Consider the following 237500-nt stretch of genomic DNA (forward strand, 5'->3'; position numbering starts at 1 on the left):
GTGTGTGTGTGTGTGTGTGTGTGTGTGTGTGTGTGTGTGTGTGTGTGTGTGTGTGTGTGTGTGTGTGTGTGTGTGTGTGTGTGTGTGTGTGTGTGTGTGTGTGTGTGTGTGTGTGTGTGTGTGTGTGTGTGCGTGCCTGCATGTGTGTGTTTGTGCGGGCCTGCATGTTTGTGTGTGTGTGTGTGTGTGTTAGTGCGTGCCTGTGTGTGTGTGTGTTAGTGCGTGCCTGTGTGTGTGCATGCCTGTGTGTGTGTATGTTAGTGCATGCCTGTGTGTGTTAGTGTGTGTATGAACAGTTTCCCTGAATTACAGGATTTCCAATAATGGATTCATGAAGTCTATTTGTCACAAATATAAACAAGGCCTTATTTGTGGGTTTACTCGTTTAACACTAGAAGTGCCGAGGCAGTCATTTTGACTGCATTTGCAGGTTCAAATTGAAATATCTCAGCAATTTTTTAAGTCATGCCCCCCTCCGTTCTTGACATTTCCTGAATAAGTCTATTTAACAGAGGTATGCTGTTAGAATTTTGGTATCACAAATATAATTTGTGTTACAGTTGAAGTTGGAAGTTTACATACACTTAGGTTAGAGTCATTAAAACTCGTTTTTCAACCACTCCACAAATTTCTTGTTAACAAACTATAGTTTTGGCAAGTCGGTTAGGACATCTACTTTGTGCATGACACAAGTAATTTTTCCAACAACTGTTTACAGACAGATTATTTCACTTATAATTCACTGTATCACAATTCCAGTGGGTCAGAAGTTTACATACACTAAGTTGACTGTGCCTTTAAACAGCTTGGAAAATTCCAGAAAAAATGTTTAGAAGCTTCTGATAAGCTAATTGACATCATTTGAGTCAATTGGAGGTGTACCTGTGGATGTATTTCAAGGCCTACCTTCAAACTCAGTGCCTCTTTGCTTGACATCATGGGAAAATCCAAAGAAATCAGCTAAGACCTCAGAAAAAAAATTGTAGACCTCCACAAGTCTGGTACATCCTTGGGAGCAATTTCCAAACTCCTGAAGGTACCACGTTCATCTGTACAAACAATAGTACGCAAGTATAAACACCATGGGACCACGCAGCCGTCATACCACTCAGGAAGGAGATACGTTCTGTCTCCTAGAGATAAACGTACTTTGGCGTGAAAAGTGCAAATCAAACCCAGAACATCAGCAAAGGACCTTGTGAAGATGCTGGAGGAAACAGGTACAAAAGTATGTACACTGCTCAAAAAAATAAAGGGAACACTTAAACAACACAATGTAACTCCAAGTCAATCACACTTCTGTGAAATCAAACTGTCCACTTAGGAAGCAACACTGATTGACAATACATTTCACATGCTGTTGTGCAAATGGAATAGACAACAGGTGGAAATTATAGGCAATTAGCAAGACACCCCCAATAAAGGAGTGGTTCTGCAGGTGGGGACCACAGACCACTTCTCAGTTCCTATGCTTCCTGGCTGATGTTTTGGTCACTTTTGAATGCTGGCGGTGCTTTCACTCTAGTGGTAGCATGAGACGGAGTCTACAACCCACGCAAGTGGCTCAGGTAGTGCAGCTCATCCAGGATGCACATCAATGCGAACTGTGGCAAGAAGGTTTGCTGTGTCTATCAGCGTAGTGTCCAGAGCATGGAGGCGCTACCAGGAGACAGGCCAGTACATCAGGAGACGTGGAGGAGGCCGTAGGAGGGCAACAACCCAGCAGCAGGACCGCTACCTCCGCCTTTGTGCAAGGAGGAGCAGGAGGAGCACTGCCAGAGCCCTGCAAAATGACCTCCAGCAGGCCACAAATGTGCATGTGTCTGCTCAAACGGTCAGAAACAGACTCCATGAGGGTGGTATGAGGGCCCGACGTCCACAGGTGGGGGTTGTGCTTACAGCTCAACACCGTGCAGGACGTTTGGCATTTGCCAGAGAACACCAAGATTGGCAAATTCGCCACTGGCGCCCTGTGCTCTTCACAGATGAAAGCAGGTCCACACTGAGCACATGTGACAGACGTGACAGAGTCTGGAGACGCTGTGGAGAACGTTCTGCTGCCTGCAACATCCTCCAGCATGACCGGTTTGGCGGTGGGTCAGTCATGGTGTGGGGTGGCATTTCTTTGGGGGGCCGCACAGCCCTCCATGTGCTCGCCAGAGGTAGCCTGACTGCCATTAGGTACCGAGATGAGATCCTCAGACCCCTTGTGAGAACATATGCTGGTGCGGTTGGCCCTGGGTTCCTCTTAATGCAAGACAATGCTAGACCTCATGTGGCTGGAGTGTGTCAGCAGTTCCTGCAAGAGGAAGGCATTGATGCTATGGACTGGCCCGCCCGTTCCCCAGACCTGAATCCAATTGAGCACATCTGGGACATCATGTCTCGCTCCATCCACCAACGCCACATTGCACCACAGACTGTCCAGGAGTTGGCGGATGCTTTAGTCCAGGTCTAGGAGGAGATCCCTCAGGAGACCATCCGCCACCTCTTCAGGAGCATGCCCAGGCATTGTAGGGAGGTCATACAGGCACGTGGAGGCCACACACACTACTGAGCCTCATTTTGACTTGTTTTAAGGACATTACATTAAAGTTGGATCAGCCTGTAGTGTGGTTTTCCACTTTAATTTTGAGTGTGACTCCAAATCCAGACCTCCATGGGTTGATAAATTAGATTTCCATTGATTATTTTTGTGTGATTTTGTTGTCAGTACATTCAACTATGTAAAGAAAAAAGTATTTAATAAGATTATTTATTTCATTCAGATCTAGGATGTGTTGTTTAAGTGTTCCCTTTATTTTTTTGAGCAGTATATATCCACAGTAAAATCCTATATCGCCATAACCTGAAAGGCCACTCAGCAAGGAAGAAGCCACTGCTCCAAAACCGCCATAAAAAAAGCCAGACTACGGTTTGCAACTGCACATGGGGACGAAGAACGTACTTTTTGGAGAAATGTCCTCTGGTCTGATGAAACAAAAATAGAACTGTTTGGCCATAATGACCATCATTATGTTTGGAGGAAAAGGGGGATGCTTGCAAGCCGAAGAACACCACCCCAACCGTGAAGCACAGGGGTGGTAGCATCATGTTGTGGGGGTGCTTTGCTGTAGAAGGGACTGGTGCACTTTACAGAATAGATGGCATCATGATGCAGGAAAATTATGTGGATATATTGAAGCAACTTCTCAAGACGTCAGAAAATTAAAGCTTGGTTGCAAATGGGTCTTCGAAATGGACAATGACCTCAAGAATACTTCCAAAGTTTGGGCCCAAATTGGTTTAAGGACGTCAAAGTCAAGGTATTGGAGCAGCCATCACAAAGCCCTGACCTCAATTCTATAGAAATTCTGTGGGTAGATCTGAAAAAGTGTGTGCGAGCAAGGAGGCCTACAAACCTGACTCAGTTACACCAGCTCTGTCAGGAGGAATGGTCCAAAATTCACCCAACTTATTGTGGGAAGCATGTGGAAGGCTACACGAAACGTTTGACGCAAGGTAAACAATTTAAAGGCAATTCTACCAAATACTAATTGAGTGTATGTAAACTTCTGACCCAGTGGGAATGTGATGAAAGAAATAGAAGATGAAATAAATCATTCTCTCTACTACTATTCTGACATTTCACATTCTTAAAATAAAGTGGTGATCCTAACTCACCTAAAACAGGGAATTTTTACTAGGATTAAATGTATTTGGCTAAGGTGTATGTAAACTTCCGACTTCAACTGTATATGCAGATTTAGGAGGATGTCATTTTTTTCTCAGTGCTCCAAAAAGTGACTTTTTCAAATAATCTTGCAGAGTGACATGCAGGTACGATGTTTTGATTTCTATATAGTTTCAGAAAGAGCAGATTCTGAGGTCTCCAAAACACTTACCTTTACCAAATAACTTTCAAAATACACTTTTTCCAAGAATAACCTTTGCACTACACACGTGAGCACACGGCAGCAGATGGATTACAGCAACATAAACTAATGAAAATGCTATTGTGTTCTTTGAAATACATTTATGTTGCCGTCAAAATGGCTGCTCCTTGATGGAGTGCAGGGGGGTTGCGAGGCCCAGCAGTTTAAGTGTTAAGAGTCTGAGTGTTCCTTCACAGAAGGACAAGTGGGCCTACACATGCAATTATTTCTGTTATCTTTTGTTATCAGCAGATGATATGTCATAAACATTGATATTTGACAGAGTAAAGTGGCAAAGTAAGGTTGAGGATACGGTCAGGCATTGTTAGTAATGTTCATGTAGGTCTTCTGATCGAAGAATAGCATTGAGGCTTGTCAGTGCTGCACAATTATATAGCCATTATATAGTCATTGTTTTTCGCAGAATAAATGTACATAATGAATGCCTTACTACAACTGATTCTTTGGTTGTATTACTTCATTGTTTATGTTTTTGCTGTCTTTGTCGTGCTTCAAAATATGTTTAAAACTAGTCGTTGCAGCCAAAGCTACGTTTATGCATTTGAGAGTGTTTCTCCAGTACCAATTGGTAGAAGCAGTCTGTCACAATTAAAGCTTGTGCCTTTAACGTCACACCGAATATGTGATTGGTTGATGAGGTCAAAGGTCATCATCGTATGTCAGTAAAGAATTACGTTTACCCTGAAGTAATACAACAAAATGTTTCAATTCAATGTAGTCAAAACAACTGTATTTTATCCCTTGAGGGGCTATAATATCTCTTCAGAAGGGAAGGCCACTGAACACATGGCATCAGCCGTAACCGGTATGGCATGTCAATCCTGCCATGGGGATATGACAGAGTTTCTTGGAAACTCGTAACTCTTGCCGTGCTGGATATGTCATAAGTTTCTTGGGAAACTTCTTTGATTGCTTTCTTTTGCCCCACGACGTAAGGGCTCTGTTGTTGTACGGTGTTTACTCTGGTGGAGTTTGTCGACGGGGGCCATCACTCAGTGTCAGAGGCCAGGGATAGGGCACGTCCAGACTAGCTATGGCCTGTTTTTCCAGACCATCACCATTCCCTTCTCTCCTCTCTCTTGGGATGACGATGATGATGATGATGATGATGGATGCTACCGGATTAACTCTGGAATGTTTACACATGTATGATCTGATATCTAAGCTTCAAAACCACCCAAAGTGTGTGTGTGTGTGTGTGTGTGTGTGTGTGTGTGTGTGTGTGTGTGTGTGTGTGTGTGTGTGTGTGTGTGTGTGTGTGTGTGTGTGTGTGTGTGTGTGTGTGTGTGTGTGTGTGTGTGTGTGTGTGTGTGTGTGTGCATAATATTGTATGTGTGTGTGAGGGTGTATATGCGTGAGATACAGTGCCTTACAAAGTCCAGACAACTATTTATCTCGATTGCACAACACAAGCGCTCAAACCAATCGATATGCACTCAGTATCCAGTTTATAAGGTACAACCATCTAGTAGCAGGTCGGACCCCCCTTTGCCTTCAGAACAGCCTGAATTCTTCGGGGCATGGATTCTACAAGGTGTGGCATTCAAACATTGCTCAATTGGGATCAAGGGACCTAACTTGTGCCAGGAACACACTCCCCACTCCATTACACCACCACCAGCTTGTACTGTTGACACCAGGCAGGATAGCGTCATGGACTCATGCTGCTTGCGCCAAATCCTGACTCTGCCATCAGCATGACGCAACAGGTACCGGGATTCGTCAGACTAGGCAATGTGTTTCCACTCCTCAATGTGCCCACTGGAGCCGCTTCTTCTTGTTTTTAGCTGACAGGAGTGGAACCCGGTGTGGTCGTCTGCTGCAATAGCCCATCCCTGACAAGGACCGACAAGTTGTGTGTTCCGAGATGCAATTCTGCACACCATTCTTGTACTGCTCCTTTATTTGTCTGTTTGGGGCCCGCCTGTTAGCTTGCACGATTCTTGCCCTTCTCCTTCGACCCCTTTCATCAACCAGCTGTTTTCACCCCCAGGACTGCCGCTGACTGGATGTTTTTTGTTTGTCGCACCATTCTCGGTAAATCCTAGACACCGTTGTGCGTGAAAATCCCAGGAGGCTCGACGTTTCTGAGATACTGGAACAGGGGCGCTTGGCACCTACGATCATACCACACTCAAAGTTTGTTAAAGTCACTAGTTTTGCCCATTCTAACGCTCAATCAAACAGTAACTGAACAGTCTCCTAAATTAAAAAATCTACAACCCCATCCTTTAAACCTTTGTCTGACCATAAGCGGACCGTAAGCCCACTGTTTATGGCCACTGTCAAACGGAATATCTTTCTTTTCACAGAGGCCATCTTTCTGGGCCACGTTCATTAAGTACCAAACAGAAGAAACGGAGGGAGGGGGACTACCTGAACTTGTCCAATGAGAAACATTTGTTTAGCTTTTTTTGCTACGGTGTACACTAATGAATACACCCCTGGTTGTAATCCTTCCAGGGAGCTGACGGCTGAGGACCAGATTGCCCTGCTCAAGTCAAGCGCCATCGAGGTGATCATGCTGCGCTCAAACCAGTCCTTCAACCTGGAGGATATGTCCTGGAGCTGTGGTGGGCCCGACTTCAAGTACTGCGTCAACGACGTCACTAAAGGTAAGACTGAGGCAGGCTATCACACACACCCTTTCCAACAATCGATGTTGCTGAAGGTGAGTGAAAAAGGATAACACAAACACATACAGGTGCGTACACACACAGATACACATTTTCCAACTAGGAGTACGTACTCTAAGACGTTAAGACACTTGAGCAGCAGAGCCAGTCGGACCCATCCACAGACCCCCAAGGCTTTCATTTGCTTTTCAAACAAGCCCAGGGTATTTTTACAGATCAACCAAAGAATTTCACTCCTGACCTAGACTCTCTCACAAAGCATCTCGTGCAGCGTTCCCCAATCTCGGTCCTGGGGACACCAAGGTGTGCGAGTTTAGTTTTTTGCCCTAACACTACACAGCTGATTCAAATGATCAAAGCTTGATGATTAGTTGATTATGTGAAATCAATATTAATCATTATTATTTTATTATCTTTTGGTATTTGTTTCGTTAGTTCATTGTTGATCTATTCCCAAAATGTTTTGTATGTCAGCAATCAAGTTTTCATGATATATAACTTTCAGAATAAAGAAATACAGCTGCTGCATTTTGCATCATATGATGCAAAAACACTCCAATCTCTTTCATAAGTTCTTTAAACAATAACAGCTCATTTGCCAACATTTCAGAAAAAAAAAAAAAAAAAAAAAAATATATATATATATATATATATATATATATATATATATATATATATAGCGTTTTGGAAATAAACTCTTCAAATAGAGATGATCAATAATTACCAATTAAACAATTGATAACTCATAAGTATACCTTTTGGTTGTGAAGTTGACAGCCTCCTTTCTAGTTTCTGGATCATAACAAATGTAAAAAGGAGTTTATGATCCAGAAATGACAAACAGGAGGCCTGTATCTTTATCTATCAATTACCACCTAACTAAAGTGAACTATGTTTCCATCCAAAACGCTATATCATGTATGATTTACTGATAATACGTTTCTCATCTCATGAAACCACTCAAATGCTTAGTTAGGGAAACCATATATCAACAGTGATTAATTAGCTGGGCCCTTGTTATATTCACATTCGCATTATCCAAAGAGACTTACAGGAGCAATTAGGGTTACTGGCCCAATCTCTTAACCGCTAGCCTACCTGCCATTATCTAGGAGTGTTGATTTAGGATCAGTTTAAATCATAATGAATGAGAGAGCTGATCCTGGATCCTACTCTGAGATAACAATCACTGTTTGCTGAAAATAATCACAGTTAGCTGAAAATAATCACAGTTAGCTGAAAATAATCACAGTTAGCTGATAACAATCACAGTTAGCTGATAACAATCACAGTTAGCTGATAACAATCACTGTTAGCTGATAACAATCACAGTTAGCTGATAACAATCACAGTTAGCTGATAACAATCACTGTTAGCTGATAACAATCACTGTTAGCTGATAACAATCACTGTTCGTATACATAGACATATGATATATCACACACATGATATACAGTGCCTTCGGAAAGTATTCAGATCCCTTGCCTTATCCACATGTTACGTTAAAATGGATGAAATCGTTTTTTCAATCTACACACAATACCCCATAATGACAAAGCAAAAACAGGTTTTTAGAATTTTTGTTCGAATTTATGAACCCCCTGCTGCAAATATCACATTTACATAAGTATTCAGACCCTTTACTCAGTACTTTGTTGAAGCACCTTTGGCAGCGACTACAGACTAGTCTTCTTGGGTATGAGGCTACAAGTTTGGACACCTGTATTTGGGGAGTTTCTCCCGTTTCTCTCCTCTCAAGCTCTGTCAGTTTGTATGGGGAGCGTTGATGCACAGCTATTTTCAGGTCTCTCCAGAGATGTTCAATCGGGTTCAAGTCCAGGCTCTGGCTGGCCCACTCGAGGACATTCAGAGTCTTGTCCCGAAGCCACTCCTCATTTGTCTTGGCTGTGTGCTTAGGTTCGTTGTCCTGTTGGAAGGTGAACCTTCGCCCCAGTATGAGGTCCTGAGCACTCTGGAGCAGATTTTCATCAAGGATCTCTCTGTACTTTGCTCCATTAATCTTTGCCTCGATCCTGACTAGTCTCCCAGTCCCTGCCGCTGGAAAACATCTCCACAGCATGATGCTGCTACCACCATGCTTCACAGTAGGGAGGGTGCCAGGTTTCCTCCAGACGTGATGCTTGGCATTCAGGCCAGAGAATCTTATATCTCATGGTCTGAGGTGCCTTTTGGCAAATTCCAAGAGGGCTGTCTTGAGCCTTTTACTGGGGAGTGGCTTCCGTCTGACCACTCTACCATAAAAGCCTGATTGGTGGAGTGCTGCAGAGATGGTTTTTCGTCTGGAAGGTTCTCCCATCTCCACAGAGGAACTCTAGAGCTCTGTTAGTGACCATCGGGTTCTTGGTCACCTCCCTGACCAAGGCCCTTCTCCCCCGATTGCTCAGTTTGGCCGGGCGGCCAGCTCTAGGAAGAGTCTTGGTGGTTCCTAACTTCTTCCATTTAAGAATGTTGGAGGCCACTGTGTTCTTGGGGACCTTCAATGCTGCAGAAATGTTTTTCTGTCTCGGAGCTCTACTGACAATTCCTTCGACCTCATGGCTTGGTTTTTGCTCTGACATGCACTGTACTGTACAGCACATGGTGACATGCAGTGACATGTACGGCACTGTACAGTACATGGTATAATATGAATACATGTCTCATCTCGTGAAACCACACATCCTTAGGTTTAGACAAGTATATAAAGATATATTGTGATTGCTATCTGATCAACGTGTGTGTGTGTGTGTGTGTGTGTGTGTGTGTGTGTGTGTGTGTGTGTGTGTGTGGGTGTGTGTGTGTGTGTGTGTGTGTGTGTGTGTGTGTGTGTGTGTGTGTGTGTGTGTGTGTGTGTGTGTGTGTGTGTGTGTGTGTGTGTGTGTGTGTGTGTGGGTTGCCTCCTGCAGCGGGCCACACTCTGGAGCTGCTGGAGCCCCTGGTTAAATTCCAGGTGGGACTTAAGAAACTCAACCTCCACGAGGAGGAACATGTGCTACTCATGGCCATCTGCCTCCTCTCCCCAGGTAAACACTGTGTGTGTGTGTCATGAATTGTTTATGTGAGTCTGCTTTTTTTGTGAGGATCAGTTCTCTTGTGAGTGTTTTTGTGTGTCTGTGCTGAAGTCAACACCTTCCAGTCTCTGTGGCTGCTGACGCATGTGAGTGTGTATCTTGTCCATTTATTTTCCTCAGTGGGGTTGATGATAACGTGTGTGTACACATGCATGGCGTGCCTGTGTTTGTACATGACATGGTATGAATCGATTTTGATCATTTGTGTGTATGTAGATTTCCCATGTCTACTCTCTTCCTTCAAATGTAAACACGGTCTGGTATGGTGCTGGAGATGATGAATATGACGTTCAAAAGTGGTGAAGTGTCCCTTTGAAGTCTTACCGCCTATGTCCTCCCTCCATTCACATAACAGACACTGTGGTGCTGGAGATGAGAAGTAACGTTTTAACATCTGTGTCTCCCTCCCTGCAGACCGTCCTGGCGTGCAGGACCACGGGCGCATCGAGGCACTGCAGGACCGTCTGTCGGAGACGCTGCAGGCCTACATCCGGCTGCACCACCCAGGCGGCCGCCTGGTGTATGCTAGGATGATCCAGAAGCTGGCGGACCTGCGCAGCCTGAACGAGGAGCACTCTAAGCAGTACCGCTCGCTGTCCTTCCAGCCAGAGCACAGCATGCAGCTCACCCCGCTGGTGCTGGAGGTGTTCGGCAGCGAGGTCTCCTAAATTAACACATTTTGGTGATCTTTGACCTTTCATGGAGATGGAGAGGTGGACGAAAGGCCATAGGAGGGGTGGGAGGAGAGTATGAGGTGGGAGCTATAGGAACGTGGTTAGATGTGTTATGGATGGTGTGAGTGTTAGTTTGTGAGGAGAGATTGAGGGAGGGAGATGGTGTGGGGGGAGGGGGTTGGGGGGGGTCAGTGGGTGGGTGCAAGGGGGGATATGGAAGTGTGTGTGTTAGGAATTCCCCTGCCGTGTGTGTGTGTGTGTGTGTGTGTGTGTGTGTGTGTGTCTTTGGTAGGTCAGACGCAGCGACCTGAGACTGGGTACATGTTCCAGCTGTTGACTGGAACATGCAAAGTGATGGCGATTGAATGATACAAACAGCAGAATTTACTTCAGAACCATACATACATGGAAATTCTGCTTATATTTGACATGTACGCTTACCTTCTTATTGAAGGGACAGTATATTGAAAAACAGTATTGCATCTTGTATACCGGTATATACAGTGCATTGTGTGCTTTTTGTGCGTGTCATGCAAGTGCTGCTTTATGCATGGCAGTGTATGATTACACACAGTCACACAAGCCTACTCACTCCCTAATACAGTCAGTCATTACGTTGGAGCTACCTCTGATTTTGTTTTATTTTTGTATTCACAAATACCTTTCTGTTCACAATTACACAGCATAGAACCTTAAAAATGCATGAGGACATTTCAGTCCAGGATAGCTATTTGATGCTAGAGCGTCACTAGGGCAAGAACAGTGCCAGCAAAGCATTTCCATGTGTTTCTCTCATCCTCTAGTTATTATGCTCAATCGCTTTCCTCAAGGGCAAGTGTGTGTGGGTACGTATACGCCACAACAACACACGCCCTTCACCTCTGCCAAAGGTATTGGCCGTGTTCGAGAGCATCAAAACAGTGAACCTGGGTAAATTGTGACTGACTGATCTACAAATAATATTGAGTAGTTATTTATGACGCAAGGTGATTTGTAGATCAGTCAGTCACGACTTCATTTGAAGACGGCTGCAATGTTGAACGCGCCCATTGTCTATGTTCTCAAAGCTTCCGGTCTTCTACGAGTGTCGCCTTGTGACGCCTTCTATGAGCACACTTTTCACCATTTGTGCTATCATCTACGAATTGATGAAGGAAAAGTATACACTATACAGCATACAGAATATTTTCTGTAACCCGGAAGTAGTTTGGTTGTGGAGTAGTGTGTGTGAGGGGCTGTGGTTGTTTAGCCACTAAAGCAAGCTGTCAATCAAACCAAGCCAGAGCTCTGGTTGGTTAGTTTCTTTGTTTCTTTGAGAAGGGGCGGGGGAAGAATTATGATAGCTGCAAATAAATGTAGCTGCAAATTCTATGTATCCCAAACACTACTAGACCACCTGTACTCAAGTGTATCTATTAAAGTATGTCTATGTTTAAGTTTTTTCACCATTTTCAAAGGGCTACAATGCTAAAATGTGATTGGAAATGCATAGTTAGGCCGGTTACTCTACTGTCCACATCTTTTTGTATTATAGCCACAAACCCTGCGAGTAATCTGGACAGCATCTTAAAACAATTAGTGTTTCAAAGCTGCTTGTTCTTAATCTCTCCACAGATTTCACTCCTTTCATTTCCGACTGGGATGTGGAATTGTTTGAAAAGAATGTCTTGAGGACTCGGATGGACCGTTTTCTGTTTTGTTTTTTGACATGTCAGAGTCCTCCGGTTTGATGTTGTATGCTGCGCAGCCCTTCAGTGGCTGCATCCTGTAAATACTATGTATCGATACAATAACCGCAGCTGTACATAGGGCTACATACACAGTTTATTAGGTACACCCATCTAGTACTGGGTCGGTCCCCTCTTTGCCTCCAGAACAGTTTGAATTCTTTGGGGCATTCTACAAGTTGTCGGAAACGTTCCACAGGGATGTTGGTCCATGCTGACGCGATGGAATCATGCAGTTGCTGCAGATTAGTGGGAGCAGCCCGTTCCAAAGATGCTCTATTGGGTTGAGGTCTGGGGACTGTGCAGGCCAACTCGCTGTCATGTTCCTGGCCATCTTTTTCCACTCTTCAATTCTCCAGTGTTGGTGACCGCGTGCCCACTGTTCTTAGCTGATAGGACTGGAACCCGGTGTGGTCGACTGCTGCAATAGCCCATCTGTGACAAGGATGGACGAGTTGTGCTTTCCGAGATACCATTCTACACACCACTGTTGTACTGCACTGTTATTTGTCTGTTTGTGGCCCGCCTGTTAGCTTGCATGATTCTTGCCATTCTCTTTCGACCTCTCTTTTGACCGAGCTGTTTTTGCCCACGGGACTGCTGATGACTGGATGTTTTATGTTTGTCACACCATTCTCTGTAAAACCTAGGCACTGTTGTGCATGAAAAGCCCAGGAGGGTGGCCATTTCTGAGATACTGGGTCCGGCGTGCCTGGCTCCGACGATCATACCACGCTCAAAGTCGCTTAGGTCACTCGTTTTGCCCATTTTAACATTCAATGGAACAGTAAATGAATGCCTCGATGCCTGTCTGCCAGCTTTATATAGCAAGCCACGGCCATGTGACCACTGTCTGTAGGAGCTAGGTGGTGTACCTAATAAATTAGCCGGTGAGTGTAGATATTACTACTACTAACTCTTAGTAAGGAAATTCTTAGATTATATATGCAAACAACATGATATTGATGACCGTGTTTTATGACTTATTTTCACTTTCTCTCTCTGAAACACTGCTTTCTCAACTTTCTATATATACTGAACAAAAATATAAACACATGCAACAATTTCCAAGATTTTACTGAGTTGCGTATAAGGAAATCAGTCAATTTAAATAAATAAATTAGGCCCTAATCTATGGATTTCACATGACTAGGCCTGGGTGCAGCCATGGGTGGGCCTGGGAGGGCATAGGCCCGCCCACTTGGAAGACAAGCCCACACACTAGGGAGCCAGGCCCAGCCAATCAGAGTTTTTCCCCACAAAATGGCTTTATTACAGACAGAAATACTCCCCATCATGCTGTTTAATTAGCTTCTTCATATGCCACACCGGTCAGGTGGATGGATTATCTTGGCAAGGGAGAAATGCTCCCGAACAGGGATGTAAACAAATTTGTGCACAACATTTGGGAGAAATAAGCTTTTTCTGCGTATGGAACATTTCTGGGATTATTTATTTTACTCATAAAACATGGGACCAACACTTTACATGTTGTTTTTATATTTTTGTTAAGTATATAAAGATGGATCTATATATGTTTAGGTGGGGATGAGTGAGTGTTTGGCAATGCCTAGTGGCCTAATCTCCAAATCAAATGAATTAACGTATTGACTAAGGTTGTGTCGTTGATGGACGTTTGACGTCTTTGGTTAATCATTTGGGAGAATGAGGATTTTCTACAAGCTAAATATACAGTGCTGCTCTCTAATATAAGCCATATGGAGGGAGAGAAAAATAAACAAAGCTAGTTTAAAGAAATGTCCCTCGTATTGATTACATGGGGCTGGAGATACACAGTTTATATATTTAGAATGTGTATTTGTATGGCTCAGATATTCTATTGTACATGCTATGCTTTCAATCATCTCATTCCGTTGTCCATACAAGAGCCTTGTGTGATAAGGACACTGAAGTGGGTGCAACATGTTGGCTGCGCTTAAATCCAGTCCATTATTATTAACTATTTAGGCTACTCTACAGAGTACTTAAAGGCCGTCATGGATACAATAGTCTTTAGGGGGCACCTGTTGACCACAATGGATGTCCTATCACCCGTTCCAGTGTTCTAAACGGGTTACTTTCTAAATGTAATCCTAATCCGTTACAGTTACTAGTTACCTGTCCAAAATTGTAATCAGTAACGTCACTTTTGGATTACCCAAACTCAGTAACCTAATCTGATTACATTCCTTTACTTTTAGATTACTTTTCCCTTAAGAGGCATTAGAAGAAGACAAATATGTACAGTATGTTACCAATTGAATGACACCTATTGCTGGATAAATCAATGTTAAAGTTTACATAGCTGACCATATATACAGTGGGGGGGAAAAGTATTTGATCCCCTGCTGATTTTGTACGTTTGCCCACTTACAAAGAAATGATCAGTCGATCATTTTAATGGTAGGTTTATATGAACAGTGAGAGACAGAATAACAACAAAAAAATCAAGAAAAACGCATGTCAAAAATGTTATAAATTGATTTGCATTTTAATGAGGGAAATAAATATTTGACCCCTCTGCAAAACATGACTTAGTACTTGGTGGCAAAACCCTTGTTGGAAATCACAGAGGTCAGATGTTTCTTGTAGTTGGCTACCAGGTTTGCACACATCTCAGGAGGGATTTTGTCCCACTCCTCTTTGCAGATCTTCTCCAAGTCATTAAGGTTTCGAGGCTGATGTTTGGCAACTCGAACGTTCAGCTCCCTCCACAGATTTTCTATGGGATTAAGGTCTGGAGACTGGCTAGGCCACTCCAGGACCTTAATGTGCTTCTTCTTGAGCCACTCCTTTGTTGCCTTGGCCATGTGTTTTGGGTCATTGTCATGCTGGAATACCCATCCACGACCCATTTTCAATGCCCTGGCTGAGGGAAGGAGGTTCTCACCCAAGATTTGACAGTACATGGCCCCGTCAAATGATGCGGTGAAGTTGTCCTGTCCCCTTACCAGAAAAACACCCCCAAAGCATAATGTTTCCACCTCCATGTTTGACGGTGGAGATGGTGTTCTTGGGGTCATAGGCAGCATTCATCCTCCTCCAAACACGGCGAGTTGAGTTGATGCCAAAGAGCTCCATTTTGGTCTCATCTGACCACAACACTTTCACCCAGTTGTCCTCTGAATCATTCAGATGTTCATTTGCAAACTTCAGACGGGCATGTATATGTGCTTTCTTGAGCAGGGGGACCTTGCGGTTTTCAGTCCTTCATGTCGTAGTGTGTTACCAATTATTTTCTTGGTGACTATGGTCCCAGCTGCCTTGAGATCATTGACAAGATCCTCCCGTGTAGTTCTGGGCTGATTCCTCACCGTTCTCATGATCATTGCAACTCCACGAGGTGAGATCTTGCATGGAGCTCCAGGACGAGGGAGATTGACACTTCTTTTGTGTTTCTTCCATTTGCAAATAATGGCACCAACTGTTGTCACCTTCTCACCAAGCTGCTTGTCTTGTAGCCCATTCCAGCCTTGTGTAGGTCTACAATCTTGTCCCTGACATCCTTGGAGAGCTCTTTGGTCTTGGCCACGGTGGAGAGATTGGAATCTGATTGATTGATTGCTTCTGTGGACAGGTGTCTTTTATACAGGTAACAAACTGAGATTAGGAGCACTCCCTTTTAAGAGTGTGCTCCTAATCTCAGCTCGTTACCTGTATAAAAGACACCTGGGTGTCACGGGTGTCGTAGGGATTGGACCAAAACGCAGCGGGAATATGTATACTCATCATCTTTTTTATTGAAGAAGGAAAACAAAAATAAACACGTATACAAAAACAACGACGAAACAGTCCTGTAAGGCTACTAGGCTATACAAAGAACATTAACCACAAACCCCGAAACACATAAAACAAACGCCCCTCTTAAATAAGAACATAGCCCAACAAACCCCGAAACACTCTAAACTAACACCCCCTGCCACGCCCTGACCAAACTACAATAACAAACAACCTCTTTTACTGGTCAGGGCGTGACACTGGGAGCCAGACATTTTTCTGATTGAGAGGGGGTGAAATACTTATTTCCCTCATTAAAATGCAAATCAATTTATAACATTTTTGACATGCGTTTTTCTCAATATTTTTGTTGTTATTCTGTCTCTCACTGTTCAAATAAACCTACCATTAAAATGATAGACTGATCATTTCTTTGTCAGTGGGCAAACATACAAAATCAGCAGGGGATCAAATACTTTTTTCCCCCACTGTGTATATATATGTTAAATATTACTTTATAGGTTGGTTATATAGGCTTCTACTAACCCATCGTTTTCTACTTCATATAATAATACGATTAAATGATATCTTTACATTAAAAACTAAAGTCTGTCAGAATTCCAGTCATTCCAATAAATGTTATACCCCTTTGATCTTCAAGAATAGGACTTGGAAATATGGAAGTATAGATTAGCCTAATTGTTTTACCTGAGCGTAACCCCAAAGCTAAAGACTTATTTGCCAGCCCTACTCTGTTCTTTATAATTTGTGGCCATGTAGGACTGATTGGGCTCATTGATTTGAGTTGAAAAATAAATGCTGCACTCATGGAATGGCATGCTTTGAGCGCTACTGAAAAGTGCTATTTACATGTGAAAAATTAATGACATATGCTGCATTTGCTATAGGCTTATTGTTTACCTTTTTGTTGGTGACATTTTTATATCTTGACAATATGCAGCTGTTTAAAGGGCAAATCCACAGATGAAACAATAACAAAACGGTCGCCCCGCCACTGTTTTGGTAAAAAGCTGAGGGATGGGCCTGGAGAAATGTAACCACTCTCAGATTAATAGACAGAGCTATGGATGCAAGGACTGATCATCCATGATATCAAATGTATTGTTTAAACCATGTCATGAGGCTACACAGTGTTTCTTTACATTGAACTAAGCTCATGAGACATTTTATAAATTATATTCTTCAAGAATCAATATATATATATATATATAAGTCAAAAAAATTGATGTAGCAATTACAGATTGGCCCTTTTAAGTCTACCAAAAGTGTGTGAGTTTGAGCATGTGTCCATTAGGCCTATGGATTTTTATTTTATCAGCATGAATTAGATTGAGCAATAAAAGCCCCACTTTTATTCCATAGGCTGGGATCCGCACTATGCAGCTGTTTCAAGAGTGCGTTTTTCACTGGTTGTCCACTGGTTTCAAAAACAATGATTGATAGTCAACTTACATTTCTTGAATTCAACCGTTTTTGGGTTCAAATACACGTTTCGATTTGTTTAGATTAATGAACAGCCATCCACATCAACAACAAGGCGCAAATAGCTAAATGAGAGAGCAACAGTGTGATTCACATCAATATGCTATGTACATATCAATAATAAGTGACATCCTTATTGCCGTAGACTACACCACTGCTGTCATCCTTACCTCCAAGCATTTATTCAATTTGGATAATCTTTGGATGCCGACAGCAGTCACACCATTGGAAGACATAGCTTGGACTGTAGCCTACAAAAGCCTATTCCTGCTCTTTTCCTGCGATCGATCAAACACATTTATTGTGTCATCATAGTGGTCTCTGACTTGTGGTCAGACTTGCTCAGCTGGAACAAACTTAAACTTGGGCCTTTTTTCTAAGATGATTTGAATGTCATTGAGAGAACAGAGAAGTTCTTTCTGAATATAAAAGTAATCCTTGAAGTAATCATCTAGTTTTTCAAAAGTATCTGTAATCTGATTACAATATTTTAGCTGGTAATTTAACGGATTACAGTTACCGTTTTTTTGTAATCCTTTACATGTAATCCGTTACTCCATTACTCCCCAACCCTGTGTATTCACTTGTAAAGCAAGTGAATTGAAACTGAGGACTGCTTTTCTGGACACAGATTATTAAACCTAGTTGGAAAATGGAGATTGTCCATACATTTTTGTCAAACCTAGGGGCTAGATTCAATCTGGATTGCGGAAGATCCGCGTTATTGTGTGACTGAAATGTAAAGATAATTTACGATTGAGCGGTCTATATGCAGCGTTTACCGTGAAAGCAGTCTCCGCAAACACAGGAACATTGCCTTTAAATTCAGGCTATAGCGCGGATCTTCAGCGGTGCGGATTAAATTGAGGTTTAGCCTAATCTGTGTCCAGGAAACTGACCCTAAGAGGCTATAGCGAGATAGATCTCTGTGTAGGGTGAAGTTGACCTTAGATGCTGATCTTAGGTCAGTTTATCTTTTTCCCTGCTGATGTGGAAATGATTGTGTGAGACTGCGGTCTCTTGTACATTCTGTCCTTCAGTCTCTGTATGCAATTTGCCAAGGCTCGCTGCCGAGTGCTACTTCTGCTTCAACTAACCTTGTGATTGGCTAAACAGAAACTACCGGGGCATTTAGTTGTGCTGCTTCATCACTATAGGCTACAGAGAACACTGTTATGTGGTACTCTTGCAGATAGTGGGGGAGAACGAAGGACTATGGGTCTTGCTAATGTTGAAGGAACTTTATCAGAACATTGTGTTCTTAGCAGTAAACCTTGTCATTGCTTTAAAACATCACCATCAAGGCTTTGTCGGTAAACGGAGTACCTACCCCCTAAGACATCAGATAGTACTGCGAACAAATGGACCACAGCCCACTCAATCACACTCACCCTTATTAACAGTCTTTCATTCTTTTGTTAAGTCCCCTCCTAGCCGACATAACACATTTTCCATTGGCTGACTGCAGAAAAATAGGCTATATAAGTTGTATAAAATCAAATTGTTCTGCAAATCACACTTTATATCTAGTGTGAGGGATTCACTTACATAGGCACCTGATGATTGGTGGAATCATTTTTAGTTCTTACGAATGATTGACAAGTTCCTGGAAGAGATACTCTCCCAGGATGTGTAAGGTGATAGGCTGCATGATTATTTCTACTCAGTACCACTCGTGTTCAAGTCGGTTAGGTGAAGGTTATCGTGTGTTGTTTTGAGGTCACGGATGTAAGATGACTTGTGAATTTTGGGCGGTATTGGTTTTTGATTTCCTTCATGCATATCTCTTTGTGTAGATACAGAGAGTTGATTGTTTTCATTTGATGAGATATAAATATACAGTATTGATTTTCATTATGTACAGTGCCTTCGGAAAGTATTCAGACCCCTTGCCTTTTTCCACATTTTGTTAGGTTACAGCCTTATTCTAAATTAATGAATGAAACCATTTTTTTGTGTCAAATCGCCTATTGGCAACCCATCCCTTATGAGATTAATTGACACATAAACAAACATTACAGTAATTCACTGTGGTAATTAAATGCTAATTCTTCTTCCGGTGTTCTCTGCATTGCGCATCGCATAAAGAATGAAAAAATGTAAGGTACAAATCAATACATACATACATACATACATACATACATACATACATACATACATACATACATACATACATACATACATATAGTTGAAGTCGTAAGTTTTCATACACCTTAGCCAAATACATTTAAACCCAGTTTTTCACAATTCCTGACATTTAATCCTAGTAAAAATTCCTTGTCTTAGGTCGGTTAAGATCACCACTTTATTTTAAGAATGTGAAATGTCAGAATAATAGTAGAGAGAATAATTTATTTCAGCTTTTATTTCTTTCATCACATTCCCACTGGGTCAGAAGTTTACATACACTCAATTAGTATTTGGTAGCTTTGCCTTTAAATTGTTTAACTTGAGTCAAACGTTTTGTGTAGCCTTCCACAAGCTTCCCACAATAAGTTGGGTGAATTTTGGCCCATTCCTCCTGACAGAGCTGGCGTAACTGAGTCAGGTTTGTAGGCCTCCTTGCTCGCACACACTTTTTAAGTTCTGCCCACAAATGTTCTATAGGATTGAGGTCAGAGCTTTGTGATGGTCACTCCAATGGCTTGCCTTTTTTGTCCTTAAGCCATTTTGCCACAACTTTGGAAGTATGCTTGGGGTCATTGTTCATTTGGAAGACCCATTTATGACCAAGCTTGAACTTCCTGACAGATGTCTTGAGATGTTGCTTCAATATATCCACATAATTTTTGCGCCTCATGATGCCATCTATTTTTTGAAGTGCACCAGTCCCTCCTGCAGCAAAGCACCCCCACAACATGATGCTGCCACCCCCGTGCTTCACGGTTGGGATGGTGTTCTTCGGCTTGCAAGCATCCCCCTTTTTCCTCCAAACATAACGATGGTCATTATGGCCCAACAGTTCTATTTTTGTTTCATCAGACCAGAGGACATTTCTCCAAATAGTACGATCTTCGTCCCCATGTGCAATTGCAAAAAGTAGTCTGGCTTTTTTATGCCGGTTTTGGAGCAGTGGCTTCTTCCTTTCAGGTTATGTTGATATAGGACTCGTTTTACTGTGGATATAGATACTTTTGCACCTGTTTCCTCCAGCATCTTCACAAGGTCCTTTGCTGTTGTTCTTGGATTGATTTGCACTTTTCGCACCAAAGTACGTTCATCTCTAGGAGACAGAAGACGTCTCATTCCTGAGCGGTATGATGGCTCCGTGGTCCCATGGTGTTTGTGCTTGCGTACTATTGTTTGTACAGATGAACATGGTACCTTCAGGTGGAAATTGCTCCCAAGGACGAACCAGACTTGTGGAGGTCTACACATTTTTTTCTGAGGTCTTATCTGATTTATTTTGATTTTTCCATGATGCCAAGGAAAGAGGCACTGAGTTTGAAGGTAGGCCTTGAAATACATCCACAGGTACACCTCCAATTGACTCAGATGATGTCAATTAGCCTATCAGAAGCTTCTACAGCCATGACATCATTTTCTGGAATTTTCCAAGCTGTTTAAAGGCACAGTCAACTTAGTGTATGTAAACTTCTGACCCACTGGAATTGTGATACAGTGAATTATAAGTGAAATAATCTGTCTGTAAACAATTGTTGGAAAAATTACTTGTGTCATGCACAAAGTAGATGTCCTAACCGACTTGCCAAAACTATAGTTTGTTAACAAGAAATTTGTGGAATGGTTGAAAAACGAGTTTTAATGACTCCAACCTAAGTGTATGTAAACGTCCGACTTCAACTGTACGTACACACACACACACACACGCGCATACATAACGTGTACAGATCAATGAATACAGAAAAAAAGAAACAGAAGGCATTGGAACCCAGTCTGGCACAGAGAGAAGATTCATGTGGGAGACAAGCCTATACACAATCTATACACACACGTGCCATTTACCACATAGAATTGATTAAATCGTTTTTTCGCCTCATCAATTTACACACAATACCCCATAATGACAAAGCAAAAACAGGTTTTTAGAAATGTTAACAAATTTCTTAAAAATAAATAACTGAAATATAACATTTACATAAGTATTCAGACCCTTTACTCAGTACTTTGTTGGAGCACCTTTGGCAGCGATTACAGTCTTGTGTCTTCTTGGGTATGACGCTACAAACTTGGCACACATGTATTTGGGGAGTTTCTCCCATTCTTCTCTGCAGATCCTCTCAAGCTCTGTCAGGTTGGAAAGGGGAGCGTTGTTTTCAGGTTTCTCCAGAGATGTTCGATCGGGTTCAAGTCTGGGCTCTGGCTGGGCCACTCAAGGACATTCAGAGACTTGTCCCGAAGCTCCATTCATCTTTGCCTCGATCCTGACTTGTCTCCCAGTCTCTGCCTCTGAAAAACATCCCCAGAGCATGATGCTGCCACCCCCATCCAGACGTCACGCTTGGCATTCAGGCCAAAGAGTTCAATCTTGGTGGTTGGTGGTGCTCTTTGTGGTTCCAAACTTCTTCCATTTAAGAATGTTGGAGGCCACTGTGTTTTTAGGGACCTTCAATGCTGCAGAAATGTTTTGGTACCCTTCCCCAGATCTGTGCCTCAACACAATCCTGTCTCGGAGCTCTACGAACAATTCCTTCGACCTCATGGCTTGGTTTTTGCTCTTACGTACACTGTCAACTGTGGGACCTTATATAGACAGGCATGTGCCTTTTCTAAATCATGTCCAATCAATTGAATTTACCACAGGTGGACTCCAATCAAGTTGTAGAAACATCTCAAGTATGATCAATGGGAACAGGATGCACCTGAGCTCAATTTCATTCCTCATAGCAAAGGTTCTGAATATGTATGTGAATAAGGTATGTCTGTTTCTTATTTTTAATACATTTGCACACATTTCTAAAAACCTGTTTTCACTTTGTCATTATGGTGTATTGTGTGTAGATTGCTGAGGATTTTCTTTTATTTAATGAATTTTAGAATAAGGCTGTAACAAAATGTAGAAAAAGTCAAGGGATCTGAATTCTTTCCCTAAGGCACTGTATGTATAAGACTTGGTTATCATGTAAATGCCACAGGGCAGGATGTTGTCACAAATCTCCCCTTAGAGAAGTACAGGGTAAGGAGAGGTCTCTCTCACTCTCAGGTCTGGTTTTGCACAGTTATAGCTGCTCAATATTCAGTCAAATGTAGTGGATTTTCCAAAACGCTTTATGAAGAAAAGGCCTAATGTGGCTTCATGACCTACAGTCAGTTGATTTCAACTCCAGACATTTCAAAAGCTGTTCAATAGCATTAACTATGAGTTGAAGAACGAAAGCAAAATCAGAATTTTATTTCAATCCATTTTTTGTCATTAATCTTGGTTAAGCATTTTTTTCTTTTCATTCATCGGTTTAGAACGCCTACATTTTTGTGACATTTTGATCAAACTCCAAACTGGAACGTAGGAACCATTTAATGAAATTAAATTCAACTAGAACTTGCATCATTTTGAGTTTTTACAGTTGGCTATGTCTTTTCCTTACTTGTTTATTCATCTATATCAAACGGGGCGAATACATAGAATACAGGGTGTGGTGCACTAGCATCAGCTAGCATAACAGTCTCATTTTTTTGTTTTAGAGTGTGTTCTTTTATAAAAGGTTGTACAAAGCAATTACAAATCCAGTTTGAAAATGAATTGAAATGTAACTCACAAAAAAGAATATGAATTGTTTTGATCGAGTGAGATTTGCCTTTCAATACATTTTCAGAATGTGAAAGGGATCGATATACTGTACAGTACCGTTGATATTGACGTGTAGTTTTTTTTTCTTCAAACAAAAGGAGTGCCCACAATGGATGTACACAACAATGATCTACCTCTTTTAGCTACAGATTATGCTTTAGCATTAAAGGAGTTTCCTCTGTTTTTACTTTTGTAATATGTGTTGGTATTTATTGCTGTCTAATGAATCAATGATTACCTCAAAGATGTCTCATCATGCAGACTGGGAGACTATACAGCTAATGAAGTCATTGGTAGTTTTTTTTGTACAATATTTTTTTACGAAAAGCATTGCCTTTTTTCTTAAAGTAACGAACAAACACCCACCAGAGGTTGTGTTTTAATTGTGCCTGCATTCTGACCAATGGGGGTCCAGGCTGGGTTCTGGTCGACCGGGGTTGTGTTTCATTCTAATACGTGGTTTCCTCCCTTTTTCTCTTAGTTCACTCGCGTTTCGCCCATCTGATACAACTGGGTAGTTGTATGTAAGGAATACCTCCACCTGGTTTACGCCATATTCAGCTTACAGTGAACAAGGACAGAAGGGAGGGAGCAACTTCCTGGAATGAAACGCAGCGAGAGACTTAATTGTGACCTCTGTATAGAGGGGTCATGAGTCGTATGGTTTCGGTCGGAGAGTTGGTGCGTCTGCTCCTCTTGGTACAGTTGGCATGGTCTTTGCCCTTACTAGATGTTTCTCACTCTGTCCCCTATCCATCTCTCTCTCCTTCTTTCCCTCTATCAGCTAGTAAGTTTTCTCCACTCTCATATCCCCCAACCCACCTTTTTAGAGTAAACTCTTCTCTGTAGATCTTCATATTTTCAGGGCAGAAGCTCTGACAGGACAAAGATCAGTATCCATTTAATGCTGCTTTTATCAAGAGCATCATAGATCGATCAGTGTGTTGTTATTCTTACTAACATTGGCACGGTTGGGTATCGCCCAGCAGATATATGCTAACCAGGACATGTGAGGCCACAGTGTCTGTCATGCTATGTAGTTTTTTAAAGCCAAGTAGTTTGGGTTGGTATAAAGCTATAGGAAGCTGGTTCTAGAAAAGCACGCATGGGCAAGTTCCTATTTGAACAATGTAGACTTGAGGAGGTTGATGCCCATTTATTGACTTTGATTAAACCACTTTAATCTATCAATGAGGCGGCAAGTATTGTGTAATATTAATCACCAGCTAATCCACCTTCCAACATGAAGGCAGTTTTCTTCTTTTTTTTTGACCAGATATTCTAAGTCTTTGACTCTAATCCTTTGAGCATACTCCCTCTGGTGAACTGTATGTGCACCATTTGGTTGACATTGCTCAATAAGTACCAATTCAAGATGTTGGTTTAACTGCTACTAATATCTTTGAATACAGTTTTTGAATACTTTTTGACAATGCTTCCTACCATCTTTCCAACTGTCTCGATTTTGATGGTTTGTATTCAAACAGAACTTTTAAAAAAGAAAAATGTGTCCAGCAAAAGCAGTCAGATTGATAATCAGTTGTCGTGCTAGCTATTGGAGGTATGTAGACCTCGCTAGACATCAAATCGATATAAACTAATGCAAATAACAGTACCTTAAAGTGACCTGCATGCACAAATAATTCATTTTTCACAATGAAAATGGGGGAATTGGCTCCCATGTACTCCTCACGCTACACTTTGGAGTACAAGGCAGGGAGTGAAAGGAGTTCAGAATTAGTAGTGATTAGCTAGCTTTGTGTTACCTATGTATTAGCTATAGATATTGACAGCCAGCAGACACTGTGGTCCCTCGGGGCCTGAGTTGAGTGCCTATATGAACCTTTTAAGGACTGGAGAGTGTTTTGCAAAGCAGAAATTTAAAGTTAGCAATCTAGCTTTTCCAAGTATCTTTTCCAAGTATCGTAAAACAACTCAAATTAGTTCTTGATTCTCGAGACAGCTAATTTCAAAGATTGGTCAATAGTATTTCCTTACCTATTATTCTAGCAGCTAACTGCGATTCTACTTTACCGGTCTTTGTGGGCAAGAAAATCTAGTTTAAGAAGAATTGTTAAGCTAAAATGTTAGATTGTTAAATGAATAATCATGTTTCTAACACACTGCACCACTTCACATTCGATGGAAAGCCAGAAACAACAGAAGCACTTAAGGTATTGTTTGTAACACAATGCATACATTTGGATGAATATGCTCTACATAAATGCCTGTCCATTTCAGCATTATATGGCTGCAATTATCAAAGTAATTCATCTAATTTCTTGCAATGTATATTTTTGTTTTTATTTCATTTAAGATGTTTTTTTCTTTCAATTACAACAGACATTATAAATTGGTGTTTATGTAATGTTATTTTTGTCAGATGTTTTTTTCTTTCTATTACAACAGACATTATAAATTGGTGTTTATGTAATGTTATTTTTGTCAGATGTTTTGCAAATCAAATAATAAACAACTGTGTAGTGTTGTGTGTCTGTTTGATGTTTACTGTATGCATAACATATTTGATGGATTTAATATAAATTAAAGACCCATGTTTAATTGTTTCAACACTTGGACAGTGCTACATAAGTGAATAGTTCGGTCAGTATAACTAAAATACAAATACAGTAGAAACACAGAGTTAACTATCATCTGAATGGTTGGTATCGAAACATGATTTATCAAACACAAAAAAGTTGTATGAAAAAACAGATCTCATGTCGTGAAATACCATACAAGCAGTGTACCAAACTATTGTGGTGGCAACTTTGTCCGGTGTTTTAGTGATATCACACCAATGTGGGGAACTCCTATTTAATAGTCTACATACACATTTCAGTTGAGAACCATACTGTAAAGTATTATTGGAATAGATGAAAAGTGTGTTTGATTTAGTGAAGATTAATGGGGAAGTCTGAAGGAAGACTGCAAGGTGACAGAATTACTGTACAGACTACTTATCTGGAATACTTAAAAAATACATCTGACTTTTTTTAAATTGCCACATCCATTTTTGGACTTCTAAATTAGTTATATATACCCATTGATTATTGAAGAATATTACTTATAAATTCCTCATACGCTTAGTTCAATTGTCGTGACCAGTCAAAATCCAAAATATAAGCTTACTCCAATCTTTGAAAACAAAGTAAATGCAAACCAACACTGTATAGCCTCAAAACATGGTTCAACTATAATTTGTATATCGTGGATGGTCAGTCCTGGCATCCACAGCTCTGCCTATGAATTTGAGAGTGGTTACATTTATTCAGGCCCATCCCTCAGCTTTTTACCAAAAAAGAGGTGGGGTGACACTGTTATTGTTTCAACTGCAGATTGGCCCTTTAAAGCTTTGGCGAGAGTTAATGTCACTTGCAAACATTTCTGTGTTCAAAACTACCTCCGTTGCTGAGGTGTTTTCACTGTATCTATCTCCGTCTGTACTCTGTATCATTTCATCTATTGTCCAGCAGAGGGCAGTCCTACTGTTAACTGTTTAACTTTAATAAATCCATTGACCCTATGACCCTTCTTTTTCAGCTTTGAGTTCAACAGAGAAATAGGTGTGTATACTGTGTTTTTAATGTTCCCACTTAGCTATAATTTGGTGGTTAAACTAAAACACACTGGATGGCTCCCCTTTAAAAGCATTATACAAATTCCAGGGCTGTTCTGATTCTAAGGTGCTTCAAATCAAATGTATTTATATAGCCCTTCTTACATCAGCTGATATCTCAAAGTGCTGTACAGAAACCCAGCCTAAAACCCCAAACAGCAAGCAATGCAGGTGTAGAAGCACGGTGGCCAGGAAAAAGTTCAATTCAGTCTACATAAGGCCCCTTGTGGGTTTTCAGTTCGGCCTTGCATACTGCTGTGTGATTTCAGCGAGCTACGTTCCAAGTACGTTGAGAAGTGATTTAAGGTCACTGGCCCTCCCTTCAGACTCACCACATCCACCTTTCTCTAGGAATGGAGAGAGCGGTTGCATGTACAGCAGGAGGAAAAATACAAGTTTATCCGAGCATCCAGTTGGCGTTGTGTCGGTTAATTGTCAATGTTTTAATAAAGGGAGGGCACTTGTTTGTGCACTGATAAGGCCGAGTTTGTGCAGTTTGGTGGAGGGTGAACCGTTATACCTCTATAAGGGTTGGATGAGGCAACCATCTTCTAGGCGAGGCATTATCTTAAAATTGTATTTTCCTAGCGAAGCATTCATACCCACTGGGGTTTTTGTACAGTGTGTTTCTGAGCATAGGCCTACAGACAGTATGAGCTATCTAGGCCTACACCTATAGGCCTATCAGTATCAGTCACAGATGGGAAGGTTTCTACAGGTAAGATCAAATATAGACCCCACACACTGTTGTGTAAGAGAATGTAAAAGAAAAAAGAGTTTAAAATACAATGTACACAATTCTAAAAAGAGAACAACTAGAATATGTATTTCAACCATGCAGAATCTCATCTGAGCATATTAGAACATTGTACGCCTTCAATTTGGCTTAGATGGACAGCTATAGTGAGCTCCAAAAGTATTTGAACAGTGACACATTTTTTGTTTTTTGGCTCTGTACTCCAGCACTTTGGATTTTAAATGATATGAGGTGAAGGTGCAGACTGTCAGCTTTAATTTGAGGGTATTTTCCATATCGGGTGAACAGCAATTTCTTTACACAATCCACCCATTTTAGGGGACCAAAAGTATTGGCACAAATTAACTTAAATGTGTATTAAAGTAGTAAAAAGTTAAGTATTTGGTCCCATATTCATAGCACGCAATGACTACATCAAGGTTGTGACACTACAAATTTGTTGGATGCATTTGCTGTTTGTTTTGGTTGTGTTTCAGATCATTTTCTGGCCAATAGAAATGTATGGTAAATAATGTATTGTGTCATTTTGGAGTCACTTTTATTGTAAATAAGAATATAATATGTTTCTAAACACGTCTACATGAAAGTGGATGCTACCATGATTACGTATAATGCTGAATGAATCGTGAATAATGATGAGGGAGAAAATATCATACCCCCAAGACATGCTAACCTCTCACCATTACAATAACAGGGGAGGTTAGCATTTTATATCATACCCCCAAGACATGCTAACCTTTCACCATTACAATAACAGGGGAGGTAAGCATTTTATATCATACTCCCAAGACATGCTAACCTCTCACCATTACAATAACAGGGGAGGTTAGCATTTTATATCATACCCCCAAGACATGCTAACCTCTCACCATTACAATAACAGGGGAGGTTAGCATTTTATATCATACCCCCAAGACATGCTAACCTCTCACCATTACAATAACAGGGGAGGTTAGCATTTTATATCATACCCCCAAGACATGCTAACCTCTCACCATTACAATACCAGGGGAGGTTAGCATTTTATATCATACCCCCAAGACATGCTAACCTTTCACCATTACAATAACAGGGGAGCTTAGCATTTTATATCATACCCCCAAGATATGCTAACCTTTCACCATTACAATAACAGGGGAGGTTAGCATTTTATATCATACCCCCAAGACATGCTAACCTCTCACCATTACAATAACAGGGGAAGTTAGTTAGCATTTTGGGTGTGGTATGATATTTGTGCAGAATCATTTCAGAGCCAAAACAACAATAAATGTGTCACTGTCCCAATACTTTTGGAGCTCACTGTATTTTGTGCTGTGGTGCTCATCTGCCATTAATTGTTTTTTTAAAAGTCCATTAATTATAATCCAGATAACAATTCACAGCTCCTGCTGCTGCATGATTATTTTCTTTCTGTGTGAAACTGGCTCAAATTAAGACACTGCATCTGTAAACTAATGCAAATTCATATGTTACACGTGGTTACGTTTATGTTACCTTCACTAGCATTACACATTCAATCTCTGCAGATTACTAAAAGGAACATGAATAAACAAATTGGAAGCATGAGAAAAAAAGAATAAAGAAGACTATAGCTACAGCAACATGGACAGATGCATTGCGGTTGTGAAATCAATAAACAGCATGCTAGAAACATGAAGCTCTGTCTCCATCACCTCATTCAGCTGCCTCTGTTCAACTCTATAGACAAAGTAATTGGTGGCAGTCTTCTGAACAATGACCTTAAATTTGACTGTGTAGAATCCCTCAAGGTCCCTGTGTATCACTGGAGATTTATCAGAGTAAGTTCGTCACTGTCCAGCCACACCAGCTCAGGATCCAGGTATCATCCTTTCGACTCACACTAGATCCACCCCTCCCTGTTTGGGTCCCAAAATCGAGATCACTGGCTGGGATCCTACAGCTTAAACAAAGACTAATACTGTTAGCACTGAGGTGGTCCGCCCTAGGAGGAAGTCCACTGTGTGCAGCTCACCCTGCACTAACATAAATAAGTAAGTAAATAAGTAAAGCAATGAAAACAAGTAAGCATCCCAGTGGAAAGGTGCTCAGAATATCCCACGTTATCACTTGTAGCACAAGGTTCATAAAATCAATAATTTGGTAGTAACAGATAACATTCATATTCTGACTATCTCTGAAACTCACTTAGATAATACATTTGATGATAGTGGTAGCAATACAAGGTTATAACATTCACAGAAAATATAAAAATGCTGTGGTGGAGGTGTTGCTATTTAAATTCAGAACCACATTTCTGTAAAGATTAGACAGGATCTCATGTTAAATACTGTTGAAGTGATATGGCTACAGGTTCACCTGCCTCACCTAAAGCCTATTCATGTGGGAAGTTGCTGTAGACCACCACCAAGTGTTAACAGTCAGTATCTGGATAATATGTGTGAAAGGCTTGATAATGTATGTGACATCAACAGAGAGGTATTTTCTGGGTGATTTAAATATTGACTGGCTTTCATCAAGCTGCCCACACAAGAAGAAACTTCAAACTGTAACCAGTGCCTCCAACCTGGTTCAGGTTGTTATCAGTCAACCTACCAGGGTAGTTACAAACAGCACAGGAATGAAATCATCAACATGTATTGATCACATCTTTACTAATGCTGCAGAAATGTGCTTGGAAGCAGTATCCAGATCCATCGGATGTAGTCATCACAATATAGTAGTCATATCTAGGAAAACCAAAGTTCCAAAGGCTGGGCATAATATAGTGTATAAGAGGTCATACAATAAGTTTTGTAGTGATTCCTATGTTGTTGATGTAAAACATATTTGTTGGTCCGTGGTGTGTAATGAGGAGCAACCAGACGCTGCACTTTGACACATTTATGAACGCTCTTATTCTAGTTACTAATAAGCATGCACCCATTAAGAAAATTACTGTAAAACCTGTTAAATCCCCGTGGATTGATGAGGAATTGAAAAATTGTATGGTTGAGAGGGATGAGGCAAAAGGAATGGCAAATAGAGTCATAAAGAAGGAGCACCTTAAATTAAATTTTGGGAAAAAATGCAAACTCAGCTACATCATTTATTGCATCAGTTGGCTCATTCATCACAAAACCAACTGATATTGCCAACAACTTTAATACATTTTTTTCATTGGCAAGATTAGCAAACTTAGGTATGACATGCCAGCAACAAACGCTGACCCTACACATCCAAGTATATCTGACCAAATGATGAAAGACAAGCATTGTAAGTTTGGATTCCGTAAAGTGAGTGTGGAAGAAGTGAAAAAATTGTCTATCAACAACGTCAAGCCACCGGGGTCTAACAACTTGGAAGGAAAATTACTGAGGATAATAGTGAACGATATTGCCACTCCTATTTGCCATATTTTCAATTTAAGCCTACTAGAAAGTGTGTGCCCCCAGGCTTGGAGGGACGCAAGGGTCATTCCGCTACCTAAGAATAGAAAAGCTTCCTTTACTGGCTCAAATAGCTGACCAATCAGCCTGTTACCAAACCTTAGTAAACATTTGGAAAGAATTGTGTTTGACAAGATACAATTCTATTTTACAGTAAACAAATTGACAACAATCTTTCAGCATGCTTATAGTGAAGGACATTCAACAAGCACAGCACTTACACAAATGACTTTTTCATCAATCATGGTCTGATGCTGGAAAAACATATGTGTTATGGCTTTACACCCCTTGATTTATTGTGGATAAAGAGTTACCTGTCTAATAGAACACAGAGGGTGTTCTTTAATGGAAGCCTCTCCAACACAATCCAGGTAGAATCAGGAATTCTCCAGGGCAGCTGTCTAGGCCACTTACGTAAAATCTTTACGAATGACATGCCACTGGCTTTGAGTAAAGCCAGTGTGTCTATGTATGTCAGCTACTGCAGAGACTGAAATGACTGTAACACTTAACAAAGAGCTGGAGCAGGCATGACAGTATAAGAGATCGCGCTATGTGCTCTGGTAAACCATCAAACCATCAACCATCAAACAGAAAAATCATTTTACATTTACATTTACATTTAAGTCATTTAGCAGACGCTCTTATCCAGAGCGACTTACAAATTAGTGCATTCACCTTATGATATCCAGTGGAACAACCACTTTACAATAGTGCATCTAAATCTTTTAAGGGGGGGGGGGGGGGGGGGTTAGAAGGATTACTTTATCCTATCCTAGGTATTCCTTAACCTCTTACATCTAGACGTTCCGCTAGCGGAACACCTGCTCCAATATCCAATGATGGGCGTGGCGCGAAATACAAACTCCTCTAAAATCCGAAAACTTCCATTTTTCAAACATATGACTATTTTACAGCATTTTAAAGACAAGACTCTCGTTAATCTAACCACACTGTCCGATTTCAAAAAGGCTTTACAGCGAAAACAAAACATTAGATTATGTCAGCAGAGTACCCAGCCAGAAATAATCACACACCCATTTTTCAAGCTAGCATATAATGTCACAAAAAACAAAAACCACAGCTAAATGCAGCACTAACCTTTGATGATCTTCATCAGATGACAACCCTAGGACATTATGTTATACAATGCATGCATGTTTTGTTCAATAAAGTTCATATTTATATCAAAAAACAGCTTTTTTACATTAGCATGTGACGTTCAGAACTAGCATACCCCCCGCAAACATCCGGTGAATTTACTAAATTACTCACGATAAACGTTCACAAAAAACATAACAATTATTTTAAGAATTATAGATACAGAACTCCTCTATGCACTCGATATGTCCGATTTTAAAATAGCTTTTCGGTGAAAGCACATTTTGCAATATTCTCAGTAGATAGCCCAGCCATCACGGCTAGCCATTTAGACACCGACCAAGTTTAGCCCTGACCAAACTCCGATTTATATTACAAAAGTTTGATTACCTTTGTTGTCTTCGTCAGAATGCACTCCCAGGACTGCTACTTCGATAACAAATGTTGGTTTCAATCATCAATACAGGACTAAGATCGAATCGTACGACACCGGCTCTGATGCTCGTCAATGGTGGCAGGGCTTGCAAACCATTACAGACTACAAAGGGAAGCACAGCCAAGAGCTGCCCAGTGACACGAGCCTACCAGACGAGCTAAACTACTTCTATGCTCGCTTCTAGGCAAATAACATTGAAACATGCATGAGAGCACCAGCTGTTCTGGAAGACTGTGTGATCACACTCTCCATAGCCGATGTCAGTAAGACCGTTAAACAGGTCAACATTCACAAGGCCGCAGAGCCAGACAGATTACCAGGACGTGTACTGCGAGCGTGCGCTGACCAACTGGCAAATGTCTTCACTTTAGAAGACACTTTGCATCCTGTAGCACAAACTCCAAAAAGTTCTGGGACACTGTAAAGTCCATGGAGAATAAGAGCACCTCCTCCCAGCTGCCCACTGCACTGAGGCTAGGAAAGACTGTCACCACTGATAAATCCACAATTATTGAGAATTTCAATAAGCATTTTTCTACGGCTGGCCATGCTTTCCACCTGGCTACCACTACCCCGGTCAACACCCCTGCACCCCCCACAACAGCTTGCCCAAGCCTCCCCCATTTCTCCTTCACCCAAATCTAGATAGCTGATGTTCTGAAAGAACTGCAAAATCTGGACCCCTACAAATCAGCAGGGCTAGACAATCTGGACCCTCTCTTTCTAAAATTATCAGCCGAAATTGTTGTAACCCCTATTACTAGCCTGTTCAACCTCTCTTTCATATCGTCTGAGATCCCCAAAGATTGAAAGCTGCCGTGGCCATCCCCCTCTTCAAAGGGTGAGACACTCTAGACCCAAACTGCTACAGACCTATATCTATCCTACCCTGCCTTTCTAAGGTCTTCGAAAGCCAAGTTAACAAACAGATCACCGACCTTTTCGAATCCCACCGTACCTTCTCCGCTATGCAATCTGGTTTCCGAGCTGGACATGGGTGCACCTCAGCCACGCTCAAGGGCCTAAACGATATCAGAACTGCCATCGATAAGAGACAATACTGTGCAGCTGTATTCATTGACCTGGCCAAGGCTTTCAACTCTGTCAATCACCACATTCTTATCGGCAGACTCAACAGCCTTGGATTCTCAAATGACTGCCTCGCCTGGTTCAACAACTAATTCTCAGACAGAGTTCAGTGTGTCAAATCGGAGGGCCTGTTGTCCGGATCTCTGGCAGTCTCTATGGGGGTGCCACAGGGTTCAACCCTCGGGCTGACTCTTTTCTCTGTATACATCAATGATGTCGCTCTTGCTGCTGGTGATTCTCTGATCCACCTCTACGCAGACGATACCATTCTGTATACTTCTGGCTCTTCTTTGGACACTGTGTTAACTAACCTCCAGAGGAGCTTCAATGCCATACAACTCTCCTTCCGTGGCCTCTAACTGCTCTTAAATGCAAGTAAAACTAAATGCATGCTCTTCAACCGATCGCTGTCCACACCTGCCCGCCCGCCTGGTTAGACTGTAACTCTCCTTCCAGACTCACATTAAGCTTCTTCAATCCAAAATTAAATCTAGAATCGGCTTCCCTTCTTATTCCGCAACAAAGCATCCTTCACTCATGCTGCCAAACATACCCTCGTAAAACTGACTATCCTACCGATCCTTGACTTCGGCGATGTCATTTACTTAATAGCCTCCAACACTCTACTTAGCAAATTGGATGCAGTTTATCACAGTGCCATCCGTTTTGTCACCAAAGCCCCATATACTACCCACCACTGCGACCTGTATACTCTCGTTGGCTGGCCCTCACTTCATATTCGTCGCCAAACCCACTGGCTCCAGGTCAACTATAAGTCTTTGCTATGTAATACCCCGCCTTATCTCAGCTCACTGGTCACCATAGCAGCACCCACCCGTAGCACGTGCTCCAGCGGGTATATTTCACTGGTCACTCCCATAGCGAATTCCTCGTTCGGGCGTCTTTCCTTCCAGTTCTCTGCTGCCAATGACTGGAATGAACTGCAAAAATCACTGAAGCTGGAGACTCATATCTCCCTCACTAGCTTTAAGCACCACCTGTCAGAGCAGCTCACAGATCACTGCACCTCTACATAGCTCATCTGTAAATAGCCCATCCAACTACCTCATCCCCATACTGTTATTTATTTTGCTCCTTTGCACCCAGTATCTCTACTTGCACACTCATCTTCCACACATCTGTCACTCCAGTGTTTTAATTGCTATATTGTAATTATTTTGCCATTAATTAATTACTTAACTGCTCGGCCTCCTGTAGTGCGAATGGCCCAGTACATCACTGGGCCAATCTTCCTGTGTGCTCTAGGGCAACGGTGTCTAGATGGAATTTGTATTCGTTCTCCTGGCAACTGGACTTTTTTTGGAACACCATCATTTTTGTCATATATGTTGAAGAGTGTGGGGCTTAAGCTGCATCCCTGTCTCACCCCCCGGCCCTGTGGATTATTTAACATTATTTTCTCTGAGTTCTCAGTTGTCTTGAAAGCAACATGATCATCATGTACAGGTACCAACAATTATTTGCAAATTATTTAATTTTATGCTCAACTGTGCCTCGCAAGTGCTTACACCAACATCTATTTTGTTATCAAAGCTTGAATTTTTAAATAGAGAAGAACAATATTGGCAGGCCAGGCATATAGCCAATGTGCTGTGATAATGTATTAGGCACACTGCACAAACCTCATTCCTACAGAACTGCTTTTATTAGTTTAATGTTACATTTTTTAAGTCATGTTTAATAAAAGTTTTAGATTTTGGCTTGCTTTTTGACTGCGAAAGTGATCTTGACTCAGAAAAGTTTGGTGACCACTGCCGTAAAGGCATAGTTCACCCACATAAAAAATATTCATATTGTTTTCCTTACCCTGTAAGCAGTCTATGCACAAAGTAATAGATATTGATGCAATGGTAGCTAAAATGGGGAGAGGTCTATCCGTGATAAAGTGCTGCTCTGCTTTCCTGACATCACAATAGAGCAGCATGACTGGCCCTTAAATGTCCACGGAGGGCTAAATATCAATAACATGCATGTCAATCTCTCCTGGCTCAAAGTAGAGGAGAGATTGACTGCATCACTACTTGTCTTTGTGAGAGGTATTGATGTGTTGGAAGCACCAAACTGTCTGTTCATACAGCTAACACACAGCTCCGACACCCATACATACCCCACAAGACATGCCACCAGGAGACTCTTCACAGTCCCCAAGTTCAGAACAGACTACGGGAAACGCACAGTACTACATAGAACCATGACTACATGGAACTCGAGCAGTAAAATCAGATTTTAAAAACAGATAAAACAGCACCTCACGGCACAATGCATAATGTGAAGAGACACACGTACACACACGCATACACACACACACTAACACACACACTCTACACACACACACACATTGTAATATTGTTGTATTGTAGTATTGTACATATGTTTTAAGTGTTTTATATTAGAGTAATGGTGTAATAATCTATTGTATGATGTTCTGTTTTATTTCAAATTTAGGCTGTTATTGCCTTTAGTGCAATGTAATTGTTTTAATTTGGACCCCAGGAAAGAACTAATGGGGATGCTAATAAATATTAAATATTAAAGAGAGCAAACTATACTTTGGTTTTGTTTACCTGACCACTGTCTCCAAATGCTAACTTTCTAGCATTTGTGGAAAAAAACTAATGTAAGTCAATATCCCCAATATTAGCATGTCCAAATAAGTTTAAAGTGACTTCATTGAGCTACACAATCAATAGATACCTGTGAGATTCTAAGTAAGCTACTCTTTTATGAGAAACCAAACAGATAAGACTACTCAAGACAGACAGACTAAACATAATCACATGTACATACTGTATGCATATCCAACTCAGGAAGTTTTTATTGTACTTCTTTCCACTGGTACTTACTTGGTATGTAATAGTAAATTATGTTGTATCAATATATAAATGAATTCATTATGAGTTTAAACACAATTGCTGACTTGCTGGTACATTACTAGGGGTACAAAATGTTGCCTAATGCTGATTGATTTAATACATCCCAAAGAAAGTCATTAATAGTTTGTTACTGATAATGTATAATATAGTTTTTGCCATGTAATTTCTTAGTAAATACCTGATTAGTAACCCTATAAATAAAGTAAGCTACCCAAAATCATTTTATAAGCGTAAGTCGATGTGGCAAAATTATCTGCTAATTTGTTGTATTGCCACTTTTCACTTTTTTAATGCGTTTTAACTTGTAAAAAAAGGTTAAATAAAGCTTATACAAGAGAAATCAATCAGGATGGTGATGAGATTTAACTGTAGGCTACATGTTATGTCAACTTAACCTGTTAGGGCTAGGGGGCAGTATTTGCACGGCTGGATAAAAAAATGTACCCGATTTAATCTGGTTACTAATCCTACCCAGTAACTAGAATATGCATATACTTATTATATATGGATAGAAAACACCCTAAAGTTTCTAAAACTGTTTGAATGGTGTCTGTGAGTATAACAGAACTCATTTGGCAGGCAAAACCCTGAGACATTTTCTGACAGGAAGTGGATACCTGATGTGTTGTATTACCTTTAAACCTATGCCATTGAAAAACACAGGGGCTGAGGAATATTTTGGCACTTCCTATTGCTTCCACTAGATGTCACCAGCCTTTACAAAGTGTTTTGAGTCTTCTGGAGGGAGATCTGACCGAACAAGAGCCATGGAACGATGATGGCCCATTAGACACCTGGCGCGCGAGTTCATGTTGGGTACCCTTGTTCCAATACGTTATAAAAGAGAATGCATTCGTCCACCTTGAATATTATTAATGTTCTGGTTAAAAAAGGCCCTAATGATTTATGCTATACAACGTTTGACATGTTTGAACGAACGTAAATATATTTTTTCCCCTCGTTCATGAAGTGAAGTCCGGCGGGCTTAGATCATGTGCTAACAAGACGGAGATTTTTGGACATAAATGATGAGCTTTTTTGAACAAAACTACATTCGTTATGGACCTGTGATACCTGGAAGTGACATCTGATGAAGAGAATCAAAGGTAATGGATTATTTACATAGTATTTTCGATTTTAGATCTCCCCAACATGACGGCTAGTCTGTATCGCAACGCGTATTTTTCTGGGCGCAGTGCTCAGTGTGATTTCCCAGTAAGGTTATTTTTAAATCTGGCAAGTTGATTGCGTTCAAGAGATGTAAATCTATAATTCTTTAAATGACAATATAATATTTTACCAATGTTTTCTAATTTTAATTATTTAATTTGTGGTGCTGACTTGACTGCCGGTTATTGGAGGGAAACGATTTCCTCAACATCAATGCCATAGTAAAACGCTGTTTTTGGATATAAATATGAACTTGATAGAACTAAAAATGCATGCATTGTCTAACATAATGTCCTAGGAGTGTCATCTGATGGAGATTGTAAAAGGTTAGTGCATAATTTTAGCTGGTTTTATGGTTTTGGTGACCCTGTCTTTGAATTGACAAAACATTACACACAACTCTTGTAAATGTACTGTCCTAACATACTCTAAATTTATGCTTTCGCCGTAAAACCTTTTTGAAATCGTAAAACGTGGTTAGATTAAGGAGATGTTTATCTTTCAAAGGGTGTAAAATAGTTGTATGTTTGAAAAATTTGAATTTTGACATTTATTTGGATTCAAATTTGCCGCTCTTGAAATGCACCTGCTGTTGATGGAGTGCACCACGGGTGGGACGCTTGCGTCCCACCTAGCCCATAGAGGTTAAGGGGATATCCTGTAGTAAGTAGTCTCTCGATCTAGTTGGTATAATAAAATGTTTCGTTTATCACACCACTTCACTTTTTCTGCATTTTGTTGTGTTACAGCCTGAATTTAAAATGGATTAAATTGATATTTTGTGTCACTGGCCTACACGCAATACCCCATAACGTCAAAGTGAATTATGTTTTTAGAGTTTTTTTTACAAATTAAATAAAAATAAATAAATAAAAATGAAAAGCTGAAATGTCTGGAGTAAGTCAATATTCAGCAGCTTTGTTTAGGCTAGCCTAAATAAATAAATACGTTCAGGAGTGCAAATTTGCTGAACAAGTTACATAATAAGTTGCATGGACTCACTCTGTGTGCAATAATAGTGTTTAACATGATTTTGTAATGACTACCTCATCTCTGTACCCTACACATACAATTATCTGTAAGATCCATCAGTCGAGCAGTGAATTTCAAAAACAGATTCAACAACAAAGACCAAGGAGGTTTTCCAATGCCTCGTAAAGAAGACATTGAATATTCCTTTGTGCATGGTGAAGTTATTATTTACACTTTGAATGGTGTATCAATACACCCAGTCACTACAAAGATACAGGCATCCTTCCTAACTCAGTTGCCGGAGAGGAATGTAACCACTCAGGGATTTAAAAACTAAGGATGGATCAACAACATTGTAGTTACTCCACAATACTAACCTATTTGACAGAGTGAAAAGAGGGAAACCTGTACAGCAGGTGTGCCCAACCTTCTTTGACGTGAGATCTACTTTTTAATTTGCCAGCCTGATGAGATCTACCAGTCTCTAAATCTAAACCAACCAACAAATGTATGAAACGCAACACACCACTGAGTATGGACCTGCCACTATGACACCCAAATATGTGGACCAATAACATGTTTTCACACAAATAAGTGCAACTCATTTCATTTCCTACCTTAGTGTGACTTTTGGCATTGGGTGGAGGCAAGTATTTTTTCATAGTCAGGGCTGTAGCAGCTTGTTGCCAGTCTCATGCAGGCCACAAGGTGGTCATCAGTCATAGTAGATCTGTACCTGGACTTTATTATCTTCATGTGAGAAATTGCAGACTCACAGAGGTAGGTTGATCCAAAAAGGGCTGATTAATTGAGAGCACATCTTCTTATGTTGGGATACTTCTCCTCTAGCAGTAGCACCCAGAACTCCTGCTTCATCTCAGCTGAATGTCATTTTGAAGGGTGAGAATTTCAGTTTCTGCTATAGTTGTGTCCAACTGAAGAAGTGATCCCATTTTGGAGGCAATGACTTCCACATTTATGTTTGTGCCAAAGGGAAAGCACATATAAGTGGTAATAGGCTCAAGTGGTGCAAAGTCAGTGAAACGACTGTCAAACTCAGATAAGATGCTCTGGACTTGCTCCACGTAACGTGCTCTGTCAAGCTGTGCTGCATCCTTGTCCTGACGTTCAGGTTCTGAATGCATGTGTTGAAAGAAGTGCAGGTCCTTACATTGCAGCGTTCTTTTGAGCAGTTGTAGTTTGCATTTAAAAGTGTTCACAGAGCTGATCATGTCAATTACATGTTTGCCTTTTCCTTGCAGCTCTACATTCAGTTCATTAAGCATGTAAGTTACGTCAGTTAGAAAAGCTAAATCCAGGAGCCACTGCGTGTCCTCTAGCTGTGCATATTCTGCATGTTTGACCTTGAGAAACTCCTTGATTTCAGGCAACAACTCACTGAATCTCCCTAAAAATGTCCCTCGGCTCAGCCACCGCACATCCGTGTGCAGCAGCAGGTCTGTGTGCTTAGCTTCAGTCTCTTCTAAGTGAGCCCGAACAAGCCTCCGCTGTAGGCTTCTTGCGCAAATAGAACACACAATCTTCATCGCAACATCCATCACCTCTTTCATGTTTAACATCTTCCCGCACAAAGCTTGCAGATGAATTACGCAGTGATAACTAAGAAAGTCCGGGAAAGAGTCATGTCGTTTGCACAATGTAACGAACCCACTAATGCGGCCTACCATAGCGGGTGCCCCATCGGTAGTAATGGAGACAAGCTTATAAAAAGGGCAGTTGGAATTTGTTAGTAAACTCCATAAAAGCTTGAAAAATATCTTTGCCCCTTGTATGTCCTTTCAGTGGCAAAATGATGAGTAGTTCCGCCTTTGTACTCATGTTGTCAAATAGCATTCTGATGAAAATGCATAACTGTGCCACATCTACCATATCTGTGGACTCGTCAAACTGGAGGGAATAACACTCGCAGTTGTCAGTATCCTTCTTCAGTTGATCCTCGAGGTTCTCCGCTATTCCCTCACATCTTCTTGTCACCGTATTTCTGGACAACTGAATGTCATTGATGGCAGCCATCATTTGTCTTATTCTTAAAATCCCCAAACAGCGAGTCTGCAGCCTCAATAAATGCTTCCTTGATCTTCTCCCCATCTTTGAATGACTTTTTATGCTTAGCAAGAACGCGACTCACACGATGAGATGCTATGGTTGCCGCCTTCCCTTTGGTCACAGGCCTTGTGAAAGTTGACTGCTGCGCTGCCAGTTGATTTTTTAGTTCTTGTACCTTTCTTCGTAATTCAATCTTTGCTGGAAAATCTCTTTCCTGGGTTTTGTGTGTGGTTTTAAAATGTTGTTCTATGTTACCTTTCTTTGGGATAGCGATGCTATTATGGCAGATAATCTCTGAATGTAAGACAGTGAAACATGAACACATTATTAAAGTGGCTTTATGTACTTAGTGTATTTGCATCTACATTGTATGTTATAACCATAGAAACAGATCTGAGCACATTTAGGGATGAAGTGAAAGATGTAAAAGATGTGTAGCAAGTGCACCCAGGCCTGTGAATGTTACTGCACCTCTCTGGTTTCCAGAAGCCCTAGACAGGACCTAGAAAACCCCAGAGCATTACAGTAAGCCATGGATGTTTGTGTTCTAGTGTGTGAACTAAGCGTGTGTGTGTGTCTATCTCTCACGCGCTCTCTCTCTCTGTGTACGCGTGGTGTGTGTGTGTGTTTCTGTGTGTTTGTTTATGTGTGTGTCTGTGTGTGTCCAGGTTGTAATGAGGTTTTCCCTGCAACAGGACTGTGACTGAGAGAGGGGAAGGCCTTTGCACACGTGTGTGTGTGTGTGTGTGTGTGTGTGTGTGTGTGTGTGTGTGTGTGTGTGTGTGTGTGTGTGTGTGTGTGTGTGTGTGTGTGTGTGTGTGTGTGTGTGTGTGTGTGTGTGTGTGTGTGTGTGTGTGTGTGTGTGTGTGTGTGTGTGTGTGTGTGCATGTCTGTGTTTGTGTGCGCCTGTATATGCATATGTATGTGTGTATTGGCTGTGTGATATGGGCCTTGTGGCAGGGTGTTTTCTGTATAAAAACCACAGGCCTCCCTGTGCTTCACAGCTGTGGACCAGGACACCTGTAGAGATACACTCCAGCCCTGTGGTTACACTGCCCTACATAGACTTAACACACAGAGAAAGAGAGAGGAGAGAGAGAGAGAGGAGAGAGAGAGAGAGAGAGAGAGAGAGAGAGAGAGAGAGAGAGAGAGAGAGAGAGAGAGAGAAAAGAGAGAAAGGCTTATGACAGGTGTCCTTCAACTAATCAAAGGAATATTGCCAGTTTCAATTGACTCCATAACCCCTGACCTGATCCATGACCCCTGACCTGACTGCCTGTATCATGTTCAGTAGGCACAGAACAGGCAGTTGTCAAATAAGTCAATAGACTGAATATAAAGGCTACTTGATCCTATCCAGACTTCTCTTCAGGAAGAATTATTACTAAACATTTCCCTTCTCTCTATTCACCATTTCACAGTGTCTTCCTCTTTCTTCTATATTTAAGCTTTACTTCTGTCAATTGCTTGAATGACATAACTGCCAATGGTAATGCTGTCTATCAGAGAGCAACAGTGGGAGAGTTCAGAGACAGCAAGAGAGACAGAATAGTGTTGCAGGTCGTGTGTGTGTGTGTGTGTGTTTGTGTAAGAATCTGTGTGTGCGTGTGTGTGTGTATGTGTGTGTGTGTGTGTGTGTGTGTGTGTGTGGTAAGGTGGGGGGTGCATTTCCAGCAGTATGCAGGTGTGTCAATGTGTCGCCCCTGTTTCCCCTCAACCACACACACAAACACATACGCACACACAAACACACACACACATACTGAGATAAAGTCACAGCTACCACTGTAGGCAACACTACTGGTTCAGTAGAACAACCATAGGGGGGGATTTCACAGAGGTCTCAAAACCAAAACCTCTTTTGATTGCTTGGTGTGTGTGTGTGTGTGTGTGTGTGTGTGTGTGTGTGTGTGTGTGTGTGTGTGTGTGTGTGTGTGTGTGTGTGTGTGTGTGTGTGTGTGTGTGGGGGGGGGGGGGGGGTGTTAGCAGCTGCTCACAAGTTATTCACTGCTGCTTTCTTGGTAATGTTGCTTAGAGTTAGACTGTCAACCACAGACATACAGGTGCTCTCTACTGCTTATCTCCACTACGACAGGAAAGGGCAAAGCAACACAGAAGTAAGGAGAACGAGCTCCATGTGACTGAAAACGTTAGAAGGGACGGGCTTGATAGAAAAATGAGGCAACACTGTACTACTGTGCATAGGCATTATGCCAGGGCAACTGAATGGGAACAAATGATGTAACACTGCACCATGTTAGTACATGTAGCTACAAAGTACTTCCTGCTGCTAAATCTGTTGTCCAAGTAAAGACAAATCAAGTGATGAGTACTGCATAACTGCATATGGACTTAGCCTACTAGCCTGTTACAATGTAATTAGTTATTTCACTAGTATTCAATCGTATGTAGTTGCGCCTATAGTGTAGCAGAATGTGTGTGTGTGCCGCTCGTCTGAGAGTGTGTTGTGTGTGCCGCTCGTCTGAGAGTGTGTTGTGTGTGCACATGTATGTACCACAAGTATATGGCTTTGTGCATGTATCAGTTTTTTCAGGTTACAGTATGAACACATGTAGAACATTGATCAGTTTACCAGGTTACAGTATTTATTTATTTTATTTATTTATTTAACTAGGCAAGTCAGTTAAGAACAAATTCTTATTTACAATGACGGCCTATCCCGGCCAAACCCTAACCTGGACGACGCTGGGCCAATTGTGCGCTGCCGTATGGGACTCCCAATCACGGCCGGTTGTGATACAGCCTGGAATCGAACCAGGGTCTGTAGTGACGTCTCTAGCACTGAGATGCAGTGCCTTAGCCCCTCCTCAGGAGCCCCAATATGAACACATGTAGTACATTGATCAGTTTTTCCAGGTTACATTATTTGTATTTGTATTTATTATGGATCTCCATTAGCTGCTGCCAAAGCAGCTGCTACACTCCCTGGGGTCCAGCAAAATTAAGGCAGTTTAAACAATTATAAAAACATTACAATACATTCACAGTTTTCACAACACACTGTGCGCCTTCAGGCCCCTACTCCACCACTACCACATATCTACAGTACTAAATCCATGTGTATGTATAGGGGGGTGTGTGTGTGTGTGTGTGTGTGTGTGTGTGTGTGTGTGTGTGTGTGTGTGTGTGTGTGTGTGTGTGTGTGTGTGTGTGTGTGTGTGTGTGTGTGTGTGTGTGTGTGTGTGTGTGTGTGTGTATGCATGTGTCTGTGCCAATGTTTGTGTTGCTTCACAGTCCCCGTTGTTCCATACGGTTTTTTATCTGTTTTCTAAATCAAATTTTACTGCTTGCGTCAGTTACTCCATGACTACATGGAATAGATAAAAGTAAATAAATAAAAGTAGTGATGAAGTCAATCTCTCCTCTACTTTCAGCCAGGAGAGATTGACATGCATATTATTAATATTAGCTCTCTGTACATCCAAGGGCCAGCCGTGCTGCCCTGTTCTGAGCCAATTGCAATCCTTTTTTGTGGCACCTGACCACACGGCTGAACAGTAGTCAAGGTGCGACAAAACTAGGGCCTGTAGGACCTGCCTTGTTGATAGTGTTATTAAGAAGGCAGAGCATTGCTTTATTATAGACAGACTTCTCCCCATCTTAGCTACTAATGCATCACTATGTTTTCATCATGACAGGTTACAATCTAGTGTTACTCCAAGCAGTTTAGTCATCTCAACTTGCACAATTTCCACATTATTTATTACAAGATTTAGTTGCGGTTTAGGGTTTAGTGAGTGTTCTGTTCCAAATACAATGCTTTTAGTTTTAGAAATATTTAGGGCTAACTTATTCCTTGCCACCCACTCTGAAACGAACTGCAGTCGCAGTAGTAGCTGACGTGTATAGTGTTGAGTCATCCACTTACATAGACACTCTGGCTTTACTCAAAGTCATTGGCATGTTGTTAGTAAAAATTGAAAAAAGCAAGGGGCCTAAACAGCTACTCTGGAGAATTCCTGATTCTAACTTGATTATATTTTAGAGGCTTCCATTAAAAAACACCCTCTGTGTTCTGTTAGACAACTCTTTAACTACATTATTGCAAGGGGTGTAAAGCCATAACACATACGTTTTTCCATCAGCAGACTATGATAATTAATGTCAAAAGCTGCACTGAAGTCTAACAAGACAGCCCCCACAATAATTGTATCATCAATTTCTCTCAGCCAATCATCAGTAATTTGCGTAAGTGCTGTGCTTGTTGAGTGTCCTTCCCTATAAGCATGCTGAAATTCTGTTATCAGTTTGTTTACTGTGAAATAGCATTGTATCTGCTCAAACACAATTTCTTCCAGAAGTTAACTTAGGGTTGGTAACAGGCTGATTGATCACATGTAGAACATTGATCCGTTTTTCCAGGTTACACATGTAGTCTTGTACATTGATCAGTTTTTCCAGGTTACAGTTTGAACACATGTAGTACATTGTTCAGTTTTCAAGGTTACAGAATGAACACATGTAGTACATTTATCAGTTTTTCCAGGTTACAGTATGAACACATGTAGTACATTTATCAGTTTTTCCAGGTTACAGTATGAACACATGTAGTACATTGATCATGGCCCCAAAATGCTTGCTATGCCACCTTACCATGATGCCATCATTTTTTAGGGAACTGTGATTTGTCGTGCATATGCATACGTGCGTGTGTGTGTGTGTGTGTGTGTGTGTGTGTGTGTGTGTGTGTGTGTGTGTGTGTGTGTGGGTGTGTTGTTTTGTTCTGCAGGCTGTTTCATATACTTTCACCTCCCTCAGTCTTTCTCTCTGTCTGACAATGTTCTTAAAGTCCCCAACATTTCCTCTAAAACTCCTTCTCTCTCTCCCTCTCTTCCTCTCTCTCCCCCTCTCTCTCCCCTACTCCCCCACTCCCCCCTATCTCTCTCTCTCTCTTTCTCTCTTATTTCTCTTTCACTTTAAACTAGGGCTGTGATTTAAACACAAAGCACACCAAAAACTCTTTGGCCCTTTAAAAACCTGCTGTATGTCAAATATTGTGTTTCCAACACTAAGGCTGTTTTCCTAAAGAAGTTTTGTTTCCTTGACACGATACTAACAAGTATGGCGATATTGCTATCGTCCAGGCCCTACTTTAAACATTGTTCACTATACAGTTGTTCCTATGCCTCATGTTACACATTCTTTCATTCTTTAGGGCTCTGGCTGTCAGGGACACAGGGCTCTGGCTGTGGCTGTGGGTGTGACTGTGGGTGTGACTTTGGCTGTGGCTGTGGGTGTGGCTGTGGCTGTGGGTGTGGGTGTGGGTGTGGCTGTGTGTGTGTGTGTGTGTGTGTGTGAGTGTGGCTGTGGGTGTGGGTGTGTGTGTGGGTGTGGGTATGGCTGTGTGTGTGGCTGTGGCTGTTGGTGTGGCTGTGGGTGTGGGTGTGGCTGTGGGTGTGGCTGTGGGTGTGACTGTGAGTGTGGCTGTGGGTGTGACTGTGGGTGTGGCTGTGGGTGTGGCTGTGTGTGTGGGTGTGGCTATGTGTGTGGGTGTGGCTGTGGGTGTAGGTGTGGCTGTGTGTGGGGGTGTGGCTGTGGGTGTGGGTATGGGTGTGGCTGTGGGTATGGCTGTAGCTGTGGGTGTGTGTGGGGGGTGCTAACACACACACACACACACACACACACCGTGTCCCCCAGCTGGTTCTCTCAGGCCAATTATATTATTGCCCACTTCTTTTGCCCCGTACCCCTCCCATTGGTCCCATAAGCACCTTCCTGCTCTTTCTATTTTTAGATATATCCAGACGAGATGTAGGCGAGAGAGGGGGAGGGAGAGAGGGAAATAAGAAGAAAAGAGAGATGGAGAGAAGGAGAGAGACCCAATTAGGACCAATCACGACAACCACTGCAACCGCTGGCCTGAAATTCTCAGTCAATGCTTTCCTTCGGCGTTCCTTCCTTCCCTCCTCTTGCTCTCTCCTCTCTCCTCTCAGAAAACCTCCACTTCCTGTCTGTCTCCCTGGGCCAGACGGCTGATTGAAGGCAAAAAAACACTCTGAAAAGTGTGTGTGTGTCTTTGTATTCGCAGTGTACATCCCTCTTGAGTTGTGGACTTTCACTGGATCATGATAACAAAAGCAAACTCAAACTTTCATTTTTTGTTGTTTATAGATTTTTAATAGGTGATGTACTGTATCTCAGCTCGTCCTCCAGTTAAAGTCAATATCATCTCCTCCTCCTCGTCCTTCTCCTGCTTCTTCTGTCCTCCTGCTCCCCCCTCGTCCTCATCCTTCTCTCTCCCTACTCCTCCTCCTGCTCCCACTAATCATTAGGGTCTTGTTACGTCCTACACTGTATTTCCAGATGAGTGGTGGTGAAAGTACCCAATTGTCATACTTGAGTAAAAGTAAAGATATCTTACAGAAAATGACTCACGTAAAAATGAAAGTCACCAAGTCAAATACTACTTGAGTACAAGTATAAAATAATTTGGTTTTAAAATTACTTAAGTATCAAAAGTAAAAGTAGAAATAATTTCAAATTCCTTATATTAAGCAAACTAGACGGCACTATTGTCTTGTTTTTTATTTATTTAAGGATAGCCGGGGCACACTCCAACACTCAGACATCATTTACAAACGAAGGATGTTTGTTTAGTGAGTCCGTCAGATCAGAGGCAGTAGGGATGACCAGGGATGTTCTCTTGATAAGTGTGTGAATTAGACCATTGTCCTATCCTGCTAAACATTCAAAATACTTTTTGGTGTCAGGGAAAATGTATGGAGTAAAAAGTACATTATTTTCTTTAGGAATGTAGTAAAGTAAAGGTTGTCAAAAATATAAATAGTAAAGTACAGATACCCATAAAAACTACTTAAGTAGTACTTACAATTATTTTTACTTAAGCACTTTACACCACAGTGTGGATCACAATGTAATGATTCTTAGGGAATATAGTACCATTTCCAGAGTTTTCAACCACCATATATCTCAACCTTATCCTACAGATCAAGCTACCATCTAATTTCCTCCTGCTCCTCTTATTCTGCTTCCTCCTCCTCTCTTCCCCCTCCTCCTCCTCCTCCTCCTCCTCCTCCTCTCTCCTCTCTTCCTCTTCCTCCTCCTCATCTCCTCCTCCTCTCTCCTCCTCCTCTCTTCCTCTTCCTCCTCCTCCTTTCCTTCTCCTCCTCCTCCACCTTTCCTCCTCCTCTCCCCTCTGCCTCCTCCTCCTTCTCCCAATGTTCTTTAGGGTCTTGTAACAACCTATGCAGCCTTATTCTAAAATGCATCAGTCTACACACAATACCCCATAATGACAAAGCAAAAATAGTTTTTTAGATATTTTTTCTAATTTATATTTTTTTTTAAACTGAAACATTACATTTACATAAGTACTCAGACCCTTTACTCAGTACTTTTTTTAAGCATCTTTGGCAGTGATTACAGTATTGAGTCTTCTTGGGTATGATGCTACAAGCTTGGCACACCTGTATTTGCCGAGTTTCTCTCATTCTTCTCTGCAGATCCACTCAAGCTCTGTCAGGTTGGATGGGGAGCGTCGTTGCACTGCTATTTTCAGGTCTCTCCAGAGGTGTTAGATTGGGTTCAAGTTCGGGCTCTGGCTGGGCCACTCAAGGACATTCAGAGACTTGTCTCGAAGCCACTCCTGCGTTGTCTTGGCTGGAAGGGTCGTTGTCCTGTTGGAAGGTGAACTTTCGCCCCAGTCTGAAGACCTGAGTGCTCTGGAGCAGGTTTTCATCAAGGATCTCTCTATACTTTGCTCCGTTCATCTTTGCCTCGATCCTGACTAGTCTCCTAGTCCCTGCTGCTGAAAAACATCTCCACAGCATGATGCTGCCATCACCATGCTTCACCGTAGGGATGATGCCAGGTTTCCTCGAGACGTGACACTTGGCATTCAGGCCAAAGAGTTCAATCTTGGTTTAATCAGACCAAATAATCTTGTTTCTTTAGGTGCCTTTTGTCAAACTCCAAACGGACTGTCATATGCCTTTTACTGGGGAGTGACTTCTGTCTGGACACTCTACCATAGAGGCCTGATGGGTGGAGTACTGCAGAGATGGTTGTCCTTCTGGAAGGTTTTCCCATCTCCACAGAGGAACTCTAGAGCTCTGTCAGAGTGACCATCAGGTTCTTGGTTACCTCCCTGACCAAGGCCCTTCTCCCCAGATTGCTCAGTTTGGCCAGGCGGCCAGCTCTAGGAAGAGTCTTGGTGGTTCCAAACTTCTTCCATTTAAGAATGATGGAGGACACTGTGTTCTTGGGGACCTTCAAAGCTGCAGAAATGTTTTGGTACTCTTCCCCAGATCTGTACCTTGACGCAATCCTGTCTCTGAGCTCTACGGACAATTCCTTCAATCTCATGGCTTGTTTTTTGCTGTGGGACCTTATATAGACAGACGTTTGCCTTTCCAAATCATGTCCAATCAATTGAATTTACCACAGGTGGACTCCAATGAAGTTGTAGAAACATCTCAAGGATGATCAATGGAAACAAGATGCACCTGAGCTCAATTTCGAAACTCATAGCTAAGGGTCTGAATACTAATGTAAATAAGGTATTTCTGATATTTCTTTGTAATAAATTTGCAAACATTTCTAAAAACCTGTTTTCGCTTTGTCTTTATGGAGTATTGTGTGTAGATTGCTGAACAAAAAATACAAGTTAATACATTTTAGAATAAGGCTGTAACGTAACAACATTTGGAAAAGTCGAGGGGTCTGAATACTTTCCAAAGGCACTGTAAATGCACCTAGTAGTAAACTCCTTTCTACTTTTACATCTATCTGTCAATATAAGTCTTATTATTATTATTATTTAGATTTTCCATTAGGCCTTGATATATTTTTCCAGTGTGCCCTAAACTTTAGTGTTGAAATTTCATTTTTGTTTATTTGGGCTACATTTTAGGGCACGGGTTGGCAATACCCTGCAAGATGCATTGCTCCAGGCTTTTGTTCCAGCCAGGCAGTAGCACAATTGTTTCTACTCATCAACTCATCAGTCTCCAGTCAACTGATTCTACTCATAATTTTCCAGTCAACTGATTCTACTCATCAACTCATCATTCTCCAGTCAACTGATTCTACTCATCATTCTCCAGTCAACTGATTCTACTCATCATTTTCCAGTCAACTGTTTCTACTCATCAACTCATCATTCTCCAGTCAACTGTTTCTACTCATCATTCTCCAGTCAACTGTTTCTACTCATCAACTCACCAGTCTCCAGTCAACTGATTCTACTCATCAACTCATCATTCTCCAGTCAACTGTTTCTACTCATCATTCTCCAGTCAACTGATTCTACTCATCAGTCTCCAGTCAACTGATTCTACTCATCAACTCATCAGTCTCCAGTCAACTGTTTCTACTCATCATTCTCCAGTCAACTGATTCTACTCATCATTCTCCAGTCAACTGTTTCTACTCATCATTCTCCAGTCAACTGTTTCTACTCATCATTCTCCAGTCAACTGATTCTACTCATCAGTCTCCAGTCAACTGTTTCTACTCATCATTCTCCAGTCAACTGTTTCTACTCATCAACTCATCAGTCTCCAGTCAACTGATTCTACTCATCATTCTCCAGTCAACTGATTCTACTCATCAACTCATCATTCTCCAGTCAACTGTTTCTACTCATCAACTCATCATTCTCCAGTCAACTGATTCTACTCATCATTCTCCAGTCAACTGATTCTACTCATCAGTCTCCAGTCAACTGATTCTACTCATCAACTCATCATTATCCAGTCAACTGTTTCTACTCATCATTCTCCAGTCAACTGATTCTACTCATCAACTCATCAGTCTCCAGTCAACTGTTTCTACTCATCAACTCATCATTCTCCAGTCAACTGTTTCTACTCATCATTCTCCAGTCAACTGATTCTACTCATCAGTCTCCAGTCAACTGATTCTACTCATCAACTCATCATTATCCAGTCAACTGTTTCTACTCATCATTCTCCAGTCAACTGATTCTACTCATCAACTCATCAGTCTCCAGTCAACTGTTTCTACTCATCAACTCATCATTCTCCAGTCAACAGTGTCTACTCATCATTCTCCAGTCAACTGATTCTAGTCATCAACTCATCAGTCTCCAGTCAACTGTTTCTACTCATCATTCTCCAGTCAACTGATTCTAGTCATCAACTCATCAGTCTCCAGTCAACTGTTTCTACTCATCATTCTCCAGTCAACTGATTCTACTCATCAACTCATCAGTCTCCAGTCAACTGATTCTACTCATCAACTCATCAGTCCCCAGATCTGTACCTCGACGCAATCCTGTCTCTGAGCTCTACGGACAATTCCTTCAATCTCATGGCTTGTTTTTTGCTGTGGGACCTTATATAGACAGATGTTTGCCTTTCCAAATCATGTCCAATCAATTGAATTTACCACAGGTGGACTCCAATGAAGTTGTAGAAACATCTCAAGGATGATCAATGGAAACAAGATGCACCTGAGCTCAATTTCGAAACTCATAGCTAAGGGTCTGAATACTAATGTAAATAAGGTATTTCTGATATTTCTTTGTAATAAATTTGCAAACATTTCTAAAAACCTGTTTTCGCTTTGTCTTTATGGAGTATTGTGTGTAGATTGCTGAAGAAAAAATACAAGTTAATACATTTTAGAATAAGGCTGTAACGTAACAACATTTGGAAAAGTCTCCAGTCAACTGTTTCTACTCATCAACTCATCATTCTCCAGTCAACTGTTTCTACTCATCATTCTCCAGTCAACTGATTCTACTCATCATTCTCCAGTCAACTGTTTCTACTCATCAACTCATCAGTCTCCAGTCAACTGTTTCTACTCATCATTCTCCAGTCAACTGTTTCTACTCATCATTCTCCAGTCAACTGATACTACTCATCAACTCATCAGTCTCCAGTCAACTGTTTCTACTCATCAACTCATCATTCTCCAGTCAACTGATTCTACTCATCATTCTCCAGTCAACTGTTTCTACTCATCATTCTCCAGTCAACTGATTCTACTCATCAACTCATCAGTCTCCAGTCAACTGTTTCTACTCATCAACTCATCATTCTCCAGTCAACTGTTTCTACTCATCATTCTCCAGTCAACTGATACTACTCATCAACTCATCAGTCTCCAGTCAACTGTTTCTACTCATCAACTCATCATTCTCCAGTCAACTGTTTCTACTCATCATTCTCCAGTCAACTGATTCTACTCATCAGTCTCCAGTCAACTGTTTCTACTCATCAACTCATCATTCTCCAGTCAACTGATTCTACTCATCATTCTCCAGTCAACTGATTCTACTCATCATTGTACCCCCACATTGCGAGCAAAATATTTGAATGGCCCCCCCTCTTGACAGCGGAGAATTGTTTTTAACATTTTGGAGATTATTTTGTGCAATTCTACACATTTTGGCATGAGGCGGCGAGAAGATTTGGAATTTTATAACTCAATTCAATAAAATGTTACTGATTTTGACATAGGGCGGAGATGAAAATGAGCTGTTTTACAGCTAATTTCCTGCAATTCTAGAAATGATTTCATAGGGTGGAGAGAAATGTTTGCAATGGGGCCTCCCCAGCAGGTAATTTGACCATGACAACAAGTTTAGACAGACTATCAGTGACTTACTTAACAAGAGAAAAACTGCTGATGCGTAACCAAATTTCTAAATTGCACCTTGTGTGTTCTACAAAAAAAAAATCTGAGGGCTTTCAAAAGGTAAGGGCCATCGGTTGAGATATAGTTTGGTGCAGTATGGTGCAGGTAGAGTATGGTGCAGTATGGTGCAGGCAGATTATGGTACAAGTAGAGTATGGTACAGTATGCTGCAGATACAGTATCATGCAGTATGGTGAAGGTACAGTATGGTACAGGTAGAGTGTGGTGTAGGTAGAATATGGTTCAGGTACAGTATGGTATAGTATGGTACAATATGGTGCAGATACAGTATCATGCAGTATGGTGAAGGTACAGTATGGTGCAGGTAGAGTGTGGTGCATGTAGAGTATGCTGCAAAATGGTACGCTATGGTGCAATATGGTGCAGTATGGCGCAGGTATAGTATGGTGCCGTATGGTGCAGGTACAGTATGGTGCTGGTATAGTATGGTGTAGGTAGAGTATGGTGCAGGTGGAGTATGGCGCAGATAGATTATGGTACAGTATGGTGCTGGCAGATTATGGTGCTGGTATAGTATGGTGAATGTAGAGTATGATGCAGGTAGAGTATGATGCTGGTATAGTATGGTGCAGGTAGAGTATGGTGCTGGTATAGTATTGTGCTGGTATAGTATTTTGCAGGTAGAGTATGTTGCAGGTATAGTATGGTGCAGGTAGAGTATTGTGCAGGTATATTATGGTGCAGGTATAGTATGGTGCAGGTATGGTATGGTGCAGGTATGGTATGGTGCAGGTATAGTATGGTGCAGGTAGAGTATGGTGCAGTATGGTGCAAATCGAGTATAGTGCAGGTAGAGTATGGTGGAGGTAGAGAATGGTGCAGTATGATGCAGGTAGAGTGTGGTGCAGTATGGTGCAGGTAGATTATGATGCAGGTAGAGTATGATGCAGGTATAGTATGGTGCAGTTATAGTAGGGTGCAGGTATAGTGTGGTGCAGGTTGAGTATGGTGCAGGTATAGTATGGTGCAGCTAGAGTATGGTGCAGGTAGAGTATGATACAAGTACAGTATGGTGCAGTATGGTAGAGTATGGTGCAGGTACAGTATGGGACAATATGGTGAAGCCAGAGTATGGTGCAGTATGGTGCAGTGTGGTGCAGGTCCAATATGGTGTAAATAGAGAATGGAACATGGTACAATATGGTGCAGGTACAGTATCGTGCAGTATGGTGAAGGTACAGTATGGTGCTGGTATAGTATAGTGCAGGTAGAGTATGGTGCAGTATGGTACAAGTACAGTATGGTGCTGGTATAGTATGGTGCAGGTACATTATGGTACAATATGGTGAATCCAGAATATTGTGCAGTATGGTGCTGTATTGTACAGTATGATGCTGATAGAGTATGATCCAGGTAGAGTATGGTGCAGGTAGAGTATGGTGCAGTATGGTAGAGTATGGTGCAGTATGGTACGGGTACAGTATGGTGTAGGTGGGGTATGGTGCAGTATGGTACAGTATGGTCCAGTATGGTATAGGTACAGTATGGCGCAGTATGGTACGGGTACAGTATGGTGTAGGTAGAGTATGGTACAAGTAGAGTATGGCACAGTATGGTGCAGTATAGTAGAGTATGGTACAGTATGGTGCAGTATAGTAGAGTATGGTACAGTATGGTGTAGGTGGAGTATGGTGCAGTATGCTGCAAGTAGTTTATGGTACAGTATAGTACAAGTACAGTAGGTAGAGTATGGTACAGGTAGAGTATGGTACAAGTAGAGTATGATGCAGTATGGTGTATGTAGATTATGGTACAATATGGTACTGTATGGTAAAGTCACAGCATGGCGCAGGTAGACTATGGTGCTGGTACAGTACGGTGCTGCTACAGTATGGTGCAAGTACAGTATGGTGCAGGTACAGTATGATGGTGGTACAGTATGGTGCAGGCACAGTATGATAGAGTTAATTTCACCATGCTGGCACACTTACAGTAATCTTGTGAATGTGGTTATGGGTATTCAGAACACAGCTGCTTTAACTCAACTAGCCACATTAACCATATCCTCACCAATGTTCACACATTTCACCAGTAACTGGGGCAGGTTTTTCCACTGTGTAAACACCCACGCCTCTGTATTAATATTAATAGTTACTCCTTATTACGATTGGTCTATGTTGTAGGCTATAGTTTTACATTATTTGTTCTGTAGTACAATTATTTCTTAATGAATTAGTTTCACCAACATCGATTAACTTTTAAACTAGGTTAAATCAAGGTTTATCTATAAATCTTGTTGCACCAAACTTTAAAACTATTTATTTAAAAAATTTAAAATGGGTGTAATTTTTACCCCTTTTTCTCCCAAATTTTGTAACATCCAATTGGTAGTTAAAGTCCAATCGCTGCAACTCCTGTACGGACTCGAGAGAGGCGAAAGTTGAGAGTCATGCGTCCTCCAAAACACAACCCTGCCAAGCCACATTGCTTCTTAACCCGGAAGCCAGCCACACCAATGTGTCGGAGGAAACACCGGCCCACCACAAGGAGTTGCTAGAGTGCGATGGGACAAGGACATCCCGGCCGGCCAAACCCTCCCCTAACCCGGGCGACGCTGGTCCAATTGTACGGCGCCTCATGGGTCTCCTGGATCCACGGTGCAGTGCCTTAGACCGCTGTACAACTCGGGAGGCCCCTAAACCTAGTTTTAAATTAATTCTAGTTAAATGTAAACCTTCTTTTAAACTAAGTTTAATTTTAACTTTAAACCAAGATCAAATGTAATCTTGTTGCTCCCATTGTTTGAAAATCGAATGTAAATGTAGTTTACGGATTAGATTAGGTCTAATATAAGATTAATTTAAACCATGTTGGTGCAACCCACCCTAAAATGTATTATTTTATAGCTCACCCTGGACAAGTTTCTACTGTAGTCAACAATCTGCTGTTTCAAACAATGGAACTTGCTTGTTTTGGGAGAAACCAGGGGGAAGCCTAAACAATAATCCTTTTGCTTCGCCAAGAGGACAAAACGTCAGAACCCACAAACACAGGTTGCCTTAATTTTTTCCCAAAGGATTACATTTAATCCATAGTGGCTAGCGCCTTAGCTCAGAGAGCCAGACCACACAGAGGCCCAGGTCAGGCGAGTTCTCGACATTCACTGCTGCGCCTCTCACCTATCCAGGGGAGTGTTTGCTGTTTTAATCGACTGACAGCGGAAGTTCAAGGTCACGTGCTCCCTTCCAAAAAACACAATAAAATTCCAAAATGTTAGCATTAGCAACGTGCCTGCCGTTAATTAGCCTAGCATTGTCTAGTGTAGCCTTAGCATGGCAGTTGTTGTTGACTTGTTTTGTATGTCCCTGTCCTTGAATTATGTCTGGCTAGAGTTGTTTGATAGGTGAGATGAAAGCATAATATTGATTTAATAAAATACAGGTGGCCTAGTGTTTACTTCTGGGGTGTTGTAGCCTACATGTCCTTGGTGTGAAGTGTTTCTCAATGCAAGAGTGTATTACTGTGTGTATGTGTGCACGTGTGTGCGACTGAGTCGATCTTCGTCCTTCATAATCCATAACCAGAGCACCTTTGAGGATCATGTATAGTAATAACCTTTTGAGGATTATCTACAGTGGTAACCCAATCGAGAGAGGACCATTCCTGCATGAACTTCCAACATTTCCTCAATTGCCACTCTAAAAGTATTTTACAGTGACTTTGAGGCAAATATTTCTAAACAAGTAAATCACATACTTTCAACAATTCCTAGATCCAACATTTTATTTCCTTGTCTGAATCACTACCACTAACTCCTGACTACATCCTTTTCTCCCTGTCACTCACACCCTCTCAACTTTCCCTATTGTTTACTTTCACTCATGCTGAAATGTAATTAGCGAAGTGAAAGATGTTGCCTCGTGGTTGTGATTACACAGAATGGCCTATTTGTGTCTTTACACTGCCATAGTTACATTCCTGGGTAGCATTTCAGAAAGCAGCATCAATAATTTAGCCAGAACAAGTTGCCATGACCATTTTAAATTAATCTTTCTCTATGAACTAGGACAGATCAGGCTTTTCAGAAATGTAAGAAAAAGTTATCTGGTTAACTTATTGATCATGGTTTATGAGATATCCTCCCTGAGCAACTGATTATAAATAAATAAGAACTTTATTTATAAATGGTTTTATTTAACCCTTGTTTGACCAGGTATGATGACTGACAACACAGTCTCATTTACAGAAACGACCTGGGGAATAGTTACAGGGGAGAAGAGGGTGGATGAATTAGCCAATTGGAAGCAAACCAATAGTAATAGTCTACTACAAGATACACTGTAATGCCCAAGGGATATTACACTGTAATGCCCAAGGGATATTACACTGTAATGCCCAAGGGATATTTAAGCAATAAGGCCTGAGGGGGTGTGGTATATGGCCAATATACCACGGCTAAGGGCTGTCCTTAGGCACGACGCAGAGTTTTATTTATTTTTATTTAAACTTTATTTAACCAGGAAGGGCTCACCGAGTGTCACGCTCGTCGTACGAACTAGAAGCATACTCGACCAACGTGCAGCGTGATCTGGGTTCCACATATTTTATTTAAGTGAAACGCACAAAACAATAAAAAATAAATGAAACTTGACTAAGTGGTGCACATGCACAAAACACAAAATAATATCCCACAAGCACAGGTGGGAAAAACAGCTACTTAAATATGATCCCCAATTAGAGACAACGATTACCAGCTGCCTCTAATTGGGAATCATACAAATCACCAATATAGAAATAATAACCTAGAACCCCACATAGAAATAAAAAACTAGAATACCCCACAGTCATGCGCTGACCTACTTCACCATAGAGAAACAATGGCTCTCTATGGTCAGGGCGTGACAGTATCCCCCCAATGGTGTGGACTCTGGCCGCAAAACCTGAAACCAAATAAGGAGGGTGTGGGGGGGGGGGGGGGGGTGATTAGTGTCGGTGGCGGATCTGGTGCGGCACGAAGTACCCTCTCATCCGCCAGCATCGGGGACGGCTCTGGTGCGGGACGAAGAACCCGCTCAGCTCGCGGATCCACCATCTTTGGTGGTGGCTCTGGTGCAGGCCGAAGAAACTGCTCATCCCGTGGATCCAGCCATGGACCCAGGCTGAACACTGTGCCTGGACTGGATCTCGATGCCGAGGAAGGCTCCTGCCATGAAGTGGGATTGAACACCGGCCCTGGCCTGGACATCGGTGCAGAGGAAGACTCCTGCCATGGAGCGGGACTGGACGCCGTGTCTGGACTGGGCATCGGCGTAGAGGAGAGCTCCTGCCATGGAGCTGGACTGGACGCCATGTTTGGAAGCTCCGGACCGTTGACCCTTGCTGAAGGTTCCAGACCGTTGACCGTTGCTGGAGGTTCCGGACTGTGGCCCATCGCCGGAGGTTCCAGGTTGTGGACCGTCTCAGGAGGTTCCGGACTGTGGGCCGTCTCAGGAGGTTCCGGGCTGTAGACCATCTCAGGAGGTTCCGGACTGTGGACCGTCTCAGGAGGTTCCGGACTGTGGACCGTCTCAAAAGGTTCCGGACTGTGGACCGTCTCAAAAGGTTCCGGACTGTGGACCGTCTTAGGAGATTCCGGACTGTAGACCGTCTCAGGAGGTTCCGGACTGTGGACCGTCTCTGGAGATTCCGGACTGTGGACCGTCTCTGGAGGTTCCGGACTGTGGACCGTCGTTGGAGGTTCCGGACTGTGGACCGTCGTTAGAGGTTCCGGGCTGTGGAACGTCGCTGGAAGTTCTGGACTGGGAACTGTCGCTGGAAGCTCTGGACTGGTGACCATCGCCGGAAGCTCTGGACTGGAGACCGTCGCCGGAAGCTCTGGACTGGGGACCGTCGCCGGAAGCTCTGGACTGGGAACTGTCACCGGAAGCTCTGGACTGTGAAGGCATGCGTGGAGCTGGCACAGGACGTACTGGGCTGTGGAGATGTACTGTAGACCTGGTGCGTAGAACCGGCATTAATGGTACCGATTCGATGACACACCTCGCACAGCAAGTGCGGTGAGCTGGCACAGGACATACTGGGCTGTGGAGGCGCACTGGAGACCTGGTGCGTAGAACCGGCACACATGGCACCGGACAAATGACACACTCCTCAAGGCGAGTGTGGAGAGCTAGCACAGGATGTACAGGGCTGGAAAGGCGTACTGGTGCGTGGAGTCAATGTGTGGGAGCACTGGTTGGTCGGTCCAATTGAGGTAGTATGTACATGAATGTATAGTTAGTGACTATGCATATATGATAAACAGAGAGTAGCAGCAGCGTAAAAGAGGGGTTGGGGGGGCACACAATGCAAATAGTCCGAGTAGCCATTTGATTACCTGTTCAGGAGACTTATGGCTTGGGGGTAAAAACTGTTGAGAAGCCTTTTTGTCCTAGACTTGGCACTCCGGTACCGCTCGCCATGCGGTAGTAGAGAGAACAGTCTATGGCTGGGGTGGCTCGTGTCTTTGACAATTTTTAGGGCCTTCCTCTGACACCGCCTCGTGTGGAGGTCCTGGATGGCAGGCAGCTTAGCGCCAGTGATGTACTGGGCCGTACGCACTACCCGCTGTAGTGCCTTGCGGTCGGAGGCCGAGCAATTGAAGTACCAGGCAGTGATGCAACCAGTCAGGATGGTCTCGATGTTATAGCTGTAGAACCTTTTGAGGATCTCAGGACCCATGCCAAATCTTTTTAGTTTCCTGAGGGGTAATAGACTTTGTCGTGCCCTCTTCACGACTGTCTTGGTGTGCTTGGACCATTCTAGTTTGTTGGTGATGTGGACACCAAGGAACTTGAAGCTCTCAACCTGCTCCTGTCGATGAGAATGGGGGCGTGCTCGGTCCTCCTTTTCCTGTAGTCCACAATCATCTCCTTAGTCTTGGTTACGTTGAGGGATAGGTTGTTATTCTGGCACCACCCGGCCAGGTCTCTGACCTCCTCCCTATAGGCTGTCTCGTCGTTGTCGGTGATCAGGCCTACCACTGTTGTGTCGTCTGCAAACTTAATGATGGTGTTGGAGTTGTGCCTGGCCATGCAGTCGTGGGTGAACAGGGAGTACATTAGGGGACTGAGTACGCAACCCTGGGGGGCTCCAGTGTTGAGGATCAGCGTGGCAGATGTGTTGCTCCCTATCCTCACCACCTGGTGGCGGCCCCTCAGGAAGTCTAGGATCCAGTTGCAGAGGGAGGTGTTTAGTCCCAGGATCCTTGGCTTATTGATGAGTTTTGAGGGTACTATGGCATTGAACGCTGAGCTGTAGTCAATGAATAGCATTCTCACATAAGTGTTCCTTTTGTCCAGGTGGGAAAGGGCAGTGTGGAGTGAAATAGAGATTGCATCATCTGTGGATCTGTTTGGGCGGTATGCAAATTGGAGTGGCTCTAGCGTTTCTGGGATAATGGTGTTGATGTGAGCCATGACCAGCCTTTCAAAGCACTTAATAGCTACGGACGTGAGTGCTACGGGTCTGTAGTCATTTAGGCAGGTTGCCTTTGTGTTCTTGGGCACAGGGACTATGGTGGTCTGCTTGAAACATGTTGGTATTACAGACTCAATCAGGGACATGTTGAAAATGTTAGTGAAGACACCTGCCAGTTGGTCAGCACATTCCCGGAGCACACGTCCTGGTAATCCGTCTTGCCCCACAGCCTTGTGTATGTTGACCCGTTTAAAGTTCTTACTCACGTCGGCTATGGAGAGTATGATCACACAGTCATCCGGAACAGCTGATGCTCTCATGCATGCCTCGTGTTGCTTGCCTCGAAGCGAGCATAGAAGTGATTTAGCTCATCTGGTAGGCTCGTGTCACTGGGCAGCTCGCGACTGTGCTTCCCTTTGTAGTTTGTAATAGTTTGCAAGCCCTGCCACATAAGACGAGTGTCGGAGCCGGTGTAGTATGATTCAATCTTAGCCCTGTATTGACGCTTTGCCCGTTTTGTGGTTTGCCGCAGGGCATAGCAGGATTTCTTGTAAGGTTCTGGGTTAGAGTCCCACACCTTGAAAGCGGCAGCTCTACCCTTTAGCTCAGTGCGAATGTTGCCTGTAATCCATGGCTTCTAGTTGGGGTATGTACGTACAGTCACTGTCGGGGCAACGCCCTCGATGCACTTATTGATGAAGCGAGTGACTGATGTGGTGTACTCCTCAATGCCATCGGAAGAATCCCGGAACATGTTTCAGTCTGTGATAGCAAAATAGTCCTGTAGTTTAGCATCTGCTTCATCTGACCACTTTTTTATAGACCGAGTCACTGGTGTTTCCTGCTTTAATTCTTGCTTGTAAGCAGGAATCAGGAGGATAGACTTGTGGTCGGATTTACCAAATGGAGGGCGAGGGAGAGCTTTGTACGCGTCTCTGTGTGTGGAGTACAGGTGATCTAGAATTATTTTCCCTCTAGTTGCACATTTAAGATGTTGATAGAAGTTTGGAAGAACTGATTTAAGTTTCCCTGCATTAAAGTCTCTGGCCACTAGGAGCGCCGCCTCTGGGTGAGTGGTTTCCTGTTTGCTTATTTCCTTATACAGCTGACTGAGTGTGGTGTTTGTGTCAGCATCTGTCTGTGGTGGTAAATAAACAGCCACGAAAAGTATAGCTGAAAACTCTCTAGGCAAGTAGTGTGGCCTGCAGTTTATCACAATATACTCTACTTCAGGCGAGCAAAATCTAGAGACTTCCTTAGACATTGCACAATTACAGACAGACAACATGAAAAACTACAAGTAATCTAGTAAAAACCTTAGAAATCACAGGAGTATAACAAAATCATAAAACAGCAAATTAAAAACATCGACAGGTCAAGGGATCAGCCTCAACATCCTTCATCAATGATTTAAAAACACCAACCGGGACAAGTTCTTCCTGTTTAAATATCAAGGCACAAGGCGAGACCCAGATCCAGACACAGAAGGCAGATGGTTGGAGTCTTGGAATGTTTATTAATCCAAAAAGGGGTAGGCAAGAGAATGGTTGTGTACAGGCAAAAGGTCAAAACCCCTTCAGAGTCCAATAGGTACCAAAGGGCAGGCACATTCAAGATCAGGGCAGGCAGGATGATCAGGCAGGCGGGAAAGTAGTCCACAGTCAGGTAGTGGTCAAAACCAGGAAGACTAGCAATAGAGAATAGAAAAGGAGTACGGGGAAAAACACGCTGGTTGACTTGATTACACATACAAGACGAACTGGCACAGAGAGACAGGAAACACAGGGATAATATACACTGGGGAAAATAAGTGACACCTGGAGGGGGTGGAGACAATCACAGGGACAGGTGAAACAGATCAGGGCGTGACATTAAAACTATTTTGTAAGGCGTTCCAAGCCGATGGCGCAGAGCACATAAAAGCCCTTTTACCAAATAAAGTTCTGCCATTTGGAACATTTAGCAGGATAAAGTGTGGGTTTGTTTTAGGAACCTTAGAATTTCTAACAACAACAACAGCACAATGGTCACTTAAATCATTACGGAAAACACCAACCGCAGAATATTTATTAGGAACATTTGTCAATATCAAATCAATCTGGGTAGATTTCTCTGGACATTTGAGATTTGGGCGGGTGGGTGAGTTAATTAACTGGGTTTGCAGAGGGAGGTCTATAGCAGAAAATCACAGTTATAGAGAGACCATTTGAAACCTCAAGATTCAAAGCAAGAAATTCCAACTGTTTACAAATAGTTTCATACTTTGCCACATTTACAAGGAATTTAGTCTTTACATATATGGCCACACCCCCACCTTTCTTAGCCCGATCAGTGCCTGGATACAGCCATATACCATAAACCCCCGAAGTGCCTTTTAGCTATTATAAACTGGTTACCAATGTAATTAGAGCAGTAAAAATACATGTTTTGTCATACCCGTGGTATACGGTCTGATATACCACAGCTGTCAGCCAATCAACATTCAGGGCTCGAGACACCCAGTTTATAATACACTGTTATGCCAAAGGGATATTACACTGTAACGCCAAGTTCAGAATTTACAGTAACTGTCAAAACATTACCTTCCTAAAGGATATTTTTCAGTTAAGTTGTTTTTATGGGTGTTATTTGACTCCACTGTTTGTATTTCTGTACAGTGCATCCTGATACATTTCCTGCCATTGTCTATGTCTGCCTCTGGCTGTTACAGTCTCTCTCTCGCTCTCTCTCTCTCTGTCTCTGTCTTTCTCTGTCTCTCTCTCAATTCAATTCAATTCAATTCAAGGGGCCTTATTGGCATGGGAAACATATGTTAACATTGCCAAAGCAAGTGAGGTAGATAATATACAAAAGTGAAATAAACAATAAAAATTAACAGTAAACATTACACATACAGAAGTTTCAAAAGAATAAAGACATTACAAATGTCATATTATATATATATACAGTGTTGTATAGATGTACAAATGGTTAATGTACAAAAGGGAAAATAAATAAACATAAATATGGGTTGTATTTACAATGGTGTTTGTTCTTCAGTTGTTGCGTTTTCTTGTGGCAACATGTCACACATCTTGCTGCGGTGATGGCACACTGTGGTATTTCACCCAGTAGATATGGGAGTTTATCAAAATCGGGTTTGTTGTCAAATTCTTTGTGGATCTGTGTAATCTGAGGGAAATATGTGTCTGTAATATGGTCATACATTGGGCAGGAGGTTAGGAAGTGCAGCTCAGTTTCCACCTCATTTTGTGGGCAATGTGCACATAGCCTGTCTTCTCTTGAGAGTCATGTCTGCCTACGGCGGCCTTTCTCAATTGCAAGGCTATGCTCACTGAGTCTGTACATAATCAAAGCTTTCCTTAAGTTTGGGTCAGTCACAGTGGTCAGGTATTCTGCCACTGTGTACTCTCTGTTTAGGGACAAATAGCATTCTAGTTTGCTCTGTTTTATTGTTAATTCTTTCCAATGTGTCAAGTAATTATCTTTTTGTTTTCTCATGATTTGGTTGGGTCTAATTGTGTTGTTGTCATGGGGCTCTGTGGGGTGTGTTTGTGTTTGTGAACAGAGCCCCAGGACCAGCTTGCTTAGGGGACTCTTCTCCAGGTTCATCTCTCTGTAGGTGATGGCTTTGTTATGGAAGGTTTGGGAATCACTTTCTTTTAGGTGGTTGTAGAATTTAACGGTTCTTTTCTGGATTTTGATCATTAGCGGGTATCAGCCTAATTCTGCTCTGCATGCATTATTTGGTGTTCTACGATGTACACGGAGGATATTTTTGCAGAATTCTGCATGCAGAGTCTCAATTTGGTGTTTGTCCCATTTTGTGAATTCTTGGTTGGTGAGCGGACCCCAGACCTCACAACCATAAAGGGCAATGGGTTCTATAACTGATTCAAGTATTTTTAACCAGATCCTAATTGGTATGTTGAATTTTATGTTCCTTTTGATGGCATAGAATGCCCTTCTTGCCTTGTCTCTCAGATCGTTCACAGCTTTGTGGAAGTTACCTGTGGCGCTGATGTTTAGGCCAAGGTATGTATAGTGTTTTCTATGCTCTAGGGCAACGGTGTCTAGATGGAATTTGTATTTGTGGTCCTGGCGACTGGACCTTTTTTGGAACACCATTATTTTGGTCTTACTGAGATTTACTGTCAGGGCCCAGGTCTGTGTCACAACGTCCACAGAAGGTGGCGCCTCTCCCCGGTCGAGCGGTGCTCGGCGGTCGTCGTCGCCGGCCTACTAGCTGCCACCGATCCATGTTTCAGTGTCTGTTTTAGGTTGCACCTGTTTCTTGTTTGTCATTAGTGGGGGGGTATTTAGTTTGTATGTGTTTAGTTAGGATTCGTGCGGGATTGTTTCATGTTACATTTTTTACATTTTTATCATTTATCAGACGCTCTTATCCAGAGCGACTTACAGTAGTGAATGCATACATTTCATTTCATACCTTTTTTTTCTGTGCTGGCCCCCCGTGGGAAACGTGTTGTTACGTGTTGTAGGGGTAGAATTTATGTACGTAGTTTATTTCGCTACGTTGTTGGATAGGCAATAGGGTTGCCGGGCTGCGCCCCGGCTATTTTTGAGAGTGGAGCTGTTCTGCTCGTTTATTGATGCACCCTGCCTTGTATTTGGATTTTGCCCTTGGCAGTATTAAATACGTTGTGTTCAACGGACCTCCGTCTCCTGCGCCTGACTCATCCCTCCTGCTATTTATCTGCCCGTGACAGAATCCCGCACCCACTATGGAGTCAGCAGGAGCCGAAGCACCATCGATGGAGGAACAAGTCTCCCAACATGCCAGCCTCCTCCACCGGCTAGGCACAGCCATGGATCAGGTGCTGGCCCGTTTGGAGAGCTGGGAGAGAGTCGCTCCCTCACCTCCACCAGTTCCAAGTCATCACCCTGCGCCCCTACCAGCACCCACCGAACCCAGCACGAGTGGGATCCGGATCATGGCTCCCAGGGAGTTTGATGGGGCGGCCGCCGGGTGCAAGGGTTTTTTGCTGCAGTTGGACCTGTACCTGGCGACCGTTCGACCCCCTCCCTCCGATGAAGAGAGGGTGAGCGTCCTCGTCCCGTGCCTCACGGGTAGAGCCCTAGAATGGGCCAACGCCGTCTGGGAGGTCCCAGATTCGGCTAAGGACGACTACCCAGAGTTCACCCGCCGCTTCCGGGCGGTATTCGATCATCCCCCGGAGGGCAAGGCGGTGGGTGAGCGATTATTTCACCTGAGGCAGGAGACGAGGAGCGCTCAGGACTTTGCCCTGGAGTTCCGGACTCTAGCCGCAGGATCGGGGTGGAATGAGTGGGCCCTGATTGACCACTACAGGTGTAGTCTTCGTGAGGATGTCCGCCGGGAGCTGGCTTGCCGGGATCATACAACTACCCTGGACCAGCTTATCGATTTGTCCATCAGGCTGGACAACCTGCTGGCTGCCCGGGGGTGTTCCAGTCGGGGCCTGTTTGTTCCACCTCCCAGCCCTCCTGCTCCATTGCCCATGGAGATGGGAGGGGCTGCTGCTAGGAGGACCGGAGGGGGGGGCCTCTCCTGCACCCACTGTGGTCGTAGAGGACACACTGCGGACCGGTGCTGGCGAGGTTCCCCCGGGAGTTCAGATGACAGGCAGAGCACCACATCGACCCCCCAGGTGAGTCAGCACCAGCCACACCCAGAGCCCCCTGTCGACCACATGTACACCTCTGTTTGTTTTCCTGAGTTTTCCCCTCACTTCCAGCATAAATCTTCTTGGGGCTATGTGGGACGCTAGCGTGCCACCCGTGGTGCACCCTATCAACAGCAGGTGCATTTCAAGAGCGGCAAATTTGAAACCAAATAAATGTCAAAATTCAAATTTTTCAAACATACAACTATCTTACACCCTTTGAAAGATAAACATCTCCTTAATCTAACCACGTTGTCCGATTTCAAAAAGGTTTTACGGCGAAAGCATAAAGTTAGATTATGTTAGGAGAGTACATTGACAATAGCTGTGTGTAATGTTTTGTCAATTCAAAGACAGGGTCACCAAAACCATAAAACCAGCTAAAATGATGCACTAACCTTTTACAATCTCCATCAGATGACACTCCTAGGACATTATGTTAGACAATGCATGCATTTTTAGTTCTATCAAGTTCATATTTATATCCAAAAACAGCATTTTACTATGGCATTGATGTTGAGGAAATCGTTTCCCTCCAATAACCGGCAGTCAAGTCAGCACCACAAATTAAATAATTAAAATTAGAAAACATTGGTAAAATATTATATTGTCATTTAAAGAATTATAGATTTACATCTCTTGAACGCAATCAACTTGCCAGATTTAAAAATAACCTAACTGGGAAATCACACTTTGCAATAATCTGAGCACTGCGCCCAGAAAAATATGCTTTGCTATACAGACAAACGGCCATGTTGGAGAGATCTAAAATCGAAAATACTATGTAAATAATTCATTACCTTTGATTCTCTTCATCAGATGTCACTTCCCGGAATCCCAGGTCCATAACGAATGTAGTTTTGTTCAAAAAAGCTCATCATTTATATCCAAAAAGATCCGTGTTGTTAGCACATGATCTAAGCCAGCCGGACTTCTCGTCATGAACGAGGGGAAAAAATATATTTATGTTCGTTCAAACATGTCAAACGTTGTATAGCATAAATCATTAGTGCCTTTTTTAACCAGAACATGAATAATATTCAAGGTGGACGAATGCATTCTCTTTTATAACGTATTGGAACGAGGGTACCCAACATGAACTCGCGCGCCAGAGTCTAATCGGCCATCACCGTTCTATGGCTCTTGTTCGGTCAGATCTCACAGTAAAAGACTCAAAACACTTTGTAAAGGCTGGTGACATCTAGTGGAAGCAATAGGAAGTGCCAAAACATTAATCAACCCCTGTGTGTTTCAATGGCATAGGCTTAAAGGTAATTCAACACATCAGGTATCCACTTCCTGTCAGAAAATGTCTCAGGGTTTTGCCTGCCAAATGAGTTCTGTTATACTCACAGACACCATTCAAACAGTTTTAGAAACTTTAGGGTGTTTTCTATCCATATATAAGTATATGCATATTCTAGTTACTGGGTAGGATTAGTAACCAGATTAAATCGGGTACGTTTTTTTATCCAGCCGTGAAAATACTGCCCCCTAGCCCCAACAGGTTAAGGCACTAGTCGATTCAGGTGCAGCTGGGAGTTTTATGGACCGTAGGGTTGCTAATAAGTTAGGGATTCCCCTGGTTCAGTTGGACCATCCCTTCCCCATGCACACCCTAGATAGTCGACCACTAGGGTCTGGCCAAGTGAGGGAGGTCACAGTGCCACTGGTCATGGTGACGCAGGGGGTCATGAGGAACGTATCAGCCTGTTCCTTATTGATTCCCCGGCATTTCCGGTGGTACTGGGAATTCCCTGGCTAGCCACTCACAACCCAAAGATTTCGTGGAGGCAGAGGGCTCTTAAGGGGTGGTCGAGGGAGCGCTCAGGCAGATGTATAGGAGTTTCCATCGGTGCGACCACGGTGGAAAGTCCAGATCCAGTCTCCACCGTGCACATTCCCTCTGAATATGCCGATTTGGCTATCGCCTTCAGTAAAACGAAGGCGACTCAATTATCCCCTCATCGACGAGGGGATTGTGTGATAAACCTCCAGGCTGGCGCGACCTTTCCTAGGAGTCACGTTTATCCTCTGTCTCAGGAGGAGACAGCGGCTATGGAGACATATGTCGCTGAATCCTTGAGACAGGGATACATTCGCCGTCTAAGTCACCTGTCTCCTCGAGCTGCTTTTTTTGTGAAGAAGAAGGAGGGAGTCTACACAACTCTGCCAGGACCTAGGATCAAGGGAGATACTAAAGTGTTTTAGTACTATATCTCTTGACACAATGATGAAAATAATCATGGCCTCCAAACCCTCAAGCTGCATACTGGACCCTATGCCAACTAAACTACTGAAAGAGCTGCTTCCTGTGCTTGGCCCTCCTATGTTGAACATAATAAACGTCTCTCTATCCACCGGATGTGTACCAAGCTCACTAAAAGTGGCAGTAATAAAGCCTCTCTTGAAAAAGCCGAATCTTGACCCAGAAATTATAAAAAACTATCGGCCTATTTCGAATCTTCCATTCCTCTCAAATTTTTTTGAAAAAGCTGTTGCACAGCAACTCACTGCCTTCCTGAAGACAAACAATGTATACGAAACGCTTCAGTCTGGTTTTAGACCCCATCATAGCACTGAGACTGCACTTGTGAAGGTGGTAAATGACCTTTTAATGACGTCAGACCGAGGCTCTGCATCTGTCCTCGTGCTCCTAGATCTTAGTGCCGCTTTTGATACCATCGATCACCACATTCTTTTGGAGAGATTGGAAACCCAAATTGGTCTACATGGACAAGTTCTGGCCTGGTTTAGATCTTATCTGTCGGAAAGATATCAGTTTGTCTCTGTGAATGGTTTGTCCTCTGACAAATCAATTGTAAATTGCGGTGTTCCTCAAGGTTACGTTTTAGGACCACTATTGTTTTCACTATATATTTTACCTCTTGGGGATGTCATTCGAAAACATAATGTTAAATTTCACTGCTATGCGGACGACACACAGCTGTACATTTCAATGAAACATGGTGAAGCCCCAAAATTGCCCTCGCTAGAAGCCTGTGTTTCAGACATAAAGAAGTGGATGGCTGCAAACGTTCTACTTTTAAACTCGGACAAAACAGAGATGCTTGTTCTAGGTCCCAAGAAACAAAGAGATCTTCTGTTGAATCTGACAATTAATCTGGATGGTTGTACAGTCGTCTCAAATAAAACTGTGAAGGACCTCGGCGTTACTCTGGACCCTGATCTCTCTTTTGAAGAACATATCAAGACTGTTTCAAGGACAGCTTTTTTCCATCTACGTAACATTGCAAAAATCAGAAACTTTCTGTCCAAAAATGACGCAGAAAAATTAATCCATGCTTTTGTTACTTCTAGGCTGGACTACTGCAATGCTCTACTTTCCGGCTACCCGGATAAAGCACTAAACAAACTTCAGTTAGTGCTAAATACGGCTGCTAGAATCCTGACTAGAACCAAAAAATGTGATCATATTACTCCAGTGTTAGCCTCCCTACACTGGCTTCCTGTTAAGGCAAGGGCTGATTTCAAGGTTTTACTGCTAACCTACAAAGCATTACATGGGCTTGCTCCTACCTATCTTTCCGATTTGGTCCTGCCGTACATACCTACACGTACGCTATGGTCACAAGACGCAGGCCTCCTAATTGTCCCTAGAATTTCTAAGCAAACGGCTGGAGGTAGGGCTTTCTCCTATAGAGCTCCATTTTTATGGAATGGTCTGCCTACCAATGTGAGAGACGCAGACTCAGTCTCAACCTTTAAGTCTTTACTGAAGACTTATCTCTTCAGTAGGTCCTATGATTAAGTATAGTCTGGCCCAGGAGTGTGAAGGTGAACGGAAAGGCTGGAGCAACGAACCGCACTTGCTGTCTCTGCCTTGCCGGTGCCCCTCTTTCCACTGGGATTTTCTGCCTCTAACCCTTTTACAGGGGCTGAGTCACTGGCTTACTGGTGTTCTTCCATGCCGTCCATGGGAGGGGTGCGTCACTTGAGTGGGTTGAGTCACTGACGTGGTCTTCCTGTCTGGGTTGGCGCCCCCCCTTGGGTTGTGCCATGGCGGAGATCGTTGTGGGCTATACTCGGCCTTGTCTTAGGACGGTAAGTTGGTGGTTGGAGACATCCCTCTAGTGGTGTGGGGGCTGTGCTTTGGCAAAGTGGGTGGGGTTATATCCTGCCTGTTTGGCCCTGTCCGGGGGTATCATCGGATGGGGCCACAGTGTCTTCTGATCCCTCCTGTCTCAGCCTCCAGTATTTATGCTGCAGTAGTTTATGTGTCGGGGGGCTAGGGTCAGTCTGTTACATCTGGAGTATTTCTCTTGTCTTATCCGGTGTCCGGTGTGAATTTAAATATGCTCTCTCTAATTCTCTCTTGCTCTCTTTCTGTCTTTCTCTCGGAGGACCTGAGCCCTAGGACCATGCCTCAGGACTACCTGGTATGATGACTCCTTGCTGTCCCCAGTCCACCTGGCCGTGCTGCGGCTCCAGTTTCAACTGTTCTGCCTGCGGCTATGGAACCCTGACCTGTTCACCGGACGTGCTTGTTGCACCCTCGACAACTACTATGATTATTATTATTTGACCATGCTGGTCATTTATGAACATTTTAACATCTTGACCATGTTCTGTTATAATATCCACCCTGCACAGCCAGAAGAGGACTGGCCACCCCTCATAGCCTGGTTCCTCTCTAGGTTTCTTCCTAGGTTTTTGGCCTTTCTAGGGAGTTTTTCCTAGGGAGTTTTTCCTTGCCACCGTGCTTCTTTCACATGCATTGCTTGGTGTTTGGGGTTTTAGGCTGGGTTTCTGTACAGCACTTTGAGATATCAGCCGATGTACGAAGGGCTATATAAATACATTTGATTTGATTTGATTTGATTTGATTTGATTATAGAGGTCTAAATTCCATCACGGTGGGTTTCAGTTACCCGCTACCTCTCATTGCTACGGCAGTGGAGTCTTTTCACGGGGCGCGCTTCTTCACAAAACTAGATCTCAGGAGCGCGTATAACCTGGTGCGTATCCGAGATGGAGACGAGTGGAAAACCGCATTTAGTACCACATCTGGCCATTATGAGTACCTCGTCATGCCGTACGGGTTAAAGAATGCTCCCGCAGTCTTCCAATCCTTTGTAGACGAGGTTCTCAGAGACCTGCTCGGTCAGGGTGTGGTGGTATACATCGATGACATTCTGATCTACTCCGCCACACGCGCCGCGCATGTGTCTCTGGTGCGGAAAGTGCTTGGGCGGCTGCTGGAGCATGACCTGTACGTCAAGGCTGAGAAATGTGAGTTTTCCAAATGAGCTGTCTCTTTTCTGGGATATCGCATTTCCACCAATGATGGAATGTGATCGCATTACAGCCGTGCGTAATTGGCCGCCTCCAAGAACGGTGAAGGAGGTGCAGCAGTTCTTGGGGTTTGCTAATTACTACCGGAGGATTATCCGGGGCTTTGGTCAGGTGGCAGCTCCCATTACCTCACTGATGAAGGGGGGGCCGGTGCGGCTGCGGTGGTCGGCCGAGGCGGACAGAGCCTTTAGTCGTCTGAAGGCTCTGTTTACCGACGCCCCAGTGCTGGCGCATCCGACCCCTCTTTGCCATTCATAGTGGAGGTGGACACATCCAAGGCTGGAGTAGGAGCGGTGCTGTCGCAGCGCTCGGGCCTGCCTCCGAAGCTTCGCCCATGTGCTTTCTTTTCTAAGAAGCTGAGTCCGGCGTAGCACAACTATGATGTGGGGGACCGGGAGCTGTTAGCCATGGTCAAGGCCCTGAAAGTGTGGAGACATTGGCTTGAGGGGGCACGACACCCTTTCCTCATCTGGACCGATCACCGTAACCTGGAGTACATCCGGGCAGCGAGGAGACTTAATCCTCGGCAGGCCAGGTGGGCCATGTTCTTTACAAGGTTTCAATTCACCTTATTGTACATTCCAGGTTCCCGGAACCTGAAGGCCGACGCACTGTCGCGTCTCCACGACACCGAGGAGCGGACCATCGATCCTACTCCCATTCTCCCTGCTTCCTGTCTGGTGGCACCAGTGGTTTGGGAGGTGGATGCGGACATCAAGCGGGCGGGGCAGTCAGAACCCACTCCACCTCAGTGTCCCTTGAGCCGGAGGTACGTCCCGCTCGATGTTCGCGATCGTTTGATCCGGTGGTCACACACTCTCCCCTCCTCGGGGGATCCTGGGGTTGAACGGACAGTGCGGGGCCTGAAAGGGAAGTACTGGTGGCCCACTCTGGTTAACCTCTCTAGGGTCGGAGGGACGAAATCGTCCCACCTACTCAACAGCCAGTTGAATCCCGTGGCGCGTTATTCAAATACCTTAGAAATGCTATTACTTTAATTTCTCTAACATATGACTATTTTACACCATTTTATAAGACAAGACTCTCGTTAATCTAACCACACTGTCCGATTTCAAAAAGGCTTTACAACGAAAACAAAACATTAGATTATGTCAGCAGAGTACCCAGCCAGAAATAATCAGACACCCATTTTTCAACCTAGCATATAATGTCACATAAACCCAAACCACAGCTAAATGCAGCACTAACCTTTGATGATCTTCATCAGATGACAACCCTAGGACATTATGTTATACAATACATGCATGTTTTGTTCAATCAAGTTCATATTTATATCAAAAACCAGCTTTTTACATTAGCATGTGACGTTCAGAACTAGCATACCCCCCGCAAACTTCCCGTGAATTTACTAAATTACTCACGATAAACGTTCACAAAAACCATAACTATTATTTTAAGAATTATAGATACAGAACTCCTCTATAAACTCGCTATGTCCGATTTTAAAATAGCTTTTCAGTGAAAGCACATTTTGCAATATTCTAAGTAGATAGCCCGGCATCACAGGGCTAGCTATTTAGACACCCACCAAGTTTAGCCCTCACCAAAGTCAGATTTACTATAAGAAAAATGTTATTACCTTTGCTGTTCTTCGTCAGAATGCACTCCCAGGACTTCTACTTCAATAACAAATGTCTGTTTGGTTCAAAATAATCCATAGTTATGTTCAAATATCTTCTGTTTTGTTCGTGTGTTCAAGACACTATCCGAATGGTAAAGAAGGGTGACGCGCACGATGCATTTCGTGCCAAAAAAATTCTAAATATTCTATTACCGTACTTCGAAGCATGTCAACCCCTGTTTAAAATCCATTTTTATGCCATTTTTCTCGTAAAAAAGCGATAATATTCCGACCGGGAAAGCGTTTTTAGGTTCCATTGTCCTCTGATAGAGCACTTACCAAAAGCGCTAATGTTTTTCAGCCACTGGCTGGAATTACATCATTCAGCTTTTTCCCGCCTTCTGAGAGCCTATGGGAGCCGTAGGAAGTGTCACGTTACAGCAAAGATCCTCAGTTTTCATTAAAGAGAGCCAAGAAGAACAAGAACTTGTCAGACAGGTCACTTCCTGTAAGGAATCTTCTCAGGTTTTTGCCTGCCATATGAGTTCTGTTATACTAACAGACACCATTCAAACAGATTTAGAAACTTTAGGGTGTTTTCTATCCAAGAATAATATATGCATATTCTAGTTTCTGGGCAGTAGTAATAACCAGATTAAATCGGGTACGTTTTTTATCCGGCAGTGCAAATACTGCCCCCTACCCCCAACAGGTTAAGGATGTCAGGCACTATGTCTCTTTCTGTTCGGTGTGCGCCCAGTGTAAGGCTCCTAGGCACCTGCCGCGAGGGAAACTACAGCCCCTCCCCGTTCCACAGCGACCGTGGTCCCACCTGTTGGTGGATTTCCTTACGGATCTCCCGCCTTCTCAGGGGAACACCACGATCGTAGTCGTTGTGGATCGGTTCTCTAAGTCCTGCCGTCTGATCCCTTTTCCCGGTCTTCCTACGGCCCTACAGACTGCGGAGGCCCTGTTTACGCATGTCTTCCGGCTCTATGGGGTGCCCGATGACATCGTCTCTGATCGGGGTCCCCAGTTCACGTCTAGGGTGTGGAAGGCATTTATGGAGAGGCTGGGGGTCTCGGTCAGTTTGATTTCGGGTTTCCACCCCGAGAGTAATGGGCAGGTGGAACGCATCAATCAGGATGTGGGCAGGTTCCTACGGTCCTATTGCCAGGACCGGCCGGGGGAGTGGGCTAGGTTCGTACCATGGGCCGAGATGGCGCAGAACTCTCTGCGCCACTCCTCTACTAACCTGTCGCCCTTCCAGGTGGTGTTAGGGTACCAGCCGGTCCTGGTGCCATGGCATCAGAGTCAGACGGAGGCTCCTGCGGTGGAGGAATGGGTCCAGCGCTCGAGGGAGACCTGGAGTGCCATCCAGGAGTGCCTGAAACGAGCTATAGGAGGGCACAAGGAGAGCGCTGACCGCCGCCGCAGTGAGGCCCCCGTGTTCAAACCAGGGGACAGAGTCTGGCTCTCGACCCGGAACCTGTCCCTCCGCCTGCCCTGCTGGAAGCTGGGTCCGCGATTTGTTGAGAATAAACGAGGTGTGTTATAGGTTACAACTTCCTTCATATTACCATATTAACCCCTCGTTTCATGTGTCTCTCCTCAGGCCGGTGGTAGCTGGTCCGCTGCAGGACGTTGAGGTACGGGAGGTCCCTCCGCCCCCCCTGGACATCGGGGGGGCCCCAGCGTACACAGTCCGGTCCATCTTGGACTCCCGACGTCGGGTAGGGGGCCTGCAGTACCTCGTGGACTAGGAGGGGTACGGTCCAGAGGAGAGGTGCTGGGTCCCGGTGGGGGACATTCTGGATCCAGCCCTGTTGCGGAGATTCCACAGCCTCCGCCCGGATCGTCCCCGAGGCCGGCGTCGGTGCGCTGCGGGAGCCGCGCGTCGGGGGGGTACTGTCACAACGTCCACAGAAGGTGGCGCCTCTCCCCGGTCGGGCGGTGCTCGGCGGTCATCGTCGCTGGCCTACTAGCTGCTAGCTGCCACCGATCCATGTTTCAGTGTCTGTTAGTTATGTCTGTTTTAGGTTGCACCTGTTTCTTGTTTGTCATTAGTGCGGGGGTATTTAGTTTGTCTGTGTTTAGTTAGGATTCGTGCGGGATTGTTTCATGTTACGTGTTGTAGGGGTAGAATTTATTTACGTAGTTTATTTCGCTACGTTGTTGGATAGGCAATAGGGTTGCCGGGCTGCGCCCCGGCTATTTTTGAGAGTGGAGCTGTTCTCCTCGTTTATTGATGCACCCTGCCTTGTATTTGGATTTTGCCCTTGGCAGTATTAAATACGTTGTGTTCAACGGACCTCCGTCTCCTGCGCCTGACTCATTCCTCCTGCTATTTATCTGCCCGTGACAGTCTGGCAGATTCTGTGCAGAATATCTAGGTGCTGCTGTAGGCCCTCCTTGGTTGGTGACAGAAGCACCAGATCATCAGCAAACAGTAGACCAAAGCCAAAGCTTACTTTGGATATTTACAATATTAAGATAATAAGAATCAAAATTGTCAACGGGACAACAGTAACAACAATACCCAAGGGTCAAAATAACCATACATTGAACAATAACAATAAGCATACAGTAGAGGACATGTGCAGGTTGATTGGTCTTTCAGACACTGTCCCTCATCTTATGGCAGGCAGCAATGTAGTGCGCTGCCAACCCACAGCTCTCTGCGTCCTCCCCCAACAGGACGGGTATTCTATTCTCATCAGAGAGGTCTTTGAAACCTTGAATATGGGTTTCAAATTTGGGGAAATTACACTCTCTAATTATTTTATATTTTTGACATTTTGTCAGGAAATGCAGCTCTGTCTCAGGTTCTGCTGTGGTGCAGTGGTTGCACAGCCTTTCCTCTACAGGGAGCCAGGTTTTCATGTCTACCCTTCTCAATGGCAAGGTTGTGCTCACTGAGCCTGTACTTTGTCAGAGTTTTTCTAAGGTTTTGATCAGTAACCATTGTCAAATAGTTAGCCGGTGTACTGTCGATTTAGGGCCAGATAACACTGCATTTTGCTTTGTGCTTGTGATTGTGTTTCCCAATAAGCAATGTAGTTTTGTTTTGACTGTGTTGTAATTTGTTTTATTCTGATTGATTGGATGTTCTGGTCCTGAGGCTTCAGTGTGTTAGTAGAATGGATTTGTGAACTCAGCCCCAGGACCAGCTGGATGAGGGGACTCTTTTCTTTGCTCAGCTCTTGGCATTGCAGGGCTTGGTAATGATATGATAATGATATATGGTATGGTAATGATCTCTCTCTCTCTCTCTCTCTCTCTCTCTCTCTCTCTTTCTCTGTTTCTATCTCTCTTTCTGTTTCTCTCTGTCTCTTTCTCTGTCTCTCACACACACACATACACACTCTTTCTCGTTTTTTCTCTTCCTCTCCGCGTAGCTTCTGGCTCGGGTGCTACATTGACAAAAGTTACAGCAGACTGATAGAGCTGAGCAACTGTGTGAGTCTGAGAGCGAGAGAGTGAGAGAGCGAGAGAGAGAGAGATAGACAACTTCATTGTCTAGCACGGATCTGAACTCACATCCACTCACTCCCCTCTGTCCCGGGTTCGGCTATGAGATTGACCTGCTGACTGCGTTGGACCTAACCCTGAATGACCAAACCTAATACTGGTAAGGCAAAATACTTTTACTGTTACAGTATGTTTCAGGTGGCTTCTACTTGTGTTTCTCATGGGTTTATCTATGTTATTAAAGATGGGCTGACAAGATAATCAGATGTCACTTCACTTACTTTACTTGTCACTTTACTTAAACTTGACTTACACTGTACTTAACTTGACATGCTCAAGTTAGAGAGTAAGGACATTGGGTGACAAGTTTGCAGATGAGGAGACGTGTTGTTGTTGTGTTTATTTAAGCTGGTAAAGTTATGCTTTATTGATTCATCATCGTTGTCATCTTGTTTGTTTGATTCAAGCTCCCCGAATTCTGACATCATCAGCAAATGTTCATGTGCCTCTCGTTGTGAGCATTTTGACATCACGAGCAAATGTTCATGTGCCTCTCGATGTGCGCATTCTGGTGCATGAATGGCTTTGGTTTGGTTTTTCCTCTCTTTGCATTGCTTCCCACACTTGTGTAGTTGTTAGTGCTAAATAATACCACACAACATATAAAAAACTCAAAGGTGTTCAGAGGAAAAGATCATCATTGTTTTTCCTTCCTTTTTCCAACTTGGCACAGGGAGAGGGGAGAAAATTGGAAACAGACCCACCCACCCCTGGGAGTGAGTCCGCTTAGAACGAGGAAACATAAAACACCAGTGTCAGGGAGTGTGTGTGTGTGTTAGAGAGAGAGAGAGAAACAGAAGGAGTGAGACACACAGAAAAAAAGAGAGTACACTGGGTAAGGGGGAGTTTCCTAATGGTCCGATTTGTTTTGATAAGTCTGATGTTGTCACGACTTACGCCGAAGTCGGTCCCTCTCCTTGTTTGGGCGGCGTTCGGTGGTCGACGTCACCGGCCTTCTAGCCACCGCCAATCCACTTTTCATTTTCCATTTGTTTTGTCTTAGTCTTACACACCTGCTTTCACTCACCCAATTACCTGTTTATTATTTAACCCTCTGTTCCCCATGTTTGTTTGTGAATGATTGTGTGTTGTATTGTGGTCCGTATTGTGGGCTTGGTAATTCTCTTGTATGTTGATGACTTTGAGTAAAGTTACTTTTATTTACTCATCTCTGCTGTCCTGCGCCTGACTCCTCTGTACCAGCTACACATAGATCCTTACAGATGTCTCCTTTGCCCCATACGTTAGTAAAGCTTGCAGAGTGAGAGGGGAGAGAGCAATAGCTAGGGGCATTGAGAGTGAATTGGGCTGCTTTCATAATCCGGCCAATGTCATTCCATGTGTCTCATAGCTCTTTTCTTGTGGCAACAGGTCACACATCTTGCTGCGGTGATGGCACACTGTGGTATTTCACCCAGTAGACATAGGAGTTTATCAAAATCGGGTTTGTTTTCAAATTCTTTGTGGATCTGTGTAATCTGAGGGAAATATGTGTCTCTAATATGGTCATACATTGGGCAGGAGGTTAGGAAGTGCAGCTCAGTTTCCACCTCATTTTGTGGGCAATGTGCACTTAGCCTGTCTTCTCTTGAGAGCCATGTCTGCCTACGGCGGGAAAATTAACACAACTAAATGTGCTTGCAATTGGTCCATATCATTTCCCCTCTCACCCCCTTCCTATACATTGGCACACGTCTTCTTGTTCCTTTAAAAAACGATCTTTATGACAGCCATATCACAATTTGAAATTGTAACAGTAATGACACAAAATAGTAATGAAACCAAAGTTTTCTTAGTTGTATAGCTACAAAAGCTGTCCTAGTTGAATAAGTTGAACACGTGTACTTTACAACTGATAGTAATTCTATAAAAAAATATAAATTCATCTTAAAAGGGATAAAACGCCATCAAAAAGACATAAATACAGTGCAGAGCATTCCCGGCTCTTGATTAGTTTTTTCCTCCTTGATTTTACAGTGCACCATACTTAAATCATTTTTGATAAAAACACATGATTGAATGATTGGCTCAGCCTTTTGCTCGCTCTCTCGCCCCAAAACGCAAAAGTTCCTCTCTATTTTTACACTCCCCAGGACTACTCCATATATAGACCTATGTCTTTGTGGTTTGTTGAGCTCCTAAATCAGAGTTTTATGTCCTTTTTGACAATAACGGTCCATAATGATGACATTCACAGGTTATTTTGCTCTGACTTGGAGGTGACGAACTCAAATTACAGTCCAAGGAGTTGTCGTTGGTTTGAACTCAGAGCTGGAGAGTTGAAAGCTCTTTGTATAGAGGTTTGGACTGATGTCATCTATACCAAAATACTGTAGAGCAGCCAGAAAACATTAACTGGACTCAAGAAGACAGAAAAATTCATATTGTAGATGTGCACCATTTGATACATCAAATCAAATTTTATTGGTCACATACACATATTTAGCAGATGTTATTGCAGGTGTAGCGAAATGCTTGTGATGCTCACTTCTCACTGATGAAGCTATACGAGGCATACAGTAGATTATAATGTATCGTATATCACATACCAATGCTGTACTTCCATAACAGAAATGGTCTCTCATTCCAGATCAAGTCTTCCAGAGTTACAGAAAACAGTATACATTCATGAAACAGTGATGTTTCACGAAATGTCCTCCGTACATAGTTATGAAAAGTAAAAATTGATAACGTTTGCGTATTAACGACTATGATTGCACTCAGTTTCACCATGTGTTATGCTTCTTGGACCTATGGTATGAGTTCTCAGAATATAAAATTCATTTAAATTCAATCAAATCAAATCAAATCAATAACATTTTAGTGGAACAAAAACTCTCCCTGAAATGCCAGACTAGGCAATCGGCCTCCATTTTAATGACATATGGCTGGTGTTTCTGTCCCAGTGATAAATCGTCCAAAAGTTTAATCTGTGGAGGTCAAGATGTCAAAAGGTCACTGTCAGCCAGAAATAGCCTACTGAGACAATACTCTCTGGGACAATAGTTGACTCTCAGTCTTAGTATAGCAGTGACCTGGACCACAGGTCAAATTCAGAGAGGGAAGTGGGGGCATTACGGGTCTCATGGATCATTAACAATATTACAAATGTGAATGTCAATACCGTAACAATGTGTGAAGGTCAATACCGTAACAATGTGTGAAGGTCAATACCGTAACAATGTGTGAAGGTCAATACCGTAACAATGTGTGAAGGTCAATACCATAACAATGTGAGAAAGTCAATACCGTAACAATGCTAACAGCAAGAAGAAAAAAAAATCCACATTGAACATGCAAAATGACAAGATGGGTCTTGTTTCTTCGTTTGGCTCTACACTCCATGTTTGGATTTGAAATGATACAATGACTATGAGGTTAAAGTTCAGACTGTCAGCTTGAATCGGGGGAACCGTTTAGAAATTACAACACTTTTTGTATGTAGTCCCCCCATTTTAGGGGAGCAAAAGAATCGGGACGAATTCACTTAATGTGTATTAAAGTAGTAAAAAGCTAAGAATTTGGCCCCATATTCATAGCATGCAATGACTACATCAAGCTTGTGACTGCAAATTAGTTGCATACATTTGCTGTTTCCTTTGGTTGTATTTTAGATTATTTTGTGCCCAATAGAAATGAATTGTAAATAATGTATTGTGTTATTTTGGAGTCACTTTTACTGTAAAAAAGAATATAATATGTTTCTAAACACTTGTGCATTAATATGGATGCTACCATGATTATGGGTAATGCTGAATGAATCGTGAATAATGATGAGTGATAAAGTTACAGACACAGAAATATCATACCCCCAAGACATGCTAACCTCTCACCAGTATTACAATAACAGGGAAGGTTAGCATTTTATATCATACCCCCAAGACATGCTAACCTCTCACCATTATTACAATAACAGGGAAGGTTAGCATTTTATATCATACACCCAAGACATGCTAACCTCTCACCATTATTACAATAACAGGGGAGGTTAGCATTTTATATCATACCCCCAAGACATGCTAACCTCTCACCATTATTACAATAACAGGGCAGGTTAGCATTTTATATCATACCGCCAAGACATGCTAACCTCTCACCATTATTACAATAACAGGGAAGGGTAGCATTTTATATCATACCACCAAGACATGGTAACCTCTCACCATTATTACAATAACAGGGCAGGTTAGCATTTTATATCATACCCCCAAGACATGCTAACCTCTCAACATTATTACAATAACAGGGAAGGTTAGCATTTTATATCATACCCCCAAGACATGCTAACCTCTCACCATTATTACAATAACAGGGAAGGTTAGAATTTTTTGGATGGGGGGTATAATATTGGTGTGTCTCAACTCTTTAATTGGGAGGGAGGTTGTTACAGGGCATAGAGGTTTAGTTAGGGGGTTGTTACAGGGCGTAGAAGTTTAGCTAGGGGGTTGTTACAGGGCGTAGAGGTTTAGTTAGGGGGTTGTTACTGGGCGTGGAGGTTTAGTTAGACGGGTTGTTACTGGGCGTGGAGGTTTAGTTAGGGGGGTTGTTACAGGGTGTAGAGGTTTAGTTAGGGGGGTTGTTACAGGGTGTAGAGGTTTAGTATGGGGGTTGTTACAGGGTGTAGAGGTTTAGTTAGGGGGGTTGTTACAGGGTGTAGAGGTTTAGTTAGGGGGGTTGTTGCAGGGTGTAGAGGTTTAGTTAGGGGGTTGTTACAGGGTGTAGAGGTTTAGTTAGGGGGGTTGTTACATGGTGTTGAGGTTTAGTTGGGGGGGGGTTGTTACAGGGCGTAGAGGTTTAGTTAGGGGGGTTGTTACAGGGTGTAGAGGTTTAGTTAGGGGGTTGTTACAGGGTGTAGAGATTTAGTTAGGGGGGTTGTTACAGGGCGTAGAGGTTTAGTTAGGGGGGTTGTTACAGGGTGTAGAGGTTTAGTTAGGGGGGTTGTTACAGGGTGTTGAGGTTTAGTTAGGGGGGTTGTTACAGGGCGTAGAGGTTTAGTTGGGGGGGTTGTTACAGGGTGTAAAGGTTTAGTTGGGGGGTTGTTACAGGGTGTGGAGGTATAATTTTGGGGGGTTATTACAGGGTGTGGAGGTTTAGTTTGGGGGGGTTGTTACAGGGTGTAGGGGTTTAGTTAGGGGGGTTGTTACAGGGTGTGGAGGTTTAATTAGGGGGGTGGTTACAGGGTGTGGAGGTTTAATTAGGGGGGGTTGTTACAGGGTGTGGAGGTTGAGTTGGGGGGGTTGTTACAGGGTGTAGAGGTTTAGTTAGGGGGTTGTTACAGGGTGTAGAGGTTTAGTTAGGGGGGTTGTTACAGGCTGTTGAGGTTTAGTTGGGGGGGTTGTTACAGGGTGTAGAGGTTTAGTTGGGGGGTTTGTTACAGGGTGTAGAGGTTTAGTTAGGGGGATTGTTACAGGGTGTAGAGGTTTAGTTAGGGGGGTTGTTACAGTGTGTAGAGGTTTAGTTCGGGGGGTTGTTACAGGGCGTAGAGGTTTAGTTAGGGGGGTTGTTACAGGGTGTAGAGGTTTAGTTAGGGGGGTTGTTACAGGGTGTAGAGGTTTAGTTAGGGGGTTGTTACAGGGTGTAGAGGTTTAGTTAGGGGGGTTGTTACATGGTGTTGAGGTTTAGTTGGGGGGGTTGTTACAGGGCGTAGAGGTTTAGTTAGGGGGGTTGTTACAGGGTGTAGAGGTTTAGTTAGGGGGTTGTTACAGGGTGTAGAGATTTAGTTAGGGGGGTTGTTACAGGGCGTAGAGGTTTAGTTAGGGGGGTTGTTACAGGGTGTAGAGGTTTAGTTAGGGGGGTTGTTACAGGGTGTTGAGGTTTAGTTAGGGGGGTTGTTACAGGGCATAGAGGTTTAGTTGGGGGGGTTGTTACAGGGTGTAAAGGTTTAGTTGGGGGGTTGTTACAGGGTGTGGAGGTATAATTTTGGGGGGTTATTACAGGGTGTGGAGGTTTAGTTTGGGGGGGTTGTTACAGGGTGTAGGGGTTTAGTTAGGGGGGTTGTTACAGGGTGTGGAGGTTTAATTAGGGGGGTGGTTACAGGGTGTGGAGGTTTAATTAGGGGGGGTTGTTACAGGGTGTGGAGGTTGAGTTGGGGGGGTTGTTACAGGGTGTAGAGGTTTAGTTAGGGGGTTGTTACAGGGTGTAGAGGTTTAGTTAGGGGGGTTGTTACAGGCTGTTGAGGTTTAGTTGGGGGGGTTGTTACAGGGTGTAGAGGTTTAGTTGGGGGGTTTGTTACAGGGTGTAGAGGTTTAGTTAGGGGGATTGTTACAGGGTGTAGAGGTTTAGTTAGGGGGGTTGTTCCAGTGTGTAGAGGTTTAGTTCGGGGGGTTGTTACAGGGCGTAGAGGTTTAGTTAGGGGGGTTGTTACAGGGTGTTGAGGTTTATTTAGGGGGGTTGTTACAGGGTGTAGAGGTTTAGTTAGGGGGGTTGTTACAGGGTGTAGAGCTTTAGTTAGGGGGTTTGTTACAGGCTGTAGAGGTTTAGTTAGGGGGGTTGTTACAGGGTGTTGAGGTTCAGTAAGGGGAGTTGTTACAGAGTGTAGAGGTTTAGTTAGGGGGGGTTGTTACAGGGTGTGGAGGTATAATTTGGGGGGGTTATTACAGGGTGTGGAGGTTTAGTTTGGGGGGGTTGTTACAGGGTGTAGGGGTTTAGTTAGGGCGGTTGTTACAGGGAGTGGAGGTTTAATTAGGGGGGTTGTTACAGGGTGTGGAGGTTGAATTAGGGGGGGTTGTTACAGGGTGTGGAGGTTTAGTTGGGGGGGTTGTTACAGGGTGTAGAGGTTTAGTTAGGGGATTGTTACAGGGTGTAGAGGTTTAGTTAGGGGGGTTGTTACAGGGTGTAGAGCTTTAGTTAAGGGGGTTGTTACAGGGTGTAGAGGTTTAGTTAGGGGGGTTGTTACAGGGCGTAGAGGTTTAGTTAGGGGGGTTGTTACAGGGTGTAGAGGTTTAGTTAGGGGATTGTTACAGGGTGTAGAGGTTTAGTTAGGGGGGTTGTTACAGGGTGTAGAGCTTTAGTTAAGGGGGTTGTTACAGGGTGTAGAGGTTTAGTTAGGGGGGTTGTTACAGGGCGTAGAGGTTTAGTTGGGGGGGTTGTTACAGGGTGTAGAGGTTTAGTTAGGGGTGTTGTTACAGGGTGTTGAGGTTTAGTAAGGGGGGTTGTTACAGAGTGTAGAGGTTTAGTTAGGGGGGGTTGTTACAGGGTGTAGAGGTTTAGTTAAGGGGTTTGTTACAGGGTGTAGAGGTTTAGTTAGGGGGGTTGTTACAGGGTGTTGAGGTTTAGTAAGGGGGGTTGTTACAGGGTGTAGAGCTTTAGTTAAGGGGGTTGTTACAGGGTGTAGAGGTTTAGTTAGGGGGGTTGTTACAGGGCGTAGAGGTTTAGTTAGGGGGGTTGTTACAGGGTGTAGAGGTTTAGTTAGGGGGGTTGTTACAGGGCGTAGAGGTTTAGTTAGGGGGGTTGTTACAGGGTGTAGAGGTTTAGTTAGGGGGGTTGTTACAGGGTGTAGAGGTTTAGTTAGGGGGTTGTTACAGGGTGTAGAGGTTTAGTTAGGGGGGTTGTTACATGGTGTTGAGGTTTAGTTGGGGGGGTTGTTACAGGGCGTAGAGGTTTAGTTAGGGGGGTTGTTACAGGGTGTAGAGGTTTAGTTAGGGGGTTGTTACAGGGTGTAGAGATTTAGTTAGGGGGGTTGTTACAGGGCGTAGAGGTTTAGTTAGGGGGGTTGTTACAGGGTGTAGAGGTTTAGTTAGGGGGGTTGTTACAGGGTGTTGAGGTTTAGTTAGGGGGGTTGTTACAGGGCGTAGAGGTTTAGTTGGGGGGGTTGTTACAGGGTGTAAAGGTTTAGTTGGGGGGTTGTTACAGGGTGTGGAGGTATAATTTTGGGGGGTTATTACAGGGTGTGGAGGTTTAGTTTGGGGGGTTGTTACAGGGTGTAGGGGTTTAGTTAGGGGGGTTGTTACAGGGTGTGGAGGTTTAATTAAGGGGGGTGGTTACAGGGTGTGGAGGTTTAATTAGGGGGGGTTGTTACAGGGTGTGGAGGTTGAGTTGGGGGGGTTGTTAGAGGGTGTAGAGGTTTAGTTAGGGGGTTGTTACAGGGTGTAGAGGTTTAGTTAGGGGGGTTGTTACAGGCTGTTGAGGTTTAGTTGGGGGGGTTGTTACAGGGTGTAGAGGTTTAGTTGGGGGGTTTGTTACAGGGTGTAGAGGTTTAGTTAGGGGGATTGTTACAGGGTGTAGAGGTTTAGTTAGGGGGGTTGTTACAGTGTGTAGAGGTTTAGTTCGGGGGGTTGTTACAGGGCGTAGAGGTTTAGTTAGGGGGGTTGTTACAGGGTGTTGAGGTTTATTTAGGGGGGTTGTTACAGGGTGTAGAGGTTTAGTTAGGGGGGTTGTTACAGGGTGTAGAGCTTTAGTTAGGGGGTTTGTTACAGGCTGTAGAGGTTTAGTTAGGGGGGTTGTTACAGGGTGTTGAGGTTTAGTAAGGGGAGTTGTTACAGAGTGTAGAGGTTTAGTTAGGGGGGGTTGTTACAGGGTGTGGAGGTATAATTTGGGGGGGTTATTACAGGGTGTGGAGGTTTAGTTTGGGGGGGTTGTTACAGGGTGTAGGGGTTTAGTTAGGGCGGTTGTTACAGGGAGTGGAGGTTTAATTAGGGGGGTTGTTACAGGGTGTGGAGGTTGAATTAGGGGGGGTTGTTACAGGGTGCGGAGGTTTAGTTGGGGGGGTTGTTACAGGGTGTAGAGGTTTAGTTAGGGGATTGTTACAGGGTGTAGAGGTTTAGTTAGGGGGGTTGTTACAGGGTGTAGAGCTTTAGTTAAGGGGGTTGTTACAGGGTGTAGAGGTTTAGTTAGGGGGGTTGTTACAGGGCGTAGAGGTTTAGTTAGGGGGGTTGTTACAGGGTGTAGAGGTTTAGTTAGGGGATTGTTACAGGGTGTAGAGGTTTAGTTAGGGGGGTTGTTACAGGGTGTAGAGCTTTAGTTAAGGGGGTTGTTACAGGGTGTAGAGGTTTAGTTAGGGGGGTTGTTACAGGGCGTAGAGGTTTAGTTGGGGGGGTTGTTACAGGGTGTAGAGGTTTAGTTAGGGGTGTTGTTACAGGGTGTTGAGGTTTAGTAAGGGGGGTTGTTACAGAGTGTAGAGGTTTAGTTAGGGGGGGTTGTTACAGGGTGTAGAGGTTTAGTTAAGGGGTTTGTTACAGGGTGTAGAGGTTTAGTTAGGGGGGTTGTTACAGGGTGTTGAGGTTTAGTAAGGGGGGTTGTTACAGGGTGTAGAGCTTTAGTTAAGGGGGTTGTTACAGGGTGTAGAGGTTTAGTTAGGGGGGTTGTTACAGGGCGTAGAGGTTTAGTTAGGGGGGGTTGTTACAGGGTGTAGAGGTTTAGTTAGGGGGTTTGTTACAGGGTGTAGAGGTTTAGTTAGGGGGGTTGTTACAGGGTGTTGAGGTTTAGTTAGGGGGGGTTGTTACAGGGTGTGGAGGTATAATTTGGGGGGGTTATTACAGGGTGGGGAGGTTTAGTTTGGGGGGGTTGTTACAGGGTGTAGGGGTTTAGTTAGGGGGGTTGTTACAGGGTGTGGAGGTTTAATTAGGGGGGTTGTTACAGGGTGTGGTGGTTTAATTAGGGGGGGTTGTTACAGGGTGTGGAGGTTTAGTTGGGGGGGTTGTTACAGGGTGTAGAGGTTTAGTTAGGGGGTTGTTACAGGGCATAGAGGTTTAGTTAGGGGGGTTGTTACAGGGTGTAGAGCTTTAGTTAGGGGGGTTGTTACAGGGTGTAGAGGTTTAGTTAGGGGGGTGTTACAGGGCGTAGAGGTTTAGTTAGGGGGGTTGTTACAGGGTGTAGAGGTTTATTTAGGGGGGTTGTTACAGGGTGTAGAGGTTTAGTTAGGGGGGTTGTTACAGGGTGTAGAGCTTTAGTTAGGGGGTTTGTTACAGGGTGTTGAGGTTTAGTAAGGGGGGTTGTTACAGAGTGTAGAGGTTTAGTTAGGGGGGGTTGTTACAGGGTGTAGAGGTTTAGTTAGGGGGTTTGTTTCAGGGTGTAGAGGTTTAGTTAGGGGGGTTGTTACAGGGTGTTGAGGTTTAGTAAGGGGGGTTGTTAAAGGGTGTAGAGGTTTAGTTAGGGGGTTGTTACAGGGTGTAGAGGTTTAGTTAGGGGGTTGTTACAGGGTGTGGAGGTTTAGTTTGGGGGGGTTGTTACAGGGTGTAGAGGTTTAGTTAGGCGGGTTGTTACAGGGTGTAGAGATTTAGTTAGGGGGGTTGTTACAGGGCGTAGAGGTTTAGTTAGGGGGGTTGTTACAGGGTGTTGAGGTTTAGTTTGGGGGTTGTTACAGGGCGTAGAGGTTTAGTTAGGGGGGTTGTTACAGGGTGTTGAGGTTTAGTTAGGGGGGTTGTTACAGGGTGTTGAGGTTTAGTTAGGGGGGTTGTTACAGGGCGTAGAGGTTTAGTTAGGGGGGTTGTTACAGGGTGTAGACGTTTAGTTAGGGGGGTTGTTACAGGGTGTAGAGGTTTAGTTGGGGGGTTTGTTACAGGGTGTAGAGGTTTAGTTAGGGGGTTGTTACAGGGTGTAGAGGTTTGGTAAGGGGGTTGTTACAGGGTGTAGAGGTTTAGTTAGGGGGGTTGTTATAGGGTGTAGAGGTTAAGTTAGGGGTGTTGTTACATGGTGTTGAGGTTTAGTTAGGGGGGTTGTTATAGGGTGTAGAGGTTAAGTTAGGGGTGTTGTTACATGGTGTTTAGGTTTAGTTAGGGGGGTTGTTACAGGGCGTAGAGGTTTAGTTAGGGGGGTTGTTACAGGGTGTAGACGTTTAGTTAGGGGGGTTGTTACAGGGTGTAGAGGTTTAGTTGGGGGGTTTGTTACAGGGTGTAGAGGTTTAGTTAGGGGGTTGTTACAGGGTGTAGAGGTTTGGTAAGGGGGTTGTTACAGGGTGTAGAGCTTTAGTTAGGGGGTTTGTTACAGGGTGTTGAGGTTTAGTAAGGGGGGTTGTTACAGAGTGTAGAGGTTTAGTTAGGGGGGGTTGTTACAGGGTGTAGAGGTTTAGTTAGGGGGTTTGTTTCAGGGTGTAGAGGTTTAGTTAGGGGGGTTGTTACAGGGTGTTGAGGTTTAGTAAGGGGGGTTGTTAAAGGGTGTAGAGGTTTAGTTAGGGGGTTGTTACAGGGTGTAGAGGTTTAGTTACGGGGTTGTTACAGGGTGTGGAGGTTTAGTTTGGGGGGGTTGTTACAGGGTGTAGAGGTTTAGTTAGGGGGGTTGTTACAGGGTGTTGAGGTTTAGTTAGGGGGGTTGTTACAGGGCGTAGAGGTTTAGTTAGGGGGGTTGTTACAGGGTGTAGACGTTTAGTTAGGGGGGTTGTTACAGGGTGTAGAGGTTTAGTTGGGGGGTTTGTTACAGGGTGTAGAGGTTTAGTTAGGGGGTTGTTACAGGGTGTAGAGGTTTGGTAAGGGGGTTGTTACAGGGTGTAGAGGTTTAGTTAGGGGGTTGTTATAGGGTGTAGAGGTTAAGTTAGGGGTGTTGTTACATGGTGTTGAGGTTTAGTTAGGGGGGTTGTTATAGGGTGTAGAGGTTAAGTTAGGGGTGTTGTTACATGGTGTTTAGGTTTAGTTAGGGGGGTTGTTACAGGGTATTGAGGTTTATTTAGGGGGGTTGTTACAGGGTGTAGGTGTTTAGTCAGGGGGTTGTTACAGGGTGTAGAGGTTTAGTTAGGGGGGTTGTTACAGGGTGTAGAGGTTTAGTCAGGGGGGTTGTTACAGGGCGTAGAAGTTTAGTTAGGGGGGGTTGTTACATGGTGTTGAGGTTTAGTTAGGGGGGTTGTTACAGGGTGTTGAGGTTTAGTTAGGGGGTTGTTACAGGGGGTAGAGGTTTAGTTAGGGGGGTTGTTACAGGGTGTAGAGGTTTAGTTAGGGGGTTTGTTACAGGGTGTAGAGGTTTAGTTAGGGGGGTTGTTACAGGGTGTAGAGGTTTAGTTAGGGGGTTGTTTCAGGGTGTAGAGGTTAAGTTAGGGGGGGTTGTTACAGGGTGTTGAGGTTTAGTTGGGGGGGTTGTTACAGGGTGTAGAGGTTTAATCAGGGGGGGTTGTTACAGGGTGTGGAGGTTTAGTTAGGGGGGTTGTTACAGGGTGTGGAGGTATAATTAGGGGGGTTGTTACAGGGTTTGGAGGTTTAATTAGGGGGGGTTGTTACAGGGTGTGGAGGTATAATTTGGGGGGGTTATTACAGGGTGTGGAGGTTTAGTTTGGGGGGGTTGTTACAGGGTGTAGAGGTTTAGTTAGGCGGGTTGTTACAGGGTGTAGAGGTTTAGTTAGGGGGGTTGTTACAGGGTGTAGAGCTTTAGTTAGGGGGTTTGTTACAGGGTGTTGAGGTTTAGTAAGTGGGGTTGTTACAGAGTGTAGAGGTTTAGTTAAGGGTGGGTTGTTACAGGGTGTAGAGGTTTAGTTAGGGGGTTTGTTTCAGGGTGTAGAGGTTTAGTTAGGGGGTTGTTACAGGGTGTTGAGGTTTAGTAAGGGGGGTTGTTAAAGGGTGTAGAGGTTTAGTTAGGGGGTTGTTACAGGGTGTAGAGGTTTAGTTAGGGGGTTGTTACAGGGTGTGGAGGTTTAATTAGGGGGGGTTGTTACAGGGTGTGGAAGTATAATTTGGGGGGGTTATTACAGGGTGTGGAGGTTTAGTTTGGGGGGGTTGTTACAGGGTGTAGAGGTTTAGTTAGGCGGGTTGTTACAGGGTGTAGAGATTTAGTTAGGGGGGTTGTTACAGGGTGTAGAGGTTTAGTTAGGGGGGTTGTTACAGGGTGTTGAGGTTTAGTTAGGGGGGTTGTTACAGGGCGTAGAGGTTTAGTTAGGGGGGTTGTTACAGGGTGTTGAGGTTTAGTTAGAGGGGTTGTTACAGGGTGTTGAGGTTTAGTTAGGGGGGTTGTTACAGGGCGTAGAGGTTTAGTTAGGGGGGTTGTTACAGGGTGTAGACGTTTAGTTAGGGGGGTTGTTACAGGGTGTAGAGGTTTAGTTGAAGGGTTTGTTACAGTGTGTAGAGGTTTAGTTAGGGGGGTTGTTACAGGGTGTAGAGGTTTGGTAAGGGGGTTGTTACAGGGTGTAGAGGTTTAGTTAGGGGGGTTGTTATAGGGTGTAGAGGTTAAGTTAGGGGTGTTGTTACATGGTGTTGAGGTTTAGTTAGGGGGGTTGTTATAGGGTGTAGAGGTTAAGTTAGGGGTGTTGTTACATGGTGTTTAGGTTTAGTTAGGGGGGTTGTTACAGGGTGTTGAGGTTTATTTAGGGGGGTTGTTACAGGGTGTAGGTGTTTAGTTAGGGGGTTGTTACAGGGTGTAGAGGTTTAGTTAGGGGGTTGTTACAGGGTGTAGAGGTTTAGTCAGGGGGGTTGTTACAGGGCGTAGAAGTTTAGTTAGGGGGGGTTGTTACATGGTGTTGAGGTTTAGTTAGGGGGGTTGTTACAGGGTGTTGAGGTTTAGTTAGGGGGTTGTTACAGAGGGTAGAGGTTTAGTTAGGGGGGTTGTTACAGGCTGTAGAGGTTTAGTTAGGGGGGTTGTTACAGGGTGTAGAGGTTTAGTTAGGGGGTTGTTTCAGGGTGTAGAGGTTAAGTTAGGGGGGGTTGTTACAGGGTGTTGAGGTTTAGTTGGGGGGGTTGTTACAGGGTGTAGAGGTGTAATTAGGGGGGGTTGTTACAGGGTGTGGAGGTTTAGTTAGGGGGGTTGTTAAAGGGTGTGGAGGTATAATTAGGGGGGTTGTTACAGGGTTTGGAGGTTTAATTAGGGGGGGTTGTTACAGGGTGTGGAGGTATAATTTGGGGTGGTTATTACAGGGTGTGGAGGTTTAGTTTGGGGGGGTTGTTACAGGGTGTAGAGGTTTAGTTAGGTGGGTTGTTACAGGGTGTAGAGGTTTAGTTAGGGGGGTTGTTACAGGGCGTGGAGGTTTAGTTAAGGGGGTTGTTACAGGGTGTTGAGGTTTAGTTAGGGGGGTTGTTACAGGGCGTAGAGGTTTAGTTAGGGGGGTTGTTACAGGGTGTAGAGGTTTAGTTAGGGGGGTTGTTACAGGGCGTAGAGGTTTAGTTAGGGGGGTTGTTACAGGGTGTTGAGGTTTAGTTAGAGGGGTTGTTACAGGGTGTTGAGGTTTAGTTAGGGGGGTTGTTACAGGGCGTAGAGGTTTAGTTAGGGGGGTTGTTACAGGGTGTAGACGTTTAGTTAGGGGGGTTGTTACAGGGTGTAGAGGTTTAGTTGAAGGGTTTGTTACAGTGTGTAGAGGTTTAGTTAGGGGGGTTGTTACAGGGTGTAGAGGTTTGGTAAGGGGGTTGTTACAGGGTGTAGAGGTTTAGTTAGGGGGGTTGTTATAGGGTGTAGAGGTTAAGTTAGGGGTGTTGTTACATGGTGTTGAGGTTTAGTTAGGGGGGTTGTTATAGGGTGTAGAGGTTAAGTTAGGGGTGTTGTTACATGGTGTTTAGGTTTAGTTAGGGGGGTTGTTACAGGGTGTTGAGGTTTATTTAGGGGGGTTGTTACAGGGTGTAGGTGTTTAGTTAGGGGGTTGTTACAGGGTGTAGAGGTTTAGTTAGGGGGTTGTTACAGGGTGTAGAGGTTTAGTCAGGGGGGTTGTTACAGGGCGTAGAAGTTTAGTTAGGGGGGGTTGTTACATGGTGTTGAGGTTTAGTTAGGGGGGTTGTTACAGGGTGTTGAGGTTTAGTTAGGGGGTTGTTACAGAGGGTAGAGGTTTAGTTAGGGGGGTTGTTACAGGCTGTAGAGGTTTAGTTAGGGGGGTTGTTACAGGGTGTAGAGGTTTAGTTAGGGGGTTGTTTCAGGGTGTAGAGGTTAAGTTAGGGGGGGTTGTTACAGGGTGTTGAGGTTTAGTTGGGGGGGTTGTTACAGGGTGTAGAGGTGTAATTAGGGGGGGTTGTTACAGGGTGTGGAGGTTTAGTTAGGGGGGTTGTTACAGGGTGTGGAGGTATAATTAGGGGGGTTGTTACAGGGTTTGGAGGTTTAATTAGGGGGGGTTGTTACAGGGTGTGGAGGTATAATTTGGGGGGGTTATTACAACGTGTGGAGGTTTAGTTTGGGGGGGTTGTTACAGGGTGTAGAGGTTTAGTTAGGTGGGTTGTTACAGGGTGTAGAGGTTTAGTTAGGGGGGTTGTTACAGGGCGTGGAGGTTTAGTTAAGGGGGTTGTTACAGGGTGTTGAGGTTTAGTTAGGGGGGTTGTTACAGGGCGTAGAGGTTTAGTTAGGGGGGTTGTTACAGGGTGTAGAGGTTTAGTTAGGGGGGTTGTTACAGGGTGTTGAGGTTTAGTTAGGGGGTTTGTTACAGGGCGTAGAGGTTTAGTTGGGGGGGTTGTTACAGGGTGTAGAGGTTTAGTTGGGGGGTTGTTACAGGGTGTAGAGGTTTAGTTAGGGGGGTTGTTACAGGGTGTTGAGGTTTAGTTAGGGGGGTTGTTACAGGGCGTAGAGGTTTAGTTGGGGGGGTTGTTACAGGGTGTAGAAGTTTAGTTGGGGGGTTGGTACAGGGTGTAGAGGTTTAGTTAGGGGGGTTGTTACAGGGCGTAGAGGTTTAGTTAGGGGGGTTGTTACATGGTGTTGAGGCTTAGTTAGGGGGGTTATTACAGGGTGTTGAGGTTTAGTTAGGGGTGTTGTTACAGGGTGTAGAGGTTTAGTTAGGGGGGTTGTTACAGGGCGTAGAGGTTTAGTTAGGGGGGTTGTTACAGGTTGTAGAGGTTTAGTTAGGGGGGTTGTTACAGGGCGTAGAGGTTTAGTTGGGGGGGGGGTTGTTACAGGGTGTAGAGGTTTAGTTAGGGGGGTTGTTACAGGGTGTAGAGCTTTAGTTAGGGGGGTTGTTACAGGGTGTAGAGGTTTAGTTGGGGGGGTTGTTACAGGGTGTAGAGGTTTAGTTACGGGTGTTGTTACAGGGTGTTGAGGTTTAGTTAGAGGGGTTGTTACAGGGTGTTGAGGTTTAGTAAGGGGGGTTGTTACAGGGTGTAGAGGTTTAGTTAGGGGGGTTGTTACAGGGTGTAGAGGGTTAGTTGGGGGGGTTGTTACAGAGTGTAGAGGTTTAGTTAGGGGGGGTTGTTACAGGGTGTTGAGGTTTAGTTGGGGGGTTGTTACAGGGTGTTGAGGTTTAGTTAGGGGGGGTTGTTACAGGGCGTAGAGGTTTAGTTAGGGGGGGTTGTTACAGGGCGTAGAGGTTTAGTTGGGGGGTTGTTACAGGGTGTAGAGGTTTAGTTAGGGGGTTGTTACAGGGTGTAGAGGTTTAGTTAGGGGGGTTGTTACACGGTGTAGAGGTTAAGTTAGGGGGGTTGTTACAGGGTGTAGAGGTTTAGTTGGGGGGGTTGTTACAGGGTGTAGAGGTTTAGTTGGGGGGGTTGTTACAGGGTGTAGAGGTTTAGTTAGGGGGGTTGTTACAGGGTGTAGAGGTTTAGTTAGGGGGGTTGTTACAGGGTGTAGAGGTTTAGTTAGGGGGGGTTGTTACAGGGTGTTGAGGTTTAGTTGGGGGGTTGTTACAGGGTGTTGAGGTTTAGTTAGGGGGGGTTGTTACAGGGCGTAGAGGTTTAGTTAGGGGGGGTTGTTACAGGGCGTAGAGGTTTAGTTGGGGGGTTGTTACAGGGTGTAGAGGTTTAGTTAGGGGGTTGTTACAGGGTGTAGAGGTTTAGTTAGGGGGGTTGTTACACGGTGTAGAGGTTAAGTTAGGGGGGTTGTTACAGGGTGTAGAGGTTTAGTTGGGGGGGTTGTTACAGGGTGTAGAGGTTTAGTTAGGGGGTTGTTACAGGGTGTAGAGGTTTAGTTAGGGGGGTTGTTACAGGGTGTAGAGGTTTAGTTGGGGGGGGTTGTTACAGGATGTAGAGGTTTAGTTGGGAGGGTTGTTACAGGGTTTAGAGGTTTAGTTAGAGGGGTTGTTACAGGGTGTAGAGGTTTAGTTAGGGGGGTTGTTACAGGGTGTAGAGGTTTAGTTGGGGGGGGTTGTTACAGGGTGTAGAGGTTTAGTTGGGGGGGTTGTTACAGGGTGTAGAGGTTTAGTTAGGGGGGTTGTTACAGGATGTAGAGGTTTAGTTGGGGGGGTTGTTACAGGGTGTAGAGGTTTAGTTAGGGGGGTTGTTACAGGGTGTAGAGGTTTAGTTAGGGGGGTTGTTACAGGGTGTAGAGGTTTAGTTAGGGGGGTTGTTACAGGGTGTAGAGGTTTAAGTTTAGTTGGGGGGGGGGGTTGTTACAGGGTGAAGAGGTTTAGTTAGGGGGGTTGTTACAGAGTGTTGAGGTTTAGTTGGGGCGGGGTTGTTACAGGGTGTAGAGTGGTCTCTGGCAGAAAACACCCTGTCCTGATTTGACAGGGAGCGGGTGTAATGTTGGAGAAAGACAGTAAATAGAATAGACCATAAATATAAATACACCCCCCCCCCAAACAATAAGATCTTCCAAGTATCAAAGCTAATTGTAATCACATCTGTCACATGCGCCAGGGAAAGACTGGAGCACAACAATGAGCAGTTCAGTTCTTTCTCTCAGTTCTTTTACTCTTGATGGACCAGCTTGGTCATGTTTCCCTCTCTGCTGTCATGACTGTCCTGTGAGGCTCCAAATAGGTCAGATCAGGTTTGCAATTAATGACTTCAACCAGACCCCTCTCTCCCGCAGGGGGTGGGGGGACTGTTGGGGGTTAACAACTCACGCCCTGTTGTAAATCAAGATAGAAGATTCAGGTCTCCCTCTCCAAATTCACCAAAGGAATGTGCCTTTGTTTCAAGAGATTTTTCCCACCAAAACTCTAACTCATCCTATGCATTGTGCACGTAATATGAAAAATGATGAATGTTTTTTTGTGAAGAGAGGGGTGTGATTTTAGGAGCCATAAGAGATCATTTTTTTGCATAAACTTTGCACAGTGACAAGTCATGCCCCTGGGTGAGGTCAGAGAGCGTGTCAGCCTGATGGAACTGCCCATTTCAAACAAATTGTATAAATTGGTGGGTTAAGAATGAACATATTAGACCAGAAAAGCATTGAGCTGCAGCTGCACGTTTAAAGTGGTCTGAACTCTGAATCTCAACACGAGGTAGAGACGAGAAACTCACCCCCCGGACAATCACTGGTACGGCTGATTAGCTGTCCTAAGTAAATCTAGAAAAGCTCATTTAAGTGGGACCATTCTACTACTCTGCTCAAACCATCGTATTACGCTACTCTCATCACCCCACTGGGAACCATCGACACAGCTGTCTATTCTATCTACAAAGAGGCATCTTCAGGAGCGGCCCGGTTCCGAGAGAGATACTCGACGAACCAAGGCATTTCACGTAAATGCATTCATGATTTCTTACTCCAAATGGGCGGCAGTTCGTGTGCAAAGTATAGGATTACTATGAGTGACAGTAGTTTCTAAATGCACTGTCGTGTCTTTGGCTATGCCGGATTAAGTGATATGACATGCTATTCTATAAGAGATGGATTTTTCAAAGTAGAAGTTCAAATTGTTTGGGTACAGACCTGGATAGTAGGACAGAATTCTGCAGGCTATCTCTGCAGTAGATTGCAACACCGCCCCCTTTGGCTGTTCTATCTTGTCTGAAAACGTTGTAGTTAGGGATGAAGATTTCAGAGTTTTTGGTGGACTTCCTAAACCAGGATTCAGACACGGCTAGGACATCCGGGTTGGCAGAGTGTGCTAAAGCAGTGAATAAAACAAACTTAGGGAGGAGGCTTCTAATGTTAACATGCATGAAGCCAAGGCTATTACGGTTACAGAAGTCATCAAAAGAGAGCGCCTGGGGAGTAGGAGTGGAGCTTGGCACTGCAGGGCCTGGATTCACCTCTACATCACCAGAGGAACAGAGAAGTATGAGGATAAGGGTACGGCTAAAAGCTATAGGAATAGAGAGAAAAAGGAGCAGGTTTCTGGGGGCGATAAAATAGCTTCATGGTATAATGTACAGACAAAGGTATGGTAGGATATGAGTACAGTGGAGGTAAACCTAGGCATTTAGTGATGATGAGAGAGATATTGTCTCTAGAAACATCATTGAAACCAGAAGATGTCATAGCATGTGTGGGTGGAGGAACTGGGCGGTTGGATAAGGTATAATGAGCAGGGCAAGAGGCTCTACAGTGAAATAAGCCAATAAACACTAACCAGAACAGCAATGGACAAGGCATATTGACATTAAGGAGAGGCATGCTTAGCCGAGTGATCAAAGGGTCCAGTGAGAGTTAGATAGCTAGCCGAGCCATAGGTAGCAAGCTGGTAGAAGATGGAGGGAGGTCTGTTTTTAGCCACCTCGTGCGATTCCGTCTGTAGATTAGTGGGGTTCCGTGTGGTAGGGGGGACCAGTCCAATTGGCAAAATAGTTAGTTATAGTGGCCCAAGAAAAATTGTCCGATAGACCTATTCAGATAGCAGCCGATGAGACAGCTAACGATTAGTGGGCCGCAGATGGGCATTCGGGTTACGTCGCGACGTAGGGGCCAGTTGGATAACTCCCTCGGGCAGATAACGTCGGAGGTCCAGTCGTGAAGGCCCGATGGGGCTCCGCATCGGCAGTAAAACGGGTCCGGATAGGTGATTGTAGCCCAGGAGAGGCTGATGGAACTCTTCAGCTGGCTAGCTCCGGAATAGCCCAGGAGTGGCTGATGAAACTCTTCAGCTGGCTAGCTCCAGAATAATTTATGTTAACTCCGGGACCTACGTTGCCAATAGATGTCCATAAATGTCCAGAGCCTGCGGTAGAAATCTGGGGATATGGAGAGAGAATAGGTCCGGTAAACTCTGGTCTGAGTCGCGCTGTACAAAAACTGCCGATAGCTTTACGAGCTAATGGATAGCTGAGGACCGCTAATCGTGGCTAGCTGAACTCCAACGTTAGCCAGGCTAACCTCTGGCTAGCTTCTGTTGAGGATTTCAGATTTGAGGTAAATAATACTTTTATTTTTTAAATTGGTGAGGCGGGTTGCAGGAGAGTGTTTTGAGGTTGAGTTTTTAGAAAAAAAAATATGTAAAAAGATATGCAAAGTAAATATGTAAATATATATATACACGGGACACGGCAAGAGGAAGACAAAGGACGTCTGAACTGCTACGCCATCTTGGGGACAAGATCTACACATGATACCCCATAATGACAAAGCGAAAAAAGGTTTTTAGAAATGTATGCAAATGTACGACAAATAAAAAACAGAAATACCTTATTTACATAAGTATTCAGACCCTTTGTTATAAGGCTTGAAAGTTAGCTCAGGTGCATCTTGTTCCATTGATCATCCTTGAGATGTTTCTACAACTTGATTGGAGTCCACCTGTGGTAAATTCAATTGATTGGACATGATTTGGAAAGGCACATGCCTGTCTATATAAGGTCCCACAGCTGACAGTGTATGTCAGAGCAAAAACCAAGCCATGAGGTCGAAGTAATTGTCCGTAGAGCTCCGAGACAGGATTGTGTTGAGGCACAGATCTGGGGGAGGGTAGCAAAACATTTCTGCAGCATTGAAGGTCCTCAAGAACACAGTGGCCCCCATCATTCTTAAATGGAAGAATTTTGGAACCACCAAGACTCTTCCTAGAGCTGGCCGTCCAGCCAAACTGAGCAATCGGGGGGAGAAGGCCTTGGTCAGGGAGGTGACCAAGAACCTGATGGTCACTCTGACAGAGCTCTAGAGTTCCTCTGTGGAGATGGGAGAACCTTCCAGAAGGACAACCATCTTTGAAGCCCTCCACCAATCAGGCCTTTATGGTAGTGTTCAGAAGGAAGCCACTCCTCAGTAAAAGGCACATGACAGCCCGTTTGGAGTTTGCCAAAAGGCACCTAAAGACTATCAGACCTTGAGAAACAAGATTCTCTGGTCTGATGAAACCAAGATTGAACTCTTTGGCATGAATGCCAAGTGTCACGTCTGGAGGAAACCTGGCATCATCCCACCATGAAGCATGGTGGTGCAGCATCATGTTCTGGGGATGTTTTCAGCAGCAGGGACTGGGAGACTAGTCAGGATCAAGGCAAAGATGAACAGAGCAAAGTACAGAGATATCCTTGATGAAAACCTGCTCCAGAGCTCTCAGGTCTTCAGACTGGGGCAAAGATTCCCCTTCCAACAGGACAACGACCCTAAGCACACAGCCAAGACAACGCAAGAGTGGCTTCGGGACAAGTCTCTGAATGTCCTTGAGTTGCCAAGCCAGAGCCTGGACTTGAACCCGATCGAACATCTCTGGAGAGACGTGAAAATAGCTGTGCAGCGACGCTCCCCATCCAACCTGACAGAGCTTCTGTTTGTGTGTATAAACTCGAAATCCTCTTCATCAACACAATACACCACATCCCCACAATACACCACATCCTTAATATAGCCTATTCGTTATTATCGTAATGCAATCTCTAGATTGAGTGTGTGCATGTGCGTGTGTGTATGTGTGGGTGTGGGAGAGAGAGTGCCAGTGTGTGTTTGCTTGAATGTGCTGTTTCTGTATCACGTGTATGTGTGTGTGTTTAGAGTGAGCTGATTCAGTGTGTGGACATGAGTCAGACAGGTAGATCAATATGATAAGATGGGCGCGCGCACTCTTGGACAAACGAGCGAAGTATCGTAATGGGTTCAGCAGGTGGAGCCCTGAGACCGGACTGGTTCCGTTTACTGTTCCTGAAATGAGATGAACGTGAGGTTGACACAGCCGCTCAACAACAACTCCGCTTCAAGTTAGCTTCAACAATGCGATAGTTAGACAGATGAAGTCAACAACTCTCACTTACTTTTTAGTCTTGTCTTCAATTATAGATTCGCATCGCTGAGGCGTGTGTGAGTGTATGTGTGAGAGAGAAGTTATCCATCTTTTTGGAGTTGTAAAGACATTTCATTAGCCTGTATCAACAACTTTTTTGGTCAAGAGTGCTGTTGGACCATTCAAGAGGAACACATGTATCGCAAAATTGGTGCACATGTTGCTCACTTGTTGCATTTTATTCGCTAATTAATATCAGTGTGGAATACGTCATTCGTCAAGATGGTAGAAAACTGATCGCAAATGTGTCAAATAGCCTAGAGGTAGGTTACTTATTATTTGGTCCAGTCTTGTATTCTGTACAATTTTAATTTGCAATATCATCTTGAATCCTTGGTTTACATTTTAATGGAAGAATTGAGGCGGTGTTTTAGCGCGTGTGAAATGTCAACGAGCTTTTGCATTTACACACGTTGTTGATAATGCATGTATAAACAATCAAACCTGTTGCGTTGTCTTGTGCTTCAGAATTAACTAGAAAGTGATGATGCACCTAAAGGATCCACCTCAAAACGCACTGTGCTGAATGTTGTAAAATTCACGATTGTTTGTCCTTACATAACAGATGGACCTATAGAATCTGGAACTGAAATAGAGACAGACGGACCTGAAATAAGTTTTTCGACAGTGACAGCTAGGATTCCATATTTCACCAATATCAAGGTATATGTCTGGAGTTGTGTTAGGTGTCTCTGTAAACGAATGAAGGCAAAATTCCCTACTGAAAGGATTGAGCTAACTGCATGGTTGTGTGGTTGTATTCTACACAGTGTATTGTAGGTTAAGCGTGCCCTAATTAGTAGAAAAGTTTATATACAGGATTACAGGATTACAGCAATTACAGGATTACTTTAACAGAATAGCCTTATTGTCAGTGAAGGTATTACGTTTCTATGAGGCTGACTACAACCCATAACGTCATTGAAAATGTTGACATATTCACTGGGCAAAAACTCGGTTCTGGAATAATGTACAGTAGTTTATGAGTATGTCTGATGTTTCACAGCAATGGGTGGGCAGCTGTGTGTGTGTGTGTGTGTGTGTGTGTGTGTGTGTGAGAGAGAGAGAGAGAGAGAGAGAGAGAGAGAGAGAGAGAGAAGAAAAAAAACGGGAAAAATGAGAGTATTACACACACACAGACAATAGACATGATGAGGTCATAGTTGTAGTGTGAGGAAATAGTTACACAGTTTCACATGTGCCATGCCAGAGGAATTGACTCCACAATACGCCCCCTTTGTACCGTATAGCCGTTTAGATCTCTTTCTCTTCCTCTCTTCCTCTCTTTCTCCATCCCTCTCAGATAACCAACTTAATTGACTGTGTGTGTGTGTGTGTGTGTGTGTGTGTGTGTGTGTGTGTGTGTGTGTGTGTGTGTGTTTGTTTGTCTGCATTTGTGTGTAGATGAGAATTTTTGTAATTATCTAAACAGTGTGACATTGTATTAGTATCACTTTACCTGAAATGTGAGGGTTACAGGTTAGTCAAGGTAGCCATTTGATAAATTTTTCAGCAGTCTTATAGCTTGGGGGTAGAAGCTGTTGAGGAGCCTTTTGGTCCTAGACTTGGCACTCCGGGTACCGCTTGCCGTGCGTTAGCAGAGAGAACATTCTATGACATTCTTTGGGCCTTCCTCTGACACCGCCTAGTATATAGGTTCTAGATGGCAGGAAGCTTGGCCCCAGTGATGTATTGGGCCTAAGTCACTACCCTCTGTAGCGCCTTACAGTCGGTTGCCGAGCAGTTGCCATACCAGGCGGTGATGCAACTGGTCAGGATGCTCTCGATGGTGCAGCTGTGTAACTTTTTGAGGATCTGGGGACCCATGCCAAATCTTTTCAGTCTCCTTAGGGGGAAAAGGTGTTGTCGTGCTCTCTTCACAACTGTCTTGGTGTGTTTAGACCATGATAGTTTGTTGGTGATGTGGACACCAAGGAACTTGAAAAATGTATCCACTCACTACTGTAAGTCGCTCTGGATAAGAGCATCTGCTAAATTATGTAATTGTAGAGTTATTTATTGAGAAGTGCATTGATACAATATAAATATGAAATGCCTCATCAACAATGGTTATTTTTGGTGTCCCAATGGTATATTGTAATGTAATTCTGTCACAACCTTGTCATTAGAATGAAGCATCGCCAGATAATGAGAACTCACCTACTTATCACCATGGACACAGAGCTGTCATGAGGCATGGTTTTGAGTTTGACGGTGTAATGTGTCACACCACACCGGTGTTATACCGTATCTATCGTCAAGTCAGCGCATGCATCGAGTCAGTCTCATGACATTAGGGTTGGGCGATGTCAAATTTTGTCCTTTCGTGATTAAGTACCCATAAAACATCATGATGGTATCAAATTTTGTCCTTTCGTGATTAAGTACCCATAAAACATCATACGATGGTATCGTTTAATAAAATAAAAGACTGCTAAAAAGGAGCTTGCATACTACAGGAGGGATGAGAGGAGATGTGGCACGAATAAGGTGTGTGTCTGTGCGTGCCAATGCCTGCATTTCAGCACATTTTGCCATATGCATAGAGAAAAACGTTCAGTTTTAAAGCAAATTTCTTGTTTACGGGTTGGGGGCCCCCTGGGAGTCGGGGTCCCGGTGCACGTGTCCTGCGTGCCCGTTTGGTAATCCGGAACAAGAAACTCTTGTCACATTCTCCAAGATAGCAGGAAAGGGGTAAGTAAGGCGCAGGAGACTGAGGTCCGTTGAACAGACGTTTAATACAGCCAAGAGCAAATACAGAGACAAGGCAGGGTGCACAGTCAACAAAAGGAAGGAGAACAGCTCCAAACAGACGGGGCGCAGCCCGGCAACCCTAATGCCTAACAAAATACGTTGCGTAATCCAATACAGTAAACCTGCCCACTACAATAAACGTAACAAGCAACAATCCCGCACCAATCCCAAACGAAACAGACAAACTAAATACCCCCCCCACTAATGACAAACAAGGAACAGGTGCAGACTAAAACAGACATAACCAACAGACACTGAAACATGGATCGTGGCAGCTAGTAGGCCGGCGACGACGAGCGCCGCCCGACCGGGGAGAGGCGCCACCTTCTGTGGACGTTGTGCCAACTGTGCTGATAATTATTCAATGATTCACATTTTTGCCTAATCTCCCTCTCTTATTAGGCCTAGGCTTCTGTATGCTGTATGTAGGTTCTATACATTACTAATAATAAGCTATGGAAATAGGCCTACTCTACGCTTTGTTTCTTTCATAAGCTTTGTTTAGCTGTAAGTTTTCTTTTGACTCCTCATTCGATTTTTCCATCTTGTCTCTGACCTTCAAAATTGTTCAAGCTGCAACTTTAGGACATTAAACACGTAATTAGAATATCCTATTTGGAAAATACTCTTAATAACTTTAACTTGAATTAATGCTTTTGATAGGCTATTTTAATTAGTAGGATTTTGCTTTTGTCCGTTTGGTTAGCAAAAGCAAAGAGGAGGGATGCATGAATCATTTATTTTAGACTAAGCTTTGATCAACTGGAAGGTTTGTTCAATCTCTCTTTATTTATTTAGGCCTATCATGTTTGTTTTTAGGATATTCAAAAACAACTTCTGAGAACGCTGTTAGATAAATTAGTTGTTTGATCATGAAGTGACACGGCAGGAGGAGGCAGGAGAAAGCCAGAATGCATAAAACTGAAGTCATACTCATATCAAATGGAGAGAAAATACAAAATGAGGGTTTTAAAATAATTCAACACTGGAGTGCCTAAGAAAATAATCCTGCAGCAACAGGAAATGTGAATAATAATGTACATTATAAATATTTGTATAAATATTATAAATATTTTTTTATAGGGGTTGATACATTATTCTTCAGGGCAAATCAAGTCTGACATTTTAATGTACCTAACCATAAGCATCAATGCCTTCCTAAAAATCAATACACAGAAGTATATTTTTTTAAACCTGCATATTTAGTTAAAATAAATGCATGTTAGCAGGCAATATTAACTAGGGAAATTGTGTCACTTCTCTTGTGTTCAGTGCAAGCAGAGTCAGGGTATATGTAGCAGTTTTGGCTGCCTGGCTCGTTGCGAGACCATTTCTTCCTGACAAAGACCGTAATTAATTTGCCAGAATTTTACATAATTATGACATAACATTGAAGGTTGTGCAATGTAACCTAGGTTGTGTGACAGGTAGCCTAGTGGTTAGAGTGTTGGAACAGTAACTGAAAGGTTGCAAGATCAAATCCCCGAGCTGTCACGACTTCTGCCGAAGTCGGTGCCTCTCCTTGTTCGAGTGGCGGTCGACGTCACCGGTCTTCTAGCCAATCCACTTTTCCTTTTGTTTTGTTTTACACACCTGGTTTCAATTCCCCAATTACATGTTCATTATTTAACCCTCTGTTTTCCCCATGGTTTTTGTGCGTGTTTGTTCATTGTTAAGTGGTTGAGATGTCTGTGAGTTGGTGTGTTTCCCAGCGTGGAATGATTTTGTTGTTTTATTCGACTAAAGGAAGTTTTTACTCAGTTCTGTGTCCTGCGCCTGACTCCGTCCTACCCGCTGCACACTGACACTTGACAGAAACACGCACCAAAATATGGAGTCAGCAGGTGCACCCAGTCCTCCGTTACCAGTGGAGGAGCGCGTCCAGCAGCATGCGACGATGCTCCAAAATCTTGGCACAGCCATGGATCTCGTGCTGCACACCATGGAGCGATGGGAGAGAGGGGGTTTTCCCACACCCCCATCAACTTCACCCCAACCCACACCGCTGTCCACTCCTCCGTCACCTGGACCCAGTGGGATTCGGCTCTCGCTCCCGAGGGCATATGATGGGACGGCTGCCGGGTGCCAGGGGTTCCTGCTCTAGTTGGAGCGCTACCTGGCGACCGTCCACCCGGCTCCCTCGGGACACGAGGGCATGTCCGCCCTCATCTCCTGTTTGTCAGGGAAAGCGCTTGAGTGGGCCAACGCCGTATGGGGAGGAGTAGACACAGCGTTGATCCGCTATGAGGATTTCACCTGCCAGCGCGGGATGGAATGAGAGGGCCCTGATTGACCATTACCGGTGCAGTCTGCGTGAGGACGTTTGTCGGGAGCTGGCTTGCAGGGACACCACCCTTAACCTCGACCAGGGAGTCGAGGCAGCAGGCAGGGCACCAGTGGATCATCCCAGGTGAGTGGGCACCCGACTCACCGCGAGCTCCCTGTTGCGCACGTGTGTGTGTATAGAATTTATTGAGTTTTCCCCGCATTCCCAGCATAAGGCGCTAGTAGATTCAGGCGCAGCTGGGAACTTTATTGACCGTTCATTTGCACTTAGATTAGGGATCCCTATTGTTCCTGTTGATGTGCCCTTCCCTGTACATGCCTTAGATAGTCGTCCTTTAGGGTCAGGGCTGATTAGGGAGACCACTGCTCCACTATGTATGATAACGCAGTAGGGTCATGAGGAGAGAATTAGTCTCTTCCTGATTGATTCTCCTGCGTTTTCCGTGGTGTTGGGTCTTCCCTGGTTGGCCTATAATGACCCCACTATTTTGTGGCAACAGAGGGCTCTCGGATGGTCACGTAAGTGCTTAGGGAGGTGTGTAGGTGTTTCCATCGGTGCTACTACGGTGGAGAGTCCAGACCAGGTCTCCACCGTGCACATCCCCTCTGAATATGCCGATTTGGCTCTCGCCTTCTGTAAGAAGAAGGCGACTCAACTACCACCCCATCGACGGGGGGATTGTGCGATAAATCTCCTGATAGACGCAGCACTTCCCAGGAGTCACGTGTATCCTCTGTCACAGGAGGAGACGGCAGCTATGGAAACATATGTCTCCGAATCTCTGGGGCAGGGATACTTTCGGCCTTCCACTTCACCTGCCTGTATTGACTATCGAGGGATCAATCAGATCACTGTGAGGTACAGTTACCCGCTGCTTCTCATAGCCAGTGCGATCGAGTCAATACACGGGGCGCGCTTCTTCGCAAAATTGGATCTCAGGAGCGCGTACAATCTGGTGCGTATCCGGGAGGGGGATGAGTGGAAGACAGCATTTAGTACCACCTCTGGGCACTATGAATACCTCGTCATGCCGTACGGGTTGATGAATGCTCCATCATTCTTCCAATCCTTTGTAGACGAGATTTTCGGGACCTGCTCGGGCGGGGTGTAGTGGTGTATATCGACGACATTCTAATATACTCCGCTACACGCGCCGAGCATGTGTCCCTGGTGCGCAGGGTGCTTGGTCGACTGTTGGAGCATGACCTGTATGTCAAGGCTGAGAAATGTCTGTTCTTCCAACAGTCCGTCTCCTTCCTAGGGTACCGCATTTCCACTTCAGGGGTGGAGATGGAGAGTGACCGCATTTCAGCCGTGCGTAATTGGCCGACTCCCACCACGGTAAAGGAAGTGCAGCAGTTTCTAGGGTTTGCCAACTACTACCGGAGGTTTATGTGGGGTTTCGGTCAGGTAGCGGCTCCCATTACCTCACTGCTGAAGGGGGGACCAGTGCGGCTGCGGTGGTTGGCTGAGGCGGACAGGGCCTTTGGTCACCTGAAGGCGCTGTTTACCTCGGCTCCCGTGCTGGCTCATCCGGATCCCTCTTTGGCGTTCATAGTGGAGGTGGATGCGTCCGAGGCTGGGATAGGAGCCGTGCTGTCTCAGCGCTCGGGTACGACACCCAAACTCCGCCCCTGCACTTTCTTTTCGAAGAAGCTCACCTCGGCGGAGCGTAACTATGATGTGGGGGACCGGGAACTACTGGCTGTCGTAAAGGCTCTGAAAGCGTGGAGACATTGGCTTGAGGGGGCTAAACACCCTTTCCTCATCTGGACTGACCATCGCAATCTGGAGTACATCCGGGCGGCGAGGAGACAGAACCCTCGCCAGGCAAGGTGGGCCATGTTTTTCACCCGTTTTGTTTTCACCCTATCCTACAGACCAGGTTCCCAGAACGCGAAGGCAGACGCACTGTCCCGGATGTATGACACAGAGGAGCGGACCATGGAGCCCACTCCCATACTTCCAGCTTCTTGCCTGGTGGCACCGGTGGTGTGGGAGCTGGACGTGGACATCGAGCGGGCTTTACGTACAGAGCCCACTCCCACCCAGTGTCCAGCTGGGCGACTGTATGTTCCGTTTGTCCGCGACCGTTTGCTCTATTGGGTCCACACGTCCCCCTCCTCTGGTCACCCTGGCATCGGTAGGATGATGCGCTGTCTTAGTGGGAAGTACTGGTGGCCCACTTTAGCTAAGGACGTGAGGGTTTATGTTTCCTCCTGCTCGGTGTTCACCCAGTGCAAGGCACCTAGACACCTGCCCAGAGGGAAATTACAACCCTTACCCGTTCCACAACGGCCGTGGTCACACCTATCGGTGGATTTCGTGACGGATCTCCCTCCGTCACAGGGAAACACCACGATCTTGGTCATTGTGGATCGGTTTTCCAAGTCCTGCCGTCTCCTTCCTTTGCCCAGTCTCCCTATGGTGCTGTTTATGGCTTCAAGCCTATGAACTCCCAAGATTAGGCTGGCAATACTATAGTGCCTATAAGAACATCCAATAGTCAAAGGTATATGAAATACAAATGGTATAGAGAGAAATAGTCAACGCATCATAATTCCTATAATAACTACAACCTAAAACTTCTTACCTGGGAATATTGAAGACTCATGTTAAAAGGAACCACCAGCTTTCATATGTTCTCATATTCTGAGCAAGGAACTTAAACGTTAGCTTTTTTACATGGCGCATATTGCACTTTTACTTTCTTCTCCAACACTGTGTTTTTGCATTATTTAAACCAAATTGAACATGTTTCATTATTTATTTGAGACTAAATTGATTTTATTTATCTATTATATTAAGTTAAAATAAAAGTGTTCATTGTTCATTCAGTATTGTTGTAATTATCATTATTACACACACATATATTACACACACACATATATATATATATATATTTATATATATAAATAAATCGGCCGATTAATCGGTATCGGCTTTTTTTGGGGTCCTCAATAATCTGTATCGGCGTTGAAAAATCATAATCGGTTGACCTCTAATACAGACACGCACACACACACACACATAGGCACCCACACACCCAAACACACACACACATACACACATACAGTATATAATGCAAGAAATGGGCAAGAAAAGTGATCCCATTCAACCGAAATAGCAGCATCTGCTTGCCTAAATTAACGATCGACAGACACTCTGATTAACAGACACTCTGATTAACAGACACTCTGATTAACAGACACTCTGATTAACAGGCACTCTGATTAACAGGCACTCTGATTAACAGGCACTCTGATCAACAGGCACTCTGATCAACAGGCACTCTGATCAACAGGCACTCTGATCAACAGGCACTCTGATCAACAGGCACTCGGATCAACAGGCACTCGGATCAACAGACACTCGGATCAACAGGCACTCTGATTAACAGGCACTCAGATCAACAGACACTGATCAACAGACAGTCAGGCATGCAGATCAACAGACACTCAGATCAACAGACACTCAGATCAACAGAGAAGTTCACATCATAGTTGTTTTCCCCTCTATTCTTAAAACACATTGTGGATCTTATGATTTAAAGTTATGAGTAGCTTTCTATCACAATGTCCACAGAAGTTGGCGCCTCTCCCCGTTCGGGCGGCGCTTGGCGGTCGTCATCGCCAGCCTACTAGCTGCCACCGACCTCCTTTTCTGTTTCATTTGGTAATGTCTGTTTAGGTTAGCACCTGTTTTGTGTTAATTCATTAGTGGGGTATTTAGTCTGTGTGTTTTTGGGTTGGGTTTGTGAGGGATTATTTTGTGTGGTCTTTTCGTAGGTTGGGGGATTTGATTTTCCTCTGCCGTTCGGTATTAGGCATTAGGGTTTGCTGGGCTGCGTCCCGACTCATTTTAGGGTTCTATCCTTCGTTGGAGTTTTGTACCCTGCCTTGTTTTACAGCACTTTTTGCACTTGTTCATTAAACGTGTGTTTCACGTACCTTGGTCTCCTGCGCCTGACTTCACCCCTCCTGCTTGTTAGAGTCGCTCTGACACTTTCAGCATACCTTTACCATATCGGGCCCATATTCACAAAGCGTCTCAGAATAGGGCTACTGATCTAGGATCAATTTTGCCTTTTAAATCATAATGAATAAGATGGGGGACCTGATTTGTGGCCTCCGGGCCTTGAGTCACTGACCTGAAGTACATGAATGCTATTCAGATAGTTACAAATGCTATACATGTCTCAGTGTGGTTATAAAGTGTCCTTTGGCTAGCCTTGTCCTATTCCTGCCCTTCTCTTTGATGTCATGGTGATACTCTTTAGGTCTCTTCAAGGTGTGTGTGTGTGTGTGTGTGTGCCCCCCACCATTTCCTCCGAAAACACACTCTTCTGGTAGTACATGCTATTCTGCTGCCTCTGGGTAATTCCCGTAGCTGTTTTTCTTTTCAAAGATGAAAGGAAATGGCAACGTTAATTGATTTGTCCATGCTGAAGTACCACAGTGGATATTTAATAAATGCAAATCAAATCACATTTTATTGGTCACATACACATATTTAGCTGATGTTATTGCCGGTGTAACGAAATGCTTGTGTTCCTAGCTCCAACTGTGCAGTAATATCTAACAATTCACAATACACACACATCTAAAAGTAAAAGAATGGAATTAAGAAATATATAAATATTATCACGAGCAATGTCGGAGTGGCATTGACTAAAATACAGTAGAATACAGTATATACATATGAAATTCGTAAAGTAGTATGTAAACATTATTAAAGTGACTAGTGTTCCATTATGAAATAGAAAGATTGATAAAAAGATAGATAAAATGCCTGCATCTTCAAATATCATTAGGGTAGCACAATTTGAGATGGAATTAGAAAGTGTAGTAGGCTGTATCACAACCGGCCGTGATTAGGAGTCCCTTAAGGCGGCGCACAATTGGCCCAGCGTCGTCTGGGTTTAGTCGGCCTAGGCCGTCATTGTAAATAAGAATTTGTTCTTAACTGACTTGCCTAGCTAAATGAAGGTTACATTTACATTTTAGTCATTTAGCAGACGCTCCTGTCCAGAGCGACTTATAGTAGTGAATGCATACATTTCATACATTAAAAAAAATATATAATTGTACTGCCCCCCCGTGGGAATTGAACCCACAACCCTGGCGTTGCACACACCATGCTGGCATTGCAAACACCATGCTCTACCAACTGAGCCACAGGGAATAAACAATCAAAAAAATATACACACACACACACACACACACACACACACATACACATACACATACATACACACACACACACATACATACACACACACATACATACACACATTCACACACACACACACATACACACACAAACATACACATACATACACACGCATACACACACACACATACACACACAGAACCAAGGTTAAGGACACTTCAGACAGTCCCACCGTAGCTGTCATGGCTCATTGGTTGTCATGGCGATGTAATGAGGTAATATCATACAACCATGCAGATTCTGTTTCGCTACACGGATTTCACAGCGGTGATCAGTCGGGTAATTATGAGGGTCTATTATGCTAGAATGCACCAGTTATCCCAGTGGTTTGATCTTACTGCACCACCCACCATTGTAAAGAGATCCCCAGATGTACTGGAGTCTGTTGTTTGGTGATGGGGCAGTGTGTCATGCATATTTGTCTTACAGTAATAAGTGTGTGGGTGTGTTTTCCCTCTGAGATTACTGTCTGGCTGAACGCTCTTGCAGACATCTCTCTCTTCTCATCATTTCTCTACTCAGGGACCATATTCATAAAGTTTTTCCAGAGTAGAAGTGTTGATGTTAGATCAGTTTTTCCTTTCCTATCACAATGAATACGATTAGATGGACATAGGGCATTTGATCCTAGATTAGCATCTCCTACCCTGAGTCGCTTTAGCACGGCTTAGATACAGGGCAGAGTTCAATCAAACCTGCAAGGTGTCAGTTCACATGATTCCTGGATCTGCAATAATATTGGTTAAAAAGCACTATAGTTCATCCCTTAAAAACATTGGGCTTAGATCTTTGATGATATAATGTCTGTCTGTGGTACTGTGTGCAAGTATGCTGAGTGAAGTTTGCTGTTGTTTTTTTGATGCAGTACTGTTTGTTTCTCATCGAACCAATGCTAAATACGGTAGCTAACACTTTTATTATGTGTTAAGTTATGTTTATTATGTTAAGTTATGTCTCCTCCCTCCTTGTCTGTCCATTCATTTCTATCAGCAGTACCTTTAATATCACATTCCATGCAGGCCATTGAAACTGTTTGGAGGAGGATTCATGTATCAATCTTTTTGACACATAAACATGACATGGTGGTGTAAGTTGAATCGGTAAACAAATCTAATATGGCCACATTAACTTTTGAGGAAAGTCGGGCTCTGTAGTAACGAGCCTTGTGCAATATTGTTTTTCACAGCCAGGTACTCTTCCATCAATGCCCTACATACATTATGTGGTCAATTTCCATTCGTCTACACTTACTGCAGACAAACTGGGCATGACTAGGCTGACTCCTGACCCAGATAAATGAACACAATGTTTCAACAAGCATTTTTAACCGTGATGCCCACAAAATGTTCCTTCAATAACCCGTGACTCAAAATGACTCCGAAATATTTATTCTCCAGTCTACCTATAAAAGGGACGATTGTTATGGGACATGGCCCTGAGTTTGCTTTTATTGTCTCACTTTTTCTGGCTAAATTTAACCTTGTTTCCTGGTAAAAACTTGATTGTGGTGACAGATTTGTGTACTGTATCTGACCCAAATTCCACACAATGTTGTAATCCACCTTTCTCCCCTTCACTTCTTTCAGTCTTTCATTCTTTCAGTCTTTCAATCTTTCAGTCTTTCTGTATTTCTGTCTTTCAGTCTTTGTCTTTCTGTATTTCAGTCTTGTATTTCAGTCTTTCTGTATTTCAGTCTTTCTGTATTTCTGTCTTTGTCTTTCATTCTTTCAGACTTTCTGTGGCTGCCTGCTTTCTTCACTCTCTTCCCCCTCCTATTACTGAATGTAATTTTAGCCAAGTCCATTTGAGCAGGATGACGTTCCTCTTCCTGGGAGTCTTGTACGACGACTGTTATTCTACATAATAAACAAACTATCAACACATAAACTTGACATACACTGAGTCACATTATCTATCAATGGCCTGCTGTAAGGACTGGTACTCTCTTACACCTTAATATCCCTGTATACTATCTACCGCCGTTGTGCCCTTGAACACGGCACTTTACCCTTAAGTGCTCCAGGGGCACTGCTCTTCTCAGCCCCTGTACTGCTCCCAGTGTGTCAGGTTGGGTACTGTGACAGCAACAAAATGAAGAATATCTGTGCAAATGGACCAATAAAGCATGTATTGTAGTATTGTATAATGAGACATCAGCCCATGTTTCGTTTCAATCTAATCTAGTTGTTCATTGTCCAGAATCATCTATAAATGCTACAAAGCAGAATCAAGGAGTTAGCCAGCTAACTTGCCTAAATCTTCTGATATAACTGTTTCATTTTTAGAAAGATAAGCTTGAAACGAGCATGGTCTAATTGATTCAACAAACAAAAACACATACCCAGTTTAACGTTTTTTTTAATGAACCAGAAAATCAGTAGCTTTCTCTGGTTACTTATTAAAGTTAAACTCGTTGATCCTGTTTTGTAGTATATCCCTCAGGTGTGGGATACAGCTATGTATTATGGTGTGTGTGTGAGTCTGTGTGTGCGTGCGTGTGTGCATGTGTGGGTGCATACCATCATTGGTATGTTTTAATCACACAAGTGTAGACTATTCCATGGGATCAGCTATCTCTTTTCTAGTGTGTTTCGGCACAGGCCTCATCATGGGGGCCTCATCATGGGGGCCTTGACTGGGGGTCTTGACTGGGCCACGAAAAGAAACCACACAAGAGAAGAAGAGAGAGAAAAATAGAGGACAGAAGGAGAGAAAGGGAGAGTTATGGCTGGGTTTTCTATTTTGGGGATTTTGGACAGCCCAGATCCCACCGCTGACACCAATTCACGAAGTTCAGTCGGGAGCTTAGAATGCAGCACCTCAGCTTCGGTTCAGTCCCAGGTTATCCGTTCTCTCCAATGATCTAGTCTAATGAACAAAGCCTTGGCTCATCATCTTAACTAATGTCTTTCTCTCCTCTTTCTCCTCTTTTATTTTCCTTCCCTTTCTCTGCAGTGGATGTGCAAGTTCCTTGCGAGGCTTCGTCACCACTCCGGCCGGAGTGGCCCATGGACCTGCGTACCCAGAGGTTGGTGCGTCCCGAGCCTGACTCGGTTATGCTGGCACCCCACCACTCCCTCTTCCTGGGAGCCTTCTCAGCCCAGCACTGTTCCCAGGACTCCCAGAAGCACCTGCCACAGCACATCCACGTGAGGAGCCCTTTCACAAACTTTATAGTTGAGATAGCCCTCCATGGCACTGGCCATGCTGTTACAGAAGCAATCAATGGCAAATATAGGTGTGCCCTCTTTCCATCTCTATGATCCCTTTCCTTGGGCTGATATAAGTTCCTGGATATTGTCTATGGCCCAATTTGCCAGTTGTCACTAGTTACCACAGCCACAAAGTCATAAACCACACCTATTTCAAAAATGTATATTTTTCAAATGTGATTTTAACCCTAACCTTAACCACTCTGCTAACCTTAAATTAAGACCAAAAAGCACATTTTTGTTTTCATGAATGTTTACGATATAGCCAAATGGGACTTTGTCATTGTGGTAACTAGTGAAAACCCAGTGTGCTTAAATGCAAATCTGAATGGTCTCGTTTCAGTACGCGTATGACATGGAGCAGAGTCGCCAGGAGAAAGAGCAGGACAAGAGACAGGAAATAAAGCAGCTGATGTATAAGGATAAGAGTGAGCAAAGTAAGTAACTGTGCCCCCTGGCCCTATGGAGGACACATTGCATGGCATAGAAACGAGTAGAATGTTATCAGTATGTTATGGTACTGTATCACGGAAGTTGGTGGAACCTTAATTGGGGAGGACATGCTCGTGGTAATGGCAGGAGCGTAATCAGTGGAATGGTATCAAATACATCAAACACATGGTTTCCATGGTTTCCATGTGTTTGATGCCATTCCAATCGCTCCGTTCCAGCCATTATTATGAGCCGTCCTCCCCACAGCAGCATCCACTGTACTGTATATCAAATCAAATGAAATTGTATTAGTAACATGTGCTGAGTACAACAGGTGTAGACCTTACAGTGAAATGCTTACTTACGAGCCCCTAACCAACAGTGAAGTTTTAAAAAATACGAGTAAGAATAAGAAATAAAAGTAACAAGTAATTAAAGAGCAGCAGTAAAATAACAATAGCGAGACTATATACAGGGGGGTACCGGTACAGAGTCAATGTGCGGGGGCACTGGTTAGTTGAGGTAATATGTACATGTAGGTAGAGTTATTAAAGTGACTATGCATAGATGATAACAACAGAGAGTAGCAGCGGTGTAAAAGGGGGGAGGGCAATGCAAATAGTCTGGGTAGCCATTTTATTAAATGTTCAGGAGTCTTATGGCTTGGGGGTAGAAGCTGTTTAGAAGCGTCTTAGACCTAAACTTGGCGCTCCGGTACCGCTTGCCGTGTGGTAGCAGAGAGAACAGTCTATGACTAGGGTGGCTGGAGTCTTTGACAATTTTTAGGGCCTTCCTCTGACACCACCTGGTGTAGAGGTCCTGGATGGCAGGAAGCTTGGCCCCAGTGATGTACTGGGCGGTATGCACTACTCTCTGTAGTGCCTTGCGGTCGGAGGCAGTGATGTAACCAGTCAGGATGCTCTCGATGATGCAGCTGTAGAACCGTTTGAGGATCTGAGGACCCATGCCAAATATTTTCAGTCTCCTGAGGGTGAATAGGTTTTGTTGTGCCCTCCTTCACGACTGTCTTGGTGTGCTTGGACCATGTTAGTTTGTTGGTGAAGTGGACACCAAGGTACTTGAAGCTCTCAACCTGCTCCACTACAAAAGGAGGGGACACTCTTGATCCAAACTGCTACAGACCTATATCTATCCTACCCTGCCTTTCTAAGGTCTTCGAAAGCCAAGTCAACAAACAGATTACCGACCATTTCGAATCCCACCGCACCTTCTCCGCTATGCAATCTGCTTTCAGAGCTGGTCATGGGTGCACCTCAGCCACGCTCAAGGTCCTAAACGATATCATAACCGCCATCGATAAGAAACAATACTGTGCTGCTGTATTCATTGACCTGGCCAAAGCTTTCGACTCTGTCAATCACCACATCCTCATCGGCAGACTCAATAGCCTTGGTTTCTCAAATGATTGCCTCGCCTGGTTCACCAACTACTTCTCTGATAGAGTTCAGTGTGTCAAATCGGAGGGCCTGTTGTCCGGGCCTCTGGTTGTCTCTATGGGGTGCCACAGGGTTCAATTCTTGGGCCAACTCTTTTCTCTGTATACATCAATGATGTCGCTCTTGCTGCTGGTGAGTCTCTGATCCACCTCTACGCAGACGACACCATTCTGTATACTTCTGGCCCTTCTTTGGACACTGTGTTAACCCTCGAGATGAGCTTCAATGCCATACAACTCTCCTTCCGTGGCCTCCAACTGCTCTTAAATACAAGTAAAACTAAATGCATGCTCTTCAACCGATCGCTGCCTGCACCTGCCCGCCTGTCCAGCATCACTACTCTGGACGGTTCTGACTTAGAATATGTGGACAACTACAAATACCTAGGTGTCTGGTTAGACTGTAAACTCTCCTTCCAGACTCACATCAAACATCTCCAATCCAAAGTTAATTCTAGAATTGGCTTCCTATTTCGCAACAAAGCATCCTTCACTCATGCTGCCAAACATACCCTCGTAAAACTGACCATCCTACCGATCCTCGACTTCGGCGATGTCATTTACAAAATAGCCTCCAATACCCTACTCAACAAACTGGATGCAGTCTATCACAGTGCCATTCGTTTTGTCACCAAAGCCCCATATACTACCGACCACTGCGACCTGTACACTCTCGTTGGCTGGCCCTCGCTTCATACTTGTCGCCAAACCCACTGGCTCCAGGTCATCTACAAGACCCTGCTAGGTAAAGTCCCCCTTATCTCCGCTCACTGGTCACCATAGCAGCACCCACCTGTAGCACATGCTCCAGCAGGTATATCTCTCTGGTCACCCCCAAAGCCAACTCCTCCTTTGGCTGTCTCTCCTTCCAGTTCTCTGCTGCCAATGACTGGAACGAACTACAAAAATCTCTGAAACTGGAAACACTTATCTACAACACTAGCTTTAAGCACCAGCTGTCAGAGCAGCTCACAGATCACTGCACCTGTACATAGCCCATCTATAATTTAGCCCAAACAACTACCTCTTCCCCTACTGTATTTATTTATTTATTTATTTTGCTCCTTTGCACCCCATTATTTCTATTTCTACTTTGCACTTTCTTCTACTACAAATCTACTATTCCAGTGTTTTACTTGCTATATTGTATTTACTTTGCCACCATGGCCTTTTTGCCTTTACCTCCCTTATCTCACCTCATTTGCTCACATTGTATATAGACTTATTTTTCTACTGTATTATTGACTGTATGTTTGTTTTACTCCATGTGTAACTCTGTGTTGTTGTATGTTGTCGAACTGCTTTGCTTTATCTTGGCCAGGTCGCAATTGTAAATGAGAACTTGTTCTCAACTTGCCTACCTGGTTAAATAAAGGTGAAATAAAATAAATAAATAAATAAATAAAATAAATACAGCCCCGTCGGTGAGAATGGGGGCGTGCTCGGTCCTCTTTTTCCTGTAGTCCACAATCATCTCTTTTGTCTTGATCACGTTGAGGGAGAGGTTGTTGCCCTGGCACCACACTGCCAGGTCTCTGTCCTCCTCCATATAGACTGTCTACCACTGTTGTGTCATCGGCAAACTTAATGATGGTGTTGGAGTCGAGCCTGGCCATGCCGTTATGATGGAACAGGGAGTACAGGAGGGGACTGAGCACGCACCCCTGAGGGGCCCCTGTGTTGAGGATCAGTGTGCCGGATGTGTTGTTACCTACCCTTACCACCTGGGGACGGCCCGTCAGGAAGTCCAGGATCCAGTTGCAGAGGGAGGTGTTTTGTCCCAGGGTCCTTAGCTTATTGATGAGCTTTGAGGGCACTGTGGTGTTGAATGCTGAGCTGTAGTCAATGAATAGCATTCTCACATAGGTGTTCCTTTTGTCCAGGTGGGAAAGGGCAGTGTGGAGTGCAATAGAGATTGCATCATCTGTGGATCTGTTAGGGTGGTATGCAAATTGGAGTGGATCTAGGGTTTCTGGGATAAGGGTGTTGATATATAAGGAATACTTAGATTATCATGTAAACTATGATGACCATGTCTTTTAGAAAGGCAATGTATGATGACATCTGTGCAGTCTTGTAGGTAGTTTAGGTGTTTGTGTGCATCGGTTTCGGTTAATCCTTTGAATCCTGCAATGTGTTGTATGGGGGAATTCCATTAGTTAAGTCAGTCTATTTGCACATAAAACCTAAGTCAAAACAAGGAAGCAAGTAACATGGAGGCCTTAATAATTGTACAATGTCATGTTCTTTGTTGTCTTTTACTTTCCAGAAGGAAACCACTGTTAAAAAATGCGGCAAAGCAATCTGTAATTCACCAAATTCCTAAGAACCTGTCCATCAGAGTTCAGCTTCAAAGGGGTTACATGTGAAATACCGCCCTCTCTTTTTACTGCCAAAGTCTGCTATTGTTGATTCTGCCCGTGAGGAGATGACCAGGCCTCTGAGCGGTAGGGTTCACCTTTTCTATTTGACAACAGAAAAACGGACCGTCTTTTGTTGTCTAATAGAAAGGCTGAATTATCAGAATGGGATTTTGTATAGAATTTTCTGAAAATTATAATAAACTGTTTACATTTAGCCTCTTTAATGGCTTATCATTGTATAACTTGCATTTCGCAAGTCACAGCATTTCGCAAGTCACAGTAATTAATTACAAGGGAAATGCATAGCATCTCCTCTTTTACTAATGTTGATGTTTTCGGTAGGTGCATTGAATACCCAGCTTTAATAAGCAGGAATAGAGGTAGATTGTTGATTTTAACACATGATGAAACTGCTTGTCAGTTATTTTACAGTACAGATAAAATCGTTGTATTTGAATTATTGTCCTGTATCCCGCCACTGACACTAATATATCAAGTTCAGGGGTTGGAACCGGTTCAGGGAACAGAACCGAAAACCGGAAAATAACAAACATTTTCCTGGAACAGAATCCGAACCATGAAATGAGGTGATCTATACTGTTGTGGAACAGAAACGTTATTTTGAAAAGCATGGGAACCATTAATAATATTATTTTACATCAAGGGAATTTTTTTCAGTCCCACAAAAAAAGCAACAAGGTGCGTATGTAAACCCCTCACTCTGTCACACAGAAACGTATTCCGGTGTCTTTCTGCCAACTGCAAATCTTTGCCAGTGAGTGTGTAGGCGACCTGCCCCTCCCCCTCTGCAGTGTAGTCTACTGTAGTCTACTGATGTTACTGGTGTGGTTCCGAAATTAGGGAGAGATTTTTTATTAGAGAAGAATGGATTAACTTTTTCAATCCTAGTTAAGTATACTATACAGTGCCTTCAGAAAGTATTCATATCACTTGACTTATTCGACATTTTGTTGTGTTACAGCCTAAATTCAAAATAGATTCTATATATGTTTTTTCTCACCCATCTACACACAATAACCCATAATGACAAAGTGAAAACATGTTTTTAGACATTTTTGCAAATGTATTGAAAATGAAATACAGAAATATCTAATTTACATACAGTAAGTATTCACACCCCTTTGCTATGACACTGCAAATTGAGCTCAGGTGCATCCAATTTCTTTTGATCATCCTTCAGATGTTGTTACAACTTGATTGGAGCACCTGTGGCCAATTCAATTGTTTGGACATGATAGAAACACACCTGTTTATAGAAGGTCCCACAATTGACAGTGTATGTCAGAGCAGAAACTATACCATGAAGTCCAAGGAACTGTCTGGAGATCTTCAAGATAAAATTGTGATGAGGCTTACAGTGCATTCGGAAATTATTCAGACCCCTTCACTTAAAAAAAAAAAAAAAAGTATGTTACAGCCTTATTCTAAAATACCCCATAGTGAAAAAGCGAAAAAAGCTTTTTAGAAATGTTTGCAAATTTATATAAAAAAAAAAAGAAATACCTTATTTACATAAGTATTCAGACTCTTTGCTATAAGACTCTAAATTGAGTTCAGGTGCATCCTGTTTTCATTGATCATCCTTGAGATGTTTTGATTTTAGTCCACCTGGAGTCCACCTGTGGTAAATTCAGTTGATTGGACATGATTTGGAAAGGCACATTGCTGTCTAAATATAAGGTCCCACAGTTGACAGCGAATGTCAGAGCTAAAACCAAGCCATGAGGTCGAAGGAATTGTCCGCAGAGCTCTGAGACAGGATTGTGTCGAGGCACAGATCTGGGGAAAGGTACCAAACAATGTCAGCAGCATTGAAGGTCCCCAGGAACACAGTGGCCTCCATCATTCTTAAATGGAAGAAGTTTGGAACCACCAAGACTCTTCCTAGAGCTGGCCGCCTGGCCAAACTGAGCAATCGGGGAGAAGGGCCATGGTCAGGAAGGTAAACAAGAACCCGATGGTCTCTCTGACATATCTTCAGAGTTCCTCTGTGGAGATGTGAGAACCTTCAAGAAGGACAACCATCTCTGCAGTACTCCACCAATCAGGCCTTTATGGTAGAGTGGCCAGACGGAAGCCACTCCTCAGTAAAAGGCACATGACAGCCCGCTTTGAGTTTGCCAAAAGGCACCTAAAGGTCTCTCAGACCATGAGAAAATGAAAAACACAATTCTCTGGTCTGATGAAACCAAGATTGAACTCTTTGGCCTGAATGCCAGGCATCATGTCTGGTGGAAACCTGGCACCATCCCTACGCTGAAGCATGGTGGTGGCAGCATTATGCTCTGGTGATGTGTTTCAGTGGCAGGGACAGGGAGACTAGTCAGGATCACAGGAAAGATGAACAGAGCAAAGTACAGAGAGATTCTTGATGAAAACCTGCTCCATAGCTCTCAGGACCTCAGAACAGGGTGAAGGTTCACCTTCCAACTGGACAACGACACTAAGCACACAGCCAAGACAACACAGGATTGGCTTGGGGACACGTCTCTGAATGTCCTTGAGTGGCCCAGCCAGAGCCTGGACTTGAACCCGATCGAACATCTCTGGAGAGACCTGAAAATAGCTGTGCAGCGACGCTCCCCATCCAACCTGACAGAGCTTGAGAGGATCTACAGAGAAGAATGGGAGAAACTCCCCAAATACCGGTGTGACAAATCCTGTTTTTGCTTTGTCAATATGGGGTATTGTGGTGAGATGATTTAATCCATTTTCGAAAAAGGCTGTATTGTAACAAAATGTGGTTAAAAGTCAAGTGGTCTGAATACTTTCCAAATGCACTGTCAGTGTGTGGGTGTGTTTTCCCTCTGAGATTACTGTCTGGCTGAACACTCTTGCAGACATCTCTCTCTTCTCATCATTTCTCTACTCAGGGACCATATTCATAAAGTTTTTCCAGAGTAGAAGTGTTGATGTTAGATCAGTTTTTCCTTTCCTATCACAATGAATACGATTAGATGGACATAGGGCATTTGATCCTAGATTAGCATCTCCTACCCTGAGTCGCTTTAGCACGGCTTAGATACAGGGCAGAGTTCAATCAAACCTGCAAGGTGTCAGTTCATATGATTCCTGGATCTGCAATAATATTGGTTAAAAAGCACTATAGTTCATCCCTTAAAAACATTGGGCTTAGATCTTTGATGATATAATGTCTGTCTGTGGTACTGTGTGCAAGTATGCTGAGTGAAGTTTGCTGTTGTTTTTTTGATGCAGTACTGTTTGTTTCTCATCGGACCAATGCTAAATAGGGTATCTAACACTTTTATTATGTGTTAAGTTATGTTTTGAATTCTTATAGCAAGTCTTATAATGCACCATGAGATAGCTATGAGAATGCATTATAAACAAGTGACTCATAGAAAGTATTATGTTAAGGAGTTAGGAATATTGTGTGCTTAAGCTACTGTACAATTCATAAATTATTATGATGGATTTCATATTGTTTTGACTGTGAGTTTAACTGCCATTAAGCCTTACCTATCCATGCCAGGGTAGTGTGTAATAGGGTTTACCAGTGTGACGACACGGGCACTTGACGGGAAGTATGTGAGTAATGCTGCTGGCTAATGTTTGTCATGACTTTCAGGCACCGTGGTGCATTTCCATCATATTGTCCTCTCCTGCTCTGAGGGGAATATTATGTCTCCTCCCTCCTTGTCTGTCCATTCATTTCGATCAGCAGTACCTTTAATATCACATTCCATGCAGGCCATTGAAACTGTTTGGAGGAGGATTCATGTATCAATCTTTTTGACACAAACATGCCATGGTGGTGTAAGTTGAATTTGCAAACATTTCTAAAAAACTGTTTTTGCTTTGTCATCATGGGTATTGTGTGTAGATTGATGAGGTGGGGAAAAAAACGTTTTAATCAACTTTAAAACAAGGCTGTAATGTAACAAAATGTGGAAAAGGTCAATGGGTCTGAATACTTTCCGAATGCATTGTATACAGTTGAAGTCGGAAGTTTATATACACTTAAGTTGGAGTCATTAAAACTCGTTTTTCAACCACTCCACAAATTTCTTGTTAACAAACTATAGTTTTGGCAAGTCGGTTAGGATATCTACTTTGTGCATGACACAAGTATTTTTTCCAACAACTGTTTACAGACAGATTATTTCACTTATAATTCACTGTATCACAATTCCAGTGGGTCAGAAGTTTACATACACTAAGTAGACTGTGCCTTAAAACAGCTTGGAAAATTCCAGAAAATGATGTCATGGCTTTAGAAGCTTCTGATAGGCTAATTGACATAATTTGAGTCAATTGGAGGTGCACCTGTGGATGTATTTCAAGACCTACCTTCAAACTCAGTGCCTCTTTGCTTGACGTCATGGGAAAATCTAAAGAAATCAGCCAAGACTACAGAAAAACTATTGTAGACCTCCACAAGTCTTGTTCATCCTTGGGAGCAATTTCCAAACGCCTGAAGGTACCACATTCATCTGTACAAACAATAGTACGCAAGTATAAACACCATGGGACCACGCAGCCGTCATACCGCTCAGGAAGGAGACACATTCTGTATCCTAGAGATGAGCGTACTTTGGTGCGAAAAGTGCAAATTAATCCCAGAACAAAAGCAAAGGACCTTGTGAAGATGCTGGAGGAAAAAGGTACAAAAGTATCTATATCCACAGTAAAACAAGTCCTATATTGACATAACCTGAAAGGCTGCTCAACAAGGAAGAAGCCACTGCTCCAAAACCGGCATAAAAAAGCCAGACTACGGTTTGTATCTGCACATGGGGACGAAGATCGTACTTTTTGGAGAAATGTCCTCTGGTCTGATGAAACAAAAATAGAACTGTTTGGCCATAATGACCATCGTTATGTTTGGAGGAAAAAGGGGGATGCTTGCAAGCCGAAGAACACCATCCCAACCGTGAAGCACGGGGGTGGCAGCATCATGTTGTGGGGGTGCTTTGCTGCAGGAGGGACTGGTGCACGCCACAAAATAGATGGCTTCATGAGGAAGGAAAATTATGTGGATATATTGAAGCAACATCTCAAGACATCAGTCAGGATGTTAAAGCTTGGTCGCAAATGGGTCTTCCCAAACATACTTCCAAAGTTATGGCAAAATGGCTTAAGAACAACAAAGTCAAGGTATTGGAGTGGCCATCACAAAGCCCTGACCTCAATCCTAGAGAAAATTTGTGGGCAGAACTAAAAAAGCGTGTGTGAGCAAGGAAGCCTATAAACCAGACTCAGTTACACCAGTTCTGTCAGGAGGAATGGACCAAAATTCACCCAACTTATTGTGGGAAGCTTGTGGAAGGCTAACCGAAACGTTTGACCCAAGTTAAACAATTTAAAGGCAATGCTACCAAATACTAATTGAGTGTATGTAAACTTCTGACCCAGTGGGAATGTGATGAAAGAAATAAAAGCTGAAATAAATCATTCTCTCGACTATTATTCGGACATTTCACATTCTGACCTAAGACAGAGAATTTTTACTAGGATAAAATGACAGGTATTGTGAAAAACTGCCCGCTTTGAGTTTGCCAAAAGGCACCCAAAGGTCTCTCAGACCATGAGAAACACAATTCTCTGGTCTGATGAAACCAAGATTGAACTCTTTGGCCTGAATGCCAGGCATCATGTCTGGTGGAAACCTGGTGCCATCCCTACGCTGAAGCATGGTGGTGGCAGCATTATGCTCTGGGGATGTGTTTCAGTGGCAGGGACAGGGAGACTAGTCAGGATCACAGGAAAGATGAACAGAGCAAAGTTAAGTGTTTTTAATTCTAGTGCCGCTCTGCACACACAAGTTTATTTGCCAGCTAGATACAGTGAGGGAAAAAAGTATTTGATCCCCTGCTGATTTTGTACGTTTGCACACTGACAAAGAAATGATCAGTCTATACTTTTAATGGTAGGTTTATTTGAACAGTGAGAGACAGAATAACAACAAAAAATCCAGAAAACGCATGTCAAAAATGTTATAAATGTATTTGCATTTTAATAAGGGAAATACGTATTTGACCCCTCTGCAAAACATGACTTAGTACTTGGTGGCAAAACCCTTGTTGGCAATCACAGAGGTCAGACATTTCTTGTAGTTGGCCACCAGGTTTGCACACATCTCAGGAGGGATTTTGTCCCACTCCTCTTTGCAGATCTTCTCCAAGTCATTAAGGTTTCGAGGCTGACGTTTGGCAACTCGAACCTTCAGCTCCCTCCACAGATTTTCTATGGGATTAAGGTCTGGAGACTGGCTAGGCCATTCCAGGACCTTAATGTGCTTCTTCTTGAGCCACCCCTTTGTTGCCTTGGCCGTGTGTTTTGGGTCATTGTCATGCTGGAATACCCATCCACGACCCATTTTCAATGCCCTGGCTGAGGGAAGGAGGTTCTCACCCAAGATTTGACGGTACATGGCCCCGTCCATCATCCCTTTGATGCGGTGAAGTTGTCCTGTCCCCTTAGCAGAAAAACACCCCCAAAGCATAATGTTTCCACCTCCATGTTTGATGGTGGGGATGGTGTTCTTGGGGTTCTAGGCAGCATTCCTCCTCCTCCAAACACGGTGAATTGAGTTGATGCCAAAGAGCTCCATTTTGGTCTCATCTGACCACAACACTTTCACCCAGTTGTCCTCTGAATCATTCAGATGTTAATTGGCAAACTTCAGACGGGCATGTATATATGCTTTCTTGAGCAGGGGGACCTTGCGGGCGCTGCAGGATTTCAGTCCTTCACGGCGTAGTGTGTTACCAATTGTTTTCTTGGTGACTATGGTCCCAGCTGCCTTGAGATCATTGACAAGATCCTCCCGTGTAGTTCTGGGCTGATTCCTCACCGTTCTCATGATCATTGCAACTCCACGAGGCGAGATCTTGCATGGAGCCCCAGGCCGAGGGAGATTGACAGTTCTTTATTGTTTCTTCCATTTGCGAATAATCGCACCAGCTGTTGTCACCTTCTCACCAAGCTGCTTGGCGATGGTTTTGTAGCCCGTTACAGCCTTGTGTAGGTCTACAATCTTGTCCCTGACATCCTTGGAGAGCTCTTTGGTCTTGGCCATGGTGGAGAGTTTGGAATCTGATTGATTGATTGCTTCTGTGGATAGGTGTCTTTTATACAAGTAACAAGCTGAGATTAGGAGCACTCCCTTTAAGAGTGTGCTCCTAATCTCAGCTCGTTACCTGTATAAAAGACACCTGGGAGCCAGAAATCTTTCTGATTGAGAGGGGGTCTAATACTTATTTCCCTCATTAAAATGCAAATGAATTTATAACATTTTTGACATGCGTTTTTCTGGATTTTTTTGTTGTTATTCTGTCTCTCACTGTTCAAATAAACCTACAATTAAAATTATAGACTGATCATTTCTTTGTCAGTGGGCAAACGTACAAAATCAGCAGGGGATCAAATACCTTTTTCCCTAACTGTAGCTAACTAGCTAGCTAGCTGTAGTCCAACTTTAAGCCAACTCTTGGAATTTCAAGACATTCAAAATTCCTCCATAGAAGCCGCTCCTCTGTAGGTATAAGTCTCTGGGCCTAATTCAGAAAATGCATGTCATAACAAGATTCCCAGCGCTTCAAGCCAAGCGTCTTCCTCCGCCCTCTCTCATTCTCACCACCTGCAAAATTTCAGTCGCATCTTGTCTGTCCATCGTGCAATGTTTACCAACTATTGCCCGCTACATACAGTAGCTAGCTGCTCTATCTGCACTGATTGGTGAAGTAATTTAATCTTGAGCTAATGGAATTTTTTAGGGAGATTTCAGAGGTTCAGAAAGGAACGATATTAACCAGTACTTTTTTGGGGTTCGAACAGGTTCAGAATGTTATTTTGCAGGTCGGAACAGTGAAACGGGAAAAAAAAATGGTTCTGTTCAGAACAAAACGTTAATACGTTTAGTCAGCTTAGAATGCTGCACTTCAGCTTCGGTTCATTCTTGCCTCTGTCACGCTGTTATAAATGATTCGGGAGACAGATGCAGGAATGCGTAATAGGGTATTTTATTGTACCCAAATTATGGCGTTCCGTGTAAAGGCACAGGGACGAAGACCAAAACAAACACTAGACAAAACACAGGGTTGAAACCCAAACAAAAGAGCGAGGAGTACCTCGAATAAATAACACAAGCGCACAATGATTAACATACGAAACGAGACCCGTAATAATCTGCGCAAACCACAATGGCACGAAAGCCAAAACACACACCACAGGTGTTCACATGAACCAACGGACATTATTACAATAATGGACAGGACACTGGTAAACCAAGGGCACACTTATACAATTACTAATCACTGGGAATAGGGGCCAGGTGTGCGTAATGAATGTTCCGGAGGGATCCGTGATACTCTGATTGGGTGACTCTGTTGACGGACAGGTGCTGTGGCCAGTCCCCTGGTGAAACAGAAACTCAGAAGCCAAATCCTGAAGAGGAAGGAGCAGGCCACCCTGGAGAAGACCGCTTCCAACCCCACCAGAAACGCACCCAGGGGTTACAGGTGAGAATCGACCCGGGAGAGACTTTGATTAAAGTTTCTACAGAAACGTTGTTTTCTTATTGCATTCAACTTAAAAAAAAAAAAATTGTGACTGTGAGAGAGGGAGGTGTGTGTGTCCACTCATGAAAATATACTGTTATTAGACTCCCATGCCTTTGGTGGAACTACCATCTTTTTCTTCTCACCTATCCAATCCTGCCCCACAAATTATCCTCATAAGGGATGAAAGTAAGAAAAATGTACCTCTAAGACAATCAAGAGAGGCCTGAGTGACTCATTAGATTAGGCGATAGATTACAGCCTGACTGACTGGCCTGAGTGACTCATTAGATCAGGCGATAGATTACAGCCTGACTGACTGGCCTGTGTGACTCATTAGATTAGGTGATAGATTACATACAGCCTGACTGACTGGCCTGAGTGACGCATTGGATTAGGTGATAGATTACATACAGCCTGACTGACTGGCCTGAGTGACTCATTAGATCCGCTCAGTGGTCACCAACCTTTTCTGAGTCAAGATTACTTTCGAAGTCAAAAAGCAAGCCAAGAACTACCGCTCAGATTTGTATTTTAACGTGACTTAAAAAATGTAACATTAACCTAATAAAAACTCTTCTGTAGGAATGACATTTGTGAAGTAGGCCTAATACTTTATCACAGCATATTGGCTAAATGTCTGGCCTGACAATATTGTTCTTCTCAGACTATATTATATTTCAAAACTCAAGCTTTGATAACAAAATAGATCATTTGGTGTAGCACTTGCGAGGCACTGTTGAGCATACATTTTAATAATTTGCTAACAATTAGCTGTTTTATTTTACTGGACTGATGGTACTGTACCTGCATCTGATTGTTATGGTGCGTTCAAGACAACTGGGAACTCAGGGAAAAAAGAGGTCAAATCATGACATCAGGGAACTTCAGGTCGGAAAGTCGGCGCTTTAGAAAGATGCCAGAGTTTCCGAGTTGGATAACTGTTCAAAACCATTTCCCCCAGTCGGATCTCGTTATTTTCAGAGTTCACAGTTGTCTTGAACACGTCATTAGTCTCAGTGGAGGGAAGAAGAGAGCAGCAAAGGGTCCGCCTCTCATGGTCCCTGCTCTCCTTTTTCCCCTCTGTTGAGACTGACAGAGAGGGAAACAGTCTTCCACCTGATGGCGTTAACTTGAGTCGCACCGCATCTGCCTCAGGTACAAATTCATATTGTTCCTATGACCAGAGAAAGTGAAATACTCCTCGATATTAAAATAGACAAGCTGCTAATAATAATAAAACGCAGGGCTATCGATACACTTGGCTACTCATTCATTGCAGCTGCATCTTGAGTGGAAGTAGAGAGAAGCACGTTTTATGTTTTGTAATAGTGTTGAGTAAAAACACTGCTGACAGTGCTGAATAACACTTAGACATGAACTGACTCATAAAAACAGCAGCTGTTTGCTATATTCTTTGACAGTCTCTCTCTGGTCATGGTTTTAAATGTTATTTAATCTCACATAGGCTAGTATCAAACTTTGCTGTGGCCAGGGTTGTGGGTAGGTGGGTAGCTGTAGGTAGGCACGGTGATTTGAGCTATCTGATTGGCCAGCACAGTAGGCACACTTGATTTAGCCACAGATCTCCCATTCCACCGGGTAGGCGGAGTTTGTCTTTTCAGACAAATGAAAGGGTACAGAATGGGAACACTGCCGACCCAGTACTGCCAACAGTGCAGAGAAAGAAAAAAGCAGCACAAGCGTTTCTACAGAAATATTTGGTGATCCACTAAGAATATCTTGAAGATCACGATCGACCGTTTGGTGACGACTGGATTAGGTGATAGATTATAGCCTGACTAACTGGCCTGAGTGACTCATTAGATCAGGTGATAGATTACAGCCTGAGTGACTCATTAGATTAGGTGCTAGATTTTAGCCTGACTGACTGGCCTGAGTGACTCATTAGATTAGGCGCTAGATTTTAGCCTGACTGACTGGCCTGAGTGACTCATTAGATTAGGTGCTAGATTTTAGCCTGACTGACTGGCCTGAGTGACTCATTAGATTAGGTGCTAAATTGTAGCCTGACTGACTGGCCTGAGTGACTCATTAGATTAGGTGATAGATTACAGCCTGAGTGACTCATTAGATTAGGTGATAGATTTTAGCCTGACTGACTGGCCTGAGTGACTCATTAGATTAGGTGATAGATTACAGCCTGAGTGACTCATTAGATTAGGTGATAGATTTTAGCCTGACTGACTGGCCTGAGTGACTCATTAGATTAGGTGATAGATTACAGCCTGAGTGACTCATTAGATTAGGTGATAGATTTTAGCCTGACTGACTGGCCTGAGTGACTCATTAGATTAGGTGATAGATTACAGCCTGAGTGACTCATTAGATTAGGTGATAGATTTTAGCCTGACTGACTGGCCTGAGTGACTCATTAGATTAGGTGATAGATTACAGCCTGAGTGACTCATTAGATTAGGTGATAGATTTTAGCCTGACTGACTGGCCTGAGTGACTCATTAGATTAGGTGATAGATTACAGCCTGAGTGACTCATTAGATTAGGTGATAGATTTTAGCCTGACTGACTGGCCTGAGTGACTCATTAGATTAGGTGATAGATTACAGCCTGAGTGACTCATTAGATTAGGTGATAGATTTTAGCCTGACTGACTGGCCTGAGTGACTCATTAGATTAGGTGATAGATTACAAGCAGACTGACTGGCCTGAGTGAAGCATTATTTTATAATACGATTCTTTACTGTCCATTTTCATCTACATTATTTTTGAGGCCACCAGTACATACACAAAATCAATAGAACACAAAACAAAAGACACTTAGCAATGGTTATTTAACATTTTGGTGGATGACTCTCAACTGACTGTCTTGGTTGCATAGGGAACTGGCCCCAGATCCTGACATGCCCCCAAAGCCTCACGTGGTGACCCCTGTTGTCCATCATCCACCATCTGACCAACGCAAGGACACGCCCCTCAGAAGAACAGGTGAGACATTTTGTAGTTTGTACAGTTACTACAAGATTGTTTCCTGTTCTCACTATGGTGTCATCATGTGACATTGTAAACAATATGTGGTCGACTCCTGACAATGGTTTGGGTCTGCCATGAATGATGTGCTAAACCAGAGCACAGCAGTGCTCATCTAGGATCACTTTGACCTTTTAGAACATAATTAATAAGATTACATGGACAGGAGGGATATGATCCTACAGTAGATCAGCATTCCTACCCTGATAGTTGTTGGGTGAGTTATGTAGTTAGATACATGTTAACACACATATACTGAACACTGATGTAGACAGAGGGAGAGACGGAGACAGAGTTCAGACGGGGGAGACACCAAGCCTAGAGGGCAACAGAGAGAAAGAACGAGAGAGTGAATTACTAGACAAAAAGAGAAAGAAAGCATGAAAGAAAGAGCAAAAGTTAGTTACATAACTAAAGTATGTGTAAAACAAACCTTTTGTGAGAATGTCAGGCATGTCTGTCTTACTGACAGGGTGTATGAATAACATACGGACATAGTGTGTATGTCATTTTCCGCTTAGAGGAAAACAGTGCTGACGCGGGCAGCCGCCGCTCACGAGGACTGTGAGCTCTCGTTCTCCGTGGCCGACTTGAGTAAGACATTTAAGTGTGTTAATCTTAGCAAGGCCCAGACGGCATCCCAAGCCGGGACCTCAGAGGATGTGCAGACCAGCTGGCTGGAGTGTTAATGGGCATATTCAATCTCTCCCGATCCCAGTCTGTTGTCCACACTTGCTTCAAGATGTCCACCACTTTTCCTGTACCCAAGAAAGCGAAGGTAACTGAACTAAATTACTATCGTCCCGTAGCACTCACTTCTGTCATCATTAAGTGCTTTTCGCATACTGCCCCAACAGATCCACTGATGATGCTATCTCTATTGCACTCCACACTGCCCTCTCCCACCTGGAACAACTATGTGAGAATGATGTTCATTGACTACAGCGCAGCGTTCAACACCATAGCGCCCTCCAAACTCATCACTAAGCTAAGGACCCTGGGACTGAACTCTTTCCTCCGAAACTGGATCCTGGACTTCCTGACGGGTCGCCCCCAGGTGGTTGTGGTTGGCAACAACATCTCCGCCACACTGACCATCAACACGGGGCTCCTCAGGGGTGCTTGCTTAGTTCCCTCCTGTACTGCCTGTTTACCCACGACTCTGTGTCCGCCACCATCATTAAGTTTACTGACGACACAACAGTGGTAGGCCTGATCACTAACGATGATGAGACAGCCTATAGGGAGGAGTTCAGAGACCTGGCAGTGTGGTGCCAGGACAACAACCTCTCCCTCAATGACAGCAAGACAAAGGAGCTGATCGTGGACTACAGGAAACGGAGTGTAGACCACGCCCCCATTCACATCGACGGAGCTGTAGTGGAGAGGGTCGAGAGCGTCCTCTGTGTCCACATCACTAAGGATCTATCATGGTCCACACACACCAACACAGTCATGAAGAGGGCACAAAAACGCCTATTCCCCGTCAGGATGCTGAAAAGATTTTGCATGGGCCCTCAGAACCTCAAAAAGTTCTACAGCTGAACCATTGAGAGCATCATGACTGGCTGCATCCCCGCCTGGTATGGCAACTGCTTGGCATCCAACCGTAAGGTGCTACAGAGGGTACTGGAATAGGGAGAGATTGAATATGCCCATTAACACTCCAGCCAGCTGGTCTGCACATCCTCTGAGGTCCGGGCTTGGGATGCCGCACGGCCCAGTCCATAACTTGGGTCGAGCTCCCTGCCGACCAGGATCTCTATACCAGGCGGTTTCAGAGGAATGCCCTAAAAATGGTCAGACTCCAGCCATCCAAGTCATAGACTGTTCTCTCTGCTACCGCATGGCAATTGCCAACAGGACCCTGAACAACTTCTACCCTCAAGCCATAAGCCTGCTAAATATACTGAACAAAAATATAAATGCTACATGCAACAATTTTAAAGATTTTGCTGAATTACAGTTCATATACAGTGAGGGAAAAAAGTATTTGATCCCCTGCTGATTTTTTACGTTTGCCCACTGACAAAGAAATGATCAGTCTATAATTTTTATGGTAGGTTTATTTGAACAGGGAGAGACAGAATAACAACAAAAATCCAGAAAAACGCATGTCAAAAATGTTATAAATTGATTTGCATTTTAATTAGGGAAATAAGTATTTGACCCCTCTGCAAAACATGACTTAGTACTTGGTGGCAAAACCCTTGTTGGCAATCACAGAGGTCAGACATTTCTTGTAGTTGGCCACCAGGTTTGCACACATCTCAGGAGGGATTTTGTCCCACTCCTCTTTGCAGATCTTCTCCAAGTCATTAAGGTTCCGAGGCTGACGTTTGGCAACTTGAACCTTCAGCTCCCTCCACAGATTTTCTATGGGATTAAGGTCTGGAGACTGGCTAGGCCACTCCAGGACCTTAATGTGCTTCTTCTTGAGCCACTCCTTTGTTGCCTTGGTCGTGTGTTTTGGGTCATTGTCATGCTGGAATACCCATCCACTACCCATTTTCAATGCCCTGGCTGAGGGAAGGAGGTTCTCACCCAAGATTTGATGGTAAACATGGCCCCGTCCATCATCCCTTTGATGCGGTGAAGTTGTCCTGTCCCCTTAGCAGAAAAACACCCCCAAAGCATAATGTTTCCACCTCCATGTTTGATGGTGGGGATGGTGTTCTTGGGGTCATAGGCAGCATTCCTCCTCCTCCAAACACGGCGAGTTGAGTTGATGCCAAAGAGCTCCATTTTGGTCTCATCTGACCACAACACTTTCACCCAGTTGTCCTCTGAATCATTCAGATGTTTATTGGCAAACTTCAGACGGGCATGTATATATGCTTTCTTGAGCAGGGGGACCTTGCGGGCGCTGCAGGATTTCAGTCCTTCATGGCGTAGTGTGTTACCAATTGTTTTCTTGGTGACTATGGTCCCAGCTGCCTTGAGATCATTGACAAGATCCTCCCGTGTAGTTCTGGGCTGATTCTTCACCGTTCTCATGGTCATTGCAACTCCACGAGGAGAGATCTTGCATGGAGCCACAGGCCGAGGGAGATTGACTGTTCTTTATTGTTTCTTCCATTTGCGAATAATCGCACCAACTGTTGTCACCTTCTCACCAAGCTGCTTGGCGATGGTCTTGTAGCCCATTCCATCCTTGTGTAGGTCTACAATCTTGTCCCTGACATCCTTGGAGAGCTCTTTTGGTCTTGGCCATGGTGGAGAGTTTGGAATCTGATTGACTGATTGCTTCTGTGGACAGGTGTCTTTTATACAGGTAACAAACTGAGATTAGGAGCACTCCCTTTAAGAGTGTGCTCCTAATCTCAGCTCGTTACCTGTATAAAAGACACCTGGGATCCAGAAATCTTTCTGATTGAGAGGGGGTCAAATACTTATATCCCTCATTAAAATGCAAATCAATTTATAACATTTTTGACATGCGTTTTTCTGGATTGTTTTGCTGTTATTCTGTCTCTCACTGTTCAAATAAACCTACCATTAAAATTATAGACTGATCATTTCTTTGTCAGTGGGCAAATGTACAAAATCAGCAGGGGATAAAATACTTTTTTCCCTCACTTTAAGCATTTCACTGTTAGTCTACACCTGTTGTTTATGAAGCATGTGACTATAATACAATTAGATTTGATTAGACGTGATCAGTTGCAAAGATAGTAGGCGTTCCCTCTTTCCATTTCTATGAGTAAGGACTACAGTACTAAGGAGTGGTTCCTACTAACTGTACACTATGTCACCTGAAGTTCAATTACAATGCCATTGTTTACCTGTATTACCCTAGCAGCATTGGTCATTTGGCAGCTACACACCCCTCAGTCATCTGGGTCTTTTGTCTGGGCCAAGCCGCTCTCTGATTGATCATGTAGTTAAGCCTATTGTGCTAGTTGCCAAAATAAACATGAAACTTTAGTTTTTTGTTCTGCCGTGCTGTTGAAGAGCTTTGATAGGGTTTTGTTATGTACTGTAGAGGATTTATGATAAGATAGCACATTATGGATCTGTAGCCATTTTGATTTGCCTATAATGATTGTGCTCAGCTTTTATGCATTCAGCTCACTGTTTTATTGTACACTGTCTAAGGATGTGTTAGAGAAATGTCCTGAATTGGCCAAACTATTAACATCCATTTGTATGTTGTGTCTGTGTGTACGTGTGCATGTGTGCGTGTGTGTGTATGGTATGTGTGTGCTCGCGTGTGTGTTTGTGTGTATGTGGGTGCATGTGTTTGCTTGTGTGCGTGTGTGTGTGTTCAGCTTCTGATCCCCTCCTGAAGGTGAGAAGTAAACAGAAGCACATCAACTCCAGACAGAACCCTCTCCAACGCAAGACCAACGCCCGGCCCACAGTCAAGCCCAGAATGCCGGATACTCTGGGTACTCCTGCCTTGTTGTGTCCACTGTCTATCAAAAAAGCCTCTCATGTTATTTTCTCTTAGTCTTCCTCCTTCCTGATGCTGTACAGCCCCAGCCGTTTTGCACCAGCCTAGCACTAACATACCTGGGTTGTATTCATTAGTGAGCACAGTAGAAAAAGTAACAAGTGTTTCTTATTGGCCAAGTTCAGGTACACACACAGTTCAATGTATTATCCTGATTGGCTGTCCCTCTCTTGCGTCCTGCAGACTCCTCCCCCAGCAGCAGTACAAGTAGCACTCCAGTGTCTGGGTGCAGCTCGCCCAATGACAGCCTTCTCTCGGACAGCCCACTTACTACCGGACTAACCCACGTGGTGAGCCCCTCTCAATCCCCCTCTCTCCTCCCACTACAATATACTCCTCCCACTGCCCTCTCTCCTCCCACCCCTCTCTCTCCTCCCACTACACTATACTCCTCCCACTGCCCTCTCTCCTCCCACCCCCCTCTCTCCTCCCACTACACTATACTCCTCCCACTGCCCTCTCTCCTCCCACCCCCCTTCTCTCCTCCCACCCCCTCTCTCCTCCCACCCCTCTCTCTCCTCCCACTACACTATACTCCTCCCACTGCCCTCTCTCCTCCCACTTCACTATACTCCTCCCACTGCCCTCTCTCCTCCCACCCCCTTCTATCCTCCCACCCTCCTCTCTCCTCCCACTACACTATACTCCTCCCACCGCCCTCTCTCCTCCCACCCCCCTTCTCTCCTTCCACCCCCCTCTCTCCTCCCATCCCCTCTCTCCTCCCACCACACTATACTCCTCCCAACCCCTTCTCTCCTCCCATCCCCTCTCTCCTCCCACCACACTATACTCCTCCCACCCCCTTCTCTCCTCCCAACCCCTCTCTCCCCCCACCCCTTCTCACCTCCCACCACACTATATTCCTCCCACCCCCCTCTCTCTTCCCACCACACTATGCTCCTCCCACCCCCCTCTCTCCTCCCACCCCCCTCTCTCCTCCCACCCCCCTCTCTCCTCCCACCACCTTCTCTCCTCCCACCACATTATACTCCTCCCACCCCCCTCTCTCCTCCCAACCCCCTCTCTCCTCCCACCCCCCTTTCTCCTCCCACCACCTTCTCTCCTCCCACCACCCTATACTCCTCCCACCCCCCTCTCTCCTCCCACCACCACCTCTCCTCCCACCACCTTCTCTCCTCCCACCACCCTTTACTCCTCCCACCCCCTCTCTCCTCCCACCACCTTCTCTCCTCCCACCCCCTCTCTCCTCCCACCACCTTCTCTCCCCTCCCACCACCTCTCCTCCCACCACCTTTTACTCCTCCCACCCCCTCTCTCCTCCCACCCCCTCTCTCCTCCCACCACCTCTCCTCCCACCCCCTCTCTCCTCCCACCACCTCTCCTCTCACCACCTCTCCTCCCACCCCCTCTCTCCTCCCACCACCTCTCCTCCCACCCCCTCTCTCCTCCCACCCCCTCTCTCCTCCCACCACCTCTCCTCCAACCCCCTCTCTCCTCCCACCACCTCTCCTCCCACCCCCTCTCCTCCCACCACCTCTCCTCCCACCCCCTCTCTCCTCCCACCCCCACTCTCCTTTTTTGTGTATAATATATGTATGCACAGTGCCTTGAGAAAGTATTTGCACCCTTTGACTTTTCCACGTTTTGTTGTGTTAAAAAGTGGGATAAAAATAGTTTTTTTTTTGTGAAGGACCTACACATAATACTCTGCCAGGTCGAAGTGGAAGAAGAATTCAAAAATTTGGGGGGGAATTAATGGAAAATAAAAACGTATATATTTGTATTAGATTATCAGTGTTCAATCCCCTGTGTTAGAATCACCTTTGGCAGCCTTTGGCAGTGATTACAGCTGTGAGTCTTTCTGGGTAAGTCTGAGATTTGCAAACCTGGATTGTACAATATTTTTTTTAAATTCTCAAGCTCTGTCAAGTTGGTCTTTGATTATTGCTAGACAACCATTTTCAAGTCTTGCCATAGATTTTAAAGTCGATTTAAGTCAAAACTGTAACTAGGCAACATTCAATGTCGTCTTGGTAAGAAACTCCAGTGTATATTTGGCCTAATGTTTTAGGTTATTGTCCTGTTGAAAGGTGGATTTGTCTTCCAGTGTCAGCAGACTGAACCAGGTTTTCCTGTAGGACTTTACCTGTGTTTAGCTCTATTCCTTTTCTTTTTATCCTAAAAAACTCCTCAGTCCTGAACGATTGCAAGCATACCTATAATATGATGCAGCCACCACCATGCTTGAAAATATGAAGAGTGGTACTCAGTGATGTGTTGTGTTGGATTTGCCCCAAACATAACGATTTGTATTCAGGACAAACAGTTCATTTCTTTGCACATTACTTTGCTGCTACAACAGCCTCCACTCTTCTGGGAAGGCTTTCCACAATGTTGGAACATTGCTGCAGGGACTTGCTTCTGTTCTGCCACAAGAGCATTAGTGAGGTTGGGCCTTGATTTAAGCCGATTAGGCCTGGCTCGCAGTCGGCGTTCCAATTCATCATAAAGGTGATTGATAGGGTTGAGGTCAGGGCTCTGTGCAGGCCAGCCAAGTTCTTCCACACCGATCTCGACAAACCATTTCTGTATGGACCTCGCTTTGTGCACGGGGGCATTGTCATGCTGAAACAGGAAAGGGCCTTCCACAAACTGTTGCCACAAATTTGGAAGCACAGAATCATCTACAATGTCATTGTATGCTGTAGCGTTAAGATTTCCCTTCATTGGAACTAAGGGGCGTAGCCCGAACTTTACAAAAAGGCCCTTCCCTTGTAGTTTGGAGTTCAGTTCATTCATGAGGGCCATGATGTCTACAGTGAAGGCAAAATCAGCCAACCATTCTTTATCTTGCAGTTGAGGGAAATCAACATATTTTACTTTCATTTGCAAAAACTCATCAATCTCCAAATTCAGGTCCCACACCCTTTTAAGCTCCTTCCCGAAACACAGCCATCTCACGTTTGTGTGGTAGGAGAGATCTGCATGATCCGACTCTGTCTTCCAACAGTGAGACAAACTGCCTGTGGTTTAAGATTTTGCTCTTATGAAGTTTACAACTTTAGTGACTGTATCCACAACAGGCTCATTTTCAGAACACGTTTACAGAGCACCACCTGATGAATAATGCAATGCAGGAAAATCATTTTCTGCTCTGGGTTCAGCTCAGCTACTTGATCTTGCATCCTTTTCAAAAGGCCAATGTTTTTTCCTGTCAAGTTTGGGCACCCATCAGTGGTCACACTGGATATATTTTTAAAACTCAGTCCCAGCTTTGCCACACATTTATTACCCTCCTCCAATCAATCTTTCCCTGTGGTTGTGCTCTTCATTTACTGCACTGAATCAAGCTCCTCTGTAATTTCAAAGTCTGGGGTTTTGCCTCGTAAGAATATCAACAACTGCGCCGTGTCACGTGCATCACTGCTCTCACCCAGGGCCAAGGAGAAATAGCTGAAATCTTTTACCTTGTCTTTCAACTGTTGTTCCATATTCTCTGCAATGTCCTCATCACGCCGTGTCACTGTTCGTCTAGACAGGGAAACATTTTCAAACAGCTCTTCCCTCTCCGCAAAGTATTTCTGCAGAGTCAATTAAAAATGCTTTAATGAATTCGCCCTCAGCGAATGGTTTGCTATGTTTAGCAATTTTGTGGGACAGTACATAGCTAGCTCTCGCAATTCCATCATTTGCTGAATGCAGTTTTGTGAAAAGTCCTTGCTGCTTTTGCAACTGAGAAAGCCACTCTTTAGATGCCCATGCTCACCGCTCAGAAGACATATTCCTATTTTTCTCTGCATGCTTCGTCTGGAAGTGTCGGGACAAGTTGTAGTCTTTCAAGACAGTGATGCTCTCTTTGCACACAAAGCACACAGCTTTCCCTGATACCTCAATAAAGAAATATTTCGATGTCCACTCTTTCTGGAACACCCTACATTCATTGTCTATTTTCCTTTTCTTTGAAATCTTTGAAAAACTATTTTTTGCACAATTTCTAGCTAGCTACTATTTGTAACTGTGACGTGTGTATCTCAAATTCTTTATGTGATCTGAGCATGATTCCACGGGCCGTACTGAATCAGGTCGCGGGCCGCACACAGCCCCCGGGCCGGCCTTTGCCCTGGTCTCGTCCCATCGCTGCAGCTCCTGTACGGACTCGGGACAGTTGAAGGTTGAGAGCCATGCTTCCTCTGAAACACGACCCCGCCAAGCCGCACTGCTTCTTGACACACTGCTCGCTTAACCCGGAAACCGGCTGCACCAATGTGTTAGAGGAAACACCATACAGCTGGCGACCGAAGTCAGCATGCCGCCACAAGGAGTTGCAAGAGCGCGATGGGACAAGGACATCCAAGCCGGCCAAACCCTCCCCTAACCCTGACGACACTGGGCCAATTGTGCGCCGCCTCATGGGTCTCCCAGTCGCAGCTGGGAGAGCCGGGAGGAGAGAGGGGGGGTAGGAGGAGGGAGGGTGGTGGGAGGAGGGAAGGTGGTGGGTGACACAGCCTGGGATCAAACCCGGATCTGTAGTGATGCCTCTAGCACTGCGATGCAGTGACTTAGACCGCTGTGCCACTCGGGAGGCCCTCCTCCATCAAACTTTACAGTTGCCACTATGCATTCTCCAAACCCAGATTCGTCCGTCGTACTGCCAGATGGTGAAGCATGATTCGTCACTCCAGAGAACGTATTTCCACTGCTCCAGAGCACAATGGTGGCGAGCTTTACACCACTCCAGCCGACACTTGGCATTGCACATGGTGATCTTAGGCTTGTGAACCCATTTCATGAAGCTCCCAATAAACAGTTATTTTGCTGACATTGCTCCCAGAGGCAGTTTGGAACTCGGTATTGAGTGTTGCAACCGAGGACAGACGATTTGGAGATTGCATGGCTGTGTGCTCTATGTTATACACCTGTCAGCAACGGGTGTGGCTGAAATAGCTGAATCCACTAATTCGAAGTGGTATCCACATACTTTTGTATTTAGTATATGTTTTAATTGAATAAGGGCTGATTGAATAACATGGCAGTGGTGTACAGTTGTCCATCTCTCTCTCTCTCTCTTCAACAGGCCTGTTTAAAACATTTGGCCACCTGGCTGTACTGTACTGTACCATTAATATTAGATTAGTGTTCAACTGATGTGTCCTTTTCAGTTTCCCAAGAATATTTTTCACCACTCAGATTTCAGCAAACTGATGCTTTTTTCTGCGCTTACACTTATACTAAAGGAATGAAACAGTCAATCTATTCTAACAGACATTGAAACCTTGAGGACTGAACTTTGATACCTCAGCAGTTATTAATTGAGTGCACACTACCTACAGAAATTGAATGAAGTTTAAATGACTATTGTTGTTTGAGTTAACACTACTCAATTTATTTAGTGTGTTTAGCAGTTATGTTTGAATGTTTTGTGTTTTCCGGACCTCCCTCCCTCAGGCTCAGAGGTTGCTACTCCAGGATGGTACGCTGGCCCACTTCATGGTGCCCTGCTCCACCGCCCTGCCAAGCATCAGCACCGGGCTTCCCGGCCATGGTGACAGGGAAACGGGTAGTCATCAGAGGGTGGCCAGGGTACTGCCCCAGGTCTACCTGCCCATGGAGAGACACAGTGCTGCCCACCATCACCTCCAGCCCATGTTCATCCTGGAGCCCTCAGGACTGCTGCATACACAGCTAGTCACTGGTGAGACACACAGATATACATACACGCACACACACACCTGTAGTCATCCTGGAGCCTTCAGGACTGCTGCATGCACAGCTAATCAAACACACATAGAGCGACACTGCCCTCTATTGACCATTTGACTGAATGCCACTTACTTCATCCACTAATCCACTGATCTATTTCCTGGTTACCCAGACTCATCAAACTGATCTATTTCCTGGTTACCCAGACTCATCAAACTGATCTATTTCCTGGTTACCCAGACTCATCAAACTGATCTATTTCCTGGTTACCCAGACTCATCAAACTGATCTATTTCCTGGTTACCCAGACTCATCAAAGCCTAGTAGTTAGCGCGTTGGGCCAGTAACCGAGAGGTTGCTGGATCGAATCCCTGAGCTGACAAAGTAAAAATATCTCATTCTGCCCCTGAACAATCAATCAATCAAATATATTTATAAAGACCTTCTTACATCAGCTTATGTCACAAAGTGCTGTACAGAAACCCAGCCTAAATCCCCAAACAGCAAGCAATGTGGGTGTACAAGGCAGTTAACCCACTGTTCCCCGGTAGGCCGTCATTGTAAATAAGAATTTGTTCTTAACTGACTTGCCTAGATAAATAAAAAACATTTCCATAACAGTCTACTTCCTCTCTGGTCAAGAGATAACATCCATTTTCTTATTTTTTTTGTCAAACATGATGATCCTGATGTCTCTCTCTCTCTCTCTCTCTCTCCTCTCTCTCTCTCTCTCTCTCTCTCTCTCTCTCTCTCTCTCTCTCTCTCTCTCTCTCTCTCTCTCCCCTTCTCTCTTGCTCTCTCTCCCCCCTTCCCTCTCCCTCCCTCTTTCTCTCTTTCTCTCTCTCATTCTCTCTCTCTCTCCCCTTTTCTCTCTCTCCCTCCCTCCCTCCCTCTCTCTCTTTCGCTCTCTCTCTCTCTCTCTCTCTCTCTCTCTCTCTCTCTTTCTCTGTCTCCCTGTATCCCTCTCTCTTCCCCTTCACTTTCTCCCTTCCCACCTCTTTCTTCCTCCAGTGCGAGGTCTGAACCCAGGCCTTATCCAGTACCCCTCCTCCAGACTGGAAGGCCTGGCCACGTTGGGCCCCCACAGGCCCCTGGGTCGGACCCGGTCTGAGCCCCCACTGCCCTCTCATCAGCAGCACCAGCTACTGCAGCAGAACCACAATCTGCTGCTGGAGAGACTCAAACAGAACACACACCTGGACCAGGTGAGAGGGAGCACAGATTGGACACACTCACACAGCTTGGAAATTGTCGAGCAACATGCGCATGTGCACGCACACACACACACACACACACACACACACACACACACACACACACACACACACACACACACACACACACATACATATATCTAGATACTGCATAATAGTACTAATGAGACATGAAGACGAAGAGTGAAGACTGACGCTGTGAGAAGCCTCGTCTCACACAGATCCCCTCGGAGGACACGGACCCAGAGGAGACCAGGTCAGGGGAGTGGGATGGATACCAGAGAAGTAGAAAGAGTGGAACCAGCAGCTCTGAGTCAATGTGGGACACAGAGTCCTCACGAGACAGCCATGGGGAACATATCAGGAAATACACACCTCTGATGAATCAGGTACACGTTCTCACGCACGCACGCACGCACGCACGCACACACACACACACACGCATCAGAGGACTATAGGAGGACAGGCTCATTGTAATGGCTGTAATGGAATGAATTGAACGGTATCAAACACATAAAAGATATGGAAACCACGTTTGACTATGTTCCATTTAGTCCATTCCGCCATTACATTGAGCCCATCCTCCTATAGCTTCACCCACCAGCCTCCTCTGATATGCATGCATGCGCGCGCACACACACTCACAACACACATGAAGAGCTACCTAGGTCATACAGAAAAGTATTCAATTAGTCCCACTCCCAACTACAGCTTCAGTTCAGACCAACTGTTCTGCCCACCAATAGAGGGCACCATAGAACCACAGCTCAATAGCTCAGCTCTTAGTTGCCTGTTTTATGTCATTGCTAAAGTAATGGGTAAACAAATAAACAAAATAATTATACTTCTACTCATCTTTTTTCTCTCACTCTCTCTCCGTTCTCACGTTCCTCTCCCTTTCTCCCTCCATTCCTCCCCTTTTCTCCCTCTATTCCTCTCCCTTTCTCCCTCCATTCCTCCCCTTTTCTCCCTCTATTCCTCTCCCTTTCTCCCTCCATTCCTCTCCCTTTCTCCCTCCCTCTTGTCCCCCCTTTTCTTTCCCCATCTTCCCCACTCTCTCTCTTTCCCTCCCTCCCTCCCTCCCCTTCCAGTCATTCCATTGGGAGCAGTCCAGGGACCTTCAGGTCCTGACAGAAAGGCGCAGACAGGTGACCTACCTGGACCCCCTGGGTGTGCCTGTGGTTCTTGGCCCTTCCCACCGCCCCCTTGGCCGCGCAAAGTCCTCCCCTGCCTCCACCTCTCTTCCCCCTCCTCCACAGCCCACAGACACCCCGCTGTCTCTGGCCAGCACTGGTCCGGAGACCCCCACCAAGCTACGATTCACCACTGGTGAGAAAGACTTGGGGAGTGCTGTACACAATGCTTTATGTTGTATCACATGGTCAGTTTACTATATATTCAGCTCTATGTCCCGTCTATAGAATGACATATTATAACTTAATTTAATAGGATCGCTGACTGGCTGGTTATCTGGCTAGCTGGCTGGCTGTCTTTACCTATTTCATATGGTATCTAAACCACAGCGTGTGTGTGTGTGTGTGTGTGTAGGTCTGGTGTATGACTCTCAGATGCTAAAGCACCAGTGCACCTGTGGCGACAACAGCCGACACCCAGAGCATGCTGGGAGAATCCAGAGCATCTGGTCCAGATTGCAAGAAAGAGGCCTCAGGAACCAGTGTGAGGTGTGTGTGTGTATATATATATACAGTATCTCACAAAAGTGAGTACACCCCTCACATTTTTGTAAATATTTGAGTATATCTTTTCATGTGACAACACTGAAGAAATGACACTTTGCTACAATGTAAAGTAGTGAGTGTACAGATTGTATAACAGTGTAAATTTGCTGTCCCCTCAAAATAACACAACACACAGCCATTAATGTCTAAACCGCTGGCAACAACTGAAAAATATCCATATTGGGCCCAAAGTGTCAATATTTTGTGTGGCCACCATCATTTTCCAGCACTGCCTTAACCCTCTTGGGCATGGAGTTCACCAGAGCTTCACAGGTTGCCACTGGAGTCCTCTTCCACTCCTCCATGACGACATCACGGAGCTGGTGGATGTTAGAGACCTTGCACTCCTCCACCTTCCGTTTGAGGATGCCCCACAGATGCTCAGTAGGGTTTAGGTCTGGAGACATGCTTGGCCAGTCCATCACCTTTACCCTCAGCTTCTTTAGCAAGGCAGTGGTCGTCTTGGAGGTGTGTTTGGGGTCGTTATCATGTTGGAATACTGCCCTGCGGCCCAGTCTCCGAAGGGAGGGGATCATGCTCTGCTTCAGTATGTCACAGTACATGTTGGCATTCATGGTTCCCTCAATGAACTGTAGCTCCCCAGTGCCGGCAGCACTCATGCAGCCCCAGACCATGACACTCCCACCACCATGCTGGACTGTCGGCAAGACACACTTGTCTTTGTACTCCTCACCTGGTTGCCACCACACACGCTTGACACAATCTGAACCAAATAAGTTTATCTTGGTCTCATCAGACCACAGGACATGGTTCCAGTAATCCATGTCCTTAGTCTGCTTGTCTTCAGCAAACTGTTTGCGGGCTTTCTTGTGCATCATCTTTAGACAGCCATGCAAACCAATTTGATGCAGTGTGCAGCGTATGGTCTGAGCACTGACAGGCTGACCCCCCACCCCTTCAACCTCTGCAGCAATGCTGGCAGCACTCATACGTCTATTTCCCAAAGACAACCTCTGGATATGACGCTGAGCATGTGCACTCAACTTCTTTGGTCGACCATGGCGAGGCCTGTTCTGAGTGGAACCTGTCCTGTTAAACCGCTGTATGGTCTTGGCCACCGTGCTGCAGCTCAGTTTCAGGGTCTTGGCAATCTTCTTATAGCCCAGGCCATCTTTATGTAGAGCAACAATTCTTTTTTTCAGATCCTCAGAGAGTTCTTTGCCATGAGGTGCCATGTTGAACTTCCAGTGACCAGTCAGTATGAGGGAGTGTGAGAGCGATGACACCAAATTTAACACACCTGCTCCCCATTCACACCTGAGACCTTGTAACACTAACGAGTCACATGACACCGGGGAGGGAAAATGGCTAATTGGGCGCAATTTGGACATTTTCACTTAGGGGTGTACTCACTTTTGTTGCCAGCGGTTTAGACATTAATGGCTGTGTGTTGAGTTATTTTGAGGGGACAGCAAATTTACACTATTATACAAGCGGTACACTCACTACTTTACATTGTAGCAAAGTGTCATTTCTTCAGTGTTGTCACATGAAAAGATATACTCAAATATTTACAAAAATGTGAGGGGTGTACTCACTTTTGTGAGATACTGTATATAGATATATAGTGTTTGTGTGTTATATTATAATACATTATACCAGTGTTTCTCAACTTCTGATCTGTGGACCGGTGCCGGTCCCTGAGATGGTTTACTGGCACCTAATCTAGGAAACCCATAACTAGAATCTGGCCTAATTGTGTCATCGCATGAAGAAAAAAAAGATACTAAAACGAGGAGCGGAAGCAGGGCGGTAGCTCCACCCTTCTCTCGCTACAAGACTCAGGCAAGTCTATGGGCCAAATGTTCCTTCCCCTTCCGAATTTCGAAAAATGCGCACGCTAAATCGTGATTTGTTCAAATAACCAGTGAGGAAAAAACCTGCACACCGGAACAACTGTTAGATAGTTGTCGCATCCCACAGTCTTCTGACAGATGTTACGATACTATTTATGTGTCCACGAGAGATAAACTGACACTTAGTAAACGCTACAGTGCTACTTTGTTCAAAGATGATTCGCCAATTTCTAACGTCTACTATGATCACTACTGTCACTTAGAGTTAAGCTAACATTGCAGCTCCCTCTACCCTGACCAACTGTGTGAGTATCTGTTATTTCATGTGTGTGTGTGTGTGTGTGTGTGTGCACCACAGTCAGTTGAGTGGTGTGTGTGAGCGTGTGCGTGCAGGTGTGTGTGCGTGCGTCCATCCATGTGTGTATGTATGTGTGTGTGTGTTAACAATACATTTTAATGAAGCGTGTGTGTTTGCTGCTGTAGTGTATCCGTAGCAGGAAGGCCTCTCTGGAGGAGCTTCAGTCTGTCCACTCCGAGAAGCACATCCTGCTGTATGGCACCAACCCACTCAAATTGGACAACCGTAAGCTGGCTGGTGTGACACACACACACACACATCTTCACACAGACACACACTCAGTCTCTGTCTTTCTCTCTCTCTCTCCACACACACACACACACACACACACACACACACACACACACATCTTCACTCAGACACACACTCAGTCTCTATCTTTCTCTCTCTCACACACACACACACACACTCATCTTCACTCACTGACACATACAGTACACACACTCAAATCAACACAGTTCTGATGCACTTCATTGTCAAACACTCACACTCACTTGGGCAATAGGCAAACATCTGTATTTTTGCCCACTCAAAATCACATACATGGACCTATACACCTGCATGGATCATTTGTGACCGACTGCCTCGATTTGGTCTTATGTAGCAACATTTTAAATGCTGTTTTTTACTTTGGATAAAAGTAGAGACTCAGTAAACAACCAAAGACTTCAAAACTAAAAGTGGTAAAAGTAGTAGCCTACAATAAGGACAAACCCCAAGTAAAAATATACTTTATCTAGTCGGCCTATATCCTAATCTGACTTTGGTACAGGTCATGTTATTCTTCACATTACCGTCTCTGGTAAACACACACTATATCAAATAAAATCTAAGTTTATTTGTCACATGAACAGGATACGGAAGATGTAAATGGTACAGTGAAATGGTTACTTGCATATTTGCATAGTAGCAATATAAAAAACAGAAAGTGTCCAGATAAAAATATTGTATAATTATCAAATCAAATCAAATTTATTTTTATATAGCCCTTCGTACATCAGCTGATATTCTCAAAGTGCTGTACAGAAACCCAGCCTAAAACCCCAAACAGCAAGCAAAGCATGTGAAAGAAGCACGGTGGCTAGGAAAAACTCCCTAGGAAAAACTCCCTAGAAAGGCCAAAAACCTAGGAAGAAACCTAGAGAGGAACCAGGCTATGAGGGGTGGCCAGTCCTCTTCTGGCTGTGCAGGGTGGATATTATAACAGAACATGGTCAAAATGTTAAAATGTTAAAATGTTCATAAATGACCAGCATGGTCAAATAATAATAATCATAGTAGTTGTCGAGGGTGCAACAAGCACGTCCGGTGAACAGGTCAGGGTTCCATAGCCGCAGGCAGAACAGTTGAAACTGGAGCAGCAGCACGGCCAGGTGGACTGGGGACAGCAAGGAGTCATCATACCAGGTAGTCCTGAGGCATGGTCCTAGGGCTCAGGTCCTCCGAGAGAAAGACAGAAAGAGAGAAAGAGAGAATTAGAGAGAGCATATTTAAATACACACAGGACACCGGATAAGACAAGAGAAATACTCCAGATGTTACAGACTGACCCTAGCCCCCCGACACATAAACTACTGCAGCATAAATACTGGAGGCTGAGACAGGAGGGATCAGAAGACACTGTGGCCCCATCCGATGATACCCCCGGACAGGGCCAAACAGGCAGGATATAACCCCACCCACTTTGCCAAAGCACAGCCCCCACACCACTAGAGGGATGTCTCCAACCACCAACTTACCGTCCTAAGACAAGGCCGAGTATAGCCCACAACGATCTCCGCCATGGCACAACCCAAGGGGGGGGGGGGGGGGGGGGGGCGCCAACCCAGACAGGAAGACCACGTCAGTGACTCAATCCACTCAAGTGACGCACCCCTCCCATGGACGGCATGGAAGAACACCAGTAGGCCAGTGAGTCAGCCTCTGTAAAAGGGTTAGAGGCAGAGAATCCCAGTGGAAAGAGGGGAACCGGCAAGGCAGAGACAGCAAGGGCGGTTCGTTGCTCCAGCCTTTCCGTTCACCTTCACACTCCTGGGCCAGACTATACTTAATCATAGGACCTACTGAAGAGATAAGTCTTCAGTAAAGACTTAAAGGTTGAGACTGAGTCTGCGTCTCTCACATTGGTAGGCAGACCATTCCATAAAAATGGAGCTCTATAGGAGAAAGCCCTACCTCCAGCCGTTTGCTTAGAAATTCTAGGGACAATTAGGAGGCCTGCGTCTTGTGACCGTAGCGTACGTGTAGGTATGTACGGCAGGACCAAATCGGAAAGATAGGTAGGAGCAAGCCCATGTAATGCTTTGTAGGTTAGCAGTAAAACCTTGAAATCAGCCCTTGCCTTAACAGGAAGCCAGTGTAGGGAGGCTAACACTGGAGTAATATGATCAAATTTTTTGGTTCTAGTCAGGATTCTAGCAGCCGTATTTAGCACTAACTGAAGTTTATTTAGTGCTTTATCCGGGTAGCCGGAAAGTAGAGCATTGCAGTAGTCCAGCCTAGAAGTAACAAAAGCATGGATTAATTTTTCTGCGTAATTTTTGGACAGAAAATTTCTGATTTTTGCAATGTTACGTAGATGGAAAAAAGCTGTCCTTGAAACAGTCTTGATATGTTCTTCAAAAGAGAGATCAGGGTCCAGAGTAACGCCGAGGTCCTTCACAGTTTTATTTGAGACGACTGTACAACCATCCAGATTAATTGTCAGATTCAACAGAAGATCTCTTTGTTTCTTGGGACCTAGAACAAGCATCTCTGTTTTGTCCGAGTTTAAAAGTAGAAAGTTTGCAGCCATCCACTTCTTTATGTCTGAAACACAGGCTTCTAGCGAGGGCAATTTTGGGGCTTCACCATGTTTCATTGAAATGTACAGCTGTGTGTCGTCTGCATAGCAGTGAAATTTAACATTATGTTTTCGAATGACATCCCCAAGAGGTAAAATATATAGTGAAAACAATAGTGGTCCTAAAACGGAACCTTGAGGAACACCGAAATTTACAATTGATTTGTCAGAGGACAAACCATTCACAGAGACAAACTGATATCTTTCCGACAGATAAGATCTAAACCAGGCCAGAACTTGTCCATGTAGACCAATTTGGGTTTCCAATCTCTCCAAAAGAATGTGGTGATCGATGGTATCAAAAGCGGCACTAAGATCTAGGAGCACGAGGACAGATGCAGAGCCTCGGTCTGACGTCATTAAAAGGTCATTTACCACCTTCACAAGTGCAGTCTCAGTGCTATGATGGGGTCTAAAACCAGACTGAAGCGTTTCGTATACATTGTTTGTCTTCAGGAAGGCAGTCAGTTGCTGTGCAACAGCTTTTTCTAAAATTTTGGAGAGGAATGGAAGATTCGATATAGGCCGATAGTTTTTTATAATTTCTGGATCAAGATTCGGCTTTTTCAAGAGAGGCTTTATTACTGCCACTTTTAGTGAGCTTGGTACACATCCGGTGGATAGAGAGCCGTTTATTATGTTCAACATAGGAGGGCCAAGCACAGGAAGCAGCTCTTTCAGTAGTTTAGTTGGAATAGGGTCCAGTATGCAGCTTGAGGGTTTGGAGGCCATGATTATTTTCATCATTGCGTCAAGAGATATAGTACTAAAACACTTTAGTATCTCCCTTGATCCTAGGTCCTGGCAGAGTTGTGCAGACTCAGGACAATGGAGCTTTGGAGGAATACCCAGATTTAAAGAGGAGTCTGTAATTTGCTTTCTAATGATCATGATCTTTTCCTCAAAGAAGTTCATAAATTTATTACTGCTGAAGTGAAAGCCATCCTCCATTTGCGAAGGCTGCTTTTTAGTTAGCTTTGCGACAGTATCAAAAAGAAATTTCGGATTGTTCTTATTTTCCTCAATTAAGTTGGAAAAATAGGATGATCGAGCAGCAGTAAGGGCTCTTCGATACTGCACGGTACTGTCTTTCCAAGCTAGTCGGAAGACTTCCAGTTTGGTGTGGCGCCATTTCCGTTCCAATTTTCTGGAAGCTTGCTTCAGAGCTCGTGTATTTTCTGTATACCAGGGAGCTAGTTTCTTATGACAGATGTTTTTAGTTTTTAGGGGTGCAACTGCATCTAGGGTATTGCGCAAGGTTAAATTGAGTTCCTCGGTTAGGTGGTTAACTGATTTTTGTCCTCTGACGTCCGTGGGTAGGCAGAGGCAGTCTGGAAGGGCATCAAGGAATCTTTGGGTTGTCTGAGAATTTATAGCACGACTTTTAATGCTCCTTGGTTGGGGTCTGAGCAGATTATTTGTTGCAATTGCAAACGTAATAAAATGGTGGTCCGATAGTCCAGGATTATGAGGAAAAACATTTAGATCCACAACATTTATTCCATGGGACAAAACTAGGTCCAGAGTATGACTGTGGCAGTGAGTAGGTCCAGAGACATGTTGGACAAAACCCACTGAGTCGATGATGGCTCCGAAAGCCTTTTGGAGTGGGTCTGTGGACTTTTCCATGTGAATGTTAAAGTCACCAAAAATTAGAATATTATCTGCTATGACTACAAGATCCGATAGGAATTCAGGGAACTCAGTGAGGAACACTGCATATGGCCCAGGAGGCCTATAAACAGTAGCTATAAAAAGTGAGTGAGTAGGCTGCATAGATTTCATGACTAGAAGCTCAAAAGACGAAAACGTCATTGTTGTTTTTTTTTTTGTAAATTGAAATTTGCTATCGTAAATGTTAGCAACACCTCCGCCTTTGCCGGATGCACGGGGGGTATGGTCACTAATGTAACCTGGGGGTGAGGCCTCATTTAACACAGTAAATTCATCAGGCTTAAGCCATGTTTCAGTCAGGCCAATCACATCAAGATTATTATCAGTGATTAGTTCATTGACTAGAACTGCCTTGGAAGTGAGGGATCTAACATTAAGTAACCCAATTTTGAGATGTGAGGTATCACAATCTCTTTCAATAATGGCAGGAATGGAGGAGGTCTTTATACTAGTGAGATTGCTAAAGCGAACACCGCCATTTTTAATTTTGCCCAACCTAGATCGAGGCACAGACACGGTCTCCATGGGGAAAGCTGAGCTGACTACACTGACTGTGCTAGTGGCAGACTCCACTAAGCTGGCAGGCTGGCTAACAGCCTGCTGCCTGGCCTGCACCCTATTTCATTGTGGAGCTAGAGGAGTTAGAGCCCTGTCTATGTTCGTAGATAAGATGAGAGCACCCCTCCAGCTAGGATGGAGTCCGTCACTCCTCAACAGGCCAGGCTTGGTCCTGTTTGTGGGTGAGTCCCAGAAAGAGGGCCAATTATCTACAAATTCTATCTTTTGGGAGGGGCAGAAAACAGTTTTCAACCAGCGATTGAGTTGTGAGACTCTGCTGTAGAGCTCATCACTCCCCCTAACTGGGAGGGGGCCAGAGACAATTAATCGATGCCGACACATCTTTCTAGCTGATTTACACGCTGAAGCTATGTTGCGCTTGGTGACCTCTGACTGTTTCATCCTAACATCGTTGGTGCCGACGTGGATAACAATATCTCTATACTCTCTACACTCGCCAGTTTTAGCTTTAGCCAGCACCGTCTTTAGATTAGCCTTAACGTCGGTAGCCCTGCCCCCTGGTAAACAGTGTATGATCGCTGGATGATTAGTTTTAAGTCTAATACTGCGGGTAATGGAGTCGCCAATGACTAGGGTTTTCAATTTGTCAGAGCTAATGGTGGGAGCCGTCGGCGTCTCAGACCCCACAACGGGAGGAGTAGAGACCAGAGAAGTCTCGGCCTCCGACTCCGACTCGCTTAATGGGGAGAACCGGTTGAAAGTTTCTGTCGGCTGAATAAGCGACACCGGTTGAGCATTCCTACAGCGTTTCCCTCCAGAAGCCATGAGAAAGATGTCCGGCTGCGGGGACCGTGCGAGGGGGTTTATACTAACGTTACTATCTGTACTTACTGGTGGCACAGACGCTGTTTCATCCTTTCCTACACTGAAATTACCCTTGCCTAACGATCGCGTCTGAAGCTGGGCTTGCAGCACAGCTATCCTTGCCGTAAGGCGATCGTTCTCCTGTATATTATAAGTACAACGACTGCAATTAGAAGGCATCATGTTAATGTTACTTAGCTTCGGCTGTTTGAAGTCCTGACGAACCATGTCCAGATAAAACCTCCGGGGTGAAAAAGTTGAATGAAAAAAGTTGAGTGAGGGAAAAAGTAAAAATATACGGTAATGAAAAAGTAAAAAACCGTCAGGTATCAAAGTAAGATCGGCAACAAAAACGCACAGCAGCGTAAACAAGTCTGCAAGTTGTGACCGGAAACACACTGCTGTGCCAACCATAATTATTAGATGATGCTTACCCAGACACACTTGTCTAAACTGATGGGTCATGTGAAAGAAATGCTATAACCCCCCCCTCAGACACATCTGGCCAACCTGATGGGTCGTGGAAACATCTGGCGAAGTGGAGTCTTTTGTTGAGACATGCAGCTAGCTAGCTCTAGCTATCTAAACAATTAACCATAATCCCAACCCATAGCTACAGTACAAACATATTGTAATAGCTAGCCACCATCCATGAAATGCTGTAGAATGAATCTGCAGGTAGCTAAAACTAACCAACTTGATTCAATTACACAGATCGTACACGCAACGTTAGCTAGCGAGCCGGCAAGCTAACATTCGCTAGCTAGCTAACAGTAACTTGCAATGAAAATGACTTTCTGACAAAATGTGAAACCTATAATATCTGAAAATGTAGCTAGACTCTTACCCGTATACATGGATGAACGCTTCACGGCAGACTGGAACCAATTTAACTAAGTAAGATGTCCTGTGTCGTTTCCGTTTTGTTTGTCACTACAGCTTGTTTGGCTCGTTGTGTCAAGTCACGCCGGTTCACACTGGCCGTGTGCAGAAAGTAGTCCATCACAACTTTTTCCCACTGATCTTTGTCGATAGTGCCTGCTAAATCCTGGGCAGCAACGTTGTTTAGAGCAGTAGCAACACTTTTGCCACATTATATCTTTTAAAAAAGCCACGAGAGAAAGGATTATCTACACATACTGAGCTGCTTATGTTATAGACAGAAGCATGCTACATGGCAGACCAATCTGAACTCATCTCTTGGCATGTCCAGCCCATCCATTATCTCAACCAATCCTGGCTAGCGGAAAGGTTCCCATCTTTTTCCATGGCTAAACCAACTAAGCTCTTGATTTAAAAATGTTATTTGTATTTACAGAGGGCATACAAGTGTGTTATTAAAGCATGTTAAAGTTATCTTATCTTTCTCTTGCAGGGATCTTATCTCAAAGGATGTTTGTGATGCTACGATGTGGAGGAGTTGGGGTGAGTTACTCAAAAGTACACACACACACTTACAGTACACAGGCACACAGCTCAACAGACCCTGTAATGCACAATCAACGATTGTGAAATCTTTCCACTTATCTAATCACATTACAAAATGGCAAACATTACATGCTTGATTATGCCTCATTACACAATTAAGCTAATAGGACTACAGATTATGGAGGATGTTGTTGTTGGCAGGGACTTGGTCGAAACGCCAAATAGATATCAAAGACAAAAAAAAGGTGAGAGATGAGAGAGAGAATGAGGGAGAGAGAGGGAGAAAGAGGGAGAGAGAGAGGTGGACTTCATGGACACCAAAGAAGAGGATGAGGCAGGGATGAGTTGAAGAGGAATAAGAGAAAGGGGGGTTAGGAAGAAGTAGGCTTGTATGGTGTTGATAAGGTCCCAGTTGTAAAAGAGAACTAGCCTACCTGGTTAAATAAAGGTGAAATAAAAAATAAAATAAAAAATAAGGAAGGAGGAGATGCAGACATTAAAGAAGACGAAGAGGAGATGAGAGGAGGAGGAAGGAGTTGAGAGAAACAGGGAGAAAATGAAAGTAGAGGAGGAGAGGATGGTTTGTATCAAAGAAAGATAAAATATTTGCAGACACAGAAGAAGAAGATGAAGATGGGATGAGTGGATGAGGAAGAAGATGAGGGGGAATAGGAGGAGGAGAGGAGGAGGAAGGGGCTTTGTATAGTGTTGATAAGGCGCCTGATCTGTCTGGATTTCCGGCTCTTGGCTCCTCTGGTCAGGCACACTGATTGGAACAAGATGGCCAAGACGGTGATAAAAGAAATTCCTCTGATTTCATTGTTCCTTTGTGCCAAACCGCCAGAAATGTGGAGTTTTGAAACATGGAATAACAAAGGGAGAGAGAGAGAGAGAGAGAGAGAGAGAGAGAGGATCTGAGAACAGGAATATTTTACTACCACCTTTACACCAGCAGTAAGTCAATGTTGTGGTGATTAGTGTGGGTAAATGTTACCCTTGCCAAACCCTTCCCCCTGGCTCCCAATACGTCATGATACTCTTCATTTGGTTGGAATAAACAGTAGACTTTGTAATCCAATACTGGAATCTTTCCTACAACCTGTCACAACCTGTCACCTCCCTATTCCAATGGGTGACTTCCTCTTTACCTCATTAGTCTGACACCATTTTCAATCAATGAACTTGTAAATTATACCCATGTTTCTCACTGTGGTTATAATTTTTATCCCGTCCCCTGACGTAACTTCTTGGTTTTGCGTGATTGACAGGTGGACAATGATACGATCTGGAACGAGATGCACACATCAACGGCGTCTCGCTTGGCAGCAGGCAGTGTGACGGAGCTGGCACTCAGGGTGGCACAGGGAGAGCTGAAGGTGAGACCGCCAATCGCTCATTGTCCACCCCCACTTAGTCCTGTCAGAGCCGTAACACAGCTGATCAGAATTGTCAACCCCATAACATACATTAATACACATTGAAGCATAGTCATTTCTCTTCGTGGTTTATTGAATTTATGAATTTCACATGAAATTAGAATTTAATATGGTTATATCAAAACCTTTCAATGTCACCTGTATTTTTACTAATATTAGTGAAATCATAAGATTTAATCAGAGAAAGCCAGTCAGTGTTACAGTTTCTATTCCATCCTCACAGAATGGCTTTGCAGTGGTGAGGCCCCCTGGACATCATGCAGCCCACTCTACCCCCTTGTAAGTACTGCACCACACACACACACACACACACACACACACACACACACACACACACACACACACACACACACACACACACACACACACACACACACACACACACACACACACACACACATGGAAACAGGAGGTCTCTAAAATAATTTCAAAGGGTTCCCTATACATCAAAAGTACCTTTCAGGTGTGTGTTATGTGTGTGTATGGAGTATGTGTGTTACTTGCCCAAGGCTAACAGCAATCTACTTCTACCCGCACTGCTCAATTCATGTCCAGCTTTCAGGACATTGTGCTGTCAGCTTATAGAACCACCTCTAATAGAAGGCATTGGTACGCTTACCACGTGTGTGTGTGTGCTTGTCTGCTTGTGTGCTTGGAAACGCGTGTGTTTGCTTGCGTCTGTGTGTGTGTGTTGGTGTTTGAGTTGACGCGTGCTAGTGTGTGCACTCAGCAGTGCCTGTCAGTAGTTATTTATGTGTCGATAATGACTCTGGAGGAGAAGAGTTGGACAGCAGATATGATCTACAGTTTAGTTCACACTCACCGAGCTTATAGCTCCTGCTGTCAGCACCGCTATTTCCCGTCATTCATACTTTGCAACCCTACCTTCTGGTACTGTCCAACCATACCGTGCCTAAATATGAGTGCATGTTCAGTGAAACAAAGCATGTTTAACCCATTGGCACTAATGTCCTCACATCACCTAGTTTGTGTATACTGAGGCCTTTCACTTTTATGGGCGTCTATGATGTGATTGTGAGAAAATATTCGTAAAAAAGCCTTGACTTTACATTGGGTGTCTATGGTGTCATTATGGGGACATGTTCTCATAAGTCTTCATATGTCCCCATATGTGTGTCTCTCCAAAGGGGTTTCTGCTTCTTCAACTCCGTGGCCATCGCAGCCAAGCAGCTCCAGCACAAACTCAGCGTCAGCAAGATCCTCATTGTGGACTGGGTGAGAGACGGCCGCTGTCACTGGTCCACACATGGGATCTAAACACAGACACACACACGTGCTTACTTTAACACACATATTGACCATAAGCTTGGTGTCAGCATTCACGCTGATCTCTGCTTTCCACATGAGTCAGACCTGCCACGAGTCTGGGCCTAGGCATACAGCACACACACACACACACACACACACACACACACACACACACACACACACACACACACACACACACACACACACACACACACACACACACACACACACACACACACACACACACACACACACACACATACACACACACAACTTATAAGGACAAATAATTGTATGTATTTTAGTGTGCACTGAAGGGGATGATGCAAACATTAAGATCAAGTATTAGACTAGTTTAGTATACTAAAGAATTAAGAGTCTGACTGCCCCTTGACCTTTCTCACCAATGTTCAGGATGTTCACCATGGGAACGGTACCCAGTCGGTCTTCTACAACGACCCCAGCGTGCTGTACATCTCCTTGCATCGCTATGACAACGGCAAATTCTTCCCCGGTAGCGGGGACCCAGCTGAGGTATATTAGGTTGCACTATTCACCACCAGATTGGGTCTGTTAGATAGTCTGAAAACCCCTTCAGCATCTTTTACCCCCACCAAATACCCCCCCCCCCCCCCCATTTTCCCATTCTCACAAAACTGTGAGGATGAAAAAGTGGATGTTTTCCCATAAACTTCATCATGAGGGGATGGTCGATATGAGGCTGTTCTGGCTTGGATGTGGCTTTGCCTTAAATGGCCACTCGACCTCCACTGAACTGTGTGGTAAACCTCTGAAGTCTCTGTGTCCCTCCACCACAGCATCATGTACCAACATAACACACTAGGGGGTAGCAGTGATGTCACCACAGAACCATGTACCTATATAACACACTAGGGGGTAACGGTGATGTCACCACAGCACCATGTACCTATATAACACACTAGGGGGTAATGGTGATGTCACCACAGCACCATGTACCTATATAACACACTAGGGGGTAATGGTGATGTCACCACAGCACCATGTACCTATATAACACACTAGGGGGTAATGGTGATGTCACCACAGCACCATGTACCTATATAACACACTAGGGGGTAATGGTGATGTCACCACAGCACCATGTACCTATATAACACACTAGGGGGTAGCAGTGATGTCACCACAGAACCATGTACCTATATAACACACAAGTGGGTAGCGGTGATGTCACCACAGAACCATGTACCTATATAACACACTAGGGGGTAACGGTGATGTCACCACAGCACCATGTACCTATATAACACACAAGTGGGTAGCGGTGATGTCACCACAGCACCATGTACCTATATAACACACTAGGGGGTAGCAGTGATGTCACCACAGAACCATGTACCTATTTAACACACTAGGGGGTAACGGTGATGTCACCACAGCACCGTGTACCTATATAACACACTAGGGGGTAACGGTGATGTCACCACAGCACCATGTACCTATATAACACACAAGTGGGTAGCGGTGATGTCACCACGGCACCATGTACCTATATAGCACACTTGGGGGGTAGTGGTGATGTCACCAAGGAACCATGTACCTATATAACACACTAGGGGGTAGCGGTGATGTCACCACAGAACCATGTACCTATATAGCACACTTGGGGGGTAGTGGTGATGTCACCACAGCACCATGTACCTATATAACACACTAGGGGGTAGCAGTGATGTCACCACAGCACCATGTACCAAAATAACACTAGGGGGTAGCGGTGATGTCACCACAGCACCATGTACCAAAATAACACTAGGGGGTAGCGGTGATGTCACCACAGAACCATGTACCAAATAGCACACAAGTGGGTAGCGGTGATGTCACCACAGCACCATGTACCTATATAACACACAAGTGGGTAGCGGTGATGTCACCACAGAACCATGTACCAATATAACACACTAGGGGGTAGCGGTGATGTCACCACAGAACCATGTACCAATATAACACATTAGGGGGTAGCGGTGATGTCACCACAGAACCATGTTCCTATATAAGACACTATGTGACCAGGGGTACTACACAGAAACATCAGGGTATCCCTAATCCACTCCAGCATCTTTTAAACATGAAAGGAAAGACAGAAAGGGAAATAAAAGAGAAAAAATGAAGAAAGGGGATGAAGAAGAGAAGAACAATGGAGTGATGGATAGAGGGAGAGAGAGAGAGAGAGAGGGTGCGTGTGCGAGAGACAGAGAGTGACTAGTTGGCAGTGTATGGCGGAGCGCATGTGTTTTGAATTTACCCTGTGAACATCAAGTCCACCAAGAGACATTCTGTGATGCACATCATCACACACACACACACACACACACACACACACACACCACACACACACACACACACACACACACACACACACACACAAAGGAAATGACCACGGTTTGTTGCCAATAGGGTGTCACTCAGTCCTTACTCTCTCCTCACCATGACATTGAGTGATGTTGGAGAGGTTTTCAAAAGCTAAATAGCTTCAGTAAATAGCTAAATAGCTACAGTAAATAGCTACAGTAAATAGCTAATTAGCTACAGTAAATAGCTAAATAGCTACAGTAAATAGCTAAATAGCTACAGTAAATAGCTAAATAGCTACAGTAAATAGCTACAGTAAATAGCTAAATAGCTACAGTAAATAGCTAAACAGCTACAGTAAATAGCTAAATAGCTTCAGTAAATAGCTAAATAGCTACAGTAAATAGCTACAGTAAATAGCTAATTAGCTACAGTAAATAGCTAAATAGCTACAGTAAATAGCTAAACAGCTACAGTAAATAGCTAAATAGCTACAGTAAATAGCTAATTAGCTACAGTAAATAGCTAATTAGCTACAGTAAATAGCTAAATAGCTAAATAGCTACAGTAAATAGCTACAGTAAATAGCTAAATAGCTACAGTAAATAGCTAATTAGCTACAGTAAATAGCTAAATAGCTACAGTAAATAGCCGCTAGCAGGACTAAAAAGAGAGGCAGTCATTTTAAGGCCTACTCTTAAGACCAGTGGCTCAACTATTCTCCCACCCCATTAATGTGAGGTCAAATCAGGTTGTGCCTGGCATTTGGTGAAATATACTCTCTTGTGACAGACGTTAACATTTGGTTCTGGGTGCTGAGTTTGGGTGAAATATAGCTAGAAACGAAATATCGACAAGTGCCAACTCAAGAAAATTTGTCCCTGTAGTGTGTTAAAACTGGGACATATTCAGGGTGTAGTTTTGTGATTTATGAGCAGATTTGACAAATTGTATCAAAAATAAAAATTGTTGAGTTGAATTAATGTCCAGCTGTCTTTCATTTGGAAATTGTAATCACTCCCTTATGTCATTGAAATGTGACACAGCTTTTCCTCAATGGCACAAATATGCATTTTGAAACTATGGTGCTGATTGTGTGTGAACATTTGACGCAAAATATCTCACGACCCTCCCTCAGCTCTCAGCATAACTTTCAATGAAGTAAGATGTTAACATAACTATGAATATGAATGAATAACAATGAATATCTCTATTTCTCTCTCTCCCATCTCTCTCTCTCTCTCTCTCCCATCTCTATCTCTCTTTCTCTTCCTCTCTGTCCAGGTGGGAGTAGGAGCAGGTGAGGGGTTCAATGTCAACGTGGCGTGGACGGGAGGCTTGGACCCCCCCATGGGCGATGCAGAATACCTAGCAGCATTCAGGTAAAGAGTTAGAGATACACCTAACCTACCTCACCTTACCTCCAGCCCAAATCACATTAAGACAAAACCAGAAAAGTGCAAAGATTATATTTTAGTCAATGGGGTGTGTGCGCAATTGATTCATAGAAAGTCTTACCAAAACTCTTCACTCATCCTTGAAATTCTACGCACAGCTGGGATATAACAGACTTGTACAGTATCATGTGTTTATATTGTGGTGTGAGTTAGATTTTTGTGATGCCCTCCATTATATGGTGTGGATCCATGCCACTGAATGGAGGTGTGTCTTTTTTCTGTGCACCGCACTTTCCACTTCATTCAAGCCTCAGCCCCTGAATGATTAGCTGCTCGGTTTGCGGCGTAATGAACTTTGAGCGTTCCTGTCAGCGGTGTTGGCTCGCCACCAGACGATGAACGGTATGTGAGGTCCGTATAGTGCATACACACAGTGGGTGGGCCAAGCTCGTCAAACTCAGGATTCTAACGGCTGAAGCCATACTGTACCGTTACGAGCCATCGATTCCAACAGGCAGACGCTAGGCTCAATGTTTACCCATAGCATACTATGCTAATTGCTAACTCACTGAGAGCCTGTTAAGCAGTATGGTCTGTGTTGATTCACTGGTTGTATAGAAGAATAAGAAAACCAAGTAACTGTTCCCTAGTTTAGGTGTATGTTACCTAGTGACTGTATCTTCGTTACGTGTACAGGTAGTTCCCTGTACCTAACAACTGTCACTTCATTTTCATTACAGGTAGATGTTACCTAGCAACTGTAACTTCATTTTCATTACAGGTAGATGTTACCTAGCAACTGTCACTTCGTTTTCATTACAGGTAGATGTTACCTAGTAACTGTCACTTCGTTTTCATTGCAGGTAGATGTTAACTAGTAACTGTCACTTCATTTTCATTGCAGGTAGATGTTACCTAGTAACTGTCACTTCGTTTTCATTGCAGGTAGATGTTAACTAATAACTGTCACTTCGTTTTCATTACAGGTAGATGTTAACTAATAACTGTCACTTCGTTTTCATTACAGGTAGATGTTAACTAACAACTGTCACTTCATTTTCATTGCAGGTAGATGTTACCTAGTAACTGTCACTTCGTTTTCATTGCAGGTAGATGTTAACTAATAACTGTCACTTCGTTTTCATTACAGGTAGATGTTACCTAGTAACTGTCACTTCGTTTTCATTATAGGTAGATGTTAACTAGTAACTGTCACTTCGTTTTCATTACAGGTAGATGTTAACTAGTAACTGTCACTTCGTTTTCATTGCAGGTAGATGTTAACTAGTAACTGTCACTTCGTTTTCATTGCAGGTAGATGTTACCTAGTAACTGTCACTTCGTTTTCATTGCAGGTAGATGTTACCTAGTAACTGTCACTTCGTTTTCATTACAGGTAGATGTTAACTAGTAACTGTCACTTCTTTTTCATTGTAGGTAGATGTTACCTAGTAACTGTCACTTCGTTTTCATTACAGGTAGATGATACCTAGTAACTGTCACTTCGTTTTCATTGAAGGTAGATGTTACCTAGTAACTGTCACTTCGTTTTCATTACAGGTAGATGTTACCTAGTAACTGTCACTTCGTTTTCATTACAGGTAGATGTTAACTAGTAACTTTTTCTTAGCTCTTAGTACAGGTGTATGTTACCTAGTAGTTTTTTCTTACAGTAGCTCAGATGTCAATACAGGTAGCTCTATCACTTAGTTTTCTAAGTAGCCTACAGGTAGACGTTACCTAACTGTTTCTTGTAGACATATAGGCAATATCCTAGTGTGGAATTTGAAAAAAATTACTCTGGGAAATCCAAATGTAAAATCCCAAGAATTCACCTTAGAAACACATTTTTTACAAGTGAAAATGTGTTCACTTTCCCACGTGTTCCCCCACCCAATTCCCCCAACAAACACCATAAGCAATAAATTGCCAATTCTGTGCAAGGAAAATCTGTGACTGGGCCTCTATTCCCCAGACTTTCCGTACAGCCAGAAAATATGCACCCAATTTCAGACTTTCTGTACAACCAGAAAATATGCACCCAATTTCAGACTTTCTATACAGCCAGAAAATATGCACCCAATTTCAGACTTTCTGCATTGGCTGTATTTTATGCATCTTGAAATACCATAAATGTAATAACCTGGTTCAATGCAGCCTGCCATCTTTCTAATTTGATTCATATTCATCTACCTTTCACTGTCCTTTTCACTGTGTTTTTACTGTTGTTTTATTTCTTTACCTATTGTTCACCTAACACCTTTTTTGCACTATTGGTTAGAGCCTGTAAGTAAGCATTTCACTGTAAGGTCTACACCTGTTTTATTCGGCGCACGTGACAAATAAACTTTGATTTGATTTGAGATTTCCATCTACCAACGGGGCAGTCCTGTTTATTTCACATCTTGCCATTCAGGAGGTGAGGGATCTTGGGTTTACCTCCAAAATGCCACCCTCTTCTGTATATTAGTGAAGAGAGTGGCATTTCAGATAGAGTCTTGCAGTTCAGCGGCTATAGGATAGAGGTAGTGGATGATTGGGGGGTGGGTTGCAGTATAATCTGGTAGATTCCTTTAGTTGGGGGATACAACGTGTGTGTGTGTGTGTGTGTGTGTGTGTGTGTGTGTGTGTGTGTGTGTGTGTGTGTGTGTGTGTGTGTGGTGTGTGTGTGTGTGTGTGTGTGTGTGTGTGTGTGTGTGTGTGTGTGTGTGTGATATGAAGTAGGATCAGGTGGTGGGGTCAGTGGTGGGGGTTTTATCTGATGAGGTAGGGGTTTTTAAGGAGGGTGGGGGGGTTGATGTAGCCTTGTGAATTTTTGTGAAGCTTGGGAGAGTGTTACTGTATTTGTTCATGTACATGTGCATGTTCATTTATGTGTATGTGTGTGTGTGTGAGGGGCTGCACAGGCTACATGGTCTGGTAGTGCAGACCGGGAGGGATTGGGGTGGTGGTGGGAGTGAATGGTGTGGGGGTGGTGCATTGTTAGGGAATCCAAAGGCGGCGTAATTAAGCCCAATGGATCCCAGATGGCTGGCTGTCAGTGACGTGAGAAGAGGGCCGAGCCCCTAATGGGAACCAGACGCCCGCCGAAGCGCTTTGAACTGCCGGCCGGAGAAAGGGTGGGGGGGAGAAAGGGAAAGAGAGAAAGAGAAGAAGAGAGAGGGGAATCAAACACGGCATGGGCCGTGTGTGCTCGCTAAATCACTGGCAGCAGCAACGGGAGGAAGAGGAGGATGAGGAAGAGGCGGATGAGGAAGAAGAGGAGGAGGAGAAGAACAAGGGAAGCAGTTCCAGAAGATGACGTCATCCTCCTCATCATCCTACCCTCTGGACATCTCTCGGTCTTGGTCCTGTTATTTGTTTACTAACGCTTTAGATAAAGCCCTTATTGTTATGTAGTCAGTCTTTAACTGCTGTGGTACCCAGAATGTAGCCTAGTAGTTACTCATGCGTACCTGGTAACTGCATATAACATAAAACAATTATTATATTTTAAAGTACAGGCCAAAAGTTATTTTAAATTAATCCCAGTAATCCCCCCAAAATATTTTCCTTATTTTACCAGATAATTTGACTGAGAACACATTAATTTACAGCAATGACCTGGGGAATTGTTACAGGGGAGAGGAGGGGGGATGAATGAGACAATTGAAGGGTCAATCAAATGGTGAAATGTATATGATGTGTAACTATCGTTAGGCTACAGGACCTATATAATAGGCGGTGTCAGAGGAAAGCCCATAAAATTGTCAGAGACTCCAGACACCCAAGTTATAGACTGTTTCCTCTGCTACCGCACGGCAAGCGGTACCGGAGCACCAAGTCTCGGACCAAAAGGCTTCTTAACAGGCTCCTTCTACCCCCAAGCCGTAAGACTACTGAACAATTAATAAAATCGCCACCGGACTATTTACATTGACCCCTCCCTTTTGTACACTGCTGCTACTCGCTGTTTATTATCTCTGCATAGTCACTTCACCCCTACCTACATGTACAAATTACCTCAACTAGCCTGTACCCCTGCACACTGACTCGGTACCGGTGCCTCCTCTATATAGCCTCGTTATTGTTATTCTTATTGTGTTACTTTTATTATTATTTTTTACTTTAGTTTATTTAGTAAATGTTTGCTTAACTCTTCTTGAACTGCATTGTTGGTTAAGGGCTTGTAAGTAAGCCTGTATTCAGTGCATGTGACAAAGTTTGATTTCATTTATCTGGCAACTTGATGTAATTTCTATCCCTCTAGTGTTAGTGTTAGTGTTTCAACTTTCATGTACTTTTATTTGGTGTCACACTGTGTCACATACCTGGGTATGTTACCTGGATGTTTGTTCAAATGTTTCTGACAGTTGGACTGATCAGTGGTAGCTTGGTTCCGGATCTGTTTGTGCTGATTGGCGATGACTGTAGGTGTTGGCAAGACAGCACAAACAGATCTCAGACCTGGCTAGATCCATGGAACATGGGTTTTAATTTGACCATGTCTCTTCAAAATGTCACCCTATGTGACTGGGTAGTCAGTGATTTATTTGCAAATGAACATGTCATGAGGTCCTAAATATACTGTACACATCTCCCAACCATAAATGTTACATCACACTTCTCTCTTGAAGAGCATGTGTTATACAGTAAGCGATAAAGCACAGTATGGTTTGTGTGTCACGAGAGACTAGCGTGTTGAAAGGGTCAAAGTCAAATGCAGAAGCCGTTGTCCACTGTGATTATTACTTGACCCTGCTGGTTATCTATGCACGTTTGAACATCTTAAAGAACGATCTGGCTTTAAGGGCCATATACTGTTATAAGAGGACCGGCCACCCCTCAGAGCCTGGTTCCTCTAGGTTTGTTCCTAGGTTCCTGACTTTCTAGGGAGTTTTTCCTTGCTGTTTAGGGTTTTTGGCTGGGTTTTCTGTATAAGCACTTTGTAACATCTGCTGATGTAAAAAGGGCTTTATAATTTTGATATTGATTTGATTTTGATGTCATTCTCTTGTGACACTGCAGGATATGCAGGATATACACACAGGATATACACACAAACGCTCCCTGAAACATTTCAACGAGCAAGCCTTTCTAATCGACCTGGCCCTGGTATCCTGGAAGGATATTGACCTCATCCCGTCAGTAGAGGATGCCTGGTTATTTTTTTTAAATGCCTTCCTCTCCATCTTAAATAAGCATGCCCCTTTCAAGAAATTTAGAACCAGGAACAGATATAGCCCTTGGTTCTCCCCAGACCTGACTGCCCTTAACCAACACAAAAATATCCTGTGGCGTTCTGCATTAGCATCGAACTGCCCCCGCGATATGCAACTTTTTAGGGAAGTTAGAAACCAATACACACAGGCAGTTAGAAACGCCAAGGCTAGCTTTTTCAAACAGAAATTCGCTTCGTGCAACTCCAACTGTAAAAAGTTCTGGGACATTGTAAAGTCCATGGAGAATAAGAACACCTCCTCCCAACTGCCCACTGCACTGAGGATAGGAAACTCTGTCACCACCGATAAGCCCACTATAATTGAGAATTTCAATAAGCATTTTTCTACGGCTGACCATGCTTTCCAGCTAACTACCCCTACTGCATTCAACAGCACTGCACCCCCCACAGCTACTCGCCCAAGCCTCCCCCATTTCTCCTTCTCCCAAATCCATTCAGCTGATGTTCTGAAAGAGCTGCAAAATCTGGACCCCTACAAATCAGCTGGGCTTGACAATCTGGACCCTTTCTTTCTAAAATTATCTGCCGAAATTATTGCAACCCCTATTACTAGCCTGTTCAACCTCTCTTTCGTGTCGTCTGAGATTCCCATAGATTGGAAAGCAGCTGCTGTCATCCCCCTCTTCAAAGGAGGTGACACTCTTGACCCTAATTGCTACAGACCTATATCCATCCTACCCTGCCTTTCTAAGGTCTTCGAAAGCCAAGTCAACAAACAGATTACCGACCATTTCGAATCCCACCGCACCCTCTCCGCTATGCAATCTGGTTTCAGAGCTGGTCATGGGTGCACCTCAGCCACGCTCAAGGTCCTAAACGACATCGTAACCGCCATCGATAAGAAACAATACTGTGCTGCCGTATTCATTGACCTGGCCAAAGCTTTTGACTCTGTTAATCACCACATCCTCATCGGCAGACTCAGTAGCCTTGGTTTCTCAAACGATTGCGTCGCCTGGTTCACCAACTACTTCTCTGACAGAGTTCAGTGTGTCAAATCGGAGGGCCTACTGTCTGGACCTCTGGCAGTCTCTATGGGGGTACCACAGGGTTCAATTCTTGGGCCAACTCTTTTCTCTGTATACATAAATGATGTCGCTCTTGCTGCTGGTGAATCTCTGATCCACCTCTACGCAGACGACACCATTCTGTACACTTCTGGCCCTTCTTTGGACACTGTGTTAACAACCCTCCAGACGAGCTTCAATGCCATTCAACTCTCCTTCCGTGGTCTCCAACTGCTCCTAAACACAAGTAAAACTAAATGCATGCTCTTCAACCGATCGCTGCCTGCACCTGCCCGCCTGTCCAGCATCACTTCTCTGGACGGTTCTAACTTAGAATTTGTGGACAACTACAAATACCTAGGTGTCTGGTTAGACTGTAAACTCTCCTTCCAGACTCACATCAATCATCTCCAATCCAAAGTGAAATCTCGAATTGGCTTCCTATTTCGCAACAAAGCATCCTTCACTCATGCTGCCAAACATACCCTCGTAAAACTGACCATCCTACCAATCCTCGACTTCGGCGATGTCATTTACAAAATAGCTTCCAATACCCTACTCAACAAGCTGGATGCAGTCTATCACAGTGCCATCCGTTTTGTCACCAAAGCCCCATATACTACCCACCACTGCGACCTGTACGCTCTCGTTGGCTGGCCTTCGCTTCATAATCGTCGCCAAACACATTGGCTCCAGGTCATCTACAAGACCCTGCTAGGTAAAGTCCCCCCTTATCTCCGCTCACTGGTCACCATAGCAGCACCCACCTGTAGCACGCGCTCCAGCAGGTATATCTCTCTGGTCACCCCTAAAGCCAACTCCTCCTTTGGTCGTCTCTCCCTCACTAGCTTTAAACACCAGCTGTCAGAGCAGCTCACAGATCACTGCACCTGTACATAGCCCATCTATAATTTAGCCCAAACTACTACCTCTTCCCCTACTGTATTTATTTATTTTATTTATTTTGCTCCTTTGCACCATATTATTTATATTTTATCTTTGAACTTTCTTCAAACTACAAATCTACCATTCCAGTGTTTTTCTTGCTATACATTATTTACTTTGCCACCATGGCATTTTTTTGCCTTTACCTCCCTTATCTCACATCATTTGCTCACATTGTATATAGTCTTATTTTTTTTTCTTCTACTGCATCATTGATTGTATGTTGTTTTACTCCATGTGTAACTCTGTGTTTTTGTATGTTGTCGAACTGCTTTGCTTTATCTTGGCCAGGTCGCAATTGTAAATGAGAACTTGTTCTCAACTTGCCTACCTGGTTAAATAAAGGTGAAATAAAATAAATAAATAAATAAATAAAATATGTTTCTATAAAGTAGTAACTCAGTGTTGACTTTCTTGTCTTCACTTGATGTCAAATTTCCTTTAATTTTTTTTCGGGGGGTAACAGTGTCTATGAATACCCTCTTCACAATGGATTATAAGAACATTTATAAAGCCTTATAATGACCTATGCTGTTTTAAAATGATTTTCAGACAATTTAGGAAGGTTTTTGCACAACGTGCCTTTTGGAGTGCTTTGACCTCCAACAGCGTTGAACCTCCCCTGTCTGTCTCCAGGACTGTGGTGATGCCGATTGCCTATGAGTTCTGTCCTGACGTGGTGCTGGTCTCATCTGGTTTCGATGCCGTCGAGGGACATCTGGCGCCACTGGGGGGCTACAAAGTGTCAGCCAAGTGTAAGCATACTATTCAATGTTCCTCACAAAATCATATGCGGGACACACAGGCCAATTTTATTTGATATTTTTTGTCATTTAGCAGACACACTTATCCAGAGCAACTTACAGTAGTGAGTGGGTACATTTTTGCACTTTTTCATACTGGTCCCCTGTGGAAATCAAACACACAACCCTGGCGTTGCAAGTGCCATGTTCTACCAACTAATTAATTGTAATTCTACACATTTTGCCATGAGGTGTAGAGGACATGTTGCAAGTTTGCTGAAATCCCACACAGTCTCCTATGTGTGTGTGTGCGTGTGTGGAAATATGGAGGACTTTGGAATGCATCAGTGAATTTTGATTGTAATTGTAATTTGTAAATTTAAATAAAGTATTTAAATGTGTCTCCCCCCAAAGGTTTTGGTATTCTGACACGTCAGCTGATGGGGCTGGCGGGGGGACGGGTTGTCATGGCGCTGGAGGGGGGTCACGAGCTCACGGCCATCTGCAATGCCTCTGAGGCCTGTGTCAGGGCCCTGCTGGGCATCCAGGTCAGTAAACACAGACCTAGGATCAGCTTACTTCTCCCTAAATCCTACCCTTCACCATGGGGGAAACAACACTATACCGACCCCCCCCCCCCCCCCCCCCTACCCCATGTGTTCCCCTCCAGGTGGAACCCCTGTCTGAAGCAGTCCTGGAGAGGAGACCCTGTCCCAACGCTGTCTTCTCTCTGCAGAGAGTCATCCAGGCCCAGGGTGAGCATCTGATACACAACCCTCTCTGTCTTTCTATCTCTCTCCCTATCTCTGTCTTTCTTTGGTCCATTCTCTCTATCTGCCTCACTTCCTCTCTCTTTATCCCATTTCTCTGTCTTTATCATTCTTTCCTCTCTCAAGCTTTCTTTCACTCTACAGCAGAGATGGCCAACTGGTGGCGGCCCGCGGCCCCCCTTTTGAAGGCCCTCAGATCAATTTCCCCCCCAAAATTGGGGAACTCAGTCGGGGTCTCAACTTTCTGTTGCGAGATAGAATAGTAGAATACACAAATACAAGGTGCAATTTCCAAATTTCGTTGTGCATCAGCAGTTTTGCTCTTGTTATGTCAGTCACTGATAGTCAGTCAATTAGCCAATGTCTGCTACAATCTTTTAGATTGCTAAATTAGTTTAGCAGCCAGCTATCTAAACTTGTTATCATGGTCGAATTACCGGCCGGATAGCGATAGCCTCTTTTGATTTTGTTAGTCAGTCTCACTCAGATATCATATTAAAAATGGCAAACATTTATTTCTCCCCACCATGGCAAAATCAGTAGAATTGTAGAAAATTTGTTATAAAATTGCTAAATATTCTCTCTGTCCCATGGCAAAATATGGGTACGCAGACCCGTGAGCAACTGCGGCTTCTCATGATAAGTTCAGATTTTTTGCTCTACAGTATCGTCCCTCTCTTTTTTTCAGTCTATCTCACACCTTTTCTCTTTTTCTCGGTCTTCTCTCTTTCTCCCTCTTTCTCTCAATCTTCTTTTCTCTCTTACTCTGCATCTCCCTTTCTCTCTTTCGTCTTCTTTCTGTCCTCCTCCATGTACACCTCTTGCGCATCCATTCTCTGTTCTTCTCCTCTCTCTCTCCACATCTCATCCATCTCTACCACTTCCATCTCTCTCAATCTATTTCATCCCTCTATTTGTATGGTCTTTTTGGATGTTATTGCTCTCTCGCTCTCTCTCTCCGACCACCTCTCTTTTCGTCACATATATTTCTCCTCCCCACATCCCTCTCTTCATCCCTCCTTCCTTCTCATTCCTGCCTTCCTTCCTTCCTTCCCCTCTCTCTCTCTCTCTCTCTCTCTCTCTCTCTCTCTCTCTCTCACAGACACACACACAGACACACACACACACACACACACACACATACACACACATACACAGAGAGAGAGAGAGCCGGCCACTGCCTTCCTGGCTCCAATTATCTTCAAACACTTCTCTACCACACAATCTTCACAACATCCCTCCTGATTGCGCACAAATGTTATCCCATTCCAATTAGATTAATTAAAAATATTTGCAAAGCCACAAGAATGTTAAGCCCCTTCATTTAGGCAGAGGGTGAAATATATGTCTGGTGAATACTGGGAACACACACAACATGGTCCTCTCTTTCTCTCTCTCCACACACACACACACACACACACACACACACACACACACACACTAACACTAACACTAATACCAAGGCCCTTTGGCACAATTGTGTGATTTAAATTACACTAATGCTGAATTAAAATTGTGGTATTGGTGAATGCTGAATTAAAATTGTGGTATTGGTATTTTATTTCGACCACACACACAAGTATTAGCTGTCGTATTGCTTAGTATACAATATAGTTCACATACTTCCATGACATAATAGCTCAACTTTTAAGAGAGTACTCTGCAACGATGCAACATGAAAACCTGAAACAATGACTCTCTCTCTCTCTCTCTCTCTCTCTCTCTCTCTCTCTCTCTCTCTCTCTCTCCTCTCTCTCTCTCTCTCTCTCTAGGTGAGTACTGGCGGTCGTTGAGGGAGGTGGCCCACACAGTGGATCAGTCCTACATGCAGGCCCAAGGACACAGTCGGAAACGTGGCTCAGAGGACCACAATGACACCGTCTCTGCCCTGGCCTCTCTCTCCATGGCCAGCCTCACCACAAACAGGTGACATCACTGACACCACATATTAAAGCACTGACACTATGTAGTAACAGCACTGACACCATGTAGTAACAGCACTGACACCAAATTCAAATATAGTAATTGATTAAAAAAACTGTATTTTTCAAAGAAATGTTTAAAAAAGGTATAATTTTAGTGAATGATATTATAAATAGGACTGGTGGAGTGATGTCACACATGTAGCTAACACAGACATATGGAAATGTCTGCTCTACCCAAAATTACAACCAATTAATTGCAGCATTACCACAAAAATGGAAGAGGCAAGTAGAAGTGGAAAAAGTAAGGAACTTGTATGTCGGCCCTGTATTAAAGAACATAAACGGTTAAAGAAAAGTGTGATAAATAAAAAAGTATACCAATTTCATTTAAGGACCAAAAAACTGATAGCTGTGCCATATAAATTGCAGAATAGTTGGGAAGAGATTTTCGATGTGCCCATTCCATGGCACATGGTTTATGAATTGATACGCAACGCTGGATTCAACAACGCTGGATTCAAAACTTTGAATTTTTCAATTTAAATTACTATACAAAATCCTTGCAACTAATAGAATGTTATATATATGGGGGATACAATCTTCCCTGCTGTGCAGATTCTGCTGTGAGGAGGCAGAGTCATTAGATCATTTATTTTGGTATTGTCCATATGTAGCTCGTTTTTGGTCACAGGTCCAGGAATGACTGAAGAATTGCAACACTTGCCTAGAACTAACGCTGCAGATAGCAATACTGGGTGATTTGAAAAGCCATAGTCAATCAATCAATAATATAATAATTATTTTAGCAAAAAAATATATTTTTAATTTACAATCTGTAGAAGCTATGAGAATAGAAAGGTTTAATTGTTTTGTGAAGCATCACAGAACAGTTGAAAAATATATGGCAAATAGAAATCCGAAATGGATGATGTTGATGGATAGATGGGAGGGGTTGAAACATATGGGGTCTGTAAAATGTATATAGGTTCAGAACCTTTGTGAAATAGCACAGTTATAAATAGAAATCAAACTGGATGGACATCAGAAATAGAGGAAGGACTAAAAACAAACAAAAAATAACTATTGTAAAATAGACTGTCTGTAAAATGTGTATAAGATGAATAAATTGAAGGTAAAAGCCGAAGTGTTTATTAGTTTACTCCAATTGGGCGATCGGTGGTAGGGTTTGCGGGGAATAATAATAAAGGTATATTCTTTAAAAAAGTATGTATGTCTATATAGGTATATGTATATATGTGTATATGTATGCATGCATGTATGGATATATATATTTACCCAAAAAATAAATGGGGGATTGGAAATGATGCAGACAATTACATTGATGGAAGCAATATTCTTTCCGCAATATTAAGCTGATCCACCCCTAAGAAAGAAAATAAATAAATAAATAAATATTAGAAATAAATAAATAAATAAAACAATATTGGGAAAAAAAACATCACTGACACCATGTAATAACAGTACTGACACCATGTAATAACAGCACTGACACCATGTAGTAACAGCACTGACACATGTAGTAACAGCACTGACACCATGTAGTAACAGCGCTGACACTATGTAGTAACAGCACTGACACCATGTAATAACACACTGACACCATGTAATAACACACTGACACCATGTAATAACACACTGACACCATGTAATAACACCACTGACACCATGTTGTAACAGCGCTGACACCATGTAGTAACAGCGCTGACACCATGTAGTAACATATTTAGGTTATTTAGTTATTTTCAGCAGCATCTGGCTAGCATTGGCTTTCCTGAACTGAGAGGTAATGGAATCATAGAAGGCATTTTCTTTACAACAGTTATTTCTCTACAACAGCCTACTGTAGGTATGTGGAAAATCATGTACATGTGTACTACGAGTGAACCATCCCTTTAAATATGTGTTAGATGAAAACATTGCCTTACATCTTACACATTAAATCCTTAGCTGTCAGCTGCATCTCATCACACTGCTTTAGATTAGTGATCATTTCCAACACCAGTCCCTAGATCAGCTTTTGAACCAGAAGATTAATCAATTAGTGTTCTAATTGTATTTTATGGGAGACAGTGTGAAAACTCAAAAGACACAAAAGAAGCAGCACAGTCTCTCTCCCTTTAAAGGTGCAATATGTAGATATCCGCCATTTCCTGGTTTCTAAAATTCTACTAGTTTGACTAATTTCAGTTTATGTGACAAAACAAGCAATGTATAAGGTAGAGAAACATTGTATGATCTAAACCTCTGTGAAATATCTTTTCAATTACCAAAAATATTGTATTTTCAGCTGTTTGAAGCTGGTGTACAAAAGTTAAGAATGGGAAGCATAGAAATAGTGCACACAGAACCGATCTACCGCTTCTAAGACTTGCTTTCAATGACAATGACAGATCTATAACTCACATTTTTATATGAATTTGGTCGGGTCGCCCAAAAAGTTACTTTAGTTTATTTAGTTAATATTTTCTTAACTCTATTTCTTGAACTGCATTGTTGGTTAAAGGCTTGTAAGTAAGCATTTCACGGTAAGGTCTACTACACCTGTTGTATTCGGCGCATGTGACAAATAGCATTTATTTTATTTGATATTGCAGCGTTAAAACCCTATTTAAACAGGAGTTGTCTACAACCACATGAAGATAATTGCATCAGTATGCTCTAGAACTATTTGCAGCATCTGTGTCCTGTTGAAATATACTACAGTGGTGTATATATATATATATATATATATATTATATGTGTGTGATGGTCTAATTCCCCGGGTGCCGATGATGTGGAGGTCGATTAAGGCAGCCCCCCGCACCTCTCTGATTCAGAGGGGTTGGGTTAAATGCGGAAGACACATTTCAGTTGAATGCATTCAGTTGTACAATTGACTAGGCATCTCCCTTTGTTTTATACTGCTGTAATACTACAACAGGCTATATATTAGAATGCTATTCAGTTCCCTTCTCTCCTCTCTCCCTCATATTCAGGACACACCCAGATGAATTTATGGAGGGGGACAGTGACTCCATGTAGACAACTGCACTTTCCGACAAACCTATCACACACACACACACACACACACACACACACACACACACACACACACACACACACACACACACACACACACACACACACACACACACACACACACACACACACACAGTGATCCACTAGGCCCTGCTTCACTTGACCAGAATCCACCGTCTCTAGTTGACACTGTACAGACCTTATCCTGACCACTATAGGCAAACTGAGTAGCTTCCGCCTCACACACTCTTACACCTCATCAGAACACAGTTCTACTAGCCTTACTATGACTACTCGCCTGCCTCGACCGCAACTCAACTGCACACTGATAACACATCCCGTTAACAGGGTACAGGAGGACCAAGAGAGAGGAGAATGAACACGGTCTTCATGACAACATGCCTCTGCATGCCTCCCTGGTGTGTAACATTGTGAACTGTGAGGACACAGAAGGAGCAGACCTGAGCATAAACTGGAGGGGTTAAGATATACCGTTATAAACACCATCGGGGGGGAGGGGTTAAGATATACCGTTATAAACACCATCGGGGGGGAGGGGTTAAGACTTGACTTGTAGCATGAAGTGACTTGACAAAGACCAGCTACATGACTGGCTGTAAGCAGAGTCTCTCTGGGGAAGTGAGCTACTTTTTTAGCCTTCGGTCACAGGTTACCGCGGCGCATCGCCAGGCCGACACAACCGAATCACAGAGAAGTAGGAAGTAGTCCTACTATGAAGGAGAACAGACATTGCACCCTGACCGGGGGGACACGTGCGGAGTGTCTCTTATTGATCATGTCATTTGAATTTATGTGCCGCCAACAAAAAGAAGAAAAAGAAAGAAGACTGGGAATTTTGTTCTGATTTTTTTGCACTGTGTATTTTGTAATGTGAACCAAAGAGAGAATGACAAAATGGACCATGTTGAAGCTCTCCTGGGATTGACAATAAAACATGTAAATGATCATACTCATGTTTTTAAGCTGATTTAAATATTGTAAGTTTGATTTATTGAGTATTGTATATCAAATGTCAATACATAATGGTCATGTTTTTTAAGTAGCAAATAGAGAAGGCCTAGAACCCTATGATTCAGAGATTTTGTAGTTGTTTTTCTTCCAATGTAAAAGTGGGGTGTATGACTCCCTCTCAGACAGCACTTAAGGAAAAGATGAAGCCCCAAAAAAGTATTATTTATATCTCAAGTCGATGGCATCCTCATTCTTTGTCATTCTAATGATAACATTTCTTAGGAAATGAATCCTATGACTCACTGAGACAATTCAGGAAACCACTTGTTAGTGAGAGAGGAGTCAGATTAAACAGAGTCAGATTAAACGTTCCAAAGGTGTTTCAGGCAAGGACATTTTATTTATATGATTATGGAGCTTTTATTTGTTTGCTTTTGAGGAAACTAATAGGCTCTTCTTTTGGTGCATCATTGACTAGTATGAGTTTGTACATTACTACTCTACGCTCGGCCACACACAAAGTGTTTATGCATGTGTTTGTAAATCACTGCATTTACATGTTGTCAGCAGGGTATTTCAATGTAATGAAGGTAAAGTACAACTAATGGTGCTGGGTTCAAGGCAGATTAATAAAACAGTTGAACTGACTTCATAGTCTTAAACTATGACTGGCACTTAAAAAGAAAAGACCAGTTTTTTAACATGTGGATTTATTGACATGCCTGTTGTATTTGTATATTTGATAGGCTGTATTTTTTTATGCTTAGTTTTCTACTATGAAAGACAAGTGAACTAGGATTTGTTCACATCAGATTGTCTACCACTCGAGTTACAAATAAAGTCAGGTATTTTTGTTCCTGGACCATACTGCAGTTAGCATATAATATTTGAAGTTAGCACTTAGTTGTTGGAGTCACCTTGTTAAGCTAGCTGACTATAGTATGTAGAACAATTCAACACAGGTTGAGAGGAGACAAAGTTAAAAGCCTTCTGTGAACAGCATCCCATCCGTAAAGTGCTATGGCCTCTGAACATAACTTCAAAGACTTTTGTGAATTCCTGATTGTATTTCTATTTAAACAGAGGTTTTTGTTCTTAATATCAAAAAAGATAGATAAAAAAACTGCTTACATTTCTTGTTAGCACTTTCCATTAAATAATGAGTTATTTGTTACCCATTTAATGTTATTGCAATGCCTTGCTTATGTATCGTGTTAAAAATATATATATATCTGACAGTGCTACAGATTAATTTGTACTTTAATGTTGTATTGTTCCAGTACTTTTTGGTGCTTTATAATATACATTATAGAACCAATACTTTACATGACAAGACCCTGCAAGAGGTGTATGGTATTTGACATTGACATGGTGAAAAGGTGATTATTGATAATGACACAATACATTTGACTATGATTATGTGGAAGAAAATGGCCACCATGTATTATTAATTTTCTTTCAGAAGGGTCCTGTGTTATATTTTATTCTGGTTTAGGTTTATTTCTGCTTTAATGAAGTACTTTTGAGAACATTTATGTTCTGTATATGTAAATACATTTTGTTGAGAATCGACAAGCCCTTTAATTTTCTTAATATGATTATTGCTCTGTTGTAGAATAGATAGTTACCTGTAGATGTCTACTGAGACCAAAATACAGATATCCTCCTATGTGCCTTGAAATATAGTGACAAACCTTTTCTCACTTTGTCTTTACTGTTTTTTTATTTGTACATGTAAATGTACAGTGAGAACTTGGTATTTTTGTTTTTTCTTCTTTTTTAACTGTTTTCCCCAATAAAAGAGAAATAAAGTTTTCTCAACATACATTTTTTCCTGAAGTTTATATATTTTATATCCCTTTAAATATTGGCCATTATTTGTATTTAATGTTGTCCTTACACCAAGCACTCAGCTATTTTGGGAATGTAAAAACGCATGACTTGGTAATGTAACAGTTTGACACAAATCTTGGCCTTGCATTGATACAAAAGGTATTGCAGTTCACTTATTTGTTATATATAACTTATAAGACATTGTCTTGCCCTCCAATGTACTCTGTTATACATAATGTACTCTGTCATTGTGTGCATAGTGTTAGAAGAGTTGCTTCAAGACAGAAAGATAGAAAGTGTCTTTGAAAATTGTTTTGATCAGACTTTCAGTGGTATTTTATCAAAACTGTTTTTATTATTTTCCACAGGAGCTCATGTAATGAAACGCTGGTGACAAACAATCTGCAAAGATATTCCCACTACCTACCATTACCCAGCAGCAACAAAATCAGAATTTATCACATTGTAAAAAAGTACAGTTTACAATTTTCATTACACTCTCAAATTACTGATAGCATATTGCAGTATTTCCTTAAAAGTATCTTAAAAAGAAATTCCAATGGATTACTACACTTACAATATTCAAACTATTTTTTTTATCTTTCATTTAAAAGTACTACACTGTTACTTAAAACTATAAGTACAATGTTACTTAAAACTATAAGTACAATGTTACTTAAAACTATAAGTACAATGTTATTTGTATATACAACAATGTACAATGTCACTCCTAATTGTATATTTACTTTAATTAAGAGTGTCCAAAGAATATGTAATATGTTACTCTGATCATACTGTATTATCACGTAGTTGTTTTGCATATTAAGTTTTCATACTTAATCTATCACAGACCTTAGGTTTAGTGGAATCTATCCACTATGTCTAATCTAACCATAATCTGTGCATGCGACAAAACTGTGTGTACTACTGTACTCATGTGTTGTAGAGTGCCAGCATAGATTATCGCTTATTACTTACTCTGATATAAAGTCATTGTAATGTAAAATGTAACCTTTATGAATAATCAATTAGCATATGCCCATGCTAAGTGCCACTCTTTATGAAGGGACATAATGCAAACGGAGAAATACATGAACACAGGCAACAGACAAATCAAGCAGATACGTTTATACAACTGTTGGAAACATGGCAGGCTCCTGTGACTTTTCCTACCCATCAAATGGAGGTGGAAGAGCCTACAATTATTAGCTTATTAGCATCTTTGCTGTAAACATTCATTGGGCTGGGACCACCAGCTATCCATCCCTTTGGCATCATTATTATGGCCATTATTGTAATTATCATGATCGTAAGTCATCTCAGTTGTCAAAGAATCTTCCTCTGTGGAGTCTTTGAAGTGGTGTCTAAATGTTGGATCTTCGTCATGCCTCAGTGACAGTCACATACTGTAGTAGAGCATTATAAAACGGTCTGTCTGTCTGTCAGGCTGCATTATAATACTGTCTGTCTGTCAGGCTGCAAAAGGAGAGTCGACTGGATATCTGTCCTTAAACCGAAGCATGTGTCCGCTCCAATGTCCATGTCTGTGGGCCAGGGCTTCCGAAGAAGGAGCGATGGGGTATGCCGGGGGGGGGGGGGGGGGGGGGACGACGACACACGACAGACCTTTTCAGATGTAAAGAGCAGTCCATTCGTTAGGTGTCTTGTCCTAAAAGGAGAAATAAAAAGAAACAGTGACCTGATGCAAGTAACAAATGTTTTAGTTTGTTCACTGAAGAGACAGACATTGATGTGCATATTTTTGTCAATATAGGAAAATAATATATATAGAAGTCGCTAATGTGTAGTGTGTGCAAGTCGTTTTCCCAAACACACATAAACCAGCAAACAAAGCTAATTCCTCTCACATAGTGTAGAACAAAGCCCACAGTGCTTAACTTCTGCTTGTTTAACAAGCAAATATTTCATCTGGAGATTTCTCAATTGTCTGTAATTACAGTGCAGCTTTCCATGCTGAGAGAGAGAGAGAGAGAGAGAGAGAGAGAGAAAGAATGAGAGTGAAAAAGAGTGAAAGAGAAGAGAGCAAGAGAAAGAAAGCTATCCAGTTAGCATGTGTGTTTGTGGGTGTCCTGTGACTACACCATAATACACAAATTGACAGGAATTTCTTGCTTTCTTGTGTACCAAACGGGGGTATGATACAGCAGCGAATAACAAGTTGTGATCTTAGCGTCACTTTGGACTAAAGTACAGTAGATCCCCTCCTACTGACTGGATTTGGGCAGAGCCTCCTTGGCATTTCTTTATCTCTCTCTCTCGCTCTCTCTAGCAAAATGAAAATGTAAGTGTGGTTGATTTACAAAGAAGCAACTGATGCAGTACTAGGTACACACACACACACACACACACACACACACACACACACACACACACACACACACACACACCACACACACACACACACACACACACACACACACACACACACACACACACACACACACACACACACACACACACACACACACACACACACTTGGACAGGAGCATTTTAGTCTTCATTGACCTCATCTGTAAGGTTTCTGAGACAGAAGCCTACTCATGTTAGGGATAGTTCTGCAAAATATTACATACTTAGATATGTGTTTCCTCTCTAAATATGTAACTTCTCTGAACTATCCCTTTAACACATAGATAAATATAAATGCAACATGTAAAGTGTTGGACCCATGTTTCATCATCTGAAATAAAAGACCCCAGAAATGTTCCATACGCACAACAAGAGCTTATTTCGCTCAAATTGTGTGAACAAATCTGTTTATATCCCTGTTAGTGAGCATTTCTCCTTTACCAAGATAATCCATCCACCTGACAGGTGTGGCATATCAACAAGCTGATTAAACAGCATGATCATTACACAGGTGCACCTTGGGCTGCGGGCAATAAAAGGCCACTCTAACATGTGCAGTTTTGTCACACTACTCAATGCCACAAGTTTTGAGGAAGGGTGCAATTGGCATGCTGACTGTAGGAATGTCCACTAGAGCTGTTGGGGGAGAATTTAATGCTAATTTCTCTACCCAAACCCAGAACTCTGTGATGCACTACGTGTTAAACCCAGAACTCTGTGATGCAATACGTGTCAATGCCAGAACTCTGTGATGCACTACTTGTCAAACCCAAAGTATAGAACTCTGTGATGACCTACATGTCAAACCCAGAACTCTGTGATGCACTACATGTCAAACCCAGAACTCTGTGATGCACTACATGTCAAACCCAAAGTATAGAACTCTGTGATGTAATACATGTCAAATCCAGAAATCTGTGATGCACTACATGTCAAACCCAGAACTCTGTGATGCACTACATGTCAAACCCAGAACTCTGGGATGCACTACATGTCAAATCCAGAACTCTGTGATGCACTACATGTCAAACCCAGAACTCTGTGATGCACTACGTGTCAAACCCAGAACTCTGGGATGCACTACATGTCAAATCCAGAACTCTGGGATGCACTACATGTCAAACCCAGAACTCTGTGATGCACTACATGTCAAACCCAAAGTATAGAACTCTGTGATGCACTACATGTCAAACCCAGAACTTTGTGATGCACTACATGTCAAACCCAGAACTCTGTGATGCACTACATGTCAAACCCAAAGTATAGAACTCTGTGATGCACTACATGTCAAACCCAGAACTCTGTGATGCACTACGTGTCAAACCCAGAACTCTGTGATGCACTACGTGTCAAACCCAGAACTCTGGGATGCACTACATGTCAAATCCAGAACTCTGGGATGCACTACATGTCAAACCCAGAACACTGTGATGCACTACATGTCAAACCCAAAACTCTGTGATGCACTACATGTCAAACCCAGAACTCTGTGATGCACTACATGTCAAACCCAAAGTATAGAACTCTGTGATGCACTACATGTCAAACCCAGAACTCTGTGATGCACTACATGTCAAACCCAGAACTCTGTGATGCACTACGTGTCAAACCCAGAACTCTGTGATGCACTACGTGTCAAACCCAGAACTCTGTGATGCACTATGTGTCAAACCCAGAACTCTGTGATGCACTACGTGTCAAACCCAGAACTCTGTGATGCACTACATGTCAAAGCCAGAACTCTGTGATGCACTACATGTCAAACCCAGAACTATGTGATGCACTACATGTCAAACCCAGAACTCTGTGATGCTCTACGTGGTAAACCCAGAACTCTGTGATGCACTACGTGTCAAACCCAGAACTCTGTGATGCTCTACGTGTTAAACCCAGAACTCTGTGATGTACTATGTGTCAAACCCAGAACTCTGTGATGCACTACATGTCAAATCCAGAACTCTGTGATGCACTACATGTCAAATCCAGAACTCTGTGATGTACTATGTGTCAAACCCAGAACTCTGTGATGCACTACATGTCAAACTCAGAACTCTGTGATGTACTATGTGTCAAACCCAGAACTCTGTGATGTACTATGTGTCAAACCCAGAACTCTGTGATGCACTACATGTCAAACTCAGAACTCTGTGATGCACTACATGTCAAACCCAGAACTCTGTGATGTACTATGTGTCAAACCCAGAACTCTGTGATGCACTACATGTCAAACCCAGAACTCTGTGACACACCATGTGTCAAATCCAGAACTCTGTGATGCACTACATGTCAAACCCAGAACTCTGTGATGCACTACGTGTCAAACCCAGAACTCTGTGATGCACTACGTGTCAAACCCAGAACTCTGGGATGCACTACATGTCAAATCCAGAACTCTGGGATGCACTACATGTCAAACCCAGAACACTGTGATGCACTACATGTCAAACCCAAAACTCTGTGATGCACTACATGTCAAACCCAGAACTCTGTGATGCACTACATGTCAAACCCAAAGTATAGAACTCTGTGATGCACTACATGTCAAACCCAGAACTCTGTGATGCACTACGTGTCAAACCCAGAACTCTGTGACACACCATGTGTCAAATCCAGAACTCTGTGATGCACTACATGTCAAAGCCAGTACTCTGTTGTGCTCTAAGTGTCAAACCCAGAACTCTGTGATGCACTACATGTCAAACCCAGAACTCTGTGATGCACTACATGTCAAAGCCAGTACTCTGTTGTGCTCTAAGTGTCAAACCCAGAACTCTGTGATGCACTATGTGCACTACATCCACACTACAGCTGTTGGAACAGCCCAGCCCATGCAACACATATATCCATCCAGCACCTGCTCAAGCATCAGCTCAAAGTTCAAACCCCTAACACTAAAGATGAGTAGCAAAAGCCCACAACTCTTGGAACCATCGGCCTGTTTGCAAGGCTCTGAAGCTCTTAAAAGCCAGATGTGCCACAGAGGATCTATAACAGCTGGTCCTAGATCAGTGCAAAGTAACTGCAACTGCAACCCTCAAACACATGCAGAGCCAGAGGTTCCGGCAGAGGAAAGAACAGTGACAGCCCTTTAATTGAAGAATAAGCAGAGTTGAGCGCCACTTGTTGTTGCCAGGTTAAATACAGCAGCGTATTCTAAATCACACACACACACACATGAACCCAGCAACACGCACATCTGCATTTACACACACATATACACACATCCACTTAAATACACACACACATGCTACACACACACACAAATGCAACCAACAACACACACATCCATATAAAACAGCCAGACAAATGCACCCAATATGAACCCCTCATACAAACACACACTTTATCCAAACACTCGTTACACACACGAAAGAAGTTCCTAAACACATGCACGTTTCATTTACTGTAGGAAGGAATTTCAGTTTCCACAGTTCCGTTAGGAAGCAGAACAGTTCAGTAGATAACGTTAGGAAGCAGAACAGTTCAGTAGATAACGTTAGGAAGCAGAACAGTTCAGTAGATAACGTTAGGAAGCAGAACAGTTCAGGAGATAACGTTAGGAAGCAGAACAGTTCAGTAGATAACGTTAGGAAGCAGAACAGTTCAGGAGATAACGTTAGGAAGCAGAACAGTTCAGTAGATAACGTTAGGAAGCAGAACAGTTCAGGAGATAACGTTAGGAAGCAGAACAGTTCAGTAGATAACGTTAAGAAGCAGAACAGTTCAGTGGATAACGTTAGGAAGCAGAACAGTTCAGGAGATAACGTTAGGAGGCAGAACAGTTCAGTAGATAACGTTAGGAAGCAGAACAGCTCAGTGGATAACGTTAGGAAGCAGAACAGTTCAGTGGATAACGTTAAGAAGCAGAACAGTTCAGTAGATAACGTTAGGAAGCAGAACAGTTAAGTGGATAACGTTAGGAAGCAGAACAGTTCAGTGGATAACGTTAGGAAGCAGAACAGTTCAGGAGATAACGTTAGGAAGCAGAACAGTTCAATAGATAACGTTAGGAAGCAGAACAGTTCAGTGGATAACGTTAGGAAGCAGAACAGTTCAGTGGATAACGTTAGGAAGCAGAACAGTTAAGTAGATAACCTTAGGAAGCAGAACAGTTCAGTGGATAACGTTAGGAAGCAGAACAGTTCAGGAGATAACGTTAGGAAGCAGAACAGTTCAGGAGATAACGTTAGGAAGCAGAACAGTTCAGGAGATAACGTTAGGAAGCAGAACAAGATGTAATGACTATGCTTCTCTTCAAAGATAGACTCATCTACATGTAGAGTTTGGGTTTCCAACCACAGTGGTGGAACCTTCAAAGTCTGGCTTTTGATGCTGCTGAGGATGTTATAGTAATGTAAAGGGAATACCAGGAGGCAGCACTACTAGTGCGTGTACGTGTGTACGTGTGTTTGTGTGTGTGTGCACGTGTGTGTGTTCTATTCAACATTTGTTTGTGAGTGTGTGTGTGATTGTCTTTAAGTGTGTTTTATGTATGGGCATTTGTACATGTGTGTACACATTTTATTTGAATGTTTCATGTTATGTTTGTATAACTTTGTTAGTATTTCTACTGAAAATGTGTGAGTGTGTGTGATTGTTCAAAACATTAGGAACCCCTCATTATGACGGATAGCCTCTGCTCCCTGCACCTCATCGTCCTTTCTTTGGCTCCTCGTTCTTTCCTACCTCTCCCTTTTAATCCTGTCTTCCTGATTCTCTTTGATGGGCTTTTCAGTTAGCTCACACTCATCTTTTATCTTTCAATAAAAGCTTATCTTCTAGGTTCTTATCTGCATTCAGAAGAGTGGCCGCTAATTCCGCCAAGTTTACTTTTTTTTTAAGAGACTGAGAGGAAAGGCAGATAACAAAAGCTAGAAATAGCATACACACACACACACACACACACACACACACACACACACACACACACACACACACACACACACACACACACACACACACACACACACACACACACACACACATGGATGTACACACACACACACATGGATGTACACACACACACGCACAAGGATGTACACACACACACATACACGTAAACACACAAGTATACACATGCCAGTGCATAGGCTACAAACACTGATACGAACGCATAAGAACTCCACATAAACAAGCACACACACATATACATTGGCTCACTCACACACACGCACCATCAAACTCTCCCCTGGCACACACACCTTCCTAATGCCTCACAACTGTTTCCAATCTAAAGGTTCCTGCTTGTCTGGGCCTCGGCAGACCCTGATTAGATGACACTGGATACAAGATCCTGAGGAGAAAGGGCAAGGCTACAGGGGAGAGGAGAGAGGGAGGGAATGAGGCAGGGAGGGAGGCAGGGCTGCTTTTTCTCTATCCCTCTCTTTTTTCGCCTGATATACCTGATATAACCTGATGTACCTGATTTAACCTGATGTACCTGATATACCTGATATAACCTGATATAACCTGATGTACCTGATATACCTGATATAACCTGATATAACCTGATATAACCTGATATACCTGATATACCTGATATAACCTGATATAACCTGATATAACCTGATATAACCTGATGTACCTGATATAACCTGATATAACCTGATGTACCTGATATACCTGATATAACCTGATATAACCTGATATAACCTGATGTACCTGATATACCTGATATAACCTGATATAACCTGATATAACCTGATATAACCTGATATAACCTGATGTACCTGATATACCTGATATATCTGATATAACCTGATATAACCTGATATAACCTGATATAACCTGATGTACCTGATTTAACCTGATATACCTGATATATCTGATATAACCTGATGTACCTGATATAACCTGATGTACCTGATATAACCTGATGTACCTGATATACCTGATATACCTGATATATCTGATATAACCTGATGTACCTGATATAACCTGATGTACCTGATATACCTGATATATCTGATATAACCTGATGTACCTGATATAACCTGATGTACCTGATATAACCTGATGTACCTGATATAACCTGATGTACCTGATATACCTGATATACCTGATATACCTGATATATCTGATATAACCTGATGTACCTGATATAACCTGATGTACCTGATATACCTGATATATCTGATATAACCTGATGTACCTGATATAACCTGATGTACCTGATTTGCCTGATATATCTGATATAACCTGATGTACCTGATATACCTTATATATCTGATATAACCTGATGTACCTGATATAACCTGATGTACCTGATTTAACCTGATGTACCTGATATACCTGATATATCTGATATAACCTGATGTACTTGATATAACCTGATGTACCTGATATAACCTGATGTACCTGATTTGCCTGATATAACTGTGCAGGACCCCGGTATCTGATAACACTAGAGAAAAAAAAAAAGCTTTTTCTGGTCTAGTCTGCCTGCTAGATAATGATCTGGATAAAAGAGTGAGTCAATGGTAAAACTACATGCAAATTTGAATCGCTCATTGATGTACTTAAAAACGTTTTAGAAAATATAATATGATATTATAAACATTAAAACATTTTTTAAATACATTATTAATCCACAGTGAAATGGTTATATTGTCACTATAACAATAATTTGACAATTTTCAGGTAGTGGGCTGCTGGTATTGGTTATGGCTGGTTGGGTTTAAATATTATGTAGAACACAGATAGCTAAATATTTCTGCCTAAAACTGTAAAATGATTTAGGATTATACTAGATTGCTACATATTACAATACAATGTTTCATTAAAATGCTATTTTCATGAAATACGACATTTCGTAACTGGAGCAACATTAGTGTAACTGAAGCATCATTTTTTTATGTTAGGAAATTTGATTGATATTACATCTTATGATGAAAGGACAGGATCTTTATAATAATTTGATGTGAATGAAAATAGTCTATTAAAGTGTTTGTTGTCAAAATTGTCAAACTGCACACCATATGTTTTATCTAAAATAAGAAAGCAAATTGAATATTGTAATTATGATTCCGCATTACTAGATGTTTTTATTTGTAATTTAGGCTATTATACAATACTACAATTTCCTAATTTGTCATTCTGTTTTAACTATATTATTACTTTTAATTATGTTACAGAAAAATATATTTTGTTTAAATAGTTAATCAATAGTTACAAACATACATACTCATGCACATGGGCACTGGACATGTGACAGTCAGATATTTATCAAATGCGTTTCCCTACTGATCCATTGGGAATAGGCTTTTCCTATTTATTAATAGCATAATGCATTTTAACATATTCAAATAAAGACTCATACTCTTTCCCACTTCAACAAATAAAAACATATTTCCTTAAATGAAGATGCAATATCTGAATTTTAAAGAGAAGGTGAAAGCAAGAAAAACTCACTTTTCTAAACATTCCGGAGTAGGAAATTCTGATTTGTTTGGGAATGTTTAATCAGGTTAGCTTGCTATCCCATCAATCACCCTAAAGGGTCACATTGATCAGTTAAATTAGAAAAGGCATATTGACATTTGTTCGATGCACAGATATGTCAGATGGTTCTGCTTTTCTAACCTGTGAATTATAACATATGTTCTCATCATTGTTGTCACGAACATTCATAAAATAAATACTTAAAAGTAAACCATTACTACATGGTCAACCAATTGAAACAACAAAGTAAAATGAAAAATATTTGCAGTACATGGTGTTTCCATAATACCAATAAGCTCTGGATAACATGCCCGTAATACCTGTAGACTGATCAGTACGTTCAACTTCCTTGTCACTAGTGTTGCTAGTCTGGGCCTGGTTTCCCCTTAACGATGGAGCTAAGTTACGAGTGTGTTCAAGTGCAACGTTAGCAACGATTGTTTTGGGAAACAGCTTGCAGATTCAACGATGCTCCTGTAAAGGTTTTAACGATCATCATGCTTTTGGGAAAGCACAGAGGCTCTGGCTGTTTGGCCATATGTGACACATGTTTGTGTGTGTGTGTGTGTGTGTGTGTGTGTGTGTGTGTGTGTGTGTGTGTGTGTGTGTGTGTGTGTGTGTGTGTGTGTGTGTGTGTGTGTGTGTGTGTGTGTGTGTGTGTGTGTGTGTGTGTTCGTGCATGTTTTTAAACATACCTGCAGGGGTGTACCATAGAGTTGTGGAGTTGTGGCTAAATTGTTAGGCGGCATACAGGGGCATTTGAGGTGGAAAGGGGGGTTGGGGGGGCAAAGGTCGAAGGGTGAATGGGTACAGTGGGAGTGACGGGGCAGTGGGTAAGTTGAGTGATGGGGCAGTGGGTAAGTTGAGTGATGGGGCAGTGGGTAAGGTGAGTGATGGAGCAGTGGACGATTAGAGGAATGAGATGGGAGGGTAAGCAAAGAACAGTTTGAAGAACAGTAGAGAATAGAGAATAATGAAGAGAGGGAGGTAGTGGGTTAGGAGGAAACAGTGACACTGTGTTTTGGCTTGAAGGAGGGCCAGAGATAGTAGCTTAAGGGAGGCCGTGGATGGTGAGGTTACAGGGTACAGAGAGAGTGGGTTAGGGGAGGCCAGGATTGGTAGGGTTAGGGGGTACAGAGATAGTGGTTTATGGGAGGCCAGGGATGGTGGGGTTACAGGGTACAGGGTACAGAGATAGTGGGTTAGGGGAGGACAGGGATGGTGGGGTTACAGGGTACAGAGATAGTGGTTTAGGGGAGGACAGGGATGGTGGGGTTACAGGGTACAGAGATAGTGGGTTAGGGGAGGACAGGGATGGTGAGGTTACAGGGTACAGAGATAGTGGGTTAGGGGAGGCCAGGGATGGTGGGGTTACAGGGTACAGAGATAGTGGTTTAGGGGAGGACAGGGATGGTGGGGTTACAGGGTACAGAGATAGTGGGTTAGGGGAGGACAGGGATGGTGAGGTTACAGGGTACAGAGATAGTGGGTTAGGGGAGGCCAGGGATGGTGGGGTTACAGGGTACAGAGATAGTGGGTTAGGGGAGGCCAGGGATGGTGGGGTTAGGCAGTACAAGAAGGAAGGGGCAGAGAAAGTAAGGTTAAGACAGAGCAGGACGCGCAGAGCAGGATGGAGAGGGGACACTAGTGGCTGGCAGACATTGCCCAGGCACCCTCCATCCTCCAGACGGAAAAGGCGTAGCTGAGGCGTTCGTGGGCCAGGTAGTTGCAGCTAGCCAGCTTGGCATCCATCTCATCACTCTGCAGCACCTGGTACAGGAAGTCGATGTAGCGTGACGCCAGTTTCAGGATCTGGATCTTGCTAAGTTTGTCGGATGGCAGAGTGGGGATGATCTTACGCAGCGAGGCGAAGGCGTCGTTCAGCGACTGCGTGCGCTGGCGCTCGCGAACATTGGCGATCACTCGCTGCGTGTGCAGGTCCTCGAAGGGCTCGCCGCCCGGGCTCAAACCGAGGCCGCTGGAGCTCAGCATAGATGGGGCCACGCACACCACCGACGTGGGGGAGCTCTGTTGCTTCTTCTGCCGCTTTGGCCCCGACGGAACCAGGCAGTTGGGGCTCCCGCTGACCACGGCCCTCTCCTCGGCCCGACCCAAACTGTCCTTCTTGGGGTACGGCACCCGCTTTCGCCCCCCCGTTGGCCCACTCTTCTTGGAGCCCCTCTCCAGCTCCTCCTCGCTGGCCCCCAGCCCCCCCTCAGGGGAGTTGGCGCAGGAAACCTCCTCGCGCATAGCCACCTCCCTCTCAGGACACCGTCCTTCTTCCCTTTCCAAGGCAGGCTGGTTTTTGCTCTTCGTTCCTCTCTCTCTTTCCCTCTATTTCTCTTCTTCAGACAGCCGTGTGGGAAGTTCTGGTAGAGACACACAGGCTTAGAAGTTTCGTCTTCTTCCTCCAGTGAAGGACGATGAGTGATACGCTTCACGCTTCTAAACTGCAAACTGTTGAAGATCCATAGGCTTTGGCTTTACTCCCAGTCAGTCAGAAAGCTCTGTCTCTTTCCTGTGCCTCTGTGGTGAATTCCTCACCTCTAGTTTCCCATCTCCTCAACCCGTGTGCAGAACAACAACAAACCATCTACTTCGCCGTGCTACCTCCCATGCTTTTATACCCGCCCCGCAAACTAGGGGCCTGCAGGCAGCTGCGATTGGTCAGAACCAGCTTCTTAGGGTGTGGTTTGGAAGCAGGAAGTGAGCTCGAGGTTGGTGGGTGGCTGGGAAGGGGGTAAGTGGCCTTCTCAGCCAATTGCGAGAAGCCTTGCTAAAAGCTGCAGAAGTTGTCTGTGTCTTTATAGGTTCCAGATTTCTCCTGCTGGAGCACTCCTGTCATTCTCCCGCACCCGCTTGTCTGTCTGTCTGTCTGTCTGTCTCTCTCTCTTCTCATCAATTCATTACATGCTTCAAGGCTCATAGGTTTGTTGTGCACTTTGACTTCTAAGATATTAAAACATTTTTCTTTGTTGATTGTGGGGATTAGTACTGAATGAATGCGCTTGGTATGTTCAAGATTAAGTAGATGTAATATCTAAAAGTTTACAGTGAAAACCTTTTATGCATGATATCTCAAGGACTACTCCTTTTTTATAATAAAATAAAAATGTTATTATTTCTGAAATTAGAAAGAACAAGTGTGAGTTCACTGTGTCAGAAGTGATCTCTGTAATATTTATGTGGCATCCTTAATATCTATCACAAGACACTATAAAGACACATCCCTCACGCCAAGGGTCAATCCTCCAAGCTAGTCTGGGCCAAAAACATGTGGATTAACATTAGACAGATTTTCACTTTAAACAATAAACATTGTGATGTCACATTTCTGTTTAATAGTACCCAAATAGAAATGGCATCATGACAACTGGGATTATTCCTTTAAACCTTAAAACAATACTGCCACTGTGAATATACCTTTTGTTCAGTATAAAAATAGAAAATATGCCACAAAACCTAGTAAATGAAAATTGTATTTTCAACATACAGTATGTCATATGAAGAATTTTTTGAATAACTTTTCAAAACAGGTTTCCTATAGAAATAGAACAACTAGAATGAATGTCCTTATTTAAGCAATTCCATTTATATGCATTATCCACTGCAATCTCTATATGGGAGACATGTAGCCATGGCGACGGCCCATCGAGGACCCTAAATAACCCCTAACCCTGTGAGCTTGTGACCCCATCTCACTAAGGTGAGAGGGCTGCTAATTATGCCATCCATGCCCTCTGGTGGAGTAGACACATGTTCTCTCTCCACACCAGGAACCCAGGGGAACACACATCTGGTCCTGCAGGGACACACCACAAGGGACACACACATACACGCACACACACACACACACACACACACACACACAAATGCAATACAACTCCTAACCAATATCTGTAGACAATCTCCTGAAATGTAATCAAACATGATGCCTCGATAACTACACATTTATCAGTAGAAATGAATAGTTACTTCAAGTAATGTATATGAATTGTCATGTTATGTTATGACAGACTTTATATTAGTATTGATGGTTTTATCACAGGACACGAAGTGTGATTGCCTCTGCATTTGAAGGAGGTGAGTGGGCTTTTTTTTGGTGAACTTTATGAGTTTTATATAGCCATATACAAGAGAGCTGGGATCAACTACACTCAACTGCAATCAATCAACTCAAAAAATGTATTCCAGTCACTGAGATATTGAAGTGGAGGTTAGACTTAAGATGCAGGAATAAGCATGCATAACCCCCTTATGACTTAGAATCATCTCATATTGATCCCGACTAAACACCAAACAATTTGAGTCCGTTGAAATGTTATGTAGAGTGATAGCATATTATAAGCTTTATTATAAGACTTTATAAGGTCTCATGGATGTCTATCATGCGTTATAATGCTGTATGCAGGCAGACTTTAAATAAAGTGTTACCAAGTGGACAACACATTGGAATTATAACAGGCCTTATTTAAACAAAATGCCCTTTAATTTCAACCGAAATTCCCAAGTCAATTCCCAGATTAACTGGGAATTATAAATAAATTGTCTCCAACCTCCGGGTGGGGTTGCGAAGAAGGACAGGAAGCCCATTGTTGTGCGCTGGGCCGTCCGGAGCTAACCTTGGGGCTGCTTACCTTAGCAGAGCATGCCTCCATGCCACCATCATGGAAAGAATGAGCGAACGACAGGCTAACAGGAACAGCATGGAACGTGCACCCCTCGCACAGAACAGAGGGAAAAATATTGAGAGAGGGAGAGAGAATGGGAGATGAATAAAGAAATGGAAAAGAAAGGCAAAAAGAGAGAAAAAAGAAAGAAAGGAAGGAGAGGAAGAAAAAGTCCAAACAGAACCAGATGCAGGAGTGGGGAGGGTTGTTTGATCTCCCTCCTCATAGGCTGATTGATGTTGCACATTTCATTTCCTTGTCAGAGTCTTGACATAATGTTTCACTAAACACTCCGGACCCTTTTTTTCTTTTGACTTTTATTTTTGGGGGTTAATAATTAACCCCTCCTGTGGCTGCAAACAGACAGCACGATATCAAGAGGACGTGCATAGAAATGGCTTTGATATCAAAGAGGAGTATAGGCCATCGTAATGTGTACTTTAGGTTTTGCCCATATGTTATAGTCCGAACTGATCCGTAGTATTGAAATACTGTACTGGGGAAAGTGTATGTTGAAAGAGGAGGGACTTTTAAAGTTTTTAAGCAAAGAAAAAAATGATATTTCTTAAATCCATAATACTTGAATTTGGTTACTGCCTTCCTGTCAAGTTCTAAGAAAGTCTTGAGTAAAGACAGCTGATCAACGGCACAAGGATCTTCCATCATAAGTAAGCATTGAGTAACATGGGACCTGTTGAAAATGAGTCCTAGAATACACAGTTCACCAAACTTCTCACCTTAACAGATGGCTCATCCTCATCACGCTGTCTTGGAGTTAGTAGAATAATCAACTAATCACTAGTCCAGGGTCAGATATTTCCCCCTCCTTATGGATATGGTCAGGATTTGGCTGTGGGGTAATCTGATCTTAGATCTGTGGATAGTAAGGCACAAGCTTCTATCTACCACAAGCCTCTGTCTTGGAAAGAGTGCATTGCCCAGCACCCCTCCCCCTACCGCTGCTCCTCCATCCCTCCTCTGGAGCCCAGTGGGACACATGCAGACATCTGGGACCCATTTCCCCCCGTAGAGCAGGACTTCCTGTGGGGTATCAACCTAGCGGGGGTGGAGGGTGAGGGTGCATGGGGGTGAAGGACGGAGGTGCAGGACCGAGGGGGAAGGGTGATGTATATAGATATAGAGTATGGGTAGTAATGAGGGGTTGAGGGGTTTGAAGCTGGGAGAGAGGGCAGGTCTGGGGCCACTTCCATTCACTTCAACCGCCAGCAAGTCGCCTCAATCTGTTTGTGTGTATACATTAAAGATGTAACATTTCCATTTTCTCCCCTTTTCTTTTTGATGGCTGATGAAATTAAATCCATGTATTCTTATGGCAAATCTGGTCCTTCGAAACACACACACAAACAGGGATTGTCACTGTGCCGTGTTTGTGTGTGTGGGCAGAGCAATGCAGCACTAAAGAAAAAACCCCTGAAGGTATTTTTCTGTTGAGACAGATAAAAAAACAATCCTGCTTTAAAAGCATTTTTTCTCCTCCATTGCATGCTAATCTGTGTTATTTCAGTTTGCCTGAGACTTAACTCTCTATATTACGCTATAATTTATCATAATATTTAGTGCTCAAGCTTCCCTCAAATGTCCCTGCTTTCATGTGCAATTTGGCCAATATCCTGCACTGGCTCTGATTACAGTGTTTAAGTCCCAGGGTCCATCCATGGCACATTGCAAACAGTACCAGTGGAGTTCACAGCCAAGAAGAACTATATAGGGCACACTAGGCTAGCATGGCTAACTCCAGCTCACAGCCAAGCAGAACTATGTAGGGAAAGCTAGACTAGATTAGCATGGCTAAGTCCTCTACCCTCACACCTGTCAGGAAATGAGCGTAGACCGAACACGTGTGGAGAGACTTATCCACACCAGAAGTCCTATCATTACTTGACATACAGCACATTTAGCCAGCTAACACAGCCAGCTAACATTGCCTATTGGTATTGATATGTAGAACATGTAGATTTAGATCAAAGTTTGTGCAGGTTTCTAACTCGACGGTGTGCCAAAACCCATTCTGGGCCCTTCCAATAGATGGTGCATCCAACTGAGGTAACCTTAGGTCACAGACATGACAGTGATCTATTACTACCTCTCAAGGAGTAGGCGTGTCAGTAGATGCCCTGTTGCATTGAGTGGGTGGATCACACATGGATCAACTGGAGGTAGACATTAACATGAGCTGGGCATTCAATCTGGACGCAACTATGACTTCCAACTCTTCCAAACCAATCAGAGTGAACCCAGAAGTGGCGCAGCGGTCTAAGGTACTGTATTTCAGCGCTAGAGGTGTCCCTACAGATCCTGTTTTGATTCCAGGCTGTATCACAACTGGCTGTGATTGGGTGGTGCACAATTGGCCCAGCATTGTCTGGGTTAGAGTTTGGCTGAGGTAGGCTGTCATTGTAAATAATAATTTGTTCTTAACTGACTTTCCTAGTAAAATAAAAGATATCTCTGACCAGGCCCTCTGTACCACTGGTTGCAGAACAGAGCCATCCCACTGGGCAAAAAAATTGTTTCCACATCATTTCAACAAAAAAAGCTATGTGATGATGTTGAATCAATAAGGAAAACTGATTGGATTTGCAAAATGTCATCAACGTTAAGGGAATTTCTTCTTTTTTTCACCCAACTTTTAACCTAAATCCAATGTCATGATGACATTTTTATTTATTTCAAATTAAATTCACGTCAGTTAACAATTCAACCAAATGTAAATCAAAACTAGACTTTGAACTGATGTCTGTGCCCAGTGGGATTGTATCAGAAATATCAACATAACTCTGTAGCTATCTACAAAGCATAATCATTTCATGTCGAATCAATCCCCCTATTATTCCACTATAATTAGATGACCTTACCAAAGTTATGTTCGGCTAAGATATATATTTTTTATCCCCTGTTCTGATACTGGTTCTCCCTGCGAAGCCACAAAAAAAATGCTGCTGCCATGGCATATTGTATTATAAAACGTCAAATATGTGTCTCATAAAATATTTCCGATGTGAGGTTCTGTGGTCCACCGGTAGACTAACACAGTAAACAAAAGAGTTGGAGAGGCAAACATTGGTTGAACCTGAAGGTCGGGCATCTTACTGCACTGCAGCCAACTGAAGGGCTTAATCACCTGATGTTACTTGTAAAGAAAGTGAGAGAGAGAGAGAGAGAAAGTGAGAGAGAGAGAGAGAGAAAGTGAGAGAGAGAGAGAGAGAGAGAGAGAGAGAGAGAGAGAGAGAGAGGTACAGCAGTGAAAGAGAGGGAGAAGAAGACGAAAGAGAAAGGGTAAAATAAGCGAAAGTCCAGAGACAAGTTTCAGTTTGTAAATAAAACAGATAATTGCTATGGATATTGCTTAAATATCTGTGGGCTTTGTACTGCATTTTGCGGAAGTTCCTCGGGAATCATTTCTAAACTACCTTCTCCAAAATGCCAAAACGCCTTTTTAACGTCAAAGCAGCCATCTGGTTCTTTACTAATTCAAGATGTTTGCTTTTCATTCATGTTTTTTCCCCTCTTTACTTAATTTTTTTAAATAAATACTCATAAAACCAAAGTATCTTTGAGGCTGAATGGGTCTTTTCCTAATAGTATATTTTTTCCTCACAATTAATTTTCCTGTCACACAGATGTAGACTTACTTCCAAAACACACAACCAATATAGAATCTTGTTCATATTTAGACGGTTATATAAATAAATGTATAAATGTGTTCACCTTATAAAGAAGGCAATACCTATGGTATCATGTGGACATGGCCATATAAATTCTAGACTACCCCTACATAGATGCTACCACATTATGAAGTTTAAGTACAAGAAAAAGGTGAACAGGTTAAGGCTACTGTTACTGTACCATCTGCGCTGTATTATAGTGAAGAGTTAATCACTTCATTTTATGCATATGTCGTCATCGGCGGCTCATCAACATTTCAGGTGCAATTGCTGTTTGGCATTTAACAATAAGTTTGAAGTATGTCTGACAAAATGATTCAAATAAATCAAATACATGATGATCAAATATCCGATTATTAAACATTATTTGAATTCATTTGATTAAGATGTGTAGTGTGAAATGACACGTATAAGGTTTCACTTTTATCTTTGTTCTTTTTTTGTCAAAGAGAGGTTTTAAATATTTCTGTCTTTTTCAAGTTTACTCTCCTCTTTTCAGTTTCATTATCTCTACCAGTTAAGTTTACTCTCCTCTTTTCAGTTTCATTATCTCTACCAGTTAAGTTTACTCTCCTCTTTTCAGTTTCATTATCTCTACCAGTTAAGTTTACTCTCCTCTTTTCAGTTTCATTATCTCTACCAGTTAAGTGCTAGATGCTAGTGCTTTTCAGTTTCATTATCTCTACCAGTTAAGTGCTAGATGCTAGTGCTTTTCAGTTTCATTATCTCTACCAGTTAAGTGCTAGATGCTAGTGCTTTTCAGTTTCATTATCTCTACCAGTTAAGTGCTAGATGCTAGTGCTTTTCAGTTTCATTATCTCTACCAGTTAAGTGCTAGATGCTAGTGCTTTTCAGTTTCATTATCTCTACCAGTTAAGTGCTAGATGCTAGTGCTTTTCAGTTTCATTATCTCTACCAGTTAAGTGCTAGATGCTAGTGCTTTTCAGTTTCATTATCTCTACCAGTTAAGTGCTAGATGCTAGTGCTTTTCAGTTTCATTATCTCTACCAGTTAAGTGCTAGATGACTTCCTTCCTTGATTTCGCTGGAAAGGAGTCCCATAACAAAATGTAACCCCTCCCCTTTTTACATACCACACAAAAACACACACATTTTACAGCCTACAGTATAAACTATTTTGGTCCAAACCCTAAAGCTTGTTCATTGGAAAGTAACGAGACTTGTTTTTCAGTGTCTTAATGTAAAACGTTATAATAAGCGAGATACCATATTATTTTGTTTGTATGTCTACTTAACCACAACATTGCAATTAACTTGATACAAAATGACTCGGAGGGTTTGCAAACAAACCAATGTGATGCAATAAAGATATAGATGAGTGCAGCAAAACATAATGATGGTATCTCATAAAGGATCCCAGTTGAAGATACTTAATGATTAAATCATTGGTAGATCTCTGTGCTACCTTCACTCTATATGCTTTTCTATTTTGATATATAAAAAAATCTGTATTCAAATAGAAGTAGGCAATCTGCCAACATTTGCATCTGTTGCATCAATCACCTCACCAGAAAAAGTACTATACCAAGGTAACCAACATCTACATAGACATGTAATTTTACGTATTTTTCATATAAACTTCAAAGTCTCTTTTATCATACAGATGCCTAAACCGAGCCATATACCAAAAGTCCTTGCATCCCCCCCACCTCCCCTTTGAAGGAGCAAAATACAAATGTGGACGGATTGAATAATTGGCAAACTTCAAAGCGCAGGTTATTGCCCGAGCGTTTACTATTGCCTGTAGTGCTATGGAGTGTTTTCTTTTATAATGTGGGCTAGGTGAGAGGGAAAATGTCTGGCTCTACCTCAGTGTAAATCCCAGTCTAACGCTGGGGTCTGACCCGGCTGGCCTGAGCTAAATAAAAATGACAATGTTTCACTCCCTCAAAAAAGACACTGGGCTCCCCAGACACTCGTCCCCTCCTAGAATCCTTCTGAGAAACCCCATCATGGAAACTATACTACATCTCCACCCCACAAATACACACAGGTGTTCAATTTGGATTTTGTAGGTGGCATAATCACTCAAATGAACCACTTTCCCTCTATCAGTTTAACAGACACAAATCTGGGTAACACTTTACAATTACTTTAGCACTGGGTAACAGCCTGCAGGTATAATGCATTATAACTTGCATATAACCATGTATGAGCCTTCATGTCTTATAATAAGGCTGTTATGTCATGACAAGTCCTATGATGTTTGTTTCCAAACATAAGGCGCTAGAGGTCAGTTCTACTTTTCCTCCATCAATTAAACCCCTTCCCGGGGCACCCCACAGCAACCACTTCCACAATGTAGTTAAGCTTTTCCTTCAAAGTACACCACTAAGATGAGGGTGCTTTCTATCTGCTAGTAAAGCTAATTCAAAAGAACAGAGCACATCTTTGTAAAATCAGTCTATAGACACTTCGCCCGATGCCTAGTACACACTCACATTGCACAACGGAGGAGTTTCCTTTACACTTGTGTGTATTAGGTAGTTGTTGTGGAATTGTTAGATTACTTGTTAGATATTACTGCATGGTCGGAACTAGAAGCACAAGCATTTCGCTACACTCGCATTAACATCTGCTAACCATGTGTATGTGACCAATAACATTTGAATTGATTTGATCTGAGGTACAACACAAGGTTGTAACTGTTATGTATGACTTTGTACGAGATCAAATCAAATCAAATTTATTTTTATATAGCCCTTCGTACATCAGCTGATATTCTCAAAGTGCTGTACAGAAACCCAGCCTAAAACCCCAAACAGCAAGCAAAGCATGTGAAAGAAGCACGGTGGCTAGGAAAAACTCCCTAGGAAAAACTCCCTAGAAAGGCCAAAAACCTAGGAAGAAACCTAGAGAGGAACCAGGCTATGAGGGGTGGCCAGTCCTCTTCTGGCTGTGCAGGGTGGATATTATAACAGAACATGGTCAAAATGTTAAAATGTTAAAATGTTCATAAATGACCAGCATGGTCAAATAATAATAATCATAGTAGTTGTCGAGGGTGCAACAAGCACGTCCGGTGAACAGGTCAGGGTTCCATAGCCGCAGGCAGAACAGTTGAAACTGGAGCAGCAGCACGGCCAGGTGGACTGGGGACAGCAAGGAGTCGTACTACCAACGCAATAAAAACGGCTGTCCTACAATTATATTTTATTAATATGGCTCTCACATTCATACCTGTACAACAGACATAAATTCCTACACACACGCAAGTGGATATACATCATTTCATGTTTCATTATTACAATATGCTACATGTGGTAGCTCACATAGAAACAACAGACTTTTAAAAAGGAAAAAGGAAGAACAGGATCAAATTAATCTCCACAGGCAGCAGTATGATCATCACCAATATTTTGGATCTGAGAAGCAACAAAAAAATGTTTATGATTACTGAAGCATTCACGTAATTAGTCCTAGGTCCGTCTGTAGTGCACTATATAGGGAGTAGGGTACCTTTTCGGACTCGGGTCCTTGTGTTGGGAGTCAAAGCATTTACCGGAATAAAATTGGTCAAAGGCTCATATTATTAAGCCCCAATGGTCCTTCTCACACTTGTGACATCATTGGTTCGGTCTTTGCTCACTTTGTTGACAACTTCCCATCATGGCAATAATAAAAATGCTACAAAATATCTCCATTCAAATACGACGAGTACTAAAGAGACATTTGAAATGAACTTGCAACTGTTGTAAAAGCAGTTGTTCTTACATTATGGGATGGTAGTACAATCTTTCTTCATATAGTCATTTTATACAGTCAGTGGTGGTGGGATGCTGTGAAAGTGGCTAACACTGGCAGGTATAATGCTATAAGACTTTATAGGGAGGGGGGGGGGGGGGAGTCAAACAAGTCTTATAATGCTTTGTAAGACTTATCATAACTGCATAAAAAAATGCATTATACCTGTCAGCATTAAGTAAAGTGTTTCCAAATAGTGTTGAGACCCAACAAACTAAATGTAGTGGCTTCGTCACATATACTGACTACAGGTGACAGTAAGTTTTTATGAACCCAAGAACAAAGTGCAAAAACGGATAACACAGAACAGAGTCATACTAAAATCCGACCACTTGGATTTCCCAAACATGCCTGTGACGTGTCCTATTGTTGTCTAGAATTGATGTTCTATGATTTGTGCAGGTAGAGTACAGTTATACTAGACTGAGATGAAATCTGAGATAGGATTACATCTAAAAACATTTTCCAACAGCCAACACATGATGGAGTGACGCCCCCTTGTGGCAAGAGAACGGAAATCAATTTTGTATCATAACCACAAATAAATCAGAGAGAAAGTATATATATATATAGTATATATACTATATATATAAAGTATATATATATATACATATAAATAAAACATCCTAGGTATATTGTAGATGTACATGATCATCAAGGATTAGATACTAATTCATCAAATAAGAACCCCATATCTCATAAAAAGAGAGATATTGGCATATGACTAAAACAACTTTAGAGGACATACAACAGGAACACAGACAAGAGTGTCACATACATATGTATAGGAAGACAGTAAAATACATAAACAGTAGAAAATAGGGATGAACTTGTGGATAGACTGGCTAGCAGGCGCTGAGCATTCCCTATTTCTGTGAGCTTTTTAAGATTCTATTGTGGATTTTCTATTTCTTTCCCTTTGATATTGAATAATACATTATTAAGGAAGAGCTTGCAGGTAAGCATTTCACTGTACTGTTTACACCGATTGTATCCTGTGCACGTGACAAAATAACGTTGATTTGATTTCACAGACATAGGAAAAGAGGGGGTAACCTAAACAAGGAGGCTCGGGCATAGGTGGAGATCATGGTACTCATTCCCTCACTATAGAGGGGTTCAATGGCCTTTATCAAAAGTCACTGAGGATGCTGATGTCAGCAAACTCTTTGCGGTAGCGGTGGGAGTAGAGGGCCAGCAGGATGGACCACTTCAGGGTCATTAAACTCCACACGCCCGACAGGAACAGGCTCCTCGGGTCAGTCAGTGCTGGAAATGACAGAGACATGACAGATATTTGAGTCTTGCGGACTCAGTGCAAAAGACCTGATTGGCACACCGTTACACATTTCATTGACTCAGGTACTTCTCAATGAAGGTTCCTGTAGAAAAACTGACCACAGCTTCAGGCTTGTAACATACACAAAGGATTTCACATAGAATAACCCCATGAACTTATGTGATTTCACAGCACAAAATCTCTGGGAAGCAGTCATTTTGTGTGGAAATAGATTTAACTAAAAACAAAAAACTAAGCTAAGTGAGAAGTAGGCATTGGTCTGAAGTCGAAAAAGAAAGGAAATTCACAAGCACCACAATAACTATTCCACCCATGCTCTACCAAGGTTTTCCAGAGCAAGTTTTGACCTACTACAGCAGCTATGTTGGTCTATCGTACTTCAAACAATGTGTAGGCAGGTTGCTTAAGATTCAAACCTTCTCAAACAGCCTAATTCCTACTCTTAGAGGAGGTGCTGCCACAATAATGTGACTTGAACCGCATACATGTTAAAGTATTTGATTCTTCACACATCCCATTCCAATACCAGTTCAAGCGTTTTAAAATTATACAAAAGCAAGCTTTTCTTTTATACTTACAAGACCATCACTCTTAATTGAGCAAGCTGTTTTGTCTTGTAGTAATGTGGTGCCTGCCTGTATTTCATTAAAACTTTTATTTTAGCAATACATGTAATTTAGAAAAATTGATATTTCATAACATATTTTTGGGGTCAGTAGGCACCCAACATAACCTGTTGTTATGTTTGTTGGATACAGTCACTCTTTTAGAGGTCTACAGAGCCTGTCTGCATTCCTGATTTCTGGAACCGTTAGCTTACCTGTGTAATATTCACATAAGCTCAGAAACACTAGCAAACATGGTCCTGTTTTATCAATTGCTGTGCGGATCAATGGGCAGTTTCATTACCTATGTGAAAATAAATATGTAGCTTAAAGTTGTGTGCATTTGTATTTCATGTTGCAATAAAGATGGTGATGCTATGATAATAATAATACACATTTACAATAGGCCTATATATACTGCTCCAAAAAATAAAGGGAACACTTAAACAACACATCCTAGATCTGAATGAAAGAAATCATCTTATTAAATACTTTTTTCTTTACATAGTTGAATGTGCTGACAACAAAATCACACAAAAATAATCAATGGAAATCCAATTTATCAACCCATGGAGGTCTGGATTTGGAGTCACACTCAAAATTAAAGTGGAAAACCACACTACAGGCTGATCCAACTTTGATGTAATGTCCTTAAAAGAAGTCAAAATGAGGTTCAGTAGTGTGTGTGGCCTCCACGTGCCTGTATGACCTCCCTACAACGCCTGGGCATGCTCCTGATGAGGTGGCGGATGGTCTCCTGAGGGATCTCCTCCCAGACCTGGACTAAAGCATCCGCCAACTCCTGGACAGTCTGTGGTGCAACGTGGCGTTGGTGGATGGAGCGAGACATGATGTCCCAGATGTGCTCAATTGGATTCAGGTCTGGGGAATGGGCGGGCCAGTCCATAGCATCAATGCCTTCCTCTTGCAGGAACTGCTGACACACTCCAGCCACATGAGGTCTAGCATTGTCTTGCATTAGGAGGAACCCAGGGCCAACCGCACCAGCATATGGCCTCACAAGGGGTCTGAGGATCTCATCTCAGTACCTAATGGCAGTCAGGCTACCTCTGGCGAGCACATGGAGGGCTGTGCGGCCCCCCAAAGAAATGCCACCCCACACCATGACTGACCCACCGCCAAACCGGTCATGCTGGAGGATGTTGCAGGCAGCAGAACGTTCTCCACGGCGTCTCCAGACTCTGTCACGTCTGTCACATGTGCTCAGTGTGAACCTGCTTTCATCTGTGAAGAGCACAGGGCACCAGTGACGAATTTGCCAATCTTGGTGTTCTCTGGCAAATACCAAACGTCCTGCACGGTGTTGGGCTGTCAGGACAACCCCCACCTGTGGACGTCGGGCCCTCATACCACCCTCATGGAGTCTGTTTCTGACCGTTTGAGCAGACACATGCACATTTGTGGCCTGCTGGAGGTCATTTTGCAGGGCTCTGGCAGTGCTCCTCCTGCTCCTCCTTGCACAAAGGCGGAGGTAGCGGTCCTGCTGCTGGGTTGTTGCCCTCCTACGGCCTCCTCCACATCTCCTGATGTACTGGCCTGTCTCCTGGTAGCGCCTCCATGCTCTGGACACTACACTGACAGACACAGCAAACCTCTTATATCGCAAAATATTACTCAATTCCCGTTGAATGCAAAGTAAAAGAAAATGGTTAAGTCATAACATTTTGAAGGTTAAGTCATAGCCCTTTTTTTTCTCAGCTACAGTTTGAATTGTGTTCCAACAGTGAAATGTGGCTAGCTCTTACAGCACCTTGGACTATGGAGTAGGTAGCTAGCTAGTGTTGCAAAAGCCCATTGCATGCATTGTAAGCTAGCACCGTGACAATTTGCCTAAAGTTTAGAGTTGGTTTGAACTGATGTAGCTAGTGAGCGATGTTTTGTGGAAAAATGTAGGACTGGCATTTGGACGTGAGCTAGCTAACGCGAGCTGACTTCTGTGTCAAGGTCAACTGTTGTTGTTTGGTTCTAGCTAACTAATGGCTTAAGTAATTCCATGACCAAATATAGCTTGCTGCCTTTCTTTCCTGTTCGTTAGCTGGCTAGCTTTCAGCTGACTGGTGTTAGCTAGCTACAGAGGCCAACTGCTAGACTTTGGATAAGCAAGCTAACGTTACCCATCTAACGTTTGCTAACTTTACAGTCTTATGTTGGCTCTCATTGCCTAGCTAGCTAACTGGCTATCATAGCAGCCAAGGACGTTCGCTAGCTTATTTGTGCATATTTGTTTGTGCTCGGATTTTACGCAAGTGTCTAGGTCAGCAGTTTACACAGATGACTTCAGCCTTATATGAAAAACAGTGATTAGAGAATGAACAGTAGAGCAAGTGAAGGGCAGATGAGAAGCAAATTAGGATCAAAGAAGGAGTGAAGGAATGAGAGAGTGAATGGAGTGTGTGTGTGAGAGACTCACACTCTTTGTTGGTGATGGCGAGGGAGAGGAAGGTGATGAAGGCCACCACTGCCAGAAGGGCGAAGAAGACTCCCATGAAGAGGAAGAACTTGAGGCCCTTCAGCCAGGTGCGCCAGTAGTCCTGCAGGTACATGATGTGGGTGATGAGGGCCCAGAAAGCCAGCACACCTGAGGGGGAAGAGACACAGAAACACAGACAGTCAGTGGCTGGTTGTTCAAAATCCTTACACTTTGAGTCAAATTCCTGACATGATGAGACAAGCACTAAGTAACTTTCTTAAGTATTTAATTGAAAGAATTTGAGGATGAAGATTTCCTCTTTGTTATAAAATCTTGAACTGCATTCAATGAATCAAATGTATTTATAAAGCCCTTTTTACATCAGCAGATGTCACAAAGTGCTTATGCAGAAACCCAGCCTAAAACCCCAAAGAGCAAGCAATACAGATGTAGAGGCACAATGGCTAGGGATAAACTCCCTAGAAAGGTAGGAACCTAGGAAGAAACCTAGAGAGGAACCAGGCTCTGAGGGGTGGCCGGTCCTCTTCTTGCTGTGCTGGTGGAGATAAGAGTACATGGCCATTGAGGTTAGGCTACTATTTGTTATTGTGTGGAGATGTGTTAGGGGCGAACATATTCTGACACAGCACATAACGTTTTGCTGTGTCATTTGTGTCTCAATTCAAACTGTTGTCACTCACTCCATGTTCCTCTTTTACGGTGTCAGCTTCATAACAAGTCCATTTGACAACGTATAGCACTATCCTTCGTGAATCCCCTTTCACCATTTCTTACACAATATTTGAACTGTCCTTACTCATTGGGCATGCTAGGTAGGACAAAGTGGCAATGTTAAGGGCCATATTCACAACGAGTCTCAACGTAGGAGTACTGTTGACAGGCCTATAGAAAACAGTCTTACCTTTTAGATCATCATGAATAAGTGTAAATAGTAATAGTTACATATTGGGATATTATTTTAGACGGTATATATCGTATCGACAATATCGCAATATTATTTGTGTGCTAGTTGGCTGTACCTGTACCAAAACGCCAGTATTTCTCCTTCATAGTTTGTTCTCCATCTTCTTTTTAAATTGGGAGAAAAAAAATTTGGGAAAAAAAAAAAAAGTGTTCAGCACTTTTATTTCCATGACCGATCAAAACTTGTTTTCTCATGGCTCTCTCTTGTCCCTCTGCAGCAGACATACCGTGAGCAATATGTTTGGAACATCAAACCGCAATAAAACCACAGTATCAAATCACAATACATATTGAATCGTGAGAATCACAATACATATAGAATCTGCATCTAAGGGTGCATTCGTAAATTCCCTCTGGATATCTACTCCGATTTCAGAGCACTCTCGTCTGAGTGTCCCAGAGCGCAGAATAACTGATGAATTTACAAACGTGCAACACCCATTGAATATGACTGGTTTCAGTAAACGTCAGAAGAAAAACGCTATTAAATTGTTGCCAGCAGCACAGTTCGTCACCAGCGCTCTAGATAACAGCCTAACCAGCTATGCTAGGGCGAGTAAAATGGTCAGAGTGAGGTTCTCTCATTTGTGTCTGAAAGTAGCTAGCAAGCCAGTCAACTTTAGCCAGTTACAACGCAGTCAAGCAGCCAAGCTGAGGTCAGAACGCTCAGCTCAACCCTACTCCTCGGCCAAACAAAAGTTTTGTTCACTCCAGTACAAAATGCCATTGTACAAAACAAGTTAGAGAAACAGACCCAGCCAAAAATAAACACTCTGAATTTACGAACGCCCAAAGCGCACTCTGGCACTCCAGAGTGAATTTACGAACACACCTTAAGTATCACGATAATATCGTATTGTGAGGTCCCTGGCAAATCCCAGCTCTAGTAAAAAATAAGTGTATATAGACAGGGACGACCAGATCCTGGATCATAACCCACTGACACATGTTTTGAATACAGGCCCAGAACTAATGAGGAAGTAGTCTACATAAACTTTATGTTCTCTCTTCAGGGTTGGGGGTTAAAAAGTTTTAACAGTGTTTGAGGTTTGAAAGTACCATACTGGCTTTCTTTCAAGCATAGTCAGATAGTGATTAGGGCTGAGTCTTGATTCTCCACCCTTTTCCTGAAGTGTGCACTTGCACACTTCCTGTCGTGGATTTAACAAATGGTGGAAACTCCCTCCTACCAATGCTTACAACAATCCAAAGCTTTTAAATCAATGATGGGGAGTTTTTGGGGGAAAGTGTAGAGAATTGGGATACAGAAAAGCTACTAAGTTCAATTGTTAGAGGGAGCTTCAAGTTTTATTAGTCGTATGTACGGTATACACATGGTATACACCGTCCAATGAAATGCTTACTTGCAGGTTCCCTTCTCAACAAATAAACAACAATAAGAAATAAAATATAAGAATACGAACAATGCCTCAGCAGGATAGAATAAACATTTTAGCATAAGTATAATACAGGAAGGCACCATTTATTGTCCAACATTTACACGTTTTGGAGAACAGCGGGGGGTGGCAATAAGAGTCTGATAGCAGCAGCTGTGATGTGTGTGTAGCATGAATGTATATGTATGTGTGAAAGTCTATATCTGTGTGAGTGTGTGCGTGTGTGCTAAGGAGTGCAGCTGGTCAGTCCATTTCAAGAGTTAAGCAGTCTGATTGCTTGTAGATAGAAACTGTCTCTGAGCCTGTTGGTATCAGACTTCATGCTCTGATACAGAGAAGGCTTGTCTTATTCTGCTGTGTCAATCTGCCATGCTGACCCCACTAATTTCCCCATCTCATGGTTTACAATCATATGACCAAGCACACGCCAAAAAAAAAAGTGCAAGAATTGCACCTTTATTGATTGTTTCTCTATTGGCACAGGCACCACACATCACATGCTGCTATCATGACCCCACAAGAAAAAAAGTGGATTTGGCCTTTGGAACATTAATGACAGCGCACTTTATAAAAAGTAATTTGCCTTCATGTTAGATTGAAATCATGGATTTAACAACAGCACAATGTACACTGTATGTGAAATATACATATTGTAATGACCAGACTAGATCATAAAGGAACAATTGTACAGACAGAGGATTGAGGTGACGAATTGACGGTTTATTAACCCAACTTCACACAGGCTACTGTTTGGCCGTAGCCCACGCCAAATAAATGAAAGATAGCCTATAAAACAACGTGACCTTCTCTTGTGAAGACCAGACGTAAGAGATAGAACAACGGCTAAACCTGGTCTTAACTTGCAATGCTCCATCCCCCTGCCCAACCCCCCTCCATGCCACTCCACCAACCACCAGGATGCCCGGCATCAGAACATTCCAGGCATTCCCGTGATTGGCAGATAGCAGGTTGATTGGCATGTCGGACCCTGCGAACACTGGGTACTGGTAAGTACAACACAACCAACTAATACCCTAACACATAGCGGGTCGCTATAATACAATACAAATATATTACTAAATACATCACTAAATAGGCATCTGCAGCTACTATTCTGTTCGAAGAAGAAGTATGAGAAGTTTACAACAATGAAGAGAGAGAAAAGTCACACAGATATCAACTTGCTGACCTGGGAGGATGAACTAATGAGAGCTCAAAGTCCACAGCCACAAACGCACCACTAATTAACTAGGTCACTACATAACTGACAAAAGGGGTGCTCTTAGCATTACACTGTCAATACCTGTGTTTTACACCACATTATAAAATAAAAAACACATAAATAATACTAGGCAATATAGTTCCCTAATTATAAAGTACATTTCTTTATTGTACAATTACTATGCATGGTTGGTAACTAGGCCTTAATGATCCTCCGACTGCAGTGTAGCCAATGTTCAATACCGTAATTTCCGGACTATTAAGCGCACCTGAATATAAGCCGCACCCACTGAATTAAAAAATATATTATTTTGAACATAAATAAGCCGCACATGTCTATAAGCCGCATGTGTCTTCCGGTACATTGAAACAAATGAACTTTACACAGGCTTTAACGAAACACGGCTTGTAACAAAAAATAAAAAATTAGCAGTAACCTTTAGTTGTCTTTTTGCACTGAGTCAATTCCTCACGCTGCTGTTTCCAACGTCTTATCATCAACTCATTAAGACCAAGCTCCCGTGCAGCAGCTCTATTTCCTTTTCCAACAGCCAGATCAATCGCCATCAACTTGAAAGCTGCATCATATGCATTTCTCCGTGTCTTTGCCATGATGAGGGTGACAAAATGACTACCGTAATCAGAATGATGGGAAGTTTGAGAGCGCTCAATTTAATCAAAACAGTAAACAAAAAAGTTGTTTGACCTTAACCCGTTCGGCAATTTCATTGGTCTAATGAAAGCTTCATGCCGCCCAAAAAACTGAGCACGTCACAGAATGTGTTTTTTTGGAGATAAAAAAATTGAAAGAGGGTAAAAATCCATATATTAGCCGCGTCATTGTTTAAGCCGCGATGTTCAAAGCGTGGGAAAAAAGTTGCGGCTTATAGTCCGGAATTTACGGTACTTGAAAGTTTAATTGCTTTATGGTAGGCGCAGGCTTCCACTCTTATCAGGTCAGCAAATTGTAATGGTGATGCGGAGATAACTTCCAATGGGATGAGTAGCAGGACTTGTGTGCCAAGTTCATCTGAGGAGACTGTTTAAAAAGGCTGTGTAAGCAGAAATACAGTACAGTTTGAGTTGACACCTGACAGGTTTTTGACCAGTGTTGTTTTAGCATCAGGAACATCCAACATTCCAGGTTAACCAGGAAGGCTTTCAACTTACTCTTGAAAGTTGTAATTGTAAAATGCACAGGGTGAAATTTCAAAATTGGGTAGTGCATCATCAGTTTTCCTCTTGTCATGTCAGTCATTGCAGACCTTAGAGAGCCATTTATAACTCAGAAATGTCCAGATCAACAAGCCCATGTCAGCTAATGTAACCGATGTGAAATGGCTAGCTGGTTAGCGGGGTGCGCGCTAATAACGTTTCAATCGGTGACGTCACTCGCTCTGAGAACTTGAAGTAATTGTTCCCCTTGCTCTGCAAGAGCTGTGACTTTCGTGGCGCGATGGGTAACGGCGCTTCATGGGAGGCAGTTCTTGATGTGTGCAGAGGGTCCCTGGTTCGAGCCCAGGTAGCGCGAGGAGAGGGACGGATGCTCTATACATTAACGTTTTTGGCTAGGTTTTTTTATTTGCCCATAGGTTTTGTAGTAATGTGCGAGTCACTCGAATACACATTATACATGGCAAAACGTTTGAATTGCAATAAAATTTGCTTTAAAACTGCTAAATGATATCTGCATGATATCTGCAACATTCTGTAGTTAACGTTCCATTTTCTTTTGGAAAAATACATTCAAGTGTGGGCTTCTAAACATGTGTCACTCCAAACTCGAGGACAGTAACACTTGTAACATGAGATGGGTACCGACACTGTGTCAATATCCAGTTCATGCGAGTCAGATGGACAATTGCATCCTGGAAATATTGCAAAAGCTATAATGTTACATCATGTCTGCAGCCTCATTCACAAAATAAATAATTGTTTACATTCTGGCTAATACTTTACCTGATAATCCTCCCATTGCAGCTGTCCATGATTGTTTGTACGCGATGTTCCACACGAGAAACGCAGAGAATCCTATAAGCATGCCCAAAGAGGCATACCCGATACTGATGTACGTCTTATTGAACCCCATTGGGGACGGATGACACACGACAAGAAGACTTAAATAACAATACCGTCAACGTTTAAAAACAAGTGCTTTGTTTTGAGAAACTCGCTTCTGTACTCCACGACTCAAGCTAGTTTAACAGCTGCATGGTAGTGTACAGGGATAAAAACGTCCGAACGACAATAGTAGCTAATACGTTACGTTGTTGCAAATGTGAGCTAAATCGACATAGTTAATATAAAAGTCTATACAATAACACAACACGAACGATGTGCCCTATTTGTAAGCTAAAAACGGTTGTTGTTATTCTTCTTCTGCGTTTCCGACAGAATAGACGCTGTATTGCTGCCTTTCTCAGGTCGGAGTGCGAATTACACATTTGTGACCGACCAGCTCGATTCGGTAGCAAAATGTGAAAATTGTGTTTTTTACATTGGATAAAAGTAAAGCCTCAGAGCTAGAAAATGGTATATCATACACTACAGTAGAGGAACAATGTAAAAGTAATTCTGCTTTGAAAGTTGATACATTTGTAACCTCACGTTTGAGAAAATGGTCCTTGAATATTTTGGTACACCAACTGGATAGCTCTTCTTTGTCTACACCCATTCAGCATCGTTCACACCCTCTTAAACTTTAGCCCCAACCAGCTCTTTAGGGATTTACATGTGAGGCCACATAGTAAACAACCAAAGATTTCAAGACTAAAGGCTGGTTTATTCAATCTGGAGTGCCAGAGTGTGCTCTGGGCATTTGTAAACTCAGAGCGTTGTCAGATTGTCCGTTTGTAAATTCAGAGCGTTTTGCTCTCAGATCTGAGCGTTCTGACCTAACAATAGCAGTCAAGCACCTAAGCTAACTGGCTAACGTTGGCTAGCTTTCTAGCTACTTCCAGACTCAAATGAGGGAACCAGTTTACTTGACCTAGCAGAGCTGGTTAGGCTGTTTTTACGTTATTCAGAGCGTTGGTGACTGCAACTGTGCTGCTGGCAACAATTTAATGGCGCTTTTTTACCAACGTTTACTGACACCGGCCATATTCAACGGATGTTGAGAATTCGTAAATTTGTCAGTTATTCTGCACTCTAGCACACTCAGACGAGTGCTCTGAAATCAGAGTAGATAGCCAGAGCAAATTTACCAGCTACATCTATTGACAGTTGTTGCAGTGACATCATGAACATTCTATTGACAGGGTTACTTGCATAGAGGAGTCTTTTGTTTAGACATGTAGCTAGCCAGCTAGCTAAACAATTAACCATAATCCCAACTCATAACGTTACTACCCTGCATGAATCTGCAGGTAGCTAACCAACCAACCAGGTTAGCTACCTGAATCTGCAGGTAGCTAACCCCACATTCCTCACACCTCCCATCTGGGTGTTTCCCCACTAACACTAACCAACTTCCCAATCCAAAATGACCCCACCTCAGCCTTGTCAACGGAACCCCATCCCTCCCTTCACTACCCAGATACCTACTGACCTTCCACACATTTGCTTGACAATGCTGTTATCTAATATTCACAGCCAATGATAAGGCATCAATTAAATCCTTATGCTGCATTCATAACCAGTTGGGAAGGTGGTAATTGCCAGTTGTGAAGTTTTAAATATGAGTTGAATGCATTCACATTTTGAACTGGGAAATACCATGGAGGCCCATGGAGATCATTAGAAGGCTTGTGATTGTTTTGCTCATTTTTTGCCCATAAAAATGATATCCAGAGCTGCTTTCACTTTCTACATTAATAAATGGAGATGAACAGAATACATTTTGTATGAACAATTTTTTGGCAACATTATGAAAGGTTCTCAATTTTTTTTACTTGTAAAATAGGAACATAATTGGAAAATGCCATGGATACCCCCACTCTCAACTTAAACTGGTGACTGAACTAAGATTTGTTAAAGGCAATGGTATTGCTGTTGTGATTAGTTGTGTAGTTTTGCGTACCGGTAGTTAGGAGTACGGCAAACACCTTATTTCTTTGGTTCCTCAATATACATTTACCATATTAAACGTAGGCTATGTGTTACAGCACTACTTTTGGTGTCCCCCTCAGGAATTGCTCTTGAGAAAATGTAATGTAATTGTCCCCTCCAAAGTTGATATCAGATTTTCGCCCCTGCATCCCTCAGCACCAAATACCCTAGTTTTGTACTCCTAGTTATTCTTACACCTCTGACGACTCTTGCCACTTCCTTACCTTAGTTCTCGGAAGCTTGACCCTACAGCCCTCTATTGACATCTATAAATTGTGTAAGCTAATATACAATAGCTTGTATAAGCTAGCTATATAGGCCTAAGCTAGCTGAATAAGATCAGTTCATCCTGTGTTACATCATACCTTTCATTACTTATCATGTGCTACTGAATACAATACTGTAGTTAAATAAAGGTTAAATGAAAATTGTACAAAAGGCTATGGAGATACAGCAGAATAAATAGAAGTTATCATAAAAAATATTAGTTAATCACAAGAAAACTGTTTCTCCGCCCACGGGTGATGTGGAGCAGAACATGCTAAGCGATCTCCAGCTCTGAGTAGAAGAAGCTAGAGAAAGTGAAAGTCAGAAAGTTCCAGCCATTTCCTGTGTTTGTAATTAGCTAGATTGCTCTGTTTTAGCCAAGGCCAGTGTGAGTCCTTGCTGAGATATAGCCTGAAAACACTTGACAAATCCCTTGGCAGACCCCTTGAGTCTTGTAGAAAGTCAGAGGTCAAACTCACAGCTTCTGGACATCCTGATGTCACCCCAACTGTTCCAAACATCCTACCCCTGGCTGTCTCTGACCCCCTTTCCTCCCAGAGGGACCTGTAAACCAAAGAGGTCGCCTCCCTCCATCAAGGTCCATCCTTCCCCTGTTGCATGGCAACAAACTCTCCTTCCCCCCATCCTTCCCCAGGGATAAGGAGCAACTGAGGACCACTGCTCAGAGTGGAACAGGGGTCATGGCTAGAAAGGATACAGCTTTTGTCAAATTAACGTCAAGTTGAATTATAATCTGATTATCCTAAACGCCTATGTTATTTCTTCTAACTTGCTGTGCAATTTCTCCTAACATGCTATGAAAAGTGAAATCTGACAAAAGCTGTATCCCATCTAGTCGAAACCTAGAACAGTGCAATGCAGTCTGTAAGCTTAGAGCAGTTGTCACAAACCGGTCGATCTCGATCTCCAAGGCATTCCTAGGGTGCGTTCATGAATTCACTCTGGCACTCCAGATTGAATTTCAGACACACCCCTGGTCAATCACCAAACATTTCTGTAAAAAACAACAACCTCGGAAGCTCTGGACGGGGACTGCGCACTGAAGGCCTGATGCGTGTGACTGGCTTTGGAGGCGCCAGACTAGGGACACGCACCACAGGGCTAGTGCGAGGAGCAGGAGCAGGACGAACTGGACTGGGCTGACGCACTGGAGGCCTGGTGCGTGGGGCTGGTACTGGAGGTACCAGACTGGAGACACGCACCTCAAGGCTAGTGCGAGGGGTGGGAACAGGACGTACTGGACCATGAGTAGGCACCGGCGGTCTGGAGTGCACCGCCTGCACAACCCGTCCTGGCTGGATGGTAACAGTAGCCCTGCACGAGCTGAGTGCTGGCACAGGGCGAACTGGGCTGTGCAGAGGCCTGATGGCTGCCGTGCGTAGAGCAGGTGTAGGGTAGCCTGGGCCTAGGAGGCACACTGGTGGCCAGATGTGCTGTGCAGGCATACACCTACCCGACTGGATGCCCACTCTAGCACGGCACTTGCAAGGAGCTGGGATCGCTCGCACCGGACTGTGCGTGCGCATGGGCGAAATCGTGCGCACTTCCGCATACACCGGTGCTCTCACTGCCAACCGCTCCCCATAATAAACACGGGAAGTTGGCTTAGGGCTTACCCTAGGCCCAGCCAAACAAAACATTTTTGGGGGTGCCTCTCGTACTTGCCTCTCGGTGCGTATAATGCCTCATAATAGCGCCGCTCCACCTTGGCTGCCTCCAGCTCCTCCTTAGGGCGCCGGTACTCCCCAGCCTGGTACCAAGGTCCTGCCCCATCCAGAATCTCTTCCCATGTCCATGACTCCACAGAGCTCTGCTGCTGCTCCTTCCTCCGCTGCTTGGTCCGTTTGTGGTGGGTAGTTCTGTCACGGGCGTCGTATGAATTAGACCAAAATGCAGCGGGAATGTGAATGCTCATTTTCTTCTTTATTAAAATAAATAAACACTGAACAAAAAGAACAACGAAAACAGTCTTGTCAGGCACACAGCTAAACAAGAAACAACTACCCACAAAACCCATAGAAAAACACCCCTACTAAATAGGACCCTCAATTAGAGGCAACGAGGAACAGCTGCCTCCAATTGAAGGTCAAAACAATAAACTAGACATAGAAATAGAAAAACTAGAAAATAGAACATAGTGTCACAGGCCGGCTCATAGCCTGTGGCAAAAATGAGAGGTCATCAACAACCGGTATAGGCCAATTCAAAAAGTTATTTATTATAAAACACTCCCGGCCGCAAACCTGAACCTATAGGGGAGGGTCCGGGTGGGCATCTATACTTCGGCGGGGCGTAGCCCCCACACCGCCCACTGATTCCCCCGCTTCTGTGTTCGCCAGAGGAACCAGACCGTGGATCATTGCCGGAGGCTCTGAACTGCCGACCGCCGCTGAAGACTCTGGGCTGCAGGCCGACGCTGAAGACTCTGGGCTGCAGACAGCTGCTGAAGACTCTGGGCTGCAGACAGCTGCTGAAGACTCCGGGCTGCAGACTGCCGCTGAAGACTCCGGGCTGCAGACCGCCGCTGAAGACTCCGGGCTGCAGACCGCCGCTGAAGACTCCGGGCTGCAGGCCGTCTCAGGAGGTTCCGGGCTGCAGGCCGTCTCAGGAGGTTCCGGGCTGCAGGCCGTCTCAGGAGGTTCCGGGCTGCAGGCCGTCTCAGGAGGCTCCGGACTGGGGAGCGTCGCTGGAGGCTCCGGACTGGGGAGCGTCGCTGGAGGCTCTGGGCTGGAGAGCGTCGCTGTAGGTTCCGGACTGGGGACCGTCGCTGTAGGTTCCGGACTGGGGACCGTCGCTGCAGGCTCCGTGCCATGGATCATCACTACAGGTTCCGTGCCATGGATCATCACTGGAGGCTTTGTGCCATGGATCATCACTGGAGGCTCTGTGCCATGGATCATCACTGGAGGCTCCGGGCCATGGATTATCACTGGAGGCTTCGTGCCATGGATCATCTCTACAGGCTCTGGGCCATGGATCATCCCTACAGGCTTCTTGCCATGGATTATCCCTACAGGCTCCGGGCCATGGATTATCCCTACAGGCTTCTTGCCATGGATTATCCCTACAGGCTCCTGGCCATGGATTATCACTGGAGGCTTCGTGCCATGGTTCATCACTGGAGGCTTCGGACCATAGATCATCACTGGAGGCTTCCTACGTGGAGCTGGAACCGGTCTCACCGGACTGGGGAGACGCACTGTAGATTGGGTGCGCAGAGCTGGCACAGGGTATACTGGGCCGTGGAGGCGCACTGGAGGTCTGGAGCTTAGGGCTGGCACAACCCGTCCTGGCTGGATGTTTAATTTAGCCCAGCGAGGGCGGAGCGCTGGCACAGGACGAACTGGTTTGTGCTGGTGAACGGGGGGTACCGTGCGTAGAGCTGGCGCAGGATAACCTGGGCCGAAGAGACACACTGGAGACCAGGAACGCTGAACTGGCACACTTCTTCCTGGCTGACTGCCAACTCTAGCACGGCAACTGTGGGAAGCTTGCACTGAGCGCACCGCGCTGTAGCTGCGCACTGGCGACACAGTGCGCATCCCCGCATAACACGGTGCTTGCTCGGTCACTCGCTCCCCATGGTAAGCACGGGGAGTTGGCTCAGGTCTCAACCCCGACTTCGCCAATCTCCCCGTGTGCCCCCCCCCCCCCCCCCCCAATTTGTGGGGGGGATGCCTCTCGGGCTTCCGTTGTTGCCGTGCTTGTTCCTCATAGTATTGCCATTCTGCTCTCGCTGTCTCTATCTCCTCTTGCGGATACTCCCCAGGCCTTGTCCAGGGTCCTGCCCCATCCAGGATTTCCTCCCAGGTCCAGTCCTCCTGACCACGCTGCTTGGTCCTTTGGTGGTGGGTAGTTCTGTTAGGGCTGTCGTAGAGAGGGGACCAAAGCGCAGCGTGGTAAGTGTTCATTATATTTATTAAACAATGACAACACTAGAACAAAGAAACAAACCGAAAAGCCAAACAGTTCCGTCAGGTAATGAAATACAAAACAGAAAATAATTACCCACAAAACACAGGTGGGAAAAGGCTGCCTAAGTAGGACTCCTAAACAGAGACAACGATAGACAGCTGCCTCTGATTGGGAACCATACTCGGCCCAACACAAAGAAATACAAAACATAGAATGCCCACCCCACACCCTGACCAAACAAAATAGAGAAATAAACCGTCTCTCTCAGGTCAGGGCGTGACACCTTCTTATTAATGGTATCTGCTGCTTTTATACATGTCTTACTACTCGAAAGTAGTCTTAATTCTCATTCAAAAAACTCCTGTGGCTTATTTTTCAAATTGGCATGTTTTGTTTCTTAATGTCTGCGCAAGAGTGAAGGTATCATCGAGTTGTGAGATAGTAATTTTACACAATAAACACACTGTGGCTGAGGAAATGCACTACTCCCAATATAAGTGAACCACAAATCAATGTGATTCTCATCACATTTACGCCTCTTTGATGGTCCAAAGTCCCTGTCTGTTGTTTGGTGCTTTCCCAGGTAAGGGGGCAGTAGCTCTTCGGCTGCATCAGATTCACAACTGTCAGTGTCCATGCTAGCTGGGCTAACAACAAATGCAGAATTACTGATGCTAGCATTGGATGTGCTCGTGGAAGCAGAACAACTTGTGTCGTCGACAGGTGCAGGTGTAGTACTGCTGGTATGTGTCTCTATGGACGCGGGCCTTACTTTTTATAAATTTTCGAGCAAACGGAATGAGCAGCAGCTACGTTTGGCTACATACGGAACGTTAGTGGAATTCCCACGAGAGAGTAATGGTTAATGTGATTGGATGTTAATTATTTGACTAGGCTACTTGTATATTGTGTTGTTATTTCGCTGAACACTAGATGGTTTAATTTTATTTTTGGCATGGAAACGAGGCTACTCAGGTGAGAAAAAAACCTCAGCCAAATGTATAGCCCCGTTGGAAAATGTAAACGGACTGTTTGAAAATGTGAATAAAAATTACATTTTTAAATTTTTATTTTACCTTTATTTAACCAGGTAGGCTAGTTGAGAACAAGTTTTCATTTGCAGACTGCGACCTGGCCAAGATAAAGCATAGCGATTCAACACATACAACAACACAGAGTTACACATGGAATAAACAAAACATACAGTCAATAATACAGTAGAAAAAAGAAAACAAAAAGTCTATATACAGTGAGTGCAAATGAGGTAAGATAAGGGAGTTAAGGCAATAAATAGGCCATGGTGGCGAAGTAATTACAATATAGCAATTAAACACTGGAATGGTAGATGTGCAGAAGATGAATGTGCGAGTAGTGATACTGGGGTGCAAAGGAGCAAGATAAATAAATAAATACAGTATGGGGATGAGGTAGATAGATGGGCTGTTTACAGATGGGCTATGTACAGATGTAGTGATCTGTGAGCTGCTTTTACAGCTGGTGCTTAAAGCTAGTGAGGGAGATATGAGTCTCCAGCTTCAATAAATATTATTATATATATATATATATATATATAATATATATATATGTGAATCACATTGTTATTTGGCATACCCCCGACAGCGTTGCATCGGGGGTACGCCCAGTTTGGGAATACCTGCTCTAGCGCATCGACAAACGCAAAACTGGACACACACACACACACACTTGGTTAACTCAAGCTGTCAATCAAAGTGTATAACATTCACTGTGAGGTGCTGCTTCGTGCCCATATTGTGAATCTTCCTCGTCATTAATAACTAAATTGTAATTTACCTGTCTGTCGTCTGTGACCTAATCAGTACCTGGGAGAGAACACAATACAAGTATACTCTAACTTCTGGATAGCCATGAAAGCTTTTAGGCTTTATAGAAAATATTTTCGGTTTATTTATAAAACGTACAGTGCAATAATTGTTGATATTACTGTATGTGTACTGCAAGTGCAGGTTTGTCAATTTTTATTAATATAATAACACGATTTTAACATTTACTTTTTAATCATTTGCAGACACTTTTATCCAGAGCAACTTACAGGAGCAATTAGGGTTAAATGCCTTGCACAGATAGATTTTCACCTAGTCGGCTCAGGGATTCGAAGCAGCAACCTTTCGGTTATTGGCCCAACACTCTTATCGGCTACCTGCTGCCCCACCGTTTATTGAAGAAAGTTATCTGTCCATTTCCTGGTCTGAGAATTGATGGGAAAATGGGTCGTGTTCAAGCGCTTAGTTAATGGATGGTACGGATAATGCAGTAGTAGCTTCTCCCGGGGGGACGTTGTAGGTTTATATCCCAGGCTGTATTTATCCTTAAAAGCATATGTGGCACCACTATTGACATGTGTGCTTATAGTAATTCATGTATGTTTATGATCAGAAAATGTACAGATTGAAATTCATGCACGGATAATTGGTCATTGTATGACATGTCATGTTTTCATCGGTCATAGGCATGATTGGTATTTCTATTTAAACCCTGGCATTTCTTTGTTTGTGGGACAGAGACAAGTTAAAGTTGGCAGGCTGCTTGGGTTTTTATAGGCATGATTGAGCTTGGGTTGTCTTTTGCACAAACCTTGTTGTTGACTTAGTTTAGGTCCCTTGTTACTACATCCAGTTTCGTTTGTAAATATATTTTAAGCTTCACCGGCACTATTCCACACTTTCAAATAAAATCCTCACTCTGGGCAAGAAAAATCAGTTCTGCAATGTTGCCTCCTCACTGTAATATCCTACCGCTGGGTCAACCTCACAACCTTACTATGATTTTTTCATTTATTTCACCTTTATTTAACTAGGCAAGTCAGTTAAGAACAAATTCTTATTTACAATGACTGCCTACCCCGGCCAAACCCGGACGACGCTAGGCTAATTGTACACAGCCCTATGGGACAACCAATCACGGCTTGGATGTTATACAGCCTGGATTAAAATGGTCAAAAAGAAACAAATAACTTCTTAGCAAAGAGCAATTTCTCAAGCAATAATTTTGCAAGGACTGTCTGGGAGTGATCTGAGTAGGGAGGGGAAAACGGAAAACTAGCTGTTATTGGCAGAGAGGTTTGGAACTAACTCTCTTATTGGTCTGTTAACTAATTTACGGTGAAACCAAATCCCACCAAAAAAGGCTGAAATTTCAGGCAGTCTTTTCAAACAGCCCTGACACTAAATCACATTGTTGACTGCACTGGGTCAAATAATGTTGTTGACTGGTCCTTTACTTGTAGTTGCGACCAAAGAATACATGAGAGAAAAACCCCTCGGCAAAACCCACATCTCAAACTTGTTTTTGAAATGGACTGTTTCAAAACAATGCTTGAGATTTGCCTGCAACATGAAATCATGCTATTATGCAAATGACCAGCAGCTTTTTTTTCATTCAAATTCTTCAGTGGGGAGGAGACTAGGGGAGACAGGCTCAGGTGTGCACACAAGCTGGCTAGCTAGCTAGCCAAGCAAACCACAGGTGTCAGCAAAAAGGACAAAGCATGTACCAACAACTATCTCACAAGTCACTTCTATTTCAAATTTTAGCTTTGTAGCTAAAAGTTACATGTCAAGAGGAAACCTAGTTAGCTGTTGACTGATATGAGTAGCATCAGTAGCTAGCTTAACTAGTAGCAATCAAAGCTAGCGAGCTAGTTAGCTAACAACAACAAAAAATCAGGAAGTGAAATTTTTTTCAAGAAACGACACACGTTTGTGAAATAATCAGCCTGCATTTATAGTAAAGTGACCTTCTAATTCCATAATGCTTTTATAAATCCACTCACACTATTTGACTTGGTTAAGCTGCTGACCATGATCGTTAAATTAGTCCATGCGTTCTGGCATACTGAGCAGAAGAACACTTGTAGAAAACCTGCCTAGAAGCAGGATCTTCGTATGGTATTCCAGTCTATTGCAGGATTAGGATTACTATTGCAACAACACATCATCAGTAGGGTAAAACTAACCTGTCTCACGACGGTCTAATATGTAAAGTGAACCTGGCTACTTTGTACAATGTAATAGTCAGTGCGCTTTTCCAAAAAAGGACTCCCATAAAAAATGTTTTTTTTTTTTTTTTTTTTAGGAAATCATAAACAACACAGACAGAGGAACTCAAGACAGAAACATCACCACTGCATGGACTGTTTCACTAGTTTCTATGAGCCACAGGAGTTCAAATCATTAAAATCCAGACAGAAAATATTTACACAAGAAGCAACCTATTATCACACAGTCAAACTCTCATTTCATTTAGTAAGTTTGTCCTGTGGGTACCATTGCCACTGTTCCACCCCTTGTGTTGCGCTGTCATGGTGTAACACAAAGCAAGCCTGCTAGCCAGTCTTGCCCCACGTGGAGTTGGTACACACACACTTCCAATTATTCTCACTGAGCGAGTGGAGAAACCTCAGCCTAATCATTGTCATCGCTTGGAATGCACATTTTAACGGCAATGTTCCTGTGTTCAGTGTAGGTAGCCAACAATTTTTTTGTCAGAATTGCTACTGGCTGCTTGATTTGACCCTAGATGATGCTTTGCCGTCACAACCAATTTGCCTTTGCCTTGCTGAGGCAAGGCTGCAGTCCCTGACAGTGTTGCCAATTTAGCAACTTTGTCGCTGTATTTAGCGAGTTTTGAGACCCCTTCAGGTTTATTTTACTCATTACATTTTGAATGCTTAGCAGGACAGGAAAATATTCTAATTCACACACTTATCAAGAGAACATCCCTGGTCATCCCTACTGCCTCTGATCTGGCGGACTCACTAAATACATGCTTCGTTTGTAAATTATATCTGAGTGTTGGAGCTTGCCCCTGCCTATCTATACATTTAAAACAAGAAAATGGTGCCGTATGGTTTGCTTAACATAAGGATTTTTGAAATGATTGATACTTTTACTTTTGATACTTTCGTATATTTGAGCAATTACATTTACTTTTGATACTTAAGTATATTTAAAACCAAATACTTTATGACTTTTACTCAAGTAACATTTTACTAGGTGACTTTCACTTTTACTTGAGTCATTTTTTATTAAGGTATCTTTACTTTTAATCAAGTATGACAATTGGGTACTTTTTCCACCACTGCTTGGTGGCATGGTCAGGTTAAACCACACCTCACCGTGTGTATTCTATAAGGGCACAAGGTGAGACCCAAATGCAGACACAGGAGGCAGATGGTTAGAGTCCAAGATGTTTATTAACAATCCAAAAGGGGTAGGCAAGAGAATGGTCGTGAACAGGCAAAATGTCAAAACCAGTTCAGAGTTCCAGAGGAACAGAATGGCAGGCAGGCTCGAGGTCAGGGCAGGCAGAATGGTCAGGCAGGCAGGAATGGAGTCCAGAAAACAGGCAAAGGTCAAAACTGGGAGGACTAGTAGAAGAATATAGAAAAGCAGGAGCACGGGAAAAACACGCTGGTTGACTTGAACATACAAGACGAACTGGCAAAGAGAGACAGGGAAACACAGGGATAAATACACTGGGCAAAATAAGCAACACCTGGAGGGGGTGGAGACAATCACAAGGACAGGTGAAACAGATCAGGGTGTGACAGTACTAGGGGCGCCACCTGGCGTCCTACCTGGGCGCATAACTGGTTGACCGGGGTGTCGGCGGTGGAAGTCGGTGGTGAGGGCTGGATCCAGGATATCTCTAGCGGGAACCCAGCACCTCTCCTCCGGGCCGTAACCCTCCCTGTCAACCAGGTACTGGAAACCCCTGTCCCGTGGTCAAACACTCAGGAGGCGTTTTACCGTGTATGCCAGATGGCCGTCAATGACACGGGAGGGTGGGTGGGTCTGGGAACAGAAGACGAAGAACAGTGAGACACGGGCTTAATCTTAGACACATGGAAAGTAGGGTGAATATGGAGGGTACGGGGTAACAAAAGATGGACAGCAGTGGAACTAAGGACTCTAGAGATGGAAAATGGACCAATAAAATGGGGGGACAGTTGGTGAAGGGGCTGGTCTACCCGAAGGTGCTGGTCTCGTGTAGACAGCCATACCCTCTGCCCAATGCGGTAGTGGGGAGCTGGAGTCCGGCGGCGGTCCGCTTGTTTACGATACCTGGAGTTGGCATTGAGAAGTGCTACCCGAGCTCTTCTCCAGGTACGTCGACAGCGGCGGACAAACATCTGGGCCGAGGGTACGTTGACTTCCGGTTCCTGTTCTGGGAAGAGAGGAGGCTGATACCCCATGGAGCACTCAAAAGGGGAGAGTCCTGTGGCAGAGCAGGGAAGGGTGTTCCGGGCATACTCCACCCAGACCAGTTGACAGCTCCAGATAGTGGGATTGGTTGAGACCAGGCATCTTAGGGTGGTCTCCAGGTCCTGGTAAGCTCGCTCCGACTGGCTTTTGATTGGGGATGGAATCCAGAGGATAGGCTGGCCGACGCCCCAATAAGGGTGCAGAACGCCTTCCAAAACTGAGATGAGAATTGAGGACCCCAGTCGGAAACCATATCCACCGGGAGTCCATGGATCTGGAAGAGGTGCTGCACCATGAGCTGGGCCGTTTCCTTGGCAGAGGGAAATTTGGGGAGAGGAATGAAATGAGCAGCCTTAGAGGACCGATCCACTAATGCCATCAGACGGGGGAAGCCAAGTGACAAAGTCCAGAGAGATATGGGACCAGGGATGATGAGGGACTGGTAGTGGCTAAAGAAAGCCAGAAGGAGCTTGCCGTGGAGTCTTGTTCTGGGCGCACACCGTGCATGCAGCGCCGAAGGCAGAGACGTCAGGATCCATTGTGGGCCACCAGAAACGTTGTTGGAGGAATGCTAGGGTACGGCGGGAACCTGGATGACAGGTTAGCTTGGAGGAATGAGCCCATTCCAGGACCCGGGACTGGACTGAGTTAGGGACAAACAGCCGGTTAGCCGGGCCCCCTTCAGGTCCAGGCTGGGAGCTTGCCTTGCGAACCAGGGTCTCAATCCCCCAACCCACTGAGGCTGCAAGGCATGAGGTAGGGAGAATGGTTTCGGAGACCGAGGGTGTGGCAAATGAACTGTATAGGTGGGAGAGAGCCCCAGGCTTCACATTTTTGGACCCTGGGCGGTAGGAAATGGTGAAATTGAATATAGTAAAATAAAAGAGCGCCCACCGGGCCTGCCTGGAGTTAAGACGCTTGGCTGTACGGAGACATTCCAAATTTTGATGGTCTGTCCAGACCAAGAATGGCTGTTCTGCTCCTTCCAGCCAGTGCCTCCACTCTTCCAATGCCATCTTGACCACCAGGAGTTTTCGGTTGCCTACGTCGTAGTTCCTCTCTGCAGGATTTTGATGATGGGACAGGAAGGCACAGGGATGAAGCTTTTGGTCCTGGGCAGATCGCTGGGACAGGATGGCCCCCACTCCAACATCCAAAGCATCAACCTCAACCACAAATTGACGAGAAAGTTCCGGATGGATGAGGATGGGTGCTGTTGTGAACCGATGCTTCAGGTCCACAAAGGCTTTGTCGACAGCTGGAGACCATGTGAATGGTACTTTGGGGGAGGTGAGTGTCAAGAGGGGGGCCGCCAAGGTGCTGTAACCCAGAATGAAATGGCGGTAGAAGTTTGCAAAACCTAGGAAACGTTGCAACTGCACCCTGGACGTAGATTGAGGCCAATCCACCACTGCTTTCACCTTTCCAGGATCCATCTGGACATTACCCTCAGCAATGACATATCCCAGAAAGGCAATTGTAGAGCAGTGGAACTCACACTTCTCGGCTTTCACGAACAATTGGTTCTCCAGGAGGTGCTGAAGGACCTGCCTGACATGAAGAACATGTTCTTGGGCAGACCAGGAAAAGAACAGGATGTCATCAAGGTAGACGAACCCAAAACAGTTTAGCATGTCCCGGAGAACATCATTTACCAAAGCCTGGAAGACAGCGGGGGTGTTGGTGAGTCCAAAAGGCATGACCTGGTGCTTATAATGTCCGCTGGCTGTGTTGAAGGCTGTCTTCCACTCATCCCCTTCGCGTATCCGAAGCAGGTGGTAGGCATTCCGAAGGTCCAGCTTGGAAAAAATGGTGGCCCCCTGGAGAGGTTCAAAAGCTGAGGTGAGGAGTGGTAGGGGGTAACGATTTTTAACAGTAATGTCATTCAGTCCCCTGTAGTCGATGCACGGACGCAGGGTCTTGTCCTTCTTCTACACAAAGAAAAACCCTGCGCCGGCAGGAGATGCGACGGACGGCCCCAGTAGCCAGAGACTCCTCTATGCACTCCGCCCCGGATAGAGAATATAGCCGACCCCGAGGTGGTATGTTCTGGGAGAAGATCAATGGCACAATCATAAGGATGGTGCAGGGGAAGGGAAGTAGCATGTGCCTTACTGAAAACTTCAAGGAGGTCATGTTATTCAGTGGGAATGGCAGAAACATCAAAAGCCTTGCTAACGTCCTGAGGAAGACATCTGGGGAAGGCTGTGCTGCTTGAAGACAGTGGGAATGGCAAAATGGGCTCCAACCCAGGATGGAGCTCTTCGTCCAGTCATTAATAGGGTTATGTTTTTGGAGCCAGGAAAATCCCAAGACAACAGGAACATGGGGAGATGCAACGAGGAGGAACTGTATGGTTTCACTGTGGTTACCTGAAATCCGTATATGAATGGGCACAGTACTATGGGTGACTCCACCTATTGAGCAGCCGTCCAGTGCCCTAGCATCCATGGGAACCAAGAGAGGTAGAGTGGGAATACTAAGCTCAGAAGCAATAGTAGCATCCATAAAACTTTCATCAGCCCCAGACTCAATGAGCAGATGGAGAGACTTAGATTGGTCTCCCCACAGCAAAAGCAAAAAAAAAGGTGTGCGGGTGATGGGAATTAGGGAACTCCTAGTCTGGCTCACCAGAGTACTTGTACCCACCAGAGACAAGGGTAGCAGGTGTTGATGATTAGTTATTTGAGAAGGAGACAAGTCAAGACGCTGGACCGGGTGATTCAGTTTATAGTAAGGCAGTTTATTATGAGACAAAGATATTTGGCAAAGCGTGCACGGACTCCTTCGTTTAGCTCATAGGGAACTAGCAGAAGAGAGCCCCGAAACATAGTATACATCCAATTTATACAATGAAATAACAGTGTGTTGACGTTGAGTCTAGTAGGTCCGCTCTCCTGACTGGTCGATGAGTGGAGGGACGGTCCACTCTCCAGGTGGTGTCGACTTCCCATTGGCCCTTGGCAGTGTCCTTTGTCCTCGGAGTCCAACACACCTAAGTGTGTGTGTGTGTGTGTGTGTATTTCTGGTAATTCGTGTCTGGGTGCTTGCGATATTCATGGAATGTTGTTCTTTACACCAGTGGTCAGTTCGTGTGGCTAGGGCTTAAGTCAGCCATCTGTCTCTGGGTGTGGTCGTGATTGGTATCAGTTGGTCGCTCAATATGTCTCTGGAATTTTGTTGTGTGCTGTTGTGAAACATGTTGTGCAAATGCCCTCCTTATATATCATTAGGTAAAACGTTAGATTATCTTTATTACACAGGGCAGGTAGCTATATAATGTCCTGCCCCTCACAGTACAGACAACAGTTAGAACTCAGCCTACGTGAGCTTTCCCCAACCGATAACTTAGCTCTTCTCAATTGCATAGACTCAGGAGTATCCGACTCACCCGTCCTTGATTATTCATGAGGGAACTCGGGTGGCTTTGGATCCTCTCGGAAAAACTGCCTTCGTGAAACTTCCAGATTCCTTTGAAGGTAAGTGAGCCATAGCGGATGAACGTGTGTGCCCGAGGCCAGACCTCCTCTCACTCCTGCGTTCCCTTAAGCGTCCATCAATTCTAATGGTTATGGCGATGAGGGAGTTGAGGTCCACCGGCAATTCCCGAGCAGCTAAGTCATCTTTTACCACCTCAGATAATCCGTGAAGAAAGGTATCGAAAAGAGACTCCGGATTCAAGGCACTCTCGGCGGCCAACGAGCAAAAATCAACCGCGTAGTCTGCCACACTACGGGAGTTTTGACGTAATTCAAGAAGTTTACTGGCCGCCTCTCTCCCGGATACCGGAGACTCGAATACCTTCCTCACCTCTGCCATGAAATCCTCCAGATGACAACAAATGGCGGATTCTTGCTCCCAAACTGCCGTAGCCCAGGAGAGCGCCCTTCCCGACATTAGCGTAATAATATACGCTATCTTAGACCGGTCTGAAGGAAACGAAGATGGCTGTAGCTCAAAAATAAGAGAGCGCTGAGAAAGAAAACCCCGGCAGGTACCAGGATCCCCAGAATATCGGTCCGGAGGAGGTAAGCGGGGTTCTCAGGGAGCCGGGGTAGGCTGTACAAACTCACCACAAATAGGGAAAAAGTTACTGTGTGGTTGGGGTTTCTGCCTCCTGTGTCTGCATCTGGGTCTCGCCTTGTGCCCTTATAGTACGAACTGCCCATGACAGACCCAGCAGACTTGAACCAGAGCCTGCCACCTCTGAGCTAACTCCCTGATTTGCTCCATTATAGCCTTAAACCCTTGGTTGTGGCGTTCCATCAAGGAACGGAGCCCTTCCAGAAGGTCCTGTAAAAGCTCCTCATGTCTCCCAATGGTGGGTCCCTGCAGGGAGACAGTGTGGCGGAGCTGGTCCAAGTCTGCTGGGTCTGTCATGGGCAATTCGTACTATAAGGGCACAAGGCGAGACCCAGATGCAGACACAGGAGGCAGATGGTTAGAGTCCAAGATGTTTATTAACAATCCAAAAGAGGTAGGCAAGAGAATGGTCGTGGACAGGCAAAAGGTCAAAACCAGTTCAGAGTTCCAGAGGAACAGAATGGCAGGCAGGCTCGAATTCAGGGCAGGCAGAATGGTCAGGCAGGCAGGAATGGAGTCCAGAAAACAGGCAAAGGTCAAAACCGGGAGGACTAGTAGAAGAGAATAGAAAAGCAGGAGCACGGGAAAAACACGCTGGTTGACTTGAACATACAAGACGAACTGGCACAGACAGACAGGAAACACAGCGATAAGTACACCAGGGAAAATAAGCGACACCTGGAAGGGGTCACGAGGACAGGTGAAAAAGATCAGGGTGTGACAGTATTCCATTAATTGTTATTTTATCATTATTATTTATTTATTTATTTTTTGTTTATCCTTTATTTATCTAGGCAAGTCAGTTAAGAACAAATTCTCATTTACAATGACGGCCTACCCCGGCCAAACCGGAGTAGGCCGTCATTGTAAATGAGAGTTAGGCCAATTGTGCGCCGCCCTACAGTATGTGATAAAGCCTGGATTCAAACCAGGGACTGTAGTGATGGCTCTTGCACTGAGATGCAGTGCCTTAGACCGCTGCGCCACTCGGGGACTTAGTAAATTGTAGTTTTCAAAAGGCAAATATTTAACATAGTTTACAGCAGAAAACGTGGTAATTACAGTGCCTTCAGAAAGTATTGGCACCCCTTGACTTTTTCCTTTTTTTGTGTGTGTTTCAGCATGAATTTAAAATGGATGAAATTGAGATTGTGTCACTGGCCTACACACAATACCACATAATGTCAAAGTGGAATTATGTTTTTAGAAATTAATAAAAAATGAATAAGCCTAAATACACGTACAGTTATCTGCAAGGTCCCTCAGTCGAGCAGTGAATTTCAAACACAGATTCAATCACAAAGACCAGGGAGGTTTTCTAGTGCCTCACAAAGAAAGGGCACCTATTGGTAGATGTTTTTAGGGTGAAATTTCAACCACAGAATTATGTCACCATGGTAACCAAATTTCAACAGACTACTTCATATCATTTTCACTGAATCACAGTTATTACTTAGCTTCATTGTTATGCCTTCTAATCACCAAAATGAAATTCATAAGTATCCACCCCTTTTCACACAACATGCGTGTACTAAAGAACCACCTCATGCCACAACACAGCTGGAGCAGAATTCATATGAAATAACTGACTAGATATTTCAACACACAAAAATATTAGGAATTTTTACCTTCAAAACATCAGATCTTCAATGTTATATTCATTATCATTAAAAAAAACAATAGTCTGGGCATTAACTGACTATTATCAATATGCTACCTGTTAGGAATGACGCTGTAGAAGAGAAGCAGGTACGGGGAGTCAACATTTAATCAGAACAGACATGAAAACAGGAGAGGAACAGAATCGTGCAAAACACAGATGTAAGACAATCAATGCAGCAGCAGGCGAACAGAGCTGGGGAACTGACGAATATAGGGGAGGTAATAAACAGGTAATTGAGTCCAGGTGAGTCCAATAATTCGCTGATGCGTGTGACGAGGGAAGGCAGGTGTGTGTAATGATGGTGGCAGGAGTGCGTAATGCAGGGCAGCCTGGCGCCATCGAGGGTCAGGGGGGAAGAGTAGGAGCAGGTGTGACAGTACCCGCCCCTAGGGGCTCCACCCCGCATCCCACCTGGGCGAGCCTGACGGGCCCGGCCGAGGCACGGCGATGGCCAAGCCGGCTGGGCGTAAAATCCCAACGAACCGGCAGAGGTGTGGGAGTCTGGCAAGCCGGCTAAGGCATAGGAGCCTGTCAATCCCGCTGAGGCATGGGAGCCCGATAATCCGCCTGAGGCGTAGCAGCCTGAGGAGCTGGCTGTGCGTAAAAACCTGACGATCCGGCTGAGGCCTGACGTGGGATGGGCGTCTTCCGAGCCAACTGGGGAAAGGAAGCCCGACGATCCAGCTAAGGCACCCCCAGTTCCATCGGCGGCAGCCCCTGGACCCGACGTCACCACCAACCAAACCGCCAGCACTCCCTGATGCTTAATTTGATGGCTGCTGCATTCTGTTAGGAATGACGCTGGAGAAGAGAAGCAGGTACGAGGAGTCAACATTTAATCGGAAGAGACATGAAAACAGGACAGGAACAGCATCAGAAAAGGGTAAAACACAGATGTAAGATAATCAATGCAGCAGCGGGGAACAGAGCTGGGGAACTGACAAATAAACAGGTGATTGAGTCCAGGGGAGTCTAATAATTCACTGATGCATGTGACGAGGGAAGGCAGGTGTGTGTAATGATGGTGGCAGGAGTGCGTAATGCAGGGCAGCCTGGAGCCCTCAGGGGGAAGAGCGGGAGCAGGCATGACACTACCGTGAGAATGATTGTTGAAAGTTCTCCACTTTAAAGCTAAATAGATTCACTGTTGCTAGCAAAGTCATTCCAAAGGTTAGGTTTAATGGAGCAAATTAAATGTGACCATATGTTGTCACTCATATATTATCAATGATGCTATTTAGGCCTATATACAATAGCATTTGCAAAGTCATCAACAACTATTCCAATTCCAGCAACAGGAAATCAATTATAATTATGTGGATTATAATTAATGGCATTTTTTGTAGGGGTTGATACATTTCAGTTAGGGCAAATTACGTTTTTAAAAGTGGAAATTACAAACTTTAGAAGCCTTTTGCATTTCCTGCTGTGCATGAAAATTACTGCAACAAATTAAATATGGCATCTGTATTTGGATAGGGTAAAATAAAATGGTCATTTAATTTTAGTCGTCAACAGCAAAACAACATGAAAAAGCCATGGCAACTCCCAACATGGGAGGGAATTATTTCACAGAAAAACATATTTCCAATGCAGTTTGATATACTCTTCACAAAATTATAAATGTACTACTTTGAAATATACATCCGCTCAAAACAAAGAAAAAATATCCTTAAGTATGATCAAATTCATTTTGTTGAATGCACAAAAACATGTTATAAATAGTGATTAGGGGATGTGAGGTTATATCCTTCAACTGTAACAATTATCTAAAAACTTCTAGCACTGTATTTACAAATGTGGTAAAGTTGCATAGTAACAAAATGCATCAGAAAGAACATGACAGATAATATGTTTAAGCAAAAAGGCCAGGTGTGTTTCCTCTAAAAGAATCTCTGACCTCTCTCCAGCTAGCAAGCCCTTATTGTAAAACTGGTGGCTATGAGGCAGCACTACACTGTAGAAAATCTGAAATCGCACTCGTGTTGGCAGATATGGTGATATACTGCCAGCTGTCCAACAGCGCAATGACCCTGACTAACTGATGGTCGACAAGCACCTATTAGTAGTAGTAACACCTGTTAGCAGATGGTGGGCAATGTTAACTTGCCATCAGGGTCAGGGATGGTCTATTTCGGGACAAAGTAAGGCAATTTGGAGTAGCAAACTCCATCAATATGTTTTTGTGACATTGAGAAAACACATTTTAAATTGACTGATACACTTTATGAGGCTATTTCTGCTCCTAGCATTCGGAGGACTTTGGCTGTTACCGTTCAATAGCACACCTTCCCCAACATTCTCACCTCATAGATAAAGACGTATTTGGTGACTCAAACAATTGAATAAATGCTCCACTGCCTCAGCCAGGGTTGCTACTTTGATGGATATTTCCCCATATCAAAGCAAAAAGCTATATTTTAAAGACATTATTGTCTATGCAACCGTATGCAAAATATACCCGTTTTCAGGATAGCTCTATTATAATGCAGGCCAGACATCTCATTGTGGGTTTGCCTGCTTCAGCATTTCAGTGCAGTAGAAGGCTGAATGCCAGTGAGGTCCCAGTGGTACTCATCCTGTGGATGGACTTCCTTTCATACATGAGTACTCTGTGGTTTGTTTAGAGTTATAAGTTAAGTCCAACGCAATGCCTTTCCAGTTTTCAAAGCGACGTCTGGGATGGTCCATCATTTAGGCCTCAGAAGAAGCCTGTGGTTTGAGTTGAGCTTTCTCCATGGCTGTACCATAAGGATTGGATCGTTTGAAGAAGCCCAACTGGAAAGATTGAAAGAGAAAGGAGACTTAGAACAATTTCAAAGGTAATAATTACATGAATAGTCCTCATAGTACCAGACAGTGTTCATCGTTATTTGCTACCAACATCCACTTTCAAGACTGTCAAATTTGAAACACTTGATCTTATCTAATAGTTTTTAGATACCATTTTATGCTACTTCCTGGATGAAAACAACTGGTGGTATCATGGTCAGGTTGTATACTGGTTGTAAAAGGAAGTAAAACAAGATATATTGTAATGTGGTTGCCTGACCATATAACAACCAAAATGTGATATCCCAAGACATCATCTGGTTATATGACAGATTCTCAATCATAAACAGTTAACAAGCATTATGACATTACATGCTTGTAATTTAGTATGCTAAGTTTGTCCTTTACATGGCCACCCTTACCTTGTAGAGTACATATATGACCAGGGCTAGCAGCAGCAATCCAGCCAGTATGGCCAGAATGATGATCCACAGTGGTACCATGTACTGGTTGTCTGGCTTGTTCCACATCACTGGAGTCAGGACCTGCAACACAAAAACATGTTGTTACCATGGGGAAATGAGAAGTCACTTGAAAAAATAGATGACTTAAAATCTAAATGTGACATTACTCATAAAGTTTTTTTTTTTAATGTTTTGATATCCCAAATCACACAGACAGGACAGGCCTAAAGCATCCATACCATAAAGGTAAATGAACAGATGATTAAATAAAGGGGAAAATAAAACAGCACTTGCCTTCTTGGATCCACTGGGTTTGAGTTTGGGAGCGATGGAATAGGGCATCTTTTCGACTCCGTACTCCACAGAACACTCCAGCACATACTGCTTGTATGCCCTCTGCAGCATTTGTCCAAAGAAAGGATGAGTTGAATAAATCATTTTAAATATATTGCCAAAGTGTGTACCAAAAACCAAATACCTGTCGCTGTAAAAGTTCACTACCAGGAGAGGGCGGCATTGTACCACAGACTTGCGACCTACATTTATCTGTATCGCTTTCATTCTTTGTTTTTTACTACTAATAATAGCAGTAGTATTATAGTACTAATACTACATCATCATAAGGATTGTTAATACCAAATTCAATCACATTTGATCTACATAACAGAATATACAGTACATGTGCTATTCAAATGACCATTTAATATGAGGAGAAGTAGAATACAGGACATGACAGCAGTACAAACTACAGAGTCACGCTCTCTCACCTCAAGGAAGGTCTCAGGCCAGATGCGTGAGCGGACGGTCAGAATGACACTGCTTCCTCTCTCCAGTAACCCCACATGACAGCGCAGCCTCCAGCACTCAGCGGTAGAACACGACTATGGAGGAAGGAACACAGTCATCAATACAGACCACCAGTGCATTACATTTAATCAGTCTCACAAACAGTTACAGCTAACAGCCTGTGATTGTGAGCAGTACAAGAGGCTATACAGAACTTTTGCTTCTGGGGTATCATTCAAGACCAAATTGGAGGTAAACAATTAGTAACTCAACTTCCATAATGCATCTTTAAAGTAACTGTCCAGGGAAAATCGTACTTGTAAAAGTTAATATTCTGTTAACTCATACCCAAATAATGTAGACTCGTCTTATACTCGTATTTGTGGCCAAAGTATAAATTGGAGAAAAAAACACTTAAAAAACACACCTTAAACCTGTTTTGCAAACAGACCATTTAAAAAATGCTTGCTATTTCCTCATAGAGAATGATGTCATTCTGCCTCATTGGCTGAGCTGGTCAATCAGTGGCCTGAATATTTGTAATAACCGTTATACGCCCACACCATTCTGTTGTTGGGGTACACCCACACCATTACAACACAGAAAAGCTGCTTTAGCTGCATACCTAAATGAAGTACCTAAATGAAGTAAATGTATATAACTCATTATTGTAATTAATTATAGGTAATGTTTCATAGAAATCTGGAAACACTGGATAGTTCCATTTTAGGTTTTGGTAGAGAGAGAGATTCCCATTGCTTTAAATGAAAGGGAATGACACTAGTTTGTAGTTTTGTGTCCTTCGTGTAAAATGAGGAGCTATGGTTAATTGTTCTGTGGTCATTAGTTTTTGAAGGGACAGTATACTGACTGATAGGGGAAAGGAGGAATGAATAATCGGGTGGAGAATGTAAGAGGACAAAAACAAAGAGCGGGAGACATTTATTTCACATAAAAATAATTCTCTACAACGTATAATTATGATCAGAGCTTATTATGATAGATATCCTCATCTCCTTTCACGATAAAATGATTTCCCTTCAGTTTGTGTTTTGTGGGTATTAGGGGAAACCATGGATGGTTTTTCATGTTTTCTTTCTGTTGTAATTCAGCTCATGAGGTTATCGTTAGGACATGAAACGAAAGCCTTGACAAAAAGAGACTTCATTTACGATGAAAAACTACGAACATAAATAAAAAAGAATAATAGACAATGAATTCAGGAAGAGAAGAGGTTAGGCAGGCCAATAAACTCCCATAAGACACCTCATTATCACCACTATACTCTCTAGCTTCTCTGCTCCCGGACCAAGTGCCAAGTGACTTAATTTAACAGCAGCTATCTTCTGTTTTACTGTTTTCAGAGTCAATAGACCTCTGCGGCCATGTGTCAAAGTTGACGCCACATGGGTTAGCTATGTAGAACCGCTCCAACCCCCTTCCCCAAAATACAGACACACACCAGGTTGCCTTGTTCATCCAGAGGATCCCTGTAGACCTCTCTCCTCTGGATGTGGTGTTCAGGGCTGGCCGTCAGTGGTGAGGGTGGCTGCTCTGTTGTAGGAGGTTGGAGCTGGCAACACACACAGAATAGTTATCTGGGTACCATTGGACTACTGCATATCCTTGGCATAAATATTGTGAATGATATGACGCTACACAAAGTAAAAGACAAGGTATCAGGGTGGGTGTGAATGTATACAGTATCTGGGATGAGTGCCTGTGGAAGTATAATATGAGCAGGTACTTTTGTATGTATGTGTGTAAGTCTGTCCCTCACCTTGAGCTTCAGTGCATTGAGGGTGTGGTTGGAGCTGCAGTCGAGTGGTCCCTGAGTGATGACCTCCAGAGGGTACAAAAGGTCGTGACCCTGAGATCTCAGAGGGCAGCGCAGCTCCAGCACTGACTGACTGATCATACTGGGCCCGTTGTTCACCAACTGAAAGAGAGAGAGAGACAGAGAGAGAGAGAAAGAGGAAGAGAGAGAGAAGAAGAGACAGGAGGAGAGAGTGAGAGAGAACCCAAGTCAGCATACTGTACCAGGAAGCTAAGAAGATAAGCATTTGTTCAACAACCCAACCCTATTTGACTCCACTTAATAAAAATAAACACAACACAAAATCAACTCTCGTGGCACACACTGAGTAACTCGTGGCACACGCTGAGTACCTCGTACACATGCTGGATCTCAGGCCCAACATCCTGCTCCTCTTGTAGGCTGTGGCTCATCCTCCAGTTCGGGGGAGGGAAGAGGAGCTTGTCTGGACGAGAAACGCTTCAATCGAGAAAAGGAGAAAGATACAAGTTGGAAAAGAGGATAAACGAGTAGGAGTGGATGCAGTAGACATACCCAACAGAATGTGGTACTCAAGCAATAAGGCCCGAGGGAGTGTGGTATATGGCCAATATACCACGTCTAAGTGCTGTTCTTAAGCACGACGCAACACGGAGTGCCTGGATACAGCCCTTAGCCGTTGTATATTGGCCATATACCACAAACCCCCGAGGTGCCTTATTGCTATTATAAACTGGTTATCAACATAATTTGAGCAGTAGAAATAATTGTTTTGTCATAGCCGTGGTATACAGTCTGATATACCACGGCTGTCAGCCAATCTGCACTTAGGGCTCGAACCGCCCAGTTTATAAAGAAAGATATTTTACAATGTCACTGGGGCTGTTGAGTTACAATATATTGGTACCCAGTCACGTTGAGTGTAGTTAAACAGGGAGTATGTTTATTAGTGATGGTGATGGAGAACATTCAATAATTAGTTTGTTTGTTCATTCGTCCATTCAGCCATGATGACTCACCCCTGTAGAATAACATCAGCAACCACAGCCACCTCCAGATGAAAGAGCTCATCATCAGTCTGGGATTTATTCTCATTTTTACTGAGCGGAGAAAGAACAGACAAGTGCAACACTTCATTTGGATTGTGCCAAATACTGTATATGGTTTGTAGACGTTCGCCTTACTGTCGACAACACTTGAACTAACTATCCACTAACCCTAACCTTAGCTCAGTCAGGACAAGGTAATAAGTATGGAAGTATTTAGAAGGATTTAGTTACTTTTTTAACGAAACACATTTAAAAGGGAAAAAAAACTTTAATCTCTCACATTCATCTAAATATGAATACATTCAATAACTACAAAGTCATTTATACACTTTCTGTGCTGAAGCTGCAACTGCGACTTACCTGCGTATCTGGAGCTCAAACTGCACTGTATTGTGAGTGTCCTTCAGTCGAGGCACAGTGAAGCGGAGGCCTGCCCACAACTGAAGATCCATAGAAAAGACAGGCGATCAGACACTAGAGATAAAGCTACCTCAGATCTGTCAGCAAGGCAGTCCATCAAATGCACAAACAGTCATTAACAGACCCTGGATTAATCTGGACCACGCAGCATCAGTCGTAAAGACACAGAATTGCAAAGACATACAGAAACTCACAGTCAGAGGGACAGAAGTACCATACTGCTGTGGGAACATTGGATTGTTCCTTTCGTGACAATAAAGCTCAATTTGAATTTAAGAAACAGTTAGTCCACGATGATCCACTTACACTTGTTCCAGACTTCATAGGGTTTCCCAGGTCACAGACCAGATAGCGGGTCTGATTCTCCGCCTCGTAGCTACAGGTCAGCTGAGTCAGACTCTGCTTATGAGATACAGTATGAGCAAAAGTATGGCGAGAGAGACAAAGACAACGATTTACTTCACAGCATTTCCACGTTTTCTCAAATCATTTATATCATAAGCATTGTTTTAGTCATCAGGCTATCATTAGTGTCAACACTATATTGGTATTAGTTAAATTATTGTTATGTGGATTAGCATATGTCTCTTTATTATTTTAGCACTGTCATTTCCATTAGAAACATATTATGAACATTAGCCGTTACATAAGAGTGACAGGACAGATGGTTTCTCCCTCACCGCATTGTTGCGGGCTATACCCCTGTAGTCAGCCTCCGCGGGCAGGACCACGTAAAGCTCTGCCTCGTAGGCCCCCCCCTCTCCCTCGTTCCTGGCATTGAAGGTCAGGGTCAGGGAGTTCTCATCGCCAAGATACACCTCTGTCCTATCGCTAAGGAAACCACAAGAAAATACAACAACAATGTAAAACAAGTCGCTTTTTTTCTTTTTTTTCCAGACATTTCCCCAAACATGACGAGACCTGTTGCAGATGTTTTGTCTCTCATGGAATTTGCATTTTCTTTTTTCACCTTTATTTAACCTGGTAGGCCAGTTGAGAACAAGTTCTCATTTACAACTGCGACCTGGCCAAGATAAAGCAAAGCAGTGCGACAAAATCAAACCACAGAGTTACACATAAACAAACGTACAGTCAATAACACAATAGAAAAAATCAGAATAGTTTTTTTTTGTTGCATTGTTTACATATGATTAACATTCATTAGTAAATAATCTCCTTTCATCTTTGAAGCGCAATTGAAGGTTTGCTAGGGAGCTGCTGGGCATTGTCTGTCACAATATCAGTGGGGGAAAAAAGCATTGACCCGCAAACACACACACGACCACCACACAACGTTGTCTCAAACTTGACCCTAAGCATCCTACGTTTTCAAATGTTGGTGGTAACCATACGTGTGTATCCTACAGTCAATGCTCATTATCTTCATAAGTGTGTTCCCACTGGGTGCACTAGGTAATTTCAACGTGGAAATGTGGGTAATATTTGGTTGAGATGTTAATCAATAAGATTTCAACCTTTATTCACCCACTCAAAAAGACAGCCAGACGTTTGTTGAATTCCCAATGTGTTTTCACTGCGCTTTCAACCATTTAAAAGCATAGAAAAGTTAAAATAGGAGTACAATGTCAGATATTTTGTATTTATACAACAATTTAATGGGTTATCACTGTTCTTCATCTAAAAGCAGAACCAAAGGACCTGGATTGTAGTTGAGATTACATTAAAAGTACATAGTGCACGGGATCAATGCTGTTCGAGATTCTGCACAGATTATTATAGCAATTGCTGCAGCCTTTCTATGCCATCTTTAACATGCATGCATTCTATAATTACATAAGAAGACATGTATAGCTACAGTAGCCTATGTTCAAAATGTGGCCATGGATGTGTTACTCATTTTAAGGTTGAATAAATACGGTTACATTAGTTTGTAAGATATATTTAGGCTATTTACTGTATTACAAAAGTAATATTGTATTGTGTTTGGTTGACAACGCAAGCAAATATCTAATGCTTTGATAGTTTCATCTCAGCCACTGACTTAATCCTATTCTTTAACTTTTATTTTTGCTTTAGTTGGAGACGTGAATCCAATAATGTGTTAACTTGTCTACAAGTGAATAGATTATTTACTGTGTTGCAGAAGTTATATTGAATTATGTTTGGTTCTCAACACAACCAAATATCAGCATATTTTGTGCCACTGACTTAGTCTGGCTTTAATTCCAGTTTGTCTACAAATGAATAATTGGTATATTGGATTCACGTCGCCATCTCAACCAATAATCAAAGTCAAACAATAAGATTAAATTAAATCAAACTTTCTTTAAAGTGCATTTAAAGTTTGATTTGATTTAGTCCTATTCTTTAACTTAGATTTTTGGTTGAGATGGAGACATGAATAAAACATATTTATGATTAACTTGAAGATTACATTTCAAATCAACCAGAGCGTGAAACCCCTGGCCTATAAGTATTGTTTATTTTGAGTTGAACCCTGGGTTGAATTGAAACAAAAGACAGTACTTCCGTCTTCATCGACCTGGCCAAGGCTTTCGACTCTGTCAATCACCGTATTCTTAACGGCAGACTAAACAGCCTTGGTTTCTCTGATGACTGCCTCGCCTGGTTCACTAACTACTTCTCAGATAGAGTTCAGTGTGTCAAATCGGAGGGCCTGTTGTCCGGACCTCTGGCAGTCTATGGGGGTGCCACAGGTTTCAATTCTCGGGCTGACTCTTTTCTCTGTATACATCAATGATGTCGCTCTTGCTGCGGGTGATTCTTTGATCCACCTCTACGCAGACGGTACAGTGAGGGAAAAAAGTATTTGATCCCCTGCTGATTTTGTACGTTTGCCCACTGACAAAGAAATGATCAGTCTATAATTTGAATGGTAGGTTTATTTGAACAGTGAGAGACAGAATAACAACAACAAAAAATCCAAAAAAACACATGTCAAAAATGTTATAAAATGATTTGCATTTTAATGAGGGAAATAAGCATTTGACCCCTCTGCAAAACATGACTTAGTACTTGGTGGCAAAACCCTTGTTGGCAATCATAGAGGTCAGACGTTTCTTGTAGTTGGCCACCAGGTTTGCACACATCTCAGGAGGGATTTTGTCCCACTCCTCTTTGCAGATCTTCTCCAAGTCATTAAGGTTTCGAGGTTGATGTTTGGCAACTCGAACCTTCAGCTCCCTCCACAGATTTTCTATGGGATTGAGGTCTGGAGACTGGCTAGGCCACTCCAGGACCTTAATGTGCTTCTTCTTGAGCCACTCCTTTGTTGCCTTGGCCGTGTGTTTTGGGTCATTGTCATGCTGGAATACCCATCCACGACCCATTTTCAATGCCCTGGCTGAGGGAAGGAGGTTCTCACCCAAGATTTGACGGTACATGGCCCCGTCCATCGTCCCTTTGATGCGGTGAAGTTGTCCTGTCCCCTTAGCAGAAAAACACGCCCAAAGCATAATGTTTCCACCTCCATGTTTGACGGTGGGGATGGTGTTCTTGGGGTTCTAGGCAGCATTCCTCCTCCTCCAAACACGGCGAGTTGAGTTGATGCCAAAGAGCTCCATTTTGGTCTCATCTGACCACAAAACTTTCACCCAGTTGTCCTCTGAATCATTCAGATGTTCATTGGCGAACTTCAGACAGGCATGTATATGTGCTTCCTTGAGCAGGGGGACCTTGCGGGCGCTGCAGGATTTCAGTCCCTCACGGCGTAGTGTGTTACCAATTGTTATCATGGTGACTATGGTCCCAGCTGCCTTGACATCATTGACAAGATCCTCCCGTGTAGTTCTGGGCTGATTCCTCACCGTTCTCATGATCATTGCAACTCCACGAGGTGAGATCTTGCATGGAGCCCCAGGCCGAGGGAGATTGACAGTTCCATTTGCGAATAATCGCACCAACTGTTGTCACCTTCTCACCAAGCTGCTTGGCGATGGTCTTGTAGCCCATTCCAGCCTTGTGTAGGTCTACAATCTTGTCCCTGACATCCTTGGAGAGCTCTTTGGTCTTGGCCATGGTGGAGAGTTTGGAATCTGATTGATTGATTGCTTCTGTGGACAGGTGTCTTTTATACAGGTAACAAGATGAGATTAGGAGCACTCTCTTTAAGAGTGTGCTCCTAATCTCAGCTCGTTACCTGTATAAAAGACACCTGGGAGCCAGAAATCTTTCTGATTGAGAGGGGGTCAAATACTTATTTCCCTCATTAAAATGCAAATCAATTTATAACCTTTTTGACATGTTTTTTTATTTCTTTTTAGTCTGTCTCTCACTGTTCAAATAAACCTACAATTAAAATTATAGACTGATCATTTCTTTGTCAGTGGACAAACGTACAAAATCCGCAGGGGATCAAATACTTTTTTCCCTCACTGTACGATTCTGTATATATCTGGCCCTTCTTTGGACACTGTGTTAACAAACCTCCAGACGAGCTTCAACGCCATACAACACTCCTTCCATGGCCTCCAACTGCTCTTAAATGTTAGTAAAACTAAATGCATGCTCTTCAACCGATCGCTGCCTGCACCCGCCCGCCCGACTAGCATCACTACTCTGGACGGTTCTGACTTAGAATATGTGGACAACTATAAATACCTAGGTGTCTGGTTAGACTGTAAACTCTCCTTCCAGACTCACATTAAGCATCACCAATCCAAAGTTAAATCTAGAATCGACTTCCTATTTTGCAACAAAGCCTCCTTCACTCATGCTGCTAAACATACCCTCGTAAAACTGACTATTCTACCGATCCTCGACTTCGGAGATGTTATTTACAAAATAGTCTCCAACACTCTACTCAGCAAATTGGATGCAGTCTATCACAGTGTCATCTGTTTTGTCACCAAAGCCCCATATACTACCCACCACTGCGACCTGTATGCTCTCGTTGGCTGGTCCTCGCTACATATTCGTCGCCAAACCCACTGGCTCCAGGTCACCTATAAGTCTTTGCTAGGTATAGCTCCGCTTCATCTCAGCTCACTGGTCACCATAGCAACACCCACCTGTAGCACACGCTCCAGCAGGTATATTTCACTGGTAATCCCCAAAGCCAACACCTCCTTTGGCCGCCTTCCTTCCAGTTCTCTGCTGCCAATGACTGGAACGAACTGCAAAAATCACGGAAGTTGGAGACTTATATCTCCCTCACTAACTTTAAGCGTCAGCTGTCAGAGCAGCTTACCGATCGCTGCAGCTGTACACAGCCCATCTGTAAATAGCCCATCCAACCAACTACCTACCTCATCCCCATATTTGTTTTTGTTTTTCTGCTCTTTTGCACACCAGTACTTGCACATCCTAATCTGCACATATATCACTCCAGTGTAAATTGCTCAATTGTAATTACTTCGCCACTATTGGCCTATTTATTGCCTTACCTCCTTACTTCATTTGCACACACTGTATACAGATTTTTCTATTTTGTTATTGACTGTACGTTTGCTAATCCCATGTGTAACTCTGTGTTGTTGTTTTTGTCGCACTGCTTTGCTTTATCTTGGCCAGGTCGCAGTTGTAAATGAGAACTTGTTCTCAACTGGCCTACCTGGTTAAATAAAGGTGAAATATATATATATTTTTTTTAACGTAGGCCATCACTGTAAATAAGAACTTGTTCTTAACTGACTTGCCTAGTTAAATAAAGGTTAAATAAAAACCAGCCCCCACCAACACCATATGAACTCACACTGACACCCCTGTGTAAAGCACTTCCTGTGTAGTGATAAATCCACTCCACTCCACACCACTCTCCCCCCCCCCCCCCCCCCCCCATACTTCCAAATGTAGTAATACATTCATGCTGTCTATTGAGCAGAAAGAGGGAGAGCCATGTACAGATGTTGAGGGTCGGTCCCTTGGCTTGACCCCTTCCTCTCATCCCCCACCCTCTGTCCACTCGATGTCCAGACACAATGACACCATGCTCTGCACCAGGTCCACACAGATGATTCCAATAATGACCAGACCATTTTAACGAAGCGCAGAGGAAGCGACACCATTGATATTCTATCACAAACACCGTAGTGCTGACTCCGAGAGAGGAAGGAAGCTTTGAGGTGGTGGGGAGAGAGGGGGTTGTAAGTTGCATTTGATTTGATTCAAAGATTTTAAGATGTTATATAGGAAAACATGTATGTGAAATATAATCATGTGTACAATCAAATAGTTCAATGTTTAATTGAAGCCAGAGGATGTACCACACAAAGTACTACTGGTACTTTTATCTCCGTGAAGGGCCTCAAGGTTGTGAACACAAAACATCCTCCCGCATGGGAATTCTCAGGAAGTAAACAATTTAAGGCCTAAAAAACAAGCTGTGTATTACATTTCAACGAGGTCGTTGAAGCTGCAGAGTGAAAGTGCTGAATCATAGATTATTTTCTGAGTGATTTGGTCTCGTGGAAACTGAAAACAAACATTCCAGTTTTTCATGGGAAACTCTTAACATGATTGAATTGTGCCGGTAATAAAAATCACATGGTGAAGTCGTGAAACAAACTACTACAACTGAGAGCAACTTGTTTTGTGAATTGTCCCAGTTGTTCCAATCAGCCTAAAATGCAACATATTCTGCTGTTGTCCAACACTCAAACAACAATGATCAACCAGTAATAACCATGAGCAAGAGGATACAAACCATTTTGTTACTCTCCTGGGAATAGAAAAGCATTTCTGCAATCAAGGTGTGTAAACACAAATGCTACATGACCAAAAGTATGTGGACACCTGTTCATCAAACATCTCATTCCAAAATCATGGGCATTAATATGGAGTTGGTCCCCCATTTGATGCTATAGCCTCCACTCTTCTGGGAAGGCTTTCTACTAGATGTTGGAATATTGCTGTTATAACAGCCTCCACTCTTCTGGGAAGGCTTTCCACTAGATGTTGGAACTTTGCTGCTATAACAGCCTCCACTCTACTGGGAAAGCTTTCCACTAGATGTTGGAACTTTGCTGCTATAACAGCCTCCACTCTTCTGGGAAGGCTTTCCACAAGATGTCGGAACTTTGCTGCTATAACAGCCTCCACTCTTCTGGGAAGGCTTTCCACTAGATGTTGGAACTTTGCTGCTATAACAGCCTCCACTCTTCTGGGAAGGCTTTCCACTAGATGTTGGAACTTTGCTGCTATAACAGCCTCCACTCTTCTGGGAAGGCTTTCCACTAGATGTTGGAACTTTGCTGCTATAACAGCCTCCACTCTTCTGGGAAGGCTTTCCACTTAGATGTTGGAACATTGCTGCGGTGAACTGCTTCCATTCAGCCACAAGAGCATTAGTGAGGTTGGGCATTGATGTTCGATGATTAGACCTGGGTCGCAGTCGGCGTTCCAATTCATCCCAAAGGTGTTCGATGGTGTTGAGGTCAGGGCTCTGTGCAGGCCAGTCAAGTTCTTCCACACCGATCTTGACAAACCATTTCTGCATGGACTCACTTTGTGCATGGTGGCATTGTCATGCTGAAACAGGAAAGGGCCTTTCCCAAACTGTTACCACAAAGATGGAAGCACAGAATTGTCTAGAATGTCATTGTATTCTGTAGCAGTAAGATGTATCTTCATTGGAACTAAGGGGCGTAGCCCGAACCATGAAAAACAGCCCCAAACCATTATTCCTCCTCCAGCAAACATTAAAGTTGGCACTATGCATTCGGGCAAGTAGTGTTCTCCTGGCATTCGCCAAACCCAGATTCGTCTGTCGGACTTCCCAGATGTTGAAGAGAGATTCATCTCTCCAGAGAACGCGTTTACACTGCTCCAGAATCCAATAGAGGCAAGCTTTACCCCACTCCAGACGACGCTTGGCATTGCACATTGGGAACCTTAGGCTTGTGTGTGGCTGCTCAGCTATAGAAACCCATTTCATGAAGCTCCCAACAAACAGTTACTGTGATGACGTTGCTTCCAGAGGCAGTTTGGAACGCTCAACGTGCTTCAGCACTCGGCAGTCTCGTTCTGTGAGCTTGTGTGGCCTACCACTTCG

General features: G+C 43.5%; 5 protein-coding genes across 9 annotated transcripts in view; 2 read left to right on the forward strand and 3 right to left on the reverse strand.

Annotated features, from left to right (window-relative positions):
- Positions 1 to 23816, forward strand: part of LOC100136371 (vitamin D3 receptor B) — an 88603-nt gene extending 64787 nt beyond the window's left edge. The window contains exons 8-11 of one of the 2 annotated variants that reach the window (XM_014167996.3): positions 6399 to 6550; positions 9478 to 9594; positions 10057 to 10301; positions 23494 to 23816. In XM_014167996.3, the coding sequence (XP_014023471.1) occupies positions 6399 to 6550; positions 9478 to 9594; positions 10057 to 10301; positions 23494 to 23517 (538 nt within the window). In that variant the 3' untranslated portion in view covers positions 23518 to 23816. Of the gene's footprint in view, positions 1 to 6398; positions 6551 to 9477; positions 9595 to 10056; positions 10311 to 23493 lie in introns of those variants that run through there. The other variant, XM_045705805.2, reaches the window with a different exon arrangement.
- Positions 23817 to 75516: 51700 nt separating this feature from the next.
- On the forward strand, positions 75517 to 172121 carry LOC106583614 (histone deacetylase 7). 3 transcript variants are annotated; one of them, XM_045705253.2, is made up of 24 exons: positions 75517 to 75790; positions 110613 to 110806; positions 111213 to 111306; positions 123504 to 123624; positions 126524 to 126630; positions 130944 to 131063; positions 131312 to 131418; positions 136535 to 136781; positions 137801 to 137994; positions 138210 to 138392; positions 139095 to 139332; positions 139552 to 139685; positions 142043 to 142142; positions 149192 to 149241; positions 150513 to 150620; positions 150904 to 150959; positions 151829 to 151916; positions 152364 to 152483; positions 155562 to 155659; positions 163484 to 163602; positions 164005 to 164138; positions 164261 to 164345; positions 166133 to 166286; positions 169282 to 172121. In XM_045705253.2, the coding sequence occupies exons 1-24, from the start codon at positions 75772 to 75774 to the stop codon at positions 169325 to 169327; spliced, it is 2916 nt and encodes a 971-aa protein (XP_045561209.1). In that variant the 5' UTR covers positions 75517 to 75771; the 3' UTR covers positions 169328 to 172121. The 3 variants fall into 3 exon arrangements, with proteins under 3 accessions (XP_045561209.1, XP_014023473.1, XP_045561211.1); XM_014167998.3 differs by having other exon boundaries at positions 169673 to 172121; XM_045705255.2 differs by lacking the exon at positions 75517 to 75790 and adding an exon at positions 97118 to 97647.
- Positions 172122 to 172462: 341 nt separating this feature from the next.
- Positions 172463 to 184528, reverse strand: LOC106583615 (twist-related protein 2). The gene is made up of 2 exons (XM_014167999.3): positions 182636 to 184528; positions 172463 to 173798 (listed from the first exon to the last, which is right to left on the reverse strand). The coding sequence occupies exon 1, from the start codon at positions 184188 to 184190 to the stop codon at positions 183585 to 183587; it is 606 nt and encodes a 201-aa protein (XP_014023474.1). The 5' UTR covers positions 184191 to 184528; the 3' UTR covers positions 172463 to 173798; positions 182636 to 183584.
- Positions 184529 to 193452: 8924 nt separating this feature from the next.
- LOC106583594 (heme transporter hrg1-A) lies at positions 193453 to 204392 on the reverse strand. 2 transcript variants are annotated; one of them, XM_045705445.2, is made up of 3 exons: positions 203958 to 204392; positions 198397 to 198564; positions 193453 to 195329 (listed from the first exon to the last, which is right to left on the reverse strand). In XM_045705445.2, the coding sequence occupies exons 1-3, from the start codon at positions 204085 to 204087 to the stop codon at positions 195193 to 195195; spliced, it is 435 nt and encodes a 144-aa protein (XP_045561401.1). In that variant the 5' UTR covers positions 204088 to 204392; the 3' UTR covers positions 193453 to 195192. The 2 variants fall into 2 exon arrangements, with proteins under 2 accessions (XP_045561401.1, XP_082823786.1); XM_082967660.1 differs by lacking the exon at positions 203958 to 204392 and adding an exon at positions 202436 to 202731.
- A 19008-nt stretch (positions 204393 to 223400) lies between these two features.
- LOC106583616 (integrin alpha-5) overlaps positions 223401 to 237500 on the reverse strand; it is an 83471-nt gene continuing 69371 nt past the window's right edge. The window contains exons 20-30 of the mRNA XM_014168000.3: positions 230209 to 230359; positions 229835 to 229927; positions 229469 to 229548; positions 229079 to 229159; positions 228434 to 228539; positions 228045 to 228203; positions 227727 to 227837; positions 226246 to 226359; positions 225773 to 225874; positions 225437 to 225559; positions 223401 to 225020 (exon numbers count right to left, since the gene is read on the reverse strand). Coding sequence (XP_014023475.3) covers positions 224937 to 225020; positions 225437 to 225559; positions 225773 to 225874; positions 226246 to 226359; positions 227727 to 227837; positions 228045 to 228203; positions 228434 to 228539; positions 229079 to 229159; positions 229469 to 229548; positions 229835 to 229927; positions 230209 to 230359 — 1204 coding nt within the window. The 3' untranslated portion in view covers positions 223401 to 224936. The remainder of the gene's footprint in view (positions 225021 to 225436; positions 225560 to 225772; positions 225875 to 226245; positions 226360 to 227726; positions 227838 to 228044; positions 228204 to 228433; positions 228540 to 229078; positions 229160 to 229468; positions 229549 to 229834; positions 229928 to 230208; positions 230360 to 237500) is intronic.

The sequence above is a fragment of the Salmo salar genome, chromosome 22 (genome assembly GCF_965601325.2).
Source record: "Salmo salar chromosome 22, fSalSal1, whole genome shotgun sequence".
NCBI lineage: Eukaryota > Metazoa > Chordata > Actinopteri > Salmoniformes > Salmonidae > Salmo > Salmo salar.

Bases quoted from the DNA above. Each gene is read 5' to 3' on its own strand.
- LOC106583594 (XM_082967660.1), bottom strand. From the start codon at position 202,610: ATGGCAAAGACACGGAGAAATGCATATGATGCAGCTTTCAAGTTGATG. The intron at 198,565-202,435 runs GTTACTGCTAAT...CTTCCCCCTCAG, and splicing joins GTGCAAAAAGACAACTAAAG to GTGTGCTGGCTTTCTGGGCC. The intron at 195,330-198,396 runs GTGAGTCTCTCA...TGTCATTTCCAG, and splicing joins CGCCATCACCAACAAAGAGT to CACTGACTGACCCGAGGAGC.
- LOC106583614 (XM_045705253.2), top strand. The intron at 131,064-131,311 runs GTACTCCTGCCT...TGCGTCCTGCAG, and splicing joins CAGAATGCCGGATACTCTGG to ACTCCTCCCCCAGCAGCAGT. The intron at 150,960-151,828 runs GTAAGTACTGCA...GTCTCTCCAAAG, and splicing joins GCAGCCCACTCTACCCCCTT to GGGTTTCTGCTTCTTCAACT.
- LOC106583615 (XM_014167999.3), bottom strand. From the start codon at position 184,190: ATGCGCGAGGAGGTTTCCTGCGCCAACTCCCCTGAGGGGGGGCTGGGG.